We start from the raw sequence: 286,588 nt of genomic DNA on the forward strand, positions 1-286,588 counted from the left end.
GGGAAAGTCAACCTAAAAATCAGAAGTAATACAGAACCTAACTTGGTCTGGAGAAGGAGGAAGGAAAGAAGGGCTTCTTGGAGCAAGTGTCCTTTCAAACAAACCTGGCAGGAGTTAGGCAGGTGTAGGCAAGACCAGATGAAAATTTCAGGCAAGAGAGAGCACCACGGAGGGGAAAGCTGGAAGAGTTTGAGATGATTAGAGCTTAGAGATTGAAGGGGAAAGTATCCAGGGATCAGACTGCAGAGGTGAGCTCTGCCAGATTGCAATCTGAAGGTCTTATATGGCACTGACCTTGGAGAAATTTTGTGAAGGTAGACGTTAAGATTCACAACAATGGCATGTCTCCAAAGAACGCAGGCACATTACAGACATTCCTGACTTCATCCCCACAACAGCTTCTGAGATATCCATCTGCAAAGTGCTTTGAGGAACTCCTGAGTGGCTTAGGGCACTTTGCTATTAAGTGCTCATATAAATCGTAACTTATTGGCTCAAATGTTTGATTTCCTATTTTTCTTTCCATTTGTGTGTCACCTGTAATTAGAGTCCCAACGTGCTTAGAGTGATTTTTCTATTAAAACAAAAAGGAGAGGAGACTCTTTAGCAAATTGGAAAATAGAATAGACCAGGCAACTCCTTCTATCTCCTGTATGAGCACTTGGGTAGAACTTTATAAGACTTAAAACGACATCTCTCACTTCCTTCTTATAGGAGTGAATTTATCTTTCTCTGTGCTACTCTGTGTGTGTGTGTGTGTGTGTGTGTGTGTGTGTAGTTGTGCATATCTTTATTAGTTATAGCCTCATCAGTAACACAAATATTTATTGAGCATCTACTATGTGTGGTCACAAACCTCAGCAACACCTCCTGTCCTCTCTTAGCTCCATCATTCATAGATCCATTTGTATATTCATTCATTCATTCGTTCATTCATTCAGCCAATGAACCAATTATCAAGCACATTATAAGATGCAGGCTTAGTGCTAGGGGCTGAGAACACGAGGATGAACAACATAGATGTGGTTCCCTCTCCCAGGGAGCCTACATTCTAATGGGAGAGACACACAAGCAAATAATAAAACAATTTACCCATTAAGGTAAGGGTCCATTTCGGAGCTAGAGAAAATTGTGTGTGGACATGTTACTTAGATGAGGCACTTAGGGAGGTCCCACTTAAGCTAAGAGCTGAAGGGTGAAGGGGGGCAGCTGCATGGGGGAGTGATGTAGCAAGAATATTTGGGAAGACAGAAGTATGTGCAAAGACCCTGGGGTGGAAAAAGGCTTATCTTCTTCAGAGCGCAGACAGGTTTGAATGGGTAGGTGTAAGATACACAGCAAACACTCGTATACCGCTGGCTGGGATGTAAAGTGGTACAGCCACTTTGGAAAAACCTGTATGCGCGGTTTCTCAAATAATTAAACATTATTTTAAATGACCTAACCCGAGAAGGGAAGGGTGCCTGGCTGGCTCTGTCACAGGAGTGTGCGACTCTTGACTTGGGATCATGAATTTGAGCCCCACATTGGGTGTAGAGATTACTTAAAATGAATGAATATATTAAAACTTAAAAAAAAAAAAATGACATGGGGCGCCTGGGTGGCTCAGTGGGTTAAAGCCTCTGCCTTCAGCTCAGGTCATGATCCCAGGGTCCTGGGATTGAGCCCTGCGTCGGACTCTCTGCTCCGCAGGGAGCCTGCTTCCTCCCCTCTCTCTCTCTGCCTGCCTCTCTGCCTACTTGTGATCTCTCTCTCTCTCTCTCTCTCTCTCTCAAATAAATAAAATCTTTTAAAAAAAAATGACATAACCCACAATCCAAGTGTGTAACCCGGAGAAATGAAAACATGTGTTTGCATAAAAACCTGTAATGAGTATTTATAGCAGTATATTCACAATCTCCAAAGAGTGGAAACAACTCGAACGTCCATCAATGGATGAATGGATAAACAAACTGTGGTCTATACATGCCATGAAATCTTATTCCTCCATAAAAAGGAACAGAGGGCTAATGGAGGCTACAACATGGATAAACTTACAAAACATGATGCTGGGTGAAAGAAACCAGTCACAAAGGACCTCAGAGCATATGACTCCATTTATAGGAAATGTCCAGAATAGAGAAATCTATACAGAAAATAGAATTCTGCTTGTCTAGGAAAGGATTAGGGATGATAGCCAGAGCAAGTGGGGTTTCTCTCCGGAATGGTGAAAATGTTATAAAATATAGTGATGGGGGCACCTTGCTGGCTCAGTCGGAAGAGCATGTGGCTCTTGATCTCTGGGTTGTGAGTTCGAGCCCCACGTGGGGTGTAGAGATAACTTAAAAATAAAAATCTTAAAAAAATAAAACGTAGTGATGCTTATACATACCTGTGACTATTCTGAAAGCCATTGAATTGTACACGTCAAATGTACAGCGTGTCAATCGTATCTCAATAAAGCTGGTTTTTTAAAAGATTTTATTTATTTATTTGACAGAGAAAGATCACAAGTAGGCAGAGAGGCAGGCAGAAAGACAGAGAGAGAGGGAAGCAAGCCCCCTGCTGAGCAGAGAGCCTGATGGGGGACTCCATCCCAGGACCCTGAGATCATGACCTGAGCCGAAGGCAGAGGCGTAACCCACTGAGCCACCCAGGCACCCAATAAAACTGTTTAAAAAATGATCTTATTTGTTATTTCAAGAACATGGAGGTACCTCCAGGTGTTTTTCAATGGGGTGTCCTGATTTGATTCACTTTTACCGAAGTCCTCTGGCAGCTGTGGGATTCACTGCCAGGAGCAAAATGGAGGTGGGAAGACCAGTTAGAAGTAACTGCAGTGGGCCAGGAGCAATGTCAGTGCCTTGCACTTGGGGCTGCCAGATTTGGTGAAGAAAAATACAGGACACCTAGTTAAATTCTAATTTCAGATAAGCAAAGAATTATTTTTAGCATAAGTATGTCCCCGAAATATTGCATAGGACATATTCATAATAAAAAGTTATTCTTGGGGGGCCTGGGTGGCTCATTGGGTTGAACCTCTGCCTTCGGCTCGGGTCATGATCTCAGGGTCCTGGGATTGAGCCCCATATCAGGCTGTCTGCTCAGCGGGGAGCCTGCTTCCTCCTCTCTCTCTGCCTGTCTCTCTGCCTACTTGTGATCTTTCTCTGTCAAATAAATAAAATCTTAAAAAAAAAGTTCTTTGCTTAGCTCAAACTCAAATTTTGCAAGGCATACTTAGACAAAAAAATATCACTGTCTATCTGATATTTCCATTTAATTGGGTATCCTGTATTTTATCTGGCAACCCTGCTTGGGCTAGGATGGTGGAGGAGATGGAGAGAAAGGGACAGATTGAAGATATATTGTGGAGGTAGACTTTTCAGGTTTGGTGGATGTGGGAACCAGGTTCCTCGCTAAAGCATCCAGATAGTGGTGTAGTTTGCTGAGGTAGGAAAATCTTGGTCTGAGTTGCAAAGAGACAAGCTGGGAGAAAAGATTTGTAATTTTAAAAAACGTTAGTGAGCCGCCTACCTGGCTCATTCGGAAGAGCATGTGACTCCTGATCTCCAGGTTGTGAGTTCAAGCCCCCTATTGGGTGTAGAGATTACTTAAATAATAAAGTCTAAAAAAAAATAGGGGCACCTGGGTGGCTTAGTCGGTTCAGCATCTAACTCTTGATTTGGCCTTAGGTCATGATCTTGAGGTCATGGGATTGAGCCCTGTGCTGGGTTCTGCACTCGCATTGAGTCTGCTAGAGATTTACTCCCTCTCTCTCTGTCCCTCCCCGCCCTTGCACACACACACTCTCTCTCTAAATTAAATCTCAAAAAAAAAATAATAATAATAAGGTGGGGGAACTTCTTGGACAAGTCAGAGTCAAAGTCAAGCTAAGAACAAGAGTATCTAGGGTCAGCTGGTTGGCTCAGTCAGTGGAGCATGTGACTCTTGATCTTGGGGATGTGGGTTCCAGCTCCATGTTGGGTATAGAGATTCCTTACAAATAAAATCTTAAAAAAAAATAATAAGAACATCTTCATGCGCACCCAGAGAATGGCGGCTCTAGGAAACACTCATGCTTGTCATTACGTGTTGCTTTTTAAACGGGCAGCAGAGGACATCAGCTCTTGGAGTCTCAGAGTCTGAGCTGGAGTGAGAACACCCACCCTGTGGACCAACGTCATCATCTCCTCTTTGTGTGCCAGAGATGGATGAGCAAAGCATCTCTTAGGACCATTGGGCTGGAGCTGAATTCTCGAGAAAAATAAAAGGGACCGAAGGGCAGAACCTGCTTTTTCTCTGAGAGAAGGTAAAATTTCAGAAGGAGGGGTTTTGGAACCAGTCTGGGGAGATTAAAGGGGCAGATTGGAGGGGGATTGAATAAAAGCAGGAAGAGATTGAGAGGAGAGAGAGAGAGAGAAATGGGGAATCGTGTCCATATGGGACAACTTTCTTTTGAATGACTAAGTCTGTAGCTGACAGCTGACACTGAATCCCGTCTGTGCAGCATTTTAAATTTTATTTTAAAAAAATTTTAAAAAAGATTTTATTCATTCATCTGATAGAGATGGAGAGAACACAAGCAGTGGGAGCAGTAGGGAGCAGGGCTCGATCCTAGGACCCTGGGATCATGTCCTGAGCCGAAGGCAGATGCTTAACTAAGTCACTGAGGTGCCCCGTGTGCAGCATTTTTTTAAAAAAAGAATTACTGATGGGGGAATTCTCAAGAACAAGCAAATTGTTTCTTGCTACAAGCAAATGGTTTCTTGCTACAAGCAAATGGTTTCTTGCTACAGATAGCTTTTTTTTTTTAAAGACCAAAGTTTTATATTCCCTCCACAGGATTTTTTATTTTGTTGATTATGAAGGCATAAAATAACATTAAAGGGCAGTAATACCCAGAGTGATATATTAAGGTCATGTTTCCATTCAAAACGGTTACATATCATTCTGATGTTTTTGGTGATGTGTCTAAACAATGTACTTTAAAATCATAATCACTTCCCTGCATTACTTCTCATGTTAATCTCCTGCTGTTCCTCACACATTAATGATCCCAAATGAGGTATGATTCTCTCATCCCACTCACAAGAGCTAAAGATATGGTGTCTTCGTGTAAGCTGAAGAAAGTTTTGTCCCACCTCATGGATTGTTCAAGAATGAACTACTGGGGTGCCTGGGTGGCTCAGTGGGTTGAGGCCTCTGCCTTCGGCTCAGGTCATGGTCCCAGGGTCCTGGGATCGAGCCCCACATCAGGCTCTCTGCTCAGCAGGGAGCCTGCTTCCTCCTCTCTCTCTCTGCCTGCCTCTCTGCCTACTTGTGATCTCTATCTGTCAAATAAATAAATAAAATCTTAAAAAAAAAAAAGAATGAACTACTGTTGGGGCGCCTGGGTAGTTCAGTGGGTTAAGCCTCTGCCTTCAGCTCAGGTCATGGTCTCTGGGTCCTGGGATCGAGCCCCGTGTTGGGCTCTCTGCTTGCCGGGGAGCCTGCTTCCCCACCCCCCCCCCCCACTCTCTGCCTGTCTCTCTTCCTACTAGTGATCTCTCTCTCTCTCTGTCAAATAAATAAATAGAGGGGCACCTGGGTGGCTCAGTGGGTTAAGGCCTCTGCCTTCAGCTCAGGTCATGATCCCAGGTCCTGGGATCGAGCCCCGCATCGGGCTCTCTGCTCAGCAGGGAGCCTGCTTCCTCCCCTCTCTCTCTCTGCCTGCCTCTCTGCCTACTTGTGATCTCTCTCTCTCTGTCAAATAAATAAAATCTTTAAAAAATAAATAAATAAATAAATAGAATCTTTAAAAAAAAAAAAAGAATGAACTACTGTTGGGTTTGAAGGCTACCGCATGCAACTTAGGCTTTTAACCACAATCTTTGTTCTTTAAAAAAGTGTAATTTGTTGCTAATAATTAAAAAACAAGGTACTTATTTTCAGATGATCTGGATTAAGATCCAGCAGGTGGGTGCAGCTGAGTTTTGTCTCCATGGGCATCCACGCTCCAACCTAGGAGAGGCTGGAGACACCTGGCTTAGTTGCCTCATTTTTTTTATTCCCTGGAGTCACCTGTAGGCATTTGAGTCTGTGGTCACGGAAGGTTTTCTGCAGTCGGCTGAATGGTGGCCCCCAAAGGAGAGCCAGGTCCTAATTCCTGGAACCTGTGAGTATTACCTTAGATGGCAAAACAACAACAACAACAACAACAAAACAAAAAAACCCCGTGCTTTTGCTGATGTGTCTAAATGAAGGCTCTTGAGGAGGAGAGAATCCTGGGTTATCCAGGTGTGTCTTATGTAATCACAGGTATCCTTATAAGAGGGAGGCAGAGGAAGACTTGAACCCAGGAACAGAAGGTAGGCGGTGACTGAACTAAATACTGCACTGCTGGTTTGGAACATGGAGGCACGAACCACAAGCCCAGGAACGCAGCTCTAGAAACTAGAAAAAGCAGGAAGCAGAGTCTCTTCAGGGGGAAGCACTATCTTGCCAACCCCTTGGTTTTAGCACAGCGAAATTGCTCTTGGACTAGCGGCCTCTAGAACTGTAAGAGAATAATCATGTGTTGTTTTAAACCCCTTAACTTGTCCCAGCAGTATTAGGAACTTGCTACACCTTCTTGTACCTGAGAACAAACAAATTAATAATCTCTGCTTCGTGTCCCCTGCCCTCTCTACTTTTCCGAGACGTCCCTGACCCTAAGGTAAGGAAGTCCTTGCATCTTGGTAGTCTGGTGACTAGCCTGAGAAGGGTGAATGAGACAGGAAGTACTTAGGGGAAAGATGGTGGCCATTTTCTAGCCATCCTGGGGCTCTTGCTGACCTGAACTTGGGCTTTGAGGAAGATACACAACACGTCCCACAGTGGGCAGTAGAGAACTCTGATGGCATGGGACACCTGAAGACCAAATTTCTTGACTCTCCCTCCTGTGATAGCCTTGTAGACGTTTTAATTTATCCCACTATTCCTCCCTACCTTTCTGTTTTGGGCAACTCTGCCTCCCCATTCCATGTAGTCCTGGAAACTGAGCCCATTACAAGCTCCCACTCTTCAAGGAACGAGACCGTTCTGATGATTTTCTGGGGTACTGGTTCTCAAACTGGATTTGGGTCAGAAGTACCTAGAGGGATTGTTAAAACACACATTGTTGGGGTTGCACCCCCAGAGTTTGACTCCATGGTCTGGGCTGAGGATTTGCACATTCGTAACAGGTTCCCAGGTGATGCTGGTCAGGGGACCTCACTGGAAGTTCTGCTCTGGGAATTTGAGTCTTAGAAGATAGAAGACAGGTAGTAACATCCAAAACTGATGGCTAATGACTGCCTATCATGAAATCCCTGAATTTGATCTGATTCTGGTCATTCTGAGAACCTCATTATTTTTCATTTTAACCTTGTGAGCCATTCTGAGTTCCGTTGCTTCTTGCTCAAACTAGCAAGACTTGCAACCAAAGAATTTTAATGGCTTGAATTTGCAAGGAACACATACAGAAAAAAGGTAGGTCTTGCATGGAAAACCAGACTTATAGAGCATAATTTGGATGTAATCTCTGCCGGCCAAGACTTATTAGTACGGACCCTAACCAGCATTTACTGAATGCCTACTGTGTCCCTTATAGGTGGTAGGAGTTTTATAAACCTCTATTAGCCTTACAGTCACTCTGAGGGGAGGGTACTTTTTCTAATTTTTCATTTGAGGAAATGGGAAGCCCAGAAATTTACTATTGGAAAGACAAAATCAACATCAATATTGTCAGTGAATGGTAGGCAATACTGAATAGAGAATGGTATCTTCCTTCCTCTTGGTGTATTTTCTTTTTCTTTGTTTTTCCCCCTCCACTTTCTCTGGATGATGAAGGGCCACATTAGCCTACCTGCATTGCCCCTGTAAAAATCCTTTTAAAAGGACCAGAGGAAACAATGGTGCTTTTTGTTTTAAATTTAAAAAAAAAAAAGATATTTAATTTATTTATTTGACAGAGAGTGATCACAAGTAGGCAGAGAGGCAGGCAGAGAGAGAGAGAGCAGGAAGCAGGCTCCCTGCTGAACAGAGAGCCCGATGCGGGGCTCAATCCCAGGACCCTGGGATCATGACCTGAGCCGAAGGTAGAGGCTTTAACCCACTGAGCCACCCAGGCGCCCCTGCTTTTAGTTTAATCAGGTGTTTTAAAAATTGTTTTGGCTGAAATTAGATAGTCTATAAACTACAGAGCTATCAGAAAAGCCATATTTGCGTTTTTGACTCATAAGTAGATAAAACAAATTTGACCCTTGGAATTCCATTAATAAAATAGCTAGTATGAAGCAGAACGTAAGCTAAATGTTCTGAGGAGAACGGCTCATTGTTTTTATTACAAAAGGAATACTTACTGGACTCTTCCTATGCCCCACGTCATATCCTCTCAACTTCCCTTTTACTTCATCATTGCTGCAGTAATTGGCTTTGTGCATGGGTAACCGGACAGTCCCTCCCATTAGCTGCCTCGAGTAATTCTTGCTTTTTGTCCCAGGGCATCTCTGCTTCCCTGGGGTGGGACATAGGTAACAACTCATTTACTTAAACTCAGCTTGGAAGTTAGAGATTATGAAAAATTCTTTCCTTAACCCTTCTCTAATGGAGGATGGGTGAGTGCATAAAGTCTCCTTTCCTCCATTTCTGATCTCCTAGGAGGACAGTCCTGCAGTGTCTTCTTCAAGGCTGCTTGGAAGGTCTCTGTGGGTTGGAGTGTAAGTTGCCCACAGCGGGACGAACTCAAAATGCCCTTTGGATTAGCTGTCCCTCCTACCCTGTTCACTCCTCCCTTGGTATCCCACTCCTATTCTCTGTAATCCCTGGTACATTAGCTACCTGCAAGCCCAGGTCTCAGGCTCTGCTTTCTGGGGGAATCTGGGGTAGGCTAACATTCCTTGTAGAAAATTAGCATGTTTTTTTTTTAAGATTTTATTTATTTATTTGACAGATACAGTGAGAGAGGGAACACAAGCAGGGGGAATGGGAGAGGAAGAAGCAGACTTTTTCATTGACCTGAGCTGAAGACAGACGCTTAATGACTGAGCCACCCGGGCGCCCCGAAAATTTAGTGTTCTTTTTTTTTTTAATCTGTATATTCTAACCCATAATTTGGCCCTCTCTAGAGAGCTCTTCTGCATATGTACTTAAAAAAAAAAAAACAAAAACAGTGTGGCATTGTACTGTATGTTGTGTCCTGGCTTTCTCTTGTTAGGTTATATTTTCATGTGATTAAATTTTCTCCATGTAATATTTAATAGCTACACAGTATTACATTAATTCATTATTTATAGAGCAGCTACTATGTCCCAGGCATTGTTCTGAGTGCTAAAGACCTAGCGATGGACAAACAGATCTGGTCTCTGCTCTTAAGGAGCTGATGTTCTGGTTAGGATCTCTCTTACATTCTAATGGGGGCAAAATTTATCTAACCAGTGGCCTATTGTCAGTTATTTAGATCGCTTCCAATGTTCAGTATTACAAAACAATGCTCCGCTGCCATCCTTGAAGGTATTCGTTGAATTCATCCTCCGGTTTCTTCTCTTAGGATAAATTCCTAGAAATAGAATTGCTGGAAGAAAGGCAATGAGAGTAAATGAGGGTGCCAGGATTTCCAACTAGGTTTTTCTGTCTGATTCTGGGGCTCTGGGCTCTGACTGTTGATCACCATGCTGTTACTATCCCTGCACTGAAAAACCCTGGTAACTAAAGTAGCCATATCGTTCCTAGCTGGCTTAGGCATATAGGCTGTATGATTAGGTTAAGGTCGGGTCTGGAGTGGGGTGTGGGGGGGAATCCTGAGTCTGCACATTACCAGCTGTGGGTTTTTCTGTGTGTGTGTGTGTGTGTGTGTGTGTGTGTGTGTGTGTGTTTTAAAGCTCAGTTTCTTCATCTGTAAAGTGGGGACAATAGTTGTCATCTGAAGGGGTTGTTAGTAAATACGTATGGAATGCCTACCAATCTCCAGACTCCAAGCTAAGAATGGATAGTCCAGGAGGAAAGGGAGCTACTAATAAGCAATTACATGAATCCAAAATCACAAACTGTGTTTTGTGGTATGAAGTATGAGATGCTGTAGGGATGAATAAGCAGGTGACCTTATTTTGGGGGTGGGGCACGAGAGATGGAGGGGAGATTAAGGGAGGTGTGAGTTGAGCTAGGAAAGATGTGTAGGAGTTAACCGGGAGTGGGGGCGGGGGGAGATTTGAAAAATTCCCGGAGGAAGGAACAGCAGGTTCAAAGCATTTGGAAGATGGAATATGATTGTCCGCCACTTCTTTCCCCATCTCACTGCAGTTCCTTTTGGAAGTGTCTTCTGAGATCTTTCCACGCCTGGCTTTTCTCCTCATTAAGCTCTTGGTTCAGAGGCCGTTGCAGAGATGCCTTCCCTGAACATCCCTCCGAAGGTCAGTCCCCATCCCCACCCTGTGCCTTACTTTGTTACTTTGTTTTATCAACAGCTACCACTAATTCAAGCCTTCCTATTCGTTTTTTGAACGTGGTCTTCCTCCCCCGCCCCCCCACCTTGAATGGAAACCCCATGAAGGGAGAGCTATTAGGAGGGGGCGGGGACAGGGGCCCAGATTTAAATGCTGAATCTTCAGCGCCTGGCTTCCCAGTAGGTGCTCAATGCAGGTTTGACCGAAGAAACGGTGCTTGGTGCCAAGTCCGCGCTTGACAAGAGCCGCAGGCGGGAAAGAGGAGGGGCTGGGCGCGGAGTGAGGCCACAGACCCCGGTCTGGGGCGCCTCGAGCCACCCGCGCGAGGGGACCTTTCGAGGGGCGCGCCGGGGGCGGGGCCGCCGACCCGGAACCTGAGTGCGGCGGCGGCGAGGATTTCCGGCCGCGGCGGACACTTTCCGAGGAGGGACTGTCCCGTGGCTGCCGGCGGGCCGAGGAGGACGCGGAGGGCCGGGAGCGGCGGCGATGGACGATCACAGCCTGGACGAGTTCCGCCGGCGCTGGCAGGAGGAGCTGGCGCAGGCCCAGGCGCTCAGGAAGCGGCGGCGGCCCGAGGCTGCCGAGCGGCGGCCGCGGCGGGCCGAAGTGGCCCCCGGGCGCGGCGAGCAGGCCTCGGGATACCTGGCTCTGGCCCAGGGCCTCCTGGAGGGTGCGGGGCGGCCCCCGGCGGCGCGGGCGACCCGGTCAGAGAGGCAGGACGCAGCGAGCCGTTCCCGTTCCCCTCCGGCTCGTGAGGTTGCCGGGGGCGGGGAGCAGCTGGTGGACCAGCTCATCCGCGACCTGGTGAGTGGCCGTCACCTCCTGCCGAGGTCCGAGCCTGCCCCTGCCCCCGCTACCCCCCCCCCCCCCCCCCCCGCCAATGACTCGGAAAGTGCGTGCCACCCTATGTCTGTGCAGGCATAGAGTGTCTCTGGAAGGGTTGGTCCCCACTCTGGGGTGACTTTGTTCGCCCATCTTGGCAGTGTCTGCAGACCTTTTTAGGATGCCACAACTGGGTTGGGGGAGTTGCTACTGGAGTCTAGTGGGTAGAAGTCTGGGACACTTCTAAATGTCCTACAGTGCAGGGACTGCACCCAGAGAAAATGATCCAGCCCAAAATGTCAGTATCCGTTTGAGAAATCCTGCCCTTGAACTCTTAACAAGGGTTGTCTTTAGGGAGGAGGCTCAGGGCAGGGATAGGAAGCAATTTTAACTTTGTTCTGTATAATGCTTGTACTACTCAGTTTTTTCCCAACAGTACATGTATTTAAGAGAGCAGGGGAAGCAAAATCCTTTGGGCACTGTCATTAACATGGAGGTTCTTATCACTTCATGGGCATGGATCCTTTTGAGAATCTGGAGACACCCTATTCCCCACCCACCAAAAAAAAAAAAAAAAAACCAAAACAAAAACCCTTTACAAAGTTGGCAAAGTCGGGATCCTCTAAAACACATCCATGGTTAAGGGTTAGGACAATACAGGAGGTTTTAATGGTTTGATTTATTGGGGGGGGCGCATAGAGGAAGAGAGAATCCTTAAGCAGACTCCCCACTGAGTATGGAGGACCTTGCTGGGCTAGTTCTGGTGAGCTCAAGATCATGACCTGAGCCCAAGTCAAAAGTCTAGAGTTGTCGCTTTAACGACTGAGCCACCCAGGTGCCCCTGGTTAGATTTAAATTAGGCTTAAAGAAGACTTCTACAGCTTCCCAGTTCAGTGTAATTCTGTAATTGGCAAGTTGTTTCTAAAAATAATGGCTTATTTAACGTATTTTATTTAAATAACATTAATAGCTATAGGAGTTTCCACAAAGTTTCTGGTTTACCTCTAGGGTTGGGACCTTCTTCTGTGTATATTATAAACTCATTTAATGTGACAATTCTTATATGTATGAGAATTCACACTGGTATCCTGTCTGCTTCTGTAAAAAGTGGGTCATCACTGAGGAAGTCTGGCAGACGTAAAAATCTTTCAGTGCCTTGGGAGGGTGAGTTAGCACTGGAGAAATTGCTCAGGCCAGTCCAGATCTATGCAAAAGTTACTCCTATGGAAGCAGATGTGTAGGTAAGGCTCGCAGTGGTAGAGGGAAATTGGAAAGTGAATTGTTAGGACAAGGACACACTTGGGGCCTCACAGCAAAATTCCAACCTGCTGAGTGTGGCAGTGTCTTCAGACTTCACAACTATCCTGAGAAGTCAGTATTGTTAGTCTCCTTTTATGAATGAGGATATTAAGAGGTTTTCTGTAACTGCCCCAGGGATGCCTTGCTGATAAGTTCTGGCGGTTGAATTTGGATCCAGGTGTGTTAGGCTGTAAATTTCCCAGATAGTAGTTTTGCAAACTTGACTTGGTGTAAAAATCCCCTTTAGCCTTCTTAAAAGACAGGTTCTGGTGTGTCCCTAGATCTGCTTAATCAATATCCCGAGGAAGCTCAGAAATGTGATGGTTGGGATGGTCAAACAAATTTGAGACTTTGTTCTCTGCTGTACAGCTTCCTTTGGTTTATAGTCTTGACTTTTCAAGACTTTCTGGCTCTGATACTCCTGAGGGATAGGCATTGAAACCAAAAGTAGCGGAGCCCTTAATGAAGTCTAGAAGTGGAAGGGGCCTGCCTACTGTAGGATCCAAAGGGTACATCAGAATTACAGTTAGGAAAAAACCTGCTCTGGAATGGGTGCCCATCATCTCCGCTGTCTGCAGAATCACCACGTTAGATGCTGCTGGGCTCTGCATCCTATGACCAGCGTCCAACCTTCAGAGTGCTTGCTTTTTTTTTTTTTTTTTTTTTTTTAAGTACTTTGCAATCCTCAACACAGCTATAAATAAAATTACTCTCCGTCTCCTTGGTACTGCCTTAAGGGTTTAAAGATCTTATCTTCTTCAGTTCTCCCAAAAACGGTATCTCCGGTGGCTGCTCTTTGTTTGGCCCATTTCACAGATGATTAAGAAAGTAATTTTTAGGGGCAGTCAACCTACCCAGTATCCTGAATGTGAGAAGTGATGGTAACCTTTACAGAAAAGGTTTGGATTCACATATACGTGGTTTTAAGCCCCAGAACCCAGTGGTCATGCCTGATCTCATGCAAATGAGTAAGGTAGCCTCGGAGAGGCTCATTCTGTCCTTTTCCCTAGTTCATGAGGTGTTTCATTATGTATCTTTCCAGATTCCAGCCATAAATCTGTATTGCTTTAACTCATGGTTATCTTTTTTTTTTTTAAATACTCTTTAACACCTGTCTTGGGTCTTGAACTCACAGCCCCGAGATCAAGAGTCGCATGCTCCGGGCACCTGGGTGGCTCAGTTCTTAAGCGTCTGCCTTTGGCTCAGATCATGATCCCAGAGTCCAGAGATTGAGGCCCACATTGGGCTCCCTGCTGGATGGGGAGCCTACTTCTCCTTCTCCCACTCCCCCTGCTTGTGTTCCCTCTCTCTCTCCGTCTCTCTGTCAAAAAAAAAAAAAAGTCTCATGCTCCAGTGACTGAGCCAGCTGGGTGCCCCATCATGGCCATTATTCTTTTTGCCACATTAAATATTAAAGATGACAGTTTGGGAGTTGCCTTCATGATATCCCTAAAAAATATGGAACCATTTTTTTTTTTTAAACCTAGCCGCCTTGGTCTTTCTTTTCTGCTTTTAAAATTTCTTTAGATCAGACCCTGTATAAAATCATAAATGTCCAGGTTGGTGAGTTTTCACAAGTGTACACTTCCATGTAAAATAGCACCCAGATTTCAGAACCGCATTCTCAGCTTGTCAGAACCCCCATGTGTTCTCACCTGACTTCTAACACCTTATTTTAATTTTGTCTGGTTTTGAACTATAAGTAGAATCATACAGCATGTGTTTGCTTGTGACTGGGTTCTAGCACATAGCATTATGTGTGAGATTCATCTTTGTGAATATGTCACGTTTTATTCTTTTGGACATTCTTGATAACTAGTTTCACAGCTGGTTTGGGACTCTGGGGAGTCGTGCTGCGAACACTTTGCACATCGTTTGGAACCTTGTACTCCTTTTTCTTAGGTATATAGCTAGTTGTGGAATTGCTAGGTCATAGGTATGCAGATGTTCAGCCTTAGTAGATGCTGACAGTTTTCTAGGGTGGTTATAATGGCTTTCCTACATGATAGTCACTCAAGTATGTAGAATACAGTATTTCACTTTCTTCTTTGCCATAAATATAACAGCATCTAAACGAGACGACCTATGGCAACTGAACTTGACCTCAGCATGGGCGAGATGAGAAGGTGATAAATTGGGGGATACACACGGGAGCTGGGCTAAAGGTGGGAGCCACTGCCCAGCTCAGCTGGTTGCTGCCTTGCAAGAATGTGGTCCCAGTGTGGCAGAGTCTATAGGTTTTTGTTTTGTAATTGGGAATGTTTATTTTTATAGGGACTCCATCAGTTTTTGCCACACAGAAAACACTCAGGATTTTGGCTTAAAACACCACCATTTAGGGGCGCCTGGTGGCTATTTAGGTGGCTCAGTCAGTGAAGCGTCTGCCTTTGGTTCAGGTCATGATCCTACGGGTTGGTCAGGTCAGGTTCCCTGCTCAGTGGGGAGTCTGCTTCTCCCTCTTCCTCTCCCCCTCCTCCTGCTCATGTGCACGCTCTCGCAAATAAAACAAAAAACCCCACCACTACTTAGTTCACTGTTTTGCAGGGTGGCAGTTTGGGCTGGGCATGGGTGGGTCCACTCAGATATCTGAGGTTAGCTGCTGGTACTGCCGCTGGGGGCTGGCGAGCCACTGGGGGGTGTGTATGTGCTTGCTCTCTGTCTCCTCCTACAGGTGAGCCCTGAATGGGCTTTCTCAGGGTTGCAAGAGCAGCAGGAGGGCAAGCTCTGATGCCCAAGTGCTTTGAAGTCTGCCCAGGTCATGTTTGTTACTGTCACGTCTGCCAGAGAGCCAGATGGCCAAGTCTAGAGTCAGGGCGGAGTCACCCACTGCCTGGATACGGGGAGGAATGAACAAAGTAGTGGCCATTAATACTGTCTATCACTCAAATTCTTCCCATTTTTAATCGTTGGTAACTAATGCAAAAAAAAAAAAAAAAGATGTTTTTAAGTACTAACACCGTGAGTTAAATGAAATCTTCTGTGGGCCGGGTCTGTGCTGGGTCCTGAGTTTGTGTTCTTTGCGTTTATTTTCCCAAGACTCCTCACTTGATCTGTGGCTGACACCTATGGAGGAAGATTTAGTCCCACCTGAGACTCCACAGAAACTGACAGGCTGACCCACTTGACATGAGGGAGAACTATAAATCCGGTCCTACCTCCTAACATCCCCTCTCTTCTGGGTGATGTCCCCCCAGTCCCTGGTGTGCCAGTGCGTTCTGTTGTGTTGTATTTGACGCAGCCTCTTCCCCACCTCCGGGAGCCTGTAGTGTCCTCACTGGAGTGAGATCCAACTAGTAGGTTGGCAGTCAGGAGTTAGCTCGCCTTTAGAGGAGTGGGTGAACGGCACCGCGCTGGAGTGTCATCTGGCCGGGTGCCGGCCGGACTGGCAATGGACAAGCACAGCTGAGATGAAAACTTGAAAGTGACTCCTGTTGGGCCTCATCTGGTCTTAGAAAGCTTTAAGTAATAGCACTGAGAAGCCATGTGTGTTTAGGTGACAAATGGGGACACCTAAACTGTCTCTTTAGTACATGGTTTTAACTAGTGAAAAAAATCGCTATAGCCCTGGAAAGATTTTCAGAGGCATGAGGCACTTTTCTTCTGACATTTCTCTCTCTCCCTAAACTCTAGCTTTTCAGAGGTGGGGGGTGCACTTGAGCATAATTGCAAGGATTTCTTTGCCTGATACGTGTGCTGTCTGGTTGCATTGTCCCATTTTTATGTAGGTGGTGTTAGGACTCTGAGCCATAAGCAGGCAGTCCCCAACGCAAACGGACTTAAGAAGCCCGAACTGCAGTCTACTGATGAATGTACCTAAAGATTCCAGGTGTGGGTGCTTCAATCATGCAACTAGAAGTCTCTGCGTATCCTTATCCTGCTTTCCTTTTGTTTTTTATTCCCAGGCACACCTCCCCCACCTCCCACCTTTGGGATGAAATGGCTACCAGCAACTCCAGTCTTTTTTTCTTCTTTCTTTCTCTCTCTCTCCCCTTCTTTCTTTTTAAGCTTTTTGAGAGCGAGAGAGTGAGTGGGGTTGTGGGGCAGCGGGAGAAGCAAACTCCCTGTGGAGCAGGACTCTATCCCAGGACCCTGGGATCATGACCTGAGCTGAAGGCAGATGCTTAACTGACTGTGGCACCAAGGTGCCCTCCAGTCTTACTTTCTCTTGCTTCCAACCAGGAGAAAGAACATCTGTTCTCTGCCGCAGAAGGTATGAACTTAAATTCCCATTGGTCCGGACTGGGTCATGTGTTCATCCTCTGGCCAGTCACTGACTCAGGTTGGCCAGGCTTGTATCCACTCCCACTCCTGATAAGGGGGAAGGCCTTAGCCTCATTAAACCGAGGCCATGGAGAGTAGGAGTGGGGTGGTTTCCTAAAAGTAGAGGGAGTGGGTATTGGGCAGGAAATGACAGAAACAGCAGATGTCCACCTTAGGTGGGTGTCTGAAGCAACCTAACTATGGGATTGTGTGTGTTTTGTGATCATCAACCACATTTTTTTTTAAAAGATTTTACTTGACACACAGAGATCACAAGTAGGCAGAGAGGCAGGCAGAGAGAGAGGGGGGGAAGCAGGCTCCCCGCTGAGCAGAGAGCCCGACACAGGGCTCGATCCCAGAACCCCGAGATCATGACCTGAGCCGAAGGCAGAGGCTCAGCCCACTGAGCCACCCAGGCGCCCCATCACCAACCATACTTATTGATTAGCTGGGTGCTGGGGAATCGTAGTAAACAGAATGGACATAGTCCCTGACCTCAGAAACCCACAGTCCTGCTTCTTTTAACTGAAAGGATGACATTAATGGAAGCACAATAGCTCCTAGTTAGGAGTCTAGGCTCTGGAGTCAGGGAGACTCAAGTTTAAATTTGAGACCCTGCTTAACTAGCTGTTTGACCTCGGGCAAGTGGACTTATCCTACCTTACTCATCAAATGAGGATGATGCTAATGCCTATCTTGAAATAAAGCACGGAATGTTCCTAGCACAAAGCCTGGCATACAGTAAGCAGCCAATAAATTAAAACTGGTCGTATTCTTATTAGTATTGCAGAGAGTTCACTATACGCACTTCCTCTTTGCTAAGACTTATCACTGATAAGCCCCTTGCTCCCCTACTCCTGGGATTGGGAGTCTCTGGAGGACAGGGTCTCTGGTCTTTCTCCTGCACTCCTACTGTAGCATTCCGTGCAGTAGGGGCCCCACCCACATTTGTGGAGTTGAGACAGGCGGAATTACTGCTCCCAACAGTAGTGTTATAAAGTGGCTCCATGGTTGTTACAACTCCTGGCAACATTGAGACTTCCTTCCAGTTAGGATTTGGGTTTTTCGGACTGATAAAGTTTTATTGGTGCTGACTAATATGCATTGTACATTATGTCAGTATTTAATTTGTCGGAACCTACATTTGTGCTGTCAACAGGGCCAATTTGATGGTATAGCTTACTTCTGTTTTTAAGTTAGAAATGACTGTTCCTAAGTTAGAAATGAGTGAGGAAACTTGCTCATATGAACTACAGCAAACAGAATTAAATGTGAGCTCATGAACTGGTCTAACTGGGTCAACTTCCCTTCCTCTTTGCTGTCCTCTGCCTTCTCTTTAATGCGCAACTTGAAATCGTCTCTAGCTCAGAGTTCTTTTCCTTCTTCCTTTGCCTCAGTGGAAAAGTTCTTACTATCAGGGCAATTCATTTTTTCCTGTAATGAATTAGCAGGTCTCTACTTAGGCACCTTTCGAAATGCTGTGTATACCATGACATTGTAACTTAAGACATCATCACTTTGTTGGAAGGTTCTGCTGGTTGAAGCAGCTTGGGCTTCATTCATTTCACAAATATGATTAAATGGCTTCTTAGTGGCAGGCACTGTTCTAGGCACTGAGGATACAGCAGCGAACTAAACAAAACAGAGCCGTGCCCTTACAGAACTACCATCCTGGAGAGCGGTAGACCATGAACAAGTGATCGCCAGGTAATGGTCTGGAGGAGAATAAGGCTGGTGGAAGGGATGGAGTGTGTATGTGTTGGGCGAGAGGCTGTAATTTTAAATAGCGCTGTTCGAGAAGGTCTTCGTGGAAGGAGATGAGGGAGCAAGTATGCAGAGATCTGGGGAAGGGGGTTCTAGGCAAAGAACAGCAAATGTGCCGATTCCGTGCTGTCTGGGGCTTGGGGGCCTTTGTGACTGATGTGATTTAAAATTCTTAATTTTTTTTTTTAAGATTTTATTTATTTATTTGACACACAGAGAGGTCACAAGTAGGCAGAGAGGCAGGCAGAGAGAGACAGGGAAGCAGGCTTCCTGCTGAGCAGAGAGCCCGATGCAGGGCTAGATCCCAGGACCCTGGGATCAGGACCTGAGCCGAAGGCAGAGGATTAACCCACTGAGCCACCCAGGCGCCCCTAAAATTCTTAATTCTTTTTAAACAAGCCCCCCCCCCTTTTGTTTTACACGAGGCTCCACAAATTATATAGCTGATCCTAATGGTAGGAATGTGGAGTGTTTAGGACCCTTGATGTGAAAGGGTCATACTCACACTGGTCCAGGCTTCTGACTCGGGAGCACCTCCCTCACTTGACATACCTCCTTTCCAGGTCCTTGAACTCTGATCCATTTAAACTAAAAGGGACTTCAAAGGCAGAGGGCCAGCCTCTTCTGCTTCACACCAGCGTCTTTCACTGCCACACCCAGCACTCACTCCCAGTCCTTTAGATTGGCATTTTCTGCCTCCATTCTTTGCCAGGGTGCCCAGTGCAATCCCACCAGTAGGTGGTGGATGAGAATGGTTCTTGAAATGGGAAAGCCTGTTTTTTTGTTTTTAATTTTTAAATTTTTTAATTAACATAATGTATTATTAGCCCCAGGGGTACAGGTCTGTGAATCGCCAGGTGTACACACTTCACAGCACTCACCATAGCACACACCCTCCCTAATGTCCGTAACCCCACCACCCTCTCCCTAACCCCCTCCCCCCAGCAACCCTCAGTTTGTTTTGTAAGATTAAGAGTTTCTTATGGTTTGTCTCCCTCCCGATCCCATCTTGTTTCATTTATTCTTTTCCTACCCCCCAAACCCCCCACGTTGCATCTCCACTTTCTCATATCAGGGAGATTGTATGATAGTTGTCTTTCTCTGATTGACTTATTTCGCTCAGCATAATACCCTCTGGTTCCATCCACGTCGTTGCAAATGGCAAGATTTCATTTCTTTTGATGACTGCATAGTATTCCATTGTAGATATACACACACCACGTTTTCTCTATCCACTCATCTGTTGATGGACATCTAGGTTCTTTCCATAGTTTGGCTCTTGTGGACATTGCTGCTATAAACATTCGGGTGCACGTGCCCCTTTGGATCACTACATTTTTTAGGGTAAATACCCAGTAATGCAATTGCTGGGTTGTAGGGTAGCTCTATTCTCAACTTTTTGAGGAACCTCTATGCTGTTTTCCAGAGTGGTTGTGCCACCTTGCATTCCCACCTGAAAAGCCTGTTTTAAAAACAAAAAGTGATGCCTGGGTGGCTCAGTGGGTTGAGCATCTGCCTTCGGCTCAGGTCATGATCTCAGGGTCCTGGGATTGAGTACTGCATGGGGGAGCCTGCTCTGCCTCCCAGTCTCCAAGCCTGAGCTCCCTCTTTCTCTCTGACAAGTAAACAGATATAATCTTAAAAAAAAAAAAAAAATCCCGTGCACATTTAGTGTACATCTGCTGTGTGCAAGGCACTGTGTTGGTTAGATTGTGTAGTGTTACATCATCCAATCATGCAATCAACAGAAACTGACTAAAAACTTCTTGCTTTTTCTCATCACAAGGCACAGGGATTAGGTCAAATGCGAAGAGATAACTTGGCTTTTTGTGGACTATTTTAGAGCTGAACCACTCTTCATAGCATTGCCTCTCTGCAGAAATGATTTCCAAGTTCTAAATATCTGACTTACTAATGAACTTTGGAATACGTTAGGGGACCATGTATGTTGCATTTTGTAGTCTCCCATCTTTATGCTGTTTTAGATGACAAACTTCTCTCTAGGAAAGATTTTAGTTCCTTGGGTGTAGACATAATTTTTTTTTAAAAAGATTTTATTTATTTATTTGACAGATCACAAGTAGGCAGAGAGGCAGGCAGAGAGAGAGAGGAGGAAGCAGGCTCCCCGCTGAGCAGAGAGCCGGATGCAGGGATCAATCCCAGGACCCCGGGACCTTGACCTGAGCCTAAGGCAGGGGCCCTAGCCCACTGAGCCACCTAGGCGCCCCTAGACATAATTTCTTACACATTTTCCAACAGCACCTCTTCTCCCTGTGGGATCTGGAATGGCCCTGATTTCAGATCGTGTTTTGAACATAGAACACCTTATTTCAAAAATGTTTTGAGTTTTTTTGGTGTGTGTGAAATATCACTTACTGTAAAAATACTTAGGGAATTCAGAAGAAAAAAATTGTTGTAATGCCATTAGTCAGAGGCTGAGCTGTTAACGTTTTGGTGTTCTTCTGTCATCTTTTTTTTAAAGTTTTTTTTTGTTGTTTTTTTATTTGACAGAGATCACAAGTAGGCAGAGAGGCAGGCAGAGTCGTTCCCCCCCCCCCCCCCCCCCCCGCCATGCGGGGCTCGATCCCAGGACCCTGGGATCATGACCCAAGCCTAAGGCAGAGGCTTTAACCCACTCAGCCTCCCAGGTCCCCCTTCTGTCATCTTTTTAAAAAATACCTGTTTTGAGATAAATTTCGGATTGTGAATGAATCCATATTTATCTTGAGTGTTTCAGACCCCGCTTCCATCAACCAGTTTTTTTTTTCCTCAAGACTCAGGTGAAACTGGAATTTTTTCTGATTGAGATGTGGACCTTCCCTTATCACATTGGTTACTTTTTTTCCCTGCCACCTCCCAACCACTGGTAGCAACCGGAAAGGTCATTTACAGGCGTCTGGAACTTGATTTGTTAGGGATCGGCAATCATTTTGGAGGTTAGATGTAATTCGAAGGGCATAATGATTTGAAAGAGCCTTCTGCTCTGTTCCGCTTTTGTAGTATGTTAAGAAAATTGAGATAAATTCCTTCACAAAATGGTCTCCTTTCAGCCAGATTTAGCAGAAATACTATTGCATGTCTATTGTAAGTTTGAGGTGCCTTTCTCGGTTTTTTAAAACAACACCTAGAGAGAGCTTTCATGTTCCCTTTGCCCAGGAGATGTACATTGGGAACAAACCTTGAGGCCGTTTCTTCACTTTTCACTGATTTGGCTCTTAGTAATTATCCCTTCTTCTACTAAACAAGAGAAGACAGATTAAATTTCTAACAGTAAGGCACAAAACCAATCCATTTACAGAATTAGTCTTACATTAGCACATAGGAGTACAAATCAGCCTCCCTGGGGATGGATCCATTTGCAATTTCTTTTAGCATTTTTGGAGTAAGTCCAGCAGACTTTGGGAAAATCTAGTATTCACTGACTTTGAATTAACAAAGTAACATGACCTCTTTGTGGGGTTTGTGTGGTGTTTTTCGTTGTTTTTTTGTTGTCGTTGGTTTTGGTTTTGTTTTGTTTTGCCTCTTTTCTTAATTCACCTATGATTTAGGGTTGTGGTTCTGCATTTCTAGTGTGCCTGAAGATCCCTGAGGAAGAGATGCTTGAGCCCCACCCCTGGAAATTTGGGGTAACAGGCAATTGGGGACTTTTTTTTTAAACTCTACAGATGGTCTTGATATATAATATGGGACAAGAGCCCCCATCGTGGTAAGGAATCATATTGGAGCCATTGAAAAATGAAAAGCCAGGTAGTATTTTATCAAAATGGTGTTTCTCCTCACCTTTGAAGCCATGTTAATACTTTTAATGTCTTGGTTTTCCGTAGCATTATTAGCCAGTCTCACAATTCTTGGGCTATAAAATTGGTACAAAGTGATTCTCTAAGTATAGTCTTACTGATATTTTTGTAGTGTGACCAGGTTTTCCTATGTTACTGTTTCCAGTGTCTTTAGTTTCCTTCCTTCATTCTTGGAATTTGTTTCTGAATCGTCCACCTCTCCATTTCCATGTCTTTAAATCCATAGAAATCAGAACTGGTTCATGTAGCCTGGAACTTTTCAGATGGCTGTGTGCTTCAGAGTGGCCTAGGTGGAACTCCGATAGCACCCTTTAGATGATAAGGCACTTCTCCACACACTTGCGCTGGGTAATATTGCTTACTTCTGTTTATGAGCTGTGAGAAGGGCCAGGTGGGAGTGCTCAAGCCCCACTGTTAGCATGTGCGTGGTTACTGGGCTAGCACCTCTGTCCAGGATGTGGCTCCACATCCTTGTCAAATCCTGGGTACCTGTAAAAGAATTACATTTCCACCCCAGGGTCAAGTATGCTCATAACGCTCTTTTATAAGGTATTTCTCAAGTGATCCATTACTAATAACAAAGTGAAGTTTATGAATGACTTATTTAACTTTGATTCTACTTTGTTCTGTCTCTTGGTTTAATAATGTCATTCTAACATCATTCCACCTCCTTGAGTGGAGGAAAGGGAAGTAGGTTAGCTAGAGCTAGACTCCTGTGTCCAGAGTTGCACATCAGAATCTTTGGGAATGTGTTGAATATAGGACTGTCTTGTATCACATCTCTTGCTTCAGAAAATCAGGTTGGATTTTTCATGAAACAGACTCTGGGATGAAGTTTTGCCAGCACGTGGTTTAGCAGTTTGGCCTTCCCGAGAAGTCCTGAATTGAGGCGCCAGGGACAAGCCTCTGTACCTAGGTATTGACTAGTCACTGGATGCGGGCTGCCCTCCAGTGGGGGTGTGACTTTGGATGAGGCAGCTTGTTTGACCGGGGTAGTGCTTAGGAAGGGGTGAGCCCATCGGCCAAGAGCAGGCCACATTCTGAGCATCTGGGGAGGTGAGTGTCATGGACCCAGAGGGGGAATCTGAGTGATCCACTGCAGCATCGACTGTAAGAACCAGTGATCACAAGTCTTGCCAAAGAGATTCCAAGTGTGCAACGTGAAACTTCAGCCTTCCGTTTCCTGACCTTGTGGGTCTACATAGGTCTAAAGATGTGGACCTTCCCTTATCACATTGGCTACTTTTTTTCCTTGCCACTCCCCAACCACTGGTAGCAACCGTAAAGGTCATTTACAGGAGTCTGGAACTTGATTTGTTAGGGATCGGCAATCATTTTGGAGGTTAGATATAATTCGAAGGGCATAATGATTTGAAAGTTTGGCTTTGTAATGTTGGTGTTTACATAATTCAATGCTTTGAAACCATTGTCCCCCAAAACTGACAAATTCTCAAGACTCATCACAACTGGTACATTAACAATGAGACCAGCATGGCATTTGAGATCAGTTGTTGGTATGGGAACCATAACACCCCTGACTGGTCATTTGCACTCTGGTGGCTCCCTCCTTTTCCTTCACTGTGCACTAGAGCAATCCTTTTTTAGTTGTTATCATGGTGTAACATCTTAAAATTGCTGATTCTCTTTGAACGGTTCTCTTGAAAAAGATCCTATGGTATGGACACTCCCATTGTTCAGACTCCTGAGTGACTTTGCCTCCACCGTGCCATCCCCTCTCTGCTGTCGCCAGCTGTCCTCTGCTTATGGTAGGACGGGGGAGACCAGTCTCTCTGTAAACAAGCTGATAGAGGAGTCACCTGGAATGTGGACCTAATCATCAAATTTGTTGAAGGGGAAAAAGGGAGCCAAAGTGCCACTCCAGGAAAGAATATAGCAGTATCGATAGTTATTGTGTGCTATGCCCTGGTACTTGCCCCATACCCTCTCCGTGTATTTCATTTTATTCTTGTAACTGCCCTATGGGTATGCTCTCTCTTTTATAGATGAGGAAGCCGAGGCCCAGAGGTATTTAGCCTGTTCACAGTCAGGTGGCGGAACAGGATTATCCGTTTGAACCTTTGTTCTGAACCTTCATCCCAGAGGTCATGGTGGTTGGGATCAAAAAGGGTGGTGGCAGGGGTGTGCTTCTGTTGTGGTTCTGCTGCACTGTGTTCCACATTGCAGAGAATCTGCTGTCTGAATGGGCAAAAGAGGGAAGGCTGCTGCCACCACACGTCTGGTGACTTTTCTACAGCAGAGTAACTCAAAATAAAGGTGATTTCTCTTGCTTTGTTACAGTAGTGCCGTCCAGAAACCAGTTAACAGTCCTAAAGCGGGGACTGATTGAAGAAAGCAGTGCCTGCTGTCTCTAACAGTGTAGAAGCTAGATCTGAGTTCACTTTGCACGAGTGTAAGCTTTTCTTTGCTTGAAAAGAAGGAATGTTCTTCTCTTATTTCTCTACCAAGCAGGTAAAATAGACTTTTTCACCTCACCCTAGTCAAATAATCCAAAAGAGAAAGCAGAAGGAAGTCCAAGGTCACAAACGATAGTCTGGTATTGTGTGTGACTTTCCTCAGCTGGTGGTGGGTGACACCACTCTCCCCTCACCGTGGTTGCGTTAAGGAGTCTCAGGTCATATCTGGGCCAAGTAAGAAAGTGCTGCCTCTTTTCCTCCGTGAATGAAGCCAGTTAGTTGTAAGAGGTGACCTAGCCTGACACTAGACTAAGACTTTCCGTTATTTTTTGGGGCAGGGACCCCTTTGCCTTCTGATTACACTTGCAGATTTTTTTTGTCCCACCCCCCCCCCCCCACCACGACCAACCTTTCTTTGCCGATTTAACATTCTGTACTGTCTTTGCCCACAGAGAACTGTCAACTCTTGCTCTTTTTCCCTCCAGAGATCCCTTTTGGCTCTCATACTTAGCCTCGCGCTGTTTTTGCAAAGTTGAATACATCTCCTTCTTATGCCTTGCTTTATCTTCTTAGCTCTGAGACTCCTAGATGAATAGAAAAATGATTCCAGAAAAATCTTTACCTGGATCTTGGTAGGTGATAAATCAGTGTATACGCTCTCTTAAGAATGCTGAGACTAGGGGGTCCTGGGTGGCTCAGTGGGTTAAGACTCTGCCTTCGGCTCAGGTCATGATCTCAGGGTCCTGGGATCGAGCCCCGCGTTGGCTTTTCTGCTCAGCAGGAAGCCTACTTCTCCCCACTCTCTCTACCTGCCTCTCTGCCTACTTGTGATCTCTGTCTGTCAAATAAATAAATAAAATCTTTAAAAAAAAAAGAATGCTGAGACTATTTTCAATTTTCAGACTGCAGCCTTGTGGTATAAGACTGTTGTATATGGGTGGTGAATTAATAATTTGCTTGCAACCTATAAGTCACTGATGTCAGCCAAAGCTTATTAAAAATGAATTTTACTGAGGAAGTTCCATGGAGACAAACAGCCTGCTTTCCCTAACTTTGCAGGAATCCGTGCAAAAGGGAGCTTTAGCAGGTGGATTTGGGAACAGAGGGGCACATATACACACTTGGCTTTCTTTCTGCTTCGCACTCCTGTTTCTTTGTGCAACCAGGATCGTCATGACAGCCTTATCTCTCCAATAAAGCCTGTTACCTCATCCCTAATTGCTTATCCAAAGGCAGGCAAGCTCTAATTTCTCCACATTAATAAATGACACCGAAGAAGAACTGCTTTGTTTGCACTGGCTCACTCAGGTTAACCAGTGTGGGCCCCCGAGTGCATCAGGAAACCTTGTGTTTCTGCAGCGGCCAAGGGGAGGTGGTGCTCACCTCATTCGAAAGCAGCGTTTCGTTTGTTTACTTCTTGCTCATCTTCATCGCCATGTTCTTTTCCTGATGAAAACACTTTAGTGACCTAGGTCAGCATTTCTCTGGCTGTGGGGGCTCACTGACCTCCCAGGCTGGGTGTGGGAGGAGTTGCCCTGGGGGAACCAATGGCCCTCTGACTTCAAGGCTCACTTTCTTAGCTGCCCACCACTCCGCTTTCCTCAAAGGCCAAGAAGCTTTCCGCAGCCTTTGCGCTGCTTCCTGTGGCGTACCCCAGATTGTGGTCTGGCGCCCCTGCTGCTCTTCAAAGTGTTATGGGAAACAGTCTTGTGGATTTTCTGAGTGGATGTGAGGAGGGTGGGCTTGGGGCAGGGAGAATTTGGAGTGGCTCTCGGGTTCTGTGACTGCTCCGAGGAGTCGTGAGAATGCGGGGCTCCTCCTGGGACAACAGCATCTCTCTCGTTCCCGCCCAAGAATATCTTTTGCCCTTTGAAGGAGCATTTTCTTACCTCCGAATTATAAACTTACTTCCCTTTTCTCTTTGTCTTCAGAATGAAATGGATGATGTGCCCTTCTTTGATATCCAACTGCCTTATGAACTGGCGATCAATATATTTCAGTATCTGGACAGGAAAGAACTAGGAAGGTGTGCACAGGTAAGTGATTAGTAAACTAACATTCCAGATTTCCTTCCACTTGTAACGCAAGAAGTAGGCAGCTCTTGGGTAACAGAGATGGATTTGTCAGAATGGCAAAGTTTAAAGAATTAATGAAGTGGATGGCAACTTTCCTTGAGGGAAAGCAACCGTGAACTGGAAGGATTGGGTTCTATAGCACCACTTGGTGTTTATCTCCTTGTGGCCGTCTGTTCAAGAGCTCTGTTCTCCCTGCCCATCTGAGTTACGGTCGCCCTGTGGCCGACAGCTCTGCTCGGCCTTTATAGAGCTAGCCAGAGCTGTTAATGTCCTCAGCATTAATGCAAAGATGCCAGCCCTTGGTTAAATCAAGCCGGTCGTTAGGTGGGGAGCTGAGGGTCAGCCTGGGGACAAAACAGTGAAGTCATGTGTTACGCGTATTGTCCAAATGACCCTTTAAAGACAAGAATTCCACTCAATGAGGTGCGAGGCACGTGAGAACAGACACCCCCTGAGGGAATTGCAGATCTGTGTTCCCCATCTACTGCTTGTTCTGGGGCATATGCCCATGGGGCAGCATGGTGGCACATACCGTCCAGGCCACACTTGACTGTGTACATGTATCACAGGAGATCTTGATAAAATGCAAATTTGGACTCAGGAGGTCTGGGGTAGGGCCCGATATTCTGCATTTCTAACCAGGTAATACCTGTGTGGCTTTGACCACACTTTGAGGAGCAAGGGTTTATCCCATTAAATTAAGTCTCTTTTTCACTTCTTTTTGGTAAAGAGTATAATGGGTGAAGTGTATAATTTCTCATAAGTTGAATGTATGATTGCTGACCTTTTGGTTTTTATGGATACCTGTATTCCCCAGAGGAGACTAGAGTATTCATTGTCTATAACTCCCAAAGACTTAATTTGTCTAGTGGCTACCATTTCCTGTCCCCGGATTCCAGACTGCCTTTTACACAAGTGTCTACATCTTAAAGGAAAGGGATCAGTAAAATGGAATGGTACCAGAACTGTGTACTAAAATTCTAGGGGGGCCTGACTGGCTCAGTCAGAGGAGCCTGCAACTCTTGATCTTGGGGTTGTGAGTGTAAGCCCCAGGTTGGGTATAGAGATTACTCAAATAAATATAAAAAATTTGTTGAAAATTTTAAAAAATGTGAAGTTAAAAAGATTAAGACGGTTTGAGAGGTACAAACTGTAGCCAAATGTAGACTCTAGAGCTTGCTACCTCTGGCAGTTCAATGAAGTCACACAAAATACAGGACAATTTTAAAAAGTTTCTGGTTTTGGGACGCCTGGGTGGCTCAGTTGGTTAAGCAGCTGCCTTCGGCTCAGGTCATGATCCCAGCGTCCTGGGATCGAGTCCCACATCGGGCTCCTTGTTCTGTGGGGCGCCTGCTTCTCCCTCTGCCTGCCACTCTGTCTGCCTCTGCTCGCTCTTTCTCTCTCTCTTTCTGACAAATAAATAAAATCTTTAAAAAAAAAAAAAGTTTCTGGTTTTATACTATATGAAGCCGTTTGCTTAGTCAAAATTTTCTACCTAGATAGGAATTTGAAAGAGCTTTTAGTATTTTTTTTATTTTTTCAGGTTTTATTTATTTATTTGACGGAGGAAGCACAAGCAGGGGGAGCAGCAGGGAGCCCGACACAGGGCTTGATCCCAGAACCCTGGGATCATGACCTGAGCCAAAAGCAGACGCTTAACTGACTGAGCCACCCAGGTGCCCCAAGTTTTTAGTATTCTTGATTGCCACAATATTAAGTGGGGGTGTTAGCAAGTATTTTTTAATACTTGCAGAGTCTGGAGTCTTCAAGAAATAATGGAAAGAATTATTCTAAGGCTAAAATTCACTAAATAAAAATGTACTGAAATGTAAACCGTGCTCAGAGCCTATCAAGTGCATTAAGCAAGAGTACCTATATTGTCTTCTTCTTTCCCTTGGAAATTGGATTTGTTCTATTCTAACTTTACACTTTGGCCCTGTTCCCAAGAGTCGAAAACAAGGGTATAGCTAAATGAGTCCAATTCCTGGATTTCAGCCTGATGCTGTTAGCCGGAGTCTTGGAACAGGGTCTAATAGCTAGCTGCTTTCCACAAAGTCAGCATTAGATGATAAAATCTTCATTCTTGATAGGGAGCTGCTGTTTAAGGAATCCTTTCTTTTTGCTCTCCTGCTTTGTAGAGGGCCATGTGGCTTTCACATCTGCTGCTGGTTTTCTCATCCAAAGAGTTTATCAGTGAAAGATAGGATCTAGTGGAAGGAGAGATCCCCCTTTTGGTATAAGGGGGCTGCATTTCAGGATAGATTGGTCATGCTGGTGAGATTATTCTGCAGGTGTGAACGGTTTAATTTGCAACACAGTGGTCCAATTGTCCACCAGAATTTTTCCCTCTTTGGCCAGTTGGATTTGTTTTTTGTTTTTCGTTTCAGCCTAATTTTTAGAGCACACATATAAGCATGAAAATATTCTTAAACAGAACCCCTAAGGTGGCTCTGATCTATGAAGCCAGGATTTTTTTTTTTTTTTTAATAGTGCCTTTGCATGAAGAAGACAATGGATGGCTGGTAATGCTTAGAATTGGCTTTGTTTTTTCAAGCATTAAAGTACAAGCACCACGTAATAGAAATCAGTAGCATTTTCATTTGTTTCTTGTGGTGTTTTTACTTTTAAAACCGGGGAAAAAGTCCTTCTGTTGAGTGAAATGTCCTGCTGCTGTATGATTTGATTTTTAGAGGGGGCTTGCTCTGTCTGTCCCTCTGTCTCTCTTTTCTCTTTTAATCAAGCCGCCTTGGGATTTTAGTGAAATTGGGCCAGTTATAGTAGAATTGGCACCATGAACTATATGTGTGCCCTGGAGAAAACTTGTTTGCTTAGATCTTTATGCCAAATTGGTAACTGACTAACAGTAAGGAACCTGGATTGGGAAGGACTTCTTGAGATTTAATTATGCCACAAAGTATGCTGGAGAAGTGATTTTACTCTTTGTCTCCTTTCTGCATCCCTTTGTTTTCTGCTTTGTAGGTTTTAAGCTTTCAGAACTAAAGTCCCACTGCATTTGTTTGTGATCCTTGTGTACTTTTGATGCTGACCTTCCTAGCTCCTTGCTATGGATAGTTGTCTCTTGCGGGATTTACTGTCCCTGTGGGAATGTTTCATGCTGAAATGTCTTAAAAAACAGTGTCGCTTTTAGTAAGCAAAGTTATGTATTGGGCGATTCATTGAACAGCTTTATCATTTTGCTACTTATATTTTTATGGTTTTGTTGTGTGTATGCCCATGGAGTTCCTGGTACTCTAAAAGACAATGTTTTTAAGCAGATAACAATTACAAAATTGTTGAGTTCAAACTTACAATTTTTTTTTAATTGGAAGAGTAAGTCTGCTGTTATATTACAATAGGAATTGTAATTCTGAGAAGTAATGGTTTTAGGATTTACTAAGAGTAATTTTAAAACCTTAAAAAATAATTATAAATTCATGGGTAGTTGCAAAAGATAGTCTGGAGAGGTCCTGTGTTCTCTTCTCCCGGTTCTCTCATTTGGCAATATCTTGGGTACAGAGTAATATCAAAGCCAGGGAACCGACATTAGTACAGTCCATAGAGCTTAACTCTGATTTCATCAGCTTTACATACATTTATTTTGAATGTATTTAGTTCTGCCCAGTTTTACCACAGGTGTGGATTTATGTGGCCACACAGTAAAAGTACACAACATTCATCACAAGGATCTTTTGTGCTCCCTCTTATGGGCTGGCCATCTCTGCCCCTACCCCATCCCTAGTCCCTCGCAACCACCAGTCTGTTTTCATCTCTATAATTTTGTCTTATTTTAATTTTCATTTGTTTCACATTTTATGTCTGTTTCCTAAAGTATAACTTTAGAAATCTAGCTGTATAGGTAACAGTGTCACATTTTTCAAGTAAGAAGTAGAAAAATGTGCATAAAGGAAGCAATGAAGAAAAATGGGGTAGAGCTGGAGGTTAAAAACTTAAGATGTATGGTAAAATTGACAAACAAGGAGTAGGTATTACCAAAATAAATCTGTAACTAAAGCCCACTATATTAGATTATGATTTTTTTTTTTTTTTTTTTTTTTTTTTAGAGTAGGCTCCATTTGTGTACAGCCCAACGCAGGGCTTGAACTCACAACCCTGAGCTCAAGACCTGAGCTTGAATCAGAAATCAGATTCAACTGGGCCACCCAGGCACCCCAATATTTCAAGTTTTTAAGTAGGCTCTACTTCCAACATGAAATACAAACCCATGATCCTGAGATCAAGAGTCACTCGCTCTACCCACTGAGCCTCCCGGGTGCCTCTGATAGCTCAGGTTTTAAGGAATATGAGATCTTATGATCTCCAAATAGAAGCAAGTAAAATCTGAGGTTTTATTTAGCTAAAGATCTTCATGAAGTCTTTAAAGTTGGAAATCTCTAGCCAGGTGCTGCTGGAATGACCCCCCCCCCCCCCCCCACCACCAGTAGCCGACCTAACTCTGAAAAGGTAACTGCTGGCAGGGTTCTTTTCATTCTTCTCTCTCTGCTTTGCCACCTGACCCCATCTCCAAGGGAGACACGTGCCTGCTTGGGACTCAGGCATCCTCAGAGGTTTCTTTTTAATTCACCAGCTTGTCATGGCTGCCTCCTTTAAAGGGGGGGTGCGCCTGGGTGGTGCAGTCAGGTTAAGTGTCTGGCTCTTGGTTTGGGCTCAGGTCAGGATCTCAGGATCATGAGATTGAGCCCCACACCGGGCTCCGCTCCGGGTGGGGAGTCTGCTTGAGACTCTCTCTCTGCCTCTCCCTCCAGCCCTCCTGCTCATGTGCCCTTGGTTGCTCCCACGCGTGCGCGCGCGCTCCGATAAATGAATAGATCTTTTTAAAAAACTGAAAAATGGGGTGACAAGAGCAGCCACTCGGGGAGCAAAGATGGGGAGCTAGATGAGAGAAGAATGGCAGCGCCTCAGTAATTATTTGAACGGAGTGCTGGGGGCGTGAGGTTGTTTACACTGCTTGCTTCATTCTTTGTGTGCTCGCAGTGGTCTATCATTAAGAAGTTTACAAGAAGGAAAAACAGCGAAAAGTAGGATTTAGTGAGAACGTCTGAGCCTTTTGAGGGCTGTAGATGCAAGAAGCCGCGCAGTGAAAAGCATTTTGCCGTTTAAGTGTTGAATTTTTAGAAGTTGGACTTTCCACCTCGTTCAGCTATTCACGGGGCCTGCTGCGTGCCGTGCACGAGTCTGGAACAGTGCAGCAGAGAATAGGACATAAACTCCCCTCTCAGAGCTTCCTGTCTGTGCAGGGAGCACCAGTGAAGCAGAGTGTGTTTCAGATGGTAGAAGGTGCTGTGGAGAAACTCGAAGCCCATAGAGGTGATGTGGAAGACTTCACAGAGAGGGTGACCGTTGGGCAAACACCTAACGGAGGGAAGAATGAAGCTACGCAGGTCTTTGGCAGAGGCGAGTAGGAAGCGGAGAGGCCTAGAGGCGGAGCACACCTGTTACGCTTGAGAACTAGCAGAAGGTCAGAGTGCCTAGGATGTGGCAGGTGCAATAATGCCTCTTAGGCAAGAGGTCCATGCCCTAGTCCTCAGAACCTGTGCATATGTTACCTCTTACGGCAATGGGCCTTTGCAGATGTGAGGAAGTTAAGGACCTTGAGATGGGGTGGTTATCATGGATGATCCAAGTGTCTCCATGTAATTACAAAGTTCCTTGTGAGAGGGAGGCTGGAGGTCAAAGCTAAGATGCTGTGTTGCTGGCTTTGAAAATGAAGGAAGGGGCCACAAAGTCAAGGAATGTAATGTGGCCTCCAGAGGCTAGAAAGGAGACAGAAACAGGTTTCCCCCCGAAGCCTCCAGAAGGAATGCAGCCCTGCCACTGTACTTTGGTTTTTAGACTTCTGGTTTCCAGAACCATAAAAAAATACACTTATATTGTTCTTAGCCGCTAAATTTGTGGTAATTTGTTAGAGCATCAATAAGAAACCAATAGAGGTGAGGGTATGAAGAACAGATGGGGAGAAAAGGAAGAAGAAATAGTTAAAATGGGAAAAGGCACTTAAATCCATTAAAAGAACCTAAACTTTTATTCTAAAAGAGGTCGGAAGCCATTCAAGTGTTTTGAGCTGAGAAGTGACAAGGTCTGATTTACCTTTTGAGAGGGATCGTTTGGGCTGCTATGTGGAGACCAGAGCGAAGGGGGACAAGGATGCACCAGGGAGACCAGTGAGAAAGCTACTGAACTAACCCAGACGAGAAGATGGTGGCTTGGAGTGCATTGAATCGAGTCAGGGCTGCTGATGGGGCTGGGTATAGGGAGAGAAAGAGGAGTCAACTGGGACTCCAGGGTATTGGGCTTGAACAACTGGGCCAATGAAATTGTTGTTACTGACAAGAGAAGACAGATGAGAAAGTTTGGGGGGAAGATCAGTAGTGGGCTGTAAGGCTAGAGAAATTTGGGAGCTAGCAGCACATCGTTGGTATGTATATATTTTTATAGATTTATTTCTGAGGAGAGAGAGGGAGAGAGGATCGCAAATAGACACCTTGCTGAGCACGGATCCTGATGTGGGGCTTGATCTCACGACCCTGAGATCATGACCTGAGCTGAAATCAAGAGCTAGACACTTAACTGAGCCACCCAGGTGCCCCACATCATTGGTTTAATTTAAAGCCAGGAAACTGGATAAGGTCATTAGGGAAGTGAGTGTAGATGGAGGGGGACTTAGGATTTGAGCTCTGTCACATCATGGTTGTTAGAGGCCAAGATGAGGAGTTGGAGAAGGCGTTCCCTGTGATGTGGGAAGAAACCCAGAACACATGGTCCCCTGGAACCAAGGGATGACCTTTTCGAGGAAGAAAAAGTGATCAGCGGTATTAAGTGTCACCTTTAGTCAGATAGGACTGAGAATGACCGCCAGGTTTAGCAACTTGGAGATCACTGGTGACCTTAGCCAGAATCCATGGCACGGTTGGGGCGAAAGTGAGCAGAATCGAGAGTGAATGGGGAGAAAGGCAATAAGGAAATCGAGCTAATGAGTGTATGTGGAACTGTCTGTACATGGTATGTCCTCACAAAATAGACTTGATTTGTGAACATGTAACCAGAACAATGAGTGTTTCCCTCTGTTGTGGGCCTCACTGGTAACCCTAATCCAGGCAGAGTTAATAAAGCTAGTTTTGGAGCCAAGGGCTTTTTTTTTTCCCCCTTTTTTTAAATGCTGCAATTCACAGTGGTGCTATAAAGCAAAATACTGGAGACACTTTTATTAGCAAATTCTCACAGCTGAGGCTCACTCAGTGGGGCTCTTACTGGGTAGGGCCGTTCCAATCCTAGTGTATTAAAGAAGGACCATTAGGCCTTTGGAAAATTCAAGCTTATAAACTTGCTAGATTTAATATAATATAAGAAATCAAAACTATTATCTTTCCTTTCAGTGAGATGCTTTTAAATTTGTGAAAATTTATCTAGGTCCTGTTTCTTGTTTTTGTTTTTTTTCCCCCAGGATTATAAGACATTCTTAGAGCCTGTCACTTTTGTGCCCCTTTAAAAGAAGGGGAGAGCAAAGGCACCCTCCCTTTACAGTTTGCCAAAGAAATTGTTGGCACATTTCTGCGTTTAATATCTAATTGTAGGTACAGTCCTGATCCCTTTTTGGAAGTAATTCTCACCTCTAGCTTTTCTGAATCCCTCAAAGAGATGATTGTTTGTTATCCAGGGTTTTAAACTTTATCCTGAATATTGCTTTCTACAGAATAATCCTTGTGATCTAGGGGTTAGCAGTGGGAATGATGCACCGAAACATCAACTTTTTGTTCTCCGTTTTTCATCCCGTTAACCCTGTTATACACATTTCAGATCATGTTATTTAAAGTGACTTGGCATTTTCTTTGAAGCTAATAGAAAAATCTGTTTTCTGCTTCCAGTGTTCTCAAGGTCTAATCTATCTGGGACTTCTTGAACGTCCCACGGAAAAGTGCCTCCGTTTTAAGTGGCTGAGGACTGTATGGTTTAGTACATCTCCTGAAAACTCATCCAGAATGTTTAATTTAATTGGGATCTTCTAGTTTGTAGTCACTGAGCATTGGATTTGGATTTTCTTAAAATGCTGCTGCTGACTGAGTGGCTCCATCTAATAAAAAGCAGCCTGTAGCTGATTTTTAGACTCCCACATTAAAGGTACTGTCCTGTACTTGGGATGGGGCTTGGGATCCGGTATGTAGCTTCCCTGCCCTGGGGGAGAAGGGGGTCGCGCACAAGGTATCTGGCAGGCAGAGGAGAATTGCTTGTCTTCGTGTCCAGCTCTTCACCCGCTCACTGATAGGCCGCGAATGTTCTTTCAGGTTGCGTCTGCAGAGCACTAAGGCTTTTGAGACCGTCCTTAGGAAGAGTTCAGGAGCCAAATAAGTTTGGGGAATGCAGTGTCTCCCGTCCTTCTGAGAGATCAGCAACACCTGGCCAACTATAAAAGCCCTCAGAAGTTCTTCAGCGAAATACCTCTGCTTGTTTTTTTTTTAAGCCAGTGTTCCCCAAATTCATCTGACCATGGAATCCTTTTTTTTAAGGTGACTTATTAGCCCCCTGAGGAGTTGTTCTACTGAGCATGCTTTGGGAAGTGCCGGTCTGTGCAATAATGCCTACCAGTTATATGATCTCTTAGCTACTCTGAGTCTTTCATCCAGTTAACATTTCATGGTTTTTATAAAATTTTACATTTCACGATGTTTACCAAAAAGGCTCCTGGCATCCCAAGATCAGAGTGAGCTGCCCTGGGTTTGGTGAGTACTTTCTGCCCTTGAGGACCCTTTAGGGTCTCTGTGTGTTTGCCCTTCTCTAATACTTTAACCCTCACTTCTGGAGGACTGGTAGGGAAGTGCTCTGCTCTGGAACTGTTTGAGTTGTGCCTGGCTCCATCACCACTGATGTGGGTCTGTTCCTGTCTGCGCTTGATGACTGCCTAGTTCTCAGACTCGCCCTGGCATGGGCAGATGCACAGGCACCACTCATGTCCGGGGCAGGCTCAGCTGCGGCCCAAACATGCCAAAAATCAAACGATGGTGTTCTGTCAAGTCCAAACCAGAGCTCCAGTGTTCCTGAGTCGTCATCCCATTCTTTCTTGCCTGACCACTCGTGATCAGATGAGGGTTTGTTTCCTTGATGCCCTTATGCCTCAGATGGAGAAGTGTGGGATGACAGTGTGGTTAAATGAGTTTGTAACTGATGCTGTGGCCATGCCCGGGGTGGGCTGCTTAATGGATCCATGTCAGCTGAAGGGGGTGGGTGCAGAGAGGGCTCTAGTGGTTTGCCATGGGCTCTGTCCTCAGCTCCATCCTGGTTAACTTTTTTTTTTTTTTTTTTTTTTTTAAATAATTAAGAGGTAGAGGCCCACAGACCATATTTTGCAGATGACTTATCCATGGGAGAAGTAGTTAATGCAAAAGATGACAGAATTGGGGTTTAAAGATGCTCTAAAATGTGGGGGTAGGTACAGAGAGCTGGGGTTTAAAATGGGACTTAAAATTAGATTAAAAAAACTAATAGAGTAGAAGTAAGAAGTGGGACTTTATTTAACTGCAGTTTGTGTTTAAAAAAAAAAAAATAAGAGGGGCGCCTGGGTGGCTCAGTGGGTTAAGCCTCTGCCTTCGGCTCAGGTCATGGTCCCAGGATCCTGGGATTGAGCCCCGCTTCGGGCTCTCTGCTTAGCAGGGAGCCTGCTTCCTCCTCTCTCTGCCTGCCTCTGCCTACTTGTGATCTCTGTCAAATAAATAAGTAAAATCTTAAAAAACAAAAACAAAAACAAAAACAACTAACTAAAGAATGGGGGCACCTGGGTGGCTCAGTCAGTTTTTTGGCTCAGGTCATGATCTCGTGGTTGTGAGATCAAGCCCTGTGTGGAGCTCCAGGCTAAGCGTGGAACCTGCTTAAGATTCTCTCTCTGCCCCTCCCCTATTCTCTCTCTCTCTCTTTCTCTCTCTCTCAATCCCTCCCTCTCTCCTCTCCCCTGCCAAAACAAACAAACAAAACAACTCTGAAGAATGATGGATACCACATTCAGGTTACCCCAACAGGAGGGGAGAGGGTACAGACCTAGAGATGCACAGGGGTTCAAACTTATTAGTAATATCTTATTAAATGGGTGACAAGTCCGTGCATGTTTATAGTACTTTTGTGCCTTAAGTGTTTCATAAACTGTAGAAGCTTTGGTGGATTGTTAATTTAGTTGCCATGATGAGATATTTACAACAATTGAAGCAGCAAATTGGCGTCTGATAAAATTTTTCTGCTCATGACGCTTGAAACCTGCATTTGGAGTGTTGTTTTGTGCTGGGTATCACATTTGAAGAGGGACACTGTATGTGCACAAGTATTAAGGTATGTTCAGAGATAAGGGGTATGGGAACTAGTCTAGTCCTAGGACAGTTAGTTGAGGGAAATGGGTGATATTTAGGCCTGTGAAATGACTAAGGGGAATTAGGACAGTGTCTTCTTGAGAAGACACCTTCTTGAGAAGCTGTCAGGTGGAGGAAGGAATAGAGATTTCTTGAGAAAGGCAAAATTAGGGCCATGGGCGAATCCCTTTAACTAACCAAAGGGAGGAAGCCCTTTCTAAACAGCCAGACGGCTTTGCAGTGGATCGGACTGATTTGGAAGGTCAGCTCAGCTCTCTGCAGAAGCCGCTTACCAACCAGGGCTGCTAGGAGTCGCCCTCCTGTGATGGGAACTGCTCCTGGTTGATCTCCAGGACCCCTCTTACTTCTTCAGTTTCCAAACCATTGAAGACTTGAGCCTGAGTGACACCTTCAGCATGACAGGGTGGCACTTTGGTTCAGCAAAGTGATGGAAGCCTTGCACTTCTTTATGCTACCTGCCCTAACTTCTGATGCTGGGGCTGCCATGCACAGTGTCCATGCCTACAGGGAAGATGACTCTGCTGATGTGATGGCTTGTGGTACCTGGAGCTTGCATGCCCGCAGGAAGCCAGAATTTTCATGTACCATTAGAATGTTCTGTAGATCAGTATTGCTTTGACATACTTTTAGTTGAGTAAGGTATTGTAATAATAATTGTTCTTCGTATACTTTGCTTGAGATGGAAAATCAGAAATTTTGACACTGAAACCATCTGAATTCTTGGATTCTAATTTTTACTTCCCAAAAGCTAACCTCTTTCTGCTGCCATGGAGCAAGTGGAAACCCATTCTAGATTTAATAGAAGTTATTTTTAAAAACACAAGGAAGCTAATGGACTCCTCAAAGTAATTGGAGCAGCAACACTTGTGAGCTACTTGGGGGGGGGGAGTGGCAGAGAGAATCCAGGCAGACTCCCCCCCCCGTTCCGCCCAAAACAGGGAGCCCGATGCAGGGTGCAGTCTCACAACCCGGAGACCATGATCTGAGCCGAAATCAAGAGTCGGGTGTCTAACTGACTGAGCCACTCAGGTGCCCCTGGAGCAGCATGATTTTATAATGAATTTGTGCCTCCTGGAGTGTTGTCAGTGTGATCTGTAGTACTGTGCGACCTATGAGTAAACAATTGTTTGCAGGGTCCTTTTCTTGAGCTCTTTGAGATGCACAACCACTCTGCTGGTGGTGGAGTATGATGATTCACTTTTTAAGGGTGAGAAAACCACTTTCCAAAAGTCAGACTTTGGTGTTGTGATGGACATTTCAGGATGTCTGATTCCTCCCCACCAGTGAGGAGGAAAGAGGCCCATGAAAGCGGCACAGGGAAGCTTAGTGACTTTGTCATTATACCACAGCTAACTAGTGAAAGACTGGACAATAGAATCTGAGGTCTTGGGTTTTGTTTTTTTCACAAGTGTAACTGGTTTTTTTTTTTTTTTTTTTTAATTTAATTTTTATTTTATTTTTTAAAATATTTTATTTATTAGAGTGTACACAATAGAGCATGAGAGAAAGAGAAAGCAGGAGCAGGGGCAGAGGGAGAAGCAGACTCCTTGCTGAGTAGAGAGCACAGGTGGTAGAGAGAGAGAAGCAGGCTACCTATTGAGCGGGGAGCCCGACGCAGGGCTTGATCCCAGGGATCATGCGGGATGATCATGGGGGATCCCTGGGATCATGACCTGAGCCAAAGGCAGACGCTTAACCGACTAAGCCACCCAGGCTCCGTGTAACTGGTTTTCTATTATGCCATCCTGCTTCTTGGATAACGCAGGTGATCTTGAAGCATGTTCCTAAAAACTTGATCAGATCTATATCCATATCACTTTAGGTCTCCTTGGGGACATTATATAAAGGCACTCCACTTTGAACTCTTTTGTACAGTACAGATTTATTTTGAATGTAAAGAACTCTCTTTAATTTTATGTTGTTTGTTAATCTTTGAGAACTGCATGTGGTTCTGGTCCTTGATCCTAGCACCGGGATATCACCTTGATGTTTGTATGTTCAGCTGACCCTGTATTTGAGACAAATTGTATGTGGTCATAAAGTATAACCCTTTTCATACGTTGCTGGATTCAGTTTTGTGTATATTCATCAGGGATATTGGTTTGTAGTTTTCTTGTGCAGTCTTTGGTTTGGGTATCAGAAGTACTGGCTTCGTAGAACGAGTTGAGATATGTTCCCTCTTATATTTTTTAGAAGAGTTTGTGTATTACTGGTTATTCATTAATCTTTTTAAACATTTGGTAGAATTCTTTTAAAATTTCTTTTAATTTAGCTTTAACCACTTTAAAAATTCTTTTTAAACGTCTAGAATTCACCAATGATATCATCTAGGCCTGGGCTTTTCTTTGTGCAGAGTTTTGTTTTGTTTTTTATTAACAGTGTAACCTCTTCACTTGTTACAGAGCTGTTCAGATTTTCTGTTTCTTCATAAGTTAACTTCAGTACTTGGTGTGCTTCTTTTTTTTTTTTTTTTTTTTTTTTTTAAGCATTTGTCCATTTCATCTAGTCTATCTAATTTGTTGGCATATAATTGTTCATAATATTCCTTTATAAAGCTTTTCATTTTTGTGGTTCATAGTGATGGCCTTTCCTTGATTTTAGTAATTTGATTCTCCCCCACCCCCCACCCTTGTCCCCCTCTTTGGTCAATCTAGCTGAAGGTTTGTCAGTTTTGGTCATCTTTTCAAATAACCAGCTTTTATTTGCTCCATTTTCTTTTTATTTCACTCATTTCTGTTGTAATTTTTCTTTCTGCTTGCTTTGGGTTTAGTTTTCTTTTTCTAGCTTAAGTTGTAGGCTAGGCTATGGATTTTAGATTTTTAAAAATATGAGTTTATAGCTATATACTTCCCTCTAAGCACTGCTTTCATTGGGCCTCTTAGGTTTTGTATGTTGCATTTTCATTTTCACTCATTGCAGAGTATTTTCTAGCTTCTTTTGCAACTTCTTTGACCCATTGGTGGTTTGGCTTGCTAACATTTGTTAGTGTGTTCTTTAATTTCCACACATTTGTGAATTTCCCAGATTTCCTTCTGTTATCAGTTTCTGATTCACTTCATTGTGGTCAAAGAACATACTTCATACAATTTTTTAGTTCTTTTGAACTTAGATTTGTTTTATAGCATAGTATGTGGTCTATCCTGGAGAATGCTCCATTGCACTTGAGAATAATGCTCAAATTGTTGAGTAAAATGTTCTATGGATATCTCTTATGTCTAGTTGGTTTATAGTGTTGTTTAATTCTCTTTTTTTAAAGATTTTATTTATTTATTTGACAGACAGAGATCACTAGTAGGCAGAGAGGCAGGCAGAGAGAGAGGGGGAAGCAGGCTCCCTCCTGAACAGGGGCCTGATGCAGGGCTTGACCCCAGGACCTGGGATCATGACCTGAGCTGAGAGCAGAGGCTCTAACCCACTGAGCCACCCAAGTGCCCCTATAGTGTTGTTTAATTCTGTGTGTGTGTGTGTTGTTTAATTCTTATAGTTCCTTGTTGATATTCTACTTACTTATTCTATCCATTATTCAAACTGGGTATTAGAATCTCTTGGTATTGTTGAATTGTCCGTTTCATCCTTTAGTTTTGTCACATTTTGCTTCTTGTATTTGGGGGCTCTGTTTTTAGGTATATAAGTTTATAATGATTAGGTCTTTGTGATAGATTGGCCCTCATTATAAAAATATCCTCTGTCTCTGGTAACCTTTTTTTTCCCCCCCTAAAATTTAAGTGGCATTAGTATATGTACTTCAGCTCTCTTTCAGGTATTGTTTGCATAGTACATATTTTTTCCATCCTTTTAATCTATTAGTGCATGGGAATCTAAAGTATGTATATCTCATGGGTCGTCAGGGTGGCGCAGTTGGTTGAGCATCTGACTCTTGGTTTTGGCTGGGGTCATGAGAATGAGCTTCATAGTGGGCTCCAGGCTCAGCATGGAGTCTGCTTAAGACACTCTCTGCCCACCAACCCCCTCCCCGACAACCCCTAGAGGTCTCTCTCAGATAAAGTAAATGAACCTTTAAAAATAAAAAGTGTGTATGTCTTAGGACACCTGGCTGGCTCAGTCAGCATGCGACTTGATCTCAGGTCACAAGTTTGAGCCCCATGTTGGGTGTAGAGTTTACTTAAAAAAAAAAAAAAAAATGTCTCTTGTAGACAGCATATCCTTAGGTCATGTTTATTTAAACTGCCAATCTGTCTTTTGATTGGAGTGCTTAGTCCATTTACATTTAATATAATTACTGATAAGAATTTATATCTACCATTTTGCTATTTTCTGTATGTCTTAGGTCTTTTTTGTACTTCTTTTTCTTCATTACTGCCTCCTTTTGTGTTTAAATCTTTTTCTAGCATACTATTTTAATGTCTTTGTTTCTTTCAGTATACTTTTTAAGTTCCTTTCTTAATGACTGTCCAGGGATCTTAAAACAATCTAGTTTATATTAATGCCAAATTAATTTCAATAGTATACCAAAACTGCTACATTATAACTTCCCTCTCCCTTCTTGCTATATTATTTCATGCAAATTATGTCTTTGTTATAAGCCTATAAACACAATTTTATACTTTAGGCAGTTGTCTTTTTAATCAGAAGAACATGTTGCAAGCAAAAAATACATTTATACTGTCACTTACATTTACCCTTGTAATGACCTTTACTGATTTACTTCTTAGTGTGGATTAAGTTACTATCTAGTATCCTTGTGTTTCAGCCTAAAGGATTCCCTTTAGTATTTCTTATAGGGCAAGTCTACTAGTGATTAATTTCTTATTATTGTTTATCTTGGCATAATTTAATTCCTCTTATTTTGAAGGATAGTTTTGCTAGGTATAGAGTTACTGGTTCGCAATCTCCTCCTTTAGCACTTTGAATATGCCAGGCTACTGCTCTCTGACCTCCCTGGTTTCTAATGAGAAGTATACACAAGGAATCTTTTTCCCCTGCTGCTTTCATGATTCTATCTTATGATGTGTCGAGGTGTGACTCTTTGAGTTTATCCTTCATGGAGTTTGGTGAACTGTTTTATTTTTCAATGTATTTGGGAAATTTTTAGCCATTATTTCTTTAGATATTCCTTCTACCTCTTTCTCTCCTTCTCTTATGGGACTCCCATAATGCCTATGTTGGTCCACATAGAAGGTATTACATAAGCCTTTGAGACTCTGTTAATTTTTTTCATTTTGGTGGGAGGGGTTTCTATTGTTGTTTTTCTTTTTTTCTTAGATGGGATAATCTTAATTAACTTTAAGTTTGTGGATTCTTCTTTTAACTCAAATCTGAATTATTTGTTTACTACTCTACTTTTCAACTTTCAAACCTATTTTTAAAAAATTATCTCTATTTTGTACTTAATGAAACATTGTGTTCATAACTTTATTTTCCTAAACCTGCTTTCCTTTAATATTTTGAACTTACTTATAATAGATGATCTAAAGTCTTTACTAAATCCAAAGTCTGGACTTCTTCAGGGACAGTTTCTGTTGGCTGCTTTTTCTTCCAGTATATGGTTCCTATTTTACTGTTTCTTTGCATGTCTCAACCTTTTTTGTTAAAAACTGGACTTTTAAAATAATGGGCAACTCTGGAAATCAGATTCTTTCCTTTTGGGAGGGTTAGCTTTTGTTATCTTTGGTGCTGCTATTTATTAGTGACTTCTCTGGACTGATTCTTTAGTTTGTATTTTTGTCATTTGTGACCACTGAATTCTCTGCTCATTTAGCTTAGTGGTTAGCTAGTGATTGGACAGAGATTTCCCTAACTGTGTTCAAGCAATAAATCTCCCAGTTTTTGCTGAGGCGCTCTCTCTGTTGGGGCATGCTTTCAATATGTCAACAGGTCACAACTCTGTTTTAGCTTTCATTTTGTGCTTGTGGAAAGCTTTAGGGTTAGCCAGAGTGAGAGATCAGGGCTGTCTTAGGTCTTGGCTGCACACAGAGTCCTACACATGTATATGGCATTCTTGAGTGCTAGAAATACATTGGAACCTTTCAAAGCCCCTTGTGGACATCCCATTTCCCAGTTTTCCATCTAAGCTTTTGGTCAGATCCTCTTAGCCCCAGTTGCTAATGTTACCTTAGGCAGCCACAGTGTTAAACAGTTCTCCCTTACTGTTTTTGACAAATGCAGTGGAGATAAGACAGAGGAAGCTTTGAGTTCAGTCAGATAAAGACAAGCCTCTAGAACAGAGCTTTCCAGCAAGCTGTCAGGTCAAATAATGACAGTTCTCTGGGGATACCACATGTAGGGACCTATAAAGCCATCTGGCCCTTTTGGTGGCTATTAGGCTATTGGTTTTTATAGCTACCATAGTTGTAAAGCTATTGGTTTTCAAGGCTACCATGGAGTTACCTGTGGTCCTGGAGGAGGAGGATGGGATTAGTGCAAGTTAAAACAACATGAAGGTTGTTCTTACCAAGATATGGCCATTTTTCTTAAATAAATGCTCCTCAAAATGTCGAAAGCCTTTAGTTAATTGCCAGAGTTCTGAAAAAGTTGATTTTTGACAATTTTTGGCTGTATTCTTATTGCTTGTATGTAGGAGCAGATTTTTGGAGATCTTTGCTCTGCCATCCTGAAAGTTAACTACCTATCAGTACTTCATCAAACGAGGAACCCTGGTGTAATGAGAGTCTGCTGTGCACATGCTGTGTGCACTGTCGCCTACTTTGCCTCATGTTCCCTTTTCTTGTCTGTATTCAGTGTCTTGAAGTGGCCCCAAGGGAGTGTTAAGGAGTGCAGATTACTGTAAACCAGTGGTCACGACTCTCACTTTATTAGGAATAAGTCTTAATCTTTAAATGGGCAGCAAGTGTTGGGCATGCAATCCTCCATTCCCAGAATGTGCTGCAGACCCAGGATCATGTTGACCTGCTGGATCATTTTCTCCTATTGCCAGGAGAGTCCATCTTTTGCACTCTAGCCAACTTTGTTCATTTTCCTGTGTGGAAGTAAATCCATCATCCCCCAGAGTCAGGCTTGGAGGACAAAATACTAATAGTGGAAATGGCCATTTCCTCTGCACACTGTTGGGATTTGAAATTCTGTCCAGATACATTATTTTCTGTATATCAGATCTTACAGTCCTGGTGAACAGCTTGAGTTTTCTGTTAAATTTTTAAAAAAATCTATACATTTAAAGTCTAAGTTTTTGTGTGTAATATAAGTTTAATTTTCTCATATGACCAGAAATATTGCATTATGGATATTTATTTTGTTACAGCCTTTTATTTCAGAAGTCATCAGTCTCCAAGTGTATAAAGAAACACAAGTGCCTTTGGTAAAAAGTAAAGAGTTTCTGGTCTGAAAACCCGTGTATGATTGTATAGCTATGTTGCAATTTGTATTTTTTGCATTTTATGTATTTGTATTTTTTTCTTACATGTTATATAATAATTCAACAAGTCATCTAAAATGTGATATGAAATGGTAGAACAACAGTTTTGAAATCTTGAAAAATAAAACTGGAAACATTTGCTTGTATTTTTTTTCACCTCAGAGTGTTTTGTTAATGAGACATTTTATACTGCCATAAACTCAGGGCAATAATAAAGGTGTTGATTGATTTTTGGATGACAAGGGGCTTCTCTAATTGCAGAATTTGACATTTGTGTCACTTCTGTTTTAGGTGAGCAAGACGTGGAAGGTGATTGCAGAAGACGAAGTGCTCTGGTACAGGCTGTGCCAGCAGGAAGGGCACCTTCCCGAGAGCAGCATCTCTGATTATTCCTGCTGGAAGCTCATCTTCCAGGAGTGCAGAGCCAAGGAACACATGTTAAGAACCAACTGGAAGGTAGGCAGTAGCCAATATCCTTACCTGTAGAAGAACAGCCTACAAGGACACAGGAATCCAGGCCCTGTCTTAAATCCGGAGCCCCTCCAATTACAGCCTGAGGTTAACTGCCAAAAGCAAAGAGGGGAGTGTGGTGAGAGTCCTGTCAGCTGTGGTGATTTGTTGCCCATTTTGTTCACCGTTAGAGTATCTGCCCCCACTTTCAGCCACATGCTTTGGGAATATCCTATTCTCTAGGAGAGGAGGGGTGAGATTGGGGTGTCCGTCACCTCCCCTCTGATGGTTAGGGTCTCCGGACTAGTGCTCAGTGCTCAGCCTCCTTTCGTCTCGGCCAACACTGATGGACCAAGAAACGGACCCCCACCTGAATACAAAAGAGGAGCTGAAAATGCTATTTCCAGTAACTCTTTAAGAGGGAGGTTTTAAACGTCTCTAAGTACTGTCTTCTCTCCCCTCACATAACCCACTGGCTTGCTTCCATAGCATTAATCACTTCAGAATCTCTACAGAAATATTAGATCACAGCTAAGAATTTGTGCAGTGGAATGTTTCTATGGGAAATAACTGTCAAGAACAGCATTACATAAAGCTGATCTGAGGCATGACAGGACGACCGTGCAGTGGTGCTGCTTCTTCCCTCCTGGTAGCTAGATAGTCCCTTATATGGAAAGAGTAGAACCATACATACTCTCCCCGCCCCTGGAAAGGTCAATCCTAATAGACTTTGAGATCAACAAGCTTTTGCTCATTACTGATGGTGACAGATTGCCTGTGTGCCTGTCTGTCCCTGGTCACCTCATAACCTGATTAGTGACGGATACTCTCGATCTGGGCAAACTTACACAGTTTCTAGCAGAGTTAGTAAGAGCAGTGTTTCTTGAATTCAGGGTTTCTCGACCCCAGCACGTGACCCCAGTGACATTTGGTGAGGACTGTCCTGTGTGTGGCAGGATGTTGAGCAGCTTCCCTAACGTCTGCGTAGTGGATGCCAGTAGCATTCTCTACCTCCCTCCAGTCGTGACAACCGCAAATGTCTTCCAACATGTCGTGCATCCCCTGGGAGGCAAAATCTGCCCTGGCTGAGAACTACCTTTCTCAGGAGAGCTAGCATAGCCATCCTTTCATAGAGCTTTAAGACCCCACCACTAAATAAGAAGCGCCCGGGCCCCACAGTTGTGTGCTCTCCAGGTCATGAACTCCTGTGGAGGCTGCCAGTGCTCTTGCCTGTGTGGTTGGGCCAACATGAGACACCTCAGTGAGAGGCAGCCATGAAGGTTTGATGGCACTATTTAGACAAGCCGGGTCCAGCCCTGTAGCAGGAGCTGGAATTTAAGGAGAGCTGGCGAGTTGGGCATTCACTGGGGCCTTTGCCTCTGGAAAGGAGGGATACTTCTGACTTGTGTTCCTGGGAGCTAAAGTGACAAATTCAGAGGTGTCAGACCCTGAGGAGCACCACAGCTGAGTTTCTCCTTCCTCTTTGGTGATAGAGTAGGCCACAGAGGGAGGCAGCTGCTTCCTTCTCATCGGCTGGAGGTGGCAGCAGGGAAGGTGTTCAGAGACCCACCTGCAAACCTCTGGCCCTTCATAACTGTGGCAGGTTACGTGCAGGTGAACAAAACGTCTCGTTTTTTCTTCTGACAAGCACACAGCCGTTTGTTTAGTGAGCACTCCATAAATGATTGCCAATTCAGTGAACTAGAATCAGACTCTTCGCAGCATCTCGGCCCATTTCCTGGTCCTGTTACCAGTGAGGACTCCATGAGTGAAGTGCGGAATGACGAACCATACGCTAACTGTAATGATGGAATTCTTACTGGGATTCTAGAAAGAAAGCATGAAAAAACATGAAAAGTAGTGTTAAAGCAAGTTGTTTTCCCTTCGGGTGCTCCCATTTTCTGCTGTGTATGGCCAGCGTCGGGTTGTGGTGAGGGGGACGAACACTCCTTCTGCACAGCATGGCCCACGTCCCACGTAATGAGCTTTGTACAAATGATTCCAAACCCACAAAGGGACATAGAGTGGGAAATATATCTGTCTCTTGTGTCTCTTGGCCTGCCACCTGGTCCCCTCAGTCACAACACTCATCATGGGGTTTTTGGGTTCCCTTCAAAAGTACTGTTTCCGGGGTGCCTGGGTGGCTCAGCTGGTTAAATGTCAGCTCAGTGGGGAGTGTGCTCTCCCTTACCCCCAGCTTGTGTTGTGTCTATCTGTCTCTCAAATGAATAATCTAAAAAAAAAACTACCGTTTCCATGAACCTCTGACCTTGCAGTCTTTATTTTCCCCATCCTGATTTTATCTTTGTATGTCCTTGCTCATTTTATCCCCCAAGTGTTCATAAGGGCTGCTGACAGGTAAAATGCCATTAAATGCCTTCCGTCCTCTGAACTGAACTTTCTAAATACACGTGATGCATTTCTTCAGATACTTGCCACTGCCCACCTACTGTGCATCGTAGTTGTGCACACTAAAGGTAGCTCACACACTACCTTTATACCCTGTAACCCCCTCAAGCCCAGGAGCAGCGACTTGCATGTCCCATGCCCCCGTCCTCCTCTTCAGTGCTTCTCACATGTGCGGTAACCCGTAAATGCTAACACCTGATCTTATTAGTTGTCACCTTTGTCCTTTGGAACACCCCAGCAACTTTGAGCACAATCAAGTGCTAAGAAATAGGCGTCAAATGTAGCTGGAAGTGAAATGCCAGCTTCCGGGGATCCCAAGAACAGTACAAACTGCATCTCCCTTCTCCTTACACAGAATCGCAAAGGTGCCGTGAGCGAACTGGAACACATTCCTGACGCGGTTTTGTGTGACGTGCATTCCCATGACGGCGTTGTCATTGCCGGGTAAGCGAACGCAATTTTTCACTTAATGATTAACTCTTCATCTTAAGGTCTTTCATTTTTCATGGGCCACCCTCTGAGTCCCGGTGACGTTCTCGTCCCCTGAGAGCACATACCTTCCCATGATAGCCCGGGTTTGATGGAAAATCTCCACGATTCTGTTGTCCAGCGTTCAGGAGTCTGATGTTAGTGGTGGGAAGCGAATGGTGTAGAGTGTAGAGCTATAATCCATTTGTCTCAATATGTCTTTCCTAGCTTTTAAATCACTCTTGTGGCATGTTAGGTTAGATTTTCATTAAGGCAAACAGTCTGTATTTTATGAAGACATAAAAAAGTCAAGCAAGAATACTACATGTTGGCACAAACGGAGCCTGTTCTTACTCTCTTGTTCTGAAGCTGTTATGAGAAAGGGCTGTGGCCACATGTGATACTCCTTCCCCATCAGCATTCCTTCCCCACACAGCACCTGTTTGCTACTTGTCCTGAAGTAAGCTTTTTAGTGGTCTTCATCACCAAGAAATTTAATTTTAGCTTCTGTAAATTCCTGTGGCTACTGTCCCAAAAACCCCTTTCATGAATTCTTCCTATTTTACTAACAGATGCAAAAAGGTGTTTTTTAATGTACAGTGAGAAGACCAGTTTGATCTTTGGATTGAGAAGTGGTCTTTGAACTACAGCCCCACACTATATATTTAATGCCCTGAGTAGAGACCATAACATTTAAAGCCCTGAGTCTGAATTGGCTTTGGAGTGAGCCCCCCCAGGAGAGGTTCCTGTCTGGAGGACCAAAAACAAATCTTGGCCTGAACAGCTTGGTGTAGTAGGTGAGTCTTTTTCTTTAAAGAAGACTCTTTGCTTAAGAGGCACCATTGGAGTTAAAAACTCCAAACAGATTGTTTTGTGATCTACTATACCTAGAAAAAGTATTTTTGCTTGAAACTAGACATGCCCGGAAAGAACGCTTTCCCTTAGCTTTTCTTTTGCTGCCGTGATGTAGAGGTGGATGCCTTCTTGGGAGTGCTATAGAACCACTGTTTTTGGAAAGATGAATGGACCTGAACTCTGGAATTCTGTCCATTCAGGTATCAGTGCGGCTTTAGGCTTTTGTCTCTCATAGCAGAAAAGTGGGCCTCAGAGCTCATGCTACGTAAGGTCCTTTGTGCCTATAGATTGTAAGGCTCCATAGTAACTGGGAAAGGACTTCTGTCCTTCTAGCTTACAGGGGTCTCCCAGTGTGTCAGGAGGCCTTTGAGGACAGAATGCTGAGATTGGACTAAGAGTCCGAAAGGAAATTAGAGATAAAGGAGACTTTAATCTCCAAAGCAAAGTAGGAGTTTATCTGGACGTGTCCCTCACAAAGGCCGGCTGGCCACGACTCCAGATGCCAGCCCTTCTTTTCCTGCCTCCCCATTCCCCTGAGGTCTGCTCAACATCACAGATTATGCCAGCACAACACAAAGCAATGGCAGAGTTTCGTGGATCGATAAGATGAAACGTGATCTGTGGGTCAGAGAGGCTCCTCCCGGCTCCTCTTTCTAAGAGAACCTTATGTTTATGGCCTAGCATCGGGTACTTCAGTCTTGCTTGTGTGTAGAGCATCTTGTGTTTATCATTAAAATTTTATCTGGTGGTTACGGTGCTTGTTTTCTGGGTCAGATCTCGAATCCCTTTTCATTTGAGACAGTGGTGTTTGTGGTTACCTCATTCCCAATCAATGTTGCATTCACCCGGCTTTCTGCAGCTCTGCATCTCCAAGGAGCTGCTTGCAGAGACCCTGGTCATTCCACCCTCTCTCGCCCATCTACTCAGCTTGTGTTTTTCTGCTTTTCCTTCTTCATTTCCTTTTTTCCCCTTGGAACATAGGCAGAATTTGTTCAGGGGCTTAAGTTTTATGTGCCTAGAACTAAACTGTGTAACCTCTTTGCATTGAAACCTGTTAGGTTTACTTCCTGTAATTGGCAGCAAAGGCTACTGCAGAATCCCTTGCTTTTTCCCATCTTTTCACACCTTTGTGTAAAAAGTTCCTGGTTTGGAGTTGCCTAGAGGAATTTTTATTACTTAATGAGCCTCGCAGTTGACCCTGTCTTGGGTCTGCCTTACTTTTCTTTTCACTCAAACCAGAGTAACCTTCAAACACTGATGCACTCCAGTGTACCCGAGACCCAGCGTACTCCTCAGCTGAGCAGGACCTGGATGATGCCTCTTGCCCTAGGCTTGTCTTCCAGCAGAGGAAGCAGATATTATTGTCAGAACTTTTGGTTTTTTGTTCTTTTTCCCATGAGTCTTCTGTTTCCCTTATGGTCTTCTGGATGGTAACTTCCAGTTACCTTTTCCTTATGTTCCAAGCCCTTTGAAATTTGTTTCCGATTGAACTTTTTCCTGATTACTCGTCTCTGGTACCCTTGACTTTTCCCACAGTCTCTGATTGCCTCTGGCCACATCTCTCTCTCTCTCTTTTAATTGAGATATAATTCCTATACCATAAAATACCCTTTCAAACTGACAAAGTCTGTAATTTTTAGTATATTCACTAGGCTGTGTGTATCTATCTACCACTGTCTAAACCCAGAACATTTTCATCACCCCAAAAAGAAACCCAGTCCTCCTCCTGTAAGGTCCAACTCCAATCTTGTCTCCTCCCAGGGGTGTCCACAGCCCCCTGGCCTATTAACCCCACCCCAGCATCTGCCTGTTTCCTAACTCCTGGAGAAGTGACTGTAGCTTATAGTGTAGCTTTGCCTTAATTAACATTTTTGTTTTCTGTTGTGGCTTTACTTTGAAATAATTAACTTCACAACCATGTATTTTCTTGCTGTTAATTCATAAGCATCTTTTTCTTTTTAAAGCTAGAGGTAGTGTGTTATATGCAGTGCCCCATGGTAGTTGTACATTGTTTTGTCTGAAGGAAACATTATAATTTGATATGCAGAACCCCCTCCGACCTGGATACTGAGTGTTATGTGGAAATCTGAGGAAATCCCTAATTTGTCTGGTCCTTGATTTCTTTGTCCTTTCCACTTAGAATCATGTCATCTAGAACCTGGAAGAAACCGTAGAGGTTAACTGTTCTAAAACCTTCCTTTTACATGGCTGCCTGAGGCTTGGAGGTCTGACGAGCCGGGAGGGTCAGGCGTGCGTGCACTGCACCACTCCACTGTTCTTCTGCAATGTCCACATGGAAAACCAGCGGGTAGGGCTGCCTTCTGGAGCCCTTGTTTGCTTCTCCGACAGCTCATCTATGACAGCTTCATTTTGGGTTTTCTTTTGCGGCACCTGTCATTCTCTTCTGTTAAAAAAACGAAAAAGTGGTAGTAAAACCATGTTCTTACAAAACCATTAGAAAGCAGTGAAGAGGAAAAAGCCACCTAAATCCCAGCATGCTAACATGGCTCTTGTTATGGTTTTTGTGTACACAAGTTATTTGCTCATTGTTTTATGCACATTTTTACATAAGCCTAACCTACCTTCTATTTTGGCCTTTATTCCTCACTAAACTGGTGAAGTTTTTTTTGTGTTATTACATGCTTTTCATTATTTTCTTTGATTTGTTACAAAAAGTCCTACAATGTATCTTAATTTTTTTTTTTTATCATTCTTCTAGTATTGGACATTAAAGTCATTTCCCGTGTCTTGTTATTAACGTGTATATTTTATGTAGGGGTTTTCAAATTTCCCCCCTTTTTAGTACTGCCAGTCTTCTTGAAAAATTATAAATCACAGGCTTATTGGGGTCCCTGCGTGGCTCAGTCAGTTAAGCATCTGCCTTCAGCCCAGGTCATGATCTCAGGCTCCTGGGATAGAGCCCCATGTGTGGCTCCCTGCTCTGCAGGGAGTCTGCTTCTCCCTATCCCTCTCCCCTTGCTCATGGGCTCTCTTGCTTGCTCTCTCATAAATTAAAAAAAAATATTTTAAAAAACACGTGCTAACTATAGAAACTTTAAATTGCATATAAATGTGTAGAATAAAGAGTCCTACATCTTTCTATATCACTTAGTGTGATTATTTTTCTAGGCTAGAGTCCCATTAGTGGAATTACTGGATTTAGGGGAATGAATTTTCATATTTTCCAGATTAAGAAATTATTTTTAAAAAGCCCTCATAACTCTCAGCCTCCTTCCAGTCTGACTTTGGTGTGAAGTCTCCAAACCATCCCGCAAGCCTGCTCTCCTGACTCTGCCTCCCTCCCTTCTGTCAGTGCGATAAATAAGAGGGGACACATTCATGTCTTAACCTCCTATAGTCTGGTTTCTATCCCAGGCCTTCCACCAAGCTACACTGTCTCTCGGATCACCAGGGCTTGCAAACTGGTAGCTTTTCTTGGCCCATCGCCTTCCACGTGTTGGCAGTGTTGGGTCTTGTTAACTGTATCCTTCTTAAGTGATGCAGGTGGTGCATTGAGCATCTCTGTACCTTCAGAGCCTTACACTGGACCCAGAACTCAGACTTTGAGGAAAGTGTGTACAGAATGAAAACTCCTCACACTCCTGAGACCGTGCACTTTCTGGGACTCTTTACTGCGTCTTTAATCTGCCCAGGCTCCTCCTGTGGGCCTTCTTGCCTTTCTGTGGTTTCACTTGGCCACTTAGCAGTGCTGTGCAAAATTCCAGAAAACACAGTTGCTCTCTTTGCTGGGTAGATAAGAAGTTCCTGCAACCGTGACAGAGTAATTCAGGCACAACCTTTACTTTTTGTTTCAGCCAAAATTTCTCATTTCTTTAACCGGAGAAAAATTTGTGTTCAGAAGCCACCGATGTCCATGCTGGAAACCCCCTGTCTGTCTCAGCGTTCAGCCTCTAGCTGCATTTTCTCTGTGATGGGGTAACCCTCCTGAAACACAGTGAGGGTGGGTGTATGCTTTTCCGTGTATTTAGAAGAGAGATTATCTGGAAAGTTAGTTGATAATAAGTGATTAGGAAGTATGGTTTTTGTTTTTGTTTGTTCGGGTGATGACAGCTCTGAGAATTTTGAAATGTTTCTCAAATTATGTTTCTCATTACAAGAACAGAAGAGATGAGCACATGCAAACATGCCTGTCCTGTTTTGTGATGCGGCGACTGTTCTTCTTGTCCCCAGTTGCACTGTGGAAGTTAAGAGCGTTGAAAACAGATGACATCATGAGTTCAGAAAGGCCACATTCTAAACCTGAGCTGTAGGTCTAGCTATGATCCACCAGAAGTAGATTTGCTTTACTGCCACCTAGTGAAGGGGAGAGTGTCTCAGGTAAAGCTTCCAGGAGAAGGTCAAGCTGGGCTCACTGGAGGCCTTGTGCCAGCTCTGCTAACCATTAAGCTATTAGCTCACCAGAAGCTTTTATCAGATGCCCAGGAGTATGGTGGTATTTTGCAATAAACTCCCTCCTTACTTGAGATTCGTAAGTCTAAAGTATTTCAGTCTGCATAAGAGAGCATACTTCTCTAGTCACATTAGAGGACCTTTTCCTCCCCCTTTTGATTTAAAAAATAACAGGCACCCTCTTTGCATCAAGGTTTTTCTCAGCACTCCTAAATGTTTCTACTTCGGTTTCTGCTGCTGTGATGTTGCCTTTTTAGGGTCTGGTTTCCACTTTTACTGGAAGGAACAGTGACCGTGTACCAGTGTTTCTCCTCTGCCAGAAATGGTTGGAAGGAAAATTATCATTTAATGGTGCAAAATATCAACTCTCTTATCTCCCTTAGAATATGATTTTCCCATTTGGTCTCCTGCATTTCATCCAGCTCTGTTCCCTTTGAGGCAGTTATGCCCAAGTAGACAGGTGAAAGGAGTGCTGGTGCCTCCCTCTAGCAGCCAAGTGACTTCTGGCTGTAGTTCTGGCTTTTCTCTTTGTTAGCTTTGTCTGTCCACACAACCCAGGCTTCTGTAGGCTGGAAGCAAAACTTTGAGTTCCCGGCTTATATGTACATAAAATCTCATGTCTAAATCTCTGGTTCGCTTGGCACTTCCAGTGGAATTTTCTCATTTGTGATTAAGAACTGTAGGAAAATCATGGTTCCTGCATCTAAAGTAACTTGAAATACCATGCTTTTAGCTATTTTTTCACCACTTTTTCCCAGTAATTAAAAATGTGCCTTTTCATTGACCATGTACCATGCCACAATATGACTTTGCTCTGAAATTGTGTATATTTGCCCCAAATTTCAAAATCTACCCAGGAGCTAAAGATGGCAAGGACGGGGTTTAATAGTTGGCTAGTTTCAGGTGAGTGTATAAAAATGGGTAATACCTGTGGCTTGCTTTTGAGACTCTTAAGATAACATGCTTTGTAAATAGAGACAGGTGGTAAAGTTGTGTTAGACAGATGTCACCTCAGGAAGGACATGCTTTCTATCTTTTTCCTTAAGAACTTTTTCTCTTGATGATTTTTCTTTCAGCCTTGGTTTATATAGATTTTGTACTGCTGCTTGTTATGACATTGGACTGTTTGCCATAAGGAATTTGATCATTACCCATTAGGGACCTCTTTTTAAAAATACTTTTAAAATTTATTTTCTGCCATGAGGTGTACATGCTCTTCTGGTAAATAAGTCTGAGGTAAGGTATTGATAAGAGCCTGGAGGAGAGCATTACATTTATTATACCCTTAATGAAGGAGCTCCAGAATACCCTTAATAAATACTGGTGAACTCATGACTGCATTTATCCATCTCTGGTTCTCCAAGGAATAATGGGAAGGGCCACAGCTACAATAACTCTGCATAACCATCATTGACTCTGACTCTATTGATTGTGATTAACCAAGATGTATGGAAAACAGTTTTAAGTGTGTAGTGCATGTATCTCGTAAGGTCCATTAAGATGTTCATTATTTTTCAATCGCTGCGTCTTAAGCTGCACTTGATGTCTGTAGTAGAGCTTTTCTGCGGAAAGACTGCACTGTGGGATTGACTTCATTTTGTTAATTGCATAATACTACGCAGTCATGTTTCATAGAAAACAGTAAATACTCTTGATTTCATTGATTTGTATTCTTTGGTTATTACTAAATAAAGTATGGAGCATGCAAATAGTTCTTAAAGCCTCTACATGGTGAGGGCAAAAATGTTTCTTGAAATGTGGGGTGCTGCATTTTGGGGGACTTCTGCCTAATTGCTTGGTAGGCTTGAAACCAGTTTTGTCCTCTGAATTTAAGCTGGTAGATTCATTCATTGAACACTTATTGAGCACAGACAAATGCTGCAGACCCCCACCTTGCTCCCAGGCAGCAAGGGGTTCAAGCCCCAGCAGTGACTGAATAACACGGGAGACGCTAGGATGGGGGGAGCAAGGCGTCCACCGTAAGACTCTAGGGAAGGGGACCCAGAACAGGCTCAGTCAGGCCGGGTTCTCCTGAAAGTGACTTCTCAGCTGAGTCTGGAAGGATGACGAGGAGCTGGCCAGGTAGAGTTTTATGGGGCAAGGATGCAAATAACCTGCTTACATTCTGCCACTCCTCAGTCCCAAACCAAGGGCAGGCGTTAATAGTTCACAGCATTTACTTTTCTGGTACGCTGCTGGATTCAGCTTCAGAATCCTTCTCAACACAGGGCTGCAGGCAGCCTCAGTCGATGTACTGGATTTGACACACAGACCATTTGCTAGTCCTGGCCTGAGGCCTCATGACAAGGCTCCTTTCGGCTGCTGTCAGTACTTGGTCAGAATAGAATTGTGATTTTGTTTGGGGATGGTTGTATGAATATGGCTCTGTAGAGGCTGAAGTTTGTATCAGCCTTTCTGTATATCCTCCCATGTCACCTGTGAAGCGTGTGTGGGAGGCACCCTTGCATCCGCCCGGCGTCACACTCCTTGCCAGCATAATGAGCCTTTTTTGTTGACTTCTTGCCTTCTAGTTAGAGATAGTGGTAGGATTGATGGGCTAGGTTCACCGGCTGTGTCCTGCAAGCCTGAGTCACAGTATTAAAAACGATAAATTCCTTATATTGCACTTCAATGGGGATGGTCCTTAAAAGCCATATTTGTTTGAAGACACTGTCATCTGAGGAGGTGGCCTTGCTTACTGGCTAAGGAGCAGTTTGAGGAAAGCCTGGTGACCTCTTTTGATCCCAGCTGTGCCACTAAAATGTTTTTTTGTGACCTTGGGTAAGTCATTTAACCTTTTTTTTTTTTTATTTTTTTTTATTAATTTTTTTTTTTTTTCAGCATAACAGTGTTCATTATTTTTGCACCACACCCAGTGCTCCATGCAATCCGTGCCCTCTACAATACCCTCCACCTGGTGCCCCCAACCTCCCACCCCCCACCCCTTCAAAATTCTCAGATCGTTTTTCAGAGTCCATAGTCTCTCATGGTTCACCTCCCCTTCCAATTTCCCTCAACTCCCTTCTCCTCTCCATCTTCCCTTGTCCTCCATGCTATTTGTTATGCTCCACAAATAAGTGAAACCATATGATAATTGACTCTCTCTGCTTGACTTATTTCACTCAGCATAATCTCTTCCAGTCCCGTCCATGTTGCTACAAAACTTGGGGATTCATCCTTTCTTTCTTTTTTTTTTTTTTTTTTTTTTTTTTACAGCTTTATAAACATATATTTTTATCCCCAGGGGTACAGGTCTGCGAATCGCCAGGTTTACACACTTCACAACACTCACCATAGCACATACCCTCCCCGATATCCATAACCCCACCCCCTCTCCCAACCCCCTCCCCCCATCAACACTCAGTTTGTTTTGTGAGATTAAGAGTCACTTATGCTTTGTCTCCCTCCCAATCCCATCTTGTTTCATTTACTCTTCTCCTACCCCCTCGACCCCCCATGTTGCATCTCCTCTCCCTCATATCAGGGAGATCATATGATAGTTGTCTTTCTCCGATTGACTTATTTCACTAAGCATGATACCCTCTAGTTCCATCCACGTCGTCGCAAATGGCAAGATTTCATTTCTTTTGATGGCTGCATAGTATTCCATTGTGTATATATACCACATCTTCTTTATCCATTCGTCTGTAGATGGACATCTAGGTTCTTTCCATAGTTTGGCTATTGTAGACATTGCTGCTATAAACATTCGGGTGCATGTGCCCCTTCGGATCACTATGTTTGTATCTTTAGGGTAAATACCCAGCAGTGCAATTGCAGGGTCATAGGGTAGTTCTATTTTCAACATTTTGAGGAACCTCCATGCTGTTTTCCAGAGTGGTTGCACCAGCTTGCATTCCCACCAACAGTGTAGGAGGGTTCCCCTTTCTCCGCATCCTCGCCAGCATCTGTCATTTCCTGACTTGTTAATTTTAGCCATTCTGACTGGTGTGAGGTGATATCTCATGGTGGTTTTGATTTGTATTTCCCTGATGCCGAGTGATATGGAGCACTTTTTCATGTGTCTGTTGGCCATCTGGATGTCTTCTTTGCAGAAATGTCTGTTCATGTCCTCTGCCCATTTCTTGATTGGATTATTTGTTCTTTGGGTGTTGAGTTTGCTAAGTTCTTTATAGATTTTGGACACTAGCCCTTTATCTGATATGTCATTTGCAAATATCTTCTCCCATTCTGTCAGTTGTCTTTTGGTTTTGTTCACTGTTTCCTTTGCTGTGCAAAAGCTTTTGATCTTGATAAAATCCCAAAAGTTCATTTTTGCCCTTGCTTCCCTTGCCTTTGGTGATGTTCCTAGGAAGATGTTGCTGCGGCTGACGTCAAAGAGGTTGCTGCCTGTGTTCTCCTCGAGGATTTTGATGGATTCCTTTCTCACATTGAGATCCTTCATCCATTTTGAGTCTATTTTCGTGTGTGGTGTAAGGAAATGATCCAATTTCATTTTTCTGCATGTGGCTGTCCAATTTTCCCAACACCACTTATTGAAGAGGCTGTCTTTGTTCCATTGGACATTCTTTCCTGCTTTGTCGAAGATGAGTTGACCATAGAGTTGAGGGTCCATTTCTGGGCTCTCTATTCTGTTCCATTGATCTATGTGTCTGTTTTTGTGCCAGTACCATGCTGTCTTGATGATGACAGCTTTGTAATAGAGCTTGAAGTCCGGAATTGTGATGCCACCAACTTTGGCTTTCTTTTTCAATATTCCTTTGGCTATTCGAGGTCTTTTCTGGTTCCATATAAATTTTAGGATTATTTGTTCCATTTCTTTGAAAAAAATGGATGGTACTTTGATAGGAATTGCATTAAATGTGTAGATTGCTTTAGGTAGCATAGACATTTTCACAATATTTATTCTTCCAATCCAGGAGCATGGAACATTTTTCCATTTTTTTTGTGTCTTCCTCAATTTCTTTCATGAGTACTTTATAGTTTTCTGAGTATAGATTCTTAGTCTCTTTGGTTAGGTTTATTCCTAGGTATCTTATAGTTTTGGGTGCAATTGTAAATGGGATTGACTCCTTAATTTCTCTTTCTTCTGTCTTGTTGTTGGTGTAGAGAAATGCAACTGATTTCTGTGCATTGATTTTATATCCTGACACTTTACTGAATTCCTGTACAAGTTCTAGCAGTTTTGGAGTGGAGTCTTTTGGGTTTTCCACATAGAGTATCATATCATCTGCGAAGAGTGATAGTTTGACTTCTTCTTTGCCGATTTGGATGCCTTTAATTTCCTTTTGTTGTCTGATTGCTGAGGCTAGGACTTCTAGTACTATGTTGAATAGCAGTGGTGATAACGGACATCCCTGCCGTGTTCCTGACCTTAGCGGAAAAGCTTTCAGTTTTTCTCCATTGAGAATGATATTTGCGGTGGGTTTTTCATAGATGGCTTTGATAATATTGAGGTATGTGCCGTCTATCCCTACACTTTGAAGAGTTTTGATCAGGAAGGGATGCTGTACTTTGTCAAATGCTTTTTCAGCATCTATGGAGAGTATCATATGGTTCTTGTTCTTTCTTTTATTAATGTGTTGTATCACATTGATTGATTTGCGGATGTTGAACCAGCCTTGCAGCCCTGGAATAAATCCCACTTGGTCGTGGTGAATAATCCTTTTAACGTACTGTTGAATCCTATTGGCTAGTATTTTGGCGAGAATTTTTGCATCTGTGTTCATCAAGGATATTGGTCTGTAGTTCTCTTTTTTGTTGGGATCCTTGTCTGGTTTTGGGATCAAGGTGATGCTGGCCTCATAAAATGAGTTTGGAAGTTTTCCTTCTGTTGCTATTTTTTGGAACAGTTTCAGGAGAATAGGAATTAGTTCTTCTTTAAATGTTTGGTAGAATTCCCCCGGGAAGCCGTCTGGCCCTGGGCTTTTGTTTGTTTGGAGATTTTTGATGACTGTTTCAATCTCCTTACTGGTTATGGGTCTGTTCAGGCTTTCTATTTCTTCCTGGTTCAGTTGTGGTAGTTTATATGTCTCTAGGAATGCATCCATTTCTTCCAGATTGTCAAATTTGTTGCCGTAGAGTTGCTCATAGTATGTTCTTATAATTGTCTGTATTTCTTTGGTGTTCGTTGTGATCTCTCCTCTTTCATTCATGATTTTATTTATTTGGGTCCTCTCTCTTTTCTTTTTGATAAGTCTGGCCAGGGGTTTATCAATCTTATTAATTCTTTCAAAGAACCAGCTCCTAGTTTCGTTGATTTGTTCTATTGTTTTTTTGGTTTCTATTTCATTGATTTCTGCTCTGATCTTTATGATTTCTCTTCTCCTGCTGGGTTTAGGGTTTCTTTCTTGTTCTTTCTCCAGCTCCTTTAGGTGTAGGGTTAGGTTGTGTACCTGAGACCTTTCTTGTTTCTTGAGAAAGGCTTGTATCGCTATATATTTTCCTCTCAGGACTGCCTTTGTTGTGTCCCACAGATTCTGAACTGTTGTGTTTTCATTATCATTTGTTTCCATAAATTTTTTCAATTCTTCTTTGATTTCCTGGTTGACCCATTCATTCTTTAGAAGGATGCTGTTTAGTCTCCATGTATTTGGGTTCTTTCCAAATTTCCTCTTGTTATTGAGTTCTAGCTTTAGAGCATTGTGGTCTGAAAATATGCAGGGAATGATCCCAATCTTTTGATACCGGTTGAGACTTGATTTAGGACCAAGAATGTGATCTATTCTGGAGAATGTTCCATGTGCACTAGAGAAGAATGTGTATTCTGTTGCTTTGGGATGAAATGTTCTGAATATATCTGTGATATCCATCTGGTCCAGTGTGTCATTTAAGGCCTTGATTTCCTTGTTGATCTTTTGCTTGGATGATCTGTCCATTTCAGTGAGGGGAGTGTTAAAATCCCCTACTATTATTGTATTCTTGTCGATGTGTTTCTTTGATTTTGTTATTAATTGGTTTATATAGTTGGCTGCTCCCACGTTAGGGGCATAGATATTTAAAATTGTTAGATCTTCTTGTTGGACAGTTCCTTTGAGTATGACATAGTGTCCTTCCTCATCTCTTATTATAATCTTTGGCTTAAAATCTAATTGATCTGATATAAGGATTGCCACTCCTGCTTTCTTCTGATGTCCATTAGCATGGTAAATTCTTTTCCACCCCCTCACTTTAAACCTGGAGGTGTCTTCGGGTGTAAGATGAGTTTCTTGTAGGCAACATATAGATGGGTTTTGTTTTTTGATCCATTCTGATACCCTGTGTCTTTTGATTGGGGCATTTAGCCCATTAACATTCAGGGTAAGTATTGAGAGATATGAATTTAGTGCCATTGTATTGCCTGAAAGGTGACTGTTATTGTATATTGTTTCTGTTCCTTTCTGATCTACTACTTTGAGGGTCTCTCTTTGCTTAGAGGACCCCTTTCAATATTTCCTGTAGAGCTGGTTTGGTATTTGCAAATTCTTTCAGTTTTTGTTTGTCCTGGAAGCTTTTAATCTCTCCGTCTATTTTCAATGATAGCCTAGCTGGATATAGTATTCTTGGCTGCATGTTTTTCTCATTTAGTACTCTGAATATATCATGCCAGCTCTTTCTGGCCTGCCAGGTCTCTGTGGATAAGTCTGCTGCCAATCTAATATTTTTACCATTGTACGTTACAGACTTCTTTTCCCGGGCTGCTTTCAGGATCTTTTCTTTGTCACTAAGACTTGTCAATTTTACTATTAGGTGACGGGGTGTAGACCTATTCTTATTGATTTTGAGGGGGGTTCTCTGAACCTCCTGGATTTTGATGCTTGTTCCCTTTGCCATATTGGGGAAATTCTCTCCAATAATTCTCTCCAATATACCTTCTGCTCCCCTCTCTATTTCCTCTTCTTCTGGAATCCCAATTATTCTAATGTTGTTTCGTCTTATGGTGTCACTTATCTCTCGAATTCTCCCCTCGTGGTCCAGTAGCTGTTTGTCCCTCTTTTGCTCAGCTTCTTTATTCTCTGTCATTTGGTCTTCTATATCGCTAATTCTTTCTTCTGCCTCATTTATCCTAGCAGTGAGAGCCTCCATTTTTGATTGCACCTCATTAATAGCTTTTTTGATTTCAACTTGGTTAGATTTTAGTTCTTTTATTTCTCCAGAAAGGGCTTTTATATCTCCCGAGAGGGTTGCTTTAATATCTTCCATGCCTTTTTCAAGCCCGGCTAGAACCTTGAGAATCATCATTCTGAACTCTATATCTGACATATTACCAATGTCTGTATTGATTAGGTCCCTAGCCTTTGGTATTGCCTCTTGTTCTTTTTTTTGTTGTGAATTTTTCCGCCTTGTCATTTTGTCCAGATAAGAGTTTATGAAGGAGCAAGTAAAATACTAAAAGGGTGGCAACAACCCCAGGAAAATATGCTTTAGCCAAATCAGAAGAGATCCTGAATTGTGAGGGGGGAGAAAGGGGATAAAAAGGGGTTCAGAAAGAAAGGAAAAAAAAACTATTAAAAAAAAGAAAGCCGATAAAGAAAAAAAAATATAAAAAGAGGAAAAAATATATATATATTAGATAAACTATTTAAAAAACGTTAAAAAAAAGAAAATGGTAAAAGTTAAAAAAAAATTTAGCAGAAGAAGAGAAAAAGAAAAAAAAAAATTGAAAAAGAAAAAAAAAATTAAATTAACTGCAAGGCTAAAAAATCATGGGGAGAAAGCCATGAGTTCCGTGCTTTGCTTTCTTCTCCTCTGGAATTCCGCCGTTCTCCTTGGTAGGTGAACTTGGTCCTGGCTGGGTTTCCTGTAGATCTTCTGGGGGAGGGGCCCGTTGTAGTGATTCTCAAGCGTCTTTGCCCCAGGCGGAGTTGCACCGCCCTTACCCGGGGCCGCGCTGAGTCATCCGCTCGGGTTCGCTTTCGGGAGCTTTTGTTCCCTGAGCGCTTTCCGTAGAGTCCGGAGGACGGGAATAAAGATGGCGGCCTCCCGGTCCCCGGCCCGGAGGAGCCGAGAGCCCGGGGCCCCACTCCTCAGTGCGCCCTCAGAGAACAGCGCCAAATAAGTCATTTAACCTTACTTACAGCATTCCTAAATCAAAACAACCCACAAGGTTGTCATGAAGAGCCTTGGAAAAAAAAAAAAAGTGTTTTTAGCGAGTAAGCTCAGGCACCTGGAAGCAAAATGTAAACACCCCCTTACATCTCCCCACAAGAAAGGTTAAAGGTGGGGCTTGTTTTATTTTGCTTTTAGCCATACAGCATTTCTTCCTTTTTCTTTGGGCCTCTTAGTCCAAATGAGTAGTCTGTTCGTGGAAACTTAGTAGTTAATGGAAGCTCTTTGGTGGTAAATCATTGTAAATTGGCAATTGCTCTGGCGTGCCGAGCTTGAGAGGCTCTATTCCCATTCTTTCAACAAAAAATCAGCTGTGGTCTCTGACCTATTTATTTGGAGGTAACCCTGCCAAGCGTAAAAAAGATTGGGAAGGCATACAGTTTCACTGGTCCGTGCCCTGGACTGGGACATCCTCACTCATCTGGAAAAGGCTTCTTATTCCTTTAGTTTTTCTTTAGTACTCTCACAGCAGCTAATATATTAGTTGCCGTTGTACTTTGCGCAGACACTAATTAGAGAGCCAGCAACATTGGGGTCCAAAGGCTTACTGACAATGCAACTGTCATAGTGGCGTCTTAATTGGTTGAGTGTAATTGTCATTAGGCAGCGATAAAGACATCTGGAGCTCTGGAGAAAAATCAGCTTTTTTTCCCTACCTCCCTTCGATATCTGTTCTTGCTTCTCCTGGCCAATGTTGTTAAGCACTTTTAGATCACATTTAGGGTTTGGTCTGGTTCCCTCTGCTCCAACCATCGTTTTACCCTCCTGAAAATGTCTGTTTCTTTAGCACGAGTTCATTAGCACAGAGTCTGATCTCCACTGCTATGGCTGCTCTCACTTGCCTTCGATTCTAGAGTCTGGTGCTGAGTCATCACGTGGTACCTGCTGAGCTGGTATTACTTGTTTCCCTCAAAAAAGAGACATAGAGTCTTTTATATTTTGCCTCCTAAGTCATTTGCATTATGCTATTCTCCTGCTCTTTGGCCATGAAGAATGGAGTTAATTTAAATGGATATCTTTGAAAGTGTTCTTCTTTATCAAAATAATTTAGCTTAGCCTATGCTTTTATACATATTTTAATCATTTTGGAAGTAAATGCAAGGAGTTTAACCCCTCTCATGTGTGTGTTCCGAGTGTCTCGCTGATAATCAGCAGTGGAAGGTGGGCAGTAGAAGTCAAAGGAGGTGCCAGTCATACCAGTCCAGTTGTTACTCATGAATACCCCCTCCCGGTCACTGTGTATTAGCTGTGTGTAAGGCACTGTGATAGAGATAGAGCATTGAGATGTGGCCTTCTTCGGGACCTGAGCATCAAGTGGAAGTGTGGCAGGTAATGAACACCATTTCTTCAGATACAGAGCAGTTGATACAGTGTAGTTGAACCAGAGAAGGCTTCATGGAGGAAGAGGGTCTGTGCTAAACATTGAGCGGTTGATAGGCTTGTGCTAGGTCAGTGGTTCGCAGTCTTGCCTAACCGCTGGAAACACTGATGCCTGGCTCCACTCCCAGAGTCAGACTTCAGTGGTCTGGGTGTACTTTGAATATCAGGAATTTGGAAAGCATCCCAGGTGATTCTCACGCACAGCCAACGTTGGATCCACTGGGCTGGGTTGGCAGGAGGGAAAACACTCCGGAAAGGTGGATAATGTGAGCAAAGGTGCTTCAGTAAGAGTATATGGAAGTCAGGAATGGCAGACTTGTCCAGAGACAGGTTCATGCTAAGGAACACCAGACAATGAGACCTGGGAGAGAAGCTAGTGTGTGGAGGGATCTCTGTGCTAGGCCCAGTAATTAAAATGTCATCAATAAGACATTAAGGCTTGAGTAGCTAGAGGGCTTTCTAAGTGTCAAGTGCTATTCTAGTCTGACTCAGGACTTCTAGTGTTGGGCTCATAGCTATGAGCAAGACCCAGACCCTGACCTTAGAAGCTGAAGGGTTCTTGGGGATCTGGACAGACCGTTGCTGTGAGAGAAAAGTGTAGGCTGCTGTGCTGTAGGCTAGATCACAGGGAGACATGGTCCAGTGGGAAGGGGAAGAGAGGAAGGAAAAATGATTATTTGTGTCATCAAGTACTTCTTGAGCGCTTGGCTTGTGCAGGGCTGATGGGGTGGGGGAGGCTTGGGACTAAGGGGCCCTGAGGTATTGAGCGGTTTGGATGGGGGCAGCATCCCTGGGGAAGCAAACGGAGAGGACGTGGCCACCAGAACACATTGGGCAGTGTGGGTGGGGCCAGGGTGTGTGTGTGTGTGTGTGTAGGAGCTGCTCAGTTTTGTACCAGGGACTAGGACTGATGTTGTCACTGAGGAAAGGAAGGATTTCAGCAGTGGGCTAGTTTGTGGTGAACTGAAGCCTTTTGAGGAGAACACAAGTTTAATTCTAGACCTGCGGCATCTCAGGGTCAGGGGGACATTTCTGTGGAGGAAAAGCCCTGTGAGGACCCGTTAGACATGAACAGAGCGCTCTTCTCTGTGGGAGCCCTGCCAGTGAGGAGAGCGAGTGGCAGCTGTTTCTCACAGGGGCTCCCTGTTGTGTGTGGGCCAGCAGTTCATCAGGTTCTGGTTTTGTTGTTTTGTCTCGGAACTATGTAAAGGGGCTTTGGGGCTGGAGCTTAGGCCCTGACATGCTCTCCTCTGTACCCCTCTGCTGGCCACGGGGGCCCCAATGGGGTCCACAAAGGGCCTGAGAGACTGTGTGTGCGGCCGCTGTACCGGGCATCAAAGGAAAGGAAGTACGATTCCAAGTCCCGGAGTTCTCGGACCCCTGCATTTGCTTTCTGTGTCTTCCTTTCACTCCTTGTCTCTATTTCTGATGGTGTCGCCGTCTATCTCACCTTTCTTTTCTGAAATGGCTCCTTCCTTTCATGTAGAGCTTAAGAATCTAATCATGCACAGTCTAGACATTCAAACATGTTATCTTTGTTCAGTGTCTCTGTAGCTAAGCAAATGGCCTTAGTCCAGGGAATACCTGAGTTCTTTTCTGGGGTGTCCGGGTGAGCCTGGTGGATTTGGCGTAGTGGTGTGTGTTCTTGTATAGGGTTCCTCATTAAGAAGGGTGATCTGGAATGCTGCCTGGAGGACCTGGGAGCCAGCGGCCATGCTTTGGCCACGGTGATATCAATATCCACCCTTGCTTGGGCATCACCAGGCTTAACAACACTCATGGAGTGAGCGTTCCTATTTACTGGGGGATCAGTTGTCATGTGGATTTCCTTCAGCCCAATTTTTGAAAGTGCGTCTCTCTCACTGGCTCTTTACACCACAGGCACACTCCCAGACACCATCCTGCAGGGAGAGAGCCGAATTTTCCAACTGAGGGAATTTGTGTGACAGAATCATCTTTGAATCACATAATGTATATATTTACCATCAATAATTTGAGGGAATTACTGCTACATTCAGTAAAAAAAGCACTCCTTTATCAGAATGTTCTTACTTGGTTTTTTTTATTTATATATTTTTAAAGATCTTACTTATTTGAGAGAGTGTGCCCATGAGCAGGGGGAGGGACAGAGGGAGAAGCAGTCTCCCTGCTGAGCAGGAAACCCAATGTGGGGCTCGATTCCAGGACCCCGGGTTCAGGACCTGAGCCAAAGCCAGACGCTTAACTGACTGAGCCACCCAGGGGTCCCTCTTAGTTTCTTTATTAGGAAATCTCACATGAGAGATTGATCTGTAACTACTTGATAGATATATCATGTGATAGATTTCAGTAGTTGAATTAATCTCAGATTATCTTGAGTCTTTATGGTTTTTATGTGGGATCTAAGAAACCCTGAAGGAACTATGGCCAGGGTCTCTAGAAGACTGTGAACCTGCTTAAAGTCATGTGCCTGTCTTTGTGTTTGTGGGGTATATCATTAGACTCTTAAAGCCTTTCTAACATGCCTCCCCGTGGTTAGCTGATTTACATGTTGAACCAAGCTCTCTGTAGCAGATGTAAGGAACTTAGCATAAATACTTCGATGGCAGACAGCACACCGCCTCGTCATCTGGCCATTCCATTATCCTCGTGTCTGAGGGGCCTCATGTCTGAGCAGGTTCTGGCCCTGTCTTGGCTTTGATGGAGAGAGTCATTTGTTGGAGTGGCAGTAGTAATAGGAGAGAGTGAGTGCTCCTATTTTCTAAGTGGGCAAAACCGGGGAGTGTCATGCATTTCGGCAAGAGCTTTTCATGAGAAGGCAGCATTGTCTGGCTGCTAAAGGCAAGATTTAATTGTTTCAGCAAATCAATTAGTCTTTAGGGACTTTAATCAGTCAAATCTGATGCATGGATGAGGCATTAGAAAGCTCGCGCCTGTAAGACCATTAGTCCTTAGCTTTTCTCTCTTGGTCTGTCTTTTGTGTATGTGTGTAAATACTCTGGCCTCTACAGATTTCTGCTAGTGATCCCTTTGCTGGGATAACGTAAGGCAGTAGATTGGTTATGATAGCCGTAAGGGAGATCTTGATGCCAAAATCTTGTAGTACGGTGTTCTCATTTGAATTGTCACCCTTGTGCCGTGTGAGAGCATGACTGTGTTCACAGCCTTCTGTCAGCTAGATGACCTTTTCTCCTGTTGGAATTACCCCTCTAAATAACATTACAAGAACGGTTGCCCACCAACCAGATCTTACTTCTGTTGTTTTAAGGTTCTCCCTGTTTTCTCTACCATGGCCCCGCTCTCCAGTCCCCGTTTGGAACCAAGTGTGCTCTTCTTTTCCAGATATACATCAGGGGACGTGAGGGTGTGGGACACCCGCACCTGGGACTACACAGCCCCTTTCCTGGAATCAGAGTATGAGGAGGACGAGCCTGGAATGCAGCCATATGTCTCCTTTGTGAGGATAAACAGCTCGCTGGCGGTAGCAGCTTATGAGGATGGTAAGTAACCGCAACCCTCCTCCCTATTAAGGAAAAAAAGCTTTACAAAAATTAAGCAGCTGTGGCCGGCTCCCCCCTGTAATCCCTCCATACATACACGTGGGCACACACACATGTTCACACACATACACTCACTCTTGCCTTTATGTGAAGAAGTTGGCCAGTAACCCTTCCATGCATTAGTAGGCAATGGAGCAGAGCACCCAGTAAGACTGGTGTTTAATTCCTACTGGAACTGGCGGGCTGGGTTTCAGTGCCAGACACGAGGCTGGCCAAGCCATCTTAAGCAAATAGCTTGTTTGGTATAAAATATTAAATATACTTGGCCTACTTTTCCTTTAGTCTCTGCTCAGTCCAAAGGGAACTGGGAAAAGGGGGGATAGACAGATAATCTGTTGACAAATATGGAAAGAAGAAAAATAAAAGTCAGTGCCTACCTTCTCCTGGCATTTACATACCATACAAAATAATTTATGGTGATGTATTGTTTCTTTGGGATTGATAGTTATTTTTGTGTATGAACAACCATGGATTTACAGAACTAGGTAAGAAAAGCCTAAAATTATATTAACCTAAGTCATGAAACACCTGTCAGTTTGTAACTAATAGGAATAATAGTTTTGATGGCCATGATATCCTATGCTCCTAAGTTCCATTATGTTGTGAATTTGCAATCTCCAAAAGCTTGATTTCCCCACTTGCCTGAGTTGGACCACGAAATATTTTGGAATGTTAGTCTTCATGTCATGTCACTGTTGGAAATATTCGGAGTCAGTGGAACAACCACAAAGTCCATGGTTGGCTCAGATGGACAAAACTGTAGTAAAGTAACTAATGGGCAATTTTATATCTATATGTCCCTTAAAAATAGGGCTGAAATCTTGAAATGTATTACTTTACGTATTACTTTCAACATATTACTTTAACAACATAAACTCTGTTCTTTCAGTTTTGACAGTAGTGGACTGCATTGGTGGATTTTCTTTTCAGCTTCTAGAAATTCAGCTAAGCTCTTTTTACGGTATGGAGTATTTTCTGTATGTTTGTTGAGCTCCTGGGTAGGTAACGTAAGATCGGCTTGAGAGTGTTTCCAAATTACCAGCGTTTCTCTAAAAAATGAGTATGCAGAAGCTGTAGTACAATTAGAATCCTACATTTCTAGCATCCTCTCCTAGCCTTCCCCAGCCACACATGCCTGTGCACACACACACATTCTTCTTCGGATGGGGAAACGGGAGCCCAAAGACACCAGCGAGGTGATTTGCTTGAGGCTGAGCTGTGAGTCCAGTAGTGAATCCAGAAGTGTGACGGTGTGTCCCAGGCCCGCTGGTACTAAACACTACCTGCTACTAAACACAGAGACACCTGCAGAGACGTGCGCCTGGTTGATCGGCATCCCCATGTCTCCTGTCTCGGGAGCTTGAAAACCCAGCTTGCGGAGAGGGGCCAGTGTGCTGCCAGTTTCCCATCATCGGTCAGAAGTGTCTTTGTCCCCCTCGTCCCTATTGCTGCACAGAAGCCTCGGGAAACCACACAGATGGGAGACGGAAACTACCTTCTTTGTTTGTTGTTGTTGTTTTTATTATGTTAGTCACCATATAGTACATTAGGAGTGTTTTTTTTTTTTTAAGATTTTATTTATTTATTTGACAGAGATCACAAGTAGGCAGAGAGGCAGGCAGGGGGGGGGGGGGAAGCAGGCTCCCCGCTGAGCAGAGAGCCCGATGCGGGGCTTGATCCCAGGACCCTGGGATGATGACCTGAGCTGAAGGCAGAGGCTTAACCCACTGAGCCACCCAGGCGCCCCAGTACATTAGTTTTTGATGTAGTGTTCCAAGATTCATTGTTTACATATAACACCCAGTGCTCCATGCAATACATGCCCTCCTTAATACCCACCACCAGGCTCACCCATCCCCCCCCACCCAAAACCCTCAATTTGTTTCTTGGAGTCCACAGTCTCTTATGGTTCATCTCCCCCTCCGATTTCCCCCCTTTCACTTTTCCCTTCCTTCTCCTAACGTCCTCCATCTTATTCCTTATTTTCTACAAGTAAGTGAAACCATATGATGATGCTCTGCTTAACTTATTTCACTTTGCATAATCTCCTCCAGTCCCATCCATGTTGATGCAAAAGTTGGGTATCCATCTTTTCTGATGCCTGAGTAATATTCCATTGTATATATGGACCACATCTTTATCCATTCATCTGTTGAAGGGCATCTCTGCTCTTTCCACGGTTTGGCTATTGTGGACATGGCTGCTATGAACATTGCGGTGCATATGGCCCTTCTTTTCACTATGTCTGTATCTGTGGGGTAAATACCCTCGTTGGCAAATACTTGGTAAATAATGGCCAAAATGTATTTTAAAACTTGATTTAAAAAAATACAGTTAACATTCAAAAAGAGCAAAAATATATATACGATGTAAAAGAAAATATATCACCCGAATAAGCTCAACTGCTCCTCCCTCGCGTCTTGCCTTGGTCCCTCCCCTTGTGCATCTTACACATGGGGCCTGTGCTACGTACTTCTCTGCACCTTGCCCTTGTTTTGTTTTTAACACAATGACACAGCTTGGTATCTTTCCCTGTTGGCACTTACAGGTAAACCTTATTTTTTTTCAAGCTGAGTACAATGGCACAATGCGGCTATATTTATAATTAGAGCCCTTAATGATGCACACTTTGATGGTTTATACACTTCGATGGTTTATTTTTGTTACTAAAAACAGTGCTGTGAGCAAAATCCTCAAATACCACAATGGACTCGTGCAAATATAGCTATGGGGTAAATTGCTAGTAATAACTGGGTTGGAAGCTACACATGCTTTATGTTTTGATAAATATTACCAAATTGCCCTCCACAAAGGTTCTTCCAGTGAATGGTCGAACCACCATCTGTATGAGAGCAGTGGCTTCCTCACGCGGGTCTGATAGGTGGAAAAGGCATTGCACTCTTGCCTTTGTTTTACTTTCTTTTTTTTTTTTTTTTAAAGATTTTATTTATTTATTTGACAGAGATCACAAGTAGACGGAGAGGCAGGCAGAGAGAGAGAGGGAAGCAGGCTTCTTGTTGAGCAGAGAGCCCAATGCGGGACTCGATCCCAGGACCCTGAGATCATGACCTGAGCCGAAGGCAGCGGCTTAACCCACTGAGCCACCCAGGCGCCCTGTTTTACTTTCTTTATATGGACATGTGAACACCTTTTCATTGTCTTTTTTTTTTTTTTTTTTTTTTTTTTTTCTGTTTCTCTGCAAATTGCTGGTTCCTGTCTGTTCTCATTTTTCTCTGGGTTATCTTTTCTGGTTAGAAAGGGAAAAGTCTTGCCAGACCTATTTAAAAATTTTTTTTTCAGTTGGTCAGTTATTCTTCAGTGGACTTTGTTATGATTTATTTTTCTGGATGGTAGTTGTAGATGTATGTAATTTTGATTTTTTTAAATCTATAATTGAGTGGGCTTTGTTCTGTAATTTAATGTTTTTGACTAAGTACTACATTTTTAGGGCTGTAAGAACAAACTAATAGAAATGGCTACCCATTGAGAAGTCTTGCTCTTTTTTTTCTTTTTTTTTTTTTTGAGATTTTATTTATTTGATAGCACAAATGGGGAGTGGCAGAGGGAGAAGCAGACACCCCACTGAGCAGGGAGCCTGATACGGGGGGCTCTATCCCAGAACTTGGGATCATGACCTGAGCCACAAGCAGATGCTTAACCACCTGAGCCACCCAGGTGCCCCAAGATGTCTTGCTTTTACCCATTTTTGTCCACTCCATTCTAAAGCAACCATATATTTTAGTTCTCTTTTTATCCTCCCAGTATTTGTGTTGCAGATATGAATGTTTGTATTCTCCCCCTTTCTTAAATGAAAGACCACAAATTACATTATTCCATACGTTGGCTTTTTTCACTTAATTATCTGTCTTGAAAGCTTGTCCTTGTCTGTATATAGAAAAACAGCCTCCTTTCTCCCCCTTATACCTGCGCGGTATTCATGTGTACAAGGACCATGGTTCAACTTACACAGCCCCTTACTGAGGAATAGTTAGTTGTGTTGTTTCAGACCTTCTGCTATTACAAGGTAGCAGTAAGCCTTACCTGTAGGACATTTCTTGTGAGTAGAGGAATGGTAGTTTCCTATAAAATTTATGAATCCAAGGGTAAATGCTGATGGGTTTCTACAATTTTGCACTCTCACCAGCAAGGTATGTTGGTATGCCCATTTCATCACACTTTTGCCAGCAAAGTGTGTTTTAGACTTTGAGGTATTTGTCAATTTGATAGACTAGAAATGGTATCCAAATGTAGTTTCAATTTATATTTCTCTTAGCTTAAGATTTCTTTTCATATTTGTACCTGTTACTTGTTCTTCTTTCTTCTAGTAAGCTATGGGTTATTTTTCACACCTGAATCTTGACCAATATAGAGTTTATCCTGTGACATAAAATATGAAATACGTTCATATGAACATAAAATATGAATATGAGGCTATTTTTTCCAGCCTCTCTTCTTAGAAAGCCCCTCACTCCCTACCTCACTGGCTCAAGGTGCTGTCTTTATCAGTTTTTAGATGTGAGATTCTCTCGGTACTCAGGTCTGTTTCTGCGTGTTATGCTCTGTCTGATTGCTTACGTTTATACCATCAAGTTGGCGTTGTCTTTCTGGGTCCTGTGGCATTGTTGATGTCACGATTCATGTATCTCCAGTTCATTTTGGGACTAGGATTAGGTCTTCGGTGAGAACTCTTGCATTTTTACTTCTCTTCTCACTCTGAGTTTGCTTTACTAGCCGATTGGGGCTTTACTATTTCTGGGATACACAACAACTTTTCATTTTTCTCCCAGACCTCAGGTGGCATTGTCTTTGGTCTCACTTCATTTTAACAGATTGAGACTGTGATATTTATACCAACATATTCATGAGTAGCTACTTCTGAGGCAAAGACAGATTGAAAACATCAAATGCACATTTTTATATTGCTCCTTTTCAGGAGCAGCAAACAGGCACTTCTTAGGCAAAACATGGCAGGAAAGAAATGTACCTTGTGGGGTCTGCTGTACGACATTTGTGACCGTGCCCGACAGAAGAGAAGAATATGATGAAATGAGTTAATGAACTTCAGCTCCCTGGCTGTGCCGAAGGGAAGTTCTGTAGTCACTGAAGCCCCATTGATGGTCTACACACGTATTCTCCACAGAAGGAGTCAGATCCAGAGGGGAGATGGAAGCTGCTTTGGGAGAAAGTAAGTCGTCCCTACATCCTTTTTAGCCTCCTTGCCCGGTAGGAACACTGTACACCCACCTGGGGTGTTGAGATTTGGCAAGGTGATCCACAGTTGTGATTTTTTGAATTCCAACCCATTGGCCTCATATTTCTTCTGCCTTGTTTCCGATTGTCAGCACTGGCCGTCCTCCAGTTTGATTTTACCACTAATTGTGTTGCACGTTACCGTACTGAAATGAATCAAATCAAAATGCTTTTCCTGGAGCATTAGATAAAGCAGGCGAAGGTTCCGAGTAATGAGCAGATGCTGCTAATGCAGGGACAGTGGGGACCTTGCCAGGACTCCATCTGCTCCACGCTCGCCTGCCTCTGGCCCCGAGCCACAGCATTAGGGAAGGCAGTGTACTCGAAACCCACTCTCCGTTCACAGAGTTTATCTTGAAAACTCACTGTTTGGTGAAAAATGAGATTACACACCTTTTAGGTGCAAAGAAGTTCTCGTTTGTCCCTCAAAGTGGAGAGGAGAGACCAGACACCGCGCATATTAGCATGCAGGAGCCGAGATGGAATAGCCAACGGTTGTCTCTGTGTGCTGCCATGAAGCAAGGCAAAGTGGCTTATCCACTTCTGCAGCACTCCCAGTGCAATTGTCTGAACACACACATGCTCTATTGTCCGGGGCTGTGCCCGCCCTGGGCCCAAGTGACTATGATTTCTCATTTACTGGCGTAGTAACAATGGATGGGAGGAGTGGGTCTCTCCAGGCTTCTTTTTAGCAGAGAACAGTAGGACCATGTTTTAGTTAGATGGCTATGACGAAGAGTAGGTGCTTTTAAAACTTAAAAATTTTATGTTTAATTAAAAAAAGACAGTTCTTTGATAGTTTTGCTTATGTCTCTTTTTTGTATGATGATGGTGACATTGGAATGTAATGATACAACCTTTGAATGTAATTCTATACAATAAACAATATTCTTCACCCCCCAATCAAGATAGAAGTTTTACAAGAAGTTTAACATGCTAAAGCATTGCTTGGGAGATGGCTAAGACAGCTGGGTGTGGGTTGTGGATATGATTTTTTTTTTTTTTTAAATTGCCAAGGCCTGCCTTTTCTGGTCATTGTTCTCTTAAAAGTTTCAACAACCAATTTTTGCTTGAAACCTTTGCCTAACCTTAGGTCTGGTGGACTTACTTAGGTATTTGACAAAAAAAAAAATGAAACAACTTTCTGATAATCCCAAAATACCAGGTATAGTCCTTATAAAAAATAGGATACCTTTATATACATGAACAATGAACAGTAAGAATGCTCACGTTTTAAAGGTGCTCAGACTGGAATTGAACACTGAAATGCAGAGATGGTTCTTTTGGTGTCAAAGGATTTGAGGAATTGAACTTTAAATTTGACTATGGTCTAGAGGGCTAGACTGTGTCTATGCTTATGTGATGGAAGTGTTTGAATAAAAACTTTTTTTTAAGTTTTTCCATTTTTCAGTAAGAAGAATTTGAAATTATATTTCATACTTACTTTTGTATTCTTTGGCCTGAATATGCGTTGTATCTACGTATTAGGGCAGTGTTCCTCAAATGGGTGTCCAGAGAGAGAATCTTGAGCAGGAGCTGTGAGATCTCCAGGAAAGTTTGTTGTTGTTGTTGTTGTTGTTTAAGATTTTATTTATTTGACAGACAGAGATCACAAGTAGACTGAGAGGCAGAGAGAGAAGAGGAAGCAGGCTCCCTGCTGAGCAGAGCCCAATGTGGGGCTCAATCCCAGGACCCTGGGATCATGACCTGAGCCAAAGGCAGAGGCTTTAATCCACTGAGCCACCGAGGCACCCCAATTTGTTGTTGTTTTTTTAAAATCTGTATTTTTATAGTAATCTAAAAAAAAAAATCTGGATCCTTTGACCTTGTAACTAAACCATGCAGCATGATCTCAGTATTTGAATTTGCATTTTGTGTTCACAGGCAGTTGGTACCAAGTGATCACCTACATGTCTTGTGATTGTTTTTCATGCTAAGGGGGCCACAGATGACTTTTTATTTTATTTTATTTTTTCCACAGATGACTTTTTATAGAGGTCTGAAAGCTCTCAGATTTAAGAAACACTGAGGAGGGAAGTTCTCAATTTCTACGATTACTGCAAATTTTTTTTTAAGATTTTATTTATTTATTTGACAGATAGAGATCACAAGTAGGCAGAGAAGCAGGCAGAGAGAGAGGAGGAAGCAGGCTCCCCGCTGAGCAGAGAGCCCGATGTGGGGCTCCATCTCAGGACTCCGGGATCATGACCTGAGCCAAAGGCAGAGGCTTTAACCCACTGAGCCACCCCAGGAGCCCCACGATTACTGCAAATTTTTTGTTGTTACTACTGAAAATAACTTGAAAAATGTTTTTTCATGCAGAAAGTGATACATTGAATTTATGTTATGAGATTTGGTGTTAATCTTCTGGTTTACTGGGGTGGTTTTACTGAAAACTGATTTTTAATAATATACCGTATGATACATAAATTCAAAGTAGCTACCCAGTGTTATTAGGGTTGAGGTTAAAAATGGAAAGGAACAATGAATAGCACAGAGCATTTTTGTTGAGGGATAGTTTAGACTAGAGAAATAAATTGTCCATGTTCTTAAATGTACCTAATGAAATCCACACGTGAATTTTTTTTGGAGGCTGATAAGTCAAATTTTCAGTGCACGAATTTAATTTCCCTTTTAATACCTGCAATTTTGATTGTGGCATTTATTCTATACTAAACCCTAGGGCTCTGTTAAAGCAGAAGTAAACATATTTGTGGAACGTATTTTTGTTTTAAAAGCAAGATGTGTCTGCCTGTCAGCCATCTCAGTCAAAAAGTCATTAAGCAAGCTACAGTGGAGTAGGAAGGCAATGCTGTGGGGCAGGGACAGGTGGAGGAGGGAGTCTGAGTGGAACAGTGTCCTGGCAGGTATGGAAGGTTCCAGACATCCGGGGAGATTGGGCAGATAAGTATATTAAGGGTAATGGAAGCCAATTTTCTCACTATTGGAGAAGGAAGTTACGGGCATGGAAAAGGGCTATCCAGATGAACCCTGTGGGGCTGGATTGGAATAGAACGTGTTGGTGTGGAATTCCTGATTTTCATATAGATAAGTAAATAGAGGTATCTCTATGTTTACATGTAAGCATGTTCATACATGTCCTAGCTTCATTTGCTGTGAAGGTATAGAAGCAGCAATAGTCCAGTAGCAATGAGCATAAGTGCTTGGATCTTAAAAATACCAGTCTTGGGGCACTGAGGTGGCTCAGTCAGTTAAACATCTGCCTTCAGCTCAGGTCATGATCCCGGGGTCCTGGGATCGACTCCCGGATAGGGCTCCTTGTTCAGCAGGAAGCCTGCTTCTCCCTCTCCCCCTGCTTGGGCTCTCTCTCACTATCTCTGTCACTATCTGTCTCTCTTTCTCTCTCAAAAAAATCTTAAAAAAAAAAAAATACCAGTGTCCACTAAAAGGAATCAAGGCTGCTTGGCGAAGAGGCTGATTCCAGGGCTTGGGTAGGGAAAGAACAAAATAATCCTGGAACATCCTATTGTACCAGGAAATACGGAAGTGCTTAAGGAATAATGGTGACACGTCAAAAGAATACAGAAGCCACCTTGAAGGTAGCTTTAAAGAGGTCAGGCTGGTCTTTTTGTGGGATGTCCTTCAATTTGGGTTTCTAATACTCCTCACGATTCAACTCGGTTATGTGTTTTTGGCTGAACTATCACAGAAGCGATTCTGTGTTCGTCTCAATACATTCTATCACGTAGCACAAGATGTCAGTTTGTCCCATTACTGATGTTAAATTTGACCGCTTTATTAATTTGGCATCTGCCAGGCGTCTTGACTATGAAGTTACTTTTCCCCCCCTTACACTGTAATGTAATTAGGGTTCAGCAGGGAGATTCTTTGAGACGTAATATCCCATCCCTTATCTTCTCCTCTGCTAGTTTTAGCATCCGTTGATTTTTTTTTTTTTTGGTCTCAATTATTGCCATTATAAGTGCCAATTAGTGATCTTCTAATTCCACTATTCCTTCTACATTTGTTAGGTGACATTCTGTGGTAAATGTGTACCTCTGTTACTGTCATGATTTTGATATTCAGATTGCGCCAGATTTGGCCAGTTGTCAAACTCATGAAGGTTAAAAAAAAAAAAAAAAAGAAAGAAAAAGAAACTATTCCAGGTTGAAGGACACAAGGCAGCTGAATGCCCTGTATCATCTTGGATTGGATTCTTTAGCTATAAAGGACGTTACTGGGACAAATGGCAGTGGGATCTGAATAATGGGTATATAAAAGTTCTTGTAACTTTTCTGTAATTTTCAGATTGTTTCAAAATAAGTTAAAACTTTTGTTTCTGATTAAGATGAAATAACAGAGACTAGATTTATCCTCTGCCTTAAACTGGAAAACTGGACAGAATGTATTAATGGTTTTCAGACATTAATCTCTAAGAGATCAGTCTTGGGCTGTTTTTCAAACAAGAGGAATCCTACAATTACACCAGCTAACCAGCTGGAAACAACCCAGTACAGGGAAAGGGAACCTGAACAGATAGATCCTGGACCTCATGTTGAGGAGACACCAAGAGGTCAAGGAAGCCAAGGTGGAAAGAATTTGTGAGCCAGAGTATCAGGGAGGAGGGAGCAGCACAGAGTGAATTCTACAGACCTAGAGGGACTCCTCTGTCTTTGAGACTGCTTTGCCCATGTTTGAGAAGAACTACCTGAGAGCGGGGAAAGAACCACCTGAAAGAAGGCAGATCAGTTTCTGAAGCTCACACAGGGCTAGGAATGGTTTGTATCCCCGCCAACCAGCATGGAAAGACCTCACTCTTATAAGGCCACTGATCCCATCCGCAGGGCCCACACGCAAGACTTAATCTAATCCTAATTACCTCCCAAGGCTCCATCTCCAAATAGCATCTCATTGGGGGTTAAAGCTTCACCCTGTGAATTTTGGGGGGAGACACAGACATTCAGTCCATAACACCAACACTAAAGCTATTAAATTCTTTTTAAAGATTTTATTTATTTTAGAGAGTGAGCAAGAGTGCACGATCAGGGGAAGAGCAGTTGGGGAGAATCTCCAGAAGACTCCATGTTGAGCACAGAGTCTGAAGTGGGGCTTAATCCCAGGACCCTGAGCTCATGACCTGAGCCAAAACCAAGAGTCAGAGGTTTAACTGACTGAGCCACCTAGGTCCCTGAAAGCCATTATTTATTTATTTATTTTTTTTTAAAGATTTTATTTATTTGACAGAGATCACAAGCAGGCAGAGAGGCAGATAGAGAGGAGGAAGCAGGCTCCCTGCTGAGCAGAGAGCCCGATGCGGGGCTCGATCCCAGGACCCCGAGATCATGACCTGAGCCGAAGGCAGCGGCTTAACCCACTGAGCCACCCAGGCGCCCCGAAAGCCATTATTTAAATATGAATATACAAATAGGTTTAAAAGTAAAAGGATGGAAACTTATATAGTGCAAACAGAAAGCTGGAGTGGCTACGTTACTTTCCAACAAAATTTTAGAACAAGGAATATTGGGGATTAAAAGGGGAATTTCGTAATGATAAAGGGGTCAGTTTACCAAATGGACATAGTAATCCTAAATATGTATCTCCTAACACAACTTGGGGGTTGCCTGGATGGCTGAGTCTGTCAAGTGTCCAACTCTTGATTTCGGCTTAGGTCATGACCTCAGGGTCATGAGATCAAGCCCCACATCAGGCTCCATGCTCAGTGGGGAGTCTTCTTGAGATTCCCTCTCCCCCACTGCCCTTCCCCCTGCTTACGCGGTCTCCCTCTCTAAAATAAACAATCTTTTAAAAAAAAAAAAAAGTGAAACAAAAGCTGATAAATTGAAAGGGGAAATAGATAAATTCATAATTATAGTGGAAATTTCAGGCACTTTTATTTCAGTAATTGATGTAAGTAATTGGTAAGGTCATATAAGATTGAACAACCTTGTCAGCCAACTTTACCTGATTGGCATTTATAGAACTTTCCACACAACAGCTACAAAATACACATTCTTTTCAGGTAGCCTCAAAATGTTGGCCAAGATAGAGTATGTTCTGGGCCATAAAATTAGTTTCAGTAAATTTAAGAGGATTGAAAGCCTGCAGAATATGTTCTCACTGAAAGTACATTTTTCAACAACCATGAAATTAAAATAAAAATAACAGAGCTCTGTAAAATCTCCAAATATTTGGAAATTAAACAATGCATTTATAAATAACTTATGAGTTAAAGAAGAAATCAAGAAATATTTTGAACTGAATGAAAACAAAACCTTATATCAAAATGTATAGAATGTAGCTAAAGCAGTGCTTAGAGGGAAATTTAAAGCAATAAATGCTGAAATTATAAAAGTTTCAAATCAATGCTATAACTTTTCACCTTAAGTAGAAAAAGAGCAAATTAAAATAAGCTGGAGAAATACAGTAATAAAGAACAGGAATCATGGAAATTGAGAAAATACTACAGGAAAATCAAAACTAGTTCCTTAAAAAAAAAAAAAAGTGACAAGCACTAGTCAGAGTGATTAGGGGAAAAAAATACCAACATCAGGAATACAACGGAGGGGACATCCTTATAGATCCTACAGTTGTGAAGATCCTACAATTGTGAAGAAGTGAAAAATTATGAACAAGTTTATACCAGTAAACTTGATCTCTTAGATGAAGTGCATAAATTGATTTTCTTTGAAAGATAAACATTACCAAAATTACCTTAAGAGCTAGAAAACTCGAATGGCTCTATTTCCATTAAAGAAATGGAATTTGTAATGCAAAATTTTCCCATGAGGAGACCCACAAGCCCAATGACTTTACTGGTGAATTCTACCAAGCATTTAAGGAAATAATACTAATTCTGTATACTCTCATAAAATAGACTGGAGGCAACACTTTTCAACTCAACTAATGAGACCAGCATTATCCTCCTACCAAAACCAGATAAAGAAGAAAAAGAATAACTAGTGTATGAAAACAAGGAAACTATAGATCAATATTTCACATGAACGTAGATGTAAAAATGCTTAACAACACTGTAAACTCAATCTTATATTAAAAGATAGTAAATCATAGCCACTTAGGATTCATCCAAGGAATTCAAGGTTAGTTTAACATTTGAAAATCAGTTCATCATATTAACAGACCATAAAAGAAAAACCTGATGGTCAACTCAGTGAAACACAAATTTGATGATTAAAAACTCTTAGCTGACTAATAGAGAAAGGAACCTTTCTGTGAAAAACCTACAGCTAACTTCGTATGTAATGGTAAAAGACCATGCTTTCTCAAAACTCAAAGCAAGGCAAGGATGACCACTTTTACTACTACTGTTATTTTAAGCATTGTACTGGAAGGCCTCCTTAGCACACTAATGCAAGAAGAAGAGAGGTATATCAATAGGAAAGGAAAAAGAATAATTGTGGATAAATTGTCTCTGCATAAAATCCTAAACCATCAACCAAAATGTTACTAGAACTAAAAAGGATCTTTAGCAGTGTCACTGTGAATGAGGTCCGTATGCAAAAGCCAGTTGTATTTTTTCAAGTTAGCAGCAAACAGTTGGAAAAATATAAGATAATTGGTGATTAATTCAGCAAATGCCAGCGAAATATGTGTAAGACCTATGTGCTGAAAACTATAAAACACAGAGAAATTAAATAAAGCCCAAATAAATAGTTATATTCATGGATGGGAAGATTGAATGCCGTTTAGATGTCAGCTGTCCCCTCATTGACCTAGAGATTCAGCCCAAACCTAACCAGCATCCCTACTGGCTTTTTCTTTTTTTCTTTTAGTGGAAGTTGATAAGCTGATTCTAAATTTTAAAATCTAAAGGAATTTAGAATCTAAAAATCTAAAAATGCTGTGGACCAAGAATAGTGAGGAATGGTTTTGAAAAGAAGTAGAAAGTTGGTAGAGTTACCCTACCCAATTTCAAGATTTGCTGTGAAACTGTAGTCTTCAAAACAGTGTGATACTGGCCTAAGGCTAGACCAATGGAACACAATAAAGTCCAGAAAAACCCACCCACTGATTTTTTTTTTTTATAAAGGTGCCAAGGTCATCCAGTGATGAAATAATCATCTTTTCAACAAATGATGTTGAAAGAGATATCTCTAGGCCTTTTCATTCCTGCTTATGAACTTCTACTCTTACATCATGCCATCTACGAGTTAACACAAATGGATTATAGACTTAAGTATAAAACTTTGGGACAAATTTCTTAGGACATAGCACAAATTAGAAAAGAGAAATGGTAGACTTCATCAAAAGTAGAAACCTTTGATCATGAAGATACTAAGAAAAGGAAGAGACAAGCCATAGACTGGCAGAAAATATTTGCAAAACACATATCTGATGTATGATTTGCATCTAGAATATATAAAGAACATTCATAACTCAAGTATAAGAAGACAACCAACTGAAAGTGGTAAAAGTTCATCAGGAAAGGACAAGGTCTCTGAGGTGTATTAAGAGGAACAAGAGTGCTTTCCTGCTCACTTCTAAATTTGAGTGGTTGATCATCAAGAACAGAGAATTCCTCTGGTGGTTCCGTGGCCACTGGAACACATTTAGTTATTGAAGTTATATATATATATATCTGGACCTATTTTCAAAGAGATCCAAAAGTGGATATTGTACTATGGGATCATAGTGGTAGTAGATATTGCATATATATATGGGATCGTAGTGGCAGTAGACATGGCCAAATATAGTTGCTATGTGGACTCTGAATTGTTCCTCCTTCCTTGCTTTTAACTTTGCTCCCGTATAGGACTTAAAACCCAGGATCATGCAGCATTATAAAAAGAAATTCTTAGATAAGCAGCTTTCCCCAACCCTTTATTCTAAGGCTATGGCACACTTTTCTGTATATTTTTAAGAGAATATGACCTTTGATGCAAAGACCTGGACTAGCTTATTCTACTTCCTAAGAGTTGGAAGTGTATATTGTGCTACCCTAGTAACATTAAATATAGCTAGTGCCCATATCTTGGTTTCTAAATATCATTAATTCTTCAGTAAAAGGAACCAGTGCTAGGGGAGGCAGATACAGGATGAGTCTGGAATATCTTGTGGGTCCAGAAAGTAAGGGTGTTAAAAAAAAAAAAATGGATAGCAGAGGAAAGGGGGAGACTCTATTTATAGGACAGCGGAACCAAACTGGAGTTCCTTCCCAACAGCAAAATCAGGGACAATTTGCACAACAAAATATAGTAATGGATTATAACCTATAAAAGAAGTAAATATAAACCCATCCTGATATAAATAAATAATTGAATAAACAAAGGAGAAAGAGACAGCTCTTCTTTTTACAGTAGCATTTTCTTAATGAATTTGTATATGGACAAGTGTGGTGAAAATAGAAATTCATTTGGCAAGCACCACATAATTGTTGCAGGCAAGAATCATCCATGGATGCTACAATTAGTATGATGAGAAATAGGATATTTGCATAGTTGCAAATTATTTCTCCACTAGAGAAAAATAGTAACTTTATAATGGAGAAACCTAACTCTACCGCCTAACCAAGTGGTGAAAGTTACTGTTATAAGCAATGAGAAATTGACATCATGTACCTCGTGATATATGGAAAAGGCACGTTGCTGTTTTTGCCAAAATGCATAACCTGATTTTATTTTTTTTTTAAGATTTATTTATTTATTTGACAGAGATCACAACCAGGCGGAGAGGCAGGCAAAGAGAGAGGAAGGGAAGCAGGCTCCCTGCTGAGCAGAGGGCCCCATGTGGGGCTTGATTCCTGAGCCCAAGGCAGAGGCTTTAACCCACTGAGCCACCCAGGCTCCCCCATAACCTTATTTTAAACATGACTAAACATCTTGTTCTATTAATCAGGGTACTTAATTTTTTTGAAGACAAGCATTTTGGAAGATAGGTGTGTTATGAAAGTTTTTGTTAGTGTTTTTCCCCCCTGTAGTTTAACAATATAAATGTATCTGTTATCTCATTATAATAAAAGCCTTTGTCAAAAAAAAATGACTAAACAGACAACTGAGAGAGATCTTCTACAAGATACATGGTCAATACTTTTCAAGGGGCAGGGGCAGGAAGGACAGATAGACTGAGGAATGGTTTCGGATTAGAGGAAGGAGACAGGACAATTAATGCAACATGGAATTCTAGATTGGATTCTGGAGCAGGAGGAGGATGTTAGTGGGCCATTTAGTAAAATGGGAATAAGGTCTGTAAACATCTTGTATCACTGTTAATTTCTTGACTTCCATCATGCTTCTTGTGGTTATGTAATATGTTAACCCTTGGGGAAGCCTTGTGAAGGGTATATTGTAACTTTTGTATAATTTGTAGGGCTTCTTTTATAAGTCTGAAATATTTCAAATTTTTAAAAAGTGTTAGATCATTAAACAAGATTAGATTCTTTTTCGCATAATGATTTAATGCCATGTTTTTATGTTAAATAATTTTTCAGGAAAAAAAAAATGTGCCTGTTCCGTTTCTGTTTGGCTGAATCGGGAAACTGAATTAGATGACATTAGGGTCCTTATTCTTCCAGTGGTGGTTATACAGTTAGGGATTCTCACATACTTTGTTTCTGTATCTTGCTGTTTATATTTGGGCTCTTCCCTCCCCCTTTTATTGAATGTATGATGGTATGAATGGTATTCCATTTCCAAAGAATACTTTTAAAGAATGATATAGCTATGTTTTTTTTAAATGTCAATATTTAGCAGTATGGCAGAAATTGGTTTTTAGGCCACTACTTAAAACTTATGATAAACAAGTTTTGTCAGGTTTTTTTTTTTTTAAGATTTTATTTATTTATTTGATAGAGATCACAAGTAGGCAGAGAGGCACGCAGAGAGGGAGGGGGAAGCAGGCTCCCTGCTGAGCAGAGAGCCCGATGCGGGGCTCGATCCCAGGACCCTGGAACCATGACCTGAGCCGAAGGCAGAGGCTTAACCCACTGAGCCACCCAGGTGCCCTAAAAGTTTTGTCAGTTTTATATATAAGATGTGAAAGGGACATATGATTTCACTTATATAGAATTTAAGAAAACAGAAGAGCATAGGGGAAGGGAGTGAAAAATAGATGAAATCAGAAAGGGAGACAAATCATGAGGCTCTTTTTTGTTTTTAATTTTTTAGTTAACATATATGTATTATTAGCCCCAGGGGTACAGGTCTGTGAATCGCCAGGTTTACACACTTGACACACTCACCATAGCACATACCTTCCCCAGTGTCCATCACCCAAACACCCTATCCTACCCCTCACCCTCCAGCAACCTCAGTTTGTTTTGTGAAATTTAAGAGTCTCTTAGGCTTTGTCTCCTCCTGATCCCATCTTGTTTCATTTTTTCCTTCTCTACCCCCATATGACCCCCCGCCCTGCCTCTCAAATTCCTCATATCAGAGAGATCATATGATAATTGTCTTTCTCTGATTGACTTATTTCGCGTCAGCATATTACCCTTTAGTTCCATCCACGTCGTTGCAAATGGCAAGATTTCATTTCTTTTGATGGCTGCATAGTATTCCATTGTGTGTGTGTGTGTGTGTGTGTGTGTGTGTGTGTGTATGTATATATCCTGTCTTCTTTATCCATTCATCTGTTGATGGACATCTAGGTTCTTTCCATAGTTTGGCTATTGAGGACATTGCTGCTATAAACATTTGGGTGAATGTGCCCCTTCGGATCACTACATTTGTATCTTTGGGGTAAATACCCAGTAGTGCCATTGCTGGGTCATAGGGTAGCTCTATTTTCAACTTTTTGAGGAACCTCCATGTAGTTTCCAGAGTGGCTGCACCAGCTTGCATTCCGACCAACAGAAAGGGTTCCCTTTCTCCGCATCCTTGCCAACATCTGTCGTTTCCTGACTGGTTAATTTTAGCCATTCTGACTGGTGTGAGGTGGTATCTCATTTTGGTTTGATTTGTATTTCCCTGATGCCGAGGCAATGTTGAGCACTTGAGACTCTTAATGCTGAGAGGGGGGATGGGGTAACTGGGTGATGGACATTACAGAGGGCACGGAAGTAATGAGCAGTGGGTGTTATGGAATACTGGATGAATCACTGAATTCTAGCTCTGAAATTAGTAATACACTGTAAAATAATTGAATCCAAAAGATTTTTTTAAAAGATCTGAAGGGAAGATCTGGTTTGCCAAATTAAGTTTAGGTGGTAAACAAAGTCTGAAGGCTGCTAGTCTTTTTTTTTTCTTTTTTTCTTTTTTTTTTTTAATATATAGTTGGAGACAAGACTGTTCACCTTTATTTGCCAAAATAAATCTTGTTTTTAAAACAAAGTTTAGTTTCATTTATCTGACCAAGAAAGTAAAATAAAAACATAAAATTTTACTTTGTTAATCCTAAACTATGTCCACAAGCTGATTAAATATTAATATATGCTTACCTCCCTTAGATTTTTTTATAAATAATTTTTTAAGATTTGTTTATTTATTTGATAGATCACAAGTAGCCAGAGAGGCAGGCAAAGAGGGGAAAGCAGGCTTCCCGCTGAGCAGAGATCCAAATGTGCCGCTTGACCCGGACCCCTAAGATCATGACCTGAGCCCAAGGCAGAGGCTTTAACCCACTGAGCCACCCAGGTGCTCCTTGATTTTGTTTAATTGTGTTATGGTAGTCACCATACAGTACATCATTAGTTTTTTGTTGTAGTGTTCCATGATTCACTGTTTACGTATAACACCCAGTGCTTCATGCAATTTGTGCCCTCCTTAATACCCATCACCAGGCTTACCCATCCCTCTCTCCCCTTCCCTTCTAAAACTCTCCGTTTGTTTCCCGGAGTCCATAGTCTCTCATGGTTTGTCTCCTACTCTGATTTCTCCCCCTTCATTTTTCCCTTCTCCTATTGTCCTCCATGCTATTCCTTCTGTTCCACAAATAAGTGGAAACCATATGATAATTGACTTTCTTGTTTGACTTATTTCACTTAGCATAATCTCCTCCACCCCATCCAGTTGACTCAAGGTGGATCTGTGGATCTGGAGTTCAGAGGAGAAATCTGTATTGGGCGTTTATAATGCCTCACCCCAGGGAGCAGAGAGGAAAAGGGAGAGCCCTAGTTTAAACATTAGGGCCCTCCTGGCAGAACCCACCTGCACATTGGGCAGATTTGCATTTGGATTTGATGCCTAAGTGAGATGTGAGATTATCTGTTGTCCCCTTTGTCTTTTCCATTTGGTGTAACTCAAGCTAACTGTGGTGGTACTATAATCTGAATCTTCACGTATTTTTTTCTACTTTCCATTTGAGCCATTTAATACATTTATTGAAAGGGAATTAATTGATATATGATTTCAGGATATTTTGAGGATTTGGAATGAGATTTCCAAAAGTTGCAAAATGTCATTGCTGGAATTTTCATTGTAAATCTGTTCTGCTAATGCACTTAGTTTGCACGGTAGCTACTGAAAACATTTGTAAAACACCAATTCTGCATCTCTACTTTTCTTGTGATGGCTTTTCAAATTATTGTTTTTAAAAATCCTTTCATTAGGGAAAATTCAAAATACACAAAATTGGAGAGAAGAGTCTGATGACTCCCCATATACCCATCCCCCAGCCTCGTAGTCATCAGTGTTATTGTAATTACATGTTTTAATATTATGTGGTTATATCACTTAGTAAGTGAAACCATTTTTGAAGATAGACATATTTTACTTTTAGTAACAAAGAGCATTTTTCAAAATTTTTTTTTAAGATTTTATTTATTCATCAGAGAGAGAGAACACAAGCAGGGAGAGAGGAAGAGGGAGAAGCAGGCTCCCTGCTGAGCAGGGAGCCCAGTGCAGGCCCTGAGATCATGACCTGAGCCAAAGGCAGTCACTTAACCCTCTGAGCCAACCAGGCATCCCACAAATAGCACTTTTTTTTTTTAAGATTTTATTTATTTATTTGACAGAGAGATCACAAGTAGGCAGAGAGGCAGGCAGGAGAGAGGGGGAAGCAGATTCCCTGCTGAGCAGAGAGCCCGATGTGGGGGCTTGATCCCAGGACCCTGAGATCATGACCTGAGGTGAAGGCAGAGGCTTAACCCACTGAGCTACCTAGTCGCCCCACAAATAACACTTTTAAAAGAGAGAGAAAGAATAAGGAGGCTAAAGACTTACTGAATACCACTCTTGGCCTAGACCCAGTGCTGGGTTCTCCTGCACCTGTCTGGACAGGGAAGTGGTGGCGATGTCACAGACTCCTTTGGAGTTTAATTCACCTTAACCCATCATTGAGTCAGCAGTAGAATTTGTATATCAGAGTTAACTATTGATTGCAAAATTATGTAGATTGTGATCAGAAAAAGTTAAAAAAAAAAGTCTTGTCACTAATCATATTAATATCTACAAAGAGGTATATGCATATTATAATAAAATTTTGATACAGTATTACATGTGGAAAAAATTCAAATTGTACTAGAAGATGTGTAGTGAAGTATAAGTGTTCTTTCTCCATCTACCACCACTTGCCCCCTGAGTTCTCCAGTACCATAGTCCTCTTCTCTAGAGACCTCACCTACTACCAGTGTCAGATATATCCCTTATTATGTTTATGTTGCTCAGTTCTATTGTAGGAAAAATTGGCTGGAGTTAGTGGTTACATGCACAGCGATGTCTCTTTCGCATTCTCTGCCTTCTTGGCATTTCCCCTTGTAGAAGAGCTGGTCCAGATGCTTCCCCCATCAATCTGTTTTCCATGAGTTTGTTAACTGTAAATTCTTCTATTTAGTCATACTGTCCTCATCTGACAATGTTATTTCACTCCTTTTCAATTTACTGTCTCTTTTTCTTTCTTTCTTTTTTTTTTTTTTTGTTTTTTTTTCTTCTCCCTTGACCTTAAGACTACTAAATATATTCAGGTCACTTGCTTCTTGACTCAGTATCTGCTTCAGTGATCTCCTGTCTGATTGCTGGTTTGCTTCTGCCTAACCAGCACTTTATTAGTCCAGGGGCCCATTCAGATGCTTTGTGAATCTAAAATACAGCTTCCAGAATGCTTCACATTTACATTTTTCTCTGTAGCAGCAGGGTTCAGCTTATAAGGTCGTGTTCAGCTGCAGTGTTGAGGATGGACATGCACTGTAGATGCTTTTTTCTTTTTCAAGACCATCTGTAATTTAGCCCCGCATCATGACCCTTGATTGCACTGATTGTAGCCCCTGCCCCCCAGCCACCTCTTCCATAAAAGTAAAAGTTGTTTTGTCCTTTCAGACCTAATGCCACCTTTACATCTCTGGCCTACATTTCATAATGATGTCGTATGGACTTCATGTACACATTGAGTGAATGCAATGGTGGATAGATCTTAAATCTTTGTTAAAATGCTTTTTCTTTTGCTGAGGAATCTCTTTCGACATAGGCAAGTGTTTATGTGCTGGAAATGGAAGTTACCAACTGTTCTATAGTTTCATTCACTGTCTCTGAACGGCAGGTAAATGACCCTGCCTGCTTGCCTACCGTAGTTCCTCCTATCCGTGATTTCACCTTCGGAGCAGCTTCAGTCGCCCGTGGTCCACAGCGGTCTGGAAGCAGGTGCTGCTCCTTCTGATGTGTTAGCAGGTCAAGAGTAGCCTAACTGTTTCATCACAACTCCATCTTCTCACATAGGCCTGTTATCATCTCACACCATTGCAAGAGGAGGGGTGAGTTCAGTCCAGGAAGATGTATTAGAGACCGCATTCACATAACCTGTCACGGCACACTGTTATAATTGTTCTCTTTCAGTATCATTGAACTCTTCCTATGCTTCTTTTTTTTTTTTTTTTTAAATAATTAAACTTTATCAGATGCATGTAAAGGAAAAAACATCAGAGGTATGTAAAGGAAAAAACATAGTACATAGCGGGTGTGGAACTGTCCATGGTCCAACATCTCCTAGGGGTCTTAGAACGTATCCCCCACAGATAAGGGGGGGGACTGCTGTGGTAAGAAGCTGACGTGCCCCAAGCTTAGGTGTTTATTGGGCAAGCTCAAGAGGATGGGAACTCATGGCTGAAATAAGCTCTAATCAAGGAAGCACTAAAGACCGCCAGACACTCTATGGTTCAAGAGGTGACCAGCCTGTGACTCTCGGAGCTCTTAACCTGTTTTCAATTTATGGTGTGTAGAAAAAGATCAAAAGGGAGGGGCAGTGCCAATTGTGTGTGGTGGTTTTTTTTCCCCCCTAAACCAGTTCAGCAGTTATTTACCTTTCAAGCAATTACATAATTACCATTATGCTAAAAAGTAATTTTGGAAAGTTCTGCCCTGAGCTCGTATGACTCCACCGGGACAGTTTTAGTTGGGACTTATCTTTTTGATGGAAGCCTAATTGCAATTTTGGCTTTGTGCACACAAACAGAAGCAGCTAATTGTTTAGGCAAATAGCAGATTAATTTAAATATGCATCCCTAATAAAACAAAAATGGTATCCATTATGGTCCTTGTTCCCATGACGAGGAATATAAATATTCTGTGTGAGTACCATTAGGCAGAGGTCTTAAGGATTGTCGACATTATTCACAGTGGTAGCACTTTCCCGATATCGAGTAATCTTTACAAAAGCTACATAAATCAGTTTAAACTCATTTAGATCCCATTTCCACTATGTGCAGTTTCATTACCACACTCTGGCTGGCCTCCTCTGGGAGGTGGGAGGGGCACGTTGCAAACTGGCATGGGTGCCCATCCGCAGCTGCTGAGCAGGGTTTATGTCTCCTCCAAAGACTGGCCGTCGTTACTCATGTCATTGTTAACGACTGTTCCTAGTCTAGGGTAAGCTAGGAGTTCCTTCAGCCCTGCTGCTGCTTGTCGAGGTGGAGGGTGCTGAGCCCATCGAGCAGGTGGACTGCCAAGCCCCACTCCTGTCTCCTTGATTGGGCTGATGGCCCTCGCTCATTGTGCTCTTCCAGATTTCTGAGAGACCCTTTTTATTCTTTTGTCTGCATCTTTTTCATATTTTTCATGAATGAGGCCGTATTGTTGGGAGCTCAGCGCTACCTCGGAATTAAACATCTTATCCAGCTATTGAGGTCTTGTCAGGGAGAAAGAAAGAACACCTGCTCTTCTTTGAGTTCTCCCGGTGTGGGGCAAATGAGAGCTGTAAACTCTGGCTCTTAGGGATTCTGTCTTGTTCAGGAAATGATAGCAATGACCTGCTTTTTAAGTCACTACTGAAGAACTATTTAGACCCTCCCTTTACGTTTGCTAAGGCCTTTGTTTTACCTTGGCCTGGCTTGCAGGATCAATGTAGTAGGCACTTTTGGGGGTATCTTCTCGCTCCAGTGAACCTCCTTAGCCTCTGTAGAGTGGGCACATTCATAGTTTTTGAATTAGTCTCTGGCCTCGGTTGGCAGGAATGGGGACCGTGGGCTCTGGGGACAGCTAATTCACAGACTGGGATGAGCCATTTGGGCCTCACACTTAAATCTTGGTTGTGTGCTTGGAGTAGAAGACCTGGGGCACCTGGATGGCTCAGTCATTAAGCCTTTGGCTCAGGTCATAATCCCAGGGTCCTGGGATCGAGCCCCGCATCAGGCTTCTTGCTCAGCAGGAAACCAGCTTCTCCCTCTCCCATTCCCCCTGCTTATTTTCCTTCTCTCGATGTTTCTCTCCCTGTCAAATAAATAAAATCTTAAAAAAAAAAAAAAAACCCCACAGAGTGGGGAGGAGCAAAAGGTGGTTTGTGGGGAGAGAGGAAAGAATGAAACAGTTGCAGAGAGAAGTGGAGGCAAGATCTGTGGTGCACACAGGAGACATACACTGCGCAGGTTCTGAATACCTCCCTAGTCCCTGCTTCAGATTCCTTCCAGTCTTCAGCTCTCCTTCATGCTCTTCGGTTCCATGAAACAGCTCCATTCCTATTCGGTTAGTTTCCCTTAGGTATTTGAGTTTCAATGGATTTCTGTTTCTTAGAACCAAACATCTCTCACTAAAACCCAAGACAAACGTTTGGCAAACCTTTATTGACAGGCAGCCAGTTTCATCAGCCACATCATCAGTGGTGTTCTAAATTCACTGACTCTGGGAGTATGGGAGAAAAAGGACACAGTTCTGCCACTTCAGAAGTCCGCACACTATCAAGAGCCAAATCCCCATCATTGCTGTTTCTGTGATATAAAACTTGGCCTTTCAAATGAATTTATATCAGATTTTTAAAAATTATCACCTATTTGACAAGTGACTATATTTGGCTCTGACAGGCCTTGACTACTTATTCCTTAATGTCATGTAATGGTTGTGTACCCAGATCAACTGGAAATGTCTGGAAAAATGAGCTGTCCCTTTGGGAATGTTAAAATAATGTGACGATGTGACAAAAAAGTACGTCTTCCCATTGCACTTTGTATTATCTGCTGTGTGTTTGGTTTCTCTCAGATGTGGGTTTTATGAGACTAGGGGTCATATCTTTTCTGTTTGCCCCCAGACAAGATGCTTGGTAGAAGCCACGAGAATGTTTGCAAAATGCAGTGACTTTCTTGCTCTACTTTGTCTTGTTTGCTGTGATTTCCCTGGTGCTAGAATAGCGGCTGGCCCAAAGCAGGGGCGCAGCAAACAGTTGTTGAATGAGTCGTTGCATCAATTTCCTTTTGGCTAAATGTTGGTTAACAGGGATGATAATCAGCTACAGTATTATAGGACATTCTTGTAATTCCTGTATTCACTGTTCAAGTCCTTGTAGTTTTGAGGTTGTAAAAGTAGCCGTGGTGTAACTATATTAACTAATAGATCATTTATAAAATCAGCTTCCTCTCAGACATCTCTCCCTATTAGTTGCTGTATCTCTTCCCGCCCACCCTGCCCATGTGTTTTTTGGGCCAAGTGTCTAGCAACACAGTTGCAAAGTGGAATTGCAAATCTTGCAAAAGCCGCAGGAGTTAATGTTAGAAGTGATGTTGGAAGAGCACTAGAGGTGGTAATTACATGGGTAATTACATGGGTACATATAAGGGGCAGCTTTTTCTTACTGTTTAAGTCTCTTTTAAAGATAATTGCCTGCTTATGCAAAAGTAATAACAATGTACATGGGATTCATAACATACATAGATATAAAAAGTATGACAACAGTAACACAGAGGCTGGCGGGTGGGAAGTGCATTGTGGGGAATCTCTGATGCTTCACATGAAGTGGGCCAGTATCACTGGGAGCTAGACTGGTAAGTTAAAGATGAACGCTAAAACCCTATTTCAGCCACTGAAATAACACAACAGAGTTTTAGCTAATGAGCCAAGAAGGGAATTAAAATGGAATAAACATATACTCAGTTAATCCAAATACTCAGTCTAAAAGAAGGCAGAAAAAGAGAAGATGGGAGCAAAGAATAAGAGGGTTAAATAGCAAAATGGTAGGTCAAACCCATTCCTGCCCATAACCACATTAAAGGTAAATGGTCCAAACACTCCATTTAAAAGGACTAACCATATGCTGTCTACAAGAAATTCATTTCATACATGAAGACACATGGCAAAGAGGACAGAAAAATATATATTGTGCTAATAACACTGTTCAGAAGAAAGCTGGATTCCTATATCCATACCGGACAGAGTAAATCTCAGAACCAAGAATAGCCCATGGGTAAAAAGGGACATTGCAAACAGCAAAGGGTCAATTCATCCACAGGAATAACCTTAAATGTTTATGCATCTAAAAGTGATCTTGGAGGACTGTGCCGTTGACAAGGAAAGGTCTAGCCAAGTTTTACACTTCGTAGTTGAAGGAAGTAGAATTGACACACGATGACACAATAGGCATTCAGAAAAGAAGAATGTGGCCATCGAATTGAGGGAGCCCTAGAATCGTTTTCCAGAAAGACCCTTCTTAGAATAGCTCTGGAAACTCAACCTTGCAGCACAGGCTATTTTCTTGAATAGGATTCTCTTGGAATAATGACGCCAACAAAACCGAGTAGTTGATTAATAATGAAAAATGTGTCTATAGATAAACTCCATGTGTGCTTAGAATGAGCTGTGGTTGAGGAACTTCCACATTTGGCAGAAGCAGGCAATTCTATATCATTTACTCATGGAGCTTGTAGTTATTTATGCGCTGTAGATGCAGCCACACATCCTGCATTTTCCCAGCTAAATCCCAGCCCAGCCTCGTCACATACCAAGTGGCTTTGGACCAGTTGTTTAACCACTCGGAGCTTCTACTCTTTTGTAAAATGAGGATAATGGAAGGGAGCACTCAGTGAGAGGAGACAAATGAAAGTGTCTGAATACTCAAAAGCTTTATGCAAATTACAATTTTTATTTCTCATTCCTAATTATTGTGATGTCTCCGAACAAATGCAAACAAAGGTAATGTCGAAGGATTGGAACATGGCTATCTTCTATTTAATGGGTAGAGCCATTGGCATTTTCTGCAGTGTATCTGCTTCTTCTGAGTCAGAGTGGAAAGAATTTGCCAAAGTATTTGCCAGGGGAATGTGTTGTGGAGCCTTTTGTGATCTGCTTATCCCCTGAGTTTATCACAATTCTTAGAAAAGAACACTGTTTTCTGTCTGAAGCAACATTTAACTTGAAGAAAGCTCTGCTTTTGTTTGGAATCACCTACTTAGTCTACTGACAGTTCAAAAGTCTTGCAAAGCAGCCCACATGTGTTATTTTCTTCTGCCTGTATTTATCTAGTGCTCAGTGATGCCTTATAGTAAGTTCCTAAGTTCAAAGCATGTGCCATTTACAGACAAAGTGCAAGGCAAGAAACAAGAAAGATGGGAAAATGGATTGCAAAGAAAAGAAGAGTGAAAAACTTTTATCTGTTTTGGGTAATAGGAAGTTATAGAAACTAGGACTGGATTTTAAATGACCAACAGAGGAAATTTGTGTTATTAATAGATACAATGTACTTAGCAACATGGTAGGCTTTATAGAACACATAAAAGTAAAAGGTAAAACTGGTTGGCCTATCTCCAGCCTTTTTTTTTTTTTTTAAATATTCTATTTATTTACTTGAGAGAGAGACATTGAGAGAGAGCATGAGCTAGGAGGAGGTCAGAGGGAGAAGCAGACTCCTGGTGGAGCTGGGAGCCCTATGCGGGACTCGATCCCGGGACTCCAGGATCATGACCTGAGCTGAAGGCAGTCGCTTAACCAACTGAGCCACCCAGGTGCCCTATCTCCAGCCTTTTGTGTGGTTTTTCTCCTTTCATGTGCACGACAGTCCTGTGCGTAGGTAGTGTTACCTTCAGTTTCAGAGATGAAGAGACAGGCTCACAGCTTCAAGTAACTTGCCCATGCCTTTGGCTAGCAAGTGGTAGAGCTGGATTTGAACTCAAATAAGCACAGACTGTGTTATTTCCATACAATCATTTCTCAGTGAATTTTGAAAAATTAGTGGGAATTGGAACCTCCAGCATGAGGCTGACAGTAATTATTTTCTTGAGAGGAAATTATTTTCTTTGAGAGGAAAGAAGTGGGTAGGACTAAGGGGCACCTGGGTGGCTCAGTGGGTTAAGCCTCTGCCTTCGGCTCAGGTCATGATCTCAGGGTCCTGGGATCAAGCCCCACATTGGGCTCTCTGCTCAGCAGGGAGCCTGCTTCCCCCCCTCCCCCGCCACCTGCCTCTCTGCCTACTTGTGATCTCTCCCTCTCTCTCAAATAAATAAATTTTTTTAAAATTTATTTAAAAAAGAAAGTGGGTAGGAATGATAAGAATTTTTTTTTGGCAAGAAAAGAATAAATGGCACACCAAATGCAGAAAAGTTTATAATTTTTTTAAAATTTATTAATTTTAGAGCGTGAGAGGGATGAGGAGCAGAGAGAGAGGGAATCTTAAGCAAACTCCCTACTGAGCATGGATCCCCCAACACAGGGCTCAATCTCCCAACCCCGAGATCATGACCTGGGCCGAAATCAAGTCAGACACTTAACTGACTGAGCCACCCAGGTGCCCTCAAAGTTTATATTTTTTTTCTTAAAAAAAAAAAAAAAAAAAAAGATTTTTGTATATTTAAGGGAGAGAGAGAGCACAAGCCAGGGTAAAGGCAGAGGGAGAGGCGGACTCCCCACCGAGAAGGAAGCCCAGTGGCCTGACCCCAGGACCCCGGGATCATGACCTGAGCCAAAGACAGATGCTTAACCATCTGAGCCACCCAGGTGTCCCAAAAGTTTGTATTTCTGATAGAAAAGTGAAGTTCCTGCAAATGACTGGTGCTCAGGCTCAAGCGTATATCCCAGAGTTGCTGTTCCCCCAAATCTGCATTTCTAAAAAGCCAGCAGTGGATGCTGCCCCTGCTGCTGCTGCTTTTGGCCTGGGGACCACACTTGGATGTCACTACTCTAGACTATTTGAGGAAGGTGGAGACATGGCCAGTGTGTGTAAGAGGAGTTCATCTGGGTAGCAGCATTCAGGGAGCTGGAGAGATGCGTGTAGAGGTAGAAATCAAGGTTTTTAACAAGTGTGGGATAGTCAGGTTCCTGTTTTATAGTGATGTGAAAGAAAGCACCCCTGTTCCCAGTGGCTGGAAGAGGGTTGTGTGTGGAAGGATGAAATACAAGAATCTTGTAGAGTGTAGGTTAATGGCTGTTTTCAGATCCGGCAAGCAGTGCCCTGTCTATAACATGCTCGATAATTGTTTGCACGATGTCTCACACCTGTTAGAATGCCTGTCATCAAAGACCAGTGATGACAAATGCCGGTGAGAATGTGGGGAGAAAGGATCCCTAATGCATAGCTGGTGGGAATGGAAATTGGTGCAGCCACTGTGGAAAACAACATCAAAGTTCCTCAAAAAAATGTAGAACTACCAGATGAGCCAACAATTCCACTTCTGGGTATTTATCCAAAGGAAATGAAATCACCATCCCAAAGAGCTATCTATACCCCCATGTTCCCTGCAGCATTATGCACAATAGCAGAGACATGGGAACAACCTAAATGTCTTTTGACAGATGGATAAAGGAAATTTGGTATTCATATACAATGGAATACTATTCAGCCCTAAAAAGAAGGAAATCCTGCTATTTGCAACAATATGGGTGAGCCCTGAGGGCATTATGCTAAGTGAAATAAGTCAGAGGAAAAACAAATACTGTATCATCTCACTCCTGTGGAGTCTAAACAAACAAACAAAAAACCAAACTCAGCACAGATTTGTGATTCTTGGGGTGGAGGTAGGGGAAATGGGTGAAGGTGGCCAAAAGGTGTACAAACTCCTAATTATAAGATAAATAAGCTCTGGGGATCTAATATACAACATGGTGACTATCATGAATACTGTATTGTATATTTGAAAGTTGCTGAGAGAAGATCTTTTTATTTTTTAAAGATTTATTTATTTGACAGAAAGCACAAGCAGCCAGAGCAGCAGGCAGAGGGAGAAGCAGGCAGTTGCTTAACCGACTAAGCCACTCAGGCACCCCCTTAGAGTAGATCTTAATAGTTCTAATAAAGAAAGAGAAATTTGCTAACTATGCAAGGTGATGGGTGATAACTAAACTTTGATCATGTCACAATAAATGCATGTATCAAATCATTATGTTGCTAACTTAAACTGATACAATGTTGGATGTCAGCTGTATCAATAAAACTGGGGAGTAATTGTTTGTTGCATGAATGGACAGTTAGAATGGAGAGTTCTGTATGTTAGGGGCGCCTGGGTGGCTCAGTCAGTTCAGTGTCTGCCTTCAGCTCAGGTCATGATCCCAGGTTTCTGGGATTGAGCCCCGCCTTGGGCTCCCTGCTCCACGGGGAGCCTGCTTCTGCCTCTCCTTCTGCCTGCCGCTGCCTGCTACAAGCACTGCTTGTGCTCTCTCTTTCAAATAAATAAAAATAAATAAAATCTTTAAAAATTTTTTTCCCGTATATTAGAGATACTTAAGGGGAACCTGGGTTGCTCAGTTGGTTAGGTGTCCGACTCTTGATTTCAGCTTAGGTCATGATCTCAGGGTCCTGAAATGCAGCCCCCTGTGGGGCTCTGCACTCAGCAGGGAGTCTGATTGAGATCCTCGCACTCTCCCCGTGCTTGCGTGCTCACGCTCTCTCTCTCCTCTCTAAAATAAGTAAAATCTTCAAAAAAAATTCAGCAATTGATATATATCCTCCCATTCTTTTTTTAAGTCTTTCTCATAAAAACATTTTCTAAGATTTTTATTTTTGGTCAAAATAATTTTGGGAAAAATCTTCAGAATATACAAATGATATACAGTAAAATGCCCTCCTGCTCTTGTCTCTTCTCCTTGGTTTCTTTCCTTCAAGGCCAATCATTAATAGTTTCTTACTATTACACATACACAGGGATAGTCCTCATAAGTGTGTGTGTGTGTGTGTGTGTGTGTGTGTAAATTTTTAAAACACAAAAGTAGTACAGCATACTATACCACTATTCTGTCCTTTACTCTTTTTCGTTTAGTAATGCATTTTGTTGATCATTTCATATAGCTTATATATAAGGCTGACTCGGTCTTGTTTAACTGGTCATTTTATTTAAATTTCAAACTGTGGTGGGCATTTAGAGAGCTTCTAATCTGTTGGCATAATTAAAAACATTACAGTGACTGTCCATATACATTTGTAATTTGGTAATTATTATCAAATTGCCTCTATAGATTTGGGTGAATTAATTTACATCCCCAGCAACAGTTTAAGATAGAGCCTATGTCTGCATATCCGCAACAACAAAATGTTTATGAAATTGTCCATTTGTCAATTTGATGAAAATAATACTCTATGATCATTTTCATTTGTATTTTTCTAATTGTGAGTGAAATTTTGCATTTTTCTTATGTTTATATATCAGTTGGATTTCTTTTTTCTGTGACCAGGATGCTCATGCCCTTTGCTCACTTCCTAATTACTTTTTTTTCTTATTGAATCTCAGAAGCTCTTTATTAAAGAAATTGACCCTTTATTATATGTGATGCAGACTTGGGGCGCCTCGGTGGCTCAGTCATTAGGCGTCTGCCTTTGGCTCAGGTCATGATCCCAGGGTTCTGGGATCAAGCCCCACATTGAGCTCCCTGCTTGGTGGGAGGCCTGCTTCTCCCTCTCCCACATGGTCTGCTTGGATTCCCTCTCTCGCTCTGTCAAATACTAAATAAAATCTTTTTTAAAAAATGTGATGCAAACTTATTATTTACCTTTTAGTTTTCTTTATAGTGAACAATTGTTTTTTTGTTTTGTTTTGTTTTTTAAAGATTTTGTTCATCTCTTTGACAGAGATCACAAGCAGGCAGAGAGAGGAAGGGAAGCAGGCTCCCCGCTGAGTAGGGAAGCAGAGAGCCCGATGAGGGCCGATCCCAGGATCAAGAGCCGGTGAAGGCAGAGGCTTTAACCCACTAAGCCACCCAGGCACCCCTGAACAATTGTTTTTGAAATTGTGCATTTTAAGTGAATTTACAATTGTTACCTGTGTTTTGTTCGTTTGTTTGTTTGTTTCCCTACGTAGGATTTCTTAATATTTGGGATCTAAGGACTGGAAAGTATCCTGTCCATCGTTTTGAGCATGACGCAAGGATACAAGCACTCGCCCTCAGCCAGGACGACGCGACTGTGGCCACGGCTTCTGCTTTTGACGTTGTGATGCTACGCCCCAGTGAGGAGGGGTATTGGCAAATCACTGCTGAATTTGAAGTTCAGAAACTGGTAAGCTTTTTGGTTTGGTCACTGTATTCTCCATTGTTGAAATCCCCAGGTCTGATACAGACAGATAGTGATGATGTCGGCAGCTCCCATTCACTCAGGGCTTCGTGGACACCTTGCATTTCTAAATCTCTTGGCAGCCTTGCAAAATAGATAGTATCTTTCCCCCATTTACCAGAAAGCCAGGAGAGGCTTGGAGCAGTAAACCGACTTGCCCCATATCTCAGCGCTAAGAAGCTGTGCTGCAAACCTCAGGGCTGACTTCAAGGCTAGTATTTCTGGTTACGGGGGTCTTTGGCTTCCTTCACGTTCATAGGACATTCACCCCTGGAAATCTGAGCCTGGTTTCTAGCCTATTACATAAGTGAAAATGAATTCAGTCATATCCTGCCAATCCATATGGGAAGGAAGGTTTCCATCCTGCACTTTCTTCACCTAGGATTTTCTCACCTGGAATTAAGAGTAGCTCCTGAGTGAAAATAAATTTAAGTCCGCGTTAATTGGGTAGCTGTGTTCCAGGATGTCATGCGTGAAGCTCGGCCAGCCTGAAGAGTTCTTTCACATAGAGCCTGTTTCCGAGTCCATTTGTATGTGAGCCTCCATGGTTATATGGTGGGAGATGATTTTGCGGTAAGAAGGAAGAGCTTAAATCTGTGCTAAATTTGGATTTAATTTAACCTTGATTTTAGCGCTAGTGGGAGAGCAAACCAAAAAGCCAATTTTGAATAATGAATTTGTGGTCTGACCTGGAACAGATCCTGTTCTCCCTTTTCCCCCCTGGTAGAGCTCTTGTTAGGCTTGAGTAACTAAAAAGCCCTTGGCCTCTCCACGTCCCCTCCATAAGCTTCTTGTCCCTCTAGTGAGCAATTTCTGCAGTTTCAGTGGTGGTTCTCTGAAACTGCCTGTTGCTCCTCTTAGAGAAATGTAGAAGTGCCATCTCTTTGTTTGTTCTCGAAACTACCATAGTGCTTATCATTTGGTTTCTGCCTAAAGAATATTCTAGATGAGCAATAATTATATGAATTCGACAGTTACTTAAGATTTGAGTTCCTCTGTAAAGTGTAAATCCTGCCTTGGCAATAAGGTGGCACCCTGGCATAGACTGGAAGCTTTTTAAAGTAGTTTACAGCTCCTGGCAAATGGCACAGCCACAGTCGATCTGAGCTTCTTGGTCTGTCAAAAATCCAACAGTAAAGTGAAATTAAATGGCTAGACTGAGGATGTTGATTTTAGGAAAATAAGAAATGAGTTTTAGAATAGGGGAGAGAGGAAGGAGGCAACCGCTGCTGGAGGCATGTGTTATTATGCTTTTTATGTGTTCTTTCTCCTCCTGGATGAGGGGTGGCCACAGAATGTGCTGTCACTGAAAAAGGCACCTCCTGGCCTGTGAAAGCCGGGCCATTTTTGTCTTTCCCAGATAGGCTACCTGAATCACAATAGCAGTGTTCCCCGATTGGTACTACTGGCTTAGAATGTCTGTCCTTTGTCATGAGTTCTTGGCTGGGGACATGGGGCCGCCACTCACACTCTTGGGCCAGAGGATTAGCAGAATCACCCGGATGTTTACTCTCTCTCAAGCTCCTCTGGACATTCCCCGGGGTGCAGGCTTTTGAACTCCTTTGGCTCATTGTCAGGGCAGTGCTGTCCCTTTCCACAGTGGTTTTCATAATTACACAGCATGGCACACCGTCTGCTTTTGTACTCTCCCATTTTACTCAAGGTGAAAACCTGGTGTAAACTGTGCTTGGGAGACATGTGCCACTCAGGGACATAGAAAAGCAGATTACTCCTGAAGGGAGCACCTCATGCTCATGCAGATTAGAGAAAGCGGTTGCAATGATGCAGTCAGGAGTAGTGAAGGGGCCTTTCTACCCTCGATGACTTTGAAGCCAGCAGAGGACAGATACCTCAGGTACTTTTAGCCTTTTAGCAACACATTTTTGGTATTTGCACAAATGTTAAAATGTGAATGGTGCTAATTTGGAACTGAGTGAATTTTTTTCAGTTTCTTGTAAAAAAAAAAAAAACCTTTATTTTTTTGAATAGTTATTATACCCTCATGGTTCAGAATTTAAAAGATAGAGTAAGGTTTACAGGGAGAAATCTCTCTTCCACCCCATCAAAGAACTCTGTTCCCTTCTTGAAAGCAGCCAATATTATCAGATTTATATTTGCATAAGTCACATACGTGCTGTGGTCCCTCTGGCCCCCCTTCACGCACAGTAGCATACTGTGAATCCTGTACCTCGCTTCCTTGCTTTTTCCCCCCAAATGTATCTTGGAGATGATTCCATTTATATCAGTTTGTAAAGAATGCTTCATGCTTTTTTTTCCCTGTGGCTGCATAGTATTCCAATGCATAGATGTATTGTTAATTAGTCCCTTGGTAAGGCATGTTTAGGTTTTTCCAATTTTTAGCTAAGACAACATAGTAAATAGTAAATAACCTTGTACACAATTGTTTTGCCTGTATGTGAGTTTACTTGTAAGTAAATTCCTAGGGCTGACTTGCTGGTTCAGAGCGAATGTGCATTTGACATTGTGATAAGTATTGCCAGATGTCCCTCTAGAGAGGTTGGAACAGATTATATCCCACCAGCCATAAGTGGGATCTGCAAGTATGGTTGTCTCCCCTCCATTTCCAGACCAGTGGCCTATCAGGCTAATTGATCTTTGCTGATATGACTGGTGAAAATGGTATCTTGGCGAATTACTTCATATTTCTCTTATTGGAAATGTATCGTGTTTTTTTTGTTTTTGTTTTTGTTTTACAAAGAGCAACTTTTTATTAGTGTAAGAACTATGTTCTCATTTCCATGACCTTGTGAGCCTTTGTCCATCTTTTTCTGTCAGGTTGCTGGTCTTATTGACATAGAGGAGGGACTGTATATTTTTTACCAAGTCAGGATGAACCATGGGTGAGACCTGATGAACTCCATAACTCTTATCCTTTCACAGGTTGACTACCTTGAAATAGTTCCAGATACTGAAAGGTACCCTGTGGCAGTGGCCACGGCTGGAGATCTGGTGTACCTTCTAAAAGCTGAAGACTCTGCCAGAACCCTCCATTATGTCTACGGCCAGCCCGTCACGTGTCTGGATGTCTCGGCCAGCCAGGCTGCTTTCGGAGTGAAGAGTCTAGGATGGGTATACGAAGGAAACAAGGTACAAAAATAGTAAGACGTATAAGGAACAAAAAAGAACATCGATTTTTATTTTTTTGAAGACAATTAAAAAATTAAAGCTGTCTGATAAATTTTTAAGGTATATTCAGGCAATATATATTCAGCATAGTAAAAAAAAAATAAGAAACTTCAAGCACTTCTGAAGGCTGTAAAATGAAAGTAATTGTTTCCTTTCTCGTTCCTTCCCCTAACCCCACTCCACAGAAGAAACTATTGAACAGTTTTTAGGTATCCATCTAGAAGAATTTCATGCATTTATAGGAACATTTATACTAAAAAATGAGATCATAGTATACATACTGTCCTGTACTCAACATTTTCATTCAGTAATATACCTCGGAGAGCGTTCCCTGTCGGCACATACCATGCTCCTTCTCACTAGGGTTCCAGCGTATGCTTATGGCCCATGTCTGTTTATCCAGCCCTGCTCACGGGTGGGCAGTTGGGTCGTTTTCACTGTTGGCTGTTACCGACCACACTACGATGTGTACTGCAGCTTCTGAAAGTCTTGTGTAGTAGATCTCTAGGACAAATTCTTAGTGGTTACGTTGCTTGGCCAGAGGGTATGTGCACTTAAGACGATGATGGACTTTGGCAAATTGCCCTCTAAAAGGGTTGCAGCAAAATTTCTCACCAGTAGTGCATAAAAGCGCCTTCTGATAATCTTTGAGTCAAAATTAAGGAGACAGGTTTTTTAATTGACTAAATTTTACCACTACCTAGCATTTTACTATCCTGACTATAGGCCAAGTATTTGGTCTTAAAGTTGATTTCTCTCTCTCTCTCTTCCAGTGGAATCGGGAGAAAGGGATCAAGTTTTGTTTTGTATTGTTTTGTTTTATTTTTCTCCAATTTCCCCGCTCTTGACCCTGCTGGCAGTGGGTGCAGTCCTTGGGAAGGAGCTTCCCTGAGCCAGCGGCTCCTCTGACGACATAGCTTCTCCTTCAGGAAAGAGGCCCTCTTCCACAGAGCAGCGTTATGACCCGGAGAAAAGCCAGGCTCTGGATGCACACAGCCGAATTTCGGTTCCACTTCTGTAGTAACCTACTGCCCTGTGGGACCTTAACCGTTTTAGGCCTCGGTTTTCTCATTGGTAAAAGGGAGTTCTGAGTAGTAGCTACTTCATAAAATGGTAGGGTTTGATGAAAATCTGTGTGTAAAGCTTTAAGCATAGTGCCTGGCATGCGAGCATGACCATCATGGTGCTTCCTGTTTCTTTCCTCCACTCCTAGTTTGTGTCTGGCCTCCAGTTGGGATTTTTATATCTTGTTTCCCCTGTGGATAGTCGCCTCGAAGATCAAATCTCGTTCATCAAGGTGTTCACTGGTTTTGCCACTTAGTAAATGTGCAAAGTTTTGAAGCATCCCGGATTGCAGTGAGCTAGAGCACATTGAGCACAGCTTAGCTGGAAAGATAGATTGAGGATGATTTAACTCCAGTGTTGTGCGTTCCTGGGAGGTGGGGGAGGGGAGAGCAGTTGATTTCCTAAGGCACTTTCCTTTCTTGCTTTGAAAAAACCTTTTCTGGTCCCCGATGAGCTCATTTATTGAGAGAAGAGAGACTGTTTGCCTTCTAAGTTTTCATCTCTCATACGTTCAAGTTTGGTTATCTCCTTTATGTCTCAGGTTCTCAGTGTAGTGAGGTGATAGTTTTATTTAGCACTAGCCTGGCTTAAATTTGTCCTATTTTAATAAATTTTTCATAGTCCGGTCCTCTTTCTCTTTGACTTACCTGTGCGGATGTATGTGAGAAACCGTAAAGGGACATTTGAGCACAAAATTAGAGTGGGTTCATCCTTTGGGTATTGATGAAAAGAAGTGCTGTTTCGGACATCTCGGGCTTTTCAGCCCCATTCAAAGCGCTAATTAGGGAGACCTGCGTGGCTCGGTCGGTTGAAAATCTGCCTCCGGCTTGGGTCATGACCCCAGGATCCTGGGATCAAGCCCCACATCAGGCTTCCTGCTCAGCGAGGAGCCTGCTTCTCCCTCTCTTCCCTGCTGATGCTCTTTCTCTTTCTCTCTCTCTGGCTATCTCTGTCACTATCTCCGTCTCTCTCTCAAAAAAAAAAAAAAAAAAATCTAAAAGAATAAAAGCACTAATTATTGGAATCAGCTGATTAACCCACTGATTTTATGAAAATTCACTTTTAAAAGTTCGTAGTCCCTCAAGTCATTACCTGGCATTTTTCATTGGTGTTTTAAAATGAAGAATGGAGATTAATTTACTACAAGAATATGTCTCAGCATCTCTTTGAATCTGATAGTACCATTAGTCATCCAAATATTATGTGAGTGCAGCTCCAAACCCTCCAACACTTTTGTGGGTGGGTGGCTGGTGGTTGTTAGTAGTACCGTTACAACTTTGCACTGAGATGTTTTTCCAGCATGAATGCCACCCACTGGAACGTGAGGGAAGACACTGCATATCTATGAAATTTTCCCCAGTTTTGAGGAGGCAGCACTTTCCATGTGATTGTGTTCAATGAATTCTCTGCTTGTTTGAGAAAAACCTGCATTTTTAGGAAACTAATTGTCCTGTAACATTTCTGGGTGAACTAAGCCATGTCATGGGTGGCTCTATAAGATTTTAGTATCCTCCTGCTATTCTATAATATAATACCACAATTCCCAAACAGTCTTCTGTGCCGTGCTCAGTGTCACTGTGCTTACGCTGTGAATACCACATTTGGGCTCTATTTGCTTTGGCCCGGGAGCATGTGGCCCAGCACGTTTTATTAGGATGGTGTGATACTATTAGCAGGAGAGCTTGCCTGTGGCTAAATGAACGTGGGGGTTTGTGTCTGTGCCTCTGGCCCATGTATTTAGGATTCAGATGAAGGCTTTATGAGAACAGAGAGTTTGGTTCATCTTTGTTTGTACTGATACAGAACTGGGGTTTAGCTATAATCCGTTATTGATTAACTGTGATCAAAGCAAATAGTGAAGTCCAAATGTTGATACAGAATTTGAGTCAGCGACCAGAATTTCCCTAACCTGTAGAAGTGCCCCAGCAGTGTTATTTGTGTTTAGTTGGAGAATATCCTTGTACCATGTGATAATCACATTAGCATTTTATAGGAGCCACAGCTATCTGAGCATTAAGTAATAATGTTTTCGAATCCATCCGTTCATACATCTAGCCAGCCGGACGCGTGCTGGGCACGGAGAGTTACAGAACACCAGTTGTGTTCCTGGCATTGGCACGTTACAACAGCATTCTGCACAGGCTTCAGCGAATGGGCACTTTTAGAACCTAGCCTGTTAATACACGTAGTCTCCTAAGGAAATGAAACCAAGGAACATCGCACAAATGTATCTAATCTCAGGGCACCTGGGTGGCTCAGTTGGTTAAGCAAGTTAAACATCTCTTGTTTTCCACTCAGGTCAAGAACTCAGGGCGGTAAGATCAAGCCCCGAGTCAGGCTCTGTGCTGGGCATGGAGCCTACTTATGATTCTCTCTCTCCCTGCTTCTTTGCCCCTCCCCTGCCTCATGCATGGACACATGCTTTCTCTCTCTCGCCCTCTCTCAAAAAAGTATTTAGTCTTAAAGAAAAGGCCTGTAAATACAGCTGGTGGTTCAGCTGTTTCCAGCTCAGGTAGGAAAGATCAGAGAGAAAACTCTGGTCCCTCTTGGTCTGCCTGTGCACAGGGATCCCCAGGCTAGGCTCTAGAGTTTTGATATTGCCTTCTTGGGCTCTTTACTTCAGTGGCATACATGACCTGAAAGGTGGCCGTTGCTAAGTGGCATGTGATGGTGAGGGAAAACCAGTGTAGTTGCAGTTACTCTGGCCTCCGTTGTGCTGCAGCGTGGAAATCAGTGTCAGCTCTGTTGCTAACCCTCTAAAGTGTGTTTTTATGTCTCACATTTCCTGAAGCTGTCAAAAACACTTCATCCATGAAAATGGTATTTATGATACCATATTATCTTTATTAATTCTTTTGCTGCTTGAATTAAATTTTTGCTCTCAGAGGTAGAGGGTTAGAAGATAGAATTGCCTCATTTAAGAGCATTACGTTGACGATGAGTCTCATGCCTCATAAAGGAAAGAGAGAGACCCACTTAGGGCTCTTAGCATCATTCTATGTATTTGGACATATTTCCTAATTTAGTTCTGAAGTACTTGGCATTCGATGGCAGATTGTATTAAGCAGCACGCGGCATGCATACTAATCAGGGAGATGTGAGTGAAGTAATCCAGAAGGCTGGAACGTGTTTGACAAGGACGCTTGCTTGGCGCTGCTGCCTCAGCTTACATCACGCTGGAAAAGAATTGCTAACGTCTCCTGTGATAATCATTCCCTCTACATGAACGTGAAAGGACTCTGGATTGGTGGCTTGCGCTTGTCAGGAGTTGAAATATCAGTCAGAGAGAGCCTTTGGAATCAGAAACTCAGCACCTGTGCGTTTGGGCCCGCCTCTCCCATATCTACACTAGAATATGAAACCCATCTTTTGCTCAAGGTACTATTCCAGAGAACAAAAACTTGGTATTTTGCAAATAGGATGACTAATTTAAATTGAAATTTCCCAAAGTAAATGGCTAATTTCCTTTTCACTCATCTTAAAACCTTTAAAATTTTTTATATATACTTTGTTCTTGGAGAAATTTAGGGAAGTAGCTCTTGGAGACCAGTTTTCTTGGGTTACTGAGTCATGTGGACTACCAGAAAGATCCATTTTTATTATTGAGGTTGCTGCCATTGTTAGTGACTCCTTATTGAATACATGCTGTATGCTGGATTTTTTTTTTTTTTAAGGTTTGTTTATGAGAGAGAGAGAGAGAGAGAGAGAGAGAGAGAGATAGCATGTGTGCATATTGCGGGAAGGGGCAGAAGGAGAGGGAGAGAATCTCAAGCAGACTCCCTGCTGAGCGTGGAACCCGATGCAGAGCCTAATCTCATGACCCTGAGATCATGACCTGAGCCAAAACCAAGAGTTGGACACGTAAATGACTGAGCCCCCCTCCACCCCCCAGACACCCCCATGTGCTAGATTTCTGATTGTAACTGAAAACCAAGATGAACCAAACATGACCTCTGCATGGGGCTCACGATCTTGTGGGCCTTACCAGCAGCTTAGCAACACAGAAGTGGTTTTCTCCCCATCAAGAGGAACCAGAGGCCATCTTACTGAAGTCGCTGAATTTCAGAGCAGTGAAAAATTATACAGATAGATTAGGATGGAACATCCAAATGCGTTTCATACACGTTTTAGCACCGAAATGGTATCAGGAGGCGAGAAAACCGTTCTGTATTGTTAATGAATAATAACAAATTCTCTCTGTTGTGGAAACCCTGAAGCACCCCCATGGCCCTAGGGTTTCTCAGCACAGAGCATGGAACCTCTAACTGCAGAGACCTTTCGCCGCCTCCTCTGATATGCCCTGTGATCACAGTACGTGACTCCGCAAAAAGCATTTCTTAGAATACTGCTGCGGCTTGTGGAAGCTAAGAGGCCTTTAGGGTCTCTAGCGGTCCTGGGCCACTCCCGAGAGGGAGCGACGAAGTCAGAGGAAGGGAATAGAGGGGAAAGTATTTTCAGCTCCAGTCAAGTAGTGGGATAATTGCTGGGGACTCAGCAAGGTTCTGGAGTCCGATAAACCTTAGCTGGGTTACTGGCATGCCTCAGGCTCCCCATTTGGGAAGGGAGAAGACCTGGGAAAGGCAGATAACGTGCTTTGCACGGGCCTCGCGCTCAGCACTTGTCAAGTTCCTCTTTCACCTCCCCACCCGCTAGCTTTAGGTCAGGTTAGAGTTCATCAGGAAAGCCTGGGCAGGAGGCAAGCCCAGGCAGAGGCAGCAGGCCTGACGGGGAGGAAGTTTGGGGGAGCAGTATTGGGGTGATGAGGCCACCTGGAACACAGGGACTAGCAGGGGGCAGGGCTAAAGCCATGCTGGTAGTGATAGCGGTCTGTGGTGCTTCACGAGATTCATTTTCCCAAGAACTGTTTTGAAAGAATACATTTAGAATAGATAAGGGATGGATCAATTTAGCTTCTTACAGAACTAATGGAGTAAGTTAATGTGAATGCTGAGTCACTTTGTGTCAAAGCCTCTGACACGTGAAGCCTTACTGGAGAGGGCGGGCACTGTGTCTTAAACATCTTTTGTCTTCACTTACATTTGCATGATTTTGTACACCAATGACTTTTGTGTCCTTTTCTAATTGTTAAAAACCTGGACCAGTATTTTTTTTTTTTTAAAGATTTTATTTATTTATTTGACAGAGATCACAAGTAGGCAGAGAGGCAGTCAGAGAGAGAAAGAGGGGGAAGCAGGCTTCCCGCTGAGCAGAGAGCCCTGTGCGGGGGCTCAATCCCAGGACCCTGAGACCATGACCTGAGCTGAAGGCAGAGGCTTAACCCACTGAGCTACCCAGGCACCCCATGGACCAGTATTCTTGAGGCTCTGAGCAAAATTACAAGATGATTACACTGAAGTATATGGTGATCATTGCTTTTCTTCTCTTTTGCCTCTTGAATTAGCTTAGAATTTTATTTAGGGCCTATTTTTTTTTCTCTCTTTTTTAATCAAAGTATAGCTGACATATAATGTTATATTAGTTTCAGGTGTATAACCTAGTGATTTGACTGTTCTATACATTGTGCTGTGTCCACCACAGTAAGTGTAGTCACCATCTGTCACTATACAGTGTTATTACACTATTACTGACTATATTCCCTATGCTGCACTTTTCATTCCCATGACTTATTTATAACTGTAAGTTTGTATCTCTTAATCTCCTTCACCTGTCTGAGAGGATCTACAGATGGCCTGTTAATAGGGCCTCATTTTTCTAATGGCGTTCTTGGTAATTTATGTGGAATTTCCATCCTGGTTTACCATTCCACACCCATGGAAGAATGTGAACTTGGAGTTGACCTTTGTGTTTGTTTCACCTCACAAATAGGTATGGCTTTGGCTTCTTCGTGACAGATGAGTCTTGGAGTCAGTATGGCCCAAGCAGCAACTAGGTTTTGTTAGGGTTAAAAATCAGCTTGTTTTTCATTTGATGAAGATCAAGGGGTGCCAGGAGGGGCTATGGGAAATATTTGTCTTTGCTCTAGAACTAAAAACAGTAACACTGTAGAGTCGGCTGCATGCTCTGGTATGTAGATGTCCAGACCGTTGAAACCCATGGGTAGTTTGGTGGAGAGCAGGAGAAAGAAGGCACCCAGAAAATGACCTGTGTGAGAAGAATTTCAGGATATTTAATATATTTTATTGTTCTCAAATACACATAGCTTAGACTAACAAAATATTACAAGTTAGAGAACTTTGCTTTTTATTCAGTACATAGATGAAATATGACTTATTCATTTACTCAGCACTCCAGTTTCAATGAGGCATCACGTTAGAGTGGGTTAATAATTATAAATTATTGAGTTGCAGATGAGTCCTAATGGACGCAAAGTTACTCTTTTAAGCATTCTCTCCATGTGTTATTAATTTGCAGGGTAAAGGAAAACTCCAGCTCAGTCCAAGTTTGAGGGATCATATTCCAAATTAAGGAATTTAAGCTGAGTAATGAGGTTTATAGTGTGTCACAGAGAGGCCAAGAATCCAACAGAGTGTCCCTCACCAAATGTCCACAGTTGCTAGAACCTGTGAATAGGTTAGGTTACATGGCAAAGGGGAATGAAGGTTATAGAAGGAAGTAAGGTTGCCAGTCCCCTGACCTTAAAATAGGAAGATTGTCCTGGATATCTGGGTGAGCCCCATCTAATCGTAAGCATCCTTAAAAGTAGAAGAGGGAGGTGGGTGTGATGCCCTGTGAGAAGGTCCTAACTCTCTGTTGACGGCTTGGACATGGAAGAAAGGTTCTAAGAGCCGGGGAGTATGGGCAGCTTCTAGAAGCTGGAAAAGGAAACGGATTCTTCCCTAGTCTTGACCAGGGAACTAGGTGTTAGCCAATGAGACCCACAGTAGGTTTCCAACCTACAGGATTGTAAGATGGTAACAGTTTGTTTCAAACAAAAACAAAAATAAACAAAAAGAGGAGGCAAGGAATGGACTGAACTGTGGGGCACGCAGAAGGCAGCTCTGGTGGGACCTGGACCTCAGCCAAATTCAGTACCCAGATCCTTTGGATCTTTCTAGGTTAGGACCTCTGGGTTCAGGCCCCATCTATTCCCCTGGGTGGCCACATTGCCCTGCAGTGTTTCCTTGGAGTGTGAACTCTTGTCTCATGTCACAAAAATGACATGAAAATAATTGCTCTCAGTCCCCCCTCCCTTACTGGTCCCTGCTCTCTCCCCACCTCTGTGCTCTTATACCACCTGTCAGCATACCTCCTCATGGTCCTGTCAGGCTCTACCAGAGCAGTGGCTCCGTGCTGAGGACAGTGGGTGAGGCCCTGGTGTGCTGGCCTTCAGCCTGGCCCTCAAGACCTGTAGGACTCAAGTTCTTGCTCTCATCCCACACCTCCAGAATGAGTCCCTTGCTCCAGCCAGGCCGACTCTGTCCACAACAGGACATGTCTGTTACTAACGGAAGCATTCCCTCTTTCCCTCCTGTCTCTCCGTGTCCTTTCAGGAAAGGTCTGTCCAGAGTCCCACTTACCAGAAGGAGCCTTACTGGCCCGCTGGCTCTCCGTGAATAAATACCCTTCTTCACAGACTTGTGTGGTACGTGGTCTAAATCTCACCTTTTGGTACTGTTACTGCCCAGCACTCTTCTTAACTAGATTAGCGTTAACAGGGAGGCAGGAAGTGAGCATTTACAGCTGAGTAATACTTCTGTCGTGGTGGAGACTCATTCTTGGCTTGGGAGGCAGTATTGGTATAGTGGGGGGGGGGGTGTCTCAAATGCCAGGCAGCATGGAAATATGTGGAACTCTGGACCCTAGCTCCAAGGGTTCTGAGTCGAGGTTTGGGGTGGGCCTAAGAATCTGCATGTCTGACAGGTGCTGTAATGCTCCTCGTCCTGGGGCCACACTCTGCACACCATGGGGTAGAGGTTTCAAGAACGAGCATGGGTGTGGAGGCTCAGCACCCAGGTTTGAACCCCAGTGCTACAACCTCATCACTGTAAGTGCTTCTACCTCTCCACATGTCCATTTCCTCATGTGTACAACGGGTAAAATCCTGTGACCCCCACCGTATGGGATTGTGGGGAGCAGGTGAGAGACGGCATTGTGGTAGTCTTTTGCACCTAAGAGGACACTATAAACATTACCCATTATTAAGAACCATTTTTCTTGGAAACCAGAAAGGCATTGTGATATGGTGGCAGACACTGACGTAGGGATGGGACCGGCTGGGCTTTGCCACCTGTGTCCTTGGCCGCTTTTGTCACCTGTGCAATTGGGGCAAGTTGCTGGGCCTCCACTTCTTTGTGCATGAAATGTAGGCAGTAGTATTTGTCTTCCACTTGGTGGTTGTGAGAATCCCATAGAATATTCTGTAAGGATTTATGTGAAGGAATATCGGGATTACTATTAACAGCTACTATTTATGTATTCTTTATGTGCAAAGCACTTCTGAGCTCGTGTGTGTGTGTGTGTGGGTACAGTTGTGAACCACAGCTGTAGCGTGGACTGTTCGCCCGACACCAAAGGCCCTGACTGTTCAGCGCATTTGCTCACCCGCTCCCCGCTGTCAGCTGTCCTGTGTGTCCAGGGTCTGATTTTCGCCGTGCTCTGCCTGTCTGCCTTCTTCTAAGCCTTTGTCCAGTCCAGCCCAGGGCCACACTCCGAGTCACCAGTGCAGTCAGATGGGCACCGAGAGCCTGGCCGGTGTTACCGCCTGCATAGTCCAGTCCGATGTTAAGTGTGTAGGCTTACAGACGACGTCCCATAGGCTGCGGCCTCCATTGCCTCCATGTATGCAAGCGGCGGACGGGATAACTTTCTCGCGGGTTGGGAGCAGTTACCTGTGGTTGCTGTTTGTGAAGCGCTTTGAAACCGGCTGTGCTCTTTGTTACCATGAGGCGAGCTGGGCGCCTAACGGGAGGACGGGAGGATTTTCAGCTTTTGGTGGCACGTTTGCACAAGTATGATCTCTTCGCTGGGCTGAACGCGTGGCGAGGAGCACTTCCGGCCGGTTTTAGGTACCCCTTCACCAGTTCTTTGCGGTCGCGTCTCTGTTCCTTATTCCTGCACTAGGACAGAGAGTGTCTAGAGAGAGCCCTCTGCAGCAAAGCAGAGAGCCCTGTGCGGTCCCTGCACAAGCAGACCGCCTGCTTTATCATCTCCAGCATCTGCGGACGCAGGGTGGAGGGAGCGGGAGAGAGATTTGGATTACGCCTGCCTGCGTTTTCACCCGAGCGCACTCCTGCTCTCTGGGTTCCTTTCAGGTTTAGGTCACAATACGTGTTGGTTTGGCCTCGCTCTGGTCCTTTGTAGACATCTGCCCACGCCACAAAGCCCCCGCGTTTGGCACAGGCCGTGGTGATTGGCAGCGCCTTCGCAGGCAGAGTCCAGTCCTGGAACGGCGGGGGGTGCAGGTGCATTGGCGCGCGGTGGTGGGGAGCGCACGCCGGCCTTGCCGGCCCAGCGCCTGGCGACACTCGGCAACACCGTCCCGTCCCTGAAATATCTTGGCCTTGTGGGCTTGTCACTCCAATTAAAACTTAAACATGAAAGCAGCCCAGGCTGCTGCTCCCTTTGTGCTGCGTTTGAGTGTGGCCTGTGCCAGCAGCGCAGCATCATGGAGACTGCAGAGGGGGCGCTGCACTTCAGGGATCCGCGCTCGCGCCGGGGTCGTTCTTCAAGCCTCGCATCTTGCCGGTTGCTGCTGCTAAGTGCACCTGGGAGGCAAGTTTCTGTTTGCCAACAGAAAGTCACCTTTGGGATGGCGATGAGAGTCACTGTGCACATGTTCAGAGCTACGCCGTGTTACCAAGCCTCCCGCTCTGACTTCTCTCTGGCAAGGGCTTACAAAATAGTCTCTCTGGCTGATTGTCAAAAATTACATCATATCGGAGTAAACTGCTTTTAAATCAGACATCCATTATTCATGTATATTAACTGCTTTTTTATTTTTTTATTGGCTGTTTTGTGTATGATTTACTCTTTTCTCACCAGGCCCCCCCTCCCTCCCCAATTGTCTGTCTTTCTCATCGTTTTTTTAAATCTTAGCTCATCTGTGAATTTAGAGAGGCTGTTCACTGAGCTTGGTGTGCGAACATGAATATGCAGCCCCTGCATGTGTGCAGCGAAATTGTTTACCACGTTATTGCGGGTCATATTGATGTTGGGTCAGAAGAGCAGCTTGGGTCATTTGGGTCACAAGTAGACTTACCCCAAAGGCTGAGAAGTCTTTTTATTTTGCGATTTTTTTTTTTAAATGGGCATTACTGGTCTTGCACTTCAGGATCTGTACTGAATGCAACTGTACCTCCCACTTCCGAAACCGCTAAATATGTTGTCATGAGTGCAAAAGCAAACGGACTTAATTTGTTCATTTGTATGCGTGGAGCAGATCTCTCCCGTAGGTCTGTGGGCCGTGGGCCTGTGATCGATAGATACAGGCAGAGACGTGTAGCACTTACTCATTCTTTCATCAAATACATGTTGAGTCCCTCCTTTGTGCCAACCATGGGAACTATCTGTCCACTGCAGACCGTTGCACTGGAGGGTCCCCTGGGCGTCTGGCATCTTTGTGGCTGTGGTGCATTGCCCTGATCCGTAGCACTTGTCTGTTTGGAAGAAGGACTGGACACAGTCTGTTCTACTTCTGTAACCCCAGATGGGCGTTGTTGTTGTAGATAGTCAGTATTTGCATACTTTTAGCACATTTACCTGAATCTTGGCTTACTGTTCCTTCTAGCATCTCAGGCCTTTTCCCTGGAATGATTGCCCATCTTCCAAAAGTATAATCTTTAGAAGTTCCTTTAGCGAGGTTCTTTTAGGCACAGGTGTTCTCTGTGCTTTTATCCCCCAAACCTCTCGATTTCACCTCAGTCAAAGGTCGTTTTGCTGATCCTTTCTAATGGTAGGCTGGCAGGTCTTTTCTCTCAGACCTTTGAAGAAATTTTTGGTTTTGATTACTTTGGGGCCACTGAGCACTTGACTGTCAGTCTAATGGCCTCTGCTTTTGTCTGCTTTGAAGACCTTTTCCTTACTTTTCTCTGGTTTTTCTCTTATGTCTGTAGGTGTGCATGTACTTTTATTTTTCCTGCTTGGGATTTCTTGTGCTTCTTCCCTTCCAGTTTAGAATGTTCTGAGCTATCGTCAGAATTTTCGTCTCCCTCTTCCCGTCTGGAACTCAGGGGGCATGTGTATTAGACTCGCTTCTTGTCCTCTGTGCTAGTCACACTGTCCATCCCTGCCACTCAGTGTTACCTTCTGATGATGTCTTCAGATCTGTCTTCGGTTCTCAGAAGTCTCTTAGATGCTGATGAGTTCTTTAGCTCATCAACTGCCTTTTTAATTTCTAGAAATTCTATTTTTTTTTTGTTTCTCCCAAGGCTGCTTTGCTGTTTTAGCCCCTCACCCACTTTTATTTCGATAGACATTTTCAGCATACATTTTTTGTCTTATCTAATAAATATCTGATATCCTTGGAAGTCTAATTATTCTCTTTGTTTTCTACCTCTCATTTATGATTTGTTTATTTGGGATTTTTTTTTAAATTATGAGCTCGTATTTGGCTGACCTTGATTTGTAGGTTCCCTAAGGGGCCTAGGTTGAGAGGGTCATCCTCCTGAGAAGACTCTGCCAGGTACCAGGAGACATGTTACTGACCTGAAAGTACTTTAAGTAGTAGGCATAGGGACTTGGGGCCTTGCAGGTAGCGTAAATTCAAAGTCTGAACCTGTGTGAGGGCAGACGCAGAGCCCACATTTTCCATCCTGAGCTGACCCTGAGGCAGGTTTCCAGGTAGGCTCTCTTTGCCAGTGGATTGACTTTTTCCCTAGTTTGCTTTTTACTGAGTGGACCTATCCACACAACGGCCCCAGTTGGAGGCAGACATCTCCGTTCTGGTGTTCTGTTTAGTGCTGGCCGGGAACTTTGCTGCTTCTTGCTCCAGTTCTGGGCTCCTGGTGCTGGCAGATGTCGTCAGAGCAGCCCCTGACATGAGTGCCGCTTCCTTTTCTGGTTTTAGCGCCTTCTCCATTTTTGGCTCCTCAGAATTTCTCGGATTTTTTAGGAGTTAAACAGAATGTCTGAAGAATATTTAATAGACTGAAACTTATCCAGCATTTTCAGTGTTTGTAAACTGGAGGGTTTTCTACATATTCTAGTCTGCTGTGTTGTCAGGGTAAAACCTTAGCCTGGATACAGTCAGGGTGTTCTAGAATCTGGATTTTCTGGAGAGAGATCTATGGAACCTCCTACTTTGAGTAGGATGAAGTGATTCTTTGCATATAGGCCAGTAGTAAAATTAGGCATCCAGGAATGGGGGAAGAATGTGTCAAGCAAAACAAAGCATCTCTGGATACCATGTACCAATCAGTTAATCTCTAAGCACACCCTCGGTCCTTGATCAGTGCCGCAGGAATGAACGATAGGATTTCTGCCCCCAAGGAACTTTGAGCCTAAGTCTGAGCAGTGTTTTACAGCGTGTGGCGTGGTGCTGGGTAACAGAGCCTCAGGTGGCCTGCCCAGAGCCCAGTGTTTGAGAACACAGGTCTGGGGAAAAGAAGCTGAGACACAGTTCAAGATGGCATCTTGGGAACAGCAGGTGAAGTGTGTAGACAGTAAATACATTCAGTACTGACAAGAGCGGAACTTGTCAAGTTGAATTCTGCCAAGGGCACAGAGAGAGCACAAAATAAGCATAATTGGGATGGAATTGGAGAGAACATGGGGATTATTTGCTTTACTCTCTAGAATTTGGCTTCTTACCAAGGCTCTCCCCCTTAGAAGAGCAAAGTATGTGTGGCAGTGATGGGGGTGGCTTCTTAGGGAATCAAGAAAGAAAGTAGGTAGATTTTGTCATCTCCAGGGATTTCAGATATCCTCACCCACACCGTGCCTTTTATCTTTGACCCTCAGCCCATCGTCTCCCAACCTTTAGCTCTCTTTGTCACTTCCCATTTTTTAAAATGGCAGCAGACAAGTGATCTTTATGCTTTTTTATTTTTAAATTTTATTTTTTAAATTTATTTTTAAGATTTAAAAAAAAGATTTTATTTATTTATTTGACAGAGATCACAAGTAGGCAGAGAGGCAGGTGGTGGGGGGTGGGGGGAGCAGGCTCCCTGCTGAACAGAAAGCCCGATGCAGGGCTTGATCCCATGACATCATGACCTGAGCCAAAGGCAGAGGCTTAATCCACTGAGCCACCCAGGCGCCCCGTATTTTTAAGATTTTATTTATTTGTCAGAGCACAAGCAGAGGGAGTGGCTGGCAGAGGGAGAAGCAGGCTCCTGGTTGAGCAAGGAGCCCAATGCAGGACTCAATCCCAGGACCCCAGGATCATGACCTGAGCCAAAGGCAGATGCTTAACCAGGTTAACCACCCAGGTGTCCCCCGCTGTGCTTTTTTAAATGCCACCATCTTGTAAAGAAGCCTTCTGACCTCTCCTCACTCCCTTGGAAAGGCAGTGCTGGGGCCCTGAGGAGGCAAGCCAATTGATCAGGTGGTTGGTGTCATGCCTTTGGCAGATTGAGGACTATGAGGAGGACTTACTATTTGGGTAAGTTTAAAATCAAAACGGAAATGGAGTTCCTTTCTTCTTCCAGCAGCGCATGACCAAAAGTCTGGGACTGCGAGGCCCTATAATCTCTTTGTAGTGATTTCTGTGTGCGGCTGGCTCCTGTTTCATTATGAAGGTAACAGGAGTCCCAGATTTAGGAAACATTTGCAGTGACACTTAGATCCCACTGGGTGAGTGAAGGACCTTATCCCACTATAGGGACAGTAGCCGTTTCTCAGCTCTTTCCTTCAAGCTTTGGTTGGATAGCCAGTCCTGGGCACACCAAATATTCCAGGTTACTCCTGGAAAGTACAGGGCCCACCTGCACCAGGCACCCCTGAGAATTGGCCCTGGGGCTGCCACCTCCTTCCTGATTGTACCCTGCCCCGTCCCCCTGCCATCACAAGTCACACCACCAGATGCAAGGACCTGGCTGTGAGGTGGGTTTCCTCAGAGAGGCAAGTCCCAGGTAGCGGGGAGCGGGACGGCTGGGGGCTGCGCAGCGCCTGGTGGAAGGATCGACCTTTACAGCCGGCAGCAGGCTGAGGCTTCTGCACGTCCTCCGCCGTCCTGGGCCATCCCAGTACCTACTGTAAAGATGATTAATAAATATAGGTTGACTTAACTGTTGAACGAAGTACATTATTGGTCTAAAAAAAGAGAAACAACCCAAGTAGCCATCAGTATGAAATTACATATCCGTAGAGAAATTCTGTGCAGCCATTAAGAAGAACAAGGTCTATCTATAGAGACTCGTGAGGAGAGGACTCTCACGTTGTTTGGGAGAAACAAGTTGTAAAACAACATAATTCCATTCAAAGGAAAACAGTTTTATATACACACAGGGACAGACAAGGCAGACCTGTGTCAGAAGGAGGTCCTGCACCCTATACACCGAACTGCTGAAGTGGTTATTTCTGAGCCGGATCTATAAAAGGTTTTCAACTTCTTGTAATTCTGTTAGAATGTGTTACAATATATATTACACTTGAAATCAGAAAAAAAATAGATTGTTTAAGAAAACGATTTCAGGGCGCCTGGGTGGCTCAGTGGGTTAAGCCGCTGCCTTCGGCCCAGGTCATGATCTCAGGGTCCTGGGATCGAGTTTCGCATCGGGCTCTCTGCTCAGCGGGGAGCCTGCTTCCCTCTCTCTCTCTCTGCCTGCCTCTCCATCTACTTGTGATCTCTCTCTGTCAAATAAATAAATAAAATTAAAAAAAAAAAAAAAAAAACAATTTCAAAGAAATCTGAACAGCTGCCAAAATGGAAAGTTTGGATCCTCAAACTGGGATTTATGAAAATACGTTAAGGTTTCTGGGGGCGGGGGGTGGGGGAGGAACTTTCTGCTGAAGTTCTTTTTATTTTTTTTATTTATTTATTTTTAAAGATTTTATTTATTTATTTGACAGACAGAGATCACAAGTAGGTAGAGAGGCAGGCAGCGGGGGCGGGGGGGAAGCAGGCTCCCTGCTGAGCAGAGCGCCTGATGCGGGGCTCGATCCCAGGACCCTGAGATCATGACCTGAGCCGAAGGCAGAGGCTTAACCCACTGAGCCACCCAGGCGCCCCCTGAAGTTCTTTTTAAGCAATGCTTGTTTCCACCAGGTGCCCTTTCAGTAGCTAGCTGCCTGGAAGCCAGAGAGCAAGACACACCTCCCGGTGTCCTCTGCACAAGCATCTCCTGTAGTTCTCTTGCAGAAGAGGCGCCGGCCTTAATTTCGTCACTTGAGATCCTACTTAAAATAAAACTTTGCTCTGTAATCACTTATGTAGGCTCTTTTGTAACATACATTTGGTACTTAAAGGGAAAAATCCCAGCAATATCTATTGATTTGGCGGTCATATTAGTGCAGAGAATTTTGCCTGAGATTTTAGCTCTGGGTAGTATTTTCCTTCTTTCCAGCATATCCATATACCTCTGAGAGGGAGTCAAGTGGCCCTGGGTTGAGACTCACCCAACTAGGGCAATAAAGAGAAAAATTAGTCTAATGCATGGTCTTAACAAGAGGGGGAGTGGGAGCATGAATAATTAATCTCACTCGTCTATGGCAATCAGATAAAATGAAGTCCCATTTGCTCAACCTTATTAAAAGAGAGAGAGTGCGGGAGGGAGGGAGGGAGAAATGGTAAAGGTCGTTAAGGGACTTTTAACATGGAAAGAACGCCTCGGAGATGGGTAATGTGTTTTCTAATCTCTGTGGTCTTTAACTAACCCTAATGGTAAAGGTACTCTTCAAATACTCTGATTCATTGAATTATTAAACATTTCAGAAAATACTTGACTCTTGACTATGAACTTTGATGCCTTTATGATGAATTTGCAGTCTTTCTGGAGAGGGATCAGATTTCCCTGTGTCACTTAGAGAGGACCCCTCCCCTTGCCAAAAAGGAATGAGAAAAAGTAAAGATGGACTCAATACCAGATTTTAATTCTTACAATTACCCAAGACGTTTGCACATCAGAGGCCTACCTTCCTACTATGGAAGTTGAAAACAAAAAGAAATTTTTGAGTCCAAGAACTCTACCAAGAGCTCTATTTACAAGGAAAATTAGCCTATGTGAGAGACCATGAGGTTGCTGTTAATTTTTTTCTCCCTCCTAGAACTGATTTTATGCAGCTTTTAGGTTATTCGCTATAGATAGAAGATTTGATTATTTCTATGTTCTTACTTGGAAGAATAACTTTTTTTTATATTTTAGAATTGTTGAGTTATTTTCAGAATTGCTAGAACTGTATAGAATTCTTGGAGTTTTTTCAAAGTTATTTTCCACTGCATGAAAACAAATAAAATTTAGCTTGTTCTCTATAGTCTTAATAGATTAGGAAGGCATTTTCAAATTTGAAATAGTCTCTCTTCCTTTCAGGAGCTGCTGGCAATATTAATTAAGGTGATAATCTTGTTTAAACTGTGAAGCATTTCCAAAGATTCACTTGTTAGAAATGTGTGTTAATAAGGAGATCATGGTTTTCAAGGTCGAGATCATCAGCCTCTCAATACTGAAAGAAGAATATCCTGATAAATTGATAAATGTAAGGCTGAGAAAAAAAAGAGAGTATGTCATTTCCGTGTGTGTGCAAAAGGAGGAGAATCTCTACAAAATATTAACATTAATAGTTTTGAGTTCAGTCATTTTAACCGCATGATCAACAGAATACATGCCCAGAAGTGTATGTGTGTGTGTGTCAGAGAAAGAGAGAATGAGGATGAGGAGGCTTTTGAAGTGTGAATTTGGGGGCACACATGGGCAGTATCTTAAGTATTTACAACAATGACTAATCCATAGCAAGCATCTAGTTATTTTTTTATGTTATTTTTATTATTTTATGTTATTTTTATTCATTTATTTGAGAGAAGTGAGAGTGATCACAGAGGCAGGGGAGAGGGAGAAGCAGACTCCCTGCTGAGCATAGGGCCTGATACTGGGCTTGCTCACTGGACCCTGAGATCATGACCTGAGCTGAAGGCAGACACTCAACCAACTGAGCCACCCATGCACCCCCATAGCAAGCATTTAATGTTAATTAATTGAATTTGTTTTTTTAAGTAAAAGACTTAAATAATCTTTAAAAAGATTCCTCATGAACCACCCTTTTTTTTTTTTCTTTTTGCTGGAGAGAAAGCACAGAACTGTTCGATCGTAATGACTACGTAGTCTAGAGATAAAGGATACTTTATTTGCTTCCACACCTTGTAGAACAGAACCTCCTAAAATTAGCAAGGGGAGAGTGGCTGAAGAGAGAGATGTTTGGGAATGTCAGTTATACCTCACTTAAGAAACTTGTTTTAACATTTGGGAATAAGACTTTGTGTTTTGGTTTGTAGTTTAGTCTAAAGAAATCATCTGTCATGTAGTGATTAACTATCCATCCTCCTGGAAATAGTACCATTCTTTCTTTCACCTTCTGGGATAGCAATACAGAGATGGGAAAAATGAGAGAACACAGGCTGGCACATCTGTGGACATCAGAAAATCAGAAGGCAGCTTCCCAATCTGACGCCGTCACTGACTCTTAGTTTCCATGCTGCTCTTTCTGGGTTAGGAAATTGGGATACCTAACGTCCCCATTTGGCGTTTTCCTTTGTGTCCTATGATTTTTGTACCTTGGCCTGAGGAATTCTTTGGCTGATCTTTTATTTTCTTTTGCATTTACTTTTGTCATTCTAAGAGCCATATCCCTGTGCTGGAAAAGGTCAGGAAATTATGCAGCAGAACATCTCGGTTAAGGGGAGCTGGGTGATGGTCTGGGATAAGAAGTGTTGGATGGGGGCCTGCTGTAAGCAGCCGCACACCCACGTATCTTCCTTCCTTCCCAGATCCTGGTGTACAGCCTGGAAGCAGAACGGTGCCTCTCAAAGCTGGGCAACGCGCTTGGTGATTTCACTTGCGTCAACCTCAGAGACAGCCCTCCCAACCTCATGGTCAGTGGCAACATGGACAGGAGGTAGGTGTGAGTGAAGAGCCATGTTTTGCAGCCACGGTGGCCTTCTGCCGGGTCTTTGCCCCTCACCTCCGCCTTGCTCGCTCATTTCCTCTGCTGCTTGCACGGCTGAGTTCTCACCCCACAGCCTTGCCGCCTCAGTTCAGCCTGATCCTTAAATACCGTCTCCGTGAACTTGGAGAACAAAGTCTCGCATTAGGTAATAGTTGGACAGAGCTAGCTCTCTGCCTCGTTTCTGAAACGCCATGGGAAGGTGGTCTTTTAAGCCATTTGGTGGACACAGTTGGTAGAAGGTCCAGTGAGACCACTTGGAATATCTTTTGTCCCCCTGCTGCAAAATTTGTCTGGCATTTAAAAGCTCACTTTCTAATATTAAAAACAATAACCTAAGGGCTGAATCATGTTCAGCAGAATAGGGTTGCCTGCCAAATGATGTCAAGAGTGTATTTCAGAACACTATGGTGTCCCTCTGGTGATGGGGGAAAAAAGGGACTTGATGGGAACAGATTCCAGTTTCTATTTAGCTGATTAGCAGTCTTCTCTTTAACGCTTTGGCTTGGGGAGTCGGATTTTCCTGCTACAGGGTCCAGTGCCAGTAATGGACGCTCCAGGAACCACCAGTACGAAAGGATTAAAGTATTTGAAAAGACCCTCTGAGTCCAAATTTTAGGTCTTTTTCCCTCCCGTCCCTTCTCTCTCTTGTCTTTTCTTTTCCTTGTCTTTTTTTTTTTTTTTTGGCTGGTTATCTGCCATGTCTGATCCAGTGCCCTGAAGAGAGGTAGCATGGCTGGAGGCCAGGGTCTGCCGGCGCCCCCTCCCCTGGGCCCGGCCCCGGGCTGCAGGTGGCGGGCTGCTCAGTGGGGGGAGCAGATCGCAAGGCGGGCACTCCCGTGTGCCAAGTCTCGGACCTCTGCCGTGCCAGTGCAGCAGCTTGCAAAAATAATTATTGTGTCAAATAATATTTTCAACTCCTGACCTTCACCCCTCTGCTACCCCTTCCCTTAGAGCAGGAAGATAATGTGAGTGTGCTCTGTTGAAAGAAAATTGGTTCTCAAGGCTTCCTAAAATGGCTGATAATTTCTGAGCTCAAGAATTGAACTCCTCGTTGTATGTCCAGTTTTTCTCTTAAAAAGCAAAAAACAAACCAGGCTTGGTAAGTTGGTCCCACATGTGGCACAGCAAATGAAATCGGTTTGCAGTTTACTTCTCTGTTGTGGTTTGCAGACTGAGCCGCACAAAGGCCCCATGCTTATCTGATAGGATCTCCCCCAGGGATCGAGCTGCTACTACTCTCTTTCCAGGACAGCGAATGCAGAGGGCTTTTGGGGGCATCCACATGGAAGGGTTTAGAATTGTAGGTCATCCCTCAAGTTTGCTTACGGCATGAGCATTTAGGTGTTCGACTATAGCTAGGCTCCCAGGAAGCCGCCGTGGTGTTCCAGAGAAGAGGCCTCTGCTGCCTGCATTACTTAGCCCAGTCGGCTGGACGGGGACAGTTAAAGCCAGACTGCCCCAACCCTTGTCAGCCGAACGGCATCCTGTCCATTAGCAGACCTGCAAACTCTGTAAAGCTGACCTTGTCCTCTGGAGCAGGGCTGCCAGAAGAGGAGCTAAAGGCCCTATGGAAAACGGCTCTCTGGTCACGTTCAAGTGTAGATTTGACCACGTGAAGTCTGTTTCATTAGGAAACCAGTGTTGTGGTGTGGATTTTTTGTTTGGTTTGGTTTTTTCATCCTCTGTCTCTCTGGATGTAAAGAGCAGACTAGTGGCTTGGAGTTGAGAAGGGGGCGTTCAGAGAGGCGTTTCATCAGGGCAGTGCTAGATGTGCCAGCTGGTGGGCCGCTGCTGCGATGTCAGGGGCCTGCCGTCACAGAGGTTGTTCCTTATGAATCAGAATAGTAGCATAAGCAAAATGAATTTGAAACACAGGGGCTAAAAAATTATACATCTGGAAAAAGGAAAGAGTAAGGAATCTAGAGTTTCAAATCTAGTAGCAGGAATGGGGTGTGCATGTGTTTTCAGCAAAGGCTTACTAGCTAGGAGTCGGATCTCGTTAGAGACGTACACAGAGGCTCTTACAGCTTAGGTTTCATCTCAAAAGTGGGAGCAAGGGGTCCAGTACTATGAAGAGAACAACGTACTTGGTTGTCAGTTAACGGCCGCTGCAATTTTAAAAACCTGAAACTTCCTTTTTAAATATTTATTTAAACTTAATTTCTACTGCGCTTAGTACTCTGTCAATAATTTGAAAATGAAGTGGACTCTAAAGATACATAAAACTGTCCCAGGTTAAGACAAAAGTAATCTTCATGAATGTAAGGAAATTAGCAAACAATGGGTAGAATTTTTTAAGACATTTTTGTGGGGGGTGGGATGGAGTGGCTAAAATTTAAAGGGAAAGAACAGCTCACCTAGCATCTCACCCTTTCCAGAAAAAAAGTCTGATAAAGATGGAGAGAGGGGCGCCTGGGTGGCTCAGTGGGTTAAGCCGCTGCCTTCGGCTCAGGTCATGATCTCAGGGTCCTGGGATCGGGCCCCGCATCGGGCTCTCTGCTCAGCAGGGAGTCTGCTTCCCTCTCTCTCTCTCTCTGTCTACTTGTGATCTCTCTCTCTCTGTCAAATAAATAAATAAATAAATCTTTAAAAAAAAAAAAAAGATGAAGAGAATGATTGGGGTAGAAATGGTTATTGTTGGATTGTGCTTCTCTCTTACTCGGAGAAAAGGGCTGTAAAGCAGGGAGAGGGAGGAGTGTGGCTCTGCACAGGAGTTTTAACATCATAGAGTGTTGACTTCTTCTGAACGCACATTTTGTCCTTTCCTGCTAAACCAAGAAGAGCGAGGAGTAACGTCAGGAGTGGGCTTGTGTCTGTTCTCCTCACCACAGTGTCCAGCGCTCAGGCAGGGTTCAACACAAAGTTCTGTATTTATTCTAAGATGCCCTTTTTATATTTTCACAGCTGTGCAATCAGGATGTGTCCTTTATAAGGAAATCTTAAAATTAATTGGCAGCATTTTTAGATGCTACACGAAATAACGGTGCTTCTTATAATCAGTGGTGTTTTCAATGAAAGAAAGGATGCATTGGCTCAATGAACACAACATGAATTAATGGCTTAGGAATGATAACATTTACAAGAAGCCTCAGTAGGTCACCAAGAGAGAGACTGAAGGAAATAGGCCACTTTGTTGTTGTTTCAGTTTAACCTGTGTTTGGGGTTCACTGAGCATTGAAATCTCTACATTTGTGTCTTCTACCAAATTTGAGAATTTTGTGGCCATTATTTCTTCAGGTGTTTTTTTCTGCACTAATCCCTTTCTCTTCTCCTTTGGGGACTCAGTGATATCAGACTTCTGATGTTATCCCACAGGCCACTGATGCTCTCTGTTCATTTTCTTCCCTAAACTTCCTGTACTTCAGATTGTATAATAACTCTTCAATTTAATTTCAGGTCCACTGACTCTTTCCTCTGTCATATCCATGTCCTCCTGAGCCTACCCAGTGCTCATTTTTAATTTCCGGTTTTTTGGGTTCAAAATTTGCATGTAGGTCTGTTTCTCTGCTCAGAACGTCATTATTTCTTACCATTTTACCTTTACCTTCTGGAATATAGTTACAATAGCTGCTCTTAAAGTCATTGGTGATTCCCCAAATCTGGGTTATTTGTTTTTTCCCTTAAGAGTGGGTCGCATATTCCTGGGGATTTTTTGGTATTTTTTTGTTTCTGTGGTGTCAGGGGTGGGGATGTATGTCAAGTACTTTTGGATTGTATCCTGGACATTTGAAATGTTATGTTGTGTCCACTTTGGATCCTGTTGTGTAATCCTCTGGAGAATGTTAAGATTTTTGTGTTAGGGGACACTTGGGGGTGGCTCAGTTGGCTAAGTGTCTGACTCTTGATCTCAGTGTTGTGTGTTCAAGCCCCATGTTGGGCTCCACGCGGTGTGGAGCCTACTCTAAAAAAAAAAAAAAAAAGAAAAAGAAAAGAAAAAGGATTTTTGTTGTTGTTGTAAATAGGCAGTGACCCTGGTTAGGTTCAGACTGCACGTTCTGTCTTCTGTGGGTGGTAACTCCAGTGTTAGCTCCATTTTCAAAGGTTTTGTTAATGCTTCTCTGCTTCTCTGGTAACACATGTTACCCACGGGTCAGTCTGAGATGCTGTTGGTTTTTTGTATGTGGTTTTTTGTTTGTTAACTAAAGTATAGCTGACATGCAGTGTTCTGTTAGTCCAGGTACACAACGTAGTGGTCCAGTGATTTCAGCCGTCTGTCCGTTATCACCAGGACAAGTGTCGTTAGCATCTCTTACCGTACGGTCTTGACTGTATTCTCTAGGCTGTACTTTTCATCTCTGCGACTTATTATTTTATACCTGGAATTTTGTACTCTCTTAATCTCCTTTACAGTGTTGCTTATCCTTCCATCCCACCCACTTCCTCTGGCAACTACCAGTTGGTTCTCCGTATTTACTGTCCGTTTCTGTTTTTTTGTTTTTTCTCGTTTTGTTTTTTAGATTCCACATCTGTGAAATCATATGGTATTTGTCTTTTTCTCTTTGACTTATTTCTCTCAGTATAATACCTTCTAGGTCCATCATGTTATAAGTGGAAAGATTTCACTTTTTATGGCTGAGAATATTCCGTTGTGTATATATACCGCATCTTCTTCATCCGTCCATCCATCCATGGACACCTGAATTGCTTCCATATCTTACTCTTATGAATAATGCCACAGTGAACACAGGAGTGCATGTATCTTTTCGAATTAGTGTTTTTCTTTTCTTTGGGTAAATGCCCAGAGGTGGAATTTTTTAATTTTTTGAGGAACCCCCATACTGGTTTCCACAGTGGCTGCACCAGTTTCCTTCCCCACTAACAGTGCACAGGGTCCCCTTTTCTCCACATTCTCGCCAACACTTATTTCTTTAGATACTAGCCGTTCTGACTCCCATGAGGTTATAACTCATTGTGGTTTTGATTTGCATTTCCCTGATAAGTGGTGTTGAGCATCTTTTCAGGTGTCTGTTGGCCATCTCTGTGTCTTCAGAAAAACTGTCTATTCCAGTCCTCTGGAGATGGCAGTGTTTTGTTTTGTTTTTAAGATTTTATTTATTTATTTGACAGAGATCACAAGTAGGCAGAGGAGGGGGGGAAGCAGGCTCCCCACTGAGCAGAGAGCCTGATGCGGGGCTCGATCCCAGGACCCTGGGATCATGACCTGAGCCAAAGGCAGAGGCTTTAACCCACTGAGCCACCCAGGCGCCCCAGCAGTGTTTTAAATCTTAGATGAAATCCCGGAGCCGTTGCTATGTGCCGCATTGGAGCTGTCCCGCACAGCTCAGAGAGGAGCTGGAGATTTGTGTGGGGGCTTGTACAAACAGTAACAGGCTCTCCGTCTGTGTGCTCCTCTCTTCATCCCTATACTTTCCAGCATTCAGGGGCTCTTTGGGCAACTGACCAGAAGAAAGGGTTTCTCTCGATCCTCCCTACCTGCTTCACTACGAGCTCTGTGATAACAAGGCTACAGAGCAAAGAGGGGGGAAATTCCCACAAAGACATCCCTTCCCCAACACACACAGTCTTGGGACTGCAAGGGCCCTTCGCCTCGGTTCTTCAGAAAGGTGGCCTTTCTTTTGGAGCTCGAGTTCCTGCACTACCACACAACTCTTGGAGCTCATACTTGGGGCGTGGCTGAGAGAAAAGAGGGAGAAAATGAGAAACCTTTCCCCATGTGGCCCCTTCCTCCACACCCCACCATCCGGAGTTGACTCTCCAGTGTCCTCAGGTGTTAGCTTTGTGTTTTGTCCAGAGGATTTGGTTGTGGTCAGCAGGAGACAGGCAGTAAGAGGCTTCATTCCTCTTGGCCAGAAGCAGAACTCCCACTTTCTCCTCAATGATTTAAGTAAATGAATAGTTGGCAGTCAGGGGCTGTGTTAACTGAGGCCTCTTTCCATCCTGTCCTCAGTCTCCTCATCGGTGACCTGCTCATTCCCCACCATGAAAGGGGGGTGGGGGACGCAGCGGATCTCATTCTGGAACATCCTGCAACAAAGCAGCTCGTCACTGTTCTGCAGGGAGAATCTCAGTAGGACTTGATGGTAAGGGCCTATGTCAAGATGGGAGTGGGTTGCCAAGGCAACAGTCACTCTACCAACAATGCTCACTGCCTTTCTTGCCCTGGAATCTCAAGATGAGTTTTTAAATTTTTAGCACCTTTGAGATAAATTCACATGCCTACAATTTGCCGGTTTAAAATTGCACAATTCACAAGGCTGAGTTATATAACGTTCACAAGGTTATGCCGCCATCACCATCACCCCAAAAAGAAACCTGTACCCACTAGCAGCCACTCCCCAGTTCCTTCCAGCTCCTCTAGCTCTAGGCAACCACTCTTCTATTTTCTGTCTCTCCGAATCTGTTTTGGACGTTTCATATAAATGGAATCCTATAAAATGTGACCCTTCGTGACTGGCTTCTTCCGCTTGCACGATGTTTCCAAGACGAACCTGCGCTGCAGCCTGAATCACTTCTTCATTCCTTCTGTGGCCAAATAGTACGCCGTCGTATGAATATACCCCATCTATCCGCTCGTCACTTAATAAACATTTGGGTTGTTTCCACTTTCTGACTATTGTGAAACTGCTGTATCATTCAAGTACAAATTTCTGTGTAGACATAGGTTTTTCGTTTTCTTGGCTATATACCGAGGAGTAGAATTGTTGGCTTACATGGTAACTCAATGTTGAACATTTTCAGGAACTCTAGAACTCTTTCCAAAAGTGGCTGTGCCATGTGACTCTCCCACCGGTACTGGGCGACGGTTCTCATTTCTCCATGTCCTCGCAGGTCCTCACCGGTCCTCGCCCGTCCTCCCCCATCCTCGCTCTTGTCTCTGATTATAGTGTAACGGGTGTGAAGTGGCAGCTCATCCTGGGTTTGATTTTCATTCTCCTGGTGGCTAATGTGATGTTGAACTTCCTTTCATGTGCTTTTTGGCCTCATCAAATAAGTGTCTGTTCAGATCCTTGGCCTGTTTTTTTTGTTGGGCTACTCGTCTTTTTTATTTATTGAGTTGTCAGAGTCTTTAATAGATTCCAGATACCAGTCCTTTCTCAGATGGGATTTGTAAGTGCTTTCCCCCAGTTGGTGGTTTGTCCCTTCATTGTCTTGGTGGTATCTTTTGAAGCCCAGAAGTTTTAAATTTCAATGAAGTTCAGTTTATCCGTTTTGTTCTGTCACTAGTGCTGCTGGTATCACACTGAAGAGGCCATTCCTAGCCCAGGGTCATGAAGATTTACTCTTAGGTTTTCTTCCAAGGATTTTTCTAGTTTTCGCTGTTCCCCTGAGGTCCCGGTGCAGTTACAGTTGATTTCTGTGTATGTTGTGAGATGGGAGCCCGACCTCATTCTTTTGCGTGGATGTCCAGCACTATCTGTTGAAAAGTATTCTTTGCCCTGTTGAACTGTTCAGCACCACTGTTGAAAATCAATTAACCGTAAAATAGGGCTGTTATTCTAGGTATAGTCATCTGATTAAAATTTAAAATCTAAAAGGATATTAAAGTAAGCTAAGTATTTCCATGTTTCCAATTTGGGATCCTGTGCCTTATTGGGGAGGGGGGATATACATCACCATTATTGCCCACAGATGGCTTCATGGGCTTTTCTGCTGGGGATCACAAGATGTTCACAGAGCTCTTCAAGGCCATCCATTGCTGGCCCCACTGAGGAAACAGCCAGAAAGGTCGAGTGATCAGTCCAAGGGCCCTCCTACTCTTATGGGCAATATAGAGAGAACTCCAAACCTGAGATACAGCTTTAAAATGGAGAGCTTGGAGCAGAGCCTGGAGTTGGATAATTAAACTGGGTCCTTCCACTTAAAAAACTATGTCCTTCTAGTTGCTGTTTACAGTGAATCCTTACCAGAGGCCACCGTCAGTGCTACAGAGATAAAGCTTATTGATTTTGGCATATAAGGTTATATTTAAGATTCTCTAATAGCCCAGGTTCAGCAGGACAAAACAGAATCGTGTATTGATTTCTTGAAAAAAAACCTTGATTAATTTGGTCTCTTAAAAAAGAAGCCTCCATGTTAATGTTTTCTTACTTGTTCCCTCTATTTTCTGGATAGAGATACAGCTTTAGGTCAGGTCCTTCTAAATGAAACTGCTGAGCCAGAGCCTGAACAGGCTTTATCTTTGCCATCGAATACAGTTTGCCTTATTATCATTTGGGACTATTTAATCCAAACCAATGGGAGGCGAGCCCTGAGTGGGTGACCCCCAGTTAGTATCCGAGCTCGCTTCTGGCCCCGACAAGCATGGAGTTGGGGTGTGCTGCTGCCTGCTGTCAGAGGGAGAGTGAGTGGGGCGTAAATGTTGTGTTTGCTCCATCTGCAAGTGTTATAATAAGTTACTCAAAGCTCTTAGCACAGGACCAACCAGAGCGTGCCTCCCTCTCAGTCCCATCACATTTTCCTGCCCATCAGATGGATGCTCCTCTGCTGGAGTCTTTGGAAGGTTCTGGTGTCTTTTATTTTAATTGGCGGGCTAGCGCCGACTCCTATGGTGTGATTTTCATTAGAGAGGGGCTGGAGAGAGGAAGTGTTGGAACAGCCCCCAAACCCAACCATGAATATTAAACATAATACAATTACAGCTCTCGGACCAATTATTTTTCTCTTCAACGGGCAAAGTTGATGAAATACTTGCTAGATAGGAATTCACAATATCTACCATTGGCTTCTTTCTGGCCCTGGAATCCGTGGTCTTGGCAGGATTTTGTGCCCATTTGTCGTGCTACCTGTTTCCCAGCACTGAGTCTCGGATTGGAGTGCTGAGGTTGCACACTTGGCCAAGGGAGGTGGTTCAGGTTGGTGGCGCTCTGTCAGAGGCTCAAGGCAGACACCAGTTTCTTGATGTGGGTTTGAATGGCCCGTGTGGACTTCGCACACTGCAGGGTGTGCCATTTCTGTCTGCGGACAAGAAAGCAGAGTGATGCCTCTCTAAAGAGATTCCTATAAATGCTCTTCCTTTTTTCCTGGGGTAGAAGTTCAAGTCTCTTTTGGCCCGGTTTTGTTTTCCTTGGTGATGTAAAATACACAAACCCCGTATCTTTCAGTGTATTTGTTTATTTTGTTTGGAGCCATCCATGCTGGTATCTAAATACAATAGGAAAACAGATGGCAAACTTTGAACTTCTGGACCAAATTTGTGTTTGCCTTTGTCTCCCTAACAGCCAAACTGTAAATTATGGAGTATAAATATTCAACAGAGGGGCTCTTTATGAAAATCACCACAGCAAAATAGGCCCTTATTAACCAAATATGTGCTGAAAAGTACTTGGGCCAGAATTTCCTCCTCCCCGCACCGGCCCTTTCCAAGTTGCCCTGAGTGAGTAGCCTATGGGCGGCGCCCCTTTCCCAGCATTTATACCTTTCCTCACTTCCCCTTCGCACAGTGCCTCCAGTGGCTCTAAATGCGGGGAGGGAGACCTGTTTTTCCAAGCCTGTTGCCTGCTCTCCCTGCATCTGTAACCCCCGGCCCCTCCCTGGGGAGGGAGGATTGCACCGCCAGAGTCAGAGCTCGTCCGCGCACAGCGTGGCCTAGATGGTTCTGTGTGCTGGCCCAGAAGAACCAGGGAATCTCTCCTCCGTGTTCTAGGACTACGTATTTCTCAAATCCAGTTTTGTTTGAAACAAAGCATACATCTAGGAGTGTACGTAAGCTGTGTGTACAGTTTAGTCACAGAAGGCCTGTGCATCCACCCCCCAGCTTTAGAAACAGAGCGTGGCTGGTACCTCTCTAGACCTCAGGGTGCCCCCCTCCCCCATCATGAATGAGTCCCTGTTTCTGAAACAACATGGCAGTGTCTCCGCTTAAAAGGAAAGGGCGCCTTTTCCCCTTCACTCTGCTATTGCCACTCTTCCCCAGGGTAACTGCTATTACCAATTCAATTGTGTCCTTCCAGAATCTTACTAAGAGTTTTCTTCCCCCGGCCCTTTTTTTTTTTTTTATTTGACAGAGATCACAAGTAGGCAGAGAGGCAGGCAGAGAGAGAGAGAAAGCAAGCTCCCTGCGGAGCAGAGAGCCCGATGTGGGGCTCGATCCCAGGACCCTGGGATCATGACCTGAGCCGAAGGCAGAGGCTTTAACCCTCTGAGCCACCCAGGTCCCCCCCCCCCTTTTTTTAAGAGAGAGGGGCATCGAGGGGCAGGGGAGGGAGAGAGAGAACCTTAAGCAGGCTCCACACCCAGTGTTCGGAGCCCAGTGCAGGGCTCGATCTCATGACCCTGAGATCATCACCTGAGCTGAAACCAAGTCGGATGCTTAACTGAGCCACCCAGGCACCCCCAAAATCTTAAAATTTTTCAGCTTTACTTGAACAGGCAACCCACACATTCAAAATTGAATTCAGAAGTACAACAGAGAAGCCAGGCTTCTGGGCACTTCTCTTCCTGAGCAGCCTGGTCCTCCTCAGCCACGACTGCCTGTCCGCGTTCTCCAGAGGGTGTCTGTACGCACACAGCGCACACACGTTGATTCTTCACCCCCACACCGGTCACACCACCAGGCCGGCGCTCCTCACGTGGCGCAGTGGCTTAGGGACTGTCGGCCTGCCCCGCTCTGCCTCCTGCAAATATGGCACCGGGGCGGCTGGATGGCCACCCGGAGCTGCCGTCGCTGGCACGCAGCTGACGGAGCTAGTGAACCGTGCCGCGAACGCTGCTTCTGGTGTTCCTCACTTCGGTAGGATACGCTTAGATATGAAATTCTCGTTCTGAGTAGTGCTCTGGAGTGTGAGTATGCATGCCTTTCATGAATTCTAGAAAAATACCAGCCCTTAACTATTTGGATATTGCCTCCTTGCCCTATACTGTTTCTCGCTCTAGAACTTCTTTTGGATACACGGTGCACTGTCCCCTTCTATCATTTGCATCTCTTAACCCCTCAGTCACATTTCTTATCTGTGCTCTGTTTTAGGTCATTTTTCAGATTTCTTGTCTAATCCACAAATTCTTCTGAATTTAACTTCAGGAGTGGTGTTTTCATTTCCAGAAGTTTTATGAGGCCGCCCTTTTTTTTAAAGGTAGATGTCTTAACTCCCCTTTCCCACCCCACTTATTTTGGGTGGGCCTGAGTCTTACCCTCTTGCCACTGGCTCCTAAGGTTGGCACCTGCCAGCAGCCTTGCCGCAGCCCAGGCTATCCAGGCTGCTTTCCAGCTTGGGCCCTGGGGCAGCCGCTTGCTTTGTGAACCCAGCAGTGCGTTTTAAAGGCTGTTGCTTATCCAGCAGTACCAAGTGATTTTCAGTGGGAGGGTCGGTAAGTTGTCTGAAACAGGAACCCCATCTTTTGCTACTAAAAACAGTGCTATAACTCATGGTCTTAAATGCCCACGTGTGTATTTGTAGACGTGTGTTAGATATAGCCTAGATAAATTCCTAGAACCGAAGCTGCTATGTCAGAAGTCAAGTGTATCGTTTGTTGGCTTATTGCCAGATCGTGCCCGAAGGGCTGCGCTCACATGAGGCGCACATAAGTGCCTGCTCGCCCAAGGCTCCCCAGCCTGGAGGATCTCAGAGTTTACGACCAAACTTGACTTTTGTCAAGTACCTAGGTAGATGACAGGTGGTATCCAACTGTAATTTTAGTTCATAATTTCTCTCATTACCAGTGAACATCTCACACATGTGTAAAAGCCATTAGTATTTTCCCATGAACTATTTTTTCTTAGCTTTTCTCCTATTGTAATATTGGGTTGCCAGTCTTTACTTTCAATTTGAAGGACTTTTTTTAAACAAGAAATTAGCCAGTTCTCTGTTGCAAACATTTCCGCCAGTTTATCGTTTGCCTTGATTTTGATATTTTTTTTCCCCATATGGGAAAATTTTAAACACTTTTATAATTATCAGTATTTTCCCTTTTGACTTCTGAGGTTTTTTTATTTAGAAGGGCCTTCTCTATTCTGAATATTCTTTTTTTTTTAATTTTTAAAGATTTTATTTATTTATTTGACACACAGAGGAAGATCACAAGTAGGCAGAGAGGCAGGCAGAGAGAGAGGAGGAAGCAGGCTCCCTGTGGAGCAGAGAGCCTGATGTGGGGCTCGATCCCAGGACCTGGGATCATGACCTGAGCTGAAGGCAGAGGCTTTAACCCACTGAGCCACCCAGGCACCCCAATTCTGAATATTCTTGTAGCTAATTATATTTAACTCTTTGAGGCATCTAGAATTTAAGAGCTCCAAGCTGAGAAATTTATTATAGTGGCATTTTTTCTTTGAGTACATGTTTTAAAACTAGTGGTTGTTTGTACCTAAGATAGCTATTGATTTTGACATATTAATTTCATTTGACCTGAGTTATTACTGAATTATCTTCGACTGTCATCTTTAATAAACTTGTCCACTTCTCATTTTTTCTCGTATCTAATTGTACCTAATTTTAAAAACAATGTGAAGTATTAGTAAAAGCAGACCACTGTTTTTTATTTTTTTTTATTTTTTTTTTAAAGATTTTATTTATTTATTTGTTAGAAAGAGAGAGAGGGAGCGAGCATGAGCACAGGCAGACAGAGGCAGAGGGAGAAGCAGGCTCCCCGCTGAGCAAGGAGCCCGATGTGGGACTCGATCCCAGGACGCTGGGATCATGACCTGAGCCGAAGGCAGCTGCTTAACCAACTGAGCCACCCAGGCGTCCCGACCACTGTTTTTTAAGGCCACCTTTAGAGGGGCACCTGGGTGGCTCAGTGGGTTAAGCCTCTGCCTTTGGCTCAGGTCATGATCTCAGGATCCTGGGATCGAGCCCCACATCGGACTCTCTGCTCAGCAGGGAGCCTGCTTCTACCCCAACCCCGCCACCTCTCTGCCTACCTGTGATCTCTTATCAAATAAATAAATAAAATCTTAAAAAAAGAAAGAAGGTAAATCTCATCACATTTCTTTTCAGCAGTCCATGGTTTGTTGTAGTAACTTGAAGTATATTAACAGACACCCTCAAGGGGTTCTGCTGTATTTTATTCCGGTCTGAGCACTGACACCGATCTAGCATTGTCTTTGATACTCTGCTCTTATCGTCAGTTTTGGGGAGGACAGAATGTTGGCTTCACCGACAGACCTGGGCAGCTGTCCTCCGTCCTTGCTGGCTGTGGAGCAGCGTGCCTGGCCCCTGGGCTCTTCCCTCCAGGACAGGCCCATTTAGCATGTTTGCGGGACTGTTGCTCCCTTGACAGCCTTCTCAGTCTGCTCATTGTTACCTTTGCGATCCTTGCGGGTCGGTTTGGGTAATTCTTATTTCTTTAGAAAGTGGTTTATTTCACTTAGGTCTTCAGATTTGGAAACTTAAGAAAATCAGCTTAAACCTGAGTGCATTATGACGCAAGAAACAGAATTACTTAAAATCTACAAAAACCAGGTCCATGTAAGTTGGATTTTTGTTTGTTTTTCCCAGGCAGTTTTACCAAATATTTGCTAAACTCTCCCCTCCATCTTTGTAAAGCTTCTGGTCCTGAAGTGCACCCTTCCTGTGTTGCCTGCGTCGAGCTTTACTTTGTGATCTATTCAGGGTGCTTCCTGTTAATACGTGGGTTTATCCTGCCTGCACCCGACACTCAGCAAGTACGTTCGGTCTCAAGCCGGCGGTCCGGTGCCACATTTGAAAATCTGTTTCATTCGTCTCTGCATGGCCTGTGTGTTCTGCCAGTATTTTGGTACATCCCTTTCTTCTAGAAAGTATCTAGGTAGCTGACTTGGGGTCTTCTTCTATGAAGAAAACAAAAATCTTAATATGTGTTTAAACTTGGAAGCTACACTGGGTACAGAATTTTCAGTTCAAATTTATGTTCCTTAGAAATCTAAAAACAATAGGTCTGTGTGTGCATGCTCAAAACTGAGTTTAGGACACAGAACGTGTTTCAGATCATCTCTTCTCACTGCCTATCGGGACCACATTTCACAGGCTGGCATTAGGTCTGTCCAGTTCCCCTCCCGAGTGGTAGGGTCTTTTCCTTTCTGACTCACAGCACAGAGACCATTACATTCACCTGTACTGAAATTTTGCCACATTTAATTTTGGCTGTGTGTCTTATTTCCGGAACTGTGTTGGTATTTCTGCTGGATGAGAAAATTTGTCTCATTATCTAATTTGTCCATATGTGGAAATTCAGCATATACTTAGGTAAAGAGTAGTTTTTAAAGAGGTTCTTAAGGGCGTCTGGGTGGCTCAGTGGGTTAAGCCGCTGCCTTCGGCTCAGGTCATGATCTCAGGGTCCTGGGATCGAGTCCCACATCGGGCTCTCTGCTCGGCGAGAAGCCTGCTTCCCTCTCTCTCTCTCTCTCTGCCTTCCTCTCCGTCTACTTGTGATCTCTCTCTGTCAAATAAATAAATAAAATCTTTAAAAAATAAATAAATAAAATAAAGAGGTTCTTAAATTCAGATTATGACAAAGCAAGTCATTGTTTTGAGACTTCAGATAAGTGGCAACCAGTGTCCCCATGGTCAACCATAGACACCTCCCTTTCCAAATTTCAGCAAGAGGGTGATGAACTGACAGAGTTGAGTTAAATACCAGAAAAGTGTGAATTTCCCAAACGGGTAAGGATCTGGGTTGCAAATGAGTGTGGCTGGTTTATCTCCTGCCCTTAACAGAATCTTAGACTGCCAGCAGCACCACGGTGCTGGGTGCCACACTCACCTGGGACAGCTGCACAGTCAGATGCCAGGCCCCGCTCACCTTCCCTTGGAGTGGACTCGTGCTCAGGGCAGGCGTCCTTCTTGTCAAGCAGAGAAAGAGCATGGTATTTCTCTCACAGCTATCTTGTTCCAGGGGCTTTTAAGTCCTTCTGTCTAGAGAGCTGCGGGCACGGTAAGTGAGCTCATTCCGTGTGCATCTGAGCTGTGCATGAGATGTGCGCCTAAAGGGAGAAAACTTCTCTGCCGATATTTAGATATTTGCGACCAAAGGGGTTTTTGTATGTTGTGTTTTCACAAGATTGTTGTGCACAGACCAGAACCCCTGAGGATGACTCTGTTCTTTCGAGCTTTAACTCACCTCCCCTTTCCCTTCTCTGCGCTCATCTTGGGCCTTCCAGGGTGAGGATCCACGACCTCCGCACTGACAAAATCGCCCTGTCGCTCTCCGCCCACCAACTGGGAGTCTCCGCGGTGCAGATGGACGACTGGAAAATCGTCAGTGGAGGCGAGGAAGGCCTGGTCTCCGTGTGGGATTATCGGATGAGCCAGAAGCTGTGGGAAGTGCACTCCAGGTAACGGGGCACTCACGGGATCCTGGAAAGTGGACTCTGAGAATAAAAGGAAGAAATCTACAGTTGCCCGGACCTGCAAATACACATTGCAAGTCAGGATAAGAGAAGGCAGGCAAAAGCAGGCAAGGTTAAAGAGGGCTTGGCTGCCTCCTGGAGAGCAGCGGGAGCTAGTGCTCACTCCCTTCAGCCGCTTTTATGAGACTTGAGCCCCGGGTGATGTCCACACTGCTTGACTTTGTCCAGCCCTGCCTTACTCGCCAAGCAGGCGTAGTAATCCCTTTTTGTGCTTTCTGTGGTGACACATGGACTTGCCACCAGGTGGTGCCAGAAGGCAACTAAAACTCCTCCGCAGCGGCATTCCCAGAAATAGCTACTTTACCAAGCGGTCCACCCCCTCATCAGGCAGCTCTCCTTGTAGCTCCGGCCCAGGGCACGGCCACCGTCCCCTCTCCCACTTTCCAGCAACTCCGGCTGCTGCACTAGGCTGCCACTCCAGCAGATCTTTTTCTCTCCCTGAAAAGCTGTGTTTCCTCCAGGGCATCATTTGGGGGAGGCTAGGGTTGGTCAGGTCTTCCCCAGAATTTCCCTGTCCCGGCATTCATTTTCCTAACTCATTTGTAAATATACAACCAGTCTTCAAACCTAGTTTGTGGCTTGTCCCGGGCAAGGCCCTCACTTCTCCCCGGGACACTGCTGGGCCTCACCTTTCAGTCTCCTGCCCAGAGCTTGTGAGCACATTAGGTCCTCCCCAGCCCATGCATGCAGCTGGTCTGGTTCTGCTGAGCCTTTGGTCCAGCCCTGCCGAGCATGGGAGCCTCCACTGCCGCTCTCCCCGTTTCCTCCAGCCAGCGCCCCTTCTGCCTTCCTGGCCCCTAGTGAAGTCTTCCAGCTGGTGCCCTGGACTGACAGGGCCTGACTCAGATCCCCCTGAACCTTCAGTACTCTCAAGAGAACGTTCTGTTCCAGCCAAGAAGCCTGTTACCCGCCCACCCCCCAGCCATCCCAGGAGCAGCCCCTGCCGATCCTGCACAGATTGTCTCAGCTCTGTCTTCCCGAAAGGCCTGGCTGATGGGCCTTCACTGCCCTGAGCCCAGTGCCAAATCCTGTGTCTCATCTTGGGGGCTTATAATGTCTCTCATGCAAACGTTCAATTCTTCGGTAGGAATCCTCCGCTGGCAGGCTCCTGCATTAGACATCTTTTATATCCTGTGTCTCCTGGCTTGGTGCTCTGACCATAGGAGGCACTGGATGAAAGTTTTTAGAATGAACAGAAGCCTTTGCTACATTAATTTCTAGCCGTTGTTGCAGAACACTGCAGCCGTGGTAGCCCTCTCAAGCTTCGGAGGAGAGGGGCTTTTAGAACTCAGCCCCACACCCTGCAGCTGGGAGCCTGGCTTGGAGCACTTACCCAAGGCTGGCAGCCAGAAATGGGGCTGTGCTCTGCCAGATGGTGCTAACCTCCTTGACGTCCATGTTGCAGGGGAGTCAGCTGGGGGCACGGGGGGCGGGGGTAAGGCAAGGCAAGACTCTGCCCCTCTGGGGGCCCAGGTTTGTCCTCTGGCAGAAGCTTGGCAGAGAGTTCTAGCATCTCTTCTGAGATCTTTCAGAGCATTTCCCTTTCCCACGGCTCGCTCCCGTCGTGTTTCAGGCACCCCGTCCGTCACCTGTCCTTCAACAGCCACAGCCTCATCACAGCCAACGTGCCCTGCGAGAGGGTGGTGCGCAACACAGACCTGGACAACTTCACCGCTCACAGGAGGTCAGCAGGCTGGGGCTGCAGGGCAGACCCTCGTAGTTCGACTCCGGGAGGAGGATCCCGCCAGGGCCCCCTCTCAGGCACGGCTGTTCTCACGGCAGCTGCGAGCCCACGTGGCTGTGTGGCAGTGCGCGCCTTGTGAGGCCTCCCCCGGGATAGCGCATGGCGTGGGGCACCCACCGCTGTGGCTGAACTCCCAGTGCAGGTGGCTAAGCCCCGGCCTCGTGCTACATCTGGACCCCGGAGCCCCCCACCCAGCTGGGTCTTTCGGGATGTGTCCTGGCCTTCCCTGATGCTGACGCTTTCCACCCGCCGCCCCACCGCTGGCCTCCCCGCACGCCGTCCCCTCCTCCTGACTTGTCTCGAATCCAGGGATTCTGAGTGTCCGATGGCCCGTGGGCGGGAGGGACCCGGGTGTTACCGGAAGCACGGGCCCGGGTGGGGTGCACGCCCGGGGTGGGGTCCGGCAGCATCGTGCTAACGTGCTCCCTGTCCATGTGCTTCCTCTAGACACCGCGGGCTGATCCACGCCTACGAGTTTGCCGTGGACCGGCTGGCCTTCCAGAGCACGCTGCCCATCTGCCGCGCATCCGCAGACACCGTGCCGGGCTACAACTATGACCTTGCGCTCGCCTTTCCCTAGGACCGTGGTTAGGGGAGCACCTCGTCGGGGAGCAGGGGGAAAATGGGAAGAACCAAAGTGGATGAATTTAAAAAAACTACCGAGGAGCTCCGCACCAGGTGCACTGGTCTAACCCACAGGTTCCTCAACTGCCTCTGCTTTCTCCCACAGCCAGTTTGCTTCGCTGCAGCTGCCTATGGAAAGCTGGAGGTGGTCAGGGGCTGTGGCATTGACTCTGTTTTCTCTCCCTGACACTATGCCTCTGAGTGCCACCCACTGTCCCTCTTTCCTCCTGCATCTGCTGCCTGCCGCACAACTCTGGTCACCCTGTTTCCAGCCGGGACCCTCTCCCCTGGCTACAATGTGGGTCCCCCCCCTGCCGTCTGTGCACTACCGTGCAGGGCTCTGCTCCAGTGTGCAAGCCCTTTCCTCTCGGGGGGTCTGGGGTGTGGGCTCGGAGATCACAGACTCCGGGCGCGGGGGGGGGTGATCCTTCATACCACCACCTCCTGTAAACCTAGGTGAGCAGTACTGTCTTTATAGTTTTTACCACAATTTATAATTATATATTTATACACTTACTGCATTAAGGACTGTTTACTGTGGTTCCACAACATGTGGTACAAAGTAGATTTTCTACCTATTTGTTGCATAAACAGTCATCCTCCACCTAGGACGGAGAGTGAGAGCTGGGGGAGAAGCCCTTCTAAACCACTGGGCTAAAGTGGGGCGGCACTGGGGAGCTCCTCCAGGTGACACGTTGCTTCCATTTCCAAAGGGTTAAGAGGGCAAAACATCGTATTACTCTCAATTTAGACTGTTCTGAGCAGCGGCCTCTAATATCCCTTAAAAACACTAAAACCGACAGAACTACAAAGAGAAAGGCCATGCTTCTAGTGGGTGATCAGCAGATATAATCATTAAAAAAAAAAAAATTGAAGGATTTAGAGGATTTACTTAATAGAATTTCCGAGTATGATCCAGTAGAATTTTGTGCCTTTTTAAATATCCCTAGACCATGCACAGAAAATGGCTGTCTCAGAATCACAAAGGCAGGGGCGCCTGGGTGGCTCAGTGGGTTAAGCTGCTGCCTTCGGCTCAGGTCATGATCCCAGGTCCTGGGTTCGAGCCCCACATCGGGCTTTCTGCTCAGCGGGGAGCCTGCTTCCTCCTCTCTCTCTGCCTGCCTCTCTGCCTACTTGTGATTTCTCTCTGTCAAATAAATAAAATCTTTAAAAAAAAAAAAAAATCACAAAGGCAGTCTCAGATTCCACAAAGATACAGCCAGGCCCAAGTCTGTGACCCCCTAATGCAATAAAATGAGGTTAACAAAGTGAAAAAGAAAAATGGAAAATGTGAACCCTCTGCGCCATGAAAACACTGAATATTAAAACGCCAGGGGTGAGGCCAGAATGGACAAAGAGAAGTGGGGTTTGAATAGAAAGTAGATAAATGGCTAGCTGTCACCTCAAATAGTGACCCCAAAGGAAGGAATGAAAGAAGGGTTACCAGCAAATCAAAGTTAAACCCTACGCTTGCCCGTTTTACACTGGACCAGCTTTTTTGGAAAGCCAAAATAGACTTTTTTTTTTTTTAGGGAGCAAAGGGGCAAGTGGGAAAATCCTAAGCAGACTCCCTGCTGGGCACAGAGCCCAGCACAGGGCTCCATCCCACAACCCTCAGAGCAGGACACTCAACCGACTGAGCCACACAGCCAACCCTGAACTATACAACTCTTGATACAAAAAACCACCAGGGGCTGTGAGAAACCGAAAAGGAGGTATTTAACACAGATTTCCAGGGTGGGGACGATCTGCCCACACAAATCCGAGAGAACGAAGCTCTCCTCGTACAAAACTGGGAAATGCTGTGAGGTTTTGGAAGTATTTTCAGATTGATATGCCATCATTACAAACCTCTGTGCAACTTGACAGGACATCGGGCCCAGAGAGTCGCACCTGAAAATCATCCCGGAGTCCCCAGAGCAACGCCTGCTTTCAGACCGCCTTCTGCTTCCTTTCAGCCAAATTACTTCCTAAATAAAGCTGGTCTGCACTTAGCAGATGAAGTATTTTATTTACTCCTGTTGTCATGTGGTGCTCTGACCCCCTTGTGACCTCACTCTGTAAGGTTTTCATCTCTCATAACCTTCGTGCGACTGGACCACTAAGTACGACACATTTTTCTTTTAAGAGGCAGGCCCTGCCGGTTCGATTCCACCACTCAATCTACAGACGCGGTCTCCTGCCCCAGCTTTGCAGCCATGAAAGGTCATTGAAAACCCAGAAAATTTTACCAGAACTAAACGATTGTCATTCACAGCCAACAGCTAGTCCGATGTAAAATGTCACAATTATAGGGGTTTTCTTTCCTCCCCAACCTGTTTATAACATCTCCCCTTAAGAGGGCACCTGAGTGACTCAGTCGGTTAAGCGTCTGCCTTCAGGTCAGGTCATGATCTCAGGGTCCTAGGGTCGAGCCCCTCATGGGGCTCCCTGCTCAGTGGGGAGTCTGCTCTCTCTGCGCCTTACCCCACCGTGCTCTCACACTTGCTCTTAAATATTTTTAAAAAATATCCTCCCTTAAGGAAAATTGCCTGGTTTTGTGAAGGAGGGCTTATCAGATCTAAACTCAATCTGCTGCAAACTTTACACCCCGGAAGGTGCGGAAAGGACCAGAGTTCCTCTAGAAATCAACATTACCCGGTGACTTAAAACCTCTTGGCCCCCGTCCACCTCTTCCCCTCACCCCAGCTTACCTTTATCCCCGTTGGCTAGTCTGAGGGTTTCTTCACAGGATCGGAGTGAGCAGATGTATCACTTCCTTTCCTTCCGTAGCTCTGCTGCTGCTCCGACTCACCCCCCTCCGTCTCCCCTAAAGAGAGAAGAAACTCCCGAGTCACTGGGGGAGCCAGAGGGCCCAACACCGGAGCTCTTGCGTCTTACGTCGTCGTCTGCCTTCTGCTTATACTTTATAAAATGTATGTCTGTGGGTTCTAATAAATTTTTAAAATCTGGTTCTTGTTCAATTACTGGTCACCGCGGCCAGGCGTCCTGTGACCGACACCCCCCCCCCACCACAGTACCCCACCCCTGGAGCGCTCAGCGGGCTGGGCAGCCTTGTTCCAGGGGCCACAGTGGAGTCGAACCACCCAGAACCACCCCTTCCAGGGGTTCCCAGCCCAGGATCCAAGAAACCCACAAAGCTAGATGTGAAGTTGTACACAAGAACATTTTCTGGGAAGTCAGGCCGGCTTTCATCAGGTTCTCCGAGGGGACTGCAGACCCCTCCCCCCCCACCACCACCCGAGAATTTCCTGCCACGTGCTTGTGCCTTTTAAGCCAAGCCATGAGCTGCCTTGTGTTCACAGTGTGTGTTCACAGGGTACTCGGGATGGCATCACCTTCCCCAGGAGAGAAGAACCGGTCCCTGGCTGACGACGACCCCAAGAGGAGGTCCTCCACCCCAGCACCCCACTTCAGAGTAGAGGCCCCACATTCAGACAGATGGCGCTTTCCCCTCTGCATTTACGTGACAAACACGGACTTACTGCAGACCGGCTCTGGCCGCCACGGACGAGCAATGGCTTCCCCCGTGTGGGCACAGCCTTCGGGCAGGTCCGTGTCCATGGGCTGCAGCAGGTGGCGTCTTGCCTCCCCCTTGAGGGCCTCTGCTTCAGGCAGCAGCTGCGGCGTCCAGGAGCTTCTGGCCTTGGTCTGGCCGGGGCTGCCTCTGCCGCGTGGTGGTGGCTTCCCTGTCGCTGGGCTCCCGCAGGCACCAGGCAGGGCAGGCTTTCAACCTCCGATGCTCACTGCGGGCTTCAGGCAGCGGCCTTGCCACCCCGGCTTGGCGCCTAGGGAGGCAGGGAATGCTCCTGCTCCCCGCAGCACCGGGACCTGAGCCTGGCGCATTTTCTCTTGCCCTGCCCACTGCCAGGACAGATGCTGCCCCGTCCCCCCTGCTGAGAGAGGGACAGAAGCTGCCACTCAGCATCTCCCTTGCCCTGACCGCTGCTCTGGGGCTGAAGGTGGAGGTGGCTGGTCCCTTGCTGACTTGGTTGGATGAGAAGGAGGAACCCCTGGGCCAAGGTCATCTGCTCCTGAACCCTGGCTGGCACTTGCCTCCCGATTCTGGAAGAGCCCAGAGACAAAGGCAGTGCTGATTCCCTGGGAAGTTGTGGTTCAAAAACAAAAACAAACAAAAACAAAAAACAGAAACAAAACCTGGCTCCTCCGGCTCCTCTCTCCAAGGCCTACCCAAGGTCACCGTGTGGGAGGACAGCTTGCAAAGCAGGTGTTTGCAAAACCCTTGCCAAGATGACTTGTATTTTTAACTCTGTCAGCCTAAGGAAGTCACTGCCATTCCCGGCGCTGCGGCTTAGCCTCGGCAGCAGGTGGGGGGACAGGGGCAGGTGCACAGGTGCCCCGCCCCCCATGAGCAGAGCACAGACAATGGAGTTGTTTTGTTCAAGTCCAGCAAGAGGGTGCTCGGCCAGTATTGGAAGCTGTTGTGATTGTACGTTATTCCCTTATCCATAATTTACGTTTAACACGGCTGTAAGGATGTGTCCCCCGAGCCTCGCCTACCAGATTTCCATGACACAGCGCTTTGGGGAACCTACCAAACCGATGCATTCACGTCAAATTGCCAGATTCTTTTAACAACCAAAAGCTGAGATCCAGGAACTTCTCCCGTGGATGACGCAGCGGCAGGGGACCGGGCCCCACGTGCAACCTGAGCGCTGACCCGCACGCGCATCCTCCCCAAGCTCGATGCCTTCCAGGCACAACCGCACTCCCCTCAAATATCGGACTTAGCACTGATTTCTGCCCCTTTCCTCTGAGCTGCCGGTGTCATTCCTGACGCACGGAGGCCTGTTCAACAAGCGCTCCCGCTGACTCACCAGCCTGTCTGTTTCAGAACAAACTCCAAAACACGCAACCCTCCCTTCAGGTGAGCTGCCCCACCGAGAGCCCGGGGGCCAGCGGGGGGTGCTGGGCAGCCAGAAAGCCCCTCCCAGGCACACTCACTGGTCCAGCAGATAACATATAGTTTCTGAGTCTTACACCCTTCCTCTGCACAGACCACACGGCCCCAATGGCCGTCCCGAGACCTGTCCCCCGTGCCTGCAGCAGCGACCTCCCTGCTAGATTGGGAGGAATTAACCTGCCCTTTCTAGAAGCCGGTCTGCACCAACTGACAGCAACCCTGATCATTCCCCCAAAGAACCAAACAAGCAAAACCACCACCTCACGCTCTTAGCTCGCTGGGAGCCGGCTGGCAGGCTCCCGGACGACGCTGCGGGCCACCCTCTGATGGAAGTCGGCCCTTCCCCTGCCTCAGAGCACAGCCTCGGTGACTGGGACCAACCGAGCCTTCTTTGGAGCAGCACAGACCGGGCCCATGGTGAATGACTCTCATTTTAATTAGCTGTTTAAGTAAGCTGTGGCCCTCAATGGTCTGTAGGCCCCGAGTGGCTGCTTCTCCCAAACTAAAACCCAGAGCACGGGGGCTGATGGAACATTATTTATAAAAACACTTTCCATTAGTGAGCTACCTTTGTGGAGAAACGAGACATCGCAGCAAACTGGGAGAGTCCCAGAAGATGCAGGCGTACAGCGGCCGTGCCAACTGTCCTGCAGCTCAAAGTCAAGGAGAGTCCCACCCGCTTGGGGGTGGGGGAGGGGAGAAGGCAGCCTCCTCCAGGCTGCAGGGGGCTCCTTCAGCAGAGATACTGCTGGGAGAGCTCCGGATTCCACATACCAGGCGATCCCAGCGATGCTAGATTCTCTCCCCTGGCAGCTGGGAAACCGAGGGCGTGAGCGGGGCAGTTCTGAGCCGCCCAGGAAGGCAGGGGCCGCAGCGAGGCCCGTCGTGTCCCGCTCCCACTCCAGGAAACTGCCCGGCTGGCTCCTTCCCAGTTCAGCGGCCGCCAGATGGCTGGCACCTGGAGGGGAGGAAGCCGAGGCCTCTGCCGTCGCCCCCCACCTACCGCTTTGGAAATGTCAAAACACTGGCTGAGGAAGCGCTCGTCCTAGCAGCAGAGTTCTGGAAGTGACTTCACACCGCCCCTGCTTCTCACAAAGGGGCCGCGCTGCCTGACAGCCGTCCACCCTGACCCGGGGGTGTGGAGGCCCGCACCCCTCAGGCCCCGGGCCCCGGGGGGCAGTCCTAGGCACCGACTACCAACGGGACACCAGCAAGGGTCTGCTCTCGCCCCCAAGGTCCTCCATGAGGAGCGCTGGCCAAACCGCCCCCACCAAGGGGCACCAGCCTCGCACGTCCGCACCGCACTCGGCCACGCTCCCCCTTCCGCCCACCTCGCTGCTCCGTTTCACCTTCTCCCTTGAAGGATGACAAGAAGCTTGTCCTCAGCACTCCAGTCACTTGTGTCCACACAAACAGCCCCGGAAAGAGGTCGAGGAAACGGGCTGACCTGAGTGCCTCCGGGAAGGACAAGCCAGGGCCTGGCGGGCCCAGGACCAGGACCACGGGGGTGCCCTCCTGCGCCTTTCACGTTCTGAACCCCGACGCCCAGGTCTGAGATGAAGCACACAGGAAACAAAGCGATGGGAACGCAGAAGGCCAACAGCCGCGGCTGTCCATTACCAGAACCTTCTTGGGAGGTTAGAAAGGAACCTCCCAGCGAGTCTGGATGGAAGGAACCAAGCAAGGAGGCCTAGAACACCACTAGCGGCGAGTGACCACAGTGACAACAGCCACTCTGAGCGCCAACTCCGAGCATTCAGCCCAAGCCCGGCCTCTGCTGACCCACCGGCCACAGCCACCAACCAGATGGACAACCTTCACTTCCCTGCCCCCACCACATGACAGGTGACTCTGGAGCTGTCGGAGCCCCTCCCCTGGGACACTCACCTGCCCTGCTGCCACCACCACTGGGGGCAGCCCCATGCTGGGCCCAGGAGGGTGTCAGCAGCCAGGCCTCAAGTCCAGCACTCCTGGTAGCATCGGTAGGCTCGGGCGTGTCACCGCGGGTTCCCCTCGTCCTCTCCTCCAGCCCAGACACTCGGTCACAACCTGAGTCCCAGCCACCACAGAGCAGGGAGTAGCCTGCCTCCCCTGACTGCCCAGCACTCGTGCAGCGAAAAGAGCGAACCCTTCACCCAAATATAATCAGAGAACGCGAGGGAAAACCTCCTCTCTGCCAAACCAGCCTTTGGAAATTAGCCGCTGCCTGCTCACGTTCAGCCTCGTGCCACCAAGTGGCCGTGGGGACCAGACAGGAGCCACATTCATTAACAAACGAACCGTTTTCTTTTTTATTAGAGATAAAAACAGCAAGGTCCCAGGTACCACACCCTCGGGAAAACAAGACAGCGGAGGAGTGGGGGCTATTTACACGAGCCGTGGAAGAAGGAGCCGGGCGGCCTCGGGCCCCACGGGAGGCTGTGGGCACAGCGTGGCCTCTGCGGGGGGCAGGCGGGTCAATGGCAGAGGGCGATGGTTTCCATGTTAAGGAAGCGCACGTGCATCTTGGTCTCGATGTCTATCCCCTGCCAGATCTGCAACGGACAGAGCAGCATGAGCATGTGTCCCCGCCATGGCCCGGGTCCCCGCCCGGGTCCCCCTGCCCGCCCCGCCACCAGGGCAGGTGAAAACCAGAGAGTTGTTCTCAAGACTGTGAGCTAACCGACGAAGAGGAACTTCCATCTGCCTTTCTGCGGGTTAATTTGGCTCTGACATTTGGATCCTTTCTGGTAATTGTCACAGCAAGTTATTATTAAGTACGGAATCCGAGCTCTTAGCTCCAAGGCATTTCAATCCCACTCACCCCACTTGGGGCTCCATGATTTTCATGCAAATTCCTTAACCCCACTAAACCTCCTCTTCATCAGTACAATGCGGAGACCCCCACCTGCGCTGCCCACGTAAGTCACGCAACGCTGGGGGCTCAGATGCAATCATCCGCGGGAACGTTCTGGAAGCTGTTAAGCACTGTGCAGCTGCCAAATTTTATTCAGCCACCTTCCTTCATTAAAAGGTCACAGCAGTTTGGTCTTTATAACTTCTCTGGGATAGGTCACCCCGTTCTACGGAGGCAAGCTTTTCCCTGGGAAGGGTCATCTCTGCCCACAGATGTCCACTGCCACATACCTACCTGGTCCTGGTTCTGCAGTTACAGTCCAACCTGGCCAGGGCTCCGGGGGACCCCTCAGCCACCCGATCCCATCTGCCACACTACAGAGCCAGCCTGCCCCCCCACTCTCAGGACTGCACTTGCCAGCTCCTTGGCCCTCGGGGGCCACACATCAAAAAAGGGCTGGATGCGGTGGGTGTGACTGGTCCCTCTGCTCGTGTGAGAGGTGCAAACTCTCTCGGGCTGTCACCTGCAGCATCCCTGGGGATGGTCACCAGGCTGTAGGCAGGCTGCAGTCAGAGCCCTGTCGGTACCCGGGTTGCAGGGAGGCCTGGCTGCCATTCTGGCCACTGTCACACACCCACCATGCCCCAGCAGCTTTGTGGTCTCCTGCACCTGTTCTGGGTGTGGCGGGGTCCGCCAAACGTGCAGAGCGATCAGACCAGACTCCCTGGGAACAGCTCCAGGCCTCGTTCCCAGCCAAGCTAGCTGGGCACCCACGGTGCTTCCTGCTAAATGCTGGGTGGCAACAGGAGCACTGGTGAGGCTCGGGGGAGTGGAGGGGCCAGCTGATCGGGAAAAGCCTCCATGGTGTGGGGCGGGCTTGGGGAGCAGTGGAGGCATGGGGGTGGCAGACAGGCGAAGCCTTCTGGGGCAGAACCCACCCAGCCCGGGTGTGCAAGGAAAGGAGGCTGCACACCTGGGCCCAGAAGCTTGTGTAGCCTGCCGCCGCCTCTGCAGGGCGCGCTGCTGCTGGCCAGGTGAGCTGTGTGGCCTGGGAGGAGCGCCCGTCTGAGCTGCCCCTGGGCTCCATGGGGCTGTGACCACCCACGTCCTGGCCTGGCTCCGGGCCCGGGCCCGTCCCTTCCCTCGGGCCAGTCAGTGGCTGGCACAGTGCCCTGGGCCAGAGCCTCTGGTCCTGTTCCCTGACTTCCTGTCCTTCCTCAAATGACCCAGAATGACCCCCTGTCAGGGTACTCAGAGCCAGGCAGAGGACGGAGCAAGCTCATCTCCCTCTGCTGGGTCTGTATCCATCAGAGGAGTGAGGGGTCCTGCTTCCCGAGCTATGAGCACAGCTGTGACAGCAGACGCTGGGTATCCCCCCGTGGGGGCTGGGAGGGTGGGCAGCTACATCCAAAGCACCTTCTCTGAGGCACAGAAAAACCCCACATGGTGTGCTTCTGGGAAAAGCTAGTTCTCATATAGGCACAGAACACTCCAGAACCTGGTTCCAACTGTCAGCAGCGAGGCTTCTGACAAAGGGGGCCGGGGACTTGTGGGGGAGATACAGGTGTGACTGGAACCCTTCTGGTCTACCTCAGGTGCCCCGACCGCAGGTGAAGAGGACTCTCCCCATAAAATCAAGTAAAGCCAATGCTTTAAAGGTCACGCCCAGGTATGACCCCTTTCCGCAGAGAAGCGGGTCTCCTCCTGACCAGCGTGCACCCCCTTGAGCCCCACTGCTCCTCCTAGACACCCACCTTCAGGAAGTCGTCGAAGGTGATCCCCTCATACACCTGGTCAGGCTCCTGGGGACAGAGCACATGCAGAGTGAGCGGCTTCCACCAGGAGACCCCCCCCAAGACACAGACGCTGGGGCCCCTTTAATCAAGAGAAGAGGGGGTTCCTCCGGACTGCTGCCTCCAGCTTGAGGCCATCACACTGAACTCTGACGTCCCCTTCATTGGCATAACAACACGACAGAAGCAGGGTACAGGCTAACTGGGGACCCACCCAAGCCCCCCCAGGGGAGACCCGGTGGATGAGGGTGTCAAGAAAGGGGGGGCAGAGAGGCATGGACTCCCCTCCCCTCAGCCACCAATGGACACACCTCCTGCCATTTCCTGGTCCTGCCCCACTGCACCTGCACTGACCCTGTGAGCTCACAGACCACTAGGGCAGGGGTGGTGGGGGGAGGGCTGGCTTCTGCGGCCCAACCCTTGTGCCCAGTGAGTCACCGCGATAAGGGTCACCTGCGGGGCGTCTCCCCCAGGCAGTCATGGTCAGTGCCAGTCTCCAGGTGCATCTGTCCTACTCTGGGCACACACGGACCTCATGAGGCCAAAGGTGGGGCTCCTGCCCCTTATGCTATCTCAGGCTCTGGCATAGCCAAGCCTCCCCAAACCTCACCCCTGCCTGCAGCACCCTTTGTGACAGGGACCGCCCAGCCACCATCCGTGTCCATGCTCAGGAGACCAGCTAAATAAATCCTGGGCATCTGTGCTGTTGAGTACTAAGCAGCCACTAAGAAGGGGTCGATCTCTACGTACAAGTACAGTAAAGGCTCTGAGATAGAGAGTGGGAAAGACCAAGCAGAAAGACGGCAGCAGGTCCATGAACCCAGGCCAGTCTGGTCCCGTACTGCTAACCAGACACCGTCTGCCACCGTCGGGCCCATGGAGGTGGGGAGGTCAGCACGGAGAAGAGGAGAAGCAGTCTGTTGGATTCCATTTTGTGTAAATCAGAAATAAAAGATGTACACGTCCACATTGGTGTATGTTGGGGAACAAACCCCACGAGGGTGGTTCCCCAGAGGGAGAAGGGCACAGAGAGCGTACACCTCTCCGGCATCGTCCTGATGTCTGTCTAAGCAAACAGCAGGCGCCCTGAGCACCTGCCACACGGGTCCCGTCCTTGCTCCCATTTTATAGAGAAGACCACTGAGGCGCATGAAGCCAGGCCCCCCGTCCAGCTGGGAGGCTCCAAGAGCCTGGCTAGAAACCACAAAGGGTGAGGAACCCGAACACTGGTTTTTCATACAAAAAACTTATCCTTTGTATGCAACCAGTTCTCAAACGCTGGGGCCTGCCCGCCCTGGGGCTCCCGGCTCTTCCTGCCCAGGCGCACGGGGAGTGGTGGGGACCCTGGGGACCCGGGTTGCTGTCGAGGAGAGCTATTGAGAAAGAAGTTTCCATAGCCCCGGCTGCACGGCACCAGCGGAGGGAGGGCAGGGGAAGCCCCCAGCAGAGACCCCAGCCTAGCAGCCCCCCACACCCCCAAGCCACAGGAGCTTCCAGAGAGAGTGCTCTGGAAAGCCAGCATGGCTCCAGTCAACGGCTGGATCAGGAAGGGCAGGAACGCAGCTGATGGAGCTTCGGTCCGGGGCGGGCAGTGCGGGCAGCGTGGGCAGTGGGGCAGGCCCACTGAGTGTCCCCTGGGCCACCTGCGTGCATCCCAGCCGCATGGCCCATCCCGGCCCTGCAGGCAGATATGAGCGCACACGGCTCATCCGTGTAACCGGCCAGTGTTTGCAGGAGAGAATATTTGAAAAGCACCCAGAGGACCCGTAAATCAAGAAAGGCGCTCGGGATGCACCCCTAGGAAGCAGGCCTGGGCTCAGAGATGCCCCCGCTTCTGAGGTTGTGCGGATTTTATGCAGATCCGCAGCTGCCAGCTGCCAGCAAGTTTACTACGGCAAATTAAGAAAACTGTCACCAATGGAAACCAGAGTGGGACGGGGAGCCGTTGAAAGGAGGAGAGTGTAATTAAATCAAATGGGAGTTTGGCTCGACGACACGGCAGGGGATCCCTGCGCGCCCCGCTGAGGTCACCAGCCCTCTCTACCGCAGTTAATTTGCTGAGTGGGGTCGTTTCACTGAAGCCAGAAGCCTGCCCGCCCCGGGTCTGAGAAGCAGACAGAGAAAACACAGCCCGGTACAGTGACTGCAGCCCCTGCCCCTGGGAGCAGGCCCGGGCCTGCCAGGCCCCTCGACGGTGGGTGTGGGGCACAAGGAGCCGGCTCCAGCAGGAAGACGCCCCTCCACTCAGGCCGGGGAGGTGTCTGGGGCCACGTAACACTGTGTGAAGAGCTGACGGCCTCCGCGGGAAAAGCCAAAACCCTCAGCGAACAAAGTCACAGAGATGGTCAGGTGCCTGCCCTTGGGGTCCCTGGGGCTCAAAGCCACCGTGTCAGGGGCTAGCCGGGCTACACCCAGCCCTCCAAGAGCGAGCCCACCAGGCATAGTAAAGAGGGCTGCCCCCAAATTCCAGAAAGTTCTTTACGTCCACAGGCAAACATGAGACCACAAATCTATGGAATGATGTGTGCACAGGCCGTGCAGCCACCTGCGGGGACAGGAACGTCGGGGGTGCCTGGCCTGCCTGGGGCATAGCTGCAGGTGCCTCCACGTGCCCAAGCTCCAAGCACGTGCATGACGGTCACCCCACTCAGTCGCCCTACCCACCGTCTATGTCGGTGCCCCTCTAGTTAATGATCCTTCACTGGGGACCATCCCGTCTGCCCACCAGGGACATCTAGCCATGTCTGCAGATGTTCTTAGTTGTCACAACTGGGAGGGAGGGACTGGCATCCAGTGGGTGGAGGCCAGGGACGTGGCTGAACAGGACGGTCCCCCCACTGACAGCTGTCCTGCCCCACGTGTCACCAGCGCCAGGTGATGCGGCCCTGCTCTAACCGGCCCGGCGCAGCCTTGAGAAACACCCCAGCCATCTCGACACCAGCACGACCCCAACAAGCCTCCAGGGGTCCCCAGCACCCGTGCAGAGACCCCGATCCTCAGCCCTGTGGCCGGCCCTCGGCCGCACGTGACGCCTCCATGGCCACACCTGCCTCTGGCCCCCACATCTCTTCTGGGGCCAGTGGGGGGCTCCCCTCCAGAGGTGCCAGCCCTGAGGCCGAGTCTCGTTGACACACATCCCCATTCCTAACCACACCGGGGCGCCAGATGAAGGACCCCAGAGGGGAGCCCCTGCTGACCCCATCCATCTCAAGGCCAGGAATCCCCTCCCAGCCACTTTAGATGAACAACGGTCTGATGAGCTGATGGGCAGGCTGTGGGGGAGGCGACAGCACTAGGGATCCCCCCGCGGGGCCTTCTAGAAGCAAGCTGGGCAAGGCGGGGCAGAGGCTGGTTGGGGAGAGGGGTTCGGGGGTTCCGGGACACGGCTCACCATCTGCCCCACGCACACGCTGGCTGCCTCCATCATGGCCCCGTCAGCGATGGAGCGGGCCGACTCCTTCTCGATGTGTGGGTTCCCGGAGAGCAGCTCCTCCACCACCTGCCGGGCGAGGCAGACACACGGTGACCTTGGGGCTCAGTCCGGGCCGCGGGCGGGGAGGGGCCAGGAGCCCTGGCCTGCGGGCCGAGGAGCATACTTTACATTTCGATACTCTTCCAGGGTGATGCGGCCGTCGCTGTCCGAGTCATACATGTGGAACAGAACTGGGGACGGCAGGGGAGAGAGAGAAAGAGGGGCTCGGTCAGACGAGCAGGGAGAGGAGGCCCACGTCCCCCTGCTTCCCCAACCCTCCTGCTCGGAAATATACCCAAAATGAGCAAAAGACATCCACAACGACCCCAATGTGGCCACTGCAGGGATCAAGGACCAAGGCCGTGGGCCCAGACTGCCTATATCCTGCTGGGTGACCCTGGACAAGTGACCTAACTTCTCTGAGCCTCAGCTTTCCCATCTGTCAAATGGGAAGAACAACAACAGCACCTACTTCAAGGTGTTGCCCAGACTCTGGGAGCCCCAGAGCTGGCGGGTCAGGACCAGCGAGCGATCCCTGCACACACTGAGCGCAAGCTAATGGACAGACAGATCAACGTTATTTCAAAGTCTCATTCCTTGCGGCGCTGGCTGGCTCGGTCACAAGAGCGTGGGACTCTTGTTCTTGGGGTGGTAAGTTTGAACTCCGCATTGTGTAGAGAGATTACTTAAAAATAAGATTTGGAGGGGTGCCTGGGTGGCTCAGTCGTTGGGCATCTGCCTTTGGCTCAGGTCATGGTCCTGGGGTCCTGGGGTCGAGCCCCATGTCAGGCTTCCTGCTCCGCAGGAGACCTGCTTCTCCCTCTCCCACTTCCCCCCTGCTTGTGTTCCCTCTCTTGCTGTGTCTGTCAAATAAATAAAATCTTTAAAAAAAAAATTTTTTTTTTTAATCCTCATTCCTCAAAGACCCAAGCAGGCAGCTATCATCGGCGGGTCATGGGCTACACTGCCGATACCCCAGCCCCTGGCTGGTCTGAGCCAGCCCCCATGGGCACAGGCTGGGACACCAGAACCTCCTCTCCTCTCGTTAGTCCACTTTGTGTCATTTGCTTTGTGCCTCTACGCACCCGGCCGCCCAGCAGAGGCCAGGAGCCAAGGGGGAGGCAGCCCCTCAGCCCCACCAGCTCAGCCTGCAGCTCTCCAAGTCCCTGTGCTGGAACTGATCTGGCACCGACTGGACACCCCGGGCAATGTGCAGCAAACATCTTCACGTCTCATCTGTATGTGACCCCATGTGGCGAGGCTGCCCTGAGCCCATTTCACAGACTGTACTCTGCAAGCTCAGAGAAGTTAATGGGTTTGCCTGCGGCTGCCCTGTTAAGAAAAGGGAAACCGGGGCCCCCATGACCTCTGACCTGGCCTTCAGAGCAGGTGGGACACTGGGCCGACACCGGGCTTCCCTACTGGTCCAGAGCACCAAAAGGAGGGTACTCGGGGGCCCCCAGCCCTGGCGGTTCCCACCAGCCCTCACGTACGCATTCCAGAGCTAAATACAGCCGAGTCCCCGTGTTTACTTGTTTCCGCTAACAGGGCTGAGCCTCGGGTGGCCTTCAGCGGGGGGTCAGGAGTCCTGGGAAAGTCCACACGGGGGAGGGACACATGACACAGGCCACCCCGGGACCCCGTGCTGCTGGCCAGCCCGATCACAACCAAGCAGGCTCCGGAACCCAGGGACCAGGCAGTGCCCTTAGCACCTGGGTGAGCTCCCCAAGCCTCAGAACCCACGCGTGTTCACCATCAGCGTCCCGTGTCCTGGTTCAGGGGGACACGGCTGCTTGGCGGAAGGGCCCAGGTCTGAGCCAAGGGCCTTGCTCTTTTCACGGCCCCCGAGAGCCTCAGCCGCCATGGCCCAACCTGGGGGAGAAACACCCCCTGGGGGCCTCTGTGGGTGTCGTCAACTGAGACTGAGCACCCAAAGGACGCGGGTGGGCGTCCCCTGGCCCTCCCCTCCACACTCGCCTCCCCCCACCCCGCGCCGGCTGCAGGGGTGCGGCGGGACCTGCGAGACACAGCCCGCCCCACGCGCACGCACATCTCAACTTCTCTCTGCGGCACAGCTGCACCTGCTCCTCGTCCATGGTGGTGTCGATGGGCCGGAAGTAGGACATGATGGTCAGGAAATCCTCGAAGTTGATCTCGTCGGCCAGGCCGCTGGACCCCTTGCGCAGGTTCCTACGGGAGCCGAGAAGGGAACAGGAGCAGCGTGCGAACCCCGGGTCCTGTCCCTTCACCTGCGGGGCCTCAGAGAACCCGGCCCTTCTGGGCCCACACGTCACCTGCTATGGCCCTCTTAGCTTTGGGATTCCGTTTCCCAGCAACCTGCTTGCAGGGGTGGGGTGGGGGGTGGTCCCCAAGGTCTGGCCCAAGCCCGGTGCTGCCCTCCCAGAGCTCAGCACAAGGGGGCTGGTGAGGGCTGGGGTGCACAGGGTGGGCACTCCCATGTGGGGAAAACAAGGCCCCGAGCAATTCGGTAACCCATGGAGCCACCTCTCCTGACCCTTCCCTTCAGATCCGAAGCTGGCAAACCGCTGTCCACGGGCCAGCCCTGCCTGCCACCTGTGTCTGTCCAGTCCATGCACGAAGAAGGAGCTTCAGATTTTTAAATGGTTGACAAAATTGGGGGAACCCCAAATAATAGCCTCTCGCGGCAAAATTTCATAAAAATCACAGGAAATGCAAGTGTCAAGGTCTATAAATAAAGTTTTATTGGCACACAGCCACGCCCATGCAGTTACTCCGCGTCTGTGGCTGTTTTCAGGCCACCGCACCGCTGAGCCGTGCGACAGACGCTGCATGCGTGGCCCACGAAGCCTGAAATATTGACTCTGTGGAAGAAGCTGGAGGACTGCTGCTTGCTCTCGGCTGCTCACAACTCCGGTAGTGATGGGCTCAGCAGCGCTGAGTCATCGGTTTACAGCCAAGGCGCAAAGTTTACCGATAACTTCAGATCTTTTAATAAGTCAAGACAGGCTCGAGGTTGTCCCAGCGACGTGCATTTCAGAAGGTGCTGGGAGGGGCCCTTTTCATTCCTCATAAAGATGCCCAGTTGTTTTTTTTTTTTAAAGATTTTATTCATTTATTTGACAGAGATCACACGTAGGCAGAGAGGCAGGCAGAGAGAGAGGGGGAAGCAGGCTCCCCGCTGAGCAGAGAGCCCAATGCGGGGCTCGATCCCAGGACCCTGGGATCATGACCCAAGCCGAAGACAGAGGCTTTAACCCACTGAGCCACCCAGGCGCCCCACAAGGATGCCCAGTTTAGAGCAATCTTTCTCATCCTGAACTTTCTGACGATCCTGTAAGGAACGGAGCCCTTGGAGGTGGGGAAGGACTTACCCCACCCTCCAAGGCGGCTCCTCTGTCCACAGTCCGGGTCCGCAAGGGTCTTAGGAAACCAGGCTGACCCTGGTCTGTCTTGAGAGGAAAACCCTGTCTCTGGACCCCACTCCAAAGTCCTCCCCTCACCCCCACGGAACTTCCAGGACAGGAAGCAAAGGACGTGGGGACACCTGGGTGGCTCAGACAGTTAAATATCTACTTTCGGCTCAGGTTCCAGGACTGAGCATGCCTTGGGCTCCCTGCTCGGAGGGGAGCCTGCTTCTCCCTCTGCCTGCTGCTCCCCCTGCTTGTGCACTCGCTCTCTTTCACACAAATAAAGAAATAAAATCATAAAAACAAAAAAAAGTGAAGGATGGAGAAGGGTATACAGGCTCTTGGCCACATGCCCCCAGGGCCAGCCCTTCCTCAATCTTGCCCTCTTCACAGATTTCCACGCTCCTGCCCCACTCACCCACCTGCCACTCTCCCCAGGACCAGAGGGAGCTTTGCAAAAACGCAAATTGGACCCTATTTCTCCCCTGCTTCAAGCCCTCCAGAGGCTTCAAATCTCAGTTGTTAAGTCCCAATCCCTCTCTCTCCCTGCTCCCCCGGGCCCCAGGAGGTGGGTGTTGGTCTCACCATCCACCCCGGCCCAGCCCCAGACAACCCCTCCTGCCACTCTCCAGTCTGCAGGGGTCCCCCCAGGTTTGGTTCGACGTCCACCTTCTGGACACTCAACATTCCCCCACCGACTAACGTCCCTGCCCCTCCCTCCCTGCAGGTAGCACCGCACCTGCCCCAGCCCTCCGGTGGCTGTCCTGACTTCCGACCTTCCAAGTAAGGGGGGTGTCTCTCCCGCCTCTGACTGGCTGCCCTGGAGTCCAGTGGCTGCCTGCATGGGCCCTACCTTCCTGTCTCCTAGCCAGACAGAGGCCACAGCTCCAGCCCCACGCCCACACCCTGTCCCCTCAGCAGAGGCCACCACTCATAGGCAGTAGCCCAGCAGATACCTGAAGGCCACCCCGCGAGCCAACAACACAGATCCTGGAGCCGCGCCCCGTTCCCAGGGGTGACGGATGAAAGCCAAGCTCAACCCAAGGTCAGATTTGTTTTAATAAATAATTACACACAGTCAAAGGCACAGATTTTGCATTTGAACAGTGTGCACCTGTGCAACCCACGCCCCAGTCAGGACCCAGAATATTTTCCTCCACGCCAGGAGCGCCGTCTCTCCAGTCTGAACACACTCCCTGCTAGGGCGCCAGGGAGGGTCAGGGGACCCGCCTTGCTAGGCCCTGGCCCAGGCCAGCCCCGCCAGCCCCGCCAGCCCCAGGAGGCAGCTGGTACGAGCAGGCCCCCACCCTCGCCCCTCCCTCGCTCACCTCATGCTACGGGAGCGACCAGCCCCCCAGCTCCGCCCCACAGAAAGCTGCGTCCCTGATAGCTGGCCAGCTTCCCAAGGGGCCGGGTCTGCACAGAGCCTTGCGGAAACAAGCCTCACGGACACGTGCTGGCGGGCGTGGCCCATCCTCACGCACACTCCCGCCTCGCCAGGCACTCCTGGGCTCTGGTCGCTCTGTGAGACCTTTAAGTTCAGACCCCAACATCTGTGTCAACTCCATGTCGGGGGAGACCTCCCCCAGTGAGGCCCCCATCACCACCAGTCAACCCCTCCCCACCCCCGGCGCTGCCTCCTGCCCACCCCAGGCCTCATCCCCAGATACTTCAGACAGAACCAGGACCAAAAAGGAGATTCCAACCTCTTCTTCACCAAGGACTGTGTGCCATCCCCTCTGACAAAGGTGCCAATCATCTGTGTAGATTTCTCTGACACTGGTTGCTCACCTCCAACCCCAGACCCAGCCTTCCCTCTGTCCCCTCTTCTTCCCCCGTGGGTGACACAAAGCTGCCCACTGCTCTCCACCTCCACTCAGCAGCCCTGCCTCCAGCCTGGGGACCACATGACACCTCCTCCTGGGCCTCTGTCACCCACAGCTCACCGGCAGCCAGAGTGTGCGATCCCCGCCCTGCCTTAAACCTGTCAGAGCCCCCCGCTGCTGCTCCCAGGTTAAGGTTAAGACCTCTCTTGATGGTCAGGGGGCTGCACACACTGCAGCTCTGCTCTCCCGACATCTCTCATCTCGCACGGCCTCTCTGTGCTCTGGCCAGACCTCCTTTCTGCCACACACACACTCATTCCACTTTCTTGTGCCACAGGACCTTTGCACATGCCGTTCAGTCCTCCCAGAACACCTTCTCTCTTGGCTTTGTCTAGTTAATCAAGTGGGCCTTGCCCTGTGGGAAGCTGAGGCCACCTACCCCCACCCCACACCCATGACGAGGGGAGGCTCAGGGAGACTGAGCACCTTGCTTCAGGCTGCATAGCCTTAGCAGAACCAGAGCTCAGTGGCTCAGGCTCACAAACTTGAAACCGGCCTGGGAAGTCACCACCCATCTACTGGCCACAAGACGCCTGTTCCCTTCCTTCCTCTTTCTGCCAGTTCCCCTGGTTTCTCAGCCATCTGTGTAGACATAAGAGGTCAGGCCTGGGGCCCTGGCGGGCTAGGGAGGGCGTATGCCACTCAGCTCTTGATAGAGCCTCAGACACAGTGAGTCTCCACACAGTCAAGCAAGTCAGCTCCAACAATGCTGGACATCTGAGGGCATGAGCTCTGGCTGGAGCCTCAGCTCTGGGACACTGCACCACTGCTCTATGCCTCAGTTTCTCTGCACTTCGAGGCAACAAGCAGAATGACAGCCAACTCCTTAGCACACACCATCTCAGAGCTCCCTCAGCAACTCCTAGAGGCAGATGCTATTGTGACCTCCATTTTACAGATACTGAAACTGAGGTAGCCTCCGAGACAGCTCCCAGTGATTCCAGCCTCTTTGCAGCCAGCGCCTGTGTAGTCCCCTCTCTTCCTGTGGGCTGATTAAGAGAGCACAGCGAAAACCATGGGATTTCCCTCACAAGATTAGGTTACCAAAAAAATGGGGTCTTCCAGCTCAGGGGTTCAAGCTCCCCTCCTCTCTCTCACGTGGACGTCGCTCTGCGGGAGGCCAGCAGCTGCCATGTGTGAGCAGACCTGGGGGACAGTCCCCGCTTGGAAACAGAGCCTGCCCCGGTCAAGCCTTCAGATGACAGAGGCCCCGGATGCCCCTGAACCCAAGAACCCGGCTGGTCTGCCCCTGGATCTCTGATGTGCAGGACCAGTGAGATAAGAAGTATTTGTTTGGAACCGCTAAGTATCGGGACAATTTGTTATGCGGCCGCAGCTAACTGCTGAATAAGCCTGAGGGACTGAGTGAGCTGCCCAGAGTCAACCAGCCATGAACCCAGCGCCGGAGCTGCCTGAGCCCGAGCTGTGCCTCTAACTCCTGCTCAGCGCTGCCCCCTCTTCTCTGTGTTGGCTTCTGGGGCTGTAAGAAGGTGCAAGGGTGAAACACTCTCTGGAGGCCGAAGTCACCTGCCATCAGGCCGGTTCAGGGACAAAGACACACCTGTTGTCGAAGAAGGCACGGACGATTTTGGATCGGATTGGGTTGAGCTCCAGGTCAGGGACATTGTTGAAGTTCTCCTTGCTGGGTCCCAGGAAGCAGGAGCACCGGGGAAAGAGAGAGGAGGAAAAAAGCCAAGGTCATGTGGTGTGTTAGCACTTACAGGCTCTATTTCTCAATCCCGAGCAGGTCCCATAAGAACGGTCCAGAGACAGGCCTGGAACACACAGCACTGATTGGTCCCCTGCTCTCCCCGCTGACCGCTGGGAGCTGGGAGGATCTGAAAGCTCCGAGATGCTCTGTGTCCCAGACCTTCACCCCCCAGAAAATGCAGAGACACAAGATGTGCACCCCCTTCCGGGGGCTCAGAGACCCCTCCCGCCCGAGGCCCATCACAGACCCCCAGGGAGGAGAGCCTGCTTCGGCCAGTCTGGAGTCGGCGTAGCAGACTGCTGGTTTGGGGCTGGAAGATAGGCTGGCAAGACCTCAGCGGGTGGAGGGGAGAGTCAGCCAGGACCCAGCCCTTCCACACCACGCATCCGCCTCCGAACACATCCATGGACAGCAAGAAGCATCACTCGTAGCAGCTACACACTGCAAACCCCCCAAGGGTCTGTCACCTGAGAAGTAGGTAAATCGCGGTCCATCGAGACAACGGAGTATTATTCAGCCATGAAAAGGAAGGACGCGGGGTCCATGTGGCAATGCAGCTGGGCCTTGAACACATCACAGGGGCCGAGTGAAAGCAGCCAGGCACCAAGACTACACAGTGTGGGATCCCGTTCACACACAATGTCTCAAAGAGGTAGATCCACAGAAACGGAACAGACACCGGCGGCGGCCAGGGACCAGGGGGGTGGGAACGATGGGCAGGGACCGCTGGGTGTACAGGCTCTCTAGGGGATGATCAAAAGATTCAGAAATCGTGGGGTTGGATGCACAGCTGCAAGGATACCAAAAGCCATGGAATTGTACATTTTAAGGGCGAGTTGTATGGTATGTGAAGCCTATTTCAGGAAAGCTGTTTAGAAAAAAAAGATGCTGGCGACAGAAGAGGATGAATTTCAAACCCAACAGCACCGTCGCTGGGCAAAGAGGTCACTGGGTAGGGGACAGGCTGTGGGTCCGCAGGTAACGAAGCAGCGAAGGTCCTTACCTGCCTGACCTGCCCACAAAAAGTTATCCTTTGTTCTCAGAATCTGCCTCCCACTCACCTTCTTCTTCTATTTCATGGACTTCTAGGGGCAGTGGCCTTCGGAGGGACCCAAGGCCCAGGCTGGTGACCCCGGGGAGCTAGGAGGCACGCCCAGGCAGGGGAGGTGGGACATCAGCTCCTTAAGCTGAGAGTGTCCGGGGCTGGGGTCGACAACAGAGCTGGGGTTCAAAACTCGAACTCATGCCTGGCGGGAACAAGGAGATGTCACGTACACAGAGACTCAAACACGGAGCTGGAAGCTTTCAGAAGCACGTGGCTGACCTGTCCTGCCCCCACCTTATAGACGGGGAGGCTGAGGCCCAGAAGGGAAAGGGGAGCCTGGCTCGGGCGCCCAGATCCCTCCGTGACCCCACTGCCATCCCCACACTGCTTCCTGTCCCCGCCCCCAGGGGTCCCGGCGGGGCTGGCTCAGGGGACACCGGGCCAAACTCGGGAGCCAGTGTCTGTGGACGCCACATTCTGGATTCCTCCGATCCCAGGGCTGAAGAAGGGGGCGCGCTCGGAACAGATGCCTGGCATAACGGAGAACTATTTGGTCACAAGAAGGATCGCAGTGTTGAGGCAAACTGCCACGCGGACCACCTCAAAGGCACGGGATCGAGCAGAAAGCACTGGACACAAATGGTCACATCCCAGAGGATCCTTTTATCTGGATGACACCAGAGTTGCCCCCCCCCCCAGGACAGACCCAGAGGCAGAAGGCAGTCAGCTGGCTGCCAGGGGCGGGGGGCGAGCAGGGGTCGGGACTGGTCAGTATAGGCTTTCGTGGCAGGGAGGGGAGAGAGAGTGACAGCAATGTCCTCAAACTGGCTGCGCACTTCAAACAGGTAAACTGTAGAATACGTGCGTTATAGCTCAATAAGGCATCTAAAAAATTTCCCCAAGAGAGGCTGAAAAACCAAAAGCAAAGAAACATTGCACTGTGACCCTCTTTATATAAAGAACGCAAGGTACCAGCACTAACCTATGCAGCCCGAAAGCAGGAGAGAGGTCAACTGCTTTCGGGGGTGGGAGGGGAGAGCAGGGAGGGACAGGAGGCAGCTCTGAGGCAGACAGTGCTCTGCCTTTGACCTGGGTGGGGTTGGGGTCTGTGCAGGCTGTACGGTCCCCTCTCTGGGAGCTGACACCTTTCTCTGGGTGTGCTGCCCTCCCCACTAGCAGAGCCAGAGACCCCCATGGGAGACCAGAGACGGAATGCCCAGAGACCCCCTACACGGGGACAGGTCAGGTCAGAGCGAGAGAGAATTCTGGGCGAAGGGAAAAGAAGTGGCCAGCAGATTTGTGGCTGAGACCCCTCAACCCCCCTCTGGCTTTCATTGGTCAGGGGTCCAGGCCACTGCTAATCTGGCCTTGGCCTTGGTTTCCTATCTGTAAAGTGGGCACACAGATGCCATAGACAGAAGCTTTCACACACCACGTGCTCAGTGCCTCGCGCAGCTGGGGTCGGCTCAGGTGCTCAGAGAGCCGTGGGCAGAGTGAGCCGTGGAGCGGAAGGCGTGGTGAGATGTGGGCTGGGCTGGGCTCCTCATCCATTCTGAGCATCTGGCTAATGCCAGCCTCAGTCCCCCTGCCGAGGTGTCCAGACCTCTCAGCTGCTCCCAGGACTTGCCCTTGGATCCTTGGAGAGCATCAAACCCCAGCTGTGCCTTGCTGGGCTGTCAGAGGAGCGGTCCCCCAGAGCTGCCAGAAGCATCCTATTTGGGAACATGCCTGGGATGTGGAAATGGGTCTGGTTAATTCCCCAGAAGGAAATAGCCAGCAACAGGGAAGCTGCAGGTTCTAGGGAGCCGAGAAACACGGGCCCTGGGCAAGAAGGGATACGCCAGCAGCCCTCCCCAGACCCCATGACACCCCATGAAGGGCCAGAAGCTCCCTGGGGCTAATGGTGGAGGAAGGAAGGACCTCGCAGAGCCTGACCACGTGTCTACAGGAGAAAATTAACAAGAAGAGGCCTGACCTCCCACTGTCAGGGGCGGAGGTGAGGCAGATGCTAGGAATCCGGCTGGGGGCACAGCGTCCCGGGTCCGGACATCACAACCTCCGGCAGGTCTCTGCAGGTGTCTCTGAAGCCCAGCTGTCCTTGCTCCTCAGTCCTCAGACGCCCGCTGGACCCACACTCAAACCTCAGCTTCCTCACACGGGCACCTGACAGACATTCCATGGTCAGTTTCCTCATCTGTGAATTCGGGGGCTGCACACACAGCACTGCCCACAGCAGAGGGGCCATGAAATCAAGCACACCCGGGGCTGGTTCAGGATCTGCTCCTGACCAGGCGCGTGCTCTTGGGCAAGGCTCAGTTTCCTCAGCTGTAGAATGGGGGTCATGGGAATGTCTGGATAGTGTCACAGGGTTGATAAAATTAAGAAATCCTGTAAATACTCATAGGGAGCTTAGCACACTTTAGCACACTTTAAAATTAGGACAATCGGGGTGCCTGGGTGGCTCAGGTTAGGCTGCTGCCGCTTGGTATGGGCTAAGGTCAATATCTTGGGGAGGTGGGATGGAGCCCTGCATCAGGCTCTGCGCTCAGCAGGGAGTCTGCTCAAAGATTCTGTCTCCCTCTGCCCCTCCTCCAGCTCGCATGCATGTACGCACGTGCACGCGCTCTCTGAAATAAATCTTTACAATAAAATTAGGACAATAACAGCAGCTAACCTTCTGTGAACTCCAAGGTAACAGGTGCCACTCTAAGAGCTTTACATTCTTCTCCTATAAGGCAGACGCTTGTCCCCATGTTAAAGACAGGGAAATTGAGGCAGAGGTAAAGAACCTTCTTATTCCTAAGAAGGATACTGACGGACAGACAGTGCGCAGTATCCAGGGGAAGCAGATGCTAGGAAGACTTAGGTCTCGCTGTCTGGTCCTTGGGGACCCTCCCGGATATTTGCCAACTTCCCTTTTCAACAAGGCGACTGCAGGCCTGGAGCCCAGAGCCTGGGAAAGGCTAACCATGGTTTAATGCCCCATAAATGCTGGTTTCGGTCCTATTCTCCTTCCTCCCCACCCGCCCCCAGCGCCCACTGGGCTGGTAGAACCGGCTCAGCGGCACGTGTCCAGGCCCAGGCTGCCACCCTGGGAAAGGACTCTGTTCCCCATGAGCCCAGGGCTCTGGGGCCAGAGCTGACAGGAGGGGGGGCAGGGGTGATGCTGCCGCAGTGGCCAGCAGGGAGAGGTTCCCCACGGAGGCCCCAGGGGCACACAACTTGCACATCTCCTCCTGGGGGTTGAGCCCCGTGGTTTAAAGACTCCCCACCCCACCAGCATCCACAGGCTGGGCTAAGTGCTTTGCAAACACTGCCATGCTTAATCAGCCCCCACACACCCATAATCCCCCTTTGACAGGCGAGAAACTGAGGTCCAGGGAGGTGAAGTGAGGAGGCCAGGGTCCCCCAGCCGGGAGGGGAGTTTGAATGGTGTTCTAACGGTCCCATATACTTCCTGACCCTTGCTACTTCCTCCGGGTTGCAGGTTTTTACTTGAAAGAAAGAGAAGGACTGAAATCTTGGTTGGGGATCTGCTCCCCTCCCCCCGCTACAGCCTCTAGAGGCCCCATCTGAGACCCACAAAGAAGGCAAGAAGCATCCAGCCCGCAAGGGAAGGAAAGAGTAAGAAACCACCAACGAGGGGCCCTTCCTCAAGCCGTGGTGTGGGCTGGCTCCGGCAGCTCCGAGCACCAGCTCAACCGCAAAGCTCTCTCTGCAGGCCCGGGGCCGTCCTCTGCTACCAGCAGGGAGTAGCCCGAGAGCTGAGGACACAGCAGGGCCCCCGAGGTTCTGTGGTCCATCCAAGAGAAGTCTTCACTTGGGGGCTGCCCGCCCGACTCTCCTGGACCCCCTGCCCCCTGCCCCGCCATTTAGCAGGTGATATTCCCCACATGAGGGCCACGAGATGCTACTTACTGGGAAACTGGCCCCCACGGGACTCTAGCACAAGGGGCCAAGCCTCGCATATTATGCAGGGGTCTCCCCCACCAATGCTAGGCAAATTCAAAGTGTGGTCCCCGGACCAGCAGCATCAGCATCACTCGCAGTTTGTGAGAAACGGAGCCTGAGCTAGCCCGGAATCAAAACCGGCACTTGAACATGACCCCAGGGAACTCGTGTGACGGTTAAGGTTTAAGAAAAGTCCCTAAATGCACCAGGCATTTGTGTCTCCCATCCACGTGCCTTTGCACAAAAGCTCTGGCAGAAAGAGCCCTGGGCCCCTTGCCATTGGGCAAGTCCCTCTTCCGAAAGCCGGGGGTGGCATCACCAACGTCATTCCTCCCTGCCACATGCTTTCTCAGCTTCTCCCGTACCCGCTCCAGGCCCGGACCCAGCTGCCCTCCCGACACCTGCCGTGTCCTCATCACAGGGGAAGCAACAAGGATTCCGGCACCTTCCACGGGCCAGACGCTGCTCTAGGTGCTGGCTTCAGCAGTGAACAGGACAGACACGACCCATCCTAGGATTCCAGCAGGGGAAAGAAGACAGAGGGAAAACAGAGGGGCTCGGGCAGCCGCGAACGCTTTGCAAGCAAACCAGGCAAGGACAGGATGGAGACCCGGGGAACTGGCCGAGGTCTCAGCGGAGTGATCAAGAAAGGCCTCCTGGTGAAGGTGATGCTTGACCAGAGACCAGAGGGTGGCAAGTGCTCAACCCCCAGGGAACACCTGGCCACGTCAGGGGGCCATTTCTGGTGTCGTCCCAGGGAGGGGTGTTACTGGCATCTGGCGGACAGAGCCCCAAGGTGTGCTCTGCTCGCCACAGTACACAGAACACCCCCCCGCATACACTCACACACGTAGGTTCTCCAGCCCCAAAGCCCACCAGAAACCCTGCAAGAAGCTTCCTCTCCCCACCACAGTCCCAAGAGACGACACACCCTTCGTCCCACGTCTTTCCACAGCTCAGACGTGATGAACTCGCTCGCCGGCTACTCACCTCTCCGACCCTCCCTCCCTCCTCTCTCCATGCACCCCACACATGGGCCCCACCCCTCCCCCACAGCAGGAGCCCCCCAGGAGAGGCGGAGGGAGCACACCGGTCATTCACTCCAGCATCTGGGGTGCCAGAACCAGCCACGGGAGGCCCGACCACCTGCTTCCACAAGCAAGGGCCGAGTCAGGGTTAAACCTCCCCGGAAAGGGTCTCTGTAAAAACCGTACATTCGAGTGCCTGCGAATTCGTCAAATCCCTTTAGAAAGCTCCGTCCTGCTTTGGGGACATCTCAGCACCCTTCACACCCAAGGGACTCTCCTGTCTGGCTCTCCCACCCACTGTCGCCTGGGGAGTTCTATGGGATTTTGTCAGATGAACGTGCACCAGGCAGGCTGAGGCTTCCAAGGGAGGATTCATCCTCATCAACTCTCGGAGTTCATTACACACTGACAGCAAAACAGCCTGATGATGCAGGCAGAGCCTCAGCACTGTTGGGAGTACTTTAAAAGAAAGAAAAAAAAAAGGACATTTTTAGCTATGTGATGGGTTAAAAGCAAAGTGAATGGGTTACAATTAAAAGGCCTTACTCTAGAGAAAAGCAATATGATCACTGTGGGTTCTGGGTTTTCTTCAAAGCGGGGAAGACCCTCCCTAGGTAAACGCACCCAAAAATAAATCCTAGACGGTGAAGAAAATAGCTATTTGGGGGCTCCAGCTCTGCTATGACCTTGTCCTCTTCAGCCTCAGTTTCTTAATCTGGAAGACGGGATAATGGAGGGAACGTCACGGGGTTCCTGAGACCCATGGGACCGGGCCAGTGGGTGTGCAGCCCTGTGCGTGCACATATTAGCCCTAACGGCAGCCGGGGCTCCCACGCGCGTGCTTGACTGGGAGGCGACCTTGAACGTCAGATTCCCTGCTCAGTACGGAAGCCTGCTTCTTCCTCTCCTTCTCCCTCCCCCCACCACCAGCTCTCTCTTTCTCTCTCTCTTTCAAATACTAAATGAGAAAGAACGCCGCTCAGCGCTTTGGTGTCCATCAGCACAGGACCCTGCTCCCTTCCTCTCCACCTCGTACGTGCACGGCTCCGTTTACTCCAGGATTCACTCCACGTTCGGTGGCTGATGAATCTAAAAATATTTCTGTAACGTGGCTCCATCTAATCGACCTCCTCCCGGCCTGCATCACCCTGAAGGATTCCACAGCATCTATTTCTGGGGGGTGGTGAGCCGGCCACAGTGTGCTCGAGAAGTTACATTTGCTGTTTAAGGCACTTGCCCGGTGACTGGCCCCAACTAAAGACAGACACGGGGCCAAGTGGCAATTACTGCATTTCTCTCGTGATGGGAAATTTCCTCGGATCTGTTCGCGGGTCACTTAGGGGCAGGGCTTCCCTGTCAGAAGGAAAGCTCTGGGGGGACAGAGGTCTGCACAGCGTCAGTACCCGATACGTTTGTCTAATGACTGTTTTCTATTCAAGCATTTCTCCAAGAGGACTCAGAGCTCACTGTTTGGTGGTCACAAAGGACTTCGGTTTGGGGGGTCCTGAAACATATACAATTTAGGGGGAGCCCTTAAAGAAAAAGAATGCAGCTTTATTGGTTTTCTTTTTTTAATCAGGTGCTGGGCACACACACAGCGGGGTTCCGAGATAGCAGCTCCCGTGCCTCGGAGTGAAGCCGTGCCTGGACACCCTCAGATCATTTTCAGAAGGACAAGGGACCAAACAGACATGGGCAGGAGATGGTGGGTTAAAATTAAATCCCTTCTGGTGTTTCTTCCCCTGTGGGATTTTTTGTTTTTTAAGCTATAGACAATTTATCAAAGTCACCAATCCAGAAACTCAATTCTTCATTACTTTTTTAATGCAACTGATACAACTTAGTAGGAGTCTATGTTTAAAACCTGCAGATTTAAATGGTCACTTTTAAGGGGCTTTTTGCACTTGAGGTGTCCACCCCTCCCCCCACCCCAACTACGGCCCCATAGGACCCTAAAAGGCTCTTGGGGCACCTCATTCTCTGAGAAGGCAGGGCAAAGAGTGCTACCTCGCACAGCCCTTGCAGGCTGTGGTGCCGGGGGCCTCACCCAGGGGACCCCAGGTGATGCCTTTCATGAGGCTCAATGCTAATGAGGCCAAGTTCCCTTCCCTGCTCGGAAACCGCAGCATAGCCCACAGCTCGTTGGATGTGCCCAGATATCAGAGAGGTTGAAGGCTCAGCCCAGGGTCACTGAGAAGCCCTTGGCAGTGTGGGGAAGGTACAGGGGACCAGATCCCAGCCCAGGGCTGCTCACCCCTTCTGCCCTGGGAAGATGGGCGGGAATACCTAGGAGACCTGAAAACCTGCCCCATCACCCTCCTCAGGTTCTAAAAGACAGACTAGGAACAAAGTGGCTCTGGGAGGGGGCCCTTCAGGCAGGCCTGTTTGCCTCAAACACCGTGGTCAATCACCTCCTTCTCCCTGGGCTGGGCGGTCACCGTGTGCAGCTGCCACCAGCCTCCCAGCAGAGGTTATGAGACACTGGAGCTAGGGCTTCGGTGATGGAAGATTACACACACCCACCCCGGCATGATGGGTGTGGAGGGTCCTCAGAGGGCAGAGCAGGGAGACTGAGGTCCCCAGGCCACTCCCAAGTTACGGCAATGCCCACAGCTTCCTTACAGAGGGCTGTCAGCCCTGGGCTCAAATCCCAGCTGCTCTATGTAGAAGCCGTGTGCCTCGGGAACAGACACAGCACCTGAGCCTGACTTTCCCATCTGTAAAATGGGGAGAACAGGCGTTCCTACCACGACTTCCGGTCGGGTTTTAGAAGACTAAAGTAACGTGCTCCAGCTACAGAGCACACAAAACACGCTCAATTAAGAACCGCTTACATCCACGAACATGCCTATGAACCAGGCCCTGGATAAAGTCTTCCCCAGGGAATCGCACCCCCTGTGGAGGGACACAGCGTTAACAAGTCTCACGGATTCCACACCTCGTGGCTCATACAGAACATTGGCAAGAAACTCTCGTTTCTTCCTCATTACTTTGCTCTCCCCCATTCATTCAACCAAGCGGTAGTGGTCGTCCCAGCGCCTGTGGTATGTCACCAGCCCAGGACACAGCACCAGGGCCAGGGACAAAGACCCAGTTCCTGCCCCTCATGGGGCCCGCTGTCCGTTATGGCCACAGTTACGGTTCTGCACTGTCAACGGGATGGGGCACCCCAGGAGGAGGCTGTGGGAGTGCAGGGGGGGAAGAGGGTTATCTTGGAGGAGAAAGGTCTACAAGGAGACCTCCGCAAAGCCAAAACCAGCATCTGGAGACCTTGGTGGACCCCAGCTGAAGAGTACGGACATGACCTCAGGGCACCGGGGAGCCCCGAGGCTGGGAGCAGAGTCTGCTCCCTGGGGCCAGGCAGACACACTCAGGGCTTGCGTGAGGCCAGGTGGGAAAAGCATGACACGTAGGATGGTCCTGGGGGTGGGTGCGGAGGATGGGGGGCAGAGCCCACGGCTCGTGTGCCCACAAGAGCCTGCAACACGGGCCCCCCAGGGTCTGCAGGGGTGCAGTCTCCTCCCACCCAACCCAGAGGGGCTCCTGGGCACCCTCCTGGGTGCTGGGGGGTGCTGACCTGTCCATGACCACGCGTGCTTGTTGGAAATGCAGAGTCTGGGCTTCCGCTCCAGACCTGTGAGTCAAACCTGCGTGGTTACCTTGTTCCCAGGTGATCACACACACACACACACACACACACACACACATTCACACTCGCCATCCCACGGGGAGGCAGAAACCGCAGCGTGTGGTCACAGGGAAGACGGAAGGGGCCCAGGGAGCCTGACAGGTTGCTGATGGGGCAGGGGCATCATCGAGGCGGACTTCCAGAAGAAACCCCGCTGCTGCTAAGACGGAAAGGCCACCCTGGATTGAGGCGGAGGGATGCAGGGCGGAGGAGGGAGGCTACTGGCTTGGGGCAAGAGGAGGCAGTGAGGACCGCACAGACGGACATCTGAGCCCCGGGGGCAGGAGGCCATGGCCTCCTCTGCTGGGCGCTTACTACGCCCCAGGCCGGGCACTCAGGGGGCGTGTGGCACAGGTGCTGGGTAGAAATGCAGAGTCTCGGGCCCCACACACTGGCCAAAGCCAAGCCTGCATGAGGAAGGTTCCCGAGCGATCTGGGCGCACACTCCCGCTGGGAAAGAGCATGTGCACAACACATTCAGTTCGTGTTTCGGTGTGTCCTTGCAAAGCGCAGGAGAGGCCCCTGGGCCACACGGGGCTCAGATGCTAGAACCTCCAACTGGGGAGTGCTCCGTGGGCATCAGAGCCACCTCCTCACACACCACCTGTGCTCCCCACCTCCTCTCCGGCCCCAGGAACAGACATCTGCCCGTCGGCCCCTCAGCGTGGCTCCCTGAGGCCTCAGCAGCGGTGGGAGGAGGACAGCCCGGCCGCCCAGTGCCGACAAATGGGCTGAGTGGAATCTTCCAGCAGGTGTCCGCTCACGGCCCAGACCAAACCCTGCCAGACTGTGCTTGCTTTACGGGTGACGAGACAGGCTCAGAGACACAAAGCAACTCACTCCCACTCACACAGCCCCTGCCACAGAGGATGTCAGTGCAACCGGTTTCCCAAGTGTGGATTTTCGCCTCTGCTTCCCCCAAGTCTGGAAATCTTATAAACACATGCAGAAGTTGAACTCAAAACCTCTCAACAGTCAAGACCCAGAGACCCCCTGAGCACAGAAGCTTGGTCCAGGGCTGGGGGCATCACTTGCTGGAAAATTATCTTGAGAAAGGGGGCCCCACTTTCACATGTCACCCGCCGTAAGCTGCATTCACCAGCACAGGTATGAGCACCTGGCACAGAGCACGGGCCCAGAAACTTCTGATGGAAGGAGGGGCAGCGGTCCCCTTGCCACTTCCCTTAGACTCCCCGGTGTTCCCACCCTGCACCTGCTTCTCAGCCCACCCTGCCCTGGGAAACCACTCCCCCCTCCCCCTGCCCCAGGCTAAGGACCCAGCTCCACTCCCTCACAGCTTGGGGGCGGGGGAGGACGGCCAATTTGCATCTCTAGCCCCGGCCGGCCGTGGTGATTGGCTCGGACTCAGACATGTAACACTCTCAGAGCCAATAAGAAGCCAGGTTGCTTTCTGCTGGGCTCGCTCTCCCTTCTTTACTGGGCTTAGCAGGTGTCCTGGATGGAATTAAAGATGCCACTTCTAACTGGCTTGGAAGTTCTAACTGGCTTCTGCCTTGGATATAATCACATCGAGACAGAAGGCCACAGGAACCATGAGACTCTAAGCTCTGGGAATGGAGGCTTTGAAAATACAAAGCATGGGATTAACAACATGCTTTTGTTCATACAGACAAGGGAAAGTGGATATTTCATCTGTCAGTTTCCATAAAACTAAGGTGAAGATTACGTCTGTTCACTAAGACAGAGGAAGCTTCCCCTGGATTATTCAAATATTTGTTTTTGAACTTCAAAGACTGGAACCTTCAGACCTTGAATAATTATTTTAGGAAACTACATCTGTTAGAAAGTTTGCGGTAGCACGCTGTTTACTTTGCATTGGAAATTCTGCTTGCTACAGTCTGACTCCAAGCTTCTTGGCCAACTCTGTGATGACCCAACATGCTAACTGGGACGTCTCACTAACCTAGTTCCATATAACTCAACCAGCATCTAAGACTGAACACACTCTTCTAGGAGAAGGAGTATAGATTAAGGCATTCCCCTTAAACCTACATAACTTCTACAAGATTAGCATTAAAAACACAATGTAGGATGGCCAGTTTCCTTGATAGAAACCAGAGGCTGCTCCGACCATCTTGCCTGAGGCCGGAATGGACCACTGAGAAGAAGCAGAGTCAAGAGACATTCAACAGATCTTCAACATCGACCTGGGATTCTAAGCACAGAGGCCAGGAGCACGTCCTGTTTGGGGAAGTCAGGGTAAGGCAGGCAGGACGGACTGGCCACTGTCTTCACTCTAGTTACACATTCCTGATGCTGAGAGAAACAGGTGTGGCTCTAGATTGGCTCTAGAACATCTCATCTAGAAGGGACCAAAAGAATCACAACAACTTCGGGTTTGCTGCAGGAAATGGGGTAACCCAGGAGCTCTTCTAAAGTCACTGCACACTCAGAGAAAGAAAGAGCTGGAAAGAGAAATCGTCAAAGGCCGTGGACATGCCCAACGCCCGAACCCAACCGCAGACCTTACCGAATGGTGGGCTGGTCTCCGCTGAGCTGCTTAAACCGCCTGTGCAGCTGCTCGATCTGGTCTGAGGAGACTGAGAAGCAGGGGAGGGGAAGGAGAGGGGGAAGGAGAAGGGGGAGAGAAAGACAGGAAGACATCAGTGACCCCCGAACTTGGAAGCTACCAGCAGAAGGCTGGTGACACTCTCCCGTCTCATCCCACCTTCCCGTTCCATCGTTCCCCTGCCTTCCCCACCTGGCCAATACCGAGAAGCACCAGAAGAAGACCCCTACAAAGGGTTTCCCATTCTTCCTGGCAAGGCACCTCTGGGGTTATTTGTTCTGATCCCCTTGGCAATACAACTTGGGCTACTAACAGCAGCCCCCAGGACAGTACAAACGTGAACCAGGTCATTTGCCCCTTCCCCAGCCTGCTAAAGGGATCCCAGCCATTCTTCTGACTTCCTCCCCTCCCACTTCTGAAGGCAGGCGTCTTCCTAGCTGAGCAAGGGGCTTCAGAGGGTCAGGCTCATATGGCGAGACAGAGGATATGGAAAGGAAAAGTGGCTCAGGCTGGTGCTGGATGATTTGGGAGACACACAGGGAGACACAGAAGGAGAATCTGGTGCAGCGAGGGAACTAAAAGGAAAAGAAGTAGGATCTGGATAATTACGAGGTACATGGCGTATGATCTCAATCGTTCTAGAAAACCTACATACCGGAATTTTTCTTAAGGACCCTTTCAAGGCCAGTGGGCCATGTTTCTTCCACAGATGAGACAGGCCCTAGTGCATTCCAAGACTCATAATGGTTCTGTCCACACAGGGCTTATCTTATGAGATGCACAGTATGAAACACCGACCTGCATCTTTTCCCTGAAGCCCCAGCACGACCCTGTAGGGGAGGAGATACCTTTCTCTCTGTCTCATAATCTGAGCCTGCACCTCAGAGTATTTTCGACTGCACAACTGGGCATCAGCGGAGCTGGGACCCATCTCCCACGCCTGCCCTCACCCGCTGCTCAGTATCTCCTGTCTGCCCATATATTTTGGCATGCAAGGCCTTACATCTGATTCCTGGGGACTACATACAGTTCAGGCAGAACCTTCCCAACAGGGGCTGGGCTGATGAACAGCCAGCCCCCTCTTCCTTCTTTCCAGTGCTTTCCCTGCCTTAAACACCTTTTCTCCTCTTATTACAGAGGCAGCTAATTTTTGGGACCAGCTGGTCATCTCATTTCTTGTTGGGATTTTTTTAAAGAATTTTTAAATTTTATTTTCTTTTTAAAGATTTTATTTATTTATTTGACAGACAGAGATCACAAGTAGGCAGAGAGGCAGGCAGAGAGAGGAGGAAGCAGGCTCCCTGCTGAGCAGAGCGCCCAATGCAGGCCTGGATCCCAGGACCCTGGGATCATGACCCGAGCCAAAGGCAGAGGCCTTAACCCACGGAGCCACCCAGGCGCCCCATGAATTTTTAAAAAATATTTTATTATTTATTTGCCAGAGAGAGAGAGCGTGCACGCAAAAGCGCACAACCAGGGGGAGTGGTAGGCAGAGGGAGAAGCAGGCTCCCTGCTCAGCAAGGAGCCCAATGTGGGACTCTATCCCAGGACCCTGGAATCATGACCTGAGCTGAAGGCATACATTTAACAACTGAGCCACCCAGGCGTCCCTTTTAAAGAATTTTTTAAGTCATCTCTACACCTAGCATGGGGCTAAAACTTACAACCCCAAGGTCAAGAGTCTCGTGCTCTACCAACTGAGCCAGTCAACCACTGTGCCTTTTTTTTTTTTTTTTTTTTTTTTTTTGGTCTCAGGCTTCAAGAATTGCTTCAAGAATCTGCAGCTCAGAATTCTCCAGCCTCCCTAGAAGCTATTGTTGCTGAGAAAATACTCCTTATGACTGCCAACTGGTACTGAGGCTTTGCTAAGTGCTGGATGTCCATCTCCACACTGTAGCTCATCTCTTCCCCATGACCCCCTGGGATAGGACTGTATCCCCATTACAGATGTAGAAACTGACCCTTGGAGAGGCTGATAACCACCAAGGGCAATTACCAGCTTTCTGGAGGAGGATATGGCCATTTACAGCACATGCGTCTCAGCAAGGTTGTGTGTATACTCGACCACCTTGCAATTCCGCTCCTGCGTATGTACCCAAAAGAAATGCACACTTGTGCTCATCAGAAAATGTACAGACAGAGGTTCATGGCAATACTATTTCAATAGTCCTAAACTGGAAGCTATCAAAACACCCAGCAATGGCAGAACACAGAACGTTACGGTGTAGTCACACAATACAATAGGATATAGCAGTGAACCAAGAGAATGTGGTATAACTTGGGTGAGTTTCAAAAACACAAAAATGAACATCTGGATGGTTTGGTGGAGCCTGGGACTCTTGATAGCAGGGTTGGGAGTTCAAGCACCACATTGGGTACAGAGATTACTTTGAAAAATGTTTTAAATCTTAGGGGCACCTGGGTGGCTCAGTTGGTTAAGGGATTGCCTTCAGCTCGGGTCATGATCCTGGAGTCCCAGGATCAAGTCCCACATCAGCCTCTCTCCTCAGCAGGGAGTCTCCTTCTCCCTCTAACCCTCTCCCCTCATGTTCTCTGTCTCTCATTCTCTCTCAAATAAATAAAATCTTTAAAAAAAATTTTTTAATCTTAAAAAAAAAAAACCACCTTAAAAACAAGCAAACGAAGTCAGACAGGAAAGAGCATGTACTCTAGGATTCCAACCAAATAAAGTTCAAAAACAGGCAAAACTCATCTATGGTTTTAGAAGTCGGGATAGAAAAGCTATATTCTGGATGATTCCAACTATAAGACATCCTGGAAAAGGCAAAACCATGAAGACACAAGAGAGATCAGTGGCTGTCAGAGGTCACAGGGGTGATGGATGAATAGAGTAGGTTTTCATAGCAGTGAAAGGATTCTGTAAGGTACCACTGTGAGGAGTGCCTGACAGTACATATGTCCAAACCCACAGAACCTACAACCCCAAGAGGGAACCCTAATGTACACAGTGGACTTGGGGCAATGATAACGTGTCATGTAGGTTTATCAACTATATCCCACTCTGTTGGGCGGTTATCAATAATGGGGGAGACCAAACTTGGGTTGGAGTGGGGATATGTCAAAACTGTAATTTCCCCTGAATTTTGCTATGAACTTATCTAAAACTTCTCTAATAATAATGATGATGATGATGACCTCTTAATATTTTTTTTTAGAGGGGAGCAGGGGGAAGAGAAAATCTTAAGCAGGCCCCACACCCAGAGCAAGCCTGATGTGGGGCTCAATCTCATGACCCTGAGACTGTGACCCGAGCTGAAACCAAAAGTCGGGACACGTAACCAAATGAGCCACCCAGGTACCCCTGTCTTAATTTTTAAAAAGAGAAGTCAGTATAAGGGTTACCCCTGAGTGGAGAGTAGCAATTTGAATGGGATATGAGGAGGGCCCTCTGGGTACTGGGAATATACTATTTCAAGTTCATGGAAACATTTGCTCCGGAGTGATACACTTTTCCATATATGATACCACAATAAAAGGTTTACACGCAAAATTCAGTAATTAAAAAAAAAATCAGTAACTCTACTTGACAGGAATTTGTCCTAAAAACAAAAATCCAACAAGAACAAAACATGAATATATATAAAGGTATTCATTTTTATATATTTTTTAAAGATTTTATTTTTAAGTAATCTCCATGCCCAATGTGGGGCTCGAACTTATAACCCAACCCCGAGATCAAGAGTCACACACACTACCAACGAAGCTAGCCAGGTGTCCCACCTTCATATTTTTAACAGCTTAAAAACTGGACTCAATCTAAGTGCTCACCAAAAGCAGACTGGTCAAATATTTTGTGGTATACTTAGCCAATTAAAAAAAAAAAAAAAAGCAGGGCTCATGGGTGGCTCAGTGGGTTAAGCCTCTGCCTTTGGCTCAGGTCATGATCCTGGGGTCCTGGGATCAAGCCCCGCATGGGGCTCTCTGATCAGCAGGGAGCCTGCTTCCCTTCCTCTCTCTCTGCCTGCCTCTCTGCCTACTTGTGATCTGTCAAATAAATAAATAAAAATCTTTATTAAAAAAAAAAAAGCATGTTGCTTTTGAAAAGTGACAATTGCATATCTGACATGAAAATATATTCCTCATGTGATGTTCTTCAAAAACAGCTTTGCTGGGGGACCTGGCTGGCTCAGTTGGTACAGCATGAAACTTTTTTTTTTAAGGGTTTATTTATTTGACACACAGAGAGAGAGGGAGCAGGCAGGAGCAGCAGGCAGAGGGAGAGGGAGAAGCAAACTCCCCGCCGAGCAGGGAGCCCAATGCGGGGCTCGATCCCAGGACCCTGGGATCATGACCTGAGCCAAAGGCAGACGCTTCACCAAATGAGCCACGCAGGTGTCCACCCGTCAAGCATGAGACTCTTAATCTCCAAGTGGCGAGGTCAAGCCCCCCATTGGAGCCTATTTAAAACAAAAACACAACAGCTTGCTACAAGAGCAGCATGACCTCATGCTGGGGGAAATATGTAGACAGATACAAACGTGCATAAGTAATAAAAGGAAATCTGGATTTATTTTCCCTGAAATAATAGTGATGGTCTCCCCCAGTAGTGGGAGTAAAGGGTTCATTTTGCTTTGATTCTTCTGTATTTTCCAAATTTTCTCTAATACGCAATGCATCATTAGTCACATAAATGGATATTTTAGGCACACAATATGGTCCCAGATGGGACAGCCCAGGGATCTCAAAAACATCAGTCTAGACGACTCATCCGTTGGTGGTGTAGCTTGTCCTGCAAACACACGTTCTCACTTAATCCTTTCTACGACCTGAGAACAGACAGACACTCCCACTTTACAGAAGAACACACAGAGAATCTGGGGCTGGATAACTTGCTGATGCCCACTGAACTTGAAAGGCAGACCCAGGATTTGGGTTCAGTTTGTCTGGCAGAATGTGTATGGATTCAGGTTTGTTCATTTGCTTATTTGATGCCCCACGCCACCTCCCTTTGTGTGATCAACGGCCGCTCCCAGCACTCGATCACAGATTAAAAAAAAAAAAAAATTACACTGATCCGATGAAAAACAGCTCTCAGAAATTACAGCCAAAAATGCTCTTCAACAGCCTCTATGACAGATGAGTTACCTTCAAAATGATGCTAAGTGACAGAGGCCAGTCACAAAGGCCACCCGTCACAAGTTTCCGTTTATAGGAGACACTCACATAGGCAAATCCGAAGTAGACCAGTGCTTGCCTGAGGCTGGGGAAGAACGGGGAGTCAGGCTAATAGGTACTGAGCTTCTTCTGGGAGGGATAAAAGGGTTCCAAGTTAGATTGTGGTGATGGGTGCACAACCCTGTGGTTATACTAAAAACTACGGAGTACACATTAAATGGGTGAAATGTACAGAATGTGAATGACATCTCAATAAAGCCATTAAAAAAATGAATTACGGGGTGCCTGGGTGGCTCAGTGGGTTAAGCCTCTGCCATTGGCTCAGGTCATGATCTCAGGGTCCTGGGATCAAGCCCCACATTGGGCTCTCTGCTCAGCGGGGAGCCTGCTTCCTCCTCTCTCTCTGCCTGCCTCTCTGCCTATTTGTGATCTCTCTCTGTCAAATAAATAAATGAAAAATCTTTAAAAATTTTTAATTATGTTCCTAAGCATGAGAACCACAGCAGCTGACATTTATTGAGCATTCACAGAGTCCGGCCCTACTCCTGCTAAGCTCTGGCTCACATAACCCTCTCTATTAACCCTATTGGGTAAGAATGGCTTTTAGCCCCATTGTAGAGATGGGAACATGGAGACTTGTTCAAGATCACACAAGTAAGAAGAGGTGTATAAACCAGAAATCGCCATAGGCCGGGTTCCTCTCATGAAGCCTCTAGCTACTGTCACGCAAAGTGTGTGCACACTCACACACATGCACACAACCCTTCCTGCGGTGCCTAATTGAAAGCAGAGAGGTGAGGAAAACAACCTGTCTTCAGTACCCAGATTCCCGGAGCCAAGAGCTCGGGGCTCAACTTAGATGACAGTGACAGTAGGAAGAACATCTGGGGCCTCACGAACTTACTTTCAAGGCACTCTCAGGTCCAGGGGTCCCCCAGAGGGTCAGTCTTATGGGCACCTGCTCCATGTGTGCATGGCCCCCTCGGGGGTTCCCAGGATGGAAGATTTTTTTTTGTTCCCCTGTTCCTCTCAGTCCTTTCTCCAGGTCCCCAGGAGGTCACAGTTGCCGTGGAGACGGGAGACGGAGCCACTTGGGTGCGCAGGCATGGTGACCTCATTATCTGTGGCTTCGGATTTCAACCTGAGGTTGGTTTCACACCCTGCCAGTGGCTGGTGGGAGTTTAACTGGCCCAATCTCTGTGCGTGTGTGTTTGTGGGAGGTGACATGCTACTTTGTATCAAAAGCTTAAACCAGAAAGTATATACCTGTAAGTCACTAGCGCAGGTGGCTGCTAAGCCCTTGCAAGGAAGGAGGATCAGGAACTCTAAAATACACAGCAGCTTCCAAAGACTTAGTACAAAAAAGGATGTAAACTGTCTCAAAAATTTTTTTATCAGTCATACACTGAAATGGCTTAGGCATTGAATATTGAAGTTAGCCTCATCGGTTTCTTTTTTTAAACATGGCTACTAGAAAATGTAGAATTACCTTACATACATAGCTTCCAAAAAAATTTAGCATTATCCCACCTCGCACTGCATTCGTACTGGACAGGGCTGGTATCTGGGCTTCCAACCAGCAACTTGATCCCAAGGAACAAAAGCTGAGGACCTCAGACAAGTGTACAGAGATAAACAGGCAGAGTCATCATCACGGACTCAAAAATAGTTAACGCCTAGGGAAACGATGAGCCACAAGGAAACCGGTTGAACTAAATCCTGGAGCATCCTGAACACAGAATACTACACAGCCTTCAGAAACAGGTTTAAAATACTTAGAGGGGCACCTGGGTGGCTGCACTGGTTAAGCGTCCAACTCTTCATCTCAGCTCAGGTTATGATCTCAGGGTCGAGAGTTCAATCCCCGTGTTGGGTTCCACACTGGGCATGGAGATTACTTAAAAATATACGTATAATGGGGTGCCTGGGTGGCTCAGTGGGTAAGCCTCTGCCTTCAGCTCAGGTCATGATCTCAGGGTCCTGGGATCGAGCCCCGCATCGGGCTCTCTGCTCAGCGGGGAACCTGCTTCCCTCTCTCTCTCTGCCTGCCTCTCTGCCTGCTTGTGATCTCTGCCTGTCAAATAAATAAATAAAACCTTTAAAATATATATATGTATAAAATAAAATACTTAGGGGCACCTGGGTGGCTCAGTCTTTAAGCGTCTGCCTTTGGCTCAGGTCATGATCCCCAGGTTGTGGGATTGAGCCCTGAGCCAGGCTCCCTGCTCCACGGGAAACCTGCTTCTCCCTCTCCCACTCCCCCTGCTTGTGTTCCCTCTCTCACTTTTTCTCTGTCAAATAAATAATATCTTTGAAAAAAATAAGATATTTACAACTTAGAACAACGTTCATGAGATATCACTACAGGGAAAAACCAACAGGCCACAACATCTCGGGTATATGAATGTTCACCATCACATATGTGTACGCGCAGATCATGGGAAAAGACGCACAACAAAATAGTGCGTTGTTTCCAGGCAGCAGAATCACAGGACATTCCTCTCTTCCTCTTGTCTCATATTTTTGCTTATCCGTCCTTTCACTTTCCTGTGATTAACACAGTGCTCTTGTCTGTCCAGCGGGACAGGATCCAGTCCTAAACAGAACAAAACCCCACACGTGCACCAACACGGATAGGCCTTGAACACATGAGGCTCCGGAGAGAAGCCAGGCCCAGGTCACATATCGCACGACTCCATTTATGTCGAATGTCCGGCAAATCAAGACACAGAAAGTAGGTTAAGGGGTGGCCGGGGTTCAGGATAGGGAGGAATGGGGAGGGATGTAATGGGTCTGGGGTCTCTGCCTGGGCCTGTCTCACCTGTCAGGCAGTGGGGGGCCAGCTTCCAGCCCTGCTGTGCTAAGCATGGGGCCACCAGGCAAGGAGAGGTGTCACACAGACCAAGAAGTCGGAGACAAGCCTCAAAGAGGAGGAGGCAGGAGATGGGGGGTTCGAGAAAGGGGCATGAAATCCTCCAGGAGTCCCGGCCTCCCCCATCTGACTTGAGAAGAAATGGAGCATCAGCCTTCAGTACCTCCATTATATGGGGTCACCCAGACTACTTGAGCCTTTATTCCCAGGGGCCCAAGTCTGGTGACAAAGGGCACATAAAGTCTCACCTCCACCTTTCCTGAATCCATGCTGGCTCGCAGGGGTGCGGGAGGCCTGACTGACCCGCCACGGTCCGCCAGGTTGCTCAGCCCTCTGACAGATGCCCCATCACTCATTAAGAGACATTTACTGAGCACCTCTTGGCACCTGCTAGCGGCCAAGGGCACAGACACGAATTCCATCTATTGGCAATGGGCGTCACCTCGCTGGGATCCGGGATAATAAATGTGGTGTCCATTTGCCAAGGAGCACGGGGGTCGGAGAGGGAATTCCAGTCCACGGGGAGGGGGTGGGAGGCAAGGCCCTGTGAGATCCTAAAGGCGAGGGTGAGGCTGAGAGGGCGGGGCTGGCAGAGGTGGGGTGGGAGGAGCTCAGGATGCTGGGGTGCTCAGGGGAGCATGGGGGGGGCGGGGAGGTATCTGTGGTCACACGCGGTCACACACACCGAGCTGAGGCATTCAGACTTCACCCCCAGCTCACAGAAGTTGCTAAGGCGGGGGACAAGATTCCATGTGCCTGGTGACAGAACGGAGGGTGGATGCAAAGGACAGGACACTGGACCCAGTGGGAGAGGAGGGGTGTCTGTGCTCAAAATGCAGTTGCAAGGAGCTAGGGTGGCTGAAGGTCTGCTCCTGTGCTTGCAGGGGGGCCCCCCAGGAGCCAGCCTCCCGCTGTCTCCCCCAGCAGTGCCACCTGGCACACAGGCCCCAGGACACTGAGCAGGGAAGGTCTCAGCGGCTTCTGGGGTGCCCAAAGCTCTCCTTCTCACCATGTCCTGACCGACCGGCCAGGACTCAAGCCAAGCGTCGTGGGCTGATGTCCCAGAACACAGAGGCGAGTGGGGTCAGACAGAAAGGTGGGCTGACGGCATGGGGCCAAGAGCTGCTGGCTGGGTCCCCAGCTCCACCTCCTACTAAACTGTCTCCCTGAGGACGCCTCCTCCTCCCCCCTAACACGGAGAGAATAACAGCAACACCCCCGCGAGGCTGTTCCCACCCCAGAGAACAAGACAAGTCACACACACGTGATGCACAATGGCCGAAAGGCAGGAGCACCCACACGTCCATTGGCTGGCGAGCAGATGAACAAAACGGGGTGCGTGCTGCCCGATGGGGAAGGTTGCACAGACACCTGCTGGCCCACAACTGAGCTGGGAGACACAACGGAAGCAGCCAGATGTGCGAGGCCACCGCTGTGTGCTGCCACGTACCCAAAGCTTCTGACATATGTGAACCCACAGGGACAAAAAATAGGTTTGCGGATGCCAGGAATGGGGGGGTGCGGATTTCAGGAGCAGCTAATGGGCCTGAAGTTTCGTTCTGGGGCGATGATGTACTGGAACTGGATGGTGGCGACGGCTGCACTGAATGCCCAAGAACTGCAGGTTGGAAAATGCTGAAGATGGTCAATGACAGGTTATGTGAATTTCACCCATTAAATAAAATGTCACATTCATGTTGCAGGGGACCTGGCAGGAAGAGCGGAGGCACCAGAGTGGCCACGAGAGCAATCATGAGGACCCTAATGACCCTGTCATACCTACTGGGCACCCCAGCTGGCTCCCAGCTTGGCTGGGCTTGGGAGGGAAGAGGCACTTTGCCTGCTGCCTGGGGCTCCAGTGAAGCAGTGACTCATCCTGGGCCTCCAGAGGGAGGAGGAGGGAGAGCGGAGGGACAGCCTCTACAGCCTGGAAGGGACCTGCCCCCACACACCCGCCTGTCATCCTGAAGATGCGTCCGGTGCCCGATGCCCTGCTTCCCTCCTTCACCCTCGCCATGCGCCCAGCCTGTGCACATCACAGAGCACGCCTCACTGCCGGTATTTTTAAAAGAACCAAAGACGCACTTGGGTGCCCTCAGCCTTGGAAAGGAAACGACCAAACCCAACTCTAGTGTCCAAAGCAGAAGCAGCAACAAGAAGGTCAACGGCTGCTTTCTCTCTAGCACCTTCGAACCCTTTACACGCAAACTTTAACCTGTCCGTGAGCGCGAGAGCCACGGGATCTGGGTGGGAGCTGCCCCGAGGCCCCAGCCAGCATGGGGAGGGTCTTCATTTTAAGCTCAGGTACCGAGGGTCTCAGGAGGATCTCGGCAGGTTTTTTCCACCCAGAAGGAATCCTCCAACTCCCAGGACGGGAGCAGAAGCGGAGACAGAATGAAGTGGCTTGACTTTAGCAAAGATCCTCTCATGAGCGATGAGATGACTTGGAACACTGTCAGAGTGGGTGGGCAGGACTCTGGAAATCACAGGCTGTGCTGTGCTCATCGACGCTCACCTTCCCACAGCTCTGCTCTGTTCTTTGCCATTTGCCTTATAGCAGCAGGACTCACTGCCACGTGCTAGCATTTCCTCGGAGGGGGGAACTAAGCCGAATGCTTGGCACACGTCATTTTATTTCGCTCTCACCCCAGGGCCTGCCTTGGAGGGTGGTTATCACACCCCCTTCACAGACAAACCCGAGCCTCGGAGAGATTAAGTCATTGGCTGAGATGAGCGGCAGAGCTGGGGTTTGAACCCAGGTCTGGAGCACTAGAATGTTTTCACACAGCCTCACGCTTGGGCTATGCGCCCCAGGGGAGGATGGGGGTGGGGGGACAATGAACACATAGCATTCATGTCACTAAAGAGACAAAGAGGTCTCCATTTTAATAAAAAGACTAGGGGCGCCTGGGTGGCTCAGTGGGTTAAAGCCTCTGCCTTCAGCTCAGGTCATGATCTCAGAGTCCTGGGAACAAGCCTCACATCGGGCTCTCTGCTCAGCAGGGAGCCTGCTTTCCCCTCTCTCTCTCCCTGCCTCTCTATCTACTTGTGATCTCTCTCTCTGTCAAATAAATAAACAAAATCTTTAAAAAAAAATTTAAAAAAAGACTAAAGATGGGGAAGGGGCGAGGGGATGCCAGTTAATCAGTAGAGATGGGAAGAGTGGGCGTCTTTTGGACCATCTAAGGAACTTGTTTTCACATCCTTCCAGAATGATCTTCAGCTCCAGATTTAGACGGGGGGCACATCAAGTAGAGAGAGGCTTACGTAAGATAGGAAGGTTTACTAGGTAAAGAAGTCCAGTTCCTGCTATGTGGAATGAACACAGACTCCCCATTGCCCTACAGACCCCTGAAACCCTGGATAAAAGAAGAAAAACCTCCCTTGGGCCACCAACTCTGCAAGGGAGGGGCACCCAGCAAGGTCAGAAGCCAGGAAGGAATGCACACCCAGCAGGGCAAGAGTGCCAGATGCTGCTGAGGTGACCCTGGGCCATCAGATGTGGCCTTGGTTCCATGTAAGGGAGAAGTGAGACTTCTATCCAAAGCTGAGACAGAAGGGTACTGGGGTGATTCTGTCAGTGGAGCCTCTGACTCTTGATCTCAGCTCAGGTCTTGATCTCAGGGTTGTGAGTTCAAGCCCCACATCGGGCTCCATGTTGGGTGCAGAGCCTACTTAAAGAATAAATAGAAATAAAAAGCTGAAGCATAAAAGACCGCTCCCCCATGTAAGATAGGCTAGAGAAAATATTGCCTACTGCCTCAGAGAATTGGCGAGGAGCGGACCCTGCCAAGGAGGTGGCTGGGCCCAGAAGAAAGGGGTAAGTCTCCATGAGGAATCAAAATGCCACATCTGTGCCATGCCCAGGGGAAAACGCCAAACTTCTGTGGTACAGGAAAGCCAGATTGAGGACCTACTATAAAAAGTGTTTCTAGACCAGTGACAGCTCTCGGGAACTTAGCACAATAAATGCAAAGCACTGCATGAGGTGCTTCTAGAACCCAGGGACTCTCATGGGAGAGGTACTTTAGGTAAGCTCTCCCCCACTTGGTTTGGCCTCGGCATAGATATGGAGCTGAAGACCGTTCCACGAGGATGTGAAAACCAGGGGAGAAAGCCCAATCAAACATGAGCTCAGAATCCAAAACCAAACCACACAAGCAAATGAACCACCGGAAGGGAGGACCAGCAGACACAACTGACAAAAGGAATGGAACCCTTTTTGTTTTAAAAATTTTTTAAAGATTTTATCTATTTATTTGACAGACAGAGATCACAAGTAGGCAGAGAAGCAGGCACAGAGAGAGGAGGAAGCAGGCTCCCTGCTGAGCAGAGAGCCCCATGCGGGGCTCAATCCCAGGACCCTGGGATCATGACCTGAGCCGACATGACATGACAGAGGCTTTAACCCACTGAGCCACCCAGGTGCCCCATTTTTTGTTTGTTTTTGTTGTTTTGTTTTGTTTTAAATTTGTTAACAGCACCATGATCTAGTGGGCTTTGTTCTGGAGTGTTTCCATATTTGCAAATCAAAGGATACAGGACACTAACAAAAGAAAAGATAAAGGGCACATGAGCCTATCAAAAGATGCAGAATTAGCATCTGACAAAATACAATACCCATTCATGACTAAAATGCTCCACAAAGTGGGCTTAGAGGGAATATGCCCAATCACGATACAGTCCATATATGAAGAACCCACTGCTAACATTCTACTCAACAGTGGAAAACGAAGAACTCTTCCTCTACCAGGAGAAACAGAAGGTCGTCTTCTCTCACCACTTTTATTCAGCATAGTTCTGGAAGTCCTAGCTGCAGTAATCAGACAAGGAATGCAAGGCTGCCACTATTTGCAGACGACATGATACTATACACAGAAAACCCTAAACAGTCCACCACAATGCTATTAGAATAAATGAAGTCAGGGACGCCTAGGAGGCTCCGTCATCTAAGTGTCTGCCTTCGGCTCAGGTCATGATCCCAGGGTCCTGGGACTGAGTCTGGCATTGGGTTCCCTCCACAGTGGCGAGTCTGCTCCCCCCTGCTCCTCCCCCTGCTTGTGCTCTCACAGTCTCTCTCATAAATAAATAAAACCTTTAAAAAAAAAAAAGTCAAGTCCCAGAGATGGAAGGTACAGCATGGAGGATAGAGACAGTAATACCGTAATAACACTGGGTGGTGACAAGTGGTGACCACAATTATCCTGGTAAGCACAGAGCAGGGTTGGCAAATCACTCTGTTGCATATCTGAAACTAACATTATTCATCAAGTATACTTTAATTTTTAAAAATAAAACAATTAGGGCGTGCCTGGCTGGCTCTGTCAGTAGAGCATCTGACTCTTGATCTTGGGGTCATGAATTTGAGCCCCATGTTACGGGTAGAATTTACGTAAAAAATTTTTTAATTTTAGGGTCACCTGGGAGGGTCAGTCCTTGGGCCTTTAGCTTGGGCCATGATCCCAGGGTCCTGGGATCGAGCCCCACATCAGGCTCTCTGCTCAGTGGGAAGGTTGCTTCTCCCTCTCCCATTCCCCCTGCTTGTGTTCCCTCTCACCCATGTCTGTCAGATAAATACATAAAATCTTAAATTTTTTTTTATTTTAAAAAGGAATGGCACCCCAAGAGGGTGAAACGGAAGAAACTAGACAATAAATGTTAAATTACTACAAATAATGAAAGAACACTACTCTATGACAGAAGCAGCAACTCTAAAAACCATTTGGAACATACAAAATGTTTTTTGAACGTATTTCATAAGCCCTCCGGGGGCATCGGGGTGGTGCAATCGGTTAAGTGTCCAACTCTTCATTCCAGATCATGTCTTGATCTCAGGGTCCTGAGATCGAGCCCCACATCAGGCTCCGCACTCAGCGTAGAGTCAGCTTAAGACTCTCTCTCCTACCCCTCCCCACAGCTCACTTGCTTGTTCTCTAAAATAAATCAATCTTTTAAAAAAATAAAGTAAGTGGCACCTGGGTGGCTCAGTTGGTTAAGTGTCTGCCTTTGGCTCAGGTCATGATCCCAGGGTGCTAGGATCAAGCCCTGCATCAGGCTCCCTGCTCGGCAGGAAGTCTGCTTCTCACTTTCCCTCTACCCCTCTCCCCTGCTCATGTTCTCTAATAAATAAAATCTTTTTAAAAATCTTCAAAAAATAAAAATAATAAAAATGAAACGAAATAAGTCATCAAAATTTATAAACTTAGGGGCAGCAAGACCGTAACAGCTAAAGAGAGCATTCGTGAATTGGAAGACAGACCTAAGGGGCACCTGGGTGACTCAGTCATTAAGCATCTGCCTTCGGCTCAGGTCATGATCCTGGAGTTCTGGGATCAAGCCTCTGCCAGGAGCCAGCTTCTCCTTCTCCCACTCCCCCTGCTTCTATTCCCTCTCTCACTGTCTCTCTCTCTCTGTCAATTAAATAAATAAAATCTTAAAAAGAGAAAAAAAAAAGACAGACCTAAGGAAATGACTCCAAAGACAGCAAAAAGCAATAAAACAATAGAAAATATGAAAGAGAGGTAAACAGGCATTCAGGACAGAATGCCATGACCCCATCTATTTCTAATAGGAATTACTGAAGAAGAAAATAAAGATAAGCAGTGGGGGGGGGGAATACATTCATAATATAAGACACAAGCCTTCTTTAGAAGGAAACACCATAAACCATGCCCAGGGAGGATAAATAAAACAAATCCACACCTAGACACAGTGCAGTTAAAAAAAAAAAAATCCCAGAAATCTAAAAGAGGTACAAAATCAGACTTCTACCAAAAAACATCAATTAGACAAAAGAGCTGACTTTCTCAACAGCAACAAGAGACCAAAACCAAAGTGCTGGGAGAAAATACGCAGAATTTTATACCCAGATCAATGATCAACTGTGTATGTTGGCAAAATCTAGACATTTTCAGACAAAGCTGACAACTTGCAGAGAGTCCCTGAAAAATCAGTGTATCATGTAAGAAAATGAAATCTATAAGGAAAAACTTTTACAAGAATTAAAAGGGTCTGCATGAAACAATAATAAAACCAACGCATAGGTTTTAAAAACATAGAAAAAATACTGGAGAGTGACAAAAATTAAAGCATGTTAAGGTCCCTGAGCATCAGCACAGGGAAAGATAAAACTGGACATCAGGCATGACCAAGATGGCGGCCATGTTAAAAACATGGAAGGAATTTGTGAAGTTAGAGAATGACCTTAAGAAGGAGAAAGGCAGCCAGCTTCCGTACAGTTCCTCATCAAAACTATGAGTACTTGCCAACAACTACTGAACACTTACAACGTGTCAAGAGCTTTACTAAGATGCTCACGTAATCCTCACAGTAATGCTGTGACAATCCCCAATCAGCAGATGAGAAAACAGAGGTGTGGAGGCCAAGGTGGTTGCCCAGAGACTAAAAGGTGGTCCACAGTTCAAGCCTTTACTGTCTGCTGGTAAAGGCCATGGTGGGGGGGGGGGGTTGGGGACAGGGCAGTGTATATCCATGTGGGACCGTGGCTGCCATCTTGGGGGATGCAGGTAAGGACAAGAGAGCCCTTGGGAACAGCGGGTGGGTGAGGCATGCTGGGTGCTCCCTTGGGGTTGGCCACTGGGATCCCAGCATGAGCGCTGAGGTTAGAAAGGACATGCACCTGGAAAGCCATCCACCCTAGCAACCTTCTGTCTCCATCACGGTCCAGGACTCAGCCATGCCCATCGTGAAGTCTCCTGCCGGCCACCTGCCCGCCCTCCAGAGGCACCAGATCCCTGAGACCTGAAGGAGCCTTTCACCTCCCAGGGCACAGAAGACCCACTTCTGACAGCCTGCCCATCCACAAAGGTCACACCACTGGGACAACAAAGGGCCTTTTTGTCCTCATGCTTACGGTGGCTGCCGCCACCAACGGAAATCACCCACTCGACCTTCTGGCTTTATGAATTAATAATAAAGTTGGAACAAGAGATGGCTCGCAGGCCCAGGCACCTCTCCCCCTCGCAACTCCAATCACCTTGCCTGGTGTCACCAGCACGGGCGCAAGGGGGGCCTGCCTTATCTCCCCAAAGCCATGAGCCAGAAACGCCTTATTCCCTTGGCTTTGAGACAGCAAATACTGAAGCGCTTTGCGAGAGTAAAGGCATCTTATCAACACTCGAGGTATTCTGTCTGTGCGACTGGGCCGTATGGCATGTCTGAGCATTGATTACATTCTGGGCTGCATTCCGGGGACCATTAACTCACACACACAAAAAATATCCTGCCAGTATGGGGCTGGGGGTGGGGTGAGAAAGAGACGCATAAGGGATCTGATTACTACTAATTCGCACAGCTAGGAAGTCTTGGAGCGCACTGCCAATTACTTTCATGCAGAGAAAACACAAATTCTCCCTCTGAAACAGACCTGAGCCACCCAGGAAGACCTCAGGAAAACAGAGGGGGCTACACATTCCCGCTCTTCCTCCCAGAGCCCCTAACTCCCCTCACACTGCCCACCCCCCTGAGCCTGCCTTTCTGGGGACAGCTCACAATTCTAGAACTTTCCATAACCTGATACCAAGCCTATCTGCCTCGAGGTCTAATTCTCCCCCTTCCAACCTAGGAAACAAGTGTGTGGGACCTTATTAATGAGGTCACGGGGTAACAGTGTTGCCCCTCCCAGATATACAGAACCTTTGTCTCAGTCTATATCGTATGGGGTCTGGGTCACCTGGGAAAGACAGTGTTGAATTTGGGTTACGCACTCTGCATCCAAGTGACTGGGAGCAGTCCCTTCAAAGGTCTGGGCCTCAGTTTCCTCATCTTTAAACTGGGAACAATATGCTATAATGGTGAGAAGAGCCAGCCCAGCCAGAGTGCAAAATATCAGCATGGGCCAGAGCAGGGTGCTTTTGGGTGTCCAGCAATGAAGTTCACTTGCCACCTGGCCCTTTTAAAAGCTTCCCAAAAGGGACGCCAGGGTGGCTCCGTCCATTGAGCGTCTGCCTTCAGCTCAGGTCATGAATTCGGGGTCCTGGAATCAAGCCCAGCATCGGGCTCCCTGCTCAGAGGGGAGCCTGCCTCTCCCTCTCCCGCTCCCCCTGTTTGTGTTCTCTGTCAAATTAATTATTAAATAAAGTCTTAAAATAAAATAACATAAATTTAAAAAACAGAAGCTCTCCCAATCCACCTGCAAGTTTCCATACTGTGAGCACCCAGGGGAGGCTGGGGCCACCGGGCCTCCCCCCTCTGATCTTGGCCACTGTGCCTACACCACTGGACCGTTTCTGCCCAGCCTGCACGGAGATCTCAGCCTCGGGGGGACCGACCCTCCCCAGACCTCACAGACACCCTTATTCCTCCCTGCCTGGGAAACAGTTTTTTGTTTTTGCTAAAGAAATTGTTTTTAATTACTCTCTTATTAAGGTATGATTTGCATGCAATGAAATCCATCTTCATCGGTTTTGAGAACCAGATGGGCCCTGGGGATCTGCTCCCACCTCACCCCCAGCCCCAGAGCCACACAGACACACTCGTGCACCCTGTTTCCTGGGGCCTAGAGATTGCCAGCTGATAACAGCCATAGTCCACCCACGGGAAACAGGAAGGGAGCCAGGAGAGTCTGTACTGGCCATTTGGCTTAACGTGCCTCAGTGGGGGACAGGAGGAGCTCAGTAGTACGGGCCAGGGTGCCCACACCCCTGGAGCTCCTGGAGGGCAGGGAAGGTGTCTGGCCCCCCGTGCATCCAGAGGGAATATGGCACATGGCGAACAGGCGGAGGCTGTGGTCTGGGGCCTCTTGAGATCTTTGCAACCACCAAGGAGTAACCAGCAGCAGCAGCCCAGTGGAAAATGGGGTGCCACCCCCTCCAGCCGGCATGGGCCACCCAGGCCTCTGGTCCCCTCCCCAGTGAGGGGGTTCAGGGATCACACCAGAAACTGAGTCCCAGCTCAACTTCTCCAGAGCCTGTGGCCTCAGGCGCGCCGCCTGCTCTCCACAGCATCCGCGCCATCCTCGTCCTCGGGAAAACGGGAAGCCACGGTGCTCCTGGGGGCGCTGCTTCAGCAGCTGCGGGTAAGCTGCCTGGCTCAGCTCCGGGTTTGGCAGATGACAGGCGCCTGGTAAACACACTCGCTGTCAACGTGAAGAGGTCTCAACTCCAGATCTGGGACATTGTTTTTCCTTCTTCCTTCTGGCAGCTTCTTGGCATCTACATAGATATGCCTGTGGGGCTGTTCTGGAGCCTGGAGGAAAAAACAGACCCTCCACCTTTCCCAGAATCCTCCACTTATTATTTCCTTTCCAGCCTCAGGAGCAGGCACGGGTGGGGGGTGGGCAGGAAACGGCCACCGTCAGGCCAGCTCAAGGTGGTGAAGGGGACCAGGCTTCCATGAGCGATCCCCCCCTACAAGGGGCCGGTCTTCCTGCCGGGGGCCACTTCACACCTCGGGACACACGCTGGGCTCCACTGCCTTCCTGCTGCGGGAGGAGCATCAGAAAGGCCAGCGCCCGTGTTTAACGTGCATTTTAATGTTCCAGGTAGGCCGCTTTCTTGGCTCAGCGAAGATGTCTGGGAAGACTTTTAGGTTTTAAATCAATCAGTGAGACTCTCCCAGGCAAGGGGAGGTGGGTGTGCAGCTCTGTGGATGCCCTGCGTGGGCTGCCTTGTGCTCAGGCCTATTTTTGGTGGGGCTGGCTCAGCGCTGAGGCCCACAGTATGGTGCCAGGAGGGCTGGTGCAGCCATGGCCACGGCCGGCTGCTGGGGTGGCACGAGGTGTTCCTCCTGGACCCACGCACCTAGCCAATACTCTGGGTTCTAAAGACCCTGGGGTCCCCACCTCGTCGGCACAAACCCCTGTGTTGTGAGTACCACACCTGCATACCAAGGTGAACCAGCCACCTTCTCCCTGCTCTCTTGGAAGCTCCAAGTTCTGAGGAGGTGGCAGGTGACAGAGCTGACAGCTCTACCGCAGTGCGCCGTGCGCTGTAACCACGCAGGGGCTGCGCGAGTCTCCGGGATGCGTAAACCCTCAAAGGCTGGATGGAGAGCAGGCAAGGGTGGCTTCTGGAAGGGAGCAACGGCTGAGCGGAGCCCCAAATGAGGAAGAGAACGGACTTCGTCAAGAGACAGGGTTAAGAGAACACGTTTGCAATCTGAACCTGACTGGTGGTTGCACAAGTGCCCCCTTACATAAACCCCAGATTATGCAGAGTCAAGTGAAGAGTTCTCCAGGCAGAGGGAATGGCTTGCACAAAGGCTCCGAAGTGAGAAAAACTGATGTGCAGGCTGTTCCCTGCCCTCCTCCCTTCCTAGAAATCGGAGGCAACTCAGCACAGCGAAAGCACAGTGTTGGCAGGAAATGGGCTTGGGGATCCTCAGATCCCCTACTCCCCCTCTCAATGACCTGTGCAGCTGCAAGCAAGTTGCTTTGCCTCTCCGGGCCTCAGTTTCCTTCTCTGTAAAATGGCCACATTGCCACCTTCCACGGAGGGTTATTATGAAGATTCCACGGAGTGCGTCCCAAGCGCTCAGCACAGAGCCTGGTGCCCAAGGAATGACACACAGCGTCCCCGTCCTATGCTCGTCCTGCTCATCGGCTCCAGAAGGAGTCCTCAGGGAGGCACCAAGCGGACTCTTCAAATTGGGAATTGGGGACCATCTGGGTTCCTCGAGGAGGCAGGGGGAGCCCTGCAACCTTGCGGGCACAGCCTGTTCCTTGGCTGCCTGGGTCTTGCGCGGAATGCTTCCCAGGGACTCTTGCAGGAGCAGGGTTCTGGGAGCGGACTTTCCAGGCCAAGACGAGTACTTCACACACATACCTACGTCGCCTTACTGAAGCCATAGAACCACCCCAGGATCCAGAGGGGGGCCCTGGCTCTCAGAAGGACAAGGACTTGTTTAAGGTCATGCAGCTGGGAAGAAGTGGGACCAAGCTTTAACTCTTGGCTGTGGTTCACAGTGATGCAGACGTACAAATGGGTTTAACAGCACAGCCAATACCACTAAACACATGCCCCAAGCCATGTACCCAGCAAGATCCTTTAAGTCAGGCTCCCCCCACCAGCTAAGCCTTGGACTACGGCAGCAGCAGCATCTCATACAATTCTCATTTATTGTCCTGAAAATCTTCCCACCACAGGGCCTGGTCCTCCCTAAAGAAATGTTTCTTTCCCTGGGCGCCTGGGTGGCTCAGTGGTTGAACGACTGCCTTCGGCTCAGGTCATGATCCCGGACTTCCAGGATCGAGTCCCGCATAGGGCTCCCAGCTCCTTGGAGGGGGTCTGCTTCTCTCTCTGACCTTCTCCTCTCTCATGCTCTCTCTCTCTCTCAAATAAATAAATAAAATCTTAAAAAAAAAAAAAGAAAAAGAAAGAAAGAAATGTTTCCCTGTCCTTCCCCAGACTCTCACACTACTCTGCATCTCCCCTCAGGAACATCAGCTTCTCTGGGTCACCTCTAAATCCCCAAGTCCTTGGTCCATAAATACTTGCTGAATGGGTTCAAATGCCCAGACTCCGCCAGCTCCTTTCAGAGGACAAGGGGAAACTTTCCCCCTAAAGTTCAAGGAGCTGGAGGTATTCATTCTCTCCTCTAGTCTGATCCCACAACCCCTTCCCTGGTGTGCCCCCACCCCATCTCCCTTCCCCGTTTGGGGTATGAAACTGGAGTCCAGGGCAACTAGAAGGGGAGCCTCCTCAGCCACTTGTAGGAAGGCTACAGGGGGAACACTAAGCATCTGTCTTCCCCCACGGGAGACCGGACCCAGGAAACAGACATGAGTCCCAGCATGCTCTGTGCTCCCATCACCTGTCAAACTCACCACCAGATGGAAGTCCCCCCAACTACCTGCATGTGGGGGTACCACTCTGCCGGCAGAAAACCCAGCTGCAGAGATCCCGGACTTCCACCAGTGCAGATCCGAGGTAGTAAGAGCTCAACTAACAGAACCAGGGGAAACCCAGGAAAGAAAGAGGGGAATCCTTCCTCCTCTGTCATGTGAGCCTTAAGGTTGAACTGGACTTAAGACTTCCTTTTTTTTTTTTTTAAGATTTTATTTATTTGAAAGCATGAGTGAGAGAGAGCTCGCATGCGAAAGAGAAAGCAAGAAAGAGAGAGAGCGCGAGCGAGCACTCACAAGAGGCAGGGGGAGCAGCAGGGAGAGGGAGAAGCTGACTCTCCACCGAGCAGGGAGCCAGATGTGGGGATGGATCCCAGGACCCTGGGACCATGACCTGAGCCAAAGGCAGATGATTAACCAACTGAGCCACCCAGGTGCCCCTGAACTTAAAACTTTTATATTCACACACGGTTCAAAATGAAACCATAAAAAAATTTACAGCAAAAAGCTCACACCCTCTCTGTCCCCTCCACCCAATCTGCAAGTATGCACCCTTCTTACTTTCCTGCGGAAGCTTCTAAGATCCTTGGTGCAAACAAACCAATTACAAATATATGCTCTTATCATTTTTTTTAAAGCGTTCCAAGTTGTATGCACTACAGTTTTTTTCCTCTCCAGTCACAGACGGTTCTGGGATTGTACATGGGAAAACATAACATGTGTATGTGATGTATGAGTGTGTACACACACATACACACACACACCAGGTAGAGGTGCTTTCTGTAATTTTCACCCAGTTCTGCAGGGGTCACCTTTTAGCCTTGGCACAAGTGGCTGGGTCAATCCCCACCCGCACGCAGGTGGTATTATACCTGATTGGCTGCCCTAAACTCAAAGCAGGTGCCAGGAGCCAGCCAGCCCCTCCCTTGAAATGCTATCCGCAGCTCCTATCTCCTGAGCATCTAGCAGGTACTAGCAGAACTTCCATCCCAGAGAGAAGAAAACCCAAAGATGAAGTGACTAGCCCAAGGTCACACAGCCAGGAGGTGGCGTTGGCAGGATTCACGTCCCCCTGTCCAGTTTGCCCACTCACCTGGCCTCCCTCGGTCTAGGGTCCACACGCCCCTTCACAGCCGGTGGCAGAGCCCGGCACCCCGAGGTCGGAGCCCAGGGTCAAGTTCCCAGCCCGACTGGACTGGAGAGGACAAACTCTTCCACCGTCACTTCCCTGCGGTCAGGTCGGCCCGGCGGCGCGGCCTCTCCCTGCTCCCAGCCTCGGGCCGGATGCAGGTCCCAGGAGTGCGGACGAGCTCGAGGAAGGTCTCTGGGCTCCGGCCAAGTGCTCCGCGGGCGCTGCCCGCTATCCGGGCAGGTGGACCCGCCTGCACCCACTTCACAGACGGGAAGACGAAGAGAGGCGCAAGGGGTCGGGCTCTCCCTCCCGAGGTCGCCGGCCGGGGAACGCCGGAGCCCGGCTGCCGCCCAGGTCCCGCCGACTTCAAAACTTTCCGGCCCCTGCGCTTCGAGAACCCGAACGACTTCAGCTGCGCGGCACGGGCTCTCGCCCTCCGAGCCCGGGACGCCTGCCCTACCCTGCCCTGCCCTGGGGGAGCCCGGCCCTGCTCCCTCCCGGGTCCGCAGTCCCCAGGCCCGGGGGTTCCCTGCCAACTCCGCGGGCGCCGAGGCTGAGCGGCCGCGGCACTTACTCAGCATCGCCGCGGAGCTCCTCGCCGCAGCCTGCAAAGTGGCCGGCGGGGACCCATTTGCAGGAGGGGGAAACTGAGGCGCGGAGAGGGTCAGCTACTGGCCCAAGGTCACACAGCGCGGCGGCGCGGAGCCGGGCGAGCGGCCGTGAGCTGGGAGCCCCGAGCCAGCCGGCCGTCGGTTCCCGCCCGTGTCCCCGCGGGATACTCACAGCCGGTCTTGCCCACGAGCTCCCGCACCTCCTCGGAGGCGGAGTGGGCAGCGCCCATGGTGCCCGCGGCGGGGGCCCCGGGGCGCGCGAGACTCGCAGGCCCCGGGCTGGCGTCGACTGCGCAGCGGCCGGTCGGGCCTCGGGTCCACCACGGGTCGGGACGCCGGGGACAGGTCTGAGCCGCGGGTTCCGCGTGGGGCGCGAGCGCGGCCTCTTATAGCGGCGGAGGGCGGCGCGCCGCGGTCCTAGCGCGCGCCGGCTTCGCTCACTGCGGGGATGGGGGAGCACCCGCCCCGGGCCAGAGACGGCGGGGAGGGGTGGAAGGGAGGGCGCGACCTACATGCCCACCGCCAAGGGTCCCCCGTTCCCCGTGCAGCGGCCGTGCTTGTCGCGCCTCCCCACCTCCGCACCCCTGCCGGCTTTGGAAAGAGGAGGGTGCGAACACAGTTGGGGTGTAGGTGGGTGGGATCGGACCCCGGGGAGGTTCCATACTCACCCACACCCCGGTTCCATCACACGTCTTCCCTGATCTCAGAAGGGAAACTCACCTGGGACAGTGAAGAAATACAGCCAGCATTAATGAGCTCTCTGCTGAACAGCAATAAAGGTAATATAATAACAGTAATCCACCTTAAACGCGCACGAGGTGCTTCGCTTGGCTCATTCCAGGAAAGCCCCTCGGCCCCTCCCCAGCATCCGACGGAGTGGACACACCACGTGCCCCAGAGGCCCGTGCTGCCGGCACAGCCCAGGAGCTTGGGGTGGGGGAGTTTTCAAACTGGAGGCGCAGGCAGCTTCCTGGCCCCGCCCCCCATCCCCATTCTGGCTCAGGCAGGGCCCTGGAGGCTGCATTTCAAGTTGCTCAGAGAATGTAATGCTGGTGGTTCCCCTAGCCTCCTGGGAGAAGTTTGGCCTTAAGTTGTCTTGAGGAATTGAATTCCATGGTCAGGCCGGATGACCCCAGCCCGTCCTGCCACCTGTTTGACCATGATTCCTTCTCCTTAAAATGGGGATGATAATAGTAAGGAGATGTCCGGCGATCAGAAGGGCCTGCCATGGGACAGGGAACAAAGCGGTTGCTGTGGAATCCTGTCCATTTTACAAGCAAGGAACTGATTCTCAGAAAGGTCACACAGCCAGGGCAGAAATTCAAAGTCAACATTTTCTGGTTCTCAAGGCCAGACCCTTGCTCTCTGCGGTGCCTCATGGTGCGGCCATCCATGTTTGGACAGTAGTCAGTGTTATGTCCTGGGTGCCAGGCTCTGTGACCGTGCTGGGGTGTGATGGCCAGCATGAGTCCTTTGGTGCTCACAAATACCTGGGTGGGCCCACCTACATCAGTTTCACAGGGCACTGGGGAGGGGATGCTGAGAACCAATTACCCCTACCTACAGCCTGCAGAACCTCCCAGGGGGGCGGGGGGTGGGGGGCTGAACCCAGCCAGAGCCGCAGAATGAGCCCCCTGCCTGGGGGAAAGTTCAGCTGCCCATGACACACTGTTGGCATTGAAAGAGCTGGAGAAGCACCTGGAATCGGCATTGCAGAAGCACCCCTGGGCGGGCTGAGGTGGCTAAGCTTGGGAAGTGGGGGCTGTGGGGCATCAGCTGGTCTGAGTTAACTCAACCCAGGGCTTGCATTTCAAGGCAGAAAGACTTGAGACACCCAAACTGGCCTTAGGGTCTGGAAAGGGTTTCTGACCCCATGCAAATGACCCACGACTGCTGAACACAATTTTATTCTGATGTAAAATACCATTCCCTGGAATTTTATTATATTAAACTATCCAAGGATTAAATGATGGAGCTTGCTGCCGAAGAGACTGAAAATAGCATTTTCAGGCCGGGACCGTCTCCCCCTTGGCCTAGCTGCTCCCGAAGTTACAGACAGTGTAGGTGGGTGGGGAGGAAAGCCCTGGGACCCTTCTCTGGGGCAGTGGGGGATGGCGGGGGCACATGGCTGTGCTCTGCCCTTCAGTGATCACAAAGAGGACCCAAGTGTGTGGGGTGAAGGGAGCCTGTCTTCACTCTGTGACCTGTCTAAACTGGCACCTTCATCTCAGACCCCACTGACCACTGTCGGCTCCTAGAGGAGTCCTGGCACCTGCCCCCTTGGCCTGGAACTCCCTTCCCCTCTCTATTCCTATGGCTGGGGCCTCCTCTGCCGATCTCAGTGTAAATATCACCTCCTCTGAGGGGCCTCTGAAGGCCTCCCTCCATCCTCCAGGGTCTGCTGCTGAACCAGCCACCTTCACCAGCGAGCAGGGAGGGGGAAGAGGGGAAGGCTGGGGTGTGATGACCAAGGGGAATTGGTTCCTGATGGCAAGTCTTGGAGTAGGAATCAGGAGCTCCATGTGGCAGTGGGAAGGTGGGGAGGCCGAGGCACAGTCCGTGGGTTTGTTGATTCACTCATTCCTTGCCCATTTATTGAGGCTCTGCTGTGTTCAGGCACCTGGCTGGGTCCTAGGGCCACAACCAGGAATAATCAGGAGCCACACTTCAGCTCCTAAGGAACTCCTGGAGGAATGGAGTCAGACAGACACACAGGAGGTAACAAGGCAGAGGGGTCAAACAAGAGCTGACTTGGGCCCAGAAAGATCTGGAATGTTCAAGCCAGAACAGTCCATGAAAAGACTCTGTTATCCCTTAAACAGAGCTTCTGGGAGTCCATGACCTCCCCCCCATCACAGACCCAAACGGACAGTCCAAAAGTATATACTGGGTGGACAGCTGTATCCATGAGATGTGGGGGGCCCTGGATTCTTGACCCCCTGCTCTGGCCGTGATGCACATACGCAGCAGGGACTGTGCTCACACAGCCTGCTGCTGCCTGTTCCAGGACGTCACGGCTTTAATTCAATCCTAGCAATGGCTCTGTCGGCGGCGTCAGAGCAGGAAGGAGGTCTGGAGCTTTGCGTGGGGTCTGGCTGGGCTGATTGCATCTGCTGTCTGGAGTCCTGTAAGAGGGCCACCCCATATGGGGATCTTTAGGTTCCCATCACACAGCATGACCTTCTAAGGGCTGGAAAACACTTCAGTCCCCAGGCAACGGCCTCTCCTCTCCCAGGGGAACTGATTAAAACCGGTGGCCGAGATTAGAACGGCTGGTACCCCGGAGTCTGCAAAGGGCATCGGCACCCAGAGACTTCGAGGATGGTCTTCCTGCAGCAATCCTGCATTCCATTGAGGAAAGACTCCCAAACTGTATGTGGGCAGGTGACGTCATCTCCCTGGGCCTCAGTTTCCCCATCGGTAAAACAGCAATAATACGGGTGCCTTCCTCAGTTTAGCTGTGAAGATTAAATGTGGATATTCGTCAAGTGCTTAAAACAGTGCCTGATAGAGTAAGTACTCTCTAGCCTTGTGTAGGTAAAGGCGGAGGGAAGGCTTACTCTGTAGTATTTGCCTATTTCTGGGCTGTAAGTATCCCTACCATGTCAATTTCAAGCTACCAGTAATTTGACAAGGGGCTTGCAAAGTTCCGGAAATGTCTGACAGTTCCATCTTGTAAGCCAGCGGCATACCATTACACGGGAGACGGTTATTATTCAAATGCTCATTCGCTGTTTTTTTTAAGCTTATTTATTTAGTGATCTCTACGCCCAACGTGGGACTTGAACCCATGACCCTGAGATCGAGAGTCACACGCTCTTCTGACTGAGCCAGCCAGATGCCCCCATTCGCTCACTATTGAGTGCCAGGAATTTAAGTACTACAGGAAAGGAGCCAGTCCCTGACCCCGGAGGATCCCAGTCAGGAAGGAAAGAGAAATAAACAGACCATCACGGCACATTCATAAGACACCGGCGGCTGTGGGAGTCGGGAGGAGAGGCACCCAACACACGCCCATTCTACTGATGAGAACACCGAGATAGTCACAGAACGCGTGGTAAACCAGAATCAGAGGACAGACAGGAAGTTGGATAAATGGCAGTTCCTATAATACCTCTGCCTCGATTCCCTATCCCTCTAATCACTTTGGGGTACTCCCCAGGCTCAGCAACATTCTGGGAGAACAAGACTCTTTCCTTAATCTTCTGATTGTAAGAAGGCTCCTGATTCTAAGGAATTAGCCTCTGACTTAGGGAAGACCATGCCTAAAGGGCCTCAAACAAGTAAGGATTAGTGATGTGCCCATAAAAGCTGCCCAGGGATGGAAACCCAGCAGTTGCCTCATGCCCCCATCTCTGTCTGGACTCGGGACATGGGCAGTTTTTCTCTTAAGCTCATTATGTTGGTCTCGAGAATGGAATCAGAGGAGAATCACCCCCAATCTGCCTCCTGAATTAAAGCTGTCCTTCTGGTTATCTTTCAAACAATCCTTTTCTTGCCCGAGGCACCCCGATCTTTTAGGCGAACCCTAGAGCAGAGTCTCAAGTCCGCATCGGCTCCCCTGCAGGGGCTCTGCCATTCCTGGTTGTGTACCCCAGGGGCTGCTTGCTTTGCCCTCTGAGCCTTGATGTTCCCCAGCCCCATCTTGCTAGAGAGGATTCAGCAAGGGTGAAAAGGCTGCCACAGAGCACGCCCCCCACAAGTGGCAGCTCCCTTTCTCAGGGGACAAGACCCAGGATTTTGTAGCCAGCCTGACTCTCCCGCTCTCCATCGCTGTCCTCCCCACAATACCTCGAGAGACAAGTCCATGGAACTTGCACTCAAATTTCCGCCTGATGCCCACTTGTTTAATCATTTTCTGGGTGACCAAGCTCCGCGGATCCCTCAGCCCCCAGTGAAGTGCCCCCGCCCCTCCTGGGCTCCACCGAGGCCACCGAGGCCACCGTCCCCACATCTCCATCCTAACTGGTGGCTGGACCCGCCTCCCAGACTGCAGAGCCACGCAGCTCCAGGGGCGAGTGGGAGGGCCGGCTGCCTAAAAATGGAGATGGGGGCTCTTTGGGGAGGGCGGCATGAGCATGTTTTTCTCTTATTTATATAATTATAAATAGTGACCGATTACTGGAATTTGTAGGGGGCAGATGGAAGCTTGTTCCTGGATGGGCTTCAAACTCTGCATTGTTGTCCGAGAAACAAGCTCACCAGAGAAACAGAAAGAGGTGGCAGGGGCCCAAAATCTATTTTAACTTCGCCACGGCCTCACACGAACGGCGGGGCAGGCCTGGCAGAGGGCTGGGGGCTGGGGGAGGACGCAGCGATAACGCGTGTGTGGGAGGGTCTGCTAGGAGGGCTTCTCAGACACAAATGCAGCCCCCCTGAGGGGGCTCCAAGGGCAACTGCTTTTATTTTCTCCGTATCTGTGATGTGGGGAGAGGTATCCTGTACCACAGAACGGCAGGGGCGGATGGAAGCAGCATGACCCTGTCTGATCCCTGGAAGGTGTGAACATACCAGCTGGCCTTGAGATGGGGGGACGACCCCAGACTACGGCTGGTGGACCCCATGTGATCACGAGGGTCTTTGTATGTGGAAGAGGAAGGCAGGGAGGAGAGTCAGGGTCCAGAGTGGTGTGATGTGGCAAAGACTCGACTGGGCGTTGCTAGCTTGAAATTCGAGGAAGGGTCCATGAGCCAAGGCGTGCAGGTAGCTTGGAAAATGGAAAATGCAAGGACACAGGTTCTTCCTAGAGCCTCCAGAAAGGAACACAGCCCAGATGACACCTTGATTTTAGCCCAGGGAGACCCATTTCAGATTTCTGACCTCCAGGTCTGTAAGATGACACATTTGTGTTGTTTCCAGCCACAAAGTTTGGGGTCATTTGTTACAGGAGCCGTAGGAAATTAATGGAGAATGGGTTTGCGCCTGCAAGACCCCCCCGTGCCACGGCATTGACCAGACTGTGGACCTGGAGGGATGGTTCTTTTAATTCTGTGGGCATGCAAATCACCAGGTGTTCTTATCTAAACTCAGATTCCTGGACCCCACCCCTGTCACAATTTCAGATTCAAGAGACCAAGGAATGCATTTGAGATGAGACTGCCAGGTGATTCTGGGGGACCTGGTCTTTTATGTTTGGTGATGGCTCCGTATAATGGCTATACGGAGCTGGAATGCACAGAGCAGGGAACTCCCCATCTAGAGTCCACAGCTCGACGGTTTTCCCTATCCTCACAGAGTTGTACAACCATCACCATAACCCGTTTCAGAACTTTTGCATCATCCCCAAAAGAAACCCCACACCCTTTACCTATCACCCCTCAGTCGCCCGTCTTCTGGCTCCTGACAACCACTAATCACTTTCCTGTCTCTCTGGATTTGCCTATTCTGGACGTTTCCTGCAAGTGGAGTCTCTAGTATGGGACCTGTTGTGTCTGGCTTCTTTCACTTAAGATGATGGTTTCGAGGTTCATCTATGTTGTGGAATGGAGTCAGTCCCGCATTCCTTTTAATTGCCAGGCGATGTAACATTGTAGGGACAGACCGCATTTTATTCATTCATTCACCCACGGAGGGACATTTGAGTCAAGAGCCTTATTTAGCCACCGCAGCATTCCCATTTTGTAGATGTGGAAACTGAGGCTCCATAGGGCTCAAACCACACGCTCAAGTTCACATGGTTTGTAAGTGACAGAGCCCTGGTGGGTCCGATCCCCTGGCCCATGACCCAGAGATACCTCTTGCAGGTGTCTCCACCGGAAGTTACAGAGCTGGCAAAAAAAAAGGAAAAAAAAAATGGAACATCTATTTCTTCCATCTGCTGAATCAGTCTGCCATAACTTCCCTCTGCTGCTGAGTAATGACCCAGGGATACCCTTTACTGAGCGCTAAGCACTTTCTGTATCATATTACCTCACTGAACCCTCAGACAACACCGTGCGATGCGCATTCTTCATTCCTCTCCACCCCCATTAGAAGCACACGGAACTATGGGTTCGGGGGAATCCAAGCCATTGGCTGCCACACGGCTGGCTGGTTCTTACGTGGTTTTGTGGAAAAGGCCCAGCCTGGGAATCTGCATTTTAACAAGGGCTCTCCCTACCGCCCCACCAAGTTGTTTCTGAGGACCACACATGAAGAAACCCTGTACCATGAGGAAAACTAGCTTCTGGCACTTTCTCCACTATTGCCAACTGTCCCCTTGGCTGCCTGGCCTTCAGGCAGGTCCCAATCTCTGGTGTGCTCGTGGGTGACAGGGCAGGGCTTGGATGCTGAGCCGACCACCTCGGGGACCAGGAGCTGACCAGCAGGGCAGGACCACTGGCCAGGATCCTGCCACTTGCTTCCCCAGCAAGGGGGTGGGGGAGGGGAGCAGATACAGCCCTCTCCTCCCCCTTCCCTTCCCTGCACTCTGGGACAGCTGCATGTTCAAGCAAGACCCCAGCTGAGTGCCTGGAAGGCAGGATGATAAATACACGTTGGGGTTCAGAGTTGGCACAGTCAATAATTTGGGGCTTACTTGGGAAAGGACGCAGCAGGCACCTACCATTTGGGCAGCTGGCGGCGGAGGCCACAGGCAGGCTGGGAGGTGCGGGTAGGAGGTGGGCCCAGAGCCTCACCGCTCCCACGCTGACTCAGCAGAGCTCAGGGCCTGCTCCTGCTGACCGGGCGCCCTTCCCAGATGTCCACTCTGGGCTGTCTCTTAAACCTCTCCTGGGGCCGGCTGCAGAAAGCAGAGATGGGAACTAGATCTGGCTCTCCTGCTTCATGAGAAAGAAGGATATGAGTGTGAGGGGAGAGTGGGAGGCCCTTTATGCAGGGGTGGGTGGGGGGTGGGAGGGGGAACACTTGCCCTGTGCCAGAGACTCCGGGGGGAGGGTGGGTGGGGAGACAGGTGCTCCGGGGGCTTCCCAGTCCCTGACTATGTGTGGAGGCAGGTGCAAATCCTGGGCAGGGTCCAGAATTTTGACCTGGCAGAAGGGTCTGCTGGGACAGACCCTGAAAGAGAACCCCCCGGCCCTCCCCATGTCACTTTGGATGGGAACCAAGTGGGAGGGCTCAAGGCAGAACTGAAGAGCTCCCTGCAACTGGCTAGCTCTACTCCCTCATTTTCACCAAAGAGGAAGCTCAGAGAGGTCAAGGTCATGCAGCAAGGTCGACCCTGGCTGGGCCTAGAAGAAGCCCTGAGACTCAGAACAGGGTAGAGGAAGGGCTAGTCTTGGGTCATTTATGTCAGAGTCCCCTGTATTCTTGAAGAGATGGAGACTCCTGGGATTTTTCTGTACTCTTAAACTTGGGAGCCGCTGCTATAGGGGTTGGAGATGGGGTTGCAGATGTGGGTTCAAATCCTGTCTTTGTCCTTAGGTGATGGCTTACCCCTGGAATCCTTGGTCCCCATCCATGAAATGGGTACATGAGACTTCGTGCAAAGTGTTCACACCATGCTGGTGCATGGAGAGTGCTCAGTGATTGGCAGGTCACTGAGCTAGCTCAAGGCCAATCCGAAGCTGGTCCTGGTTGCATCTTGGGACTGGATGGGGGGGCTCTCTCCCTGTACCAGCTGACATGTGTGCTTTGGGGAGCATTTACAGAGGGAAGCTGTGCTCAGCTAGTGATAAGGACGACACTTTGGTGCCCATCCCTGGGGCAGGTCTAAGTCCAATGGAGGGTAGGAGGGAAGACTGGTAGGGCCACAGAGGCCATGCCTCCTGGATTTTATGAAATTTGGGCCCCAAGCCCAGACACCAAATGCCACAGGGAGAAGAGAGGGCCCACAGCTTTCTGGGGAGAGGAAGGCAGGTGAAGACAGGAATGAATTCAGCACTGTGGGGGCCCCTGTGGTCTTACAGGTCAACAGGAACAGGAATGTGTATGTTAGGAACGGGTCCCAGAAGCAGGGGCATCCAGAAGGAGACATCCCTCCCCAGAGACCTCCAACAGGCCAGGGCAGAATTTGAGAGCACAAAGGACACAGCTCTAGGACTGCCCGGAAACACCCAGGGGAACCCGGTGGGCTCAGATCCTGCAGTGTGCACTCGGGGGCCGAAGAACCAGGACCCTCCAGAGAGGAAGCGTGAGGCCTGGGGGTTGGATTACAGCAAAGGCTCCCTTCCCTCTATCTCCGTGCACAAAGCGTGGCCGAACGGGGCAGCTTTCATGCTGCTCACGCTGAGCATTTATATCCTATTCAGGAAGGTACAGCCAAAAGCCCTATTACTTTGGATTGGTTTCTTGACATTCAGAAGTCAAGAACAGAATTTTCTGGAGATGCTTATCTATACGTAAGCAGCAACATGGGACTAAAATCTCTTTTGGGAGGACTTGAGAAGGGCAGGGCGGCCTTGTCTTTTGGGGGCAGGGGTGGGGCCCAGAGTCCAGGTGCAGAATGAACCAGACCAATGTTCTCAAATTTGAATCACCTGGGGGAGCAGGTGAAGATCCTAATTCCCAGGCCCCACCCCAGACCGCAATTAAAGCAGGCTGGGCGGGGTGGGCAGCGCTTTCACCCCTCAGATGATTCCAGTACACAGGTGGGTTTGAAAACCACGGTCTCCTCCCTCCCTAGCTGCTGGCAGGCTCCATCCCAGGGGCTCGGAACAGGAAGCTCCAGGGGTGGGAGTCTTGGTATTGATGTTTTCCATAAGGTGCCCCCAGGGTGGAGAATCACAAATCGTGTCAACACAGCAGTGGGATTCCTCTGCCACTGGGTACCACGGGTGCATGGCTGTGCATGTGCGAGAATTTTCTTTGCGAGTTCTGGTAGTATGACCTTGGACCAGCTGCTTGGCAGCTGTGCTGAAATGGGGTTCATTAACCCCATATCCCAGAGAGGTGAGTGGCACACCAGCCGTGAGGGCTGTGTGACCAGTGCACCCAGGTCAGCTCACAAGTGGCCTCCCATCTTTCCACTCGGGGAGCCTGTGGGGCTTGTACTGTAGGGACAGTCCTGGTAAAGGGAGCCCGAGGAATCTGGGAAGAAGGTCAGTGTGACTTTGGGCAAGTAGCTTCTCTTCTCAGGCTTTTACTGTTTCCTTTGTTTAAAAAAAAAAAAAAGGGCAGGGAGAGGAGGAAAAGAAGGAGGGGGAGGGGGAGGAGGAGGAGGAGGATGGAGAAGGAAAAGGAAAGATAAGGGGCACCTGGGTGGCTCAGTCGGTTGAAGCCTCTGCCTTCAGCTCAGGTCATGATCCCAGGGTCCTGGGATCATGCCCCGCATCCGGTTCTCTGCTCAGCGGGGAGCCTGCCTCCCCACACTCTCTGCCTACTTGTGATCTCTGTCAAATAAATAAATAAAATCTTAAAAGAAAAAAAAAAAAGAAAAGGAAAGATAAAAGAAAATCTCCCTTTGTCCTTCCTGGAAGAGTGGATGAACACTCTGGGATCTCTCAGAGTCAAATGTGTTGAGTTTTGAAAAGATGATGTCAGACAGCAAAACCACACTGGTGAAGGGGAAACTGAGGCTTGGGGGCTAAATTGCGGGGAGCCTGGATGGAAGGTCAGAGTCACGTGCAGCCACAATCACTCTTGAAAATCCCCCTAAGGACCGTGACAGCATCAGGCGCCAGCCCTGTGTAGTAAGTATGTATCACGTATCAACCGAAACCAGGAATTCCAGTGGGGCCCTGACCGAGAACTTGCAAATGGCCAGGCATAATCTGCGACAGTGTGTTAAGTCTTGTTAAAACTGTTCCCTTCTCCTTCCTCTCCCCCAGGTCCCCCAAGCCCTCCAATACCGCCAATAAAACTCCCAGCTCCTGGCAAGGGGAACCACAATTTAACCTTGGGTTGGCTTCATCTTTGTACTCTATCCCCAGAATTTACTTTGACTTCAGAAAAAGTGAGTGGTCACCCCACTGGGGCTCAGAGTAAGTTCCAAGCTCAGGAGTACATTGAGAAGAAGCGTCTGGTGCAGTGGGCGGAGGTGGGGGCCTGGGTCCTTCTGTGTTAGAAGCCCCCGGGGAGGATGGACAGGCAGGGGTGAGGAGGGAGGAGCCTGTGGTCCAAATCCAATGACCCTCCAGGGACCTGCCCTGTGCCCTCCCCTGCTGCTCCCCGCTCTTTGCCCCCATCCTGCTGGTCTGACCACAGCAGGATGGTGAGGGAGGGGAGACAAGGAAACGTTACAGACCCCCAGACCAATGGAAACCCTATTTGCCTCCGGGGTCACCAGGCCCCTTTGCAGCCCCTTCGTCCAACTCTCTGTGGAGGACCGGGTGAATCTGCGCGGGGCACTGTCGCTGAGCTGGAGACAACCACAGCCCCCACCCCCAAGCTGCTGCTGTGCTCTGATGTCACCAGAAAGCTTCTCCTGTCAGCCATTCTTAGTCTGCAGAACACACCTCCGCCCGTTAGAAGTCTCTAGATTTCAGCTGCCTTTTTATAAATAACTTAGAAACTTGTAGTGTGCCGGGCCCCCATCAGTTAAGTACTTACTTCTTTTCTGCAAGATGTTCCGAGAGTCTGCGTGGGGGGCACCGACTCCGCAACCCCCACCCCCCCACCCCCCCAACCTGGTAAATATCGTGCGTGTATCAGGACTGCTCCCTCCCACTTGTGCTCAGCGTGGAGCTACCCCGGTAGGACTAAGGGCTAACCGAGGGGGGCGCTGTGTGCCCAGCAGGGAGCTGGGGAAGCCCTGAGCCAGCTGGAGGCAGTTCTGGTCAGCCCGATGACCTGGGTTCCAATTCCGACTCCGCCGCTCACCGGGCATGGGACCTGGGAAAGCCACTTCGCTTCCCTTTGCCTCCCATGTCTGCATCTGTGAAACCAGGAGGCAGGGCTGCTGTGCAGACGACAAGAACCAGCACACACAGCGGCGCTTGGAGCCACAGAGGGGAAGCCCTCAGAGGGTCTGTGTTGCTCCTAGAAGGAGGGACTGTTCTCCCCGTTGGCACACAGGAGACAGAGACCCCTGCCTGCATATTACGTGATTTGCCCACACTAACTCGGTTAAGTACAGAAGTCGGATTTGAACCTGGGGCTGAGGCACACAGTCAGTTATGAAGTGCTGCTGCCCCCTAGGGCAGGAGGCGGAATCAGACCCAACCAAGTTCGGGAAGGAACTCCCGATCTGTTCCTTTCCCCTTGAGACCTTGGGCAACTCAGTACTCCCCACTGAGCCTCAGCTTCTCCATCTATAGAATGGGTTTATGCCAGTAGCATCCACTCTGCACAAGAACGTGAGGACTTTGGGGGGGCACCCTCTTCAGCTTCCTGAATAGGCCAGCACCCCCCGCCGCAAGACCAACTGACCTCCAAGATGCTCTAAGGCTGGCATGTTCCGGCATCTCTCCACATCTTCCTAGAAACCTTTCAGGACTTCCTCTTCAGTACGGATCCTGGGGAACCTGTGTTGGTCGTTTGTGGGCGTCAGCGTCTCCCTCGGTGGACCCGGAGGTCCTGCTGATGTCCTCGGCAGGGAGCAGGTGCCCAGGAAAGTCGGAGTGAGGCTGCTTCCCCACCTGCTCCCACTCACCACCCGCCCCCCCGGGGCATTACGTACTAGCTCACTTTGCGTGGTGAAACACCATCTGGTGACTTGCTCTCGGCTTGCCCACATTTTCCCACATTTGTGATGGAACACCGCAAGGCCAGTGCCCCTCCTGCAGCCACAGGGCATGGTGACAGGACCCCCAGGGTGCAGCGCCTTCCCCAGCCCCCTCCAGCAGGGCCGGTTCAATGAGCAAGGAGCTGCTCACCCCCCTCCTAGCTTTGCCAGTCCCTTGCTAGCAGCTCCCCTCCACCAGACTGATGGGAGAGGGGGAGCCCCAAGGTGATGCACTCGGTGGGGACAAAGCCCTGTTCACAAGGTGGGGGTGAGGAGGGGTGCCTGGGTGGCTAAGTGGTTAAAGCCTCTGCCTTTGGCTCAGGTTATGATCCCAAGGTCCTGGGATCAAGTCCCGCATCGGGCTCTCCGATCAGCAGGGAGCCTGCTTCCCCCTCTCTCTCTCTGCCTGCCTCTCTGCCTACTTGTGATCTCTCTCTGTGTCAAATAAATAAATAAAATCTTAAAAAAAAAAACAAAAACCACCAAGGCAGAGGTGAGGAAAGAGTGTGCTCAGCTGATATTTTGCTTATCAGACTAGAATGCAGTCTCCTCACCTCGCAAGCTTTCCTTCTCCTGGCGGCTCATTGTCCAAAGACCGGTTGTCAGTTCTCCCTTCTGGAAAATCCTCTGTGCTGCCCTTGACTCACGCCATCCTCTCCCCTCTCTGGAAATCTACAGGAGAGTCAGGAGGAGCCTGGGGTGCAGAATCAGCAGAGCGCGTTGAAAGCTCCCAGTAGAGTCGTGACCCTGGCAGGTGGGGGGTTGGAGATTCGAATGGGGGGGTGAATTTTAGGGTATCCACCATTGGATCCAGGGAATTCAGGCTTTGAGACCACCACCCCATGTGGAGAGTAAAGGGGACCTGGAATCTTCCATTGGCAGAGTGACTACAATTAGGATTCAGCTACCGCCCCTGGAAAAAAATCAATTCCTTCTTCCTGGCCAAAGAGCACTGTGTAGGGTCCTTTCCTAGCCGGGGACCACCAGCTTGCTGCTGATGGCACGGCACTCTCCTTGTTGGGGTCTCAACGCCCCAGAAGGGTTACTGCTTGGTACAGAGAGGGTGAAGTAAAGCAAAGCTGTGGTTGGTTGGTTTTCTCCTATGTTATATTGGAATGTAATCTATGTATATTTTAAGTAGGCTCCATGCCCAAAGTGGGGCTTGAACTCACAACCCTGAGATGAAGAATCCCGTGCTCCACCAACTGGGCCAGCCAGGCACCCTTGTGTGTGTGTGTGTGTGTGTGTGTGTATTTAAAGATTTTATTTGACAGACAGAGATCACAAGCAGGCAGAGAGGCAGGTGTGTGTGGGGGGGAAGCAGGCTCCCCACTGAGCAGTGAGCCCAATGTGGGGCTCGATCCCAGGACCCTGAGATCATGACCTGAGCCGAAGGCAGAGGCTTAACCCACTAAGCGAGGCAGGCGCCCCTACCCTATGTATATTTTGTATTTCAAGTGCTTGAGACGTTTAAGAGAATTCGACATCCTCAAACAGGAAGGCTTTGTGATTCCCATTTTTAAATGTACTGCGTAATCCATTGTGGCCAGATCCTTTTTTCCTAAAGGTGGTAAAATACCCATTAACGTAAAACTGATTGTCTTAACCATTTTTTTAAGTGCACGGTTCAGTGGTGTTAAGTACACTCACGTTGTACTGGACAGATTTTAATTTGAAAGTTATAAGAGGCTTTTACTAAGTTTGCAAACAGTACGCTACTGTTTAAGAGGACTGAGAGTTGCCATATTTAGAAGTTCAACTTAGTGGCTGCCTAAGAATTCATGAAAGACTTGGAAGGTTCTGAAAAGCATTTAAGAGGAAATGAAATATATTAAATTCATTACTGCACTTACAGTATTTATGGGAAATCAATTACATTTTAAAAAAACCACTTTAAAAGTGATCGTAAAATACAGTCAATTTTATAAGCAAAGAAGTGAGATTCATAAATTCAACACAAAGTTTTAGGTAAGAACTGTGTTTTGAATTTGTAGTTGTAATAAATAATATCAATTGAAAAAAAAAACCAACCAAGAGGTCTCCGAATAACCTTTCACAAAAGACTTTCAAGATGCCATGTTGACAGAGCGCTTTGCAGGCCTCAAGCTGTTTGTGCATAAAATATCTCCTTGCATCGAGGTTCCCTAACTTGAGTGTGCCTCGAAACCCCTCGGGAGGCCCGTTCAGATGCAGAGTTCCTGATTCAGTGGGTCTTGTCCCCACATTCTGCATTTCTAACCCAGGGGATGCTGAGGCTGCTGGTCGGGGGACGGGAATTTGAGACCCAGCACGCTAGATCCGCACGATACCCAGCCAGAGGGGCCAGGCGCCCGTGCCCTCAGCTGCTCGCCCTTCTCTTGTCTTGTTACCACTGTTCTTTGGGCCTTGATTCCACTGGCTCTAGGACGAAAAGAACAGGTCAGTGCTGCCCCTACAGAGTAAGGTCGGGGAGGGTCACGGTGGGCTTGCAGAGTATGGTACAGAGGATTCCAACATGACCCCAAACCCCGGGTGCCTTCTATGTCCTCTGTGCACCTAGCATAGTGCTGTGCACACAGTAGGTACTCAAGAAATACTGATGTCAGTGACGCTGACTGTCCCCTTCCCATATACTAGGAACAATCAAGGGCTGGCTTATGGGGGTGCTACTTATCCACTACCCCAAGTGGCCGTGCAGAAAGTGGCTGGTCTCAGGGACTGCTTTCTCCATGAAGGTAAGGAAAATGGAGGTGCCTAGTGACAGGAGACGACAAGGCTGCCCTGTCTGTGACGTTTCCCCACTCGCGGCTTGTGGAGACGTGGGATTACGGATTCTCTGCTGCATCCTGAGTGAACAGAAAGGCAGCGCAGGCCTGGTGGCCTGGTTGAGAGCGCCAGCCCCGGTCTGGTCCACAGGACGGGGTTCATCAGTCCCACCGTACAGGATGCTGAGGAACGCACGGCCACAAGCCCATAAGCCCCGTGCCTGCCGCAGGGGATGCTAGACGCGAAGTTAACGACCAGCTCATCGTCGGAGAGAAGAGTCCCTTGGAAGGTGGCCTGGTGACTTTTGCAGTATGGGTTGCCAGAGTAGGGACTCCTGTTCTGCTGGTGTGGCTGTCAGCCTGGTGAGGATGGGGACCTAGTGGGCTCCGGGGCCTGCTCGAGGTCACTCAGAAGAGAGCACTGGAGTTTTCGTCCCTGACTGTTCTTGGGTCTTGCCTCCCCCATGGCTCCTGCCATGCTTGGTTCAGCCAGTTCTTGGAGCTAAACACAGAGGGATTGTGTGAGACGGGCTTCTCTGAGACCGATGGGAGGACACAGATGGCTCTCCCCAGCTGGGGCTTGTCGGGCCCCTGGTATCTAGGTTTTTGCCACAAAACTTCTCCTTGGGGATTCTGCACATTTGGTTGGAAAGTGAACAGGGAAAGATTCAATATTGGGCAGTCAGAGTAGGAGGAAATGTATTAAGCTGCCTTCTCTTTTTAGGAATGAACATTTATTGATACAGTAAAAACGCATTATTCCTGTTATTTAGGACCTGTGAAGGCTGCAAGTAAACAACGCCTGCTTAGTATAAACATCACAGACAAATATGACCTCTCTTATCAAGAAGCTGGAGTTGAGCATTTCCAGGGTTGGTACAGAAGCCCAGAAAAGTTGGGGTTCTGGACTGGCACTTCTGTAAATTCTTTGGGCCCTCCCCTCATGGCTACAATGTGGCTGCCGCAGTACAGGACATCACATCCTCTCAAACTGGTATTCAAATCAGGAAGGGAGGAGGCAGAAAGGAAAGCTCCTATCATGAGAGAGCAATGTCTTACCAAACTCTCTTACAGATGGGAACTGTGTCGGACTGAGACACACGCCCTCTCCCAGACCAACTGCTGGCAACTGGGTTACCCGTACTTGGCTCTAACCGCCCCTAGTGAGTGCACATTCAAGGAGGGGAGGGAGGGACACTGCTGCCAGAACAAAGTTTGGGTTCTGTTTCTAAGAATGAAGTAGAAATCGGCTGTCGAGCAGGGAGCGACGTGTGAACCGTCTCAAGGGTCCTACTGGATCCTTGGTTTCATGCGATGTACTTTTAACCAACCACCAGCTCTCTCCCGAGTGTCTGGTACACCCTGGGCATTATGCAAAGCACATGGGGACAACCTGGGAAGGGGAGGGACTCGAGGCAGCCCACGTGACCGGGTGTGTCATCACTGCAGGTGTGGGCAGCACACAGCTCGCCCCTGTGCTTATAAATTGAGGTTTGCTGGGACACAGACATGCCCGTTTGTGTAGGGGTCTCTGGCTGTTTCCATCCTACAACAGCAGAGCTGAGGAGCTGCGACAGAGGTGCTCAGGCCTGTGAAGTCTACAGTATTTAATCTCCAGCCATTCCTTTACAGAAAACATCGGTCAGTCCATGCCTTATTGTGACAAACCTCATTATGTAAAATGCAGAGGCAGATGCCTGGGTGGCGCGGTCGGTTAAGTGTCTTGACTCTTGGTTTCGGTGCAGGTCATGATCCCTGGGTCCTGGGATCCAGCTCCCTGCTGGGCTCTGGGCTCAGCGCGCAGTTGGCTTGAGATTCTCATTCCCTCCCCCTGCTCCCCACCCGCGCTCGCTCACGCACTCCTTCTCTCTCTCTCTGAAACAAATAAAATCTTTTAAAAAGAAAATAATGAGGGGCACCTGGGTGGCTCAGTGGGTTAGGGCCTCTGCCTTCGGCTCAGGTCATGATCCCAGGGTCCTGGGATCGGGCCCCGCATCGGGCTCTCGGCTCCGCAGGGAGCCTGCTTCCTCCTCTCTCTCTGCCTGCCTCTCTGCCTACTTGTGATTTCTCTCTGTCAAATAAATAAAATATTTTAAAAAAAAATAATGAAATAAAATTCAGAGGCATGCCTGCCCTCAGGGTGGCGCCCCTCTGGTTGGGAAGAGGACATGTGCAAGGAGAGGGAACAGGAGACACCCCGCATCACTACAGTCTCTGTGTCTGTAACAGTTGGGGGGCCCCTCCTGGGATGGATAGCTTCTTCCCTTTTTCTTCTAAAATTACATCTTTTACCTGACGCCAGCTTCTTCCAAAACATCATGAAGGCATTCCCCACTCAGTGTAGCAAATGCCAAGCAGCAGGGAATGCACAGATAACGGGGATCCAGCCCCTCTGTCTGCCCGTAAGAAGCACAAAGCACTTTGGGGCCCGCAGGCAAGAGACAAAATTCCCTGCAGGTGCCCCGAGGGGGTTAGGCCCAGGATGCCAGGGGAGCGTAGATGTGCCCTGTCCAGCGGGGTCAGAGGGCGCGGGGTAACGTGGAGTGGAGTCAGCAGAACGTGAAACTGTGAGGTTGAAGCCGCCCTGAGGTTGGTGATGTTGGGGGTAGGGGAAGAGGAAGAGCCTGTGAGTGGCCCCGAGGCGGGGGCTTGTAGGGACGTCAGGGAGCTGTAATTTAGGGCCGTTGCAGGGTCTGTGTGCTGGAGAAAGGTAAGTTGCCTGAACTCAGGAGCTGAGACCTTATCCTGCAGGCAACGGGGAAGCCATTGAGCAAAGCAGCAACTCCAGGAGATGCACTTTTCAGAAAGACCAGGTTGGACGGGGTTGAACTTGCTTAAGGCAGAGGCAGTGGAGGCCTGGACCAGGGTGGCAGCAGTGGGGACGTACACAGGACACGTGGTCCCCTCGGCAGGACGTGGCGTTGGGTGACACATGGCGGAGACAAGGGTGTGAGTTCTCCACCCATTTCAGGACTCAATGGACCCTTCCTGAAAAGGAGGGTCCGAGTCCCTGCATAGGGTGGGAGACAGGACAAGATGTCTCTCCTGAGACCCCTCTGATTTACTCAGCGACTGAATGGCCTCTGCGTGCCTGAGACAGCCCCCGATGGGGACACGGCAAGTCGTTCCCAACACCTGGATTGTTCCAGGCCTAGATGAGAATCAGCCAGTCTTGGTCCGTAGAGGACAGGAGGAGCGGAACAGTGTCCTGAGTCTCTGAGTCACTTGCTGGAGCTGACGGAGTCCCGGTTTGCTCGGCAAACCTGCTCCCAAGACGGCATATCCGAAGGCCCAGCCTCTCTCCTGCGACTCCTCCCAGCCTGCTGAGTTCTTGTGCAACTGGGGTGCATTCCACAGAGGCAGCGTTGCACAGCCCAAACCTCACAGTGGAGCCCCCTGAGTGTCCCTGGGCCACCAAGGGCTGGTGGCATCTTCATCTAAAATAACACGAGGACAGCGAGACGGCACACCCAGGCAAGCGGGTGGCCCCCTGGCAGCTGGGGGCACCTGAAGGTGGGAGAGGGAAGCAGATTGTGGGGAGAACTTGTGGTCGGAAGGTAGAGTGGGGCAGACAAAGCTCTCCCAGCCTTTGATCTGCGAGGCTCCCCCAGAGAAACGACAGAAAGAGTAAAACAAGCTGGGAACCGATCTGGTTTTCTTCGGAGTCACCCAGGGCAGGAATGTGGAACATTCCCAGTCTCCCTCTCTCTCCTTCCCAAATGGAGGGGCTGGCAGAGCCTGGCGTGTGCAACCAGCTGGCAGGACACGGGGCCATCGCGTGTGGTGGCTGGCCCCTTTCTGGCTCTCCGGGTGCTCCCTGTTCAGCAGAGTCCTCTCCTGGCAGGTCTCAACATGCCAGAACCCTCCATGGGATCTTAAGGTTAGTGATGCTGATTGTTTGGGGCCGATGCCTGGCAGGGGTGACTCATGCTGAATGCACCTTGCCGGGACAGTGACACTTAGCAGAGTCCGTCACGACCAGAGGAAACTACACAGGCCAGGCCCCCTCACCACGGAACCATCTGTTTGTCTCTATTACCACGTGCGCAACACTGCTGGAGACTTGGCCGCCCCGCCCCGTGGCCTGCTGCGGGACTGCAGCTCCACACAGCACAGACTGGCAGATCTGAGACCGGGAACCGGCCCTTCTGTTTGGCCGCAACATGTCTGCCGTCCCCGCCCCCGCCTTGCCCCAAGAGGACAGTGACACCAAATGAGGCCCCGGCAATCTCAGTGGATACCTAAGAGAAAAGGCAGGCAGAAGTCCTAACACCACATAGAGGGAACCTGAGCCACTGATAAGTAACATACCCATATACATAGAGGACGGGGTGGCATCTTGAGAAACCAGGAAATCAACAGGTGGTCCTCTGAACACCTCCGCCTGGCAGCTTCTAATCCCTGGAAAGGCAAAACGACATAGGTCCTAAAGCACGCCCGGAGTTTGCCCTCGGGAGTTTAACTAACTCAGCCGAACCGTACTCACGGCAATTTTGTCACCATTTCATGGAAAGCCGTAGACATTTTTATACAAGAAGGTTGCCTTATTCTATGTGTTTCCGGGAGGATAAGGAGTTAAGCTCTACCGGGGAAGTTATCTTAATCCGTTCAGGCTGCTACACCAAAATACCACAGACTGGGATGTGGGGGCTGACACAGCAAACACTAATTTCTCACATGCTGGAGGCTGGGAGTCCAAGGAGCCACGCTGGACTGACCCTGGGCAGGATGCAGGAAGTGGGTAGGAGAGGCTTGGGGTGAGAGGTACAGACCAGGCAGAGCCCCCAACCTTTCTTTTTCCTCCTGGGCACATGGGAGGCCATTCCCCAGCCTCATCTGGAGTTAGGTTGTGGGTCTGTGACTTGTCTGGTTACAGAGGCAGAAGTGACATACGTGGCTTGGCCTGTGACCTCCTCTTTCCCTCCTACGGTCACCTGCTGCGGTGACTATGGACGGTGGCTAGCAGCGGGACCTGTGAGGACTCACTCCCACCGCCTGGGGGCCGTGGTGTGGCAGGAGGAAGCTGTATGTTTCTGGTCTGAGCCACGGACGCGGGCAATGTTTGCCGTCACAGCTTGACCTCACAGAGGGTGTCTCCCTGGGAAGGGGGCATGTCCTGCTGCGACGAGAGCACACCCAGAGTGGACTGGTCACTGTGTTTCTGTGTCTTCATTCCCAGCCTCCTTTGCGAGATGTGAGTGGCAGTGCCAAGGGCCACCCCCAGCCTCTGTGCTTTGAACCCTCCCAGACATGTCCTTCCATGCTCGCTCCCCTTCGGGGCCACACAGCTTCCAGCAGACAGACAGCCATCTTCCCCCAACCCCATTCCCCTGCCTGGTGGCAGGTGAGCAAGAAAGTTCTTTTGTGTTCGAGCCACAGGATATTTTTGGGTCTATTTATTACAGAACTAGCATTACCCTAATACAATCATCGCTAAATGGCCATAATACATTTGTTCTATAATTGCACAGAATTTTATTCACCAAAGGAATGTCCTTTTCTCTCAAGAGTCTAAGTGTTAAAGAACTGAAACGTTTAGAAGTTAAAGCGGCTGCAAGGCAGAAGATCAAACCAGTGCGAGGTAGTTGCTCAAGTTGGCAGTAGTGAGCTTGCCAAGAGCGCGAGCTTGGAGGTCACACACCTGGGCGTCCCACCAGCCGTGCCGCCTCCAAGCGGTATGCTCCCGACCTCCCGGCTGGACAGTGGGATGCGGGCAGGCCTACACCTCGGCGGGGGTTGGCAAACTGCGGCCCATGGGCCAGACCCAGCCCAAGGCCTGTTTCTTTACAGCCCTCAAGCTGAGAAGGTCTTCTACGTTTTTGAAAACAAAGAATATGTGACCTTTCGGGGTCCGCAGAAACACTGACGACCTGGCCCTGCCTTAGAGGGTTGCTGTGAAGAGTCTAGCTGAAGCCAGAGCCGGCTCCAAGGAAGCTTGAATACAAAAGCACACACACAACACAACTGCTGACGTCTCCAGAAAGAAACCGGCTCACAGCCAAATGCTGCATTTTGTCTAGGTGAACATTGTCTCCTTTCCTCCAAAAAACAAAACAAAACAAAACAAAAAACAGTAAGACATGAAGAGCTACATCTTGATCATTATGGCCACAGGATATCTCTAAATTAAAAAGTTGCTGGTAATCCAATTTTAGTTACTTAGAACATGGAGGAAGGAAAAAAGAGCATTTCACCTTCTGATGGTAGAAGAAAGCCTAGAACGTGAACGTTTGACTCAATTTAATATGTTAAGAAAGACTGAGACATTTTAAAATTAGAGCAAGACTTTGAGTAGATATTAGAAAATGTAAAACTGACAGAGCAACAGTATTAATGCTGGTTTTCATGATAAAACAATTTTGCTGTGTAAATGCACTTATAATGAGATCTGTCATGAGGTTCAGGCAGAGACAACATGAAGCCGGCTGTCCGAAATCCGATTAGATGGAAGTTGTTCAAACAAGACACTTGGCCAAACTGGTCTGAGGCAAACGGAGACTAGTTTTGGACATAACTGATGACACAGTGTTTCCCAAAGTACGTCCACAAACACTGGACCTTGGGGCTGCTCTGTGTGTGCGTGTGTGTTGGGGAGGAAGATTCTAGGGGCTAAGAAGTAGGTAAGTCACGGCACATGACATTCTCCTCTCACAAAGTCACAATGCACGACAGTACGTTCCAGGTCTGAGACCCACCGCAGCGCAGATACTGGGGACTGGCCTGTGCCTGGTCCTCTCTGCACAGCACACAGTGTATCACCCGGGGGACGGGCGCCCCGCGTCCCGCAGCTATCATACCAATGCTAACAACGCCCCGAGGACCCGCACGTCCCGAAGCACCTGCCCTTCCCGTGGCACAACACAGACCGTGACAACCGACAAGCTGCGCTGTTCGCGCGACAACCACGTGCTCCCGCCTCTCCTAGCCGGCTGACGGGAACTGGCGTCTGGGAGGAGCTGGTGGAATAAAGGTGCCCTGTGCATTCACCAACGTTAGGAAGAATTCGGTAGAGCAAATGTTTGGATGTTTGGAGCAGAAGAGAAGCCAGGGACACTCTGCTGTTGTCAAGGCCGGACTTTCTGTTCCGAAACGAAATTGGTCAGGCCGCTTGTGTGGTTTCTCTGGGTAAGTTCCATTTTATTAATCATTGTACAAAAAAATCTTGGCATTCATTTGAAGAGAAAAGAAGTGACTATATCCAAATATTTAATATTTTAACATCGTGAAAGTCCTACTTTGTTGTAACAGGGCTTTTTAAAATGGAGAAAACTTTTGGAAAAAATTTTAAAAAGAAACTTATGATTTATTAGAGTACAGGAGATCCAAAACACGTTTTTAGAAAAATATAAAGTGCCCAAATACCAACTTACACAGGTGACACAGGCTTCCTGGAGCCGAATGAAGCATTCATGAAGAAACACATTTAAAAACGGTCTACATACATATTTACATCGGGTCAGTAAAAGTAAAACCATCCTTCTTGGCTTCGATGTTACTCTAAGAAAAAAAGGAAATCAAACCAGAAAACCAACGGTTACAACTCAGCATGCTCCACAGTTTCTTAGTAACGCATCTGGTTAGTATTACCTCCGGATTAACTAGTTTCTCACCTTTAAACGAGAGTAGTGTTAGACCCCCGGCCTCAGCAGGCAGGGCGCTGTGAGTGGTCACGTTGCCCGGGCAGAGCTAACCCATTGGGCCCTAGACTGACTGCCGAGGGACGCCGACACTGGCGAGCGCGAACTCGGGCTGGCAGGAGCCGGCCCGCCAGACCCTCCCCTCTAGTAACTGCTTACCAGCCGCCCGGTACCACTACGTGGTCTCAGGTGGCTTCCCCAAACCTCGGTCATCCCAGGGCTTCCAAGGGCGAAACGAGGACACGGCGTGGAAAAACAGCATGCAAATGCATGGACGGGCGGCGAGGCGGGGCCGGATCCCAGCCCCCGGAGCCTCACTCACCAGAGCAACTGGGTTCTTCTCAACTCAGAGAGGAAAGTAACTAGGTCCTAACTCCAGAAGTTAGCTTCTACTGGTTAACTACGAATTAGCTAGCTCGCTTGAGAACAGGCAGGTGGAGAGTGACGGTGTTTGGAGCTGCGCAGGGACCCGGTGCCGTCGCGCGCAGGGACGGAGGGCACGGAGCAAGAGCCAGTGGTATCTTCGGAACAGCAGCGCTTCGAGAAAGCAGAAGGACACCCCACCTCCTTCCCCACGGATCGGACGTTTAAGACGTTTCACTTGTTTCCATCCTGCCACACTCAAAAGGGTCTTAGAGTGATTCTTACGGATGACAGGGGGCATGAAACCTCCTCTTTCCTTTTTAAAAAACGTATAAGGTTCATTATTTCTTTTTTTCCGGTTACAAAAGTGAAACCTCCTTTTGAGGTTTTTGGAGACCACCGTGTATGATTTCTAAAAGCAAACATTTTAACACCAGATTAATACTTCCTACAATAAAGAGAACCCATCACTGACTTAAGATCTAGTCATGATACTGGAACAATTCTTAAAATTAAAAGGAAACAAAAAGTAGTTATTTTAAAGGGAGGAACAGTAGATGAATGTGGGAAAACCCATCCATAAAGGCCATTATTATGCACTTTCTTTAGAAGATTTTATGTAATGGAACAGAAAACTAAGAATTCACAGAGAGATGAGCATAAGTGTGAGAGGAACACGGAAGGAAAAGCTATGCCATTCTCCCAAGTCAAATCAGGGAGAAGATAAAATGCCTGAAATCTGTTTCAAATATTAGAAAAAATAAATGCGGATGACTCTGATTACATTAGTCTGTTAATGTCCCCATCTCTCAGATGTTGCCACAATCACTCACCGCTTCCCCTCTGAACAAGCAACTAAATTCACGGTGAAAAGACAAGCAGCCCCGGTGCTCCGCAGAGAAGTCAGAGAGAAAGTACTGCCAACACAGGACCACCCCCTTCCTGCCTGGCAAATGAAACGTTCTGAGACAGGTGGGAGACAGAGACGTATGGGAAGTGAGCAGGAAGAATGACTCTAAGAGCGTCGACTGTGAGACCTCATGAAGACAGAATGTCACGAACTGTCACCACAGGACAAGCACACAAGCCATGCCACTGAACACAGTGCCGTCAAATGAATTCACTAGTGTAGGCGGAGAGCGACATTGTCTTTGCAGCTGGAGGAGAGCACACGTTATTTAGACTTGGTAGGAGGCAACCAGCACTACTGGTTAAGTGGCTTTCCTGGTGGTGTGAATCCAGAGGGATCCGTGGAGACGTCTTCTTCCGGAATCCTGTTCTCCTGGAGGACAGCAGCAGCGGCAAAGGTGCAGTGTCCTCTACTAGACGTTACTCTGCGTCCTCCTTCTTGGCACTGTAAATATTCTGCACCGTCTCATACACAGACTCCAGATCCTCTGGATACCGGATTTCTAGCTCTGCGTTCGGGATGTAGTGCGTGCCGGTAAACTCTGAGAAATAGCGTCCGACATCGGGGTGTGAGATTTCTTGAGGCTCCACGTTATACTCCAAGTTTTCTGTTGGTAAAGAGGCACATGGACAATTGCCGTTAAAACGGACATGGCTGCAGCGTCTTCCTATCTCTCACCCCTTTCATGTGGCATTTTGACATGGAGGAAAAGGAGAGACATGTTTACGGAATCTGGAAGAGGTAAGAGGACAATGGCAGCGGGGGGCTGGGGACGGTGGGATGGGCCCCCGCAGCTCCACACTGAACAGAACGTTCTCCTATTCTCTGAGCAAGAGGGTGGCCCCAGCAAATCTCTAGCTGTCTCTGGAGGGCCAGCGAACTACAGATTCGTCACGTTCCTCTGACTTGATCGCACCGACAGCCAAGCGTACGGGACCAGGGCATCCGAGCCTGCCCTTCGTCTACCAGAGGTTCGACCTGGGAAGCCTCCACACCGTGTGGCTCCAAGTCTCGCACCTGCCATCGTTCTTGTCTGCTAATGGAGTGCTCCCACACAGACGGCACTCCTCCCCCTGGCTCCCTTCAATCCTGGCCGTGTTGAGAGCCCGTGGGAGGAGCTGGCGAGCGGCTCGCACCTCCAACCTGTGCATGGATGTCGCTTATCACTACTTGTCCGGTCTCCTAGGAAACCAGGCTACCTCCTCTCCCTGCTAGCCATTCTGCCACCAGAGAAATAGCAAGACTCCTCTAAAATGGAATGATTACAACAAACAGATGACAATACAGGCAAGGTATTCAGAAGGGTGAAATCCTTTCACACCACTTCTCCCCTGCAAAACTTTGAAAAACAGCCCCCCCTCAGGGAGCCTGGGTGGCTCACTGGGTTAAAGCCTCTGCCTTCGGCTCAGGTCATGATCCCAGGGTCCTGGGATCGAGCCCCGGGCTCTCTGCTCAGCAGGGAGCCTGCTTCCTCCTGTCTCTCTGCCTGCCTCTCTGCCTACCTGTGATCTCTGTCTGTCAAATAAATAAATAAAATCTTTAAAAAAAAAAGAAAAGAAAAACAGCTCCCCAAAGGCCCAATGAAAGGATGGTGTCTTGAGCCCCCGACCCAGGAGTCGCTTAGCCACGTCCCCCATGACCTGGCACCACGAGGAGCTGGGCCAGGCAGATCCTCCCGCTCTGACCGGGGACCAGGGCGGTGTCGGTTCTGGCCAACACACAACCACACCCCACACAGCCCTTCACTCGGATTCATTCCAGCGAGCCTAACACACGCAGTGCAGCAGCCCTCGACAGCTTGGTTAAACATGCTGACACGCCAGTCCAGGGCACAGCGCTGTCCACGCAGAGGCCATGCGTCCCCAGCATCCCCAGTCACCACAGGAACATCTTTTGGGAGCACTGACTTGCCCTGGTGTTGGGAGAGCGGGAAGGAGTTGCACGATTCAATCTAACTTTTTTTTCCCCACAGGACGGGGAGGGATTTACAGACATTTTGTGGTAACAGACTGCGGGTCGTGGAACCTGCTTAGGTATTCCAGGCTCTCCTGAGGGAGACGCACACGAACCTGGTGCAAAGAACGCCGTGCGACCGCCTTACCCTCATTTAGGAGAGCACGTGAGAGCGGTCGGACTGCCCACTGCAGTTCCCGGGGCTCACGACGGCACGTGCGCTCCTCGGAAGACGAGGCCGCCAAAAGAACAAGTGACCGGTTTCCCACACGCTGAGAGGGAAGGGGCAGTAACGTACCACACTTCTGGATGGCGAGCCTGGACGCCACACGTCGGGGCCGCCCCGTCCGCAGCACAACTACAGATTGCCTGCGGGGTTTGCCTGGGGAGGGGGGGCTCCTGCCACATTGGCCGCTGTGGGAGCCGACCGGGCTCCAGCTCCCAGTGCGCGCACACACGCAGCCTTCCCCACGGGGTCCCTGCCAACTGAGTGAACTGTGACACGCACCAAAAGCCCTGGCCCAGGAGGCAGCCGGGACTCGAATCCCGACAGCCCAGGGCCAGAGCTGAGGGCTTCAGAGTAGGAGACGCACCAGAGCAGGGCAGGGACGCAGGAGAGGGGACTGACTCAAGGGCCCACCGTGGTCCTGGCAGGGCAGGCTCTGGCTGACGGTGCTCTGTGGACACAGAAGCCCGAGGTTCTTCAAAAGGGAGACGGAGTAGCCTGCAAACCCTGACTGCTACTGCTGACGACGAGATCTCTGTAGAGAACTTGAGCTCCTCATGTAGGGGTTACAGGTTTCTAACCTTCCTGCATCTGCCCCTGGCGCCCCTCCCTGAGGGCAGCACTGCAGGCGCACAGGGTGGAGCCACGGCCGGCGCCGTAGCCAGGGCAGCTGCTGGGGGCCTCAGGGTCCCCTGCAGAGGAACGCAGAAGTATGGGGGGCTGGGCTCAAGTCTCTGGAGGAATTACCACTACCTGTCATCAGCAGGCAGGATGGAAATATTTAAAAAGGACTCAAGTCAGTAATTCAGAACAACAGCTCTGTTGCCCGTCTACGGAGAGCAGTGGTTCTCCACAGGGGGCTATTCTGCCCCTAGCAGAACAAAGAAATAGCCGAAGCCGGATCCAGTTGTCACCACTGGGGGCTGCCACCGACATCAGGTGGGAAGAGGCTAGAGTCACTGCGAAAGAAATGCACAGAACGGTCCCCACCACAAAGAACTGTCTAGACCAACATGCTGACAGCAACCCGTTCAAAGAATTCAGACGTATGTTTTAACATTGTCTCTCCCTCCCCGTTTTTGTGTGTATTAAGTAGCAGCTCGAGTACTGGGAGGAGAGAAAGGTCAAGGTCAGATTTTGATCATGGATCTGGAAGGATAATGTGAGCCAGTAGTGGCTGTGCAGGATTCTGTGTGTGGGCCGGAGAGGCACGGGAAACACAGACAGATTGTCTGGGAAGTCACGTGAGGGGTCAGCGGCAGCCCAAGGAAGTGCTCGTGGCCCCTTGCCTAGCCAGTAAGAGGGACAGGGGCTGGGTTCTGTGCATTTATTTACCTGCCCAGGCTCCTAGCAAAACAGGAAAGAGATATTAATAAAAACATTATTTGTTTATTTATTTTTAAGATTTTATTTATTTATTTAACAGACAGAGATCACAAGTAGGCAGAGAGGAGGCAGAGAGGAAAGGAAGCAGACTCCCCGCTGAGCTGAGAGCCCAATGTGGGGCTCGATCCCAGGACCCTGAGATCATGACCTGAGCCGAAGGCAGAGGCTTAACCCATTGAGTCACCCAGGTGCCCCAATAAAAACATTTAAAAAAAAAATATTTATTTGGGGGGGCGCCTGGGTGGCTCAGATGATTAAGCCTCTGCCTTCGGCTCAGGTTATGATCTCAGGGTCCTGGGATTAAGCCCCACATCAGGAACCCGGCTCAGTGGGGAGTCTGCTTCTCCCTCTACCTCTGCCTCTCCCTGCTGCTTCTTCTCTCTCTCTCTCTCTCTGTCTCAAGTGAATAAATAAATTTCTTAAAAAGATTTTTTAGAGAGAGCAAGAGAGCATGAGCGGGGGCAAGGGGAGTGGCAGAGGGAAACAGAGAGGGAGAGAGAATCTCAAGCAGACTCCTTGCTGAGTGCAGAGCCCAATGCGGGGTTCAATCCCAGGACCCTGAAATCATGACCTGAGATGAAATCAACAGTTGGATGTTTAACTGATTGAGCCACCCAGGCGCCTTGATAAAAACATTTTTTTTTTTTTAAAGATTTTATTTATTTATTTGACAGAGAGAAATCACAAGTAAGCAGAGAGGCAGGCAGAGAGAGAGGAGGAAGCAGGCTCCCTGTTGAGCAGAAAGCCCGATGTGGGGCTCGAACCCAGGACCTGGGATCACGACCTGAGCCGAAGGCAGCGGCTTAACCCACTGAGCCACCCAGGCGCCCTGATAAAAACATTTCTGAGAAGAAAAGATAATGAAGATGGCGACTATGTATTAAGAGGGGGAAATACACTAAATAAAGTTTAAAAAAAAATTTACCTGAAGGGGAATGAAAAAACTAAGCAATATAAAACTTTCGTGAGAAAATATCAAACAGGGCCTACTTAAAAGTCCCGGAGAAATCCTAAGTCCTTCCCAATTTCCTTGACATTTTTACGGAAATGCGTCTGCTTATCTTATTTTAAATATTCAGCTACCCCAGGGCTGGCTGGTAGGGCATGCGACTCGATCTCAGAGTCATGAGTTCGAGCCCCACGCTGGGCATGGAGCCTACTTAAGAAAAAAAATAAAAAACTTCAGCCACCCGGGTACACAAATATAGTTCTATACAACTATGGCAATACCACGTAGAGTCATCCCCTCCTGAGAAGAAACCACCCACTGTGAGTGTATCCTTCTAGACCCTCTTCTGTGAACACAAATAGAAGGAGCTAAACATAACTACGTACAAAGAGAATCTGGATTGTTTTCGGTGTACAGCATAACTGCATACATGTACACATGTGTGTGCAATATTATTGCTACACAGTAAGCATTTATCAGCAACGGGACTGACTGCAGCTTAGCATTCCCGAGTTTAGACAGATCCCAGTTTACCAGGGGAGTCGCACGAATGACACCTTTGTCCTAGTATAACAAGGATACAGAGACCTGCGTCACTGTGTCTCCAGTGGACGGACCCAGGGGTGGCACTGCTGGGACACGGCAGAATGGGCACTTGAGATAGTCACAGTTTAAAACAAACAGCCATGCCCCGCTCGGCAGTGGCTGGAAATGTACACTCCACCTGCACGCCAGCACGTGCGGACTGCCACGGACTGCTCGTGGGTGGAAACTCGTTGTGAAGCGTCAGACGAAGGACAGAAAGGGGAGGTGACGCTTGGCGAGGCCTACCATGCACCAAGCATCCTCTGAGGCACGTGCTCATTCTTACACAAGACACACGTAAGAACTGGGTTCTCACACTGCAGGGAATGACAGGCCTTCCAATACGGGCAGCTGACTTGATTCTGACCACCTGTGGTGTTCACTTTCTGCAGTAGCTAAGAAGTACAGAGGGAAGCTGAGATAGGACGCGCTGCTCCCCCCTGGTGTCCAGACAGTACTAAAGCATGCCCCCTAGTGGGAACAAAAGTTAAACACATGCAAGATGCTATCTACCACCCCATTTGGATTTAAGTACAGTCTAACATACTGAGAGAAAAATTCTCTTAATTATGTAGACTAAAACTATTTGAGGATCTCATGCATGCACGTGGCTTATAATTCACTCTCTCATCTCTCTGTGAAGGGCTTATAATTAGGGAGGCATTCATCAGTGGGCTCTACCCAAGTTAAAAGGATTACCTGAGTCACAGGCTGAAAATTTAAAGCAAGAAAAAATTTAAAAGCAAAATAATCTGATGCAAATAAATTAACGCAGAAATGTTCAAAAACATATTGAAGTAAGTTGGTTTTTTAAAAAATATTTTATTTTTAAGTAATCTCTATACCCGACATGGGGCTCGAACTCAGGACCCCGAGGTCAAGAGCTGCATTAGCAACTAAGCCAGCCAGGTGCCCCAGTATTTTGTAAATTTAAATTTAGCCTCTCAAGGTTTACGTTTGGCTAAACATGGGTTAATCTGAGCATAAATTGTCCCAAATGATTTTAACACATTGACTAAATAAAAATCTAGGAATTTATGGGAGGAGAGGCACAGAGACAGAAAGTAGAGGGATAAGTGGGGAGGGAGAAAGGGGAAGGGGATGGGGGGACTGGAGGCAGGAAAGCTCTTGTTTACAGAAGCAGGGAAAACAACAGCAGTAAAAATCATCATGCTGCAGCTCTCCTAATAATTTAGGCAAGGAGATTCAACAGATGCTAAAACAAAATGAGGGACTGTGGTCACTGGGGAATGGGATATTCACAGGACGTCACAGTGTTAGCTGCAAAGGGAAAACTCCCTTACACGATCTTAGCCAAGTGGCCAAACTCCACCTACTGACAGTGGGACATCAGAGAGCAGGGGCTCTGGAGAAGATGCACGTGACAGACACGCATCTGACAAGAAGCATCCTAGCCCAAAAAAATTAACCTGATCTAATCAAGCCTCAGATCTGATCGGCCTCGGTTTACAGACAATACAGATAAGGAAACAGTGAGACAGATCCAGAATGTGAGGCAATTTCTATGACAACCGGCCTGGAGAGTTCAGAAAATGAAAGTCACATGAAAAAGGAAGAAAACAAGGTGAGGAATAAGGAGCTAACTGGTTTTATCGAGAGAGGACTACGCCTTTAGAGAGACAACAGAAACCAAGTGCGGAATCATTTGTGTGAATCCTGGCTGGATCATGGCGTGAAAACAAACCAACAGCTATCAAAGTTACACTGTGATAACCGGGATGTGACCACTGACCCAGGACGAGACAGGAGGTCAATGTTACTTGCTACGTGCGGTGATGTAACTACAGTAACGCACAGAAGCATCTTATTCTTAGAAGATGCGTGATTCAGTATTTAAGTCCTGATGTCTGCAGGAGTCTTCAATGGTTTAGCAAAAACCTGAAATCTCTACAGATAAAACACAGATGCTAAATGCTAGCTGTCGTATCTAATGGAAGGTGTATGGGGTATTTGATGTTTTAACCATATTTTAAGCATATTTGAAAAATATGCTTAACTTTAAGAAAGTCATAAAAAAAGCTAGCACCTAAGTAGTGACCTGCTACTTACACGCATCTCATTATCATGCACTTCCGTTTGTAGGCTGCTCTGTGAGAGATGTGAACATCTACAGGGACTCATCACGGGACAGGCAAACTGGGCTCTGGGTGTGCTCTCATAAGCTTACTGGGCTGAGAGCCAGATGGTTCGATGGGAAACACTGCAACTCTCCCAAAGGTGTGAGGACTCAGAAGGGGAGGGTGTCAGGGAGCTCAGGGCCGGGACAGATGACCCGATCTGAGCCTGTGGGGGAGTGGCAGCGGGGAGAAAAGAGCCTGTTCACAAGGGACAATCACCTGTGTGAAAACCTGCAAGTAGGATGGTCTCAAGGAACCACAAAGGTTGATGGGCTGGGAACAGAGATGAGGCTGTGAGGGAGTCACCTCTGGGCCCTGGAGGGGAGTCTGGGGGGATACCACTGAGAAAGTTGGCATGGTGCGGCCAGGAATACCTATAGCCCTGTGTGGAGAAGCGCCGGGAATAGCCACTAGTGGACGGAAACACGAGGGACAGACATTCAGGAGATGGAGTTGGTGTCATCTGCAGACTACCGGGACCACAGAAGAGGGGGAAAGACAGAGAAGTCAGAGATGCTGCCACAAGAACTTGAGACCCCTGAGGCACCCCTGAGCATGTCCAAGTGCACAGGCCCAGGGTGCTGCCTGGACCCGCGATGCTGCACCGACCTGGCACGCAGCAGATTCCCGGGAAACTGCAGGCCGATAGGAGCCCTGGGAGAAGATGGACCGCTCTCATAGGGGAATTCCAGCTGTTCACGTCAAAAACGTTCTGAAAGTCTCAGAATTTAAAACTAAAAAAGGCAACTTGCTGACATTATCCACAATCACTTCGCTCAATCTCAGTTTTAGAATGTAAAACTGCAACCAGATATCAAGTGTACTATTTTTTTTTGCAAAGTCATTACCATATCATAACTCTAAATTTTACATTGCATGTTTACTTAGATCTGTTGAGATGAATTCCTGAATCTTCAACAGACACCAAATTCAGAACACCTAAAACCTGAAAAGCCTATTTAATTTTATGTTATTTTTTCACTTTTAAATTTCTTCAGATTTTTTTTTTAATTTAATTTTATTTATTTGACAGATAGAGGCCACAAGTAGGCAGAGAGGCAGGCAGAGAGAGAGGAGGAAGCAGGCTCCCTGCTGAGCAGAGAGCCCGATGCGGGGCTCGATCCCAGGACCCTGGGACCATGACCTGAGCCGAAGGCAGAGGCCCAACCCACTGAGCCACCCAGGCGCCCCATCACTTTTAAATTTCTTTAAAAGATTTTACTTATTTATGAGAGAGTTAGTGACAGAGGCAACACAAGCAGGGGGAGTGGGAGAGGGTTCCCGCTGGCTTGCCGCTGAGCGGGGAGCCCCATGTGGGGCTCAATCCCAGGATGCTGGGATCATAACCCGAGCCCAAAGGGAGACGCTTAACTGACTGAGTCACCCAGGAGCCCCTATGTGATTTTTTTTTTTTTTTTTTTAATATGGCACGACTTCAAAGTCAGATAACCTCCCTGTCGGCCCCTTGCTCTGACCCGGGCACACACACTCTCCTACAAATTCCGTTATACTGAAGGAGGTTAAGTGACTTGCAGCCTCAATGAACAGACTTTCTCTTGATTCTGTATACAATTCTCTCTCAGCTTCTGATGAATCAACACGAATAGGAAACTTCCTAGTCTTTGGATACTTCTGAGATTTTTACACACCCAGGATCTTCATTATTGCCTTTTCCAACAGCTGTGGACTGCAGTTCCCATCATGGCCACTTGAGGGAGTCTCCACACAGGCGGGGTGGGGGGGCCTTGGGAGGGTGTGGGTGGAGCACAACGGGAGGCCAGTCTCAGGGTGCCAGAGGCTGCTAGGGTAGTTCCCCCCAACAGTGTCCACTCATTGCCCTCCAGCTCCAACAGGCCATAAGCGCATGGCACAGGCTGGCCCTCTCTGCCTGGAGGGAGCCAATCATAAGGCCTGGCAAGCAAGACTTTCAGGAATTTGACTGGCAAAGGTAATGACCAATCAGAACAGAGGTCGGCAACAGCACTGGAAGAGGGTCTGGGTGTGGTGGTGATGGAGGGGAGAATCCGGGGGATCTGGGGGCAGTGAGTAATTAACCCACGGCATGGCCACACTAGGGCACACCTATCCACGTTTAGCAGGGTATTGGCCCTGATGAGGTTAGCCATGGGACAACTGTCAACTGTCATCTCTAAATAACATTGATAACTATGCCCACAGTATCAGTGTGCTCAAATGTGTGCTTAAGATGTGCCTACATGGGCTGCCTGGGTGGCTCAGTGGGTTAAGCCTCTGCCTTCAGCTCAGGTCATGATCTCAGGGTCCTGGGATCAAGCCCTGCATTGGGCTCTCTGCTCAGCAGGGAGCCTGCCCCCCCCGCCCCGCCTGCTGCTCTGCCTACTTGTGATCTCTGTCAAATAAATAAATAAAATCTTAAAAAAAAAAAAAAAAAAAAGCATGAGCTTGCATGTCATTACAGGTACACAAAGAACTGACTACTTACCTTGGGCTGCATATCTACAAGAACCATCCTCCACCAGAACATTATAGAAAGGCTGATGATGGCCATGAGGCAGGCTGTGAACGTTCATGTTTCGGATCCACTCGTGTCCCATCATGCAGGTGGGGTCCCAACCATAGATCACACAGTTATAGCCATACCTAATTAACATAAGAGCAATGGCAAATCAGTTTCCTGGGACCCTGTCACGGTGGCTATGGGATGTATAAATAATGGCTTGGTTCTCCTAAGCTCATGCCCTTACAAACTCACCTGCGTTTATCCCTGTTAAGCATTTTTCAGGACACTCGTGGCCCCTTTGTAAGCCACTCTCATTATCAACATAGCACCGCAGTTGGAAAAGAAAAAACTTCAACCAACCGTCATGGGACAATTGGTTATCCAAATGGAAAGGGTATGAAGACTTGGGCCTGAGAGCAATGCACAATGTTAGCGGGACGAAGGCCTAGATATAAAATGCAGAATTTCTAAGACAGCTTCATGACATAGGATGGGTTTAAGATTCCTTAAGCCAGGTAGGAACAATTCAGTCCCTAAGGATAGAGTCTCGATCCATTCAATAGTATTCAGGAGCCAGATCCAAACAGACTGTTAGAACACATACAGGCCGCCAGGCAACAGGATCCCTGAGCAGACTGAGGTGACGCGGTGAAGGAACTGTGTCTTTCCCTAGGTGCGACAAGAGGATGGTAAATGTATTTCTAAGCAACAGAGCAAGCCTATACCTTTTAGGGACATGACACTCAACAGCTACAGAGGGAACGACATCTGGTGCGGGACTGGGGAGGTGGGTGTGAGGTGGGCCTGGGGGAGGAACAGTGAGGGCGAACCCTCACAACGGCTGAGGCTGGGTATGGGAGCACGTGCCCCTGGTTCGCGATACTCGTCTTCACGGGTGTATGTCTGAAATTTCCATAATGAAGTTGAAAAAAAAATGCAATAAAAGAATGAAGAATGCTAGTACCGCACCAGGAATAGGTATTTGCCATGTACACGCATAGAGACGCCAGCGGCAGGACACATGGCTACAAACCAACAAGAAAGGCAAATGACTCAGGTGAAAAGAAAGAATACTGGAAGAGATGCTTCATAAAAAGAAACCTGAAGGAGCTTCTTTTTGTACATTACGAGTCACTCTGCATAATCAGACTGCAATCTGGGAAATGCACACGAAAACCACGGTGAAATACCATTTGCCATTTACTACGTAAGTAAGTGCATTCTCAACAGTGGGGCAAGAACACAGGCCAGTGAGAACGGGCACCCCCCTCCCAGCCAGCAGCGGGTGGGGGCATTCAGCACAGTTGCCGTGGAGACAGCACCGCAGGCCCTACTACCCAGCAAACCCTACCCACGACTCAGACACTCAGACGCAAAGGGATGGAGATGAAAAGCAGCATCAGAACAATGAGGAAATGAGAGGGAAAAGAACCCTGCGGTTTACAGATCCTCCTGACAGAACAAAAAGAGTGGATCCGGTTCAGACCAGTTCAGCCTTCGGTGGTTTCTGCGGTGGACACTCAGAAGCAGTGGCTCCTGAGAAGCATGCTCGGGGGGCACTCCGGGTGTCCTCTGCAGGCGCGGGGGGATGGGCGGCACAGGCACTCACCTCTTATGCTTCATAATGAGACCAATGGAGTAGCAGACGTCTCTGTGCTTCTCGTGGGAGCGCAGCTTCACCTCCACGCCCACCTCCTCCTTCTTGCGCTCAATGTGCTCTAACGTGTGCTGCACCAGATAGCCCACCGCCCCGTGCTGCCCGGGGTCTAGGGTCTGAATGTGCTGGAGGATGTCAAGCACCTTCAAGACAAGACAGAAAGACTAGGAGATAATATTTTCATTTAGGCCTTTTCTTTTTCACAGCACGGGATTTAGACCTACATAACCTGGCGAAGGACGGCAAGGCAGGGCCGTGCTGATGGCCCCCGCAGTCTGTGAGCTGCTGGTCGCCCTTCAAAGGCTGGGCACTGGCCCCAGACTTTCAAATCCGACCAGCAGGATAGAGGAGTGACTCAGAAACTCGGTATGCTGCAGTAAGCACGGGGGAGGAGGCCGGGTGGCCACGTCTGCATTATGGAACTCTAAAAGGTTCTAACAGTCTTGGTCAGTGTGGGGATTCGGTTTTTCATACACTGAAAGGAGACGATTATAATCTGCCACTTGTCAACTGGGGGGTAAGAGAGCTGCTAAGCTGGTTTGGTCCAGCTCAAGGGGACGGAGCTGCCTTTGCCGCACAAGGTGGAAGGGGTGACAGAGAAGACACCCGAGTGATACGAATGAGCTGAGCTGATGAAGACGGGTCTCAGGTTCTAGAAGCGTACACATCGCTTCAATTACTGTAACTCCCTGTGGAACGCTGTACGTGAGTGGGCAAAGAGAGACCACATCTCTGTGGAATGGAAATGACTAAGCCACTAGCAGCAGAACCGTCTGACTCCAAGGTCACGGTTCCTCCTACTGTACACAGTGCCTCTAAGGAAAACTGCAGATTCAAATGAAGCTTCACACACACACACACACACACACACACACACACACACACACACACACAAAATCATCCAGCGCCTGTTCTACTACGGCATTCGGCAGAGGCTCTCGGACGTGCTCCTCCTTGGGGAACAGGATCTCTTCCTCTTTACGGAGTCCTGAGAAAGAGCATTCGAGCAGACAGAATGACCTGGATTCTAGTCCCAGATCCATCAAACTGGCTGTTTCTACGTCTAGTTTATTCACTTACCAAAAGATGATTAATAACTGTCCTATTTCCTGATACATTTTGACCCAGTAAAAGCTTTGTGAAGACTAGTTATTCACAATGCAGGATGTTATTCCGAAACCTGATCTTGTCTTCCAGATCGAGACTTCAAGGATCTCGGAATTTACTGAACGCTGCTTCTCCGCTGATCACTGTGCCCAGCCCACCACATCTTACTTCATTTACTCCTCCCAAGCTGAAGGTTGGCAGTACCATCATCGAGGACTTCCAGAAGAGGAATCAGGCACTATGAAGTTAAGGAGCTTGCCTGAGGTCCCCGGGCTGTGAGGGGAGGGAGGTGTGGACCCAAAGCAGACTTTCAGTATCAGGTCTCAACCACCATCTGACCAAAGCGAGACGAGGAGCATTTTAATTCACTGTTAGGAAAATGGACCAAATGGTACAACCCTAAGCACCTCAAATCCAGTTTCAACAAGTAGCACCTGAGTGCCAGTTTCCTCCCACATCCCACCTCTAGTAGTGGGGGACACAGACAATATGTATACTTTTTAGCTGAAAGCATGGGATTTGAATGGTGAGCTTCTATTTCCTCTGCGTGCATATGGCTTCCCTTGTGTTCCCACACGCAGTTCCAAGCACAGCAGACCCTTGGGTTTGAACTGTGTGGGTCCACTCACGTGACGACTGTTTCTAGTACAGGGCTGCAAATCTATTTTTTCTTTGTGATTTTCTTAGTAACATTTTCTTTCCTCTAGCTTCCTTTATTGTAGAACAATCTTACTTTATTAAGAATCTTACTTTATTAAGAACACAGTACACTTTCATATAGCATGTATATGTTCATCAACTACTTGCTACCAGTAAGGCCTCTGGTCGAGAGCAGGCTGCTAGTTAAGTTCTGGGGAAGTCAAATTGTACGTGGATTTTTAACCGCATCAGGGCCAGCATCCCAACCCCCGGGTTGCATAAGGGTCGATTACAGTTACTTTTAACTGCACTTCCGTGACATTCTGCAGACAAAGCTCCCCTCCCAAACTAGCAGCCCCTCCCCGGCAGATAAGTGGAACAGATGTAACTCTTCTAAGCACGAAGGAAGTCTCCAACTCACCCGGAGGATCAGAAGGAGATACGGTTCAGGGGTAATTACGGCCTCCTTCTCCTGATGTGTGGATGACAGGGTGAAGGAAGAGGGCAGAAACAGAAAAGAGAGCGGGCTGGGGCCCTGGCGTGCTCCTGAAGAACCATGGCAACCAAATGTCCAGGCCAATAATCCCAGGAGCCCACAGTTTTGGGGGTAGAGATCTTAGAACGAGGGGTGGAGGTGTCTATCACTCACATTTGGCAACCCTTACTGTAAAGAGCCCAAGAACAAATACTTCAGGCTTTGTGGGCCATATGGTCTATGACCCAACGACTCGTCTTTGCCCCCTGCGGCTGGAAAGCAGCCAGAGACGGAGAGTAAACAAATGGGCCTTCTACGAGATGTGCCTTCGAAGAAACGTGACAAAGCCAGGAGGTAGAGTCTGCTGGCCCTATTCTGTTCTCCTAACTACAGGTTTCCCCCGAGACTCTCTACGATGCACTTGGCTCCGGGCCTCAGATATCCATTTGTCTGTGGCCTCTGCTGCTTCTGGGGCTTCGGCCACCGGGTGCTGATGTGAGGAGCCCCTGCCGAATGCCCTCAGACAGCTGCCCTCGATGGCCCCAGATTGTATCAAATCCAGCATGTCCCAAACTGGACACCTTCTCCTGTCTCTGAAACAAATCTGCTGTCCAAACACTCACTCTTACTGTGGCCAAACATTGTGGAAAAGCTGGACATCCTCTCCCTCATTATCTAATGAAGTTCTGTCCCTTTTTTTCTTTTTTTTTAAAGATTTTATTTATTTGGGGCCCCTGGGTGGCTCAGTTGTTAGCCAGCTGCCTTTGGCTCAGGTCATGATCCCAGGGTCCTGGGATGGAGCCCCACATTGGGCTCCCTGCTTGGCGAGAAGCATATTTCTCCCTCTACCACTCCGCCTGCTTGTGCTCTCTCTCTCTCGCTGTCTCCCTCTTTATCAAATAAATAAATAAAATCTTAAAAAAAAAAAGATTTTATTTATTTATTTGAAGGAGAGAGAGAGAGAGAGAGAGAGAAGCCAGACTCCCCACTGAGCAGGGAGCCTGATGCGGGGTTCAATCCCAGGACCCAGAGACCATGACCTGAATTGAAGGCAGTCACTTAACTGACTGAGCCACCCAGGTGTCCCAAAGTTCTGTCACTTCTTAATCATTCATTCCAGCATCTTTCTTGAGCACCTACCATGTTGTGGGAGCAAGGAACACCTCACTTCACCGTAGTGCTAAGAGCAAGGGCAGTAGCTACAGTGAAGAACAAAGCAAATGTGGTCCTTGTCCTTAGAGAGCCTAGTCCGTGGTGGAAGGCACAGTAAACAAACAGCGACGGTATGCTTATAGAAAGGTTTTCAAAAGGACAAGCACGTGGCTGGTGGGCCAGGGGAAGCTGACCGCCACGGAGGGGCCGAGGAAGGGCTTTCGGAGGTGAAGCTGAAGCTTGGCAAAAAGTAGCCGACACATAGGACTGAGGGCTAAGGAAAGGTGTTTTAGGCAGTGCTGCGGGCCACGCCAAGGACCAAGACAAGAAAACAGGGACGAATGGAGGACATGGCTGGGGAGCGGAGCAGCAAAGGGGCAACTGTGAAAGCTGAGAAGCTCAAGCTGGCAGGGCCAGACCCACAAGAAACTAGTAAGCCGTACTGAACACAATGAGCCGGATCTGCAAGGTACCGGGGTAGCCACTCAGAGGGCTCTGAGCACTTTAGGAAGGAAGACTCTGGCTACAGTGTGTTAAACAGGTTCAAAGGGTCTAAGGACAGAGGGACGAGCAGTCAGGCGGCCTCTGCAATACTCTAGGAGACAGAGCCCTGTGCAGATGTGCAGCACACATAGGGGGTGTGGGTCTGGAGCCCAGGGTCCAGGCAGGACGTCGGTCAGGAGCGGTCAGCCTACAGATGGTAACTGAAGCAAGGAGGCCCAGCGGCCTTTCGGGGAAAGGAATAGAGTCAGCAGAAGTCTAAGAAACTAGCCCACAGTGAGGAGCCTCTAAGGAAGAAACACAGGACAAGGAACCAGCAAGAGCCTGAGAACCACGAGCCAGAGAGTCAAAGGAACGGAGCGTTCCGAGCAGGAGTGGCCCCAGTGATCAAGAGAGATAAGAAAGACAAGTTATCTGTGGATCTGGCAACAAGAATGGTCTCAGTAAGAAGGGGTCATTGGCTCCCTTGGCAAGAGCAGTGTGTGTGGAGGGGGAATGATCACCGTGTTCTGGCGCACGGGAAGGAGGCAAGGCAGGTGGCCATCCCACCGCACGGTCACGCGTAGGCATAGCTGGCGGGGGCTTGAGCCCTGCGGGGGAGGACAGAGATAAGGAGGCAGCCGCAGGGGAATGCCAGCAGGGCTGTCATGGGAGTGCTTTTTGTTTTCTCCAAGGATGAGAGATAGTCCAGTCAGTAGAATCCTGATGGCAGAGAGCAGAAACAGGAAAACAGAGTGGGATCCAGGGCACAGACGGTTTGCCTTGGACAACTGGAAGGACATCTTTTCCAGCGAGACGTAGAGGAAGAAAGGGGAAGGCAGGGCCAGGGTTCAAAACAAGCAGGAAGTCCGGCAGCAGAAAGCAGACTTCGCCCGTGCACAGGCTTCACCTGCTCCCCGGAGCCTGCTGGCGCACAGGGCTGAGGCATGGTGGGCTTAGACACCAAACTGCTCTCCCACAACTCCTGAGCCATCAATACCTGTGCAGGTGGCCTCAGCAGGTTACCCGACTTTGGCTGCCTCGGTTTCATTATTTATAGAATGGCAAAAATCCAGCATCCATCCCACAGGGTTGGAAGGACGTGTCTGATAAGCGCCAGCGACTTTTCAAAATGAGACCATCCTACACTCTCTCTTCCCATCATGGCCACAGTAGCCCTGGATCTTGGCCACAGTGACCCAGTGCCCCTGTGTTTCTTAGCTCTTCCTGATTTAATTCAAATGAACACAAGGTGACTTTCCCGTCTTCCCAGTTTGGAAATACTTCCCTTTTACCTAAAAAGGCCAAACTAAGGGGCGCCTGGGTGGCTCTGGGAAGCCTCTGCCTTCAGCTCAGGTCATGATCTCAGGGTCTTGGGATCAAGCCCTTCATCGGGTTCTCTGCTCAGCAGGGAGCCTGCTTCCCTTCCTCTCTCTCTGCCTGCCTCTCTGCCTACTTGTGATCTCTGTCAAATAAATAAAATCTTAAAAAAAAAAAAAAAAAAGGCCAAACTAATTCCAAGTCCTCCAGAAACTGATCCAAAAAAAATATTTTACACACACACACAAACACACTCACGTTCATATGCATATGTTTATGTGTATATACCCTCATCAGTTGGGCCTGGAGCACTGAGCTGGCCCACCTCTGTGCCACGGATACGTGGAAATAACCTACTTTTCTGTCCTCTGAAACGGTTTCCCACCCTCCAAGGTCCAACTCAAACCCTTGTTCTGGAAAGGAGCCTTTTCTAACTGTTTCAGTGTCCCCTGAATACTTCCTCCACAGGAGCCCCAGTTTTGCTGCTCTGTCTCAGGTCGCTCCCCTAGCTCAAGGACACACATATGGAGGGGAGTCACCGGAGCAGAGAATGAGCTACTTTGCACTCCTGAATCCCAAATGAGGGGGCGTCCAAGTGCTTGGGCCCAAAAGCAAATGAATGGTCATGGTGGGAAAAATGTTCTGTGCATAAGCAATCTGGAACTTGTTTTCGTGACATGTGCTTGGCAGGATGGCGTTCCTGGACTATCCAAGGAGGATACGAAGTTACCTCCCCAGTGGGCAACGTGAGCACTAACTACACTGAGTCCGTCATCAAAGGTTAAGGATGTGAGAGCTCCTGCAGACTCTCCCCCAGAGCCGAGTTTCACCTCACCCCTTCTATGGCTCATGTGTAATTAAAGTACAGAATTTACTTATAAAAAACCACGCTCTGAGAGGCTCTCTGCATTCTATAAATTATCACAAAATTCCTTAAAGAAAAAAGTGACAGGAACGAGTTACGTAGACCACAGTCTCAAAGATAAAGTGAAAAAATAAAAAAAAAACCTGAACTCTGGACAAGGGGGTTCTGGGAAGTGGACGGTCACTTCAGCAGAGAAACTAGTTCTACCAGATCACGGGATGTTCTGAGAGGACATCTGCTAGCTGGACAACATGGCATTTTAAGACAGATCCCTTCCTTTGGGATTTTCCTACTGATGTGCCCTTTCTTAGAACTATGTTAGACCACTGAAGTGGGGAATAAATAAGCCAGTTTAATTCTATGCAATGTGGAGCTGGACTATGTACCGCTCTCTAATAACATGAGCAGATGATTTTATGGCGACATCCCTGTGAGCACTCAGTACGAGAATTCTCTCGGCAGGCTGCTCTACACAAACAAAATGGATTCCTAGCACATTCCCACAGCCAAGCCAGGGCATGATGGAAATGCGCAGCTGCCCCCATGCTGCAGCCACCGGACTCCCTCCCTGCTGCACCGCCAGCTCGCTGAGGAGTATTTCCGATTGCAGACGGCGCGGTCCTCTCCAAGGGCTTGCCGCTGGCCACAGGGGCCGTTAGCACACGGAGAAGCCCAAGTGGGCCCGGCTCAAAATTCAACAGCTCTCAAAGACAGAGCCAGTCCTTCAAGGCCAGCAGTGGGACCTGAACACACGGAAGATCCATTTTTCCCTTGTCAAACGGGTGCTTATGTACCTTTGTGGACTGCCAGCACAGCTGGACGGGGAACATTTAGTTTTGCTTCCGTTTGTGGAGTCGGGGTGACCTGGGGAAAACACGTGTTTGGGCAAGAGTAGGGGAGACACAGAGCTGAGGCCTCGCGATTCTAGGGGTTTAAGGCACGGACCACAAAGAGAAGAGGCAACTCCTAGCAGTATATGCAATTGTTTTAGAGTAAAGGAGACAAAAAGGATTTAACTGAGGGGCCAAAATCGGGAGAGCGGATCCATCTGTGTTTATCACTCCCCAGGCTGACGCAAGGATGAACTCCCAGAGCCGCCTTTTCAAGCTAGAATTTCCCTCTCTAAGGCAAGAGCAAAGCAGCAAAGTCAAATAATTACCTTCTCTGGCCAGATTCCCAGGTGGAAGTAGAGCCTGGCTTGAAGGAGGAGGAGCTGCACCTGGTCCGGGTACATGGCCAGATAGAGATCCAACGAGTCTCTCAGGAGCTGGTAGGACTGGTCGATGCCTTCCCTGGCAGGGGACATAAATCACCGTCTTATTCTGGTGCTTCTGAGCTGAGACCCTCCATTTCAAGGCCCAGGTGGTAAAAGTAATGGACACAAATGCCACACCTTTTCTAATTCTGGAACTTCCTTTCTGTTCAGTACGTCGCTACAATGATTTTAGTAATAATGATAGTCCCCAAAGAAACAGAACTTTTGTATCCTGCTTTGGTGATGGGAATTAAACTAAACTCACAATCGCGTTCCCTATACAATCACCTCAGTAACCCTTACATAATTAAAAATAAATTCTGAACACATAGAGCTCAAAGGACTCTTATGCTGACAGGAAAACTGTTCTGTACGATACCACAACAGTGGACACGTCATGATGCATTTATTCAAACCCACAGAACGCACACTACAAGAGTGAAGGCGAATGTGAACCATAAACTCTGTTAATGACCTGGCCTTGGAGGTTCATCAACCACAACTATCGTCCCACTCTGATGGGGGACAGTGGGAGAGTCTGTGGCGGAGAGAAGGGCCAGGGGCGATACGAAAACTCTCTGTACTTTCTGCTTCATTTTGTTATGAACCTAAAATTGCTCTAAAAAAAGAAAACCTATTTAAAAAGAAACAAAACTATGACTTCAACAACCTTCTATTTTCCCTATAAGACAAATCCCCTTTGACTCAGAAGCAAAGTAGTTTCATACTTTTCTTATCTAAGTGATAGAAATGTATAAATTAAGGGACTTGACAAAGCACTTGGACGTGAGAATATCCTGCCCCCGAAAAATAGCCTTCACCCATCTAAAATACCCTTGTTACTCAAGAATACTTTCAGTATTATGGACAGCATGCACGAGCAGACTGCAAAGGTGTCAAAGAATCACTTAACACATCTTAAACTGGACGGCACCGTGTCACGGGGATGCGTTTCTTCCCGCAGTGGGTTGGCGGCTGTAGATAATCCCAGCTGTGCCCCACAGCATCCACGGCTTCGCCAAACCCACCATTCGTGCATCAAATAAAATCCTCCGTAAGGCCATCCATGCCTCCAAAGACTTGCACTCGGCACGAGTGCTGGAAAACCAAGAAAACCTTACCGCTTTCCCAGGCTTAAAAGGTTTCCCACCATGCGCTGTAACACTTTCTTCACGTTGACCACCCCGTACAGCGCCGCTGTCACGTGCTGGCCAATCAAGTATTCACACTCCTTCACGGTCAGCTGCTTCCCCTTCCCGAAGGCGTCTATGTAGATGTAGTCAAAGATGTCCAGGCTTGCCCTATGGGAACGGCACACGAAGTCAGCCAGATCTCGGGTCAGAGCTGAACAAGGCATTTATCCAACCACTGCCCTCCCACACCTCCACCTCTAATTTCAGTAGCTGAAATTAGAGCCTGAGTATGAACACAGCAGCATTCCAAGTATTAGAGCCTTGTCTAAAGTTCAAAATCTACCTGCCCTGCTGCACGAAGACTGCAAGACACAGGTTTAAGGAACAGCACTGACGTATGGCATCAAATACAGTTTTGGGGGCTACTAAGCCAGATTAAACCAAATTTGAGAACAAACTAGAATTCATCGACTTGGTCTATAAGACACTCAATCCAAAGTTTGGTTGAGAGCAATACTGACGGAAGGCTGAGGCCCTCTGTGTACTCTGCAGTTGGCACAGTGTCTGTGGGCTCTGAGGCTCGGGGCTGTGAGGAAAGTTATGGAGCCCTGCCCCTAAGTCTGCAGACACGTTCAGGTGGTCAGCTCGGCCTGGGAGCCTGCGCCAGACCAGAGAGCAGGGCCCCGGCACTCAACCGCGCCGTCCCTCCTGTGAACCATGCTCTCGAACAGGGTGGTCCACGCTGAGTGGAGCAGTGGGAGGAGGTCACACAAAGCAAGTCCTCACCGCATTACCAAGAACATTCTATGAGGATTCCTGAGAGATTCAGTGGGTCTTTGTTTCAGAGATAGTTGTTTTTTTTTTTTTCTTGAGCGACTGTTCCACTTTGATCTTATGCCCACTGCAAGCCATGTTAAGAGGTTTTCTCTTTGGCTTCTTTAAAAAGCCCAGATTTCTTCCTAGAGTCCTACCAATATCCCTTCTGTGGCAAGACAGATGGAATGTTCCAGAAACAAGGAAGGCTCTTCAACTCTTATTATGAGTCTAGGAGAACCACGCATATACACACAAATTTATAGGCAAAAATCCTAAATAAAGCACGAGCAAATCATACAACAATGTGTTTTTAAAAATCCATATGATTAAGACAGATGTACCCCAAGAACCAAAGGAGAACTGAGCGTTAAAAATCTATTTCAGCACACATAGTCTAAAAGAGAAAACTACATGATTATATGAGACACAGAAAGGATATTTTGGAAAAAAAAATCTAATGCCCACTTTTTTTAAAGATTTTATTTATTTATTTGACAGAGATCACAGGTAGGTAGAGAGGCAGCCAGAGAGAGAGGAAGGGAAGCAGGCTCCCCGCTGAGCAGAGAGCCCGATGTGGGGCTTGATCCCAGGACCCTGGGATCATGACCTGAGCTGAAGGCAGAGGCTTTAACCCACTGAGCCACCCAGGTGCCCCTAATGCCCACTTTTTAATACAACTGAAGCAAACTATAAATTTAGAAGGCAGTTCTGATAATCCCAATGGAAGAAAATACCCCAAACATCATGCTTGATGAGGAAATTTTAAAAGCATTCCACCTAGGGGCGCTTGGGTGGTTCAGTAGATTAAGCATCTGCCTTTGGCTCAGGTCATGATTCCAGGTCCTGGGATCGAGCCCCACATCAGGCCCCCTGCTCAGCAGGCAGTCTGCTTATCCTCTCTCACTCTCTCAAATGAATACATAAAATCTTTTTTTTTTTTTTAGCTTTTATTTATTTATTTGTCAGAGAGAGAGAGCACAAGCAGAGAAACAGCATGCAGAGGAAGAAGCAGAATCCATGCCAGGCAAGGACCCCAATGAAGGGCTCAATCCCAGGACCCTGGGATCATGACTGCAGCCAAAGGCAGCCACCCAGGTGCCCCTGAATGGGTAAAATCTTTTAAAATAAATAAGTAAAGAAAGGCATTCCACCTAAAGTCCTACCTAAGACAAGGGTACCTGCTATCACTGTTTCTACTCAACTTTGTGCAAGAGGACCCAGTCAGCACAGTAAGTACAAGAAAGAAAAACGTACAAGGGCTAGAAAGAAAAGAAACAAAACTGTCATGATTCACGGGCAATATGATGCTCTACACAGAAAACCCAAGAGTTGACAATGAGCTCTAATAATTTATTCAGCAAAGGGATTATCAGGGGCGCCTGGGTGGCTCAGCGGGTTAAGCCTCTGCCTTCGGCTCAGGTCATGATCCCGGGGTCCTGGGATCGAGCCCCGCATCGGGCTCTTTGCTCGGCGGGAGGCCTGCTTCCTCCTCCCTCTGCCTGCCTCTCTACCTGCTTGTGATCTCTGTCAAATAAATAAATAAATCTTTAAAATAAATAAATAAATAAAAATCTTTTTAAAAAGGGGGGGGGGGATTATCAGATCTATCCCTAAATATCAATCATGTCCCTATACATCAACACTTAGTAAATGTAATTTTTAAAAACTACCATTTATAATAGCAACAAAAAATTTAAGGTTCTTAATGAGTAAAACTAGCAAAAAGCCAAAGAACTCCATGAAGAACATAATATCTTTTTAAGGGGGCACCTGAATGACTCATTCAGCTGAGCGTCTAACCTGATTTCAACTCAGGTCATCTCAGGGTCATGAGACTGAGCTCTGTGTTGGGCTCTGAGCTGAGCATGGAGCCTGCTTACGATTCTCTTTCCCTCTCCCCCCTTCCCTCCTAAAAATAAGTAAATAAATAAATAAAATTTTCTTGAGGACATTAAAGACCAATGTTTAGGGAGGTATCGTGTTCACAGACTCATTGGTGAAACACTGACAATACCATTCATATTCGTCTATGACTCCAATCCAAGATAAGCTCTGGTGCCAGTCAATATCCATATGGGCTTCTGAAGGAGTCTGGTAAATGGATTTTTTTTTTTCCATTTATTTGAGAGAGAGACATAGTGATGGTGAGAGAGAACAAGCAGGGAGGAGAGGTTGAAGCAAGCTCCTGCTGAGCAGGGAGCCCAATGCAGGGCTCGATCCCAGGATTCTGGGATCATGACCAGAGCCAAAGGCAGACGCTCAGCCAACTGAGCCACCCAGGCGCCCCTGCTAAATGGATTCTAGAACTAGAGAAGAGCAAAAGGCTAAGAATAGCCAAGGGAATTTTGAAGAACTCGATGGGGGTCTTACCAGCAGGTACTAGTTAATCAAAGAGCTACAGTAAGTAGACTATATGGTTTTGGTGCCAGGAGAGAGCGGAGACCAGATTAACAAGGAACATGGGTGGAAGTGACGACCTGGAGGGCCTGCAGCCCTGTGGGTGCTTCAGATGCGGTGTGCCCCCCACTACTCTCACCAGCTTCCTCTCTCTCCTGAGGACCCAGCCAGGAGGCTCAGTGTTTACTTCTGCCAGGTGCCTCGGGTGCTAACAAATTACTTCACTGTTTGGCTGCATTGCTAGTGTGCATTCGCTGCAGCCTAAGGAAAAATGACAGTTACCACGCACAACAGTACCCAGCAATAAGTTACTTTGGCAAATAACATGGTAATTAGTTTTAAATGCTTTATATCATGCAGAGATCCTTGGTGGATTATTACATGGCCATTTAAGAGCATTTATGAGGTATTTGGGGAAATTGGTTGGGTTATTTAGGGAGAGAGAATGGGCTGAAAAAGCATACTTCCCATTTACAGTAACGGAAAATGGGTGTCTGTTATCCAAAAAAGAAGTCATGCAATACATTTTTAGAAATAGATACTGGAAAAGAAAGGAAGCCCATACACACCATTTAAGGAAATATACGTATGTGATGAACTATAAAAATTTGCAGGGAAGTGAGAAAACTTCCAGATAACTGGTGGATATCTCTGCAGAGCAGGGGGAAGAAGGGGATAAGGAAGTATACCCAGAAGGTTCCAATGATACGTGTTTTACTTCTTGAACGAGGTGTAGAAATAGAGATGAGTGGGACACAGCAGGCTCAGCTGGCTGAGCGGATGTCTGACTCTTGACTTCGGCTCAGGTCATGATCTCAGGGTCCTAGGATGGAGCCCCGAGTCAGGCTCCGTGCTGAGTGTGGAGTCTGCTTGAGGTTCTCTCTCCCTTGCCCTCCGCCCCTCTCTGAACTTATGCATGCATGCTCTCTAATAAATACATCTTAAAAAAAAAAAAAAGAAATACAGAAATACAGAAATAACTTATAACTTTCTTCTAGGTAGGTCTCACAATTCTACTAGGTGTGTAAAGCACTGGGTCGTCTCAATCCTCCAAACCATTTGAAAAACACGCGCCCCATTTTCACAGAGTAAAAAACTGAGACTCAGAGGAAGCAGGTCTGAACCCTGCCCGACTTCAAAGCTCAGGTATTTTCTATTATTCCATTCACCAAAGGATATCACAGTCATCCAAAGAACAGGATATGATTAAATAATGTTTCTTTTTTCTCTAAATGGCACATTCAGTGAGAAGATAGTTCTGCCTATTTGATGAACTGTTTCTTTCAGAAAAGCCAAGCTCCAGCTGATAAGAAATCGAGCATTTGCTTTGCACATGAGTAAGAATGTGGCCACCCTGTCCTTTCCTCCACCTCCCTCCTTGCCCTCCCCCCCTTCCTCCTCCTCTCTCTGAGGAGGGGGGGGGGAGATTTTATGGAAGACTACAAAGTAAGGCTTTCTTTAAGAACTCTTTGATCTAGATGGATTTCACAGATATATCAGAACATTTCATCCTAAAACGGCAGAATACACATTCTTTTCAAGTACACATGGGACATTCTCCAGAATATATCACGTACCGGGTCACAAATCAGGCCTCAACAAATACAAAAAGACTGAGATCATACCACGCATCTCTTCTGACCAACCACAAGAAAAAATGTGGAGAGACCACAAATATGTGGATATTAAACAACATGTTACTAAACAATGAATGGGTCAACCAGGAAATCAGAGAAGAAATTTTTAAAAATACATGGAAATAAATAAAAATGGAAACACAACTGTCCAAAACCTCTGGGTTGCAGCAAAGGTGGTCATTAGAGGGAAGTATATAGCAATACAGTGATACAATACATTAGAAGCAAGAAAAAAATCTCAAACAATCCAACCTTACTCCTAAAGGAACTGGAAAAAGAACAAGAAATGAAACCTTAAGTCAGCAGAAGAAGGGAAATAAGAAAAGTAAATGATATAGAAAAACAAAACAAAACCCCAATAGAACAGATTAATGAAACCAAGTACCAGTGCTTTGAAAAATTAATAAAACTGATAAACCTCTAGCCAGACTTATCAAAAAGCAAAGACAAAGGACCCCCAAAAAATAAAATCACAAACGAGACAGGAGAAATAACAACCAACACCACAGAAATACATCCAGTTATAAGAGAGCAGTATGAAAAATTATGTCACCAAATCAGACAATCTGGAAGAAATGGATAAATTCCTAGAAACAAAGTACCAAAACAAACAGAAAGAAAAAGAAAATTTGAACAGAGCAATAACCAGCAAAGAAACTGAATCAGTAATAAAAATAAATCTCCCAACAAACTAAAGTCCAGAGCCAGATGGCTTCACAGGTAAATTCCACCAAACATTTAAAGAGAAGTTACTACCTACTATTCTTAAAACTATTGCAAAAAATAGAAAAGAAAGGAAAACTTCCAAACTCCTTCTATGAGGCCAGCATTGCCTTTATTCCAAAACTAGATAAAAACTCCACTAAAAAAGAGAACTACAGGGGTGCCTGGTGGCTCCGTCAGTTGAGCACCAGACTCGACTTTGGCTGGGGTCATGATCACACGGTTGTGAGACTGAGCCCTGAGTTGGGGTCCACACTCAGCACAGAGTCTGCCTGTCCTTCTCCCTCCCCTCCTGGCCCCCCCTCACATTGGTGCATGCATGTGCACGCCCTCTCAAATAAATAAAATCTTAAAACAAAAACAGAACTACAGGCCAATCAATATCCCTGATGAACATGGATGCAAAAATCCTCAACAAAATACTAGCAAACTGAATCCAACAACACATTAGGAGAATCATTCACCATAATCAAGTGGGATTTATTCCTGGGTTGCAAGGGTGGTTCAGTATTCACAATCAATCAACGTGATACACCATAGTAATAAAAGAACAGAACCAGATGAACCACTTCAACAGAAGCAGAAAAAGCATTTGAGAAAGTACAGCAACCACTCATGATAAAAACACTCAACAAAGTAGGTTTAGAGGAAACATACCACAACATAATATAAAGGCCATATACAAAAAAATCCCCATCTTCAGTGGGAAAAAACAGCGCTTTTCCTCTATGGTCGGGAATAAGACAAGGATGTCCACTCCCACCACTGTCATTTAACACAGTGCTGAAGTCCTAGCCACAGCAATCAGACGACAAAAATAAAAGGCATCCAAAGAGGCAAGAAGTCAAACTCTCACCATCTGCAGATGACATAAGACTATATAGAAAACCCCAAAGACCCCACTAAATAAAGTCACAGGACACCAAAATCCGCCTACAGATATCTGGTGCATTTACATACACCAAAAATGAAGCGGCAGAAAGAAAATTAAAAATCAATTTCACTTAAAAGAAAATCAATTTCATTTATAATTGCGCCAAAACCGTAGGATACCTAGGAATAAACCTAACCAAAGAAGTGAAGACCTGTCCTCTGAAAACGATAAAGCAGTGATGAAAGACATCGAAGAAGACACCAAAAAATGAAAAGACATTCTGTGCGAGAATCCACTTGGCAAGAACAGCCAAAGCAACCTTGAGAAAGTAAAGCCAAGCTCGAGGCATCACAATTCCGGACTTCAAATATAGTATAAAGCTGTAGTATCTCCAAACAGCACGGCACTGGCACAAAAACAGACACGTAGATCAATATAACGGAACAGAAAACCCAGAAATAAACCCACAATTACATGGTCAATTAAACTTTGACAAAGCAGGAAAATATCCAGTGAGGAAAAAGACAGTCTCTTCCACAAATGGTGTTGGGAACACTGGACAGGAACACGCAACAGAATCAGACACAAAAATTCAAAATGGATGAAAGACCTAAATGTGAGACACGAAACCATTAAAATCCTAGAGAAAACAGGCAGTAACCTCTTTGACGTCAACCACAGCAACTTCTTTTTAGATACGCTTCCTGAGGCAACGGAAACGAAAGCAAAAACACACTACTGGGATTTCATAAAAATAAAAAGCTTCTGCATAGTGAAGGAAACAACAAAACCAAAAAACAACCTATGGAATGGGAGAAGATACCTGTAAATGACAAACCTGATAAAGGGCTAAGATCCAAAACCTACAAAGAACTTATATTGGGGCACCTGGCTGGCTCAGGGAAGTGTGCGACTCTTGATATCGGAGTTGTGAGTTTGAGCCCCTCATTGAGTATAGAGATTATCAAATACAAAAACAAACAAACAAACAAAACCTTATAAAACTCAGCACCCAAGGGGCGCCTGGGTGGCTCAGTGGGTTAAGCCGCTGCCTTCGGCTCAGGTCATGATCTCAGAGTCCTGGGATCGAGCCCCGCATCGGGCTCTCTGCTCAGCAGGGAGCCTGCTTCCTCCTCTCTCTCTGCCTGCCTCTCTGCCTGCTTGTGATCTCTCTGTCAAATAAATAAATAAAATCTTTAAAAAAAAACAAAAAACAAAAAAAAAACCTCAGCACCCAAGAAACAAATGATCCAGCTACAGGATGGGCAGAAGCCATGAATAGATGTTTTCCCAAAGAAGACATCCAGATGGCCAACAGACACATGACAAGATGCTCAGTATCACTCATTACCAGGAAATGCAAATCAAACCTATACCAAGCTATCACTTCACACCTGTCAGAATGGCTAACCTCAGTAACATAGGAAACAACACGTATTGGTGAGGGTGTGGAAAAAGGGGAAACCCTCTTGCACTGTTGGTGGGAATGCAAACTGGTGCCACTGTGGGAAACGATAATATGGAGGTTCCTCAAAAAATTAAAAATAGAACTGACCTATGACTCAGCAATTGCATTAGTATAAAATTAGTACAAAAATACTAATTCAAAGGGATACGTGCAGTCTGATGTTGACAGCGGCATTATCTACAACAGCCAAACCGTGGAAACAGCCCAAGTGTCCATCAACAGATAAGTGGAGAAAGAAGGGGTATACTTATTCACGATGGAATATTACTCAGCCATCAAAAAGAATGCAATCCTGCCACAATCCTTGCAACAATATGGATGGATCTAGAGAATATAAAGCTAAGCAAAATAAGTCAGAGAAAGATAAATACCATACAATTTCACTCATATGTCGAATTTAACAAACAGAAGAGCAAAGGGGGGGAAAAAGGTGCAAACCAAGAAACAGACTATTAACTACAGTGAACAAGCTCATGGTTACCAGAGGGGAGGCAGGTGGGGTGTGGTAGGAAGGGGGAAATAGGTGATGGGGATTAAGGCTTATGGTGATGAGCTCTGGATATTCTACAGGAAGTGCCAAATACCCTGAAACTAACAGTATGCTGTATGTGAACTAACTGGGATTTAAATAAAAATGTAAAAAAAATAAATAAATAAAAAGCAAAATTCCTTAAAACAAAACAAAAACCTCTTCAATCTGTTGTGCTTTGTAACAAGGGACTTGGAGATCCACCTAAAACTCTGAACTCCTAGTCCTACTCTTTATACATCTTTTGAGAGACTTGTAAATTCACGTGCAGCTTTAAGAAATAATACAGAAAGATCCAGAGTGCCCTTCTCCCAGAATCAGAGTCCTGACACGGACGGCCAAGGATCGGACAGTTGGCCCATCCCCAGTGCTCTGGTGAACCTCTGTTCAGTTACTGCGCTTCCTCTCACCACCGCGGGAGTGAATCCTAAGGCCCAGTCACGACGTAGCCTAGTGACTCACCCTTCTGCACCTTGGCACCACCTTAACAAGAAGTGACTGGGGAAGTTGACAGGCTCCAGTGGGACCCCCAACTGCCGCGCAATTGTCAAGTAGAGCAGGGACATGCTGATCGGGATTCCTGTTCTGCGAATCAAAACCTAAAGGAGAAAAAAAATCCTTCAGCTTCATGGAAAGGAACCGCACCTCATCGCTCCTATCATGTAAGTGCTACGGGGCACCCGCTGTGCATTGGGAATGACACTAGGTTTTCGTGGCTTAAGTGGAGGAATATTTGATTTATTTAGATCAGGGGTCTGCAAACTGCAGTCTGTGGGCCAGATCTACTCCACTGCCTGTTTCTGTATGGGGCCTGCATAAGAAGAGTGTCAACACTTTTTAGTGCTTAAAAAAAATAGTCAAAAGAATACTATTTCGTGACACGTAAAAATTACATGAAATTCAAATCTCCGTGTCCGTACAGGAAGTTTCACAGGAACACAGCCACACTCATTTGTTTTTGCGGTGTCCATGCCTCCTTTCAACTCCAGCGGCAGACCTGGGCATTGAGGACACACGGCATATGGCCTGCAGAGCCAAAACCTCTGACCCTTGACAGAGAAAGTTTGCAGCCCTGGGATTTAGGGTGTTCGTCTTCCAAAAAGAATAAAAGGCCGTTCCAAGGAAAGAAAAAAATTAGGGTAGCACAGAGGGCAAAAGAATAGATTTGAAAACGGTGACGAGGAAAAAATAAATAAATAAAATGGCGCCTGGGTGGCTCAGTGGGTTAAGCCGCTGCCTTCGGCTCAGGCCATGATCTCAGGTTCCTGGGATCGAGTCCCGCATCGGGCTCTCTGCTCAGCAGGGAGCCTGCTTCCTCCTCTCTCTCTCTGCTTGCCTCTCTGTCTACTTGTGATCTCTGTCTGTCAAATAAATAAATAAAATCTTAAAAAAAAAAGAAAAAGAAAAAGAAAAAGAAAACAGTGACGAGGACAAAGGACATAAAAACTAAGTATCAATGATGCGGCCGGCCAAGTTTCTTCTGACCCTTTGAAAGGCCAGTGCCGAAAAAAAGACCTGATTAGTTTAACAGTTTTGTGTTTGTAAGATACAAACTGAGTCAGAGAAATACCTATTTCCAGACAGGAAATGATCTCAAGGGTTTTCACACAGAGTTAAGGAATAAAAATCCAGAGCAATATCCTGATGGTAGAGGCAAAAATGAGTTTCCCTGGGCATTGAGAGATGAAAAGACAATGCATTTGCCCTCAAAGATGACACGATGGTCAGAAATGAGCTTAAAAAATATGTATTGTTCTGTTCTAATTCACCCACATTTACCTGGTGCATGTACAAGTTGAGGGCATTATAGTAATCCATCCGGTTCCCCTTAAACTTGAGCTGGTCGTAAAGGACATAGTTCATGGCATCCAACACCTGGCTCTGGAGTTCTATCTCCATTATCATGGAAGATTCGCCTGAAACACAGAGATCTACTCTGAGGACACAAGCACTCCCTAAGGTGTGACCATCGTCCCAAACAACCCGCACCACGCAGACACTAGCGGTGTCCCAACAGGACCCAGCAGGTACTGCCAGTCCAGGGTGGAGAAACGAGTATGAACTCAGAAGTCTTTTCGCATCTCCTGGTGAGCACGTGGTAGTGTCACTAACTGCTTTTCTGGTGACGTCAGAGCAACACCCTACAGAGCTTCTCAAATCAACCAATCGCTCTGCTAGGTTCTCTTTTGCAAATACAGCTGGATCGAAAGCAATTCCACACCTGCCTTGAAGGCCAAGCTGGGGTGCCGGCTGTTGATGCCCCGGAGGGTTTTGCAAACGAGTTCCACGATGCTGTCAATCTGGGCCTGGATATCTTTGAGGCTGATGTCAGAGAGAGGATTGCAGTACTGGTCAATATATACAGCACCTGAAAATGAACAGGAATTATTGAATAAGTTCCTATTTTTACCCTTTCCCTCTCAGTTGCTCATTCAGCCCTGACACCTGGGGCCACAGTTCTTTGCATCATCTTCCCAGGTAAGCTTCATTCGTGGAGGACAGACCTTGCTGCTAGTACACGGAGAAGGAGTCACATTCTCACAACAAAGGAGTTTAAACACTTTATTTTTAAAAAATAAACCAAATCCTCTCTCAAAGGTTATGGACTCAAAAACGGGCATGAGACAAGTCATGTTCCCATATTCTATTGCAAAGAAAAATAAACGCTATAAAGGAGCTCATTCCAGGAAGTCTGAAAACATAATGGCCTAAGACGATCACTTTACTTTAAAAAAAAAAAAAAAGAAAGTTGAGGGGCACCTGGCTCGATGGTTAAGTGTCTGCCATTGGCTTGGGTCACAATCTTGGGGTCCTGGGATTGAGCCCCGCGTCAGATTCCCAGCTCAGCAGGGAATCTGCTTCTCCCTCTCCCTCTCCCCCTGCTTGTGCACTCTCTCTCTCCCTCTTTCTCTCTCAAATTGAATAAATAAAATCTTTTAAAAATTTTAAAAAGTTGAAACCCTCAATGAGGGATTTCTACAATTTGTACCCCTCAAAGATGAGACAGTGAATGAACTTTGGAGAGGAGGCTGTACTTTCGAATCAGAGAAATAGTGACAGTCAGCCTACCTGCTGCTGAAGACTTAGACAAAGTAGACCAGAGACAGGGTCTCTGGAATCCAGCTTGGTTCTCTACTGCCTTGGGCCATTTTCTAACCAGATGCCAAAGAGCTAACTTGATCATTTGGTTATAAGACCTTTTCACTTGAGAAGCTGCAGTTATGACTTTTTTTTTTTGGAGTAATTTTAAATTCAAGAGGTCAGGTTCTTGACCCCCTACTGACACTGCAAGGAGCTGAAAGCAGACATCAAGAGAGCCGGACCCCAGTCCCAGTTTTGCCCCTTAGCTAGTGACGGACTCCTGGGCTTTCTTGGGATGGTTTCCTCACCTGTTGGCTGAAGTCCAATCCATCCTGATGCTATGATTCCCAGACTGCATTAGTCCTATCAGATTATTCTTGTTAGTCTCCATGGATCAAAACCCTGGAGCCGACTTCCACTTGCTCAACTACTTGCTCAAAAACCTTCAATGGCTACCCAGTGCCTGTAGCACTGATCTGGATGAGTTAGTGAAAATCGTACTATTACTTTATATTTGGAAGATGAAAAAGAAGTCATCGTCTTCATAAATAAGCTACAGGAAAAAAGCCTGTCAAATCATTCCTCACTGGGAAAAAACAGATAGGGTGGGTGACTCTCCACTCCAAGACACACAAGAGAAGATTCCGGGGTGGTGAGGCTGTTGGAGTTCAATCAACTGGAACAGATTTTTCACTTCCTTCTGGATGATGAGACTTTTACACCATCGACAAGAACCTGCACTAGGCACTGCGGAGTACACAGTGATCAGAATCATGTTAAGGTCAAGGGACACAAGAAACTTCATGATGAGCTGGAGAACGAAATGCCCACACTGTGCCGTGGTTTACTAGTCAGTGCTACTGCACACACGCCTCCGGAGGCGAGTAAATCTGCAAGCGTTGCAGTCATCAGCAGAAACTCGATGGAAGTTAAATTTGAACTGCACTGCTGCGGGCGAGCAGGATTTAAGAGGGAATTCTAAGAAAAATGAAAACACCACTAATGAAGATACGAAGCCAGGCGGGGAGACAATGACCCGGCTGGAGCAAAGGGGACGTCCTGGAGAGTAACAGGCAAAGGTTTGGGCTTCGGCGGGGTTTGGGGGAGGGATCCCAGATTATGGCAGGCACTAAAAGCAGGCAGAGTTAATTTAAAAAAAAAAAAAAAAAAAAAAAAAAAGAGGCCAAGTTTCAGGTAGGACCGGTGCTAGGTCTCAGCGGCCTTGAGGCTCTGGAAAGCAAGTGCCGCTTAGAAAGCGGCTGCTGGGAGAGGCGGTGACAGCCCGCACGACCACAGGAATAAAATGGGGACACAACCATGCCAGCACTGGAAAGGAAGAAAACTGATGAACAGGGTAAGTCACAGGGAGGAGGGAATGAAAGTGAATGAACAGTCCTATCTGTACTTCATAACCGTAATTTATGGCAGGGCTTATGCAATACGCTAGGAATTTAAATTAGTTTAAAAAAATGAAGTCACATTTTGTTCTTGTCTGACTTAGCAGGAACCAAGTTATTCTGTTCGTCATGTCTGTCCACTCGACTTCTTTCTCCTCACTTCTTGTCACGGACAAGCAGACTCACTGACGCACAAGAACACTGGGTCCTCATTCAACTCCAACCAGGGAGGGGAGCTGGAGGGATCTGCCCGAGGTCACACAGAGACAAAACTGGACAAATTTATGTCTGATTTGGAAATGATGCTTCAAAGCTCAGAAAAAGGGAATTTAACCTCATTAGCTCAATTATCAGCCTCATGGTTTGAACTGACGGTACATCTTTAGAAAACACTGTCTCTTCAGCTGACAGCCAAACACTCTGGCAAAATCTTAGCTCTGCGTTTAGCAGTTCTGCCTGTCTAACTGATCAGACCATATATAATCCCGCCCTCAAGGACGGTCTCCACTACTGTGTACTGAGCGACAACTCAGCGGCCAGTCAGAAGATCTCTGTCAGAGCCTCACCTTCAAGATACGATTCATAGTCATCAGGCTGCTGAAGAAACGCCTTAAGGTTATTTAAAATTTTCTGTTGGCGTAGGTAGTAGAGAATTTTTTTAGCGTAGTATTTCCAGGTCAAAGCTTTTCTGGAAAACAAACAAAAATAAGTCAATGAGAATCAAGATACTAACACCTTGATTACCTTATTTTTTATTTCACACTGATCATAGGATGTAAAGAGCCTACTTAACAAGAAAAATATAATTGCTTCGTGATCACACAGCACTTGTTATCATGGAGGCAGACAGCACAATTTACGACTTTGCATATGTCACCAACACTAGATTATTCGTGCTGAAATCCAAGAAACACTGACCTGTTCGGCTTCAGATTTACTAAAAAGAAATCCAGGAGAAACCTGAAAACCAGGGCAGCTGGCTGAGGCTCACCAACCAGGGGTGAGGTGTCTGGAATCCTTTGCTGGCCCCTGGGCACCTGCCTTAGGGAACTCAGGCCTTGGGCTAACGCTTTTCTCTTTCTATGCTATTCCATGGTGATCTCATTCCATCTCACGGTTTCAAATATTATTTCCACTAACAGCCCTCAGTTTATTTTCCAGTATGCATTTCTGCTCTAAACTCCAGACCTGTATAACCAACTGCTACTCCACATCCCCACCTGGGTGTCTGGTGAACTCCTTATGCATGCATCCCCTCCCAGTCATCCCCGCTCAGGTAAAGCTAATCTGCCATTGCAATTAGGCTAAAAACCTTGCCGTTCTCCTGGCCTCCTTGCTCACTTGCTCTCAGAGGCCACATCTAACCCATCCACCCGTGCTAATCGTTCTATCTTCAAAGTCTACCAGACATGTGAACACTTCTCAATCACTCATCTAAGTCCCCAACATCTTCTGTCCGTGTTATAAAAGCGCCTGAATTGAGCTCCCAGCTTCAACCCTGCCCCTTCACAGTCTCCCCTCCACATGGCAGTCCAAATGCCTCATTTAGCATGGTAAGTCTCAGCACAGGTCACAGCATGGGTTTTCTACTTTGCTCAAAGTAAAAGCCCCAGTCCTAACGGTGACCTAAGAGGTCCTTTAAACTCTCCCCCGCACGGCCCCTCTGACCTCAATTCCTGCTCTTCCCTGCCTCCTCCAGGCCTCTGGCCACACTGCTTCCCTGTCGCTCCTTCACCACACCTGGTGGTGCTCACCTCAGGCCTCAGCACTCTCAGCTTCTTGAAAACATTCCTTCCCTGGGGATCTGAAGTCTGCACCCTCGCCTCCTTTCAGGTTTTCATTCAAATGTCATCTCGAGTTAGGTCTTCTCCTCTCACCACCAAGCCAAATACCCCTCCTTGATTAGGATTTGTTTACAGCAACTCGAATCTTCTAATGTAATCAATCATCTTCAGTTGGTTAGTGACTATCTCCCCCACTAAGAATGGAAGCCCAGTGAAGACAGGGCTTTTGTGTTGTTCACTAGCGTATTCTCGGTGCCTGAGATAGAGCCTGGGACACAGCAGATGCTTAATACTTGCTAAGTAAATGAAATGCTTCACCAGATATTCCAAATGCACACATGGATCATGGGAAATAGGAGGGAGACTGATTAGTTTATCAGTGTGGCTTCAGAAATAGAGAAGTCTCTGGAGCGCCTCGGTTGCTTAGTCGGTTAAGCAGCTGCCTTCAGCTCAGGTCATGATCTCCAGGTCCCGGGATCGAGAACCACACTGGGCTCCCTGCTCAGTGGGGAGCTGCTGCTGCTTCTCCCTCTGTGCTGCCCCTCCCCCCCACCCGCTTGTGCTTTCTCTCTGGCTCACTTTCAAAAAAATGAGATCTTGAAAAGAAAAGAAAAGAAAAGAAAGAAAGAACTCTTACTCTTCGGTTAGTAAATGAAAATCAGAAGAGTTAGGTTCTACGAGCTTCTAACCTTTGAGGTGTGAGGTGCCGACCTAGAAAACTGTGAAACAAACAAGCAGCTTCAGGAATTAAGCTCAATGCGTGACTGTAAGACAAACATCCTCACATCCACCCATCAGGCTAAGAAACGACTTCGCAGACCCCCCCAGAGCCCTCCAGGGCCCTCTCTCCCATCTACAGCCATCACAACCCGCACCTCCATGCTCATGATTGCCTCACCAAACGTATCTCCCCGAACACTCTAGTCTAGCCCACTTTGAGGTCATTCAAGACTCTTAATGCGCAGGATCCCCCTCCATCTTTTCTTTCCCTTGCACTTGACTTGTTGAAGAAACCTGGTTGTGTGACCTGCAGTTTCCCACAGTCTGGAATTGGTTGATTGCTTCCACAAGGTATGGTTTCACATGTTCTTCTGTCTTCTGAATTTCCTGTAAATTGGATGTAGATGCTTGATCAGATTCAGATTCCATTTATTTGGCAAGACTACTTCACAGGTGGTAGTGAAGTCCTTCCATCAGGAGGCAATCATGCCTTGGCTGGCCCTTTCGGTGATGTTAATGCAGCCACTGCTCCTCAGTGCCCAGGTCCATTAATTCATTAGAAGTTGCAAAGTGGTGATATTCTAATTCCACCATCCTTTCTTCATTTATTAGCTGGAGCATTTCTATAAGGAATAATTTCCACTCATCCACTATTTGATTCCCCCAATGGCACAGTATTTAGGAAAGGCAGGATAAATGCCTGTGTCTTTCCTTTTGTTTTTCAAAATAATTTGGATTCTTATGATCCTCCAAAGGTGAACAATTAGTTGTTCCTGAGTATTATTATGAACTAACAGAGCTATACACAGTTGGTGTGATCCAACCCATCCCAGTTATTATTCACACTGCTGCTCAAATCACATCTCCAGCCAATGGAGGCCTCTCCATGTTGGCCCCTGAACACTTACAACATGAAATATTGGTACTTCTACTGATATCTGGTTCCAGACTTCCAAGATGCTCCAGCCTCATCTTTTTACAATGACCTGGAATCAGACCTAGAATCAGCCCTTTCCCCAAAACCATGGCTTCTTCTGATGGGAAACGATGTATCAAGATCGCCTTCTGGGTACTAGGGATCATCATTTCTACTAGATTGGTTATTGTTTCTAGACCTTTCCAACAGACAGAAATAATAAGTCTAGTGTATATATGTGTGTGTATCCACATACACACCCCTACATATTTTTAAACATATCTCGGGAATTCATACCGACACTTCTAAATCAAATTCAGAACTAAACATCTTCTGTTGTGTGTCTCTAACTTTTTTTCTTCCAGGAATATCCTACTTCTCCAGAACATCAGAGATGAATTAGAATATTACCTAGGTACTCGTTTGCTTTATTCCACATCTTAGAAGCAAACACATGCCCAGCCTCAGAATAACAAGACCAATATTTTCATCCCCTTGATGAATACAAAAAACAGCTAAATATTTGTTTCCATTCTCCCCTATTCTCTGCTCATTTCTTTAAACAACTGTACCAGATCTATATTGAAAACGCTTATGACCATTACATACAATATTTTTGACCCTATTAACTGTCGCTTGAATTCTAAAAGCAAATACATATTTAATGCTCACCATTAGTCCTTGTGCCAGTGTCTCTCTCGTTGTTTTGGTTGTTTGAAGCTCATTTTCTACCACATTTCTCCTGAAGGACTCAAAAGTCCCCAAGTCCCCGCAAGCTGGTTAAGTTTGTCTGCAGCCTTTATACTTGAAGTCAGTTTGGCTGGATATAAAAATCCTTGGCTGACATTTCTGATCCTTCAGCACCTTAAATACATTACTCTTTTTTCCTCTGACACAGAGCAGTTGTTGAGAAGTCTGATGATACTCTGATTCTCTTAACCTTGTAAGTGACTTTGTTTTTTTTTTTTTTTTTTTTTTTTTGGTTGGCTGCCCAAAAGACTTTTCTGTCCTTAAAATCCAGTAGGTTTACTGAAATATGTCTCACTCTGGGTCATTTTCTCAGGTACAGCATATGCCATTTTTAATAGGTCGTTTCAAATCTTTATTGTAGATGTACTCTTTTTAAAGATCACAAAGAACACCATAAATGCAAATTGTTTTCAAATATTGAGATTGGTGCTTCAGCATTTATGGGAAACTATCCTTCCTTCCGATGCTTTCCATATTTGCACAATAAGCACTTGCCAGGAATGAATACAAACATGGTCCTTCAACAAAACCAACATCTGAAAATATTTTAATATGTGAGTATTCCCTCTTATTTAAAAATAACCGTTTTAGGCTCAAAATATGTGTCAGGCCAAGAGGTGACATATTTATGACACTCACTTCTAAAAAGACTGTAACTGTGCTTTTTAGCTGGCTGCACATGTTTGTCATGTTTGCCAGTCTGCTAAGTAAAAAAGTCAGTATTTCGTTGTTATTTAAGATCTCCTTGCAGAGTGAATTTAAAGATCTACAGGATTCTCAGCCCTTTGGATCTGCTCTTCTGTGAATGTCCTCCTCTTTTGTACCTTTTTCAATTTCTTCTTAGAAATTTTAAGAATTTGGGGCACCTGCATGGCTCAGTCATTAAGCGTCTGGCTTCGGCTCAAGTCATGATCCCGGGGTCCTGAGATTCAGTGCCACATCGGCTCCCTGCTCAGCGGGAAGCCTGCTTCTCCCTCTCCCACTTCCCCTGCTTGTATTCCCTCTCTTGCTGTCTCTTTCTCTGTCAAATAAATAAATAAAATCTTAAAAAAAAAAAAAAAGAAATTTTAAGAATTCTACTGACTTCTTTATGGTTTCTTTGGTCAAAAGGAAGTTTATTTTTTATTGCAAAACTCTCTGTCTAGGGGTGCATGGGTGGCTCAGTCGTTAAGCATCTGCTTTTGGCTCAGGTCATGATCCCAGGGTCCTGGGATCGAGCCCTGCATCAGGCTCCCTGCTCTACAGGAAGCCTGTTCTCCCTCTCCCACTCCCCCTGCTTGTGTTCCCTCTCTCGCTGTGTCTCTGTCAAAAAAATTTTAAAATCTTAAGAAAAAACCAAAAAACCCTATCTATATTCTTGTATTGTTTCTGTATCATTGTTCTTAGTTAAGTAGGTCTCCCTAGATTAGACACTAAGCTTGCTATTTTATTGAGGGATTTTCATGGTGCTAATTTTTAAATTTAGGTTATTTAATCTGCTGGAACTTAATTTTTGTATATGATAGCAGTTTTATTTTCTTCTAGATGAATATTCAGTTACTTCCCAATAACAATCACTAAATATGGCACCTTTTCCCCTCTGCCTTTAAATATATTAAATTATGTTCTATGCTGGGACACGTTTCTGAATTCTTCTTTGTCACTGATGTAGCTCTCAACTTCTATTTAAACACTGTTTTGAGGGGCACCTGGGTGGCTCAGTGGGTTAAAGCCTCTGCCTTCGGCTCAGGTCATGATCCCAGTGTCCTGAGATCGAGCCCCACATCGGGCTCTCTGCTCTGCGGGGAGCCTGCTTCCTCCTCTCTCTCTGCCTGCCTCTCTGTCTACTTGTGATCTTTGTCAAATAAATAAAATCTTTTTAAAAAAATAAATAAATAAATAAACACTGTTTTGGTTATAGCGAGCTTCATCTATGTCCTATTACCTAGTGATGCAAAATTTACAATGTGATTATTTAAAAAATTTTTTTTCCGACTTGTCTAGCGAATTTATTCTTCTCAGCCTATTATCCAATTAAAACAAAAAAACTCTTTTTGGATCCTAATTGGAAGGGCACTAGCGTTATGTGTTAATTTAGAAGAACTGACATTTGGGACGCCTGGGTGGCTCAGGTGGTTAAGCAGCTGCCTTCGGCTCAGGTCATGATCCCAGCGTCCTGGGATCGAGTCCCGCATCGGGCTCCTTGCTCAGCGGGGAGCCTGCTTCTCCCTCTGCCTCTGCCTGCCATTCTGTCTGCCTGCACTCGCTCTCTCCCTCTCTCTCTGACAAATAAATAAAAAAATCTTTAAAAAAAAAAAAAAAAGAAGAAGAACTGACATTTTTGTAATGGTAAGTCTCCCCAGTCAAGGACATGCTATCTTTTATGATTTTCATAACATTCTATAGTCTGACCTTGGACACTCATTCCCAGGAGCCTATTACTTAGAAATTAGACCACAAAAACCAATACCCTCCACAATAACATAAGATGGAGAAGAAAGTAGTTGGTCATCAACAGTAGGATAGTTAAATAAGTTACAGTGTGTACTGTAAAACAGTATATAGCCATTAATAAAGTGAATTTGACTTTTTATCAGTTGATTGGATTTCCACAAGGTAATGCTGAATAAAAAAAAAAAGATACAGAAAAGCACCTATTCTATGATCACAATTCTGTGAAATAAATCATCTCCCTCCATTCCCATATATATTGATGTGTATGAGCACGTCAGAACATAGCCTAAGCTGTCCTCATTAACTACAGGGGTGGGACAGGGAAAGCCAATGCAAATGGAGGGAGTGGGGAGGAAGAGAGAAACAGTGTAAGCAAGAAAAAACAAAGTCTGCACTCAACATCAAATCAAAACTAAAACAACCAATAGACTTAATATATTTGACACTATGTTTATGTATTTGAAAGCATACTCATATATATGTAAAAAAGGTCGGCTTTTATTTTTAAGGCTGCACAATACTGACTATTAGATCATACTTCAATTCATTTATAGATAAACCAAAATAGAAACGGAAAAATGACCTCTGCATCTGAACTCATCCAAGGCCTAGAATAGTGGCACATCTTACCTCTCCCCTACAGTTGTTCCACTGATAGATAGCTCTCTCTCCTAAACCCCTTTAAAAAGAACAAGGAAAATATCCTACAACTTGTATGTGAGATACTGCACATAAGCTCTAAGGGAGATGCTAAACTAGCCTTCTTATCTTCTATCACTAATAGTTTCCAGAACTTTCAGAGCAGAAAATCTTTTTCATAGATATGTTAAACTAGAAGCCAAGTCATCTTTTAGGTAAATTGGAAAATAACCTTCGCAGCAGAAAATATGGGGCATAAAAAATTTTAAACAACAAACAAAACATGGTGGATTCTTCTGGATCAGGAGAGAGAGAGGTTCAATCAGATGCCAACAATGTTCATGGCCAAGGGAAGATTATTTCTTAACGAAATTCAGAAATTATAAAAAAAAAAAAAATCCTCCATTAAATTAAAATATGCCTAAGAAATTAAAAAAAAAATCCATAACAGACAAATTTGGTGATGGTAGGTGGAGAGATCACAAAGGAAGGGTAGTTTATATTACTAAGTGACATAATAGATATGAGTGCCGAGCACAGTATTTAACCCATAGCAGGAATAAATACTAATTCTCTTTTCTTTCCAAAAGGATTTTTGCAAGGTTTCTTTAAATATCAACTGTCTCAGTGTATTAACATTATTTACACAGAATTTTTTTAAAAAATATAACTATGGCAAGACATGAAATATTTGGAAAACACATCCCAGGGTTCAGCCACATACAAACTATAGCAGTTAATTCGGGGCATTATTAGAATGAACAAACAAAAAACAATCCCTGCTAAGACCATGACTTACCTTCCTTCCATATTTAGGATACACACCAATTCATCCTCAAAAAATATCTCGGGTCCCTCAAGATTCTCAATGTCACTAAAACCGTTACAAGGGACCTATGAAGGAGACACATACAAACAGGCCTCAATGACAGGCACTGAACGATCTGTCACTCTCACACACAATTCTGAGTGGCAAACAGAGATGCTCAAGTGCGTGGAAGCAGTAACAGCTGTCCTACACTAGCCTGCACCACCCACCATGGGTGGAAAGTAACATGGGGAGTAACAATAATTTGTTCAGATCTTACTGCCAGTTGTAAATTAATTATATTTTCATGGTCTGGAATTCCTGAAATTACTCAGAGTACTAATGTGAGAAAAACCAGCTCTGAAACAAGGATTAGAAATACAAAATACCGTAATTTGCAACAGTGATTTCATGCAATTTATGTTGTACTCAACCAAGCTGCAGCAAAGGGCCAGAGAGAAGCCTAGTACCTTGCGCAATTCACTTAACCCACTGGGCCTATTTTCTCCTAGGTAAATTAAGGTGGTGGTACCAATGAGCTTTAAAATTCTATTACTTCTCCCATTTTGTTTGAAAGTAGGCAGGAAATTTCATATCAACCTGTGTGCACGCAAGAATTTAAGGGTCCTGAGCCAAAGTAATCATCCGCCCACAGATCAATCTTAAGTCTATTTCTGCTATGTTCAAAGTCCTTGACATATTTCTAATTAGGCAGTCATACAGGGAAAGAGAGAGCTAAGGAAAAAACACAATAATTCATCATTATTACACAAATACACAGGCTGCTAAAAATGCACACAAAACCAGCTGGACTAGAATTAGAGGATGCAAACTAGTAGGTCATGACCAAGTGCATCAAAAACATCTAGCACCCAAATATGTGTGTACAAACATTTTGTATCGGTTTTAAAATGTGATATGAATGCTTCTGGCCAGGGCAAGGCTTATCCAGAATAAAACATCAATTCTGTCCACCTTAGTATCAACAAACACTGAGTGCAGAAACGACTTAAAAATAAAATCTTAAAAAAGAAAGGAAGAGAGTAAGAAAAGAGGAATTAATCTTCAGTAAACCAGGGTAGTAAAATAAATCAGGGGCACCTGACTGGCTCACTCAGTAGAGTATGTGACTCTTGACCTCAGAGTCCTGAGTTCAAGCTCCACACTGGGCATACAGTTTACTTAAAACAAACAAACAAACAAAAAAACCCCAAGCCCAAAAAATAAATAAATCAGACTGGCTTTACTTCTAGGCCCTCAATCAGAAATAAATTTATGGGGTGCCTGGGTGGCTCAGACTGTTAAGCCTCTGCCTTTGGCTCAGGTCATGACCCCAGGGTCCTGGAATAGAGCCCCACATCGGGCTCCCTGCTCAGTGGGGAGCCTGCTTCTCCCTCTCCCTCTGCCATTCACTATCTGCTTGTGCTCTCTGGTTCTGTCAAATAAATAAATAAAATCTTTTAAAAAATAAATAAATAAATTTAAAATAGTAACGTGAACTATGTCCCAGAATTACGAAAAGTTAAGAAGCATAACCTAATAAACTTCTGAAACACTTTGTGGGAAAATGAAAACAACTACAAAAAAACACGCAGTTCAGCAATAATAGAAAAACGAAAAACAAAAACTTTTCAGGGATAATGAATGCAAGATCATTTAACTGAGGGAGTAATAATTCTGATTTGCAGATAGCTTCTAATCCTCTTGTTAACTTAAGAAACAATGCTATTCGCTACTGGTTAGTTAGAACCTGCAAAGTCAAAGAAGAAAAACCGTATGAATTTCGTCAACCCTTCTGGGAAAACAACTGGGCAAAATCTGTAGTGTTCGATCACTGGTGATCTCCTAACTCAAGCGGAGGCTGTGAAAAATACGTTTAACCTCCTGAAGGAGAAATAATGCTGATCTGGATTCCCTCTACATTGTGCAGCAGGTCCCTCCCTCCCTCTCCACTCCCCATTCTCTCTCTGGCTTTAGAAAAGTAAAGCTGGCAGGGACAAATGGCTTCGTGTTGTTGGACGGGAGGAAAAGGACACAGTGACTCTTGCGGCCATCTAAGTGAGTCAGGGATTGTGAGAGAACTGAAAAAGGAGTATCAGAAAGAGCTAGATGAGCTAATGCCTACAGACCCAGTCCCAGACACCACTAGCAGGCACAAGCGGGGAGCTACATCAACGGATCCTTACGTGCTCTGAAAAGAACCTCTTTGAGAATGAGGCTACAATCTTCCGGGCTTCTAACCCAGCTTTCTGCCGAACTTTATACTCCTCCAACCAATTGACGTAGTCGGTGGGGCTGTAGTGTTTCATAAGGGAAGGCCACCTACAAGGAGAGAAAAACCCTCTCAGCTTAACAGAGACTCAAAGGCAGACACAGGAATCAAAGGCAGCCTTGAGAAACAGGGCAAGCACTACGGTTTAGTGGCACCAGGGGCCCCGGCGGTGGCCCTCGTTCAAATCTCCACCCGGCACGCAGCTCGCGGCGTGACCTTGGCGTAGCAGTAGGAATGGCTCTGTCTTCACTCCCCATCAGTAAAACGGGGACAGTTGCAGCAACAATAACAGGGACTACAAGGGCTGCTAACATTGATCGCGCGCCTCCCAAGGGCCAGGCCCTGCGTAAATGCTCCTTACACATCATCTCATTTAATAACCACAGTGAAAGGTAGGTCTGATTATCACCGTAGAAAGTCGATGAATGAGGCTCAAAAGAACAGGGAAGTCGCTACCCACCCCACCAAGGTCATAAGGCAAGTGTGCCAGGGCCAGATTTATCCGGGGTCCCCACACCGAAATCTGTGCTCTCGGTCCGGAACCCGGGAATGCTGCGTCCGCTTCCTCCAAGGGCTGTTAGGATCACTGCATCGCCAGATCCATGTAAACATTTTAGCTCGGAGTCGGGCACAAAGAAGCGCGCAGGATGGATCCGCAGCGATCCTATCGTCGTCACCCTCTATGGCGGGCCCCGGCTGCCGGGCGCTTCCCGATGCGAATTTGGGCAGCGGCGGGTCCGCGCGGCGTGGACCTCAGGGGCCCGGGGAGCCGGAGGCCTGGAGGCCTTTGTCTGTCGGTCCGCGGACAGGGGTCCGGGGGTGGCCTCCGGGAAGGGGGTCCGCGCGCGGGCTGGGAGGTGGCGGCGCTGGCCGGCCAGGCCCGGGCCCGGGGGGCGGGGGGCGCGGGGCGGGGGCGCGGGCGGCTGGATGGCGGGGCGGCGGGCTCACCTCACCCGGAACTGCTCCTTCCACACCTTCCCGCTACTCTGGCACAGCTCGCGCAGCCGCCGGCAGGTGCTGGAGACGCGGCCGATGTCGGCGGCCGTCAGCGAGCCGCTGCACAGGATGTACTCCAGCACCTCGCCGGGCAGGTTGACGAGGCAGCTGAGGCCCGCCGCCTCCGGCGCGGCCTCCTCTGCCAGCGCCGGCACCACCTCCATAGCGCTGTCGACCACTGCTGCCGCCATCTTGTCCGCGTACCTGGGCCCGTCGCGCGCGCGCGCGCCAGGGCGCCCCTTTCGCCCCGCCCACCCGCCTCGAGGGGCGGGCTACGGATCGCCCCGCCCACGCCCGTGGCCACACCCTCTCGGCCCGAGCTGCAGGCTGTGGGCTGCGGGCTTCGGGCTGCGGGTTACGGCCCGCGGAGGGAAGCCCGATCTTGTCAACTGTGCGGTGGGTCCGGGAGCGGCGAACCGGGGTGGGGAGGGGGTCGGAGATGGGGGGTTGGGGGTTGAGGGGGTCATAGCAGCCTCCATCTTTTGTGTCCGGAGCGCTTCCTGTGCATGAGCTCAGCGGTCCTTCCCAATAACCCCATCAATGCTTACCTCCCCGAGTTACACATGGGAAAACTGAGGTTCAGGGAGCTAAAGGGACTTGCTCAGAATTCTGTGTACTATATGTTAATTCAGAGCCACTTGACTTCTGCTTGACTATGCTCTAAACCAGTATGCTGTAATAACCGCTAATTTAATATTCTTGAGTGGGTGCTGTGCCAAGCATTTTACATTTCTTTCTCCTCTAGCAGAACCCTCTCTGTTGGATGCTGTAATTAAACCTATTCTACGAATACGGAAACCAAGGCTCATAAAGGTGGAAGTCTCTGGTTCAGAGTCACAGATACAGAAAGTGGTAGAGCCTGGCTTTGAACCCTTAAAGCAGGAATTACCATCCAGGTAATTCAGTGCCTGCACCAATACTACTACTACTACTACTTATTATTATTATTAGAAGCATCCAGGATGGATCAGCAGCGATCCTATTATTATAATAGTATTTATTAAATATATAAAATCATTAAATATAATTATCATTATAATATAATTGTTATTATTAAATATCTATAATATACAATGTATATAATACATATATATTTATTATTAATAAATATCAAATAAATATTTTTAACCGGAGCCCTGTGTTGTGTGCCTTGGGGATACAGATGTGAGTAAGATGGTGCCCTTGTCCACGGGAGCTCAAAGTCCAGTTGGGGTCAGGGTCTGCTGTCAGTACAGGGAGGCTCACCTACTGCCCTCAGAAATGAATCTGAAATTCCTGGGGCGCCTGGGTGGCTCAGTGGGTTAAAGCCTCTACCTTCAGCTCAGGTCATGATTCCAGGGTCCTCAGATCGAGCCCCTAGGATCAAGCCCCTAGGATCGAGCCCCGCATCGGGCTCTCTGCTCACCAGGGAGCCTGCTTCCCTTCCTCTCTCTCTCTGCCTGCCTCTCTGCCTACTTGTGATCTCTGTCTGTCAAATAAATAAATAAAATCTTTAAAAAAAATGAATCCGAAATTCCTAACATTGTCGCAAAGGGATAGTCCCCAGTTTACCTCTCCTTATCTATTTGAAGTTATTCTTTCCTTCACTAGTCACACCCCAGCCAGCCTGGTCTCTTTCCTTCCACTTCTGGCCTTCACATGTATGCCTGGACTATATTTTGTGCTAAAATGTCCTCCTCCTAGCTACTTCTCCTCTTCCTCCAGGCCTTGGTTTAACCTCTCCCGATGACCTCCTTTCCCTCACCGCAGCCCTGCTGCCCCAGATAGGATTCCTTCCCAGCACTTTTCAGTCTTGTCATTACTTACTGAATTAACATATAACTGTTCCACCTTTGTCTTTCCTGCTAGATCAAAAGCAACTTTAGCATCAGGACTGTATTTGATTCACGGGTGGGTGTCCCGTGACTTGGCTCAGGACCCCTATTTAGCAGATCCTCAATAATTACCTGTTATTTGCAATTGTCCAACCAACTGTTTAGCTAGAGCAGGTCAGACTTTCCGAGGGAAAGCTTCTCATCTGTAAAATGAGGATATTAAGAAGAATCCTGGCCTCCTGGGATGGTCATGAGAATTCAGTGAGTACATTGACGTAAAGTGCATAGTACAGAGGCCTGACACAGGGAAAGTGCTGGGTAAAAGGGTGTCATGGGGGAATCGGGAGATACTGCTTCATGGGTACAGGTTTTATTTTGGAGAGACGGCAATATTTTTGGAACTAGATGGAGGAGGTGGTTGCACAACATTGTGAATGTACTAAATGCCACTGAATTGTTCATTTTAAAATGTTTAATTTTAGGAGCACCTGGCAGGCTTAGTCAGAAGAGTGTGGGACTCTTGATCTCTGGGTTGTGGGTTTGAGCCCTGCACTGGGCATAGAGCTCACTTAAAAAAAAAAAAAATGAACTGGGGCACCTGGGTAGCTCAGTGGGTTAAAGCCTCTGCTTTTGGCTCAGGTCGTGATCCCAGGGTCCTGGGATGAAGCCCCACAACGGGCTCTCTGCTCAGCGGGGAGCCTGCTTCCTCCTCCCTCTGCTGCCTCTCTGCCTGCCTGTGATCTCTGTCTGTCAAATAAATAAATAAGGGGCGCCTGGGTGGCTCAGTGGTTAAAGCCTTTGCCTTCGGCTCTGGTCATGATCCCAGGATCCTGGGATCGAGCCTCACATCGGACTCTCTGCTCAGCAGGGAGCCTGCCTCCTTCTCCTCCTCTCTCTCTCTGCCTGCCTCTCTGCCAACTTGTGATCTGTCTGTCAAATAAATAAAAATCTTAAAAAAAAAATAAATAAAATCTTAAAAAAAGAGAACTAAAACATTTAATTAAATGTTGTGTGAATTTCACCTCCATAAATTTGTTCAAAAGGGCATTACGGCTTGTATTAGTCTGCTAGCACACCATAACAAAGCAATCCAGATTGGCTTGACAGAAATTTATCTTTCCACAGTTCTAGAGGCTAGAAGCTTGAGATCAGGGTGCAGGCAGGGTTAGGGTCTTCTGAGGCCGGTCTCCATGGCTTGTAGATGGCCACCTTCCCCACATGGCCCTCCCTGTGTCCTCATCTCCTCTTAGAAGGATACCAGTCCTCTTAGATTACAGGGCCACCCTGATGACTTTAAAGACCCTCTCTTTATTAATTTAAGTGGCTTTATTATTATTATTTTAAAGTCATCTCTACACACAACACAGGGCTTGAACTCACAACCCTGAGATCAAGAGTCGTGTGCTCTACCTACCGAGCCAGCCAGGTGCCCCAGAGATACAGTCGTACTCTGAGGTCTTAAGGGGTTAGAGCTTCAAAGTAGGAGTCTGGGGGTAGGGAACGCTGCAGCTGTTGCTGCTACCACAGTCATGAAAACAGAGAGGGTTAGAGCAGTGCCTGGAGTGTGGCAAATCTGGGACAGAATCTGGGCCTTCCCTCCTGAAAATCCAGTGGCAGAGGTGGACACTGTCCACCTAGCCTCTTCGGGAAATGCGGGGTCCTCACCTTCTCCTGGTTCTCCCTCTGGGTGGCTGCCTGTTGGGGGGGGTGGGAGAAGGAGGGGTGCCTTGGGACCTCAGCCACAGCCCCCTCCTTTCACTCTCTCACCCTGTCTACACCTTGAGTGACGATCCAAACCTACTTTAAATGTTCACAACTCTCTCTGTAGCCCATTTCACTCCTCTGAGATCTAGACTTGCTTATCTACCTGCTCACCTGACATCCCCTTTGGGTCCCTAAAACTCGCTGTGTCCAGGAGAAAACACACAACCTCCAGCAACTTCACTTGTCCTCTCCCAGTGGTTTCTGCCTTAGGAACAGCTGGCCATCCATCCATTTCTACAAAACTAGAACTTGTGTGACTATCCTTGGAGCCTCCTTCTCCCTCACCATCTACATCTGAATGCCCAATAGAGGTTAATTTCTCTGTGCCTTGGTTTCCTCCTCTATAAAACGTGGATAACAACAGATCTTCCTATTAAATGAAACAATGTATATTTGTCACTTTGGGCCTCGTAACAAATAAACCCAACACCCAGCAGCATAAAACAACCTTGTTTTTATGCTCTTGATTTTGTGGACCAGGAACGGGGAAGGTCTTAGCTGGGCAGCTCTGAATTGGAACGGGGCGGTGGCTCCAGATTCCATGCTCTCAAACACTGAGTGTACTTACCTCGGTCAGATCCTACAGTGCTTGAAAAAGGGGTTGGGATCTTAAGTGTGCTGGGAAGCCCTCTCCATACTCAAACGCCCAAACAGAGGTTGTGTTCTCTCTGCCTGTTTCTCTGAGAAAACTTTTTTTTGCTTCTTTTTTTTGTTTTTGTTTTCTTTTGGAATAAGGAAGCAATTTTCTTCTCTAAAAGATCACTCCTAATAGTTATCAATCTGTCTCTTTCTGTTTCCTTAGCCATGGTCCCCATCCATGTCCCCAGCAAGGTTCCTGAATGTTCCCTGGGCTTTCTCCCTGGCTCAGAGAATGTGAAATCAGCCCCAATAACACTCAGACTTTGGTAACCAAAGTTTTCAGCCCCTTAGGTGGAAGGCAGACCCCAGATTTGCACAGGTGATTGGAAAGCTCTTCTCATGAACAACTACCGTTTCCTTATCAATGCCAACCAGACCCTCCTCCTTCCTATTGTTTTTTGTTTTTGTTTTTAAAGTATGCTTCACAGCCAAGTGCAGAGCCCAATGCGGGGCTCAATCCCACCACCCTGAGATCAAGACCTGAGCTGAGATCAAGAGTCGGATGCTTAACCAACTGAGCCACCCAGGCGCCCCTCCTTTCTCCCATTTCTGATCAAAGATGACCAAGATACCGTCAGGGGAAAAAAATTAAAATCTCCTGACAACCCAGAAAAACCTCTCCACAATTCTAGAAAAGAATAGTTTTAATGGTGAAGCATTAAACTAGATTTGAGGCACAGCACAGGAAATCTGCTAACAAGATTACAAAGACGAGAGAAATCCCCCCTTTCATATACAGCCAAATACTGACGGCATCCCACACGTGCTCTCGAGATTAATGCTAGCTTGTCGTCATGTGGAAGGACCTGATCGCATCTTTCCTAGTTCATCCTAAACTCACTTGGCAACTGCGGTACACATTGTGCTAGCTAATTGCCTTTGTCTCAAGGAAATAATAAAACTTCTCATCTTAACCAGCTTGGAATGCGTTGCTTGGGCTAAACCCCCAAGGAGTTAAGGACATGGGCTTCCTTGGTATTTACATTTCAAAGAGATGTTTCTCAGGCCTCTAAGGAAAACATTCCTGGGTTGTACTACTGGCAAGAGGCTTGATGGGCGCTTAAAAAAGATTTGCAGGGATGTCTGGGTGGCTCAGTCAGTTAAGCACCTGCCTTTAGCTCAGGTCCCGGGATTGAGCCCCACATCGGGCTCCCTCTGCCCCTCACCCTGCTCATGCTCCCTCTCTCGCTCTCTCTCTCAAATAAATAAAATCATTTTTTAAAAAACAAAAGAAAATGTGATGCTAAGTGAAAGAACCCAGCCACAAAAGGACAACTATTGTATGATCCCTCTTACACGAAACATCTTGAACAGGTAAATTCGTAGAATTGGAAAGTAGATCAGTGGGAGGGCTGAGAGGGAGGAGGCAATGGGGAGTTACTGCTTAATGGTTATAGAGTTTTTGTTTAGGGTGATTGAAATGTTCTGGATGTTCTAGAAGTAGATCCTGGGGATAGTTATACACCATAGTCCTTTATTTTTTTAAGTTTTGTTTTTGTTTTTGTTTTTGTTTTTGAGAGAGAGAGAAAGTGCATGGGGGCGGGGGTGTGCAGAGGGGGAGGGAGAGAATCTCGAGCGGATTCCCCACTGAGCATGGAACCCCATGCAGGGCTCAGTCTCACGACTCTGAAATCAGGACCTGAGCTGAAACCATGAGTTGGAGGCTCAACTGACTGAGCCACCCAGGCGCCCCCACCATTGTCCTTTATACCATTGGATTATATACTTAAAAATAGCTAAATGGGGGGCGCCTGGGTGGCTCAGTGGGTTAAACCTCTGCCTTCAGCTCAGGTCATGATCCCAGGGTCCTGGGATCGAGCCCCGCACTGGGCTCTCTGCTCAGCAGGGTACCTGCTTCCCCCCACCCCGCCTGCCTCTCTGCCTACTTGTGATCTCTGTTATATAAATAAAATCTTTTTTTAAAAAAATAGCTAAATGGTAAAATTTCTGCTACATACAGTTAACCATAGTGATAAAACAGCAAAAGATCTACATACATATCAAAGACACAGAGGAAAGATTTACACATGCACATAGTTTCTCCAGGAAACGCTCTAAGAAGGGAAAAAGGGGATGAGTCTCCTTCTGCTTGGGCAACAGGGAAATTTATAAATTTTACAATTTATCTTGTAGTACCCTCTTACCAAACTGCTGACTGATTGTATTGGACAGAGAGCCGATCCCCACACCCCCAACTCCTGCTTAAAATTACCTAACACAAGTCTAAATCCTAGACTAATTCCCTCTGGTCCCTCTCACCTGACACCCCAGGTCCGCCCCCCCCCCGCCCCAGGGTGCCCTGTCCCTGCTCCAGCAAGCAATAAACCCATCTTTGTGGGTTATCAGCATACAGTGTAGGTCTGGTTATTTTTGGCTAGAGGGTTTCAATATTCCTCTCCCAAGAGAGCCCTCTGCCCTAACTGGAGAGACCACTCCCACGACATCTTCAATGGCATCACAATAAATACACAAACTCTTTTCTGGTCCATCTTCCCAGACTCTGTCCCTCCTGAGGGCCTTTGCTAATTCTGTTCTCTTTTATCCTCGAGGGCTGGCTTTCCAGGTCCTGACTCAGCATTTAGATGGTCTAACTCAAGCTCTGTGTCCGTAGAAACACACATTGGGGGAGCGTGCCCTCAAGGCGTCCCCTTCCATTCATTAAACACTTCCAAATTGTCATAGTATGCACACTGGCGTGATTATTGGGTTCACTCACTGGCTCGGGCAGGGTTCCGTGGGGCCTGAAGCTTACACTGTCTGGAGGCCCTATTTTAGAAAAGAAAGGCATACAGATGAACTCATAAGTGAACAGGGGCGCATTTGGGTAGAATGAGAGAAGAAGGAAGCTTGAAAGTGAGGAGCTCTAAGTGAGGAGACCCCGGAGTTAAGCTTTATCAGCAACACGGGAAACACACCTCTTCCTGTAAAATGATGAACTTCATGACAGCAGGGCCTCTATCCGATTTTGCTAGGGTATGTGAGAGGGTGTCACCCTATCCTACAGACATTTCTTCAGACCAAAGAACCCCCCCGTCCCCCCCAAGCATGTTTAGCCTGCTCCCTTAGGCTGCCTCAGTCGCGGGGGTGATGAGACCTTCCCCAACCGCCTTCTTTCTGTAAACTCTCTGTCACTCTAATGTTTTTTATTTTTTTTTAAAGATTTTATTTATTTGACAGAAAGAGCTCGCAAGTAGGCAGAGAGGCAGGCAGAGAGAGGGGGAAGCAGGCGCCCTGCTGAGCAGAGAGCCCGCTGTGGGGCTCAATCTCAGGACCCTGAGATCATGACCTGAGCTGAAGGCAGAGGCTTTAACGCACTGCGCCACCCAGGCGCCCCCCACTAATGTATTTTTTTTCTTTTTTAAAAAATGTATTTCTTATTATAAATCACAGTACCACAGTTTCCTTACATGGCAAAAGGGACTTTGTAGTCATAATTAGGTGAGGAATCTTGAGATGGGAAAATTTTCCTGTGCAGCCTGGATAGGCCCAGTATAATCACAAAGGTCCTTAGAAGAGGGGGACAGGAGGGTCAGAGGCAGAAAGAGAAGGTTGACAAGGGAGGCAGAAAGAGAATGTTGACAAGGAAGGCAGAGGTGGAAGTGAAGCTGGTCATAAGCCAAAGAATGCGGGGAGCAGGGTTCCTGGGAGGGCTCTGCCTTCTGGGTTAAGCCTCTGCCTTCTGCTCAGGTCATGGTCCCTACATCAGCTCTCTGCTCAGCGGGGAGCCTGCTTCCCCCCCCTCTCTCTGCCTGCCTCTCTGCCTACTTGTGATCTCTCTCTCTGTCAAATAAGTAAATAAAATCTTAAGAAAAAAAAAAAAGAATGCGGGAGCTTCTAGAAGCTGGAAGAGGCAAGGAAAGGGATTCTCCCCTAGAGCAGGGGCGATAATCAGAAACTAACGCATATTAAACGCATGCGTTGTATCAGTTTTCCATTGCTGCTGTAACAAATTACCACAATTTACTGGCTTAAAACAGCTCAAATTTATGATCTCCCTGCGCTGGGTGTCAGAAGTCTCTGATGGGTTTTATGAAGCTAAAATAAAGCGGTCAGCAGAACCGCTGCTCCCAGCAGCATGACCCCAACCTCTGCTGCAGCGATGCGGTACGCCAGGGACATGATGTGCTTGCTTGTTACAGAGTTCAGTGGCAAGAGGTAACAAATATATGGAGGCAGATAAAACATGCGCGTGTGCACACACACACAGCTATTGCAAACCAATACCTACATGCCAAGCGATGAGTACAGACAGCTGAAAAGGCGACTTTGAATCCAACCATCAGCAAGAGAAGTGGGATTGGCCTTGGTGGAAGAGGGAGGGTGGGCTTTCCAGGTAAGGGGAGTAGCAGAAATACAGGCTAGGCAGAAGGGAAGTAAAAGCTACCTTTAGAACCATCGGGGTGAACCCGCAGACCGGATGTTGGCATGGAGGCGTGGAGGACAAGGTCATTGAGAAGGCTGCCTGCCTCCGGCCAGAGCATGCGCTGAATGCTGGTGGGAGGGGTTAGCCTTTCTTCCCTGGTCCCTGGTGGCACTGATTGCCTCGTGGAAAATGCTTGACGGTTAAAAGAGATATTTCGAGAGGGCAATCTGGGGGCAGTGTGTGTTTTTCAAGGAAAGCGAAGCCACCAGCTTGAAGGAAAAAGGAACAGGTGTCTCTCTCTCCCCACAGATTTGCCCGCAGCTTTTCTGCTAATAACTGCATTTCCATTAGCGACTCTTTTCAAAGCCTTCAAACCCAAACTGATTCAATTACTGCCTACTGTTTGATCGAATACGACCCCTTGTATTTATGGGGGGGGGGGCGTCTCAGAGCCTTTCCGGTGCTTCCTGTCTTTCCCCCACTGCTTCCCTGGGAGACCAGAAATGGGGGCAGAGGAAATAAGGGCTCATAACTCTTAAAGATTTCAAATTCTTGGAAACTGTAAGGAAAAGCAAAGCGACCGAGGCTTCCAATATCAGCTCCGAGTTCTGGCGGAGGAAAAGACTGAGAGGCAGAGAGACCAGGAGACCGGTCATCCCTATTCCCCCCACCCCCACCATCCCCAAGTCAAGCAGTACAGAAAGATTTGTTTTTGTTTTTTGTTTTATTTTGTTTTTAAATCACTTCACTAATTACTCAGGCCCAATTGTCTGTTATTTGACTAACTTAATCTTATTTTCCTCCAGAGGCCATTGCTAAAGTGATTTCCTTTTAGTGATGTGGGTTCCAAGCTCTCTATAAATCCACCGATTGTAAATTTTTTCCCTGCTTTGGTTCGCCTGGTGATTTTGCCAAAGGTACAGTGAGGGGAAAAAAAAGTCATTTTTACTATTTAACTGACGGTGAGGCCCCTATTCTATATTGACTCCTAGTCACTCAAAAATCTGTTCTTTCCTCTCCCCCGCACGTTTTCCACCCTTTCTTTGGATTTGTGGTTGGGAAGGTTCTGTTTTGGTGTAAACTGGGATTTTTTTCCCCACCTGGTTGCCAGGCAACAGCAGCCACCCCAATCAGGATGCAAAAAATGTTAAATTGTTCCGGCCACCTCTGGAGGCTTGGCCTGTCGAAAATCCGGTGCAGGTTGGGGGGGGGAGGTGCTGGTTAAAATGTCCAAAGTCAGACCTTATCCCCAGTGAGCACTAATGGGCAGCTAGAGGGAGAAGCCCAGGAATTGGCTTTTAAAATGAGTGTCTTCTGTGATGACAGGTTGTCTTAGGGGGCTTAAGGATCCCCGGGCTGAATAGCAAATGGCAAATTACATCAAGAGGGAGCTGTTTGAGCTTCAACGAGAGAGAAAAGCGGAGAACATTTGAAGCCGGATGTTAGTTTATTTACTCATATTTACTCATATATAGGATGATTTTATCCCATCTTCTTCTATCCTGTTCTATGTGTGTTGAATTAAATGAATATTAATTCATTTAATCCTGTTACAACGCAATGAAGTTGAAACAATCACAGGCTACTTGACAGTGAAGAAAGGAAGATACAGAGAGGTTGAGTAACTCATCCCAAGTTGCACAGCGAGGAAGTGGAGCCAGGATTTGAACTTCAGCAGTCTGGGACTCTTAGCAGCAGCCCCAGGAAGTGGTGAGGAAGGCAGATTCTTGAATTGGACAGTCTGGGTTCGAATTCTACCTCTAACATGTACTAGTTATGTTCACCTTGCACAGACACTGCCTGATCTCCTTGTGCCTCAGTTTCCCAAGTTTTAAATTGGAGAGTGAGTAATGATACCTATCCAAGTAGTCCCATGAAGACTGGCATTTTTTTTAAAGATTTTTACTTATTTGACAGAGAGAGATGCAGAAAGAGAAGGAAAACAAGCGGGGGCGGGGGTAGGAGAGGGAGAAGCTGGCTTCCTGCTGATCAGGGAGCCTATGCAGGACTCGATCCCAACAGTCTGGGATCATGACCTGAGCTGAAGGCAGATGCTTAACCACTAAGCCACCCAGAGCCCCTGAAGACTGGTATTTAGTCACTCTTAGACATTATTTTAGTTAATTTCCATGGCGCAGGATATAGCAGGAGACTGACGGGGGTTCTCTCATCCTACCCCATCTCTGACCGGCATCTCACATTTGACCTTGGGCCAGAGGCTCAGGGATGGGGTGGAGAAGGCAGGAACCGTACATGGGGAGCATCTGACGTTGGGTAAATTATTTTGTAACTTAAAAGGCTATCTGGTTGTTTGTGCTTTTTGGCCAGGAAATGGGTGTGAATGTCAAAATGATCACAGCATCGAAATGGCCATGTCCAGAAGGGCATGACAAAGCCCTGGGGGCTCCCAGCCCCTAGCTGATCCTTTTGTACTCACCACCCTGTCAGGGCATTTGGGGTCAGCTCCTCTTCATCTGTCCTGCCAGTGCTTTTGAGGCCAGCTAGGAATTAAGTTTTAGGGTCCTCAGGGTTGTGTAGATAGGAAGGCAGGACTGGGGGAAAAGGTGGTACAGTTTCTCTGGGGCCCATTCAATGGATGCAGCAGTGATGGGAACAAAGGTGTTGCGGGCAGGATGGAGAGGAAGCTGAGATGCTCCACTGGGGTCCCAAGGACTCAGGAATCATTCCCCAGCTGCTGGGAGCACCCTCAGCAATCAGCCCTTTGGGGATGGCTTCTGCTGCAGAGAGCGGGCTGGTCCAGGACTGAATGATGGAGGGCTATGACACTCAGCCTTCTGGCCCCAAATCATGGACAGCTCTGGAAGGTCACCTTCAGAAACCCCTCAAGGTTGGCTGACATTTCTACTGCAACAATATGGCGGCTGAGGTTCTCCCTACCCCCCTTCCCAATCAATTTCCACCACCTGACTCAGGGCGGGCTTCCTGGGGGCCCCTGACTGGCGACAGTGGGCACAGGTAAGAGAAATTCCCACCAAAGCAAATGACAGAACACAGCCAGTGAAGTCAACTCCACTTTTTAATATTTTAACCATAATGCAAACAGGCATAAGTAGACTTTTGTTGAATTCCATCAAGTTAGAAGATGAGGACAAGGCAGAAGGAGAGCATGCGGTGAACACAGCTTGGACAACCTCGCGAGGAGCATGGGGCGGGTGACGGTCCTTGGAGGAAGGTGCAGGAGTGCACGGGACACTGGGCGGACATTAGCAGCATTGAGAGCTCAGAGGTAGGGGGACGTCCGAATTTCTGACTCTGCGTGTGTGTGTGTGTGTGTGTGTGTGTTGACATGTGACAGCCGCTCTGCCCACCTCCCCACCTCCTCAGCCCCGAATGGAAACCCACTGGTAGAGCAAAGAGGGGATGGCCAACTGCGTTCTCATTCTCTCTCTCTCTCCCTCCCTTCTGGGAAATCACTGCTGAGCCCAGAGTGGGTCCTACGATCACAAGATAGCACAACACAAGGAAAACAGGGCAGGGTGGGGTGCACGGCATCGGGTCTCCGTGGGTCGTAATCAGAGTGATGCCAAGGGCACAGCATCTTACCAAAATGGAACCGTCATCCTTTCCATCTTGGGAGGGAATTTGTGAAACCACATTTTCATCATCCCCAGCCCCCGAAACCTTCTCCAATAACAGAAACAAAGCCGTCACCTGAGGGCTGCTCTGCTGATACCAGAGGGTCCAGGATCGAAAGGCTTGGGGTAGCCAGGAGAGATTCTTTTGCTCCCAGGGGACATCTGTCACAGTGGTGGGGGTGGGGTGGGGAGAGACTGCTGCTGGCTTCTAGTGGGTGGAGGCCAGAGATGTCCCCAGAAGAGCCTCCACCACAAAGAATTCTCTAGCCCCAAATACCAATAGTGCTGAGGTTGGCTGACCCTGGACCGGAGCCGAGTCTGGGCACTTGGACGTCCTGGAGTCATTTTCTAGAAGACAATGGAAAGCAGCATCTGCAGGCAGATTTGCTCCTCCCTGCCAGACCACCTCATTAAGAACAGTCTCTGTCCTGGACCGGACAGACACGCCTTGCTTGTTCAGAGCTATTCAGATCTTCCAGGATAAAACACACTCATAAACAAACTAAGGCATGTTTACCCCAGACCTCCTCCCTTGCACGATTGCACGCGGCTCTGACAAGCAGTAAACAAGGAGAGCCCCAAGACCCATGTTCCAGGGTGAGAGTTAACCTAGGTCCCCATGCAGGTCTTCTTTTGGGAAGAGGCAGCCTTTGCCACCTGAGGTGGGGACTCGGAGTGGATCGAGGACAGGGAACATATGATAGAGCAGAGACCAGGCTGGTGTCAGCCCCAAAGGGGTCAGATTCAGGTTCATGGAGACCATCTGTGTTGAGTTCTGGGGGGGCAGGAATTCTCAGATCTGTCTTCCTCCATCCTTTCGTTCTTGAGCCAAACAGGACATTTGGATGCAGGAAACTTTACAAGGGTTGGGAAACGTCAAGGTGTATGGATAAGCCCTATAGGACGCCCAGATGAAGATTTCTTTCTCCTTGTCACCTGTAGGCCATCTCAGATTACCTTGCCAATTCAGACAGAAGGCTTTGTGGATTAGGTGGGCACGGTGACATGCTGGAGGTCAAGGCAGTGGAGATGTAAATATACAAGGTAACGGTTGGCTTCACACAGAAGCTTAACCCCCCAGTTTTCCCAACGGCATGAATGGCCAGAGCTCTAGGGGTAAACCGGCCCAGACATCTGGCTTGCCCGTCTTGGCAGAGGGACGGTTTGCCAGTGATCTGGGTCAGAAAAATCTCACTTGTTTTGGACTTAGGGCAAAACCTGACCTCCTTTTGGAAGTCTAAAGCAGGTGGCTGTTGAGAATGTGCTTGGCAAGAAAATCCTTTGTTCTAAGGCCAATGTCTAGCTGGCCTGGGGTCAGTTTTCTTTCTGTGCATCTAGGCCTGGCTGGACCTTGGAAGGATGCACCCTGTTGGCTCAGGGAGAAGCTGGTTTATCATGTCAACAACGGCAAAGTCCTCTTTCCCTCCAGGCTGTTTGGTGCCCCCCCCCGCCCCCCCCTCCTCGTTTCCTTTCTTAGCCTAGAGATAAGACTCCTGACTTTCTCCTCCCCAGCAGCGAGGTCTTCAGGTCCTGATTTAATAACTGCAAAACATTCTACGGCTGGTTCAACAGACCAGCCGTCCACGTCCACACTCTGTCCTGCAGCTGGAACATTCTTTTCCAAGCCCAACTCCAATGACCTTATTCTACCCATTTGAAAAACATTCCTAGGGATGCCCTGCCACCTTCCAATGAATCTAAATTCCTGGACATGCGCTCACCTGTCCCTAACACCTGCTCCCTGCTCACCTGCCCAGCATCTGGCTCAGCACCCTCAGCCTTCCAAAGCTGTGCCAGAAGCAAAGTGCTCCCTTCTGTGCCTTTCCTCTCACTCTTCCTCCTTCCTGGAAATCTGATCTCCCCAAACCTGCAGGTGGGATCCACTCGTTTCTCAAACCCCAGACATTTATATCGAGTCTAAGATTGTGTGTCTACATACCGAGATTCTCATTGCCTACAAACTGAAACTGTTTTGGGCTCCGTATTCTCCCCTGTACCTTCTGCATAGTTACTGGTGAAGTGGAAAAATGAAATTTGAAAGCTTCAGTGGGCCAGGTACCATAACTGGTTGTTTTATGGGCATTATCTCATTTAACTCACTTTGCTATATAAGTGGATATATAGACTCAGAAAGGGTACATCACCAGTCCAGGGCTGTCTGTGGAAACGGGGGAGGGGGAAGAGTTAGCATTGGAACTCAGGGCTGCTTACAAAGGCTCCATTTTGGTGGGTGTGAAGCATTTCCCTGAACCCAAGGATAGCTGGCTGTCTCCCTCCATAGAAATCATGCAGGAAAAGACTCCTCCGCTCAGGGAGTTTAATTAGCTCTGCTTCTTTCCTAACGCAAGGTGCTGGCTCTGGATTCACAGTGATGAATGGGGGGCATAGCCATGTCAGCTTCTGCGGAGGGGGAGGTCTCCTTACTCCTGGCCAAGCTCCCTTTTGTTAAATGGGGTTGGAGTCACTGCAGGGCAGTCCAAGGTCTGTAATCTAGGTAACTCCCAAATGCCCAATCAACTTCTTTTTCTGCTCACCTATTGTGAAACCAAATTTTGCACCTGGGTTTGGCTACTGGGACGGAAGTAAAAAACCACCACAAGAGGGCAGCATTTACCCACCCTGCATCAGAGCCAAAGCCTAAATCAGGACTCCACACTCTACCTCTTCATAGGCTCCTTACAGGGAGGTTTTTCAGAACAGGCATTCCGGCAAATGAGAGAAACACATCAGGCCAGCCTCCAGTCTTCTAGCTGGGAGTCCTGAAGCAGCCGGCATTGGGTGTTGAAAGGAATTTCCTTTAAAAACAAAAATCTTTCTTGGGAAGAAAAGATGCATCCCGATTCTGTGATCACTGCTTTGGACTCCTGGGTACAAGGAGATGATGCTTCCATCTGCGAGCCTGCTACCGGAGGGGAGGGGTGCATGACGGAGGTGCCCGGCACACAGGAAGTGCACACGAGCACTCATTCGGTGATGGAAAAGCACTCACAGTCAGAGCTTGTCTGGAGAGGGAAGCATGGATAAGTTCCTCCAGGGTCTGGGGAGCAAGGCTCGTCTTAGCAAGTGTCTCTAAAGGGCTCAAAGGGTTGAAAGAAAGCCCCCGTGGGGGAAGCTGCTAGGAGCCAGAATTGTATATAAAATGGGCGTCTGGAGTTCCAGATTGGCAGAGTGGGGTAGCACGCTGAGTGCCTGGGCTTGGTCTCCTTGCCATGAAAGCCCCAGCCAGAGGAAACAGGATTAAAGGAAGGCTGGGAGGTGGTAACTGGAGGCAGCCCAGCTCCGCGTGCAGGGGGATGGGACCCCAGAGGGAGGGGGGCTGCCGTGGAGGGTGGAGAAAGGCAAGGGCCAGTTTGCTTTTTGCCTTTAAGAATCTCGGAGGTTGTCCTTTCCTGGGGACATCTCTTTGGCACTCCGTGTCCTAAGGCTCTTCCAGAAAGGGCCAGGGCACTTTCTCTTTGGCAGCCCCCCAAACAGAGCATCAAGAAATACCCATTGTGCTCTACAGAAAGGCGGAGCACTCTCTCTGGGCAACAAAACATAAAACAACAAAACAGAACAGCCCACCCACAGAAGGCTTCCTCTCCAACCTGGGCCAGCCCCTCCAGTAATTTCTTGGCTCTCTCCAGGCTTTCCCCTGATTTTGAGCACTTCCGGGGGTGGGGGCGGGGGGGGGTGCCCTCCCAGCCCATTCATCCTGATGGTGGGCACAGCACTTTACCTCCTAGGGTTGGGGGGAGGGGGGAAACTAAACTGACCCTGATTCCCACTGAAGATTGTGTTGCCCATTTTTGATCGGAGTCAAGGTTCATTTCTTTGGCAAAATTATTTTGTCAGGCTAGAAACTTGGGAGATTGCTTTTAGAAGGCCAGGAGTATGAGTGCCAGGCCATGCCCGGTGGTGGTCCTGGGGAGGAAGCCGCGTGATGCCTCATGATGTCTTCCCTCTCCAACTTGTCTGCTTTAAGGGCCTTCTGTTATTTCCTTCCCAGGGTGGAAGGGCCAGCCCTATTTGGGGCAATAAAAAAATAGCAGTGATATTCTTCCTTGATACTGTTTCCAGTCTGTACCAGTCTAAAGGCTGATCTATTCATACTTTTTTCACTTCATAAATTATAAGGGGAAACTGAGGACAAGGAACTTGCCCAAAGTCACCTGATGGCAAAGATGGGATGATTCTTACTTCCCCATACTCCCTGGGACATTACTTCTCCCTGTTGTGGATGGGATGGTCCAGGGAGGGCCAAATCAGGTGATCCTGTCTGGGGTGAGGGGTCGGGCTGGGGAGGAGGTGTGCTTAATCCACAAGATGGGTTAGTTTCCCAGGGAGGGCTCCACTAACTGGTACCAGAATCTAAATGTGACCGATTCTGTGAGCCCCTTTTTAACGGAGCCCCCCCACCCCTTAATCATCACACTTGCTTCCCCCTGCCCTTTGTAACCAGGACAATGAGGGTGCCTCCAAGTGTTTCAGGGATGTGAGCATAGACAGAAATTACGGACGTGTGGAGAACCAGGGCACGGTTCTTGGCACTGAGAGTCTGCAGGCCACACGCTGCCACAGGCAAGAGGACAGACGGAGACCCAGGCCTGTCCCACACGTGCATGCATGTGCACACACAGACACAGACACACACACACACACACACACACACACACACACGACCAGGACGTCATCATAAAAAAGGACAAGGGGGGGCTTCAGCAGCAGAGAGACTGGCTCAGAAGACCTTCCTGACCAGTCCCTGGAGCCTCTCCAGGGGAACCCCAGAGCCACGGCCACGTTCCAGTGATGTCATGCACCGGGGATCTGCCCTTGTCGGGAAGAGAGGGAGGGGGAAACAGTTTTGTAAGAGCCACTGTGGATTATAAAGGCATTGCATTGTAGCAGGACAACTCAAGGAGAAAACCCAAGAGGGCCAAGGAAACCACCGAGGGGCAAGGACCCAGAAGAGGAAAAACCATAGCGACAGGACGAGAGGGACAGCGGGGCCCACGCAGGGTCCCGGAGGGAAGGTTCAGCAGTGTCCACGCTTAGAAAACCTGCAGCCGCTCCGCGGGGGTGCACGGGACAGCCCCCCTGCCATCCGTCTGGGCAAGAGGATCCAGTTAGGAGCTGAAAACCCTGTGGGAAGACAGGGCGGGGAGGGGGTGGGCAGTTAGTGTCCTGGAGGTGAAGCTGAGTTGTTTCCTTACAGAGCCACAGAAAAGCCACTAAGCTCTGGGTTTCACTGTCCCTTCCTCTGCAGGCTCCCCGCCTCAGACAGCACCTGACCCCTAGCTGGGCTTGTCTTGAATGAATGGATGGACTAATGAAGGAATGAAAGAGTGCTTGCTCACTAACACACCCGGCCAGAAAGAGAGGCAAAGAAAGGGGCTTTCTGATAGCCAAAGGAGTTGGAATCTGGAAAGAGAGAAAGCGAGCCTACCGGACACAAAGTATGTTTTGTATGCACAGGGAAAATAATGAGGCTGTTAAGAAATGGGGTGTCTTCCCTACGCCACCAAAAATGAGACAACCCAGTTCCTACCTAATTTAACATAAAGGGCACACGGCGGTGGTTTGCAGGCGGTCTGTGGGTGGGCGTGGGTGAGTGCCATTTCCGTCCTGGTTGAGAGGTCCCGGCCTTAAGGGGAGGTTTAACTAGTGAGACTCAGTCCAGTTTTGTGGTGCCTCAGACTGTTCCCAGCAATTTCTAGAGGACCCGTGAAGTTGTCAAAATAATACCGGTTGGGATCTGCATGGATGAGAACAGTCTACGCAATTTGGGGAGGGGGTGCTGGAGGTGGTGTAAAAATGCTGGGAGCAGGGGCTGGGAATACACCTTCCTGAAGACTGGAGACGTCATTCCACTAGGGGGCGCCCCAGGCAGACTCAGGGATCCGAAGCCAGGGTTCCCAGGCCTCAGAATCCCCTGGAGGGCCCCTTAAAAACATAAACCTCGGTTCTCACTCCAGAGGTTTAGAGTCAGCAGGTCTGGAGCGGCCTGGGAATTTGCATTTGTAGCCCAACTTCCACTGTGGGAAAGCCAGGGCAAAGACAGACATTCCCAGCCATCAGCACTGGGAAAAGATGGCTCTGCCCGCCCCTCTCCCCAGGGATGGAGCCAGCTTACTCATCAGTGTCTTTTTTGCTCTCCTCAATGAAGGCAATGGATTCAGATCTAAGGCGGTTGGTCACTTCATATGTTCGCAGGGTGACCCCGAAAATATCCTCATGGTACCGGTTGTCATCCTGGGGGACAGAAACAGCCTTCAAATGCCAGCCAAAGGCAGGAGAGGGACAGACACACTGACAACCTGGAATGGAATGTCCTTGAAAAGGATGGGTTCTAAACAAACAAGATGTGCTTCATAAGACCCCATGCCCTAACCCTCCAGGGCTTGGGGGTCTCACCAGCCCAGGGTGGCAAAAAACATTTCAGTTCACATCCGAACTGGCACAGCTTGGACAAACCTTTTTGTGCAGTGCTCAACCTGGGCAACTGCACAGGACAGCGCTGCAGCTTAGTTCTGGGGGCAGGAAGAGTCGGTTTAGGAAGGTTGCTATCCAGTTACCCAGTGGTCCACCCGCCTATTATTTTCACACACCACAGCCCCCATCCATATTTAATACATGCACCTGCACACCCAACACCCAGTCCTCCTCCTTCTCTCTCATCTATGGTTGGGGACCACGGGTATCCTCTACCTTGAGCCATAAATGGGAAAATGGGAGCAGGTGGGGATGTCATCATGGCCCCTCTAATCACTGAGACAGGCGGGGTGAGGAAGAGGAGACAGGAACCGGATGCTGACAAAGGGATCCAAGAGGCCACTCACCCTCAGCCTGCTGATGAACACGCCCGCATCCTCCGCTGAGAGTTTCCCCTGCTGGGTCATGATGCGCTGGATGGCTTTGAGGACATCAGCGGCCATGGTGACGTCCCCGCAGACATAGATGTGGCCCCCTTGCTCCTGCAGGGCTTGGTACACTGGTTCTGCTAGCTGTTCCTGCAGGATGTCCTGCACGTACTTCTGCAGGGGGCAGCAAGAGCCGTGAGAAGGAGCTGGATCCTGGGCAGCAGCACACTACCCGCCCCCAGGACAGCAAAGCCTGACATAGGTGACCCAGGGGAGCAGGAGGAGCAAGGAAGAGAGGGAAAGCCGATCCGAGCGTGTGTGAGTGAGCTGCACCTGTGCTGGAGTTCAGCGGGGCTGAGGACCCTCGAGAGGGTCATGCGGAACACGACCCAGAGCCGTAACCCAGAGGGGCATAGGGTGGGTTCACAATCTATCTGCTCCCTGTCCGATGGCCAGAGGTCCCCCACGGGGTGTTGACCCCTGTACTCTGATAGGTGCGGGATTCAGCCTATGCTGGGGTGCCAGAGAGGCAAGACAGCAGGAGATGGGGAAGGCGAGGGGCTCTCAGCTTCCACCTGTGCAAAGTCTGCTGCTGTACAACAGCTGGAGTAGAAGGTGGGCTAAGAGAAAGTGGGGTGGGCACGGGGCGGGGGGGTTTCCAAATCAGCCTCCGGGGGATTTGCCTTATCTGTTCAGGATGCCTTTCACTTGTCTAGGTAACTCCCTTGGGGTGAGGCGGACATGCAGCTGGTAGGTCTTGGCACGGCTGTCCTGCTTGTAAAGACACTGGGGCACTTCCACACCAGCTATCAAAAAGCCCCTGCCCATCTGCTGACAGCCCACCCCACCCCAGCTCTCCCGGCCCCTTTCCTGGGACCCCTCTGGATCTCCTCCAGATCCAGGAGGAGCACGCTCCAGTCCCGCGGCCTGTGTCTGTATTCTGACTTTGCGCCTCTTGGGGACTGTTACTTTTTTTTTTTTTTTTTTTTTAGTTCGTATTTTAAAAAATATTTGTATTTTGGTAAGATACGGAAAACATTTCATGTACCATTCAACCATTTAGTGGCATTTCGTGCACCACTATCTTGTGCAACCAGCGTCCTATCTGGTCCTAGAACTTATTCATCACCCCAAAAGGAAATTCTGTACCTAGGAGCAGTCATTCCCATTCCCCTGTCGCCACAGCCGCCGGTAACCCCAGATCTGCTCTCCGTCTCTACGGAGTCGGCTGTTCTGGATAGTTCACATAAGTGGCATCCTATAACATGGGCCGTTAGATATTTTAAACTGATAATTCTATGCTCCTGCTTCCTGAAGTACAGAGCGACGCCCTGGAGAATTCAGACTAGGTGAGGGGGTGCCTGGGGGTGGGATGCGCATGCGTGTACCAGCATGTGTGCGCATGCGCGTATCTGGGGCTGTGGGCGGGGGACGGCGCACGGGCCGGGGGTTACCTTTGGTTTGTCTGGCTCTCGGGAGTAGGCTGTGTAAAGTTCTCGGAAGACCCCCTTGTTCTTGGCCTGCAGAGTCTCCTCCCTGTAGATGTGGTCTGTCTTGGATTGCCGGCACCCGAACACCAGGACCATGGGGCAGGGGCTCATTCCTGAGGACCAGAAAGATCTCACGTTGCTCACAGCTCCTCAGATGCCCGATTTGGGGGGGTGGGTGGCTGGTGGAGCCAGGAGAGGGCGCTGGGAACCTTCATGCGTGCCACAGGGATAGAGCACACGAACACTGGGACAAGTGGGGTGTTATGTATTTGCACACACGTACACCCACGTCTACACACGCATGCACCTGCTCACACAGAGCAAAGTCGGTGAAGGGTGTTCAGATTTTAGCAGACCTCCTTTCTCTGGGTCTCAATCCCTCCTGCTGCCCCAATGGCTACTTAGCAGCCCCCCGCTACTGGTTCGTGCTGAAAGGCCAGTCCGTGGAGCCGGGTTCAAATTCCAGCTCTGTGTGATGATGAGAACTTGGCTTTCTATGTGCCCATTTCCGCAGGTACAGAGCGCAAGTTATCACAGCATCTACCTGCTAGGGTTACTCTGAGACCTAAAACATTAGAGCCCGGTGAATATACAGTGACTCCTTCATGGATGTTAGCTATTCTGCCAGAATGACTGCTCCATGGGGTAGATTTTTTTTTTTTTTCTTGCTGTGTGTCTGTCTTGTCTAGTGCTGTCCCTTGACACCTACAACGGTGCTTGGCATTTATTAGCCGTTCAACAAATCCCTGGCCAATGCACACCGCAGCTGTGGGTTTCTTTCTCTCTCCTCCTGAAGCTGATCTGTTGTGTCTCTCACATAGCAAAGCCAGCTCTGGAATAATAGCCTTTGGGACAATCCCATAAACATACACACATTTGATAAGGCTTAATGTTTACTCTCCTAGGGCTGCTTGAATTTGCAGAGGGGTCCTATCTTAACAAAGAAATGTCTTCTGGGGATGGAATTTTGGGCCCTAGAACAAGCTGTGAGGGAGACTGGTTGGGACAGGTCCTTTGAAGCATAACCATGAACTCAGCCCTGGGTCAGGTCAGTACTGTGAGCCCCCTGCCCTCCACCAGGGAAGGAAGCAGGGGAGAGAGAGCTCCCTCATTCCTCCGAGTGGCTGAGACACAGGTGGGGCTGCCTGGGCGGGGTGGACATCGCTGGGCTGCTGAATTGCAACACCCACCTTTGTGTTGGATGTCAAATTGCCGTTGCTGCCAGAAGCTTCGGAAAGGGGCAATGCCAGTGCCTGGGCCAATGAGGATGCAGGGCACTTGGGGATTTCGGGGCAGGTGGAAGCTGGGTGCTCTGGACAAGAAAGAGAGAATCAGAAGGCTTGCTGTGCTCAAGTCCGATGAAGGGTGGCTGGGTCTTCAGTAGACCAGATGGCCATCTCCATAATCCAGCAGGATTGTACTCTCCAGCTGGGGTCGGGTGCCCCTTATCGGGGTGACAGGTCACACGGATTTGGGGAATTCCCAAAACAGGAGGTCCTCGGGGTCTGGCTGCCATTCCAGTTCCCAATTTTCCTCATTGCTGAGCTAAGCCACAAAGGGCAGTGGGATCGTTTCAACCCAGGGTTTCCAGACCTCAGGACTGCTGACAACATTTGGGGCTGCACACTTCTCTGCCGTGGGGGTGTCCTGTGCATTGTAGGCTACGAAGCAGCACCCCGGGTCTCCACCTCCTAAAGGCCAGGAGCACCCTGCAGCCGAGACAAAAATCTCTGCGGGTGTTGCCACGTGTGCCCTGAAGGGGAGCACCGCCCTGTACTGAGAACCGTGGATTTAGCCCACGGTGAAGGTCTCCCCAAATCGGGGAACGGATTTCAGCGTACAGAAGAATCCCCAGGCAGTGTTAAAAGTACAGAGTCCTGGGCAGCGGAGCGAGTCTGGGCTCAGGACACTGCATTTTTGAGACACCGAGGGAGATTCTGATGCTCAGCGCAGGTGCACCATCCCATCAACACCCCAGTCTCAACAGCTGAGAAAACTCAGTGGTCAAGACCACTGCTGAGGTACAGAAGTCACTGGCTGACATAGCAGGACCCGCCAGGGGGCCCACGGGCTCAGCCAGAGCCGTCAGGGTGAAAAACATTTGAGCTGTATTTTTTATCTGATGGCAGTAAGGACACATTCAATGAAATCTACCCTCTTCACAAAATTTCTAAGTGCACGATACAGTACTGTTCATCATAGGCAGGAGTGTCCTTTAAAACTGAGTTTGGGGGGCGCCTGAGTGGCTCAGTGGGTTAAAGCCTCTGCTTTCAGCTCAGGTCATGGTCCCAGGGTCCTGGGATTGAGCCCCGCATTGGGCTCTCTGCTCAGCAGTTTGGGGGGCGCCTGAGTGGCTCAGTGGGTTAAAGCCTCTGCCTTCAGCTCAGGTCATGGTCCCAGGGTCCTGGGATTGAGCCCCGCATTGGGCTCTCTGCTCAGCAGGGAGCCTGCTTCCCCCCTCCCCGCCGCCTACCTCTCCGTCTACTTGTGATCTCTGTCAAATAAATAAATAAAATCTTTAAAAAAAATAAAACTGAGTTTGGATGGCAGGGGTTGGGTGGGGGGACGCCTGGGTGGTGCCTGCCTTCAGCTCAGGTCATGATCTTGGAGTCCTGGGATGGAGCCCCGCATCATGCTTCTTGCTCAGCGGGGAGTCTGCTTCTCTCTCTGCCCCTCACCCTGCTGTGCTCTGTCTCCAATAAATAAAATCTTAAAAAAAACAAAAACAAAAACAAAAACAAAACCAACTAGCTGAGTTTGGGAGGAAGGGCTCTGATTGATGGGATGAGGTCTCATCTCCAAGATAGCGGGAACAGATAGGGTAGCTGGGAGACAGAGGAGAGAATTTCCGCCCGTCTGCAGATTCCAGGAAAGCGGATGCTGCATTTGCCGGGTTGTCTACTGTACCCCAGCCTCTAGCACAGTACATGCACTTGATAAATATTCATTGCATTGACCTGACTTTGACTGCGTGGGGCAGGGCTGGAGGTGGGGTGGGTACCTGCTTAGTTGTTGCTGTGTTGCCCATCCCGCGATCCTATTAACTTAACAGCTTGGAGGGATACAGAGTGTCGATCTCCGTTCCGTCTGACTCAGCCATCTCTCCAGAACCCATGAGGCTGGTCCACCCAGCCCAGCTCACGAGTACACGGATTTGGGACAACTGCTCATTTCTCCGCATTTGCCACTTACCCTCTCACGAAACACGGGACTACTTCGTCAGCCTGTATCCGGTTGAGCCAGGAGGAGCACACGCCGTGGTGAATTGGTCCTTCTCCATCTGGCAGAATAATCAGGGTGGTCTGGGCGCCTACTGCCCCCAGGGTTCCCCGCCACTGGCTCCCCCCTCCCTCCGGTGCGGAAGCTCACAGCCCTATGCCAAGTTTCTGCCTTGGAATTCCCTGTCTGGATCCCTTCCTCTGAAGGGGAAGAGGGAATGGTGAAACCCTGAGAAACTGCCCAGGATTCCCATGGGGGAGGGTGGGTTGGATTCAGACCCCGCCTACTGAGAAAGTCTCGGTCAAAAGGATCCTTGGGTCTTGGAGCTCCCTCAGGCACCATGCATTCTAATTGCTTTATCAAGGAGGGACAATATGGAGACAAAAGCTAGGGTATCCGACTGACCTATAACCGGGGGACTGCATGCAGCAGAGAGCGCCCCGCTCTGGGCGATGGGTGGGGGTGCCTTGATCTAGTTGTTGCCTTGCAGGTGGAGGGATAAGGGAATGAGTAAAAGCGCTCTCAGGCTTGGGGAGCAGAGGAAGCTTTCAAGTGCACATCTTCCCTCCTTCCTGATTCTGCACAGGGTTGGCTCTTTCTAAGGGGACAGTTTGCCTGTCCTGCTTCCTTCCCCCAGTTCCTGGCCTCGAAGTGGGTCTCCTCTCAGGACTTTGGGATATGGCAGCCCCGCAGAGGCCCCCAGGGGGCAAATGCAGACTCAGAGGCTCTCCCAGGGCCTCTGCCTACCTCGGGTGCGGTAGGAGACGATGGCCACGGTGAGGTGCACCTCGTCGGGGTACATGTCTGGGGAGGAGCTGATGGAATAGTAGCGGGGCTGCAGCAGGGACAGCTGGGTCAGGAGAAGGGTGGACGGCATCTGGATGGATGGGAACTCCTCCAGCACCTCCACGATGGTGGGATTCTTGCCCCATTTCCATTCCTCATATTCCTGCAAACCCTGTGCCAAGGAGAGGGATGGAGAACTTACACCCTGCTCTGGGTACACATTTCCAGTGGGGGCAACAGAACGTCCAGGGAAGAAAGTCGGGAGAGGGCGCCTGGGTGGCTCAGTGTGTTAAAGCCTCTGACGTCGGCTCAGGTCATGATCTCAGGGTCCTGGGATCGGGTCCCGAGTCGGGCTCTCTGCTCAGCGGGGAGCCTGCTTCCCCCCTGCCTCTGCCTGCCTCTCTGCATACTTGTGATCTCTCTGTCAAATAAATAAATAAAATCTTAAAAAAAAAAAAAAAGTCGAGAGAGGGAAGGATACCTAACACTCACACAGTAATAACTCCGTGCCAGGTCTTAATTCTTACGACTTTATGCAATAAGTAAGACTGTTGTCCCTATTTTATAGCAGGGAAAACTGACAATTACAGAGGCTCTTTGGCTTGGAGGCAGTGATTCTGGGTTTGAATCTAGGTCGGGGGTGGCAAAAGGTCAATGTGGCTTACTACCTTATTTGCAGGGCTCATGAGCTAAGACCTGTTTTTACACAGTTTGTTGGGGGAAAGGATCAAAAGAAGAATGTGATATGTGATCACAAGAATGTGATATGAAATTTGAATTTCCGTGCCTACAAATACAATTGGATTGGAACCCAGCCACGCCGACTCACTTAGGTAACGTCTATGTTGTTGGGTTATAAATGGTGGAGTTTAGGGGTTGTGATACAGACCTCACGGACCGTGAGCCTGAAATATTTACTACCAGGCTCTTTATGGAAAAAGATTGCTGACGCCTGCTCTAGGGGGGGTGTGTGCCTAACCATAATCAGTCCCGCCATGTGCAAACATCGAGAGAGAAGCACTGTGGAGAGAGTCATGATTTGGCGGTATGGAATGCAGACCTGGGACCTGTGAGTGTGCACACCTGGAGATGCATTGGCAGAGAGCATAGGTCAAGTTCAAGATGGTGAATGACAGCCCCAAAGGAACAGGTTCGGGTGTGGAGGACCATAGTCAGGGTTTGTGGCCAGCAAACCCCAGCTGCTATCAGGGAACAGAGGAACTCTCTGGGGCTTTGGAATTATGTTTTCCTACT

General features: G+C 47.6%; 4 protein-coding genes and 1 long non-coding RNA gene across 6 annotated transcripts in view; 1 reads left to right on the forward strand and 4 right to left on the reverse strand.

Moving 5' to 3' along the window:
* The first annotated feature begins 10,829 nt into the window (after positions 1-10,829).
* On the forward strand, positions 10,830-138,758 carry FBXW8 (F-box and WD repeat domain containing 8). Its single transcript, XM_047697737.1, has 11 exons — positions 10,830-11,222; positions 26,706-26,810; positions 44,838-45,002; positions 47,761-47,849; positions 66,888-67,045; positions 97,677-97,873; positions 100,829-101,035; positions 119,958-120,085; positions 135,168-135,341; positions 136,990-137,100; positions 137,608-138,758. Exons 1-11 carry the CDS (start codon positions 10,905-10,907, stop codon positions 137,738-137,740), a joined length of 1,785 nt encoding a protein of 594 aa, XP_047553693.1. The 5' UTR covers positions 10,830-10,904; the 3' UTR covers positions 137,741-138,758.
* On the reverse strand, positions 133,510-135,021 carry LOC125082285 (uncharacterized). Its single transcript, XR_007121942.1, has 2 exons — positions 134,771-135,021; positions 133,510-133,838 (listed from the first exon to the last, which is right to left on the reverse strand). It is a non-coding gene; the product is annotated as an uncharacterized LOC125082285 (long non-coding RNA).
* Positions 138,759-144,971: 6,213 nt separating the features above from the next.
* On the reverse strand, positions 144,972-192,968 carry TESC (tescalcin). The gene is made up of 8 exons (XM_047697738.1): positions 192,763-192,968; positions 169,999-170,068; positions 157,646-157,726; positions 152,860-152,999; positions 150,939-151,000; positions 150,729-150,836; positions 147,299-147,346; positions 144,972-145,242 (listed from the first exon to the last, which is right to left on the reverse strand). Exons 1-8 carry the CDS (start codon positions 192,818-192,820, stop codon positions 145,165-145,167), a joined length of 645 nt encoding a protein of 214 aa, XP_047553694.1. The 5' UTR covers positions 192,821-192,968; the 3' UTR covers positions 144,972-145,164.
* A 22,020-nt stretch (positions 192,969-214,988) lies between these two features.
* Positions 214,989-261,044, reverse strand: FBXO21 (F-box protein 21). 2 transcript variants are annotated; one of them, XM_047697741.1, is made up of 12 exons: positions 260,777-261,044; positions 259,743-259,878; positions 257,548-257,642; positions 250,073-250,194; positions 247,250-247,396; positions 246,808-246,944; positions 245,491-245,627; positions 236,573-236,752; positions 235,356-235,488; positions 228,111-228,301; positions 226,484-226,641; positions 214,989-217,392 (listed from the first exon to the last, which is right to left on the reverse strand). In XM_047697741.1, the coding sequence occupies exons 1-12, from the start codon at positions 261,013-261,015 to the stop codon at positions 217,205-217,207; spliced, it is 1,863 nt and encodes a 620-aa protein (XP_047553697.1). In that variant the 5' UTR covers positions 261,016-261,044; the 3' UTR covers positions 214,989-217,204. The 2 variants fall into 2 exon arrangements, with proteins under 2 accessions (XP_047553697.1, XP_047553696.1); XM_047697740.1 differs by having other exon boundaries at positions 228,111-228,322.
* A 16,644-nt stretch (positions 261,045-277,688) lies between these two features.
* NOS1 (nitric oxide synthase 1) overlaps positions 277,689-286,588 on the reverse strand; it is a 171,552-nt gene continuing 162,652 nt past the window's right edge. The window contains 7 exon segments of the mRNA XM_047698064.1: positions 277,689-278,121; positions 279,113-279,231; positions 279,819-280,013; positions 281,294-281,442; positions 282,520-282,641; positions 284,522-284,609; positions 285,296-285,506. Of these exon segments, the coding sequence (XP_047554020.1) occupies positions 278,106-278,121; positions 279,113-279,231; positions 279,819-280,013; positions 281,294-281,442; positions 282,520-282,641; positions 284,522-284,609; positions 285,296-285,506 (900 nt within the window). The 3' untranslated portion in view covers positions 277,689-278,105.

This window comes from Lutra lutra, chromosome 12, assembly GCF_902655055.1.
Source record: "Lutra lutra chromosome 12, mLutLut1.2, whole genome shotgun sequence".
NCBI classification, from domain to species: domain Eukaryota; kingdom Metazoa; phylum Chordata; class Mammalia; order Carnivora; family Mustelidae; genus Lutra; species Lutra lutra.

Coding starts and splice junctions, on each gene's coding strand:
- FBXW8 (XM_047697737.1), top strand. CDS start 10,905: ATGGACGATCACAGCCTGGACGAGTTCCGCCGGCGCTGGCAGGAGGAG. Junction 67,046..97,676: donor GGTAGCAGCTTATGAGGATG/GTAAGTAACCGC, acceptor TTCCCTACGTAG/GATTTCTTAATATTTGGGAT. Junction 137,101..137,607: donor AACTTCACCGCTCACAGGAG/GTCAGCAGGCTG, acceptor TGCTTCCTCTAG/ACACCGCGGGCTGATCCACG.
- TESC (XM_047697738.1), bottom strand. CDS start 192,820: ATGGGCGCTGCCCACTCCGCCTCCGAGGAGGTGCGGGAGCTCGTGGGC. Junction 150,837..150,938: donor CCCTGGAAGAGTATCGAAAT/GTAAAGTATGCT, acceptor CTCGCCCGGCAG/GTGGTGGAGGAGCTGCTCTC. Junction 147,347..150,728: donor GCGTGTGCGTGGGGCAGATG/GTGAGCCGTGTC, acceptor CTCTGTCCCCAG/GAGCCTGACCAGGTGTATGA.
- FBXO21 (XM_047697740.1), bottom strand. CDS start 261,015: ATGGCGGCAGCAGTGGTCGACAGCGCTATGGAGGTGGTGCCGGCGCTG. Junction 247,397..250,072: donor CTATGAATCGTATCTTGAAG/GTGAGGCTCTGA, acceptor GTTCATTTTCAG/GTGCTGTATATATTGACCAG. Junction 235,489..236,572: donor CTTTTAAGCCTGGGAAAGCG/GTAAGGTTTTCT, acceptor GTCCCCTGCCAG/GGAAGGCATCGACCAGTCCT.